Genomic DNA, 219302 nt, shown 5'->3' on the forward strand with positions numbered 1-219302 from the left:
CTAAAGATCCATATTGCATGTCTGAGTTTAGGAAAATTTAGCTAAAAAGTGGCATTAAAGATTTTCATAACAATGAATGAACGGCAAGACAATGAGACAATGTAAAAATGGTTCAGCTGAATCTGCAGCTTGGTTTCTTGGAGCTTTTCTTGTGAGCTTTAGCTCATTGTTCAGCTGCATGGCCTGACACTTCACTGTCCACTCTCCCTACATCACCAAGCTGCTGTTACAGAGCAAAGCATAAAAGGATGTACAAAACTACTGGCTCAGCAGTAAAGAAATCACATCTCACAGACCCAGTTAAGAAGTTTGTCGAGACCAAAAGCATGGCTACACAAGAGTAAATACTGAGCTTATATTTCTGAGAGGACCAAAAGGTCAGACTGCACAGCAAATGATAAATTATAGCCCTGCCTGAAAGATATGGGACGTTCACAGAAAGTGTATTAGTTACAACTGATCATGTCTTCAGAAATATTTGCTTCTTTATACATTTGAATTCTTTGGTGATGTGTAAAACATGATACAGAGTAAAGAGGAAAACCTGTCACTTAAAGTAAGATAAAGTACGTTGACTTTCTACTATGGTGCAAAGTTTCAGATGAGAACCTTCCTGAACTGTTTATGTGACACTGTTATGTTCAGGTTGTAGCTGTTGACAAGTGCGATGTCAATAAAGTGGGGAAAATAAGTCTTCTACCATCACATTGACTTACCCTCTGCGGAACAGTATGGAATCTTCTTCAGTCATGTTACAGTTTTGTTAAATCTGTAGTCAGACTGTCAAGTGCCGATATGGCAGTCGCTGTGAAATAGTAGTCTGGAACTTCTAACAGGAATATAATTTTCTAAAGAATCTTCTGTGTTAAAGTGGAGAAGAATTACATTTTCTGCCCAGTCAAAAGACGAATTTAAGGTTTTTCTTTGCGTACATAATTGGTTTCTGACATCACTTTCTAAGTCAGTTTGAGGCAATAGAGACCAACATGGTGGCGTTACAGGAGATTATCACCAGAATGAGATGTATTTCTTTCACCTTTTCTCCCTAAAGGGGTCGTCACAATGAATTATCGACTTCCAGCTACCCAGCTGGTGCAGAAGCTCTATTCACATGGTTGTACTTTGGCACGTTTTATGTGGGAGGGCATTCCTGACAAAACCTTTGGGATAGATCCGGGCTTGGGACCAGCTTTTAGAGAACACTTCTGTCCCCCTTGGGGCTGCAACATAGGGGAGAAGGATTCAAACCCATGACTTTCAGGCCCCAGGACAACCAGCTCTACCACTGCAGTCACTGCCACGACTTCAGAATGAGACATTCAAAAGAGAAATTACAATGGTTCATGAAATGCAAGACTGTTTGTTCTTTGTTTCGCATGTAGGCCACTGCACAACACTGCCCCTCTGGTTTCCAGAGATACTGCTCCATTTGGTACTGCTCAGGTATGTGTCCACAAGCTCTGAAAATGGATCAAAATATGAAAAAATAAACTAACAGGATGAAATAGAAATCTTATTCTGTATACATATTTCACATAGAGCAATAAGTACTGATATACCGTTAAACTACCAGATTATGTTTCTATGATTCCACTAATGCATACTTTTTTTAAAAATAAGGTTTTAAGTTGAGGAAACACTTTTTAAAATCCGCCAGTAACAGATGACATAAATTTCCATTATGTCTTTCTGAATCTCTTGACTCAAAGCAGTTGTGCGTTATGAAGAGCACCGCGGCACACGCTACATCTGAATAACAATACAAAGGCCATGTGTCCGTCCATCTGGTGAGGGTCCTCAGCCACACGCTTTGACTTCTTGAAATAAAATCATAGGCCTCATCTGACAAGGCAAACAGGGGACAGCCTCCAGCACCCCTCTTCTTTCTGAAATACTCTCTTTGTCAGACATCTCTTTAATTCATTCCTGTCTGGGTCTCAGTTATGGCTGGGCAGAGGTCACTGCACTTTCATTTCCATTCATGTCAGGAAATGAATTGTAATTCCATCAGGCCACACTGCAACACAAATCCATCTTAACAAGTCAATTCATGTCCAACCAAGTCTGTGTTTTTCACAAATCAGGTGAAAAATTGACCAGAGGGATAAAATCCTGTCAGTTGTGCATGAAACAAAACAACTTGTTTAGTTGAATGTATTTTGCATAGAAGTTAAATCTTGTCACTAGATCCTGACTTAATCACTCTTTTTCAGTAGTGAGCACACCAAGGATGAAAAATTCTGAAATACATTAAAATGGGTCCAGTCTGAAGTTATCTGAAATGCAGAATAATCACTGCATAAAAATACTGTTCTGTATGAGTTGGTTTACTCTTAATATTCACATATTATGTTAATCTAACAGAAAGCTGGTCAGTTATATTTAAGTAAGTATAAGTATATTAAAGTTATAACTTTCATTGATCATGCAATGTACTGTATAAAGTCTGCTGTTGAAAGATTTGCATTTCATGTTTCTTTTCTTTAAATGCATAAAATTCAGTCAAGATTTGTAAGTCTGTTACCTCAGACATTGTCCTGCATGTCAAATCCCCAAGTTGCACATAAAACGTTAAAGACGTGCATTTAAAAGTTAACAACAGCTAACCCTGTTAGCTTTGGCTTTTTTGTAACCAAAGAAGTCAAGCATATAGTTGTTGATTTTTAGCTTTTAATACAAATTCTCTGCCTTCCGCATCTATAGTAAATGTCTACTCAAGGTGCCATCTAGTCCAGCGTGTCACATGCATAAAAATGATAGAAGTTAGCCTCTTCAGTGCTAACATCTTCATGTCCTTGCTACTGGACAACAGAGGAAATATAGATTTCAGCAAGTACCCAGCATGTAGATGCTAGTTGTTAGGTTATTCAGTGCTAGCACCAGTATGTCCTTGATATTAAACATCAGTGAGATTATGAGCTAGGTGTTAGCCCCTATAATGCTAATATTACAATGTGGTTAAATAAAGTGGTGGCTCCAGTTCATGAAAGGGTTTATTTGATTAAATTCACTGTAATGACAAGAATTATTAGAATTATTCAGTTTACGTAATCCAAACTGTTTTGCCTGACCAGCATACTTCCTCAAATGAATTACAGCGCAGATTACTATGACAACAGTGTTGAACCAAATGACTATCAGCTGTAAAAAAAAAAACAAAACATAGCTAGATGCTAACAGCAAATACAACTTAAACACAAGCCATTAAACATGAGTAATTCTAACATAGATAAACATAGAAACTATACTTGCAAAGTCATGTTAAACATTTGAAAACTATGCTAAAGTGCTGATATGCTAATGTTAGCATGAGACGTTAACTTTAATTTACCTCCATTTACATCCATAAACACATACACTGAGAGAAAGGTAGACAAAAACAAACAAAAAAAAAACTACAGGTTAAATGTAACATAATCGAATATTATAATCCAAGTAAGGATCTCCCCTGTATTGACAAAAGCCATGAACCTATGTGTAAATGATCCATATTGTGTACTGTTCTTTCTGACCAGTGTAATTCCTCTAAGGAATTACAACACTGGTCACTTAGTTTACCAGAATACTACCGCTATCTACGGGCAGAAAGCAACACAACTAACTAAGATCAGGTTAGTTTACTTGGCAAAATTCAAAATAAAACTAACAATCTGCACCACCAAAAGTATCTCTTTTTTTAATTTTTTATTTTATTTTACTAGATATCAGAGCGAGTAGCCAATCCAGTGAGTTACCAATAGATGCTAGTTGACAGTCTGTCCAGTATCTGTGTCAGCATCTCATTCTTAAGTATAAGTTGTCTTGTAATTCTAAATGCCCTTGTGATGCTGTGACTTGTTGGGAACTCGGGTTTGGTGTTCTAGCTGCATTGGCTCAGTAAAATGGATGCCTCTAAGATATCCAGTTTGTGAGTATCTACCATTATGCTGCACAAAAGAAGAAAATCCCAAACCATTTGTAAAAAATGTCCACCAGAAGGGCACCAGTCGGACAATTGATAAACCACATATTTAGGCAACATTTTAGGAACAACCCCACCATGACAACAGTATTAACGTGCTTGAGGACTTTCCATTCAATTCACTTTAGTTAATTTAATACATTCTTAAGGCTACAAATGATCATTAATCCTGTGTGGGGTTTGACCTCAGGGCTTTCTTCCTGAAATACAATACTGAGTTAAGAAAAGTACAACAAAGAACAAAGTCTGTGCTGGCAGGTCATGATGGATGAATGGCTACAACACACGACTCACTGAAAGGACTGATGTTTTAATTTTGTTTGAAGCTAAGTGTTTTGATGAAAGTTTAAAATGCTGTGACTTAATACAGAAACAGTTCACTGCTCATGCATGTATAAAAAAAAAGTAGCCTTTCATTTTTCCCTCATTATTCAATATTTGTCACCAAGCAAGGACTTCTATTGAAATGCCCTTGTAACACAAAGTAACCTCTGTACCCAGTTTTACTCAAACTCTGTTGGTGTATATATGTGGTATTTGTATCAAGGATTCCCATTTGTTGCTGCCAAGGCCACAGTCAGTCATTTCCTTAACCGCTTAGTCCAATTAAGTGTCGCAATGTGCTGCCAAGGCGATACAAGAAATTACTTTCAAACAGATCAGTAAGGATTCAGTTTAACACTCACCAGTCAAAAACACCCAGCCCACCCCATGCTCCCCATCACCCCACACCTAAGATATACTGTATACAATTAAAAAAAAAAAAAACAGTACAAAATAAAAAGGCTGACACAGAAAAACAAGCTGAAGCACAGACAAGACAGAAGAATAAATCCAAATAAATGTATTCAAACAAGAAATCGCAAAAAAAAAAAAAAAAAATGGTATTTTGCAAAATCAGCTAATTTCATCTCCCCCACTTTCACTAGATGCATGAGCTCTGCAATCTGGTTTCACCAAAGTTTCATTCTGACCTCTGCAGCACGCTAATTCACACCAGAAGAATGTCAGAAGCGGTCTGCATAACTGCACCCAGGAGATCACAAAATCACACGTTCTTTTAACAAGTATATCGCTTTATGGCTTTTTTCAGACATCTTATCCAACTGAATGGGTAGTAAGCATAAAAAGATCATATTTATATGTTAATAAGTATGTTAAACTCACCATCTGCTCCCAAATCTGCTGCAATCCTTTCCATTTTTTGTTTTCCTCCCTGTACACAAATCTGTGAATCTCCTTGAATTAAATCTTGTGATTCTCTGCTCTCAGGATAAACGTCTTGTTTTCCATGATGGAAATAAAAACATTTCCCTGGCCAGCTGGTTTCTAACCAGTGTCACCAATAATGGCATCACTTTTACCTTGTTCATTGATTGTAAACCTGCCCGGGGGACTTTATTTTGAAATTTACAATGTTTTACACTGATGCTGTCTGATTTCCTTTCTGGCTCCATCTGAACTGCTGAAGCTGATGTGTTCAGGAAGCGCGGTCCTTTTAAACTAGACCTGCCGCATACACAGTATTTAGCGGAGAGGTGCGACGAGGTGCTTCACCTAACACGCACCGCAACACACTTGGTGTAAATCACAACCCTGCCTAAAACGGATGCACTTAAGCCTGGAAACCACAGTGCAGATGGGACACGTTACACATGCACTTTGTGGAAATTGGGTTTTAAAATCTGATTTATCGTAAGAGTAATAAAAATACCTCAAATTAAAAACGAGTTAACATTGTCTATGTACTTTTTAAAGTACATCGAGTGAACAAATCTCTGACCATGTTAAAGACAAAGTTGCACCTTTTGAACTCTGAAACTTGGATTTCATCCCACATCTGACCTAATCTGGTTACTGCATCATCAAATCAGATGAGAATTGTTTTGCTGGGAGAAAAAGGAAAAAGCTTGCATTACCTGCAACACACTTTTCTCTTTTTACCTGCACTCACTCACAGAGGTTGACTCCACTTTAAGGCAATCAATCAAAGTCACTTTTATTCTCGTATTTCTTCCCCCATCCTGTCACCCTTTCATTGCCTTCTTCTTCGGTAAGCAGGTGTCACTATGGAGGTTGAATAAATGAATGCCGGATGGTGCAAAGTAAAGTCAGAAGCATCTGGGAAAATGAGCAGTCGCAATTTATGAATTTAGAAGAGAGGAAGAGCAGATAGATTAAGTCAATGCAGCACAGTGACATATTTGATCCTTTCTGGGGTTTTATGTTCCATCTTACATGCAATGATCCAGATTTTCATGACTGACGTGGAGAATCCGTCATAATGCAACTGTGGATCAAACCATCTGAATCCGATTTTTGGTCACTTGTCACTTCTGTTTGTTTGAAAAAGAAAGCTGGAGGCTCTGCTCAGGGGACAGAGAGCATTGTGGATGTTAGAGGCTTCAGAAACTAGAACACATTACGGTTAATAGAAGAAATAACCTGCAAAATGTATGACAGAAGTCAAAATGAGAGTCAATACATCAATGAATCCGACAGAGATGGATAGGAGCTCCAGAGGAGCAGAGGATTTCCAATTTGCCAACAAAATGTCTGAGAAAATAATCGAAATGTTATTTTATAAAAATGTTCATGGAAGAAAGATTAGATGGGTTTTGCATATCATTCAGCCATGTGAGGACTCTGGAGGAATTTCATTGCGTAATGGGCGAGCGCACAAGCTGAAGCACTCCAATAAGCGCTGTCATTTATCAACAGCTGATTTAACCATATGGATTACTTTAGGAAATATTAATCCAACACAAAAATGCAGGGTTATGCACACATATGCAAGGCTTCTTTTTTTTCTTCTTCTTTTTTTTTCAAACTAAAGTTTTATTTAAATGTTTTCCCAAAATGAGTGATCTGTGATCAAGAGCATCTAAAATAGACAAACACACTGGAAATGTGTGTTGTGGTCAGACAAATGAGAAATTAATGATCTTTTTGTGGTTTTTTTTTTAATTGATGAGACATCACCATTCTCTGATGGTTGCATTGTTTCCACTTAGGTTTTGACACCATTGATTTAAAAGCAAGGTATACTGTTCAACAAAACCATGTAAATCCACAACATGAGAAAGAACAGGCAGGTACTGTACTGACCCGCCTGCAGTCCTAATCTGTACAAATGAGCCCATACAGTTGGACAAGTTAGATGGTTTAACATTAAAATTCAGACAAAACACCTGAAATGCTTAATCACTTGCTATCCTCCATGCAAATGCCGGAGCAACATCACGACATATAAAAAAGTTTTACTTTCCCAATTTAGTATTGCAGACCTGAAGTATAAAATGTCTGTATCTGAACGAATGAAATGAAGCTGATGCCAGAAAAGATGAAGTACCTTTTGGATTTGTGCTGGATGCAAAAGCATGGAAGTAAAAGTAATAACCTGGAAGAGCAAAACTGAGCCAGTATCAGGAATTATAGCAATTAGAAAATAAAAAGCAAATTATTCAACGTGATGGCATGGTCCAAGACCTCAAAAAAAACAAACAAAAAAAAAACAGGCTGAAGTGATGATTGGGAGGAGAATGGGAGTCCCTGCAATCATTTTTTTTTAAAGGTTATGGACTGACTAGCTTTAGTAACACAGACAGAAAAACAATTGGATTAATTAATTTTCTATTCAGTTCAAAAAGAACAAACTCACAAGTCATCTCAGATTACTTTACACCACCAGCTTGAATAAAAACCTTTCAGTGAGACAAACCCAACAATCCTCATTTAAGCACCTCTTTGAGGAAGAGGAAACCTGATTCAAGTTACTGGAGTGGGACTTGGATTAAATGATTTAGACTCGGTGGGCAATGGGACTTCTCACAGAAATGAAGCAGCACATATCAGTCATTAAAGGCAGGGTGATGTTTTCCAGGAGTATTTTTTTACTATAATGCTAAAAATCCCCATCACACCCCAACTGCAGCCAATAGATTAAGTGCACCAACAAAAATAACAAGGATGTAATCACCTGTTGAACGGACGAGACGGAAGAAACATCATCCAATCATTTTAACCAATTTCAAAGATTGGATGGTTACATGTCTTATCAAACCCAACTGGCATTTGTCCCTCCCCCCTCAACACCCCTCTTCGTGCCCAAATCGCATGCTCCAACTGGCTTACAGACCAGTATGGAATAGGAGAAGAAAAAAAGCTGGAGAAGGCTACTTCCAAATGCTGAAGGATGTGGGTCAGGAGCAAAATGTGCATCTGTGCTTTGGGGGTGTTGCTTGTTAGTGTGAATTGTGCCTTGCTTGAATCTTTTTCCTCAGGATTTCTTGCCCTACCTTTAATGGCATGAAGGAATAAAGACAGAACATGGAGGATTGAATCTTGATCCTGACTGAACCAAAGCTTCTTAAAGAACAGGTTGAATATAAATTTCTTGCTTCCAGCAATGCTAATTGGCTGTTTGCATGTGGATGCATAAGCAATGGCATAACATTTCTTTTTCATTATACCAATTGAACAGATTTCATCTTACGAGTGACCTTTACAACCTGCAAGTGAAATAAGAAATAGTTTTTTTATTAAACATGTGTCAGGCAGTTGTAGAACATTAGTCAGAATACTCTTGCCTATCTGTGGTCATTTGCTTGGAGAAACACCCTCAATTACCCATGTAGAATAACAACAAGCCCCTCTAGAATCACATGGAAATGATTTACAGGAAGGGGGGGGGGGTGTTGCTGTTGAGACTAAGTCAACTAAACATTGCTTTTGATTTCACCTCCTCTATTCATGTTCACATTTATTTATAAGGACATCATGCATTAGTAACACAGTGTGCTTTACACAAATGAAATGAAAATATATTTGAACCAAAAGCAGAAGATGAGGATTAATTGGCAGTCAAGTCATACAACATGCTGCATTTAAAATAAGGAATAAAAATAGGTTACCTTAGTAAAGAAAGATGCTCCTGAATGAGAAGTGCAGTCAATCAGTTTGGATTAAAGGAAAAGTCTATCAGAAACAAAGAAAGAACGTAGTTAGATGTCAGATAACAGACCCGAAACACTTGTCATGGCATGACACATATCTCCACACAATCACACATAATTAAACTTTGGACACGTTAGTTGCGTCATTGCATATCAAGCTGTTTCCTGTTTGATTTCAGCTTGATTTTGATTGGTCCAAGGTTATTTGAATAAACTGACATATGCTGCATGGTGGCATTGTGGTTAGCACTGTGATTTCACAGCAATAAGGTCGCTGGTTCGATTCTCAGCTTGAGGGGAGGCTTGAACAGTGGCTTTTCTGAGTGGAGTTAGCATATGTTCTCTCTGGGTACCCCAGCTTCCTCCCACCATTCAAAGACTTGCATGTTAGGTTAATTAGTTACTCGAAATTGCCCTGTGTTGGCCCTGCGATGGACTGGCGATATGTTCAGGGTGTACCCCACCTTTCGCCCAAAGACTGCTGGGATAGGCTCCAGCTTCCCTGTCACCCTTAATCGGACTAAGCGGTTCGATGAATGAATAAATGAATGAATGAATGACATATATTAACCTTCATTCTCTCCAAGCCAAGATGTGCGTAAGGCTTCACCTCCTCATTCCACCATTGTCTGTCCTTTGCTGTCTGACTTGATCTCATGAGGTCCAACCAAGCTGGTGTTCTTCTTTCTCCACAGTTCTTCATCAAAATTTTTTTGGGTGATCACTTCTTCTTCTCAGCATCCATCTGAGGGTGACAGCACAGTCACTGTTTTGATCCTTCCTCAGTACGTGACTTGTCCATGTCCATTTTTATCTGCTCACTTCCTTACTGATCTTCCTTGTTTGAGCTTTTTTCCCCTTCTTTCTTTGTTGGCCTCCAAGTTTTAGAGGTTGACTTACCTTGAGGAGTATTACCTTAGTTTTTCTTCAGATGTCTTTGGCACATCACATTTTGGATTATTTCAGGTAGTTTTTTTGTAAAAATGTGTGTGAGATTGGTTTTTCACACTTTTAAGTAAGTAAGTAAATGTTTATTTATATATCTTTTCAAGATGACAAATCACAAAGTGCTTCACAACAAAACACAAAAAAATTTAAAATATTAAGAAAACATAAAAAAAATAGAACTAAGGAAAAACAAGATTAAATAGATGTGTCTTAAGCTGCTTTTTAAAAGAGATCACTGACTCAGATGATGTCAGGCTGAGAGGAAGGGAGTTCCACAGAGAGGAGGCCACTGAAGGCTCTGTCACCTTTTGTTTAAAGCTGCGTATGTAAAACAGCCAGCAGACCCTGGTCTGCAGATCTCCGGGATCTGCTGGGAATGTAAGGCTTTAAAAGATCCCTAGTAGAGCCTGGAGCTTGTTTGGTTGTTTTAGCATGCCACTCCTTTGGCTGTTATTTATTATATAACTGCAAATGTAATATAAATACTAAAATGCAAACTAGATTTTATTTTGCTTTCGGAAATGCCAAAAAAAAACAAAAAAAAAACCTTCTGTTTGACCAGTCTTCTTCCTTTTGAAAAAAGAATACAATGAGAAAAAGAAAACAAGTTACAAGAAACTAACCCCTTAATTCATACAACCCAGTTGTCAAATTATCTTTGATAATTCTGTTTTCGCAATCTAGCTTTATAATTAGCAACGGACATCCTATCAGATCCCATAAAAACCCCCAGAATTGTGCAAAACATAAATATTGCAATAATAACCTGTTAATGGAAACACCTACATTTCCACAAACCTGTTGAATATCACTAAAAAGTTTTTACGCTCTCATGAGGTGGATTTTAGGACATTTCTATATAGAAGTATATTGCAAAAATGTAATGGAAACACTTTTTCTGCATTTATGCACCCCCAGACGTGATGTAGGTGGTCACATGATCAATTCATTTCAAGGAAATATGACATCAAGCAGTGAGGAAATGCAGTTTTCCACTGAATTAGAAAGGGACGCAAAGGAAAAAGGCTTTGAAAAGCAGTGACAAATCCTGTGCAGCAAGTGGAAAAGCTCCAAAATAACACTGTGTCTCACTGCAAGATTGTAAGATTTTCAGAGAAATGTGGCTTTTGAACTAAACGGCGTTTAATAGAAACACATATAAATCACAATTGTAGTTAATAACACTGTTATTTAGTGAAAAACTGTAATGGGAATGCAGCCATAATCTCTGCTTGCATATCCTTTTTAATACATAGGTTATATGTTTTGAATTTCTCTTTGGGAATTAATAAAGTATTTTTCATTCATTCATTCATTCATTCATTCATTCATAAATTTGTTTTACTCCTATTTATTAAATTAGTTGCATCTTATCGCCCACTTGTAAGTTGAGAGAATCGTAGTGTTTGTCTTACCGGTATCCTCCAGGTGCTTTGGTGCCATTAATTGATTCTAATCAAAGACCAATTTGGGCTCTATTGAGGTCTCAATAAAAAAAAAACAAAAAAAAAACTGCTCTATCCTTTATCATAAAACCGATGTGCATTTTACGATGCAGAGATATGTTTTCATCTCTCATAAGATTGCACTGCATGATATAAACACATGCTATTTCACACTTTGCTGCTGACACACACACACACACACACACACACATTAATAATATACAATGTATATAATGTATAATGTCTTTCTTTATACGAGGTTCTTGCTAAAATTGTTTTATTCAACCGAAAGTTTCCATGACTAAACACTACTTCCACCATATATATATTTTTTTTGACTGTTCAGAACATTTTCACTGGAATAAACAAAAAAAAAAAAAAGTAAACAGACCTAAAAGGGAAGACCAGCTTAATTTATTTAAAAAATTATAAAAGCAAACTATGACTGAAAAAAATTTAAGGTCGATTGAGTTTTCAACCCATCCTGCAAATGAATAGCTCAGGGCTTCATTTTTTAGATTAGTCATTTATGGAAATTTTATCTATTCATTCGTTATTTGTTTTTAATTATTTTTAGTGAATCAATGCAGTTGGAAGCTTTTCTGCTTATCTGCCTACCTGATAGTCTGCTTAGAGAAAAATGGCAGGGAATAGCTGTTGCCTGGCTATCACAAATGACTTATCAGAGCAACATGGAATTAAAACAACCCACAGCACCACAGTCATACTGTAAACACACACACACACACACACACACACACACACACACACACACACACACAACTGCATTCTTGCTTTGAATGTGGCTTGTTTGAAAGGACCTGAGGGCTTAATGCCATTCGCATGTGTGGACCAAAGAAAAATGGGTAAAGGTCAGTCTGTTTTGATGGCAGCTCATCACTTGGCCTCTGTAGTAATACACCCACGGGTGTCACAGACACACACACACACACACAAACATATAAAACACTGAAGGAACGAACAGGAGGAGAATAAAATGTGTTTGAACACTGTCACCTTTCAATTATTAAGTGTTAAGATGTGCTAGAACCAGCACTGTTTATTGGAAATAAGTGAACTTTGCCTTTTTTTTCCACCATTATTTAATCCTTTCAACATGTTTCATGAAAATCGATTTTAAAGATGAACTGGTGTTTGTTAACACAGGTAATCAGCTAATCACTTGGCAGCAGATCAGATTTATTTTGACATGTAGACATGGTCATGATGATTTACTGGAGCTCAAACTAAACATCAGAATGCAGAAGAAACAGGACTTGGTTTGGTAAATCCTCATCTCTGTTGCATTTCCTCAACCAGCTGCACCCTCAGCTGGTAGGTGGATGAAAAGCCGAGTAGCTTTACATTGCTACAGTTATGTAATAGTGACTTCATAGTGATGCAACACTTTCCTTTAATTGAAATGATGAACACAAAACAGAAACAAAGGACATGCACAGGGGACATCCTACAGTTATTGTTCTTTCTTCCCAACATTTGGCTTCCGGCACTTACAAAATTTACAGGATAATTAGGCATGTTGCTGTTTCTGCTTTTATTTTGTTTCTAAGTGCAACAGGAGTTGACAATTCTTATAACCAGTTAGCGCATTGAAATATGTCAAACTCCACCATTTAGGGTTGGATTAGTAAGACTGGAACACCAGCAAATGGCTCAGATTGAATATTCTGACATACTTTCTCAGTTTTTATCTGTGTGAAATAAATGCATACCAACCAGATGTGATGTAGAAAGTCATGTGACCAGTTCATTTCAAGTAAAGATGCGTCTGGACGACCTCCTTTGTTGTCTGGTTGAGACAACAACAGCACCAGTAGAAGCTAAATGTTTTGGATCTTGAAGTCAAGTCTCACAGAACAGATTTTAAGACAATTGCAGCTCACGCACTAAACGGTGCTAGTGGTTCAGGTTGTCCTGTGACCTCAAGGGCAGCTGTTTGATTCCTGCTCCTCTACAACGCAGTCAAGAGAGGGACACAACTCTTCTCTGCGGGCTGGTCCTCAGCCCAGATCAATACAGAGGGTTGTGGATCTGGCGTAAAACATGTGTCAGAGCATAACAGTGCAAATAGGGCTTACATACCAGCTTGGTCGTCGGAGTCCGATGATTTGCTGTGGCGACCCCTTCAGGGGGAAAACCCAAAAGGAAAACAACAACATTGAATGCACTAAACACTATTCAATGGAAACACCAGCAATTCCCAATTGTTCTTTGTAGATATTTACGAAATATTGCTTTAATTTAGCAACAAACTGTAATGAATCCACCATGGTATGCAGCTGACAGATCTGCTGCAACTGTGTGGTGCTATCATGTCAATATGGAGCAAAATCTATTTGGTGAATTCATATCATAAAGAATTGAGGCAGTTTTAAAGACAAAGAGGTCCAGCGTGATATTGGCAAGGTGACTAAAGTCACCAGTGTTTGGCAGTCATGTAATCAAAATTCACCTAATCAAAGGTATATTGAGTTTACATGTAAAATCTGTTTTGCTTTAAGTTCAATCTCTAGCAAACTCAAAGTACATTTCAAAGCAGAAAAATCCACTAGAGCAAGAAGATAATTTCCTTAAGAGCGATATGGATTTGTGCCATTTCATAAGGAAAGCAAATGTAATTTAAAAGCCGAACAACTCTTCTGTCGTGTTTACATATTCCAAACGTTAAACAGCAAATTTCTATTCAAATGAAAATTGTTGAGTGCTGTTGTTTTCCACAATAGATGGACCCACTTGTTGGATCTGCAGTCACCAGGTAATGGCTAATTTGTTATTCATGAAAAACACTTGTATAAAGCCGCCCTCAGCTACTGCAGCAGCAGCTAAATTGCCCATTTCCACTAATGGAATACCATCTCTTTGTTCACAGCGGCCATTTTGGCTGGCGGACGTGATGGTGGTGGGTATCTGAGGGGTAAAAACGTAAAGAAAACAAATGCACGTCTACACACTGAAACACACACATAATTTCAGTGATGTGTGTGTTGGAGGGAGACCTCCATTACGGCTTCAGAAGGGGCTAAGATTGGACTAAATTACTGTTCGCGTGTTTGAAGTGTTCTGGCAGTGACTGCAGTTCGGAGAGACGCTGGAGGTTTGGCTGAAGTGCAAAATGTCACCAAAGCAGCTGGAGAGGGCTAATGAGACTAGCAGGGGTTGCTATCTCTTTCATTGCTTGTCTGGTTGGGCTCGAGCAAAACTTGAAGGTAATCATCTGGAATTAAAAACAGCAGCGCTACCCAATCTTTCCTTTCTATGTCCTGCCATCTGTTGCCCCCTTGTTGCAGCTGCAAAAGTGTATTTTGCTGTTATTAACATGGTAATGATTGGAGGAGGACTCTGCAGGAAGATGACCACTGGTCTTTAGTCACGGTCAAGCGGAAACAAATGGAAAGTTGCCTGCTGGGCTTCAATGTGTTGAGCATGTTTGGACACCACGGTGAGATCATTAGCTGATGCTCATACAACCCAAAGTCACATCAATATTTTGGTCCACAGTGCAGAGTTGTAGGCTTTTGTTTGTACAATAATGGCTGTAAAATGGACAAATGCTTTTGTTTTGTCTTTCTGTCTTTGCAGAGAAAATTAGCCAAGAAATTAATATTTAACAGGTTTGAGGATGTGATTTCAGCAGGTCTCTTACGAAAAATGTTGGGGCTCAAATTTGACATTTATTTTGTTGTTGTTTTTTGTGACAATTTGGTTTACGATTTAGATCTACAGCTGCAGTTTGTTTCTGTTTTAGCACCATAGCTATTTGGTGCACTTTCACATTAATCAATGTTATAAAGCACCATTTTCCAATTTTCTAGCTTGCAAGCGTGACGGAGAATGGGCTCAAGTAGTTCTGTCACAGATTTACAGCCTTTAACAAGCTGTTGAACATTTAATGGGAGACTGGGATGAGCGATAGAAGGGAAAAAAAAAATATCTTTGAATACCAAAATATACTTTTGTCTCGTCACAGTTTAAAGAGGTTGGCTTGTGTTTTTTAATATGCAACAAAAAGGTCTTATAAAATTAGATTTTTTTTTCAATCTTTGTTGAGACGTGGAAGTTTTAACTCCACTTTCTGAGTGAAAATCCATCCAAAAGCTCAGTTGAAGTAAATATAGATTTAACTGTATACAAATTTCCCACTTGCTTATTTTATTTTAGTCCACCATGGAAGTTAGCCAATTTGTAGTGGTGTTTAAAAATCAAAAGGCAACTTAGAATTTTCATTTATTATGTTTTTGAAATACAAACTTGTCACTTGGCGTGGGAACACAAAGGTGGGGAACTTGGAGCAACATGAATTTCAGCTTGGAGCCACAAGTTTTGGTGCTAACAAATATGCTAATGCTAGCTACTGTTAGCTAATAGCCACTGCTCTTCATGTCAGCAGTACATTGTTATAATTTCGCTACCTGATAAGACTGATGAACAAATGGTATTCCTCATATGCTTCAGCCCTGAATTAGAGCCAATGTTTGTGTCAAAGAATACAGTAAAGACTATTTTAATTACAATAGAGTGAAGTGTAGTCAATGTTGTGAAAATTGATGTCCATTATAACATGTTACAAAACTAATGTGTACCATGTACTTTACAGAATTGGGTTGTCCTGCATTTGATTAACAATGTTTGTTGTACATGACTAATAATAAAGCATCACTAGATACAAAAAGTGTTCAAAATCTATCATAATAAATGCATACTAAACATCTATTATTTGCTTATCTTAAAACAATCTCAAATAATTACATACCACAGATCCTGGGATTTAATGGAATCTAATTTACCAAGACTTGCTTCATGTGCACTTGCTCAAAGGAAATAATGTGCAGTTTGACAAATCAATTAAGACCAAAATAAATCAATTTTATTGACTTTTAAAATTGTTATACTTTACTGAAGCTCCAAATCTTATTGAAGGCAAACCGTACAAGCCATTTTCCTTCAAAATTATCTCATAATTTGCATTTGATTATCTTTCTGAGCCATACAATATACAACAGACCGTTTGTTACTTGCAGCCTTCGCAGTTATATGATAAATATGAGCCATAAATAAATTCTGTCATTATGCTACAGCCTTTAACAGCCTGTAATACAAAGATATCTGTCTGTGCAAGTGTGAAAAATTACAGGAAGACTGAACAGAAATATAAGAACCACTACTGCAAGTCAAAAAGCAATCCAACACCAGTTCTTCTGTGTCTAAATAAAGAAATTACCATTCTGTTCTGATGTTATGTCACCATACTTGTCATGAAGCTTTATAATTGGCAAGCACACAGATGGGCCTTGTGTAACACTGTTCTCTTCATTAACATTCCCAACTCGTATTGGTTTGATATTGTCCCAGAGCTGTGATGGTGATCCATGTGCAGTCTTCTGTGAAGTCCAGGCCTCTAGTTTTATGGCAATTGCTGCACAGCCGATGAAATCCAATTAAGGCAATGCAATCAAATTAGGCTGGCTACATCTGGATATGCTAATTTCTAACTGGTTTGCTGCTAAATCTAATTCCTTCCCATGGGTAATTTTTTTTGACATGCCTGTAGCATGTGACCACACACTTCAGCGGTGGCCCCTCGAGGACATCTTTGTGGGAAGTAATTTGGCAGAGCTATGGGTTGTTATTGGCTAAATTTCAATTAAATACAATTACAACCTGTTTTTGGTAATTGAATGACATAAATGGCAGCCCTGTGTATATGAGTGTGGTCTCACATATGGCAGCTTTGCATGTATAATGCATTTGTTGCATCTGCTGACACGCAGGAAAAGACATTTTCATGTGATAATTGGCTTTTATTAACAAACAATTTCACAGTAACTGCACAGGGATGTGTGATTTTAAGTGCCCACATGCTCGCTTTGGCCAAATATTTCCAATGAAAACTAGATATTTTGTGCACATACAGGCACACAGAACATGCAACCTTTTATTTTATCCAAGCAGACAAAAGTGTAAAAAGAGATGTATGTTGGTGGGTTGGGCTCAGCAGTCTGAGCGTTGGTCACAATCCATCCTGATTCAGAGGAGACAGATAGAGACAAGACGAAGAACTGACCCTGGAAATGTGAAATATTAATGCATTTTCTCTTGGTCACTGGCCTCACAAGGTCATCTGTTCGCATTTCATTGTTGGAAAACAGGCTGATGGCAGAGGCAATTGAAACTGAAGAGATTTCCACCTTGTCCTCGCACAAATTAAACCAAGACAGCCATGACTCTTTGTTGCATGACCTCGGTGCACATTGTTACCTGCGGGGATGGGAAGGAGGGGAAGGAATGGACACATGGAAAGGGAGGGGGACATTTGTTGCCGAGACAGAGGAGAGCCTTACCTTCATTTTTCTGGTGCTGAATGTTTGTGATGTCGCTGTCAAATGGGGTTGTAGTGGCAAGGGTTGGAAGTCTTTGTGTGCATTTGTGACAGAGCGACACTCAGAGTGTTTTGGTGTTTTATGGGAGTTGCCTCCCTCATGTTGAAGGACAGACACAATCAATAGAAGCAATCAATGTTGCATGAAGGCTGGAGGGAAGGCGATGCTTGAGGTCCCCCTATTTTTGTCTTCTGTCGTAAACAGAACAGACACAGATATGTACAGTGCAGGTACAAATCCTGAGGTTCAAAGTGGCATGTTTGTGTCTGTTCACAGGTTCCATTTTTTATTTACATCTACAGCAAAAACATAATTTTTGTGAGGATGCCTGAATTTGCATTCACATGTAACTACAACCATTTCCTTTCATTTCCCTTCCTCAAGGCCTTTCATCTTCCCTACCTGTGTGCAGCCAGAGAGATAACCCAAAGGCAATCACTGATTGCCGCAACAGGAGCATGGTCTACCTTTCTCCTGGTTAATGTTCCCCCTTATTCAAACTGCCAGCAGTCATGTACACCATGTGTTGCACAGCATGTGCAAACAGGACACAGTTGTAATGTGACAAAGAACTAGTGTAAATAATTTAAAAATATCAATACATTTTGTTTTAATATTAGAAATAAATGCAATATTTTATCAATAAAATAAAAGTTTGAATATTTTCTATAATAACTGCATTCCTGAATTTTTTTTAAATTTAATTTATTGAACTAAAGCCACCACCTTTTTCTGACTTTAGCAAAACCCCTTTAATTTCTAAATATGAAACACATCTAGCTCTCTTACTGATCTTTCTCTGAAAATTTTGGACACAGGTGTTTTGTCAGGTTTAATTGCTTCAGCAAATTGCTGCAGATTTAACAATAAATAAATGGCTTCATTCATTTCATTCATGGTTTATTTCAACAAGTAAATGTATTAAAACAACATATTCAGTGATGAAGGACCTCTCAGAAATAGATCAGGGTTGACCAAGATTTTCTCATGATGAAGGCTAAGGGGGGTATGGGATACTGGACACCCTTGTACGAGCTGTCTGATCCCTGTACGACAGGTGTCAGAGCTTGGTCCACATTGCTGACAGTAAGTTTGAATCGTTTCCAGTGAGGGTTGGACTCCGCCAAGGCTGCCCTTTATCACTGATTCTGTTCATAACTTTAATAGACCAAATTTCTAGGCACAGCCGAGGTGTAGATGGAATCGGTTTGGTGGCCTCAGGATTGGGTCTCTGCTTTTTGCGGATGACGTGGTCCTGTTGGCTTCATCTGGCCAGGATCTCCAGTTCTTGCTTGAGCGACTTGCAGCCAAGTGTGAAGTGGCTGAGATGAGAATCAGCACCTCCAAATCTGAGACCATGGTCCTCAGCCGGGATAGAGTGGATTGCCCTCTCCGGGTTGGGAGTGAGTTCCTGCCTCAAGTGGAGGAGTTTAAATATCTCGGGGTCTTGTTCACGAGTGAGGGAAGGATGGATCTCTCACCTAGAGATAGGGTGAGGAGCTCGATCATCCGGGAGGGGCTCAGAGTAGAGCCACTGCTCCTCCGCATCGAGAGGAGTCAGTTGAGGTGGCTCGGGCATCTGGTCAGGATGCCTCCCTGGTGTTCCAGGCACGTCCCTCTGGGAGGAGACCCCGGGGAAGACCCAGGACATACTTGGGGGATTGGCTAATGTGGCTGGGGAAAGGGAAGTCTGGGCTTCCCTGCTTAGGCTGCTGCCCCGCGACCCGACCTCGGATAAAGCGGCAGAAGATGAATGGATGGATGGAAAGCTAAGGAGGGATTTAACTGGCAAGTTCAGACAACAGCCAGGTGAGTCAGCTAAGTTGGCTGAAAACATATTTTATATTAAAAGTGTTAATTGCATCATTAGACATGTACAGTTGTAACGTCTTTAATTAATAAAATGTATGTTTATTCCCACTAACTGGTTCAAATATGCCAATGTTCTCATTGATAGAGATCCAGCATCTATTTCTATCGCCGCCACTGCAACATGGCACCAACAGCAAACTTAGACTTGGTGCAAATCCAAAAGCTTTGAGAAAACAGACACAGTGAAAATGAGCACAGAGTGGTTTGTTGTTGGTGTCATCCATCAGTCTGAGTCACTGCGTCTGTAGGTGAGCTATTATGAACAGTACACCACTTGTGTGTCACATTTTCCCCTTTCGACTAACTTTTAGATTATTAAATGCTCTTATTTGAGTCGTAAATATGAACTGGCTGTCTCATGTAAACAGCAGCCATCAATGCCAGACTATGAGGAAAGTAGTGTAGACATGAGTTTTAGTGTCTATCCACAAAGGGTTTGGATAAAAGGAGGCTAGTTGGGCCTCTATCTGTTTGATAAATTTAGAATCTAAAATGTTAGGGGGGTACCTTTCGGCTCATAAGCATTAATTATTCACAAGTTGAGAGTTTGAGCTCTCTTATTGACTGCAATATTAATTTGGATCAACAGATGAAAGAGAAGTCTCTCTTCAAAAAGGATTGCATTGTTTGAGCACATGAGGAAACAATGTTTTGATGTGATAGAAAATGATCAGTGTTTCTTTGAGTGTTGCCGTTGTTGTCACACTGGCCTGCCTTTCAGCACAGCCACGGCGTGTGCGTGCATGAATGAAAAGAGCAGATTGAGTTTATTTTGGCAGAATGAGTCATTTGAAGAAACACACTAGAGAAAATAAAGCTTCCAACATCAGATGAGATGACAACTCTGAGGCCTTTGTCACATCTACCGCCACATGAATGGCCTCTTCTGCCACCGTGCGCTTAACTTTCCCACGTTTCCTGACAAATGATACTCCGAGCTCGCTTTGACTCCCACATAATTAGCAGATTTTCACTGCATCAGCCTTCGACATGCCAAACCATTTCAGGCAGTGCGCCCGTGCAATTTTAGGCTGACGCGAGTGGAGGCGTCGAGGGGAAGAGCTTTTTCAGACAGCTCTGTGATGTCGGGGAAAAGTGTTTTACAAAGCTTTATTAGATTTAGCCAGAGTGTACAGACTGTGTGAAAATAGGCCATTTGATGAGCTCAGTGTCAGCTCCGCCTCCCTGAATAAGCATGACATCCGTCTTGCCCCGGAACAACTGAAACATGTCCCAAAAATCTGCCCCCTCACTGCCTCTGACATCTTTCTGTTTGTTTTTTGCTGTTAATTTTATACAGTGAATTCTCAATAATTTCATGAGCATGAACCATGGAGAGAAGGCCACTGTTAACGACTGCTCACATGGACTGAGACCTTACCTGGTTTCAGGTTTGAGCTTTAGTTTGCAAGCGCTTACACAAACAACGGTTAGACGGCCACAACTGTTTAGCCAGAAATTCGATTTTACGGCTCCTAGAACGAGTTAAAGTGAAAACAATTGCAGCAACTATCTTGTTAAACTTTAACCGAATCTTGATCTAACTACATTAAAGCCTTATACAACTCCAAACTGTTCAAATTTAACCAAGCTGTCTGTCTAGTCGTCTCAGAACACTATTTTTCTTTCAAATGTCCTCAAAACACCCAGGACAGAGGGACAGAACTCGGAGCAGAGTCGCCTCTTAGGCAGGTGCTGTTTAGGATTCAGTAACTCGCTCAGGGTCACTTGAGGGGGGCAGATATGTGCTGACACAAAGGTTGAACCCAGGTTATGAGATAACTGTGTAACCACCGGGACATCCAGTTTTCCTTTAATAACATGTTCTTGGTCTGATTTATTGTCACTGCAGCACCTCCAAGCTTCGTATCAGCATCTCTGATAAGCAGGGAGGGTTTGGTATTGTGGCTTTAGTTACGTTTTGTGCTGAAAATGCGATATATCTAGTATGGGAGTCCTATTTTGTGACCATATTGAGCCAGACTGATATTTGGCAAAGTTTCATTGGCCTTTAATGATAGATTTGTTGAATTTCATCTCATGTGTTGAGGCCTTGTCTACACATACATGGGCAGTTAGACGTTTTGTTTACATGTAAGTAGTTTTTGGAGTTTGCTTCAATACTCTATGGAAAATGACTTCCAGGATGAAGATTCTTGGATAACTCTGCTGTATCATTTACATGTAGACAGAATGAACAGCATTTTTGTTTTAAATGGCAATAGGAGCCTTTTGATTGGCCAACATATTTTCTGCAGAAGGTACAAGATCCCCACCTTTAATGTCCTCATGTTTGTGTGGACATAACCTGAGAATATCAAACATTATTATTTGTTTATCAAGAGCTAATAAAGACTAAAGATTTGCCTCAAAGTAAACGATGACTTTTAACATATTTTGTGGTTTTGCAGCATTTTATAAGACGTAAATGTTTCTTGTTCGGATATTAGGTGGGGATGTTAAGTTGATAGATGCCATCCATCTGATCAACGTCGATGACTGCTATAAGCTGCTAGTGAACACCTGCTGGGGCAATATATTGACTCATGTAACACCACTGTTACTTTTTCAAACCATGTATTTGTACCTTTTTTCTGGCCAAGAAAAGTATTTTTAAAACTTTATATAAACTCCAAAGCCATGTCATTAGGTCTGCTTTGCCTGACATCTCTTTTTCTTCAGAACTGCATCATTTCTTGTGATTTTCGCCATGTTGTAGTCCTACGGTCGTTTTACATGACCACACTGTTTGATTCCTAGATACATTGATAACAAACCCACAGTGTTTTGGCTATATTGTGATGTTTGTTGTCTGTTTATGTCTTAATATGTTCTCTTGGAGTGATTACATTTCCAAAGGGCCCCTGTTTTTCTCTGATCTGGAAGTTAATATCTAGATTTTTTTTTTATCTTTGACATCTTGTAAAATCTGCCGAGAACTTTTCTTGTATTTTTCGACCAAGCATCATGACCTTTTACTGTGGAGGTGTTTGTTATATACTGAAAATAGTCTTATCTTGCAATGATAAAGAATCCTTCAAAACATTCCTGCATCCAGATAGTGATCCAAGTCACTCATAAAATTTTATGGAATTTAAATGAAACTAAGATCCATTCTCCTAATAAATTTATACATCTAGTAGTTTTTCATAAAACTGCTAAGAAAAACAGACAGACAGATCAACGTCAGCAAAAATCCCCTTCTTGGTGAAGGTAAGGAGATTTCGCTCCATGCTAACATGAAAGCACGTCACCCTTGCTGAAGATTTGTCGACTGGACATCTCCACCACATTCTGATCTGGTGACTGTGGAGGCTGTTTGAGGGACATGGTGCATTATCATGCTGGAAGCATCCACTGAAGATGCTACGATGTGGTCAAGGGATGGAAATGTTGAGCAGCAATACGCTGGTGGGCTGTGGTGTTTAAATAATGTTCCATTTATCCAAACAATTACCCACCACCACAAGCCTGAAGTTTGTAAAACACTCAGACCAACCTGTTTGGCACATAAAATCATGGTTTCAAGTCACTTAAATCCTCTTTTTGCATCAGTGTAATGCTCAGGTAGAACTTCAGAAAGTCATCTTGACCATGTCTACATCACTAAATGCATGGAGTTGCTGCCATGTGACTGCAGATTAGCTCTTTGTGCAAACAAGCAACAGAGCAGGTGTAACGAAGACCATGTCCACATGTAGCCGGGTTTTTGTCAAACCATGAGTCCACACGACCTTGTTTTTCCAAAAACAAATCTATCCACAGCCATCCGCATAACCACGTCGTTAAGCGCAATCATAAACGTTTAAACCTTTAGGCAGCAGTAACGCCCCTAATCCTATCCAATCAGAATAACCCTCTGACAACGTCACTTTCACTAAACACGAAAAATGCCTCGGATGTGATATGGTTAGGTGGTGGAATAACTGTCCTTAATCTCGTCCTTTGCCTTTGGTCGTCTACATGGAGCGGTACTGACAGCAGTGTAAAAACACACACAAAGCGCCTGGACAATAGATAACACCATTTTGAGGACATCCATGCAGTTTTAAACATGTGACGTCATGGTACGTTTCATCGCAGACAGTAATGTTTCAAAACCTACAACTCCGGTTACATATGTCCACATGCTGATGTGCAAATGAAGTATTCACAAATCTCCACTTTAGTTGGAGGTTTTTAAAAGACTTGTTTTTGAGTTTAAAAATCTGTGTTTTTGTGTGGATGACAGGTCAGACAGGAGAAAAACATCTTCGCTTTGTGAGATATCTGCTACGTGTGGACGAGCTGCTCCTGATAGAGCAGCTTGTTAGTGTATCTACTCATTTACCAGAGTTAAATTAGTGGAAAATCTCACACACATCTCCAGTCAGGCTCTGCTAGAATAATAATTCTTGCTACATTAGAAGAATCTCAGCACTGAAAGGCAGTCTTGACCAAACATCATACGGATTATTTGCTGCAACATGGAGGTTATGAAGCCTCGTTGATCCATATTTACGTCTTTTCTGTCTTTGTAAAGACGTTAATCATGCAGGTTGCTCAGCATGTGCTCATAGCGCTCCATGATAATATCACATTAATCTGCTGGTATATTTATTATTCATGTCCGGCTGCGTTGGCTTGTCTGTCCGTCCATCTGTCAGCAACATAACTCAAAAAGTTACGGGTGGGTTTTGTTGAAAATGTCAGGAAATCTGAGGAATAAGAAAGAAGTGATTCGGTTTTCTGGTGGTCCGGATCACCTCATGGATCCAGGAACTCTTTACAGGATTCTTTACTATGTGGAGATAGGGATCATTTTGCCATTAGAGTTTGTAACTTATAAATAATGCCCACAAATATTGCAGTGGTTTGGTCGAGGTTTTCCACTTGCATTGATGGTCTTTCATGAATGGTGTTTACTTTATGTAAACAACATTCACCAGACTACTTTCCATTTAAATTCCCATTTTGACTAAAAAGGTTTTCCCATCTTTTCTCTTATTATTCTTTGCTGTATGGCTGTTATGATATATTGTATTTATTCAGTCCTATGTCTCCACTAGCTGCTACTTTTGCAGTGTTTTTGATAGAAGCTTAGCAGGCTAATTTCTTTGACAGTTTCCTGAATCCAATGTTCCCACAGCATGAACCTTATAGACTCACTGGTATTGATTATGTTAATGTTCAGATTGAAGCAAACAGTGTTGGATATGTTTGTGCGTTAAGATTCTTAGGAATCTTACTTTGAACTTACAAAAAACGGCAACAAGAAGAAGGTGACTAAAATCTTCACTCTCTGCAGGAATGAATCAGTTGCTGTTCACAGATTAAGTGATTTTGCTTTATAAATGTTTTAACCAAACATCAAATCCGCTGCGAAAGTGATTTTGTCAAGAAAACCAGTGGATGTGATTTTTTAAAGGAGAAAACAAAGGGGAAGTGGTGATGTTGAGAAAAATGTAATAGCTTATTTTAATTAAATCCCCAGAGTGCTGAAAGGCTCAGGGGGTGATTGGAGTCAAATCACTCGCAGCCTTTGTTGCCTCCCACTTCATGCAACTCCAATGAGCTTCTCATTTTTTGTTCTTCCCCCAGTTGATCGCATGTCTTTTCTCTCATGTTTTTCCTCCCTCCTCCAATGCGAATCCCTTTGTTGTTGACTCGTCTGCTCCGTCACGTTCCGCGATCCATCGCGGAGCAACAAGTCAAACTGCCTCTTCACATTCCCTTCGTCTCTTCCGAGTGTTTCCTACCTCCTTGCTCCACTCCTCTTCCTCACTTCAGGTCCAATTAGCGAGATTCCTCTCTGATCAATGGAGCATCGTCTGGGGATCTCGAGAGGAAGCAGCCGAGAATGATGACATGTGCGTCTGTATGCAACACATGCGTGTAGAGTCGTGTGTCAGGGGTTAAATATCTGCTTCCCAAACAGACGCTTTATGCATGAGCACACACATCTTTGTTTTTCTCTAAACACAATTTCATTTTCGCATATTTAACATCCACTTGTGCCGTAGCGGAAATATGGACATGATTGCAGATTGGTTAGATATTCAGACTAAAACTGGTAATTCTGCTTATTGGACTTAAGAAGACTGAACTCACACCTGCTTGAATCCAATGAACTCTACAGATGCTGGTTATTTATCATTTTTCTGATGATTATTATTCAGGAGCCTTCAGTATAAACCCTTGTATTCCCAACCAAAGCCAGACTCTCTGTATATCCATAATTAACCACACAGTTTTGCTAATTTCCCTTTTTTAAAGCTGACGAGGGACAGATTCTGCCCTCAGGTCACAGCAGAGGCAGCGTGTATTAAAATTTAATCGCAGTCATACACAGATTTAAAGTGAGCAGCGTGGGGAATTAAGCAGACAAGGAAACGAGTAAAAAGGGGAGGCTGCATCTAATGAGTAAGGAGTGAATGATGTGAATGTGTTTATGTGCCACTGATGTGAAAGCAGAGGGGGCCCAGGGCCATGGAGGGCCATCTGGGATTCTGAATTTGACAATTACACTCAGCACTCTGGCAACAATCCCATCCCCTTTTTCTGTTTTTGGGGTTTTTTTGTGTGTGAGTTTTTGCATGTGTGTGTGTGGGTTTTGTCTATTTTCATACAGTAGAAATCCTTCATAATCTTGCTGGAAAACAACAGCTAATTAAAATAGCTGCTAACTGTGTGCATAAGCCTCAGCCAATTTATCCTGGGAGACTTCTGAAAGTACAAGCATTCAATATGTGATGTGTTTTGGGGGGGATTGTGAGTAAGCAATCGGCCTTGCACAATGTCAGAGAGACAGTCAAACAAAGATGCAAACAACAACAAAAAAAAAACAAAAAACTAGCCACTGTACACAGATTATGGAGATCTGCAGTCCCAGATGGCTCATTAGCTACTCCAGGGTAGAATAAATTTAGCCTTCCCTCATTTAGTTACGAGGGTGGGGTGCACATCTCCTTATTTAAAACAAAAAGTCTTACAAGTTGACTATTTCAGGCTGTCATTTTTACAGTTTTTCAATAACTTATTTGTGGATTTGTCACCTTGGTCAACAAATCTCTTCACATAAACCGATCAGACATAAACAAGCATCGGCTTATCGTGTAATCCAGTGATTATCATCGCATGTGAACATGCATGCTAGCTAAGATAATTGCAAATACTTTCTGTGTTTATCAACCATCTACCTGTTTGTGTGCGTGTGAGCTGTTACCTCTGTGCCCTGGCGTCTTTAGGCTGATTACCACAATGCCTAAAGGGAGTACACCATTGTTAATGTTATTTATGAGCCTCATTTAATTGGGCTGAGAGCAGCCAGGCTCAGTCAGCAGCTCGCTCCTGTTGGTTCGAGCTCAGTACTGCAGACATGGAGGGGGTAGTTGTATTTAACAGAATATATTTCACTGTGTTGAAGGTGGATTAGATGCATTATGTGACAGGTCATGAGGACCAGCTCAGTGCCACACATCAGCCCTGCCTCTTGGCTTTGCATCTCCTTTTTTATTTGGATGCCATGAAGTAAATCATTTGCTCATTTCATTGGCTTGAAGATTGCATGTGTGGATGTGTCTGTTGAGTAAAGGGTCAGGAACAAGGCTTTACCTTGGCAACGTGCCCTGAATCAAAACCAATGAATGAACAAATACAGTATCTCATTTAATTTAGACATTATATTAGAGCCCTGGCTTCTTTCTACATTCCAGCCCTGACTGGAAACACAAGGGAAATAAGCCTCATGAAGTCTCAGACTCATAAAACTAAGTTAGTTGTGTAAAAATATCCTAGTAAGTGTAATTACTTCATATTTTAAAACAATGGATATTAGATTATTATTGTTTTTCACTTGTAATGGTATTTTCTAGATTTCTTTCACCAAAAAGTTCTTGAGAGGCTCTCAGGATCATTAGGTAAAGGCTTCCTCACCAAACAGCCACAAAAAGCAGAACAAATCAGATTAAAACAAATGTCCTCCTCAGTGTTTGCTTAAAAGGTAAAATTTCAGTGTTGCTTTTCAGTAGATTTGACATTTTTTATTAAATTAAATATATTTTTATTTAATCTTTTAGGAACTCATTGCTGTTCTTTTGTTTTCAAGCACACTGAATATGTGCCTGACGTGTGAAATATGCAATACAAATCACCAAAATTTGATTGGACTTATAATCACGATGTATCAGATGACGTTGTTGTGGTAAAGCATCGGCCCAGTAACCATTATAACCAGTTCTTAGTGAGTTTAAGCTCTTTGTAACGCTTTTACTTTGCTTCAATCTGCTTTCATGGAGTTTCCTGACATACATCTGTAAAAATTTGGCTCTGCAGGAGACGGGTAATAATAATAATGGTTTATTGGACCTCTGTAGTGCTTTTCAATGCACTCAAAGTGCTTTACATTGTATCCAATATTCATCCACTCCACATTCATACTTGGTGATGGTAAGCTGCATGGTCTTTCCGCAACGGTCTTTTGGCAGTCTGACTGAAATATTTAGGCAGTCATCTTTGTGGTCATCCGATGCCCTGCTCGGCTACCCAAGCCACCTAATGGTTTTTAACACAGACATGAACTGCACCAGGTCATTTGGGAATATTGGTTTTCAAGCAGACCAAAGTTCACCTCTTCTGTCAACACCAGGGTGCAAATGAGCACTTATACTACTCCAAACCAACTACTGTCTGATGACTTTCCCTGGAACTGAAGCAGGGTTTGTTTGGAGAGGACCAAATGGCACCAGTGGGAATGCACCCTCAGAAAATGGTGCCTAGTTGTACCTTTTGGGGTATTTAAATACCCACTGTTTACCCAGGTTGAGCAATACTTTTGAGGGTACCGCCCGAGTGACAATTCTTTGAACCCTTAAATGTGTAACTAGACACTTTATTTTCTGAGCATGGAGACTCAGGTAAGGCAGCCATCTAAAAGCATCGTAACTCTGTAACACCAGTTAATGACAAGGACATATTTATACGTGTCCATGATGACACTGCAATGGAGAAACAATAACTGTGTCCCAATTCATGGTCTGCATATTTCAAAGTGCAGATTCATCAGCAACATATGTCCTAATAACACGCCAAGTGCTGTCCCGGTTAAAAAGGCTCCTTCGAATCTTACCTTCAAATCCGCACTTTGTTTGGCTCCAGATTAGCTTAAAATGAAGGCTACAAGCGATGCGTCCTCCGTGTTCGCTTTTTTCCCAGAATTCATTGTGCACCTGATTGAAAAGAATGAATAGCCCGCGAGGGCGTGTTTTTTATGTAAATATACATACATATTTGTCCCAGCAGACAAGCTAAGACAACGGCAGCATTGCGTCCAATGACCACAAATTAATTTAATGACATAGGTTTGACCAGTAATATTTTTCACTGAAGTCAACGTCAGCTTGACAGGATGATCTGTCGGCCAGAAGAGAGCTCGTCTGGGCGGCTTCCTCCACATGTTTTGTAATTTAGACACAGGTAAATGGAAATAAATAAAATTCAAATTAATGGCACCATTTTTTGTCATTTTAAAACATATTTTCGTGTTTTTGTGGGACAGCTGATTTGATAAACTTGGCATATGTAGTTGCTAGGCAATGGAGGACTGGAGCACTATAGGTAATCCTCGTACACTAGGTTTGCTGTCTCATTTCACCAACAGTAAGCGCACTTCGAAGTGTGCAGACTACGGAGGCCACAAAGTCTTCTTTGTAGCCTGCACACTTTGAAGTGTACAGACCCTGAATTGGGACAAAGCTGCTACTGTCCTTGACGTTGCTTTCTGGAAACCTCTTTTCACCTTACTGGGTGTTTGTGGCTTAATCATAAATAAACACTTGACAATGATATTAGCTCCATTTGCTGTTAGCATGCAACTTGATGCACTGAAAACCCTCACATAGGTCATGTTTATTGGTAACAGCCTATATGTCTGTTGAGATTGGAGGATTTGTCATGCACACCGTGACCTTCTGAGCTTTTCCTTCAGCACAAGCCAACGTGCCCACGTCTTGCTGTCAATCCTTGATTCCCAGTGAAATCTGATTAGTGTGGTAGAACAGCTTCTATTTATAATTCATCAGCACCACTACACTCAATAATCATATTTACAGCCCCAGTGGTGTAAAGCAGTTCTTCACTTCCCCACACTATTAGCATTTTTCTCTCTCTTTAATTTTAATGCATAATTGGCTCCGATCATTGCATCAGATTCCAGACGATGCCTGAAGTGGACTTTTCCAAGCATTTATAAATGTGAGGTATCATTGCAGGGGCAAGCAAACAGCTGAACTTGAGCACAGATTGAAGCTAATATTAGCATAAAACGTAATGGAGGTCTAGGAAAGCAAATGTATGTTTATATGTCTGGTTTTTTTTAGACACATTGTAGTAATACAGCTGTCAGCCATCAATGAAAGGCTGAATACAAACTAAAGCTCAGTTTTTTCAGCTTTTCAAGTTTGTTTGGCCAAATTTAAAAGAAAAATCTTCTAGTCTTTAGCTGGATTCTTTAGTGGCTTTATCATCTGTTTAACTGTAAAGTGAAATGTCTGGTTGGTTGTGAGTTTGGGTCACCCCTGCCTTGTTTTGGATATCAAAATGGAGGACAGCTCAGGAGACAAGGCCAGTCATTCCCTAATGAGCTGCTGGCTTGGCAGTGCTGCTATGTCTGTCCAGAAAGAAAACACTAGCAGATAATTGGCTGATTTCATAGCTGGGATGTTTTTTCTGGCTCCAGATTCCTTGTGTTAACGAGCAGACTATCACAATATCATAAGTCAGTTCAAATGAAAACATGAAGGACAGAAAGTGATGACGCTCTACAAAGCTAATGATGCCAGCCATTAGCTCGCTTTGTCACCGCCAGACAAGAGCGGCAATGGCCGATGTCAGTCAAGTGAAAGGGGAAAGCCAGCCAGTTTCTTCATTTTCCAGCTTTTTTTTTTTTTTTTTAATCAAATAATCTTTGTTTTAACCTGAAAAAGAAAAGATGTAAGATACTGTAAACACCTAGTGGTGTGCTTAAAGCCTCTGATGATGATTTTACGGTTCTTTTTACAGCCTAGTTTGAGTGATGAGCTGCTGAGTGACAGCGAGGGCTTCGGCTGAGCGGCGGCTCGGGCTTAATGAGAAGCTGCGGAGAGAGATACGGTTTTATCTTTAGACATGAAACAAGGTTTCATGCTCGCACTGCTGTGTGATATCTCAGTCTGCTCCATTTGTGCTGTTCATGTATTCTTGCTGTAAGCGGGTAAAAATCTGCATCAGCTTTTAGAGTTCTTCCAGATCAGGTGTTAACACATCTTGTCTTTGCCATGCAAGGCTACCCCTGCAAGACAGTTGGATTTTTCTCTTTTTTATGCAGAGTTATTTGTTGCTACCAGTGTGAAAAGACAGCCTTGGTGGGAGTGTGTGGAATGTGATGGGCAACACCACCTGGTGCTCAGCGATGACTGAATGAATCTTAGTATTCGGTGGGGTGATGGGAGGTCAAAGTGATTCTTCAGTCAACAAATCCAGAGAAAATCCTTTACACTCCATGCAAACTCAGTCTCAGTCCAGACTGTTATATCAGATTTGTATCCCCTTCTGTAGAAAGAAAGACTGAACAATAATAACTGTGTAACATAATAACTAGTTAGTGGTACCATAATGAACTACTGGATGTATGCAGGTAATTTAAGCATTTTTTGTCCATACAGTGCTAGCCTTCAGGACAAGTGTGATATCAATTTCTTAGTAATATTGTGTTTAGAGTGAACTGGGGAGGATTTATTTTGCTGAACCTTGGCAGTTATTCATACTTTGGCCCCCTCTGATGACTAATTCAGCATCCATCTTCCTGTCTCTTTTTCACGTTCTCTTCAGCGAGTAAAAGCCATTCCAATGTTCACTCTTTTCTCATCTCTTTCTCTTCTTTGCTTTCCCTGATAATGTCCCTTTGGATTTATTTGCTTAATTTGCCATGATGCCATGATGTGCATCTCACATGGTCACTGTGTTGAAATCCAGTTTGCTGTGCAATATGGGGTTGTAACACAAGCTACAACTGTCACATGATGCCTTGCGGTTTCTCAGCTTTGGGATGCTGCAGGGTCAGGATGGCTTCAAGACTTTGCATAAAAATGTCTGTGTGGCATCAAAAAGAGTCAGAAACCAAGTTTTAGGCTCAGGAATGTTTCTGATGTTGCTATAAAATAGAATGCAGCCTCATGGTGTCTGTAAACTGTCATTTTAACATTGACTTTTTGGGAATTGGGAATTTTTGGCAAATATTGTTTGAGGATTTGAACTGAGAGCAACAGTTCGGCAGCAGCCGAAACAGGGAAGCCGAGACTTCCCTCTCCCCGGCCACATTTGCCAACTCTGCGGGGGGGATCCTAAGGCGTTCCCAGGCCAGCCGAGAGATATAATCCCTCCAGCGTGTCCTGGGTCTTCCCCGGGTCTCCTCCCAGAGGGACGTGCCTGGAACACCTCAACAGGGAGGCGTCCAGGAGGCATCCTGACCAGATGACCAAGCCACCTCAACTGATTTCTCTCGATGCGGAGGAGCAGTGGCTCTACTCTGAGCCCCTCCCGGATGACTGAGCTCCTCACCCTATCTCTAAGGGTGAGCCCGGCCACTCTACGGAGGAAACTCATTTCAGCCGCCTGTATACGAGATGTCGTTCTTTCGGTCGCGACCCACAGCTCATGACCATAGGTGAGGGTAGGAACGTAGATCGACTGGTAAATCGAGAGCCTCGCCTTCTGGCTCCTTCTTCACCACGACAGACCAGCGCAGAGTCCGCATTACTGCAGATGCCGCACCGATCCGTCCGTCGATCTCACGCTCCATGTCTGTGTCCTCACTCGTGAACAAGACCCCGAGATATTTAAACTCCTCCACTTGAGGCAGGACCTCACTCCCGACCCGGAGCGGACAATCCACCCTATTCCAGCTGAGGACCATGGTCTCAGATTTGGAGGTGCTGAATTTCTTCAAGCTTTTATTTTGTACAGTTTAGATGTTTTAAAATTGCCTTAAAGCAGAGCAAACACTAAAAAATGACATTTGAGAAACGGTTTGCTGCTGTGGCCGACACGTGTCTCCTGCTGCTTAGAATCATTCAGTCCAGTCATCTTGGTTTGCAGAAAAAGTTTATTTTTTTCTAGTACTAAAATGTCATCTCCAAGATATGTCCTGGCTGGATATGAAGTCAAACATAAACATGGTAATTGCGGCTCCACCAAAAACTAAAAACCAAACACAAACGTCCGTCTTCATAGTTCCTATGTGACTGCTCTGAAAGCCGCAGCATGTAATAACCAAACCAAAGAAATGGGTCTTCCTTTTACTTAAATATCCACCAAATTAAACCTAAACATCTAATGGAAATATATTTTAATTGTTAAATAAATGGATAAAACTAAACTCAACATTTGTAAAAATAGTAGATAAATTTGAACATATATGAAATGAGTTTGCCTCATGCATTGTTTGCTGGCATGATTATGTTTTTTTAAGTAATTTTTTTTTTTTTTTTTTTACTTAACCAGACTGGAACTCTGCATGTCTAACCCCAGCATTAATATCAATTCAGAGCTTAATCAAAACCTCCCCAAAAACCCCAGAAATGAGTTTCTGCCTCATTACACCTAACCCTGCTTTTCATAATGACTACTGCTCCCGAAGAAGTCGGTGATTATGGCAGAAAAGGTCTGAATGCCTCAAAATAAACATTAGCACACATACAGAATAAAATCAGAACAATACCAGCTGGTTTGCCACTATGGCTGGTAAAAATAGCCATCTTCATTTAATAGTGTACCATCAGTCCATGTTTAATACGCAGCAGGTCAGCTTTGTACTGCAAACTCCCACTGCTGCCATCATCTTCAATGTTACGCTTTAAAACGACTCTCAAGATGCATCTCATCTCAGCTGAGATCATCCGACGAAGCTCGCTTCCCAGCGCCCACACAGCTTGGCCTCCGCGCAACAAACGCTTGCATGACTCGCTCACTGTGGGCTTAGCGTTTTTATTCCGCGCTGCTACAGCGTGAAGTGGAAATGTTAAGAATGGCGGCTGGAGTCGACACATGCTGGCATTCAAAAGCTCTTCTAATTTATCCACACTTCTCTCTGTTTATCATCCATCTGCCTGCAGATGTACATCCTGCTCTTGACTCCGACCTCACCTCGTGGTGATGCATGCAGAGTGCCTCTTTTCCTTCCATTAGAGTCTAACAAAGAGCACATATAAGTCCTGTTTACATTCCAGCTTTATGCTCTTTCAGGTTACTTCTGGACTTTTGCTTGTTAAACACACAGCGGCAGAAGCCCCTCCTCACAGTTTAGTCCGTTTTCGTTTTAAGCTGGTGTGATGTTTTAAAGTTGCAGAAATCTTGAGCTCATCTTGTAATCATTCCCAAGGAAAGCTTGCATATCATGAAACTGTTTGAGGGTCTGCATCCGAATGAGGAAAGATTTAATTGGAGGGTCCTCATCAGAATTCTCAGCTTGCTGCACATCTATCTTTCATTGCATAAATGGTCATCGTGTTATTTCCTCAGAAGCCAATCTTCTAGGAGAATTGCAAATTCTAGCTCTTGCAATCTTTATATTAAGGGAAAGGTATCTCTGCCTTAATCCTTTCTTTAAATTAATAATAAAAGATAGTTTGAAAACATTAATCTGAGCTTGAAATGTTCACTGTAGTGGAAACCTGTGAAATACCTGTCGGCTGCCTGAAACCCTGACTGGATGTGCAAACACTGTCATGCCGTATCCTCAAGACTGGGGTAATGGAGTGTAAATAATGTGTGGCAACAGATGCACGAGCAGCTGTAAGCTTGATTCATATCAGTTGTTGCATTTATGGAGGACCCACTTCCGCAGTCTGCACAACAGCCTCTCCAAGTGCTTCCTGCAGACTTCAGTCAGACCTTTGCTCTTTGGCCTGTCCACCTGCTCTAAAGCTCAGCCAAACAGGTGTGCACGCCGCTTACTGCCCAGACGACTCATTACGCACAGTCCATTAAACAACTGCGGATAGGTCATTACCTGCATTAGCACTTTGTTAGCTCATGTCTTGACACGAGCCGCTGACTCAGTGCTGATGTTCACGGGAGGGTTTTTATATCAAACATTAGCTCAGAAAAACATCTGAAAGCGGCTTAAACATGAATTCTAATCCTTTTTAGGGCAGTGTTGTATCTGTAAAGTATTTGTGACACAGAAAGATTATGTCAGAAGATGGTTAATCGGTCGCGCTTGGATACTGAAATACTAATGAAGTGAGGGCTAAATGGGAATTCTGTCTAATTATCCTGTGGCTGAAAATCTTCTTGCATAAACAAACATTAGGTGGGAAAACATGTTTTACCGTCTATTTTCTTTATATTTTGCTGCTAGACTTTGTTTGAAATTTTTAAAGAGGTCTTGAGCAATAATAGTCCAAGGTTAAAAGGGTTTATTTTTAGTTCTACCTTAAAAATTAGCTGGTTTTACGCCCGTTTTCAGTCCAGGCGACTTAACTCTAACCTATGAACCAGTGAAGCACAACAAGGCTCCTTCAAGGGATGAACCAGTGTGACAACTTATTAATGATCCCATTTGAATGTAATCTTTAGGTTCTTTGGTACAAGCAGCCTGTCACACATGCACATCTTTTGTTCCAGTTGGTCTAATTACAATCTCAGATAAATGCCAAAGATAACATTTTGTTAGACATGAAATAGTATTTTTGCATCAACAGGTGATTTCCAAAACTTGGCTTTTCTCAGCATGGTGTGCAGTATGTCCTCAAAACATCTGAGAAAACTAGAAAAGTGAAAGACAAAAGAAGACATGTCAGGCCCAAGAACAACCAGATCCTTGGGATTTGAAAGAAAATCACACACAAGACCAGAAAGATGCGTCTTAGATCACCAGTAGCTCCGTCTGTTGGTTGAAGCCTCATCGGAAATGGTTTCCATTACACGCTGTCGTTAAAACATTCTTCAGGAAGGGAAAACAGGGAAGAAAATGCTTGGGTATGACCATAGAGTGTATATAGAGATGGACGGAGCCTCCGTAACGTCACCCATAAGTTTCTGAAGAGCTGAATTGAAGCTCGATGGGCGGTTCTTACTATCGCCATCTTGGCAGCGTCATGCGCGTTGTCTCACCCGGAAAATACAAATATGGGCAAAGAGGTGGAGCTGAGAGGGGGGCTGTGAGCGTCATGGTGGATGATTGAGATCGAGCGGACTCCGAGCTGCCTGTAGCTAAGAGCTAACCGAGCTAACCCGGAGATAACAGGAGCTAACCAGCTAACGGAGATAAGCGGGCTAAAGCTAAGTTACGCTGTTAACTGGCTAAAAGCCGCGGTTGTTCTACGTTCTTCTACTTGAAGCAGGATATTGGTACCTGTCAATCAAAAGGACACGCACCTAAATATGCCGAACTTCGAGATTAAATTACTTTTTACTCATCTTTTTTTTTTATCTGCTTTTATAATCTTTATTGTATTGTTTTTAATTGAAATATTTCTTGTTTTTATTATTACTACTATTTTATTTTATTTTATTATTCTTTTAATGTATTTTATCAATTTTAGGATATTTTCCGGTGTTTCCTCAGAGGGAGCCCTCTGCACTGGGTGTCATAATGGCCGTGGCTGCAGGGGCACCTTTCATGCTTTGGTCTGTAACGGTGCCCCTGATACTGTTGTCTGATCGACTCCTGGTGCAGATGGCTCCTGCGATGGTGTTCCTTACCAGGCTCATCTGTGCTCAGCAATAAATAACTAAGTAGGTGCATGCATCATGTTTAAGAGTACTGTTGAAATTGATGTTGTGTGGGTGTGTGTATGAGTGTGTATGTGTCTGAATGTGAGAAGGGAGGGGCTGATGGATTTTCTTTGTTGTGTTTACTTTTTTTTTTTTTTATCATGTAAAGCAGTTTGTGTTGCATTTTATTGTAGGAAAAGTGCTTTATAAATAAAGTTTGATTTGATTTGATTTGATTTTAAACGGGCGAGTTAGAAAAAAATTCACTCCCCCCACAGTTGTCATGAAGGTAAACCTGTCCTATGAACCGAAAATGGATTTTTGAATCAGGCTGTAAACATGTTTATTTCTGTTGTGAAGTTGGTCTTTTTAACATGGGAGTCAATGGGGATTTGCTCTGTTTTGGAGCCCCTAGTGGATGAAGGGGGAACTGCAGTTTTGTGCACTTCCGCATAGGCTTCACTTTTAACTGCTGGAGGTTTCTGCTTGGGTATGACACAAAACACAAGAACCAAACTGAAAATCACCAGCACCACATCTAATCGTAAAACAAATTATCCCCCGAGTCTAGATCTCAACATTTTTGAAGCAGTGTGGGGTCATCTGGACAAAGAAACACCTGAGGAAGAGTTTTGGAAAGTCCTTAAAGAAACCTGGAGAAGTATTCCTGAAAGCTGTTCATAGGAACTGCCAGAAATCCAATTTTCTTTATAAATATGAATTCATGAAGGGTAACGGAGCATTTTTGCAGAAAGTCTTAATTTGACATTGATTTCTAGCAGAATAAATACATCAAGAACTTTGGCACCTGCGTGTTTTTTGTGTAATCGTTATTCTTCTTTACCTGTAAGAGCAAGACACGTATAGATTTATTGGAAGATGCAGAAGATGTCCTCCTTCACAGTCAGCTTGTGGAGAAATCAAATTCTGTTTCTTATTGCAAACTTTTCTTTACTTTTCATGAGGGCAGTTTTCTGCACTTGTGTGTTGACACAAGCCTGTGTTTCCATGGCGATATTTTCTCATACATGACATTAGGGGCCAACTGGCAGTGATTACCAACTCAACATAATGACTATTTCTAAAATAAGATGTCATTTATGCTGCTTTCCAGATGGAACAGCTAGTTTCTCATGAAAATATTGAATGTGAGATTTTTTTCAGCAGATATGTAAAGTTTTATCAAAAGCGTTTCCATCAACACACAAAGACTTCAGAGTCTCATCTAATTAAACTGTTTAGATATACTCACACCGAAATCCCAAACAATGAACACTCAACCCTTCCAAATCAAAGGAAGGCATTGAATGTTCAAACTCAACTCAACTTTATTCATAAAGCACTTTGACACTACACTAGTTGGAGCAATGTGCTGAACATGAAGTGAAACATTTAAAGGTGCAGAGTGAAAAAGGTTAATAGTAGTAAAAACAGTAAAAGGAAAAACAATAAAAAGTAAAAAGAAAAACATTAAAACCTATAAGGACAATAAAAAAGACAAAAAACCAGAGTCTCTTGCTGGATCGGCCATAAAAATGGGTCTTCAGGCGAGTTTTAAAAAAAAAAAGAACATCGATGTGTTTTCTCCAACCTGTCGTGGAAAAGAATCCCATCTTTTATAAACAGCGACTGCGACGGCTCTGAGTTTCCACCTGGACCTCCGTACCTCTAGAAGGACCTGATCAGCTTATAAGAGGCATCCGTCTGGTGAATATGAGGAAAGCAGCTCAGAGAGGTACAGAGTGGACTTAAAAACAAATAAAAAAAAACTTAATATGACTGGAACATGAGCTGGCAGCCAGCTGAACATCAAGCTGCATGTACAGCCTCAGTGGACACTTTGGTTCTTGCTTCATGTCGAATCCCACCTTTCCTGTTTGATTTGCTTCATGTCTTCATAATTCATTACTTTTGTTGTTCAAATAGTCAAAGCCTTGTTTGGTTTTGGAAGAAAACGTCATGTTTGGATTAAAATAAAAACCATTTTACAAACTGGACCTCATTTTAAAAGACTAACATCTTCCGTCTCCCCCATTTTCACGGTTACCAAGGAGACGACTAATATCCTTGAACCTGTAGGATTGTTTAATGGCACTACAGCAAGAGGACAGCAATGCTAAGCTAATTCATTTTTCTTTTAGTGGCCATGACAGCTGGAAAGACTGGAAATGTTATAATAAATTATCCTTGCCTGCACGCCACAAATGCATGCCCAAATGACCCAGTCAAGGTTGGACCTGATCAATCGATCTCTACAGAAGATGATTGACAGCTTTCATTCAAGTCCAAGTAAGCCAGAGGGAATAGGAAAACACACCACATTAAGTGTGTTTTTATTGAACCCACCAAATTCATTAAAATGCTTTCAGATTTTAATATATGAAGCTATAATGGAGGTGAAATCAGCTGCCAGAAAACAAGCTTGTGGGTGTGTAGAAGGTTTGATGAACAAAAACAATCCAACTCGAAGAGTTATTATGTTTTTATTAGCTTCAGGCTTAAAAATCTGAACAAATCAGTTTATTTTCTGTCGGACGTCACATAGCTGAGCCTTACTGAATGGTTCAGACCAAGCAGAGAGGTCTTTTCTCTGTGTCCTAAACCGTCCAGGTTGCCGCTGCCATCAACAACACAGGACAACAAAACAAAACATGAGACGCGCTGCCCCCAAGGGACGATGTCAGATGATGCCTGCAACTCTCATTGTTGCGCTTAATGCGTTAAACCTCCTACTTTCCCCTTCACTCTCAAACGCAACAATTATTCACCCCTCATGCGCCAACCTTGCATGTGATGCCGAGATGGCTTTCATTCACCCAAACTTCAACCCAGCTGACTCCCCAAGAATGATGGGCAGAGGGTGTTGCTGGGGGGGGGGGGGGGTTATTGTCTTTTGATCAGCCTGAAAGCCACAACGCTGTGTTGGATGTGGCTTTGGATACATGGTCACCAGGGTATTGTGGGCCTAACGTCCCTGGGGTCACTGTGTGTTCCCGGTCATGCTGGAGGTGTCATAAATAAAGAGAGACAGTGAGAGAGAAAGAGAACAATCAATGCCTTCCCCCTCCACTGCTTCCAACTCCTCCCTGCTCCACATCAGCCAAGGGGGACGTTGTAAATCAGAGAGCAGGGCTGGGAGAGAAACCTGAGCCATGAGCAAGGCAGTAAGGCAAGCAGACATTAAAGTGGGAACCTGGCTGTCCGGGAGCCTCGGTCATTCCTGTCATCATTAGAGAGCGTGGGAGACAAAGGCAGGAAGAGATGATGATGAGACACAGGGTGGAAATGGGGGGGTTGGCTTTAACCCACTCAGTCAGACAAACAGAAAAACAGCAAACATGAATACACATGTGGTTCATCATGCTTTCTGAACCACTCACGCAAGTCATAAATCCAAGTTTGGCAGATTTAGTTCTGACAGCGCTGTTGTGCAGGGACAAAGGTAATCCAGCAATAATTTTCAGCGAACAAGGGATTTTGATTTCTATGCCGCCGGGGAGGAAGAAAGCCAAAATCATCTGCAGCAGGGCTTTCTTGCGTTGCCTAGCCTACAGCCAAGCAGTGTCCTTGCATTGATGGGGGATAAAGCCATCTCTGACAATGATGGAGAAAAAGGAACTGCTGATGGAGAAGGTGGAGGCCGAAGTGAGGCAGTGATGAAAAGGATAAGACTGTGAATTTGAGTGTGTTTGTGAGTGTGTGTGCTTATATGTGTATAAGAGAGATGGATGAATAGTCGCACCTTTGTGTCTGTTTCGCTGTGCTCTATTGCTGTACAGGCTGCAACCTCCATTAAAATGTGTGCAAATATTTGAATCATTTTGATGATCCTGACCTTGTTATTTCAGATTGATTGAACTTTTAACTCTTGAATGAATCATTTTAAGGTGTCTAATTAATCTTGATATGATTTTTTTTATTATTATTATTAATGACAGTACACTGAAATGTTTTAAGACAAAATAATTTATTTACACTTTGTCAGGTAAATGGGATTTACATGCAGCCATTTATTGATATTGAATATAAAAAGCATGACAGTCAGTATTTGGTCTGAGCAGCTTTAAGACCAGACAAGATACCTTTGTCACTAGTAAACATTGAAATTGCATTTACTTCTCAGTGCTGGAAAGTGTATAAAAAGAGAAAAAAACACAAGACACATAAACAGAAATTAAGTCGTAAAATAAGAACTTTTATATATTAAAAAAAGTGCAGTTACTCCCAGATCCAAGATGCAACCTCCGACAATAAAAAGTTTAGTCGATGCGAAAGCACCAAAAATTCTAAACAAGCAAATTCCCATAGACTCCCATGTTAAAAAGACCAACTACACAGCAGAAATAAACATGTTTACAGCCTGGTACAAAGAAAAAAACATTTTAAGTTTAATAAGTAAGGTTTACCTTCATGACAACTGTGTTGGAAGTGAATTTTTCATCTCATAGTAATTTTATCTCGAAATATAACGTGAAGAGGGGGTGTGTCCTTTTGACTGACAGGTACCCGATATCACATTTCAAGGAATGTAGAACAATTGTGGTGTTTAGTCCGTTTACAGCTTGACTTAACTTTAGCCTGCCTACCTTCATCAGCTGGTTAGCTTCCGTTAGCTCTTAGCTACAGGCAGCTTGGCGTTTAATAGATGTCAATCATTCTCCCCCTTACCCTATTTTTTTTTTTTTTCTGGGAGCGACGGCATGCATGAAGGTGGAAACTTTCCAATGAGCTTCACTTAAGCTTTACAGAAACCTCCAAGTGACGTCACAGAGGCTCCATCCATCTTTTATACAGTTTGTTAGCCAGATCACAGTCAGTATGACCTTCAAAAATCATTATTTATTAATAAGAATAAACATTGTGAGTTGGTATTGAGAGATTTAATGGATTCTTCAACAGTCTGAACCCTCTTAGGGTGGTCTCACCTGAGGATGAAACCTGGGAACTTTGGTTCTATGGGGTGGGCAATGCTGAGAAGTGTTGCAGTTTTCTTTAGTTTGGTTTACTTTCATGTGGGTAGAACTGCTTGTTTTACTGCAATATTGCAAATAAGAAACAAGCTAGGACGAAGAAAGAAATCCAGCTGGATTTCAACTGAAATCCTTCATCTTAAGCTATTAATGGAGCACATATCAATAAGAACCTGCATCTTTTGTTTACTTGTCTGTCGATAAGCTTAGAGAAACTTTCTTGCCAAGTAGTCTTCAAGAATAGTTTTCCAGGAAGAGACTTCTAAAACTCTTTTGGGTGTTTTGTCTTTTGTTCTGTTCTCTATCCAGATGATCCCACTTCCCTCCACACCTGATCCCACTAATTTATAATATAGAAGTCAGCCTTTTCTCTCTGTTCGTCTTCCTTATGAACGTCTCCCTTCCATGTGGACCATTTCTGATGAAGTACATTGTGATGGGCCGAGCAGTGAAGCAGTCAGGCACAGGTTTAAAGTTCAAAAATAAGGTTTTTATTTTGACCCAAAAAAAAGAAAAAGTTGTTCAACACAAATGAATAAACCAGGCCTATAAAAGAAGTCAACTTAACAAAACTATCATCAAAGAATTTATAACAGCAATAACTCAAGCAAAATGAAACAAACTGACCTTACAAATGACACACATGGGTAAACTTAAATAGTGGCTGATCAGCCCAAACAAAACAGACAAAAGGGATGACACACAAAAACCTAACTACATGAACAGAAGAAAACCCTAAATTCCCCCTCCCATTTCTGCCACTGGTTCGGTCCAATTAGCTGGCCACCTGCTAGTTCACAGCCACGCGACTGGAGCCACTGAAACTCAAGGAAAAAACAAATAAAAACCATCACAACAAACTAAAATGCGCGCTCTTTCAGAATATTTGTGATGCTATATGAAATGGATGTCTGATAAAAATATTGGTCTGCAAATTAAATCCTGGTTAAACAAAAATAAATCTAAGTGTATGTGTAATGAATTTGATCACCCATGTGTGGCTGTAGACACAGCCATCACATACATCAGTACATGAAGTACTGTCAGGTCCGGGTTGAATGTGTTATTTTTTTCTTGAGGACATCTCTTTTGGATACTGAGACTTCTTTTATCATCTACTTGTCCAGTTTCCACCTACCACATTTTTGAGGGACACACTGCACACTATGCAGAAGCTTACAGCTAATATGTCTTTGTGAATCTGCAAAAATACCATTTCCTTTCTGTCAAACTATGTTGGCTTTGGCCTGATGCTGAGTATGAGTGGAAAAACCAGCTACAAAATAACCTTTAAAGACCTTCAGAAAGTCTGGAGAACTGTTGCTCAAACCCCTTTAAAAGACTGGAGGAAAACGTAGCTGCTTGGAAGCAAAACATAAAGGAATGATGGGTGGCTTCAGACTTTTACACAGTGCCATAAATGCAGTCCATTTACTAAATAGGACTCCCTCATCAGTTCTCATCTAACCACCACTTGCAGCATTCAGTTTATGCTGCCTGAGTAGCCTTTTCATTCTGATGATGCAGTTCTGCTTTTAAGCTGTCACATTCACAAGATGGTCTCAGCTGCCTGTCTTTCCCGCCAGCTCTCACATTAAAACTTAAAATAGTCACAAAAACTCCAGTAATTTGTCTCCACAGGTAAAGTATTTGAGGTTTTCTTGTACTGCTGGACAAAAAAAAAAAAAAAAAACCAATAAAAAAAAAAAAAAAAACTCCATAGAAAAGCAAAGAAGAAATGCATTTTAAAAGACGGATGTGTCACAGTTACAGCGCATTTGAGAGTTGCAGTGGTTGGTGTCAAACCAAACAACTCCCATCCGATAACATGTCAAGAGTTTTACTTTAAAGTGTTATTTCACATGTCCATCACTATTTTAATCACTCCTCTACACTTTACTGCTTGCCTCAAGTTGTTAAAAAGCCATGTTTACTATAAGGAAAGCATCACAGTTTAAGCTAAAACAGATGCTATATTAGCATACAAAGCTGCAACTTCAATTATACACATGACATATGTTGGACATAAAATTATGTTATTCCTCTAAAGATGTGGGTACAAGGACATCGTCTCTTAGAGGTGGTACATAAATGCTGGCTGTTATAAGACTTTGCCAGTTAATGACAGGCATCTGTGAGGTCGTTAGCTTAATGCAGCGCTTTGTACAGTGTTGCATGGTCATTTGCATGTATAGCTGCACTATGAACAGAAGAGCTTTGGAATTTCTGAAACTGTTAGTAGGCTTAATGAGTGTGTTAGCTGTGTTTAATAAGCGTAAAATGCACTGGCTACCATAGCAAGCTAACCTCCATGCTAAAGGAACTTCTTGTTCCCTTTGTGAGCCAACGATGTCTACAACTAGTTTAGACTATATTCACATTTAGACCATAAATGAATCATTTTCCACACATTGGAGAAATAAGGGTTTAAAGCAACGCCACAGGAGTTTCCAATCTTAAAACTCTGTGCTTTTAACTCTTTTTAAAGGCACATTGACATCCCATTGTCTTCGTAACTTCTAGCTGTAGCCTAGAGCATCACATGAATGCTGCATTTTTCTGGGATATTAACACACTGGCTGTTTTAAACACACATTATGGCTGATTCAGCAAAGAAACCCAAGTGGAAACAGTTAAAGGCAGAGAAGGGAATAGAGAGAGAAAGGGAAAAAGTGAGAGAAAAGACAAATGTTAGCATTGGACTGACTCAGAAAAGTCAGTTCTGCTCCAGAGGCTGCTTGAGTCAACCATCCCTTTGGTGACTGAGGTCTGTTGAATCTGTTTTCTTAAAGTGTAACTATTATGTGCATTTCAGGCTAATTTATTTTTGTTTCTGAGACCAGAAGGGCTGGGATTGATCGAGTTATTGTCCCAAATCGCTTTATTTACTTCAGACCGACCCTCTCCGTAGGCTGTCAGATCAGCCTGTGGGCAAAACGAGTGGATTGAGACTCTTCCGCATTAAGCCCCGCCTCCCGCCACTGCACTACATCGGGAGCGCGCACCGCAACTGCTTTGGTCGTCATTGTAACATCTCATAAACAGAGGGATTAGGCTAATATGAACTCAATATAAAAACAAAATACAATGTCAACACATAGCATACAGCCCTACATGTTGGAACCTGAATCAGAGCCTGAAAACGAAGTGGAAAACAGCAACCCACAGCAACGAATGCAGCAGGATGTCTCTCTTTGGTAAACTCACCAGCCATCGTTGGAAATAACTTTATCCGACGTTTTCCACCCGCCTGATGTATTTGTACATGCCTTTGTTAACCAGTAGAAGGTAACCAATCACCGAACCTTATCCGCCGGGACGTTACAAGGATTTCGAAGTAGAAAAAACCCTCTAAAACGATGCGTTTTTTGTCGTCATGGAAACCGAACAGAGAGCGTGCTGGAACTCAAACTCAAACTCAAACATGTGTTTAGGTGATAAAAAAAACAGTGCCATTCACATGTCTGATGAGGATTCAACACTGTAACACTGTAGAAAGCTCAGAAAACTCCAAATACCATAATAGGACTCCTTTTAAAAAATAGAAAACCGTTGCCATTTCAATAAAAGCAGAGGTGGCAATTCCTGGTCCAGAAACTAAAAGTCCAGCCATGTTTTCGGATCTACCTACACATTTAGAACAGGTGTTTTCACTAACAGGCTCGTTTACCTGGCAAATAAACTCTGCTCATTAAATTCAGCTCGTTTGGTGACTGGTTGGAACAGCTGCCGGCGGACAGGACTTTTACTTTCTGGACCAGGAATTGCCACCTCTGAATAAAAGACATTGCCAACTGAACTTTTGCCATTTTCCCCATCACACGCCCCCAATCGAGGGCTAATTGGGCATCCATCTTGCATCCTACCTGACCAATTATCTCTCTCCAGTCAATCAAAGATGATTTTGCGATGACTGTTGTTTTGTCTCTTTCCCTTTTTAATTTTCTTGTGTTTCCTTGTTGATACAGCGATGGTTCGTGTTCAAACAGCCATTGTGTTTTAGCGTATAGCGAAACTCTGCTGCAACGTCACGTAGTTGTATTGTGAAGTTTATCAGTGCTGGGCAGCAGCGGCTCCAAAAGTGCACATGATAGATGTCACTGAAGTCTGGAACGCAGAGTTTTATGGTCAGAGAGTCATGTAATGTGTCTTTAAGTTCAGAAAATGAACTCAATAACTGTATTTTAATTTCTTCTTTGATGAACATTCCACATGATGAAGGATTTAATGTCTTATTTGTGACAAACGTCGAGATTTTATTGTTTGTGTCCTTGAAGGTGAAGCCTGAACTGTGAATCCATTGAAGATGTATCTTTTAAGCTCAACCTATATCATTTTTCATTTTTCAACATTGACATTTCATTTAAGCTGTAGTCATAGTTAGTTTTTCTATATGTATCCGTCTTTTCCCTTCCATGCACATGCAGAAACATTGACCAAGCCATGTGTTCATAAACCAGTTTGTATCAGTAAACTGGTGCAAAGGGAAAACGTGCACATAAAGGATGATCGATAACCCGATCTTACTGACTGCTCTGTCATTTTTCCATTTTGCTTTGCTTTTATCTGTTGGTACTGGTCACTTCCTGTTAAAATGAAAAATCGCTTGCAGGGTATTGAACTGTAACATCCTCAAAAAGCCTCAGTGACCCATTTAAGGTCAGGTCCTTGACAAAAGCCAGCTCTATCTGGCACCAACCCCACTGAGGTGTGAAAGTGTGTGTTATAGGAGGGATATTCTGCATCCATTCCTGCCATTTAAATGACAGTATTTTAGCATTATCTGTACTGTTGCTTCCTGTTTAGATGCAATGCTGACTAAATCACCCCTCTGGTATCATTAAGATCACTTGAGCTTGAACCTTGAGCCTGTATTGAAGCTTATAAGCAAAGTGGTGTCATGTTATCGTCACAATGAGATGATTTAGTGGAAAACTGCTTTGTTATTTTGATTGTATTTATTTAAGTCTTGTTTACATGAGAAAATTCAGCCATCAGCACAAGATTAAAGACAAACCAGTGTGTGCGTGAAACACTGATTGGTTGAAGAGCAATATGACTACACTTTTCTAATGACGAGGTAAGAGATTATATCATGTAAAGGATCAATAAGAACAAACTTCCCAGGTAATTATTCCAGCACAACATGTTCTCTGCTGTTTATGCAAAAGGTTTATTCAGCACTGCCGCTCTCTTTCTGACATTGATCGCTGTCCCTCTGGGCGCAGGTATATATCGCTCGCTCTCAAAGGTAACTAAGCCTTTTGGAATGCTTCATGCCCCTCTTCCTGACCCCCTTCAAATGTTTGGACTTGGCTTTCACCCATCAGCTCACTTTTTCCCCTTGAGGTATAGTGAGGCTTAACCCTGACAGTCTGACAAGGACAGCCACTGCCACTTTTCACGCCGGTCTTTACATTTGCTCGCCAGACGGGGTTGGGGCGTTTTGAAGGAAGGCGCCGAGAGGCTTGGAATTTAGCGCTGTGTAAAAAGAGAAAGCTCCTGGAGGGGCCTTTAGGGCTTATTCATACCGGGGCTGAAAGGAGCTACTGATGAGGACTCGCTGCGTAGGTAGATTTTTGCCGCCGGTGTTTTTATTTTAATTTCATGGATTTGTTTTGTTAAAATACGCAACAATCAAGATTTCATGTGTTCAATTCCAGCTAATTATGCAGATGATTGTCTCTCTTTATCATTTGGGGTGTAGCTTCTCAGTGGAAGCTTCTTGTGTTTAGAGGGAAACATAAAAACAAATGAAAGCAGATAAAAACTGTCCATTGTTCCTGTAATTGATTGTTTGCTATCATGGTTGATTACATTTTTTTCCCTGCATATTTTTGTTGAAAGTTTATACACTCAGCAGTCACTTTAATAGATCCACCTGTTTAATTACTTTTAACATAATGATTTAATCGGTATGTTCAAGCTTGTAGAAATGGGCAATATGACTTCCTGAAGTTCAAACTGAGCATCGGCATGAAGAAGAAACGGGATTTAAGCGACTTTGAACATGGATTATCTGAAGAGAGTGGGGAGACTGATTGGAGATGACAGAGAGACAACGGGAACTCAAACAACTACTTATTACACTGAGATGTGCATAAAAGCATCTCTGAACACACAACACGTCCGCCCTTGAAGCAGATGGTCTCCAGCAGCAGAAGACCACAGTGGGTGCCACTCCTGTCAGTAAGAACAGGAAACTGAGGCTGCAATTCACACAGACTCACCAGAACTGGACAATAGAAGATGGAGAAACGTTGCTGGTCTGATGAGTCTCCATTCAGCTCCACATTGGCTACGTTTACATGGGAATTTTAATTCCTCTTTAATTCCAAATAAAAGTTAATCCACTGTAAACCGATGATAAATGACCATGTAAACACCTGATTCCTTATGCAAAAAGTCAATTTGGAAACTTAATTCCGAAGTAAGTTGCAGGTTTCTTTGTATTGTAAATCTGAACTCTGTCATGTAAACCTTAGTTCCATTTGAAGTTAATTCTGATCCTTCTGCACATGCTCACTACCTCGTCTTGTCCCGATGACACACATATTCGTTCTTTTGCCTCCCATCTTTGGTCTCCATCTCAGCTGCTGAAAAGAAGTGAAATTCAGGTGGTCCTCGAGTTACGCGGTTCTTTTGTTGTTTCGACTTGTTTCCAACGTTCATTAAATAAACGTAAGTAAAAAAAAAAGAGCAAGTTTCAAAGTTATGAAGGTCCATGTAAGCTCTTACGATGCGTGACATGGAGGCTAAGACGACGCCTCAGTGCGTTTTCTATGTTACGACCAAAAAGACAAGAAGCAGGAGGATAACTTTATTTCCGGTAAACGTGAGTATGTCACATCCGCCTCCTGTCCAGTCAGAGCCCTTCCCAACTCCCCGATCTAAAGCAGAATTAATGTCGGACGTGTTTTAATGTAAACCTCCATTCAGAATTATTATTTCCATGTAAACCTAAAGGAGGATACTGTTTTTGGGGGGGGGGATTTCTTGGCCTGCTTTTAAGTCCATCAGTACCAATGTAACCTGGTTTAATCGCCACAGCTGACCTGAGTATTGCCGCTGACCATGTCCATCAATCTCTGAGCACAGTGTAGCATCTTCCAGCAGGATAATTCAACCATGTCGCAAAGTTTGAATCATCTCCATCTGCTTTTTCCAACATGACAAGGAGTTCACTGTCCTCCAACGGCCTCCACAGCCTCCAGATCTTAACCCAACAAGGCTGCTTTGGGATGTGATGGAACGAGAGAATCTCATCATGGATGTGCAACAGCTGTGTGATGCTTCGTGTCTCTATAGAGCAAATTCTCAGGAATGTTTCCAACACCTTGTTGAATCACTGGCATGAGGAATGCAGGCATGAAAGCAAAATGAGGTCCAAGGTGGATGTCATAAAGCTGATTAGTGTAAATCAAGTGATGCTAATGGTTAAGTGTCTCACACTGCTGCTCTAATTCCATCTCTTTCACTGATTAAAAAGTAAAATGAAATAAAAATGAATGAAGAATTCTACAATTACCTAAAATTTGGAGCACTGATCCTGTAACTGACAGCTTTCTGAGGCATTTTGCAGACTGGAACTCAGGCTGTGATCACAACTGAGCTTGTTGCGTGATTGCTCTGATCAAACATTGTTAGTCCGCTTAAGTTGTGTCATTGTTCTATTTGTGTGCATTTTTTTACATTTTGTGTGTCGTTTCTTGCTTTGTCCTGTCAGGATGACAAAACCTTGCTTTGTACCAAATCCCGATAACTTAGTGCTTCATTTTTACACCATAAAAATCATTCAAAAACTGCCAGGACATGGAGTGATAGCTGTACAGACTACATGAGAACATATTGCCTGCTGTTATCCAGCAACACTGCTCGCAGTGACTGTGAAACTTCATACCTCCACCTTATTTGAGACAAAGCCATTATTTCCAGTGACTTTGACTCTACTGCTTGTTAAAGTTTTTTTCTTCACAAATATTCTGCTCACAGATGCATAGATACATTCTGCATCCACGCCTCCAGGCGTTTGTGTTCCTGTATGACACAGCGATCATAAAAGTCATGTAACTACAGTTTTCTGCTGATTGTCTGCCTGTATTCCTTTTCCCCTCCAATGCCTGAGCTGGATGGAGCAGGAGCAGGATAATCAGCTTGAGGCTGCTATTCCTCTGTATGTTGCTGCTGATTGGTATTTTCAGGTGTCCACCTGCAGGTCCTGACAAACTTAGGATATTTCAATTACTGCAGGGTTGAAAAGAACAAAGAAATCCTTCTCTGTGATACTTTAACAGTTTTATTCTGAACACGTCTGCGCTGCAGGTGCAGTATATTTCAAGGTGACATCCCACTCTGGAGTCTGACGAGACCAAAGCTGCCACCTTCTTGTTTGGCTTTTATACTGAATTATCCGCCTGCCGTATAAACTGGAATGGTGTTGCAGACTTATGCCAGCAGATTGTGATGCAATAAAACTCAACCTGATCTTATGGATACAGGTAGAAGGCCCTGTTTAAATGACACCACTGAGACGATGCAAACAGGAAGGCATTTATTAGCTTGGTCATGGATTTACTGACACACAGCTATGCTATAAGTCGAAGAGACTGCAATTTGATGCCTGAGTTGAATCATTTTGTTGGCTATCATTCAGTTGTTTTGTTTAATGTCATTTTTACTGTCTGGGGCAGGGTTAGGAAAAGAGAGAAATGGCTTGGATCAACCTTGTCTCTCTGTTGTAGATATCATCGTTAAATCACACTTATTTTTAATGTGTTGAAAGATTATTATGATTTAATAAATAAATTAGTAGAACTTTGGAATGTAAGGATTTATTTATGCTCCCTCTACGTACGAAAGTGTGTCTGTTCCATGCGTGTTTCACTTAGGACGGTTGTTATGCGATACATCCATTAGAGGGCAGTGTGGAGCTCAGAGTTCACCTTTGAGATGACAGCAAACATGGCGACAGTGGTATGAAAGCATGATAATGTGCATTCTCAGAAGTCATCAGCAAACAGCGAACAGCAATGTGGCCATCTCTTTTTGCTGTTTGGATGTGAGCTACACATCTCAACACTGCCCCATGGGGAGTTTGCTGGTGCTGCTCAGCCTGATCTGTTGGGCTCCTATCTGCAAGCTCTCAGAAACGTAACACCCACATCCTGTCTAGTCCTCTAGATCTACCATCCTGCACCTTTTAGATGCATCCCTCCTCCAAAACACTTGAATGGCTGAATTCCTTCATGTGCATGTTTTCATTTGTCAAGATGCATTGTGGATCATTTTGAGTGCTCTACCTTTTTCTCTCTGGACATTCGGACACTCCTAGAAAATGCTGTGACCACTACAGAGGACACTATGTAGGGGATAGTGTGCTTTAAAATGTACACTGTAGTGTGTGAAGGCTTTATTTTAATAAGCAGAAATAGGTTTTATTAAGTACATTGTGCTGCTGGTAACCGGAAGTATGAAGGTTGAAGTTGACGTTCGGACACAGATAAGGTTATTACACATGGATTCCAGAGAGAGAAAAAGTAGCTGCTGCTAAATTGCTAAGCAATTTTGATGCTAACCTACCTTAGGCTAAAGCCAGATTTTCATCTACACACCGTAACGTATCTACTTCTGGTTGCAGATTCAGATGAGCGTGTTAAAATGCAAAACAGAACTGGGGAGGAGTCGGTTACAGTTAATGGTTTGTGATGCCCATTGATGGTTCGAGGAGGAGGAAAAACCCTCACATTCCAGCTGTGACATTAATCTTCCAGACACTGTGCAAAACTTTCTTATGCAAATATTACAGTAGTTTTAGACCAGAACACCATAGTGAGGTTTTTAAAAATCTAAATAAAATACACTATATTTTATCCATTGCAGAACGATTCTCCAACCTTTGTTGCCATGGTAACTCATCCTAAAACAGTCAAGGTACCAGTTCAGAAAAACCCTGCTGAGTATAAAACGTCTTGTCTGAGCAATACAGACAAAAGGTCTATAGTATGACATAAATTAAGAATAAGACTGAGTTGATGCAACAGATATACATTGTGAGGGCAATTGTGGTGTTCTCCGACTCATGGGGGGCTTAAGCTGTCAACTGCCCCTCAAGCTCATTTGTAGGGTTGCAGGCTTTAAGATTATACTTGATAAGTAGCAAATTTTCTCATAAATAATAAAAAGAGAAGAAGAATTAAAGAGGAAGAGGGCTGATGAAAGTAAACTTAAGCAGCTGGAGTTAAAGAGCTTGAAAAAAGTGGTTAAAATGCATCAATGTCTCATTGTTAGAGGAGCAAAGGCATGTTGGAAATCTGTCGGAGCATTGGTAAGCACGGCAATCAGAAATCTAAGTGGCCTGAATAACAGCGACCTTTCCTTCCTGATTACAGATGTGCTTTCATTCCCTTCCCTCCTCTTCAACCCACAATGTCGCGTTAAAGCTGCACCCTAAAAGCTCCATTCAATATACCAGCGAAACCTGTTTTGCTTTCGGCGAGCGGCTGCTTCGTCGTACGCAATCACTGTCCCACTATGTTCTACCGTCTCCCACAAAAATGAGAACGTCTCTGCTCTGAGTGTTACTTTGCATTATTAGATCAATCTTCAATACATACAAATGAGTTTGCCGTGAACGTTCATGGAGTAATTACTTTCCCTTTTCCAACTGCCCGACCCCACAGCTCCAGCCTTGAAATATATAATGGCTCGTTTTGCATCAAACACAACTAAAGTAATAACAGAATATTAGCTCACCTCTCTGCTGGAGTCCGATGGGATGGAGGTCAAGCTCCATGCAGGAGACAAAGCTTCTGGCATTTTCTGTTCGCAGTCAAAGACGCCATTGTCTGATCTGGGAATGTGTGGCGTAATCACTTCCATATGCGACGTTGGATTACATCAGGACCACGTCTTTCTTTCAAAAGTCAAAGTTAAGTCTCAAAGATGCTCCTTTTTTTATTCAAATCCAATCCACTTTATTTCTACAGCACATTTATAAACATAAACAGATCCAAAGTGCTGCACATAAAAAAACCAATGTTGTTATTGTTGCTTTCTCCCCACATCAGAAGAATGTCAGCAGTCTGTCTTAAATGAACTTAAATATATGGAGGCTTCACCATGCATGGTGGTAGATTTATACATTTAATTCCTTCTTTGGAAGCATTTTATGTCCCTCCAGTAAAAATAATGCCTCTCAGCTAACGGCTGGGCCTGAATGGCTCCTGTCACACGCCGTAATGGCGCGTATGAAAGGCCAGAGCTGCCTGTTAACACCAGGTGAGGTGGGAGCAGGGACGGAGCTGGAGGAGCTTGTCTGAGGAGCAGACAGTTTTGTTCAAGCTCTCCTGCAGCTTTGTGAAAGTCTGTGTGTAGGTGTGTGTGTGTGTTAGAGGGAGTGCCATAATTGCTGCCGCTACTTCATCTCCTCGACTCCCCCCTCTCCCGCCTCCTCTCCCCGTCTCCCCAGAGTTCTGCAGCAGACTGGGAGAATTGGAAGAGTCATTTCATCTCAGAGGAAAGGAACGGATGGGATCTCTGTGGGGAGGGGAAGCAGAGGAGGCTAAATTACGGAGCAGCACGGTGCGGCAGCCGGCTGTGTGCTCTGACCCTCTGTCCTGACACCACTTGGAGCCTGAGAGGAAGACTATTTTGAGAAAGGTGGACATCTTCTGCCAAAAAACTACAGGGAGTGGGAACAATTACATTACATCCTGCACAAGATAATGCAATCTAATACTGAGAGCATGTGATGAATGCTGCTCTGGGATTAAATTGTCCTGTAAACAAAGACATATATTTTAATTTTCCGTTCAAAACATGTAATCAAGGGAACAATGACTGCAATGAGGCAATGAAACTAAATTACCCTTCACCTCGGGGGGGTACGAAAACTGTAATCAAATCTGTTTTAATTTGTTCTTTTATTCAAATTTTAGTCTGTATCAATATTACTCAAGTCACCGTTGTTCTAAATACAAGTTTATGGACATGATATGCTATTTAGACAGTCACTAAAATAAGTTTTATTATTGTTGTTCCTTATGGGAAAACATTATAAACAGTAAAATCTCAATTACAAACATGACGTTGCCAATAAAAAAAACCCAAAAGACAGAAAAGAAACATTAGAACAAATAAAACCAGTAAAATCAAATAGACATTGACTCTAGCATTAAAAAAAGATATATTTTAATTGTTTTTGCTTATATAATATTAATCCGATTATGATTATTATTATGGTTGTTGTTATTATTATAATTGTTAATAATGAATTGCAATAATTAATCATTAATTATTATTGATAATGATAATAATAATAGTGATGATAATAATAATAATAATAATAATAATAATAATAAAGTTATTATTGCTATTATAATTTTTTATAATTTTATAATTTCATCTGAATTTTTAATAGTTGTACCTGCTTACAACACTTACATGCCACTATTTTGTGTTATTTCTGTAATTATGGCCTTGTTTGTCACATCTTATGTCCCACTTTGTGTCTTTTTTGCAGCAAAATAAGCATAAAAACAAAATTACTGCTTCATAATAAACCATACTCCACCATCTGTAGTTTGTTTAGGTCATTTTATGACGTTGAACAGATATTTTAAACTTCTTTATCTGCTTTATTAGAAGAAACTGCAGCTGATTTGCTTCGATCCTTTTCGTAAAAATTGATTTTTCTTTTGTTATTGTCCTGCTGGATGGCACCCAGAAACCTTTTCTGCTGCATTTGTCAGTATCAGTAAAATAATACAGCAGCAGAAATAAATCATGACAACACGGTTTATGCTCAAAGAAAAAGGGTTTCATTTGGGGAAAAAGCATCGGGACAATCAAGAAGAGCATCAGAGAAAAAGAAATGCATCAAGTCAATATTTGATAAGAAAAAGTATCTGATCCTGCTCCTGATGCAATTACACTCAAAAAGATGGAGAAATTGAGAGCTTTGAATGGAAGGAAATGGTACCCGGCTTTGAAGTAGCTTCTAGTTAGACTCAAATAGCACCTGAGTTTGTGTCTGACGTCTACTTTCAGGCTCTGAAAGCACATCAGCCTGTCCACACAGACCTTATTTTATGTTATCAAGTTTCTGACAAACTCCACATTTCCATGTTAAGGACTTTTGAGAGATTCAGTCAAAATGCAGAAGTTTTTGGCTTTGGTATATTTTAAAAAGTTGAAGTGAAAATGTTGGCCGGAGCTCATTTGAACGGAGTGGTTGTCATCTTTTAATTGGTCTTTTAATGGTCTTGGTTCCATCTCCAGCTTTCCCTTACTGGAATGTTTTTACCGCCTCTCCCTTCGAAGCTGAAAAATCTCAGAGTTTGTGCTGAAATTTATGCTTCAGCCTTCTTATAGATTGCCTCAGATTATCTCGAAGCACGATGCGATGTGATGTGATGCGAATTATTCATGTGAATCGAAGTTCGAACATTTCTGTGTGCATCAGAGTCGGTTTGAGCTTCTTTTTCTGGAACGTTTTCGTAAACATGTCTTCTGTGGCCAGAAATCTCCTGACGAATCATCTGTGGATGTGGGGACTTCTTTCATGGGTTGCTGTAGGCCAGGGATCCTCAGTCCTGGTCCTTTGGGTGGGCCGGTGTCCTGCAGGTTTTCCAAGTGTCCCTGCTGCAACACACCTGACTCAGACAAGCTCTGCACATGTCCTCTTCCTGATGCTTTATTGCAGTTGGCTGACTCTCCTTTAGGTGGCTGGATAGTCCATTTGCAAGCGAACCGAGACCCCCGGCTTTTAAGCGAACCAGAGTTTGCTTGTTTGGTCCACACCAGTGCAGCTGGTGTTCATCCTGCGCCAAACGAATCACACTATCCTGGTTGCGGACAGCGGTCGTACTAAAGCAGACCAAACAGCAGAAGTGTGAATGTGCTCATGTGAAAATGATCACTAAAGTCAGACTGTTGTAGAGCAGACCGCCCCCCCCTCATTGCTGCCAAGATGCAATGCAGCTTCAGTTACTCATCAATATAATAGGATTCATCATCATCTCACAAATATCAGAGACAACCAAGTCATAAACAATTACATTCTATAAACATTCAAAAGAAACCTTTTATCACTCACTTTAATCCTACGTTCTATCTGTTTTCATTCATTGACAACCCGCAGGCACCTTCTCCAACACGCACTCACACTCACACACACACACACACACACACAAACACACACACACACACACACACACACACACACACACACACACAGCTCGATCCCAATCCATAATCGTATCAAAATACAGTCATTACATGAAACTAGTTGAATCCCAGCAGATGAACAGGAGCTTAATGTCTCCTTTGACACTCCAGTCTGCCCTTCTCATTACGATGCGAGGTGGCAAACAGACGGGGACACTCCTGCCCACTCTGTCTTCATCCACCCATTTCCCCTTCGCAGACCTGCCGGTCTGACTGGGGGGAGTCAGAGAGGGAGGTGGTTGACAAAGGGCACGTCTCGCTTCACAGCCCCAAAATTAATAGGGGTCCTCTCACTATGGAGAAACGGGAAAGAAAGAAACGGGGGTCTTGAAGAGGACATGGGGGAGCTGGACAGGTGGATTCTTATATAATGAGACAAGAATGGAGAGTGTGAGGAAAAGAGAGAAGAAAATGAGATAATAAATGTGAAGGAAAACTCTGGCTGGAATGGCAATCCTCCGGATCTCCCGCTCATATTTCAGCTCATATTGTAGGGATGAATCCAAGCTGAGAGACGCCGACAAGAGAAACAGGAAATTAGTTGCCCCTTTAATAGCAGCACTGCTCTTCTGTCTCCCCCCCTTCTTATTTTCTTCCTTTTTTCTCCCTCCATCCCTTGGGGAGGTTGGGTAACAGCCAATCTCATTGAAAGGCAGATCAATAAAGAGATATATTGTCATCTCAGAGCACCACCCTCTTAATCAATTAATCTATAATAGAATCCATTCACCAGAGTGTCTTAAAGAGCCCGTCTTCCCATTACCAGCTACGAGTCAAAGTGGGCTGCAGACATATGGGGTTCTCATTACTGGTAATGGAGCTGGAAACCGGGAATAGGTTATAGTTGCAGGTTATGTGCATTTAATCGCATTTAAAAAAAAACATTGTTTACGTATTTCCCTTAAAAAGCAGATAAGCACGACCTCAATAATAAACATCGTTCTTAATTATCCGCACTCTGCTGTGTCATCAGATATATGGACTTATGCATTAGGCTACATGTGCCTCTGAAACTGGTGCTGAGTGCTAACGACATAGTCTGCAGCTGATTCTATCTTCATACACGGTTATTTTCTGCTTCAAGCTCTGTCGGCGGCGTAGCAGTGGCTACAACCACATAATAAACATTCCATCACGGTCAGCCATGCAGGGATTGTAAAGACGAACAAACATTTCTGAAAAAGGTCATATTTGAGGTCTAAATCAGAGATCAAGATCATTTTTCCCTTCCCTTCTCTGTTTTATCAGCTGTAATTGTAAGCATGTGAAATTACGTCTTGAATACTCCCAACAATATCAGAGCTGCCATCGCTGTTGTTCATACATGTTAATGGTGATTTATACCCAGGAAGGAAGTATTTCTGCTGAAGGATGTTGGCCATTTCTTGGTGAGGAGAACAGTACATCATTTCATTTCGTGTTTAAAGGACAAAAGAATCTTGTCTGCCTCTCCCCAGTGAACAAGATGACCATTGTTTATTAAGATTTGAGGCTTTTTTTTTTTTATTTACCATATGCATATTCTATTTATATTCCCTCTTTGGACAGAAAAAAGTCCACTTCTAAGCATTTTTATGCAACAAAGTGCTGATTTACGTTAAAAGTTTTTTTGTATTGTAGCTAAATTTAGCACACATAACACTGTTGAACTCTTTGGAAAAAAAAAACAATCCTACTTTTCTTTTCAGGACATGCTGGATGGTCATTATTTGATGTTCTGGCTGAGTGTTGCAGCAGGTTGGCGTGCTGTTTTAAAGCCCTACAGAGCTCTAAGCAGAGCCCTTCTGTGGTTGTTCTGTATGGGCAGCGCTCACTCTTTTCATAGAGGACACATCCACTATCTGTCATCTGCACACCACTGTGCTGACTGCTTTTAAACCCACAAAGAGAGAACAAATGAGTCCTATCCTTTTTTTTTTATTCTATGAATAACTCCTGGATCATCTATTATTCCAACCTCAGAGGTGAGTCACATCTATAGGTAACCCTGGTCAGGAACTATTATTTTTTGACAGTTTATGAATCATGGAGCTGCAGGTATGACCTGCTCTTGCTGCTGAAGCGGGAGGACACAGTTAGAAAAGAGTCTCCTTTCCTAATACCGGCTGTACCTGTGTGTCCCACCTCCATGATTGCAGACCATATGTTGAACAGAGTGCAGTCTGGTGTAGTGGATGGTGACACAATGGCTCCACAGAGGACTGTCTTCCCTCCGTTCCTGCTCAGTCTGTACGTGTTATGAAAACCTCTGAATGAGACCACCTGCAGAAGATGACTGTGATGGTGGGGTTCGTGGTGAAAAGACATTTGCAGAACTTTGTGGAACGGTGCAACAGAATCACCTGCCCTTATATGTCAACAACACAAAGGATTTGGTGGTTCAGTAGAACCGCAAAGCCCATAAACATTATGAGTGAGGACGTAGAAGAACTTTGTGGAAAGTTACAAGTGGTTAAGTATCAGCTTACACCAGGGGTCCCCAACCCTGGTCCTCAAGGACCGGTGTCCTGCAGGTATTCCAAGTGTTCCTGCTGGAACATACCTGACTCAGACTCAGACAAGCTCTGCCCATGTCTGCTAAACACACATTGATTTGAATCAGGTGTGTTGCAGCGGGACACTTAGAAAACCTGCAGGACACCGGTCCTTGAGGACCAGGATTGGGGTACCCTGGCTTACACAACGTAGTGTGCTGGACGGCAGACCGAGGACACGAGGTAACTCTATTTCCTGAAGAGGACTATATGATTTTGATTTGTATCGTATGTTGCAGATTATATTTGTCTTAGGCGATGGTGCAAGGTACCATCCATACTCTGTTCTTCTGAAAGAGTACAAACAGATAAAATAAATCCATTCACAAAGCCAGAACCTTAGGACACTTTTAAATCAGAGTTTTTGATTGGATTCCTAGTCAATTTGCTCCAAAAGTCTGTTACATTTGGGGAAATGTGAATGCGACAAACAAATTCTGATTCGGGCCAAAGATGCGGACTCTGTCTGCCTACAAACGCAGGTCTCGGCGCGTTTCAAGCGGACCAAATACAGGAAGCGAACTACAAAAAAATTCACTTCCTGCATTTTGGCGAAGTGTTGCATTGTGGGTGATTACATAGCAATGATGTTAAGGGTCCTCTGCCTCGTCTGTTGTTCATACTGCGTCCATTGTTGCAGTGTATCTCTGCAGTATACCTACATAAGACGAAATAGGGTGGCAGTGTCTCAGGTGGTGAGTCCTGCTCCCCTACGCTGCTGCAGCCCAAAGGACGATTTTTCGCTGAGGCCTAGTCTCATTCCCGGATAAATGCACAGTGTTGTGTCAGGAAAGGCATCCGGTGTAAAACATGTGCCAATTCACCCTAGCAATGATTTGCTGTGAACACAACAACTTGCATAAGACAAAATAAAAACCCAAAACAGTGATAGTTTTGTCTCCACGTTTAACTCCAAGTTTTCTTCTTCACTTATCTGCTCTTTTGCTAAATACTAGTGCAGCGCCACCTTTGGTCGGAATGGGGATATATTATTCTAATGATTTGACTCGTCTGACCAAAATGCAGCATGAATGCAATCTCAGTCTTCATGGATACACCTCCCTACAACTGAGCCAAGTTCCCAATCGGACTGAGTCTAGCAGACTATCCTGATGTGAATGCACCCACAGTTAGCCATAATGTACGGATCTTTACCCACTGACTTCATGGCCCTTTATAAAGACAGCATTGCTTATCTTCCAACATAAAGTTCTAAAGAATATTTTAAGACGTCACCATTTCACTGTGAAATTTCTTGCTGTCACTCCCAAAAATGAGGAGGCAATAATGACCTTAATGACGTAAATTCACATGACATCTAAAGAGTACATCACCTCCATAGTTGAATGAGCACTTATACATCAAACCAGCTTCTGCAATGACAGAATGGTCTAAAAGCATGGGTTTAAGTCCCAACTGTGATGGTGTTAAACTCTCACCAACAAATGAGACTAAGAAACAAAGGAGGATCGTGGCGACCATCCACCAGTCCATGAAATGGTGCTTCATGATGCCATTTTATACAGATATTTAAAAAGAACTGTGGCTCTAAACAAAGAGCCATTCCTGCTTTGTTTTTTCAACATATCAAAGGATTGCAGTGGGTTTAACTCCACCTTTTCAGGTCCGATCAGTTGGATCAGTACCCCAATGGAAGAATCCCTAAAATGTAGGTTGGGTTGAATATTAGAGTAGCCTCCCCAGTTTTCTCATGTAGACGCACCAAAAAACCCGAATCAACAACACCCATTGGTGAAAACAATGTCATTGTTGTGATGAGCAAGTTTTCAGAACCCTGGGCTGACACCATCTCCTGCAGCCTGGTTCTGGTTCTGGTTCTCCCATGTCAACACCTCAGGTTCCAGCCAAAGGCTAATTCCCATCCACTGGCCAGAAGGATGGTGAGAGCAAGAATAAAAATTCAGTTTCACTGAAATAAACCATATTTTAGGAGAGTAAAAGAAAAAGTATCTGATCCATGTTTGTCAGTTACACACCACTTACACACCAGATGTTGGTTCACACACACACACACACACACACCACTTTATATACCAATGCCTAATGACACAATACTGCACTTTTAACTGAATGTTCAGCGCAATCACGGTGTGATTTCTGCATTTGGGGTGTGAGACAAGTGGGAAGAAGTGGCGCTGTAAAGACTCTTACTTGCTGATCTTTGATTAGTTTGAAGTGAGTAAAATTTCCGTGATAAATACAAACAGCATTTTGATTTCCTCATTACCTGCCTTTCACATGAAAGTGGCATTTCTGCGGAAAAGGCAAGCATTAAATAATTCTCTATTTTAATAATGACATTTAATCAACTCTGCAGTCTTAAAGAAAAAACCTCATTGCACGGCTGCAACGGCAGCAGAGAGAGAAACAATCAGGCTTATGTCATCGTCTCGGTTCACTTAGAGACATTAGTTTGTAAGCTCCGGCTCAGTTGCACAGTCTCCCTCTGAGTTTATATCTCTGGTTTGTTAGGTTTCAGCTCTCTCTGTGGATCTGTGGTAACTCAGCAGAAATGTTTGGTGGTTTCTTCAGCTGTTGAAGCTCTAAGGCACAAACAGTTCTGCTGTGGTTTCAGCAAAAGAACTGATACTGAGAACTGATTCCTCTGATTTAGAGTAGCCAAGCTTGGTTTATTTATGTAGCGCTGTGAGGGAAGGTGCACTCACCTCTCACCCAGTGACAGCTGGGATGGGCTCCAGCCTCCTGCAACCCTGAAAAGGATGAAGCAGGTTTGAAAGATGGGTGGATTGATTTATATTTTTCATGAATTCCAGTGACTTTGTTCATACATAGATGTGTGAGAAATGAGTCCATAGCTGCAGGGATGAAAACTCTCCCAGCACTCAATACTTTCCCAGTTCCAGATGTAAATGCCTTCATTTGTTATCCTCCTGGGAAAGGTTTCTGTGCTTTCTGACAAGGCTTTGACACATTGGAATGAACAGCAAAAATTGTAAAATCAAGCCTTTGTGTGTGGAGAGGGCATAATTCCATGATCTATGGCTCAGCTGCTAGCGCGCTGCATCGCGGCAATCCGCCCTGATGGGCTGTCATTGTAATTCAGCACCTAATGTGGATAATTAGTCTAAATTCATGGAGTACTTGATTCCTCTGACAGCTACACCAAATGTTTGACGAAGCCGGCAAAGTAGCTGCATCAGTCACAGCCGAACGGAAATGCATTTAGTGGAGGGCCTCATCATGTTTTATTCAATCACAGAGCGATGCTCAATTAATCAGTTTCTGCAATTAAATTAAACATGTACATGCATAAAACATGAAAGAAATATCAGGGGCGTTTAAATGCTGCTCGGTTTTTCGGTATACTCACAGCAACTCATAAAAAGAGAATTTATTCCCAGCTTTCTGCCATGGCCTGTGTGACCTTAGTGAGGTGGAATTATTTCTGTCTCCCACAATGCCGACAACAGAGTGAGACAGCTCATCTCGGTATGCACTGCTTGATGCAAAACCACCATCCAAAGCATTTCTGTAAATGTCAAGAGATGTGTGTTTACTAGGTCTGCCTGACCTCTAATATTTATTCGGCTCAACAGCACTCTACCCAATCATTCCTCATTGCTCCGTTGCAGAACTTTGGCTGTTGCAATGTCAAGTCTCATTGGCTGCAGTTTGTTGTATCTCCTGGCACATATAATATTACTTTTCGCTCTCCATCAAGTCTTGGCGAAAAGCCTGCGAACAGATAAATAGTGACATTTTGCAGTTGTGTGCGGGGTTTGTTTGCACGTCCCTGCTCTCGAGTCCTTGGATGATTTGTATATGTGGCAATGCAGTCGGAAGGATTAAACGTCTTTCATATGTAAGGGAAAATTTGCATTTGGATTCACACAACTGCCAACATAGTTTATGCCCTGCTGGTAATATACGAGCTTTGAGATAAATGTTGACATTTGCACCACATTTGATTTTGCGACTTCAAAAAAAAGGTTGTTTCTCGACGGATTTCGCTCCAGTCTTTGTAGCAGTATATTAATATTTACACAGAATAGATAGATACTGAATGTTGAAACAGCGTTTGATGAGGGAGTAGTTTGGTCCTTGTTGTTCTCCCCCCTTTTTCTCCCGCCATGTAAACTGTGATGATACCTGGCACCGCTGGAAAAGTTCTGCAACAAGGAAAAGAAGGGAACAAAACCCTGATTGATGGGCTGGAGTTTGACATCAGGCAAAAAGGAAAAGCAACAAATAAACTAATTATTGTTACAGCATCTACTTATTGAAGCTGCTGAGGTTGTGCGCGGATTCCTGCTGTGCCGCTGGGCTCCAATATCAGCATCACCAGTTCAAAGAATTGAGAAAAAGCAATAGCATTTGATTCTTCCAGTTTGAAGAAAGAGTCTCACATTTTGAGTGGACTGGCCCTTTAACAAAACTACCCGAAGAAGAATAAATTAGAAAAAATCAGGCACAAACAAACCGGATGTGTGGTACATGTCCCTTCAGAATTAAATAGACTAAAAGAAGGCACGAAATAAAGAAACTAAAGAACCTGAAATGAAATTTCATTCATTTCAGGTTGTATTTTAATTAATAGCAATAATAATAATGATAATAATCATTTTATGAAATTAAATTGTATACATCCATCCATTTTCCTAATTGCTTTTTCCAATAATATAGTTTATCAAATCATTATTAACTATTAAAAGAATAAATTGATGTCAGCTTCTACCTTCCATTAAACAAAAACAATAAATAAATGAGTACATACATACATATATACATACATAAATGCCTATAAAACAGATTAACAGAAAATGAACGCGTCACATTGGCCTACAGGAGTCTAAAACAGGTAAAACACAATACTATTGTGTTTTTTTTTCTTTAAACCCAAAGACATTTTTATTGATATCTTTTGTATACATACTTTTAACTTGATTTTAACTTTGTTCAGCACTTTGGTCAACAGGGGGTTGTGTTAAATGTGCTATATAAATAAAATTTAAATTGAATTAAATACATCGTTTAAATAAAGGATTTCACTTGAAATGTAGTTCACTAGTTTTGCCGGAACTTCTGAAAAATCCTATTCCTACCAAATAAACTGAAATATGAGTCGTTGTGCCTTCTGACCGTATATAAAAGAAATCTCTATATATACAAAAATATATTTATATACAAAAAAACTCTTTATATACAAAAAATATCTTTATATAGTGTCTATGCTTCAGACACGTGCGTGTTGCTTGTCCTCAGCACGCGCCGTAGCGTTTGTTGTACCTTTACTCTGAAAGTCAACCGGAAGTATACCGCCGCGCTGCGGCGCTTTCTTCTCAGCTGTTTGGGCTCCGGGACCGCGTACTCCTGCGATGAGAGGCAGGCTGTAGTAACTCATTCCCCGTAGCGGAGCAGAGAGGAGGCGCAGACTGCAGGAAGGAGAAGAAATGCAGCTGCGTCTCTAACAAAGTGGACTTTTCCCCTCCTTTCCTCCTCAGCGACATGACTTCACGCGCGGTGGGACTATTTGTCTCTGCAAATCAAAGCGGAGGAAGTGTTTTTACCCTGTGGTACTGATGCGCAAGGACTCGGAGACCGGACGCTTCCTGCCACTCAAAGCCGCCTCTCCTCCCATCACCTGCGGCTTGCTTCCCACGGCTCGCCACGGACACGCAGACTTCTGGTGGTGGGAAGAAAAGTTTCCTCCTGGGATGTTTGAACTTCTGGTTTCATTCTGAGATGCTGCCTGAGGAGTTTTTTACTGGTTGCGCAGATTTCATCCCATAGTCAGACTGGAGATAACTTGCACGTCGTTTGGATACCCCACTGGTGCTACTGGTGCTGCTGGTGGACAGCCCGTCTCTCACACTGGTGCATGTCCGGAAGACTGTGATCAGCCTTTTCTACCTATGAAAAATCCCAGCACATGATGGAGAACCGACTGACTCTGGTTCCTATACTGGTTTTATTCGCGCTGGGAACTTTGGCACAGGGTAAGGTTTAGCTGCTTGTTCTTCATGAAGCCTACATGTTTCATATCAGTGGCTCTTAAAGTCTCAAGTAACTTGTTTTAGAACTACTTTTTATACTTTTTTAAAACAAATTATTCCTTGTCATACTTTACAGTCATCAGCCAGTCTGTTAGGAGCCCATTTATGGCATGGATGCCAGTATAATCCCATGGATGATGTCATTTAAAAGGCCACTTAAACCAGCAGAAACCAGAGTGGCCCAAATGCAGCTTTACCATGTGTCCTGCCCATGGGACGCTGGGTTCACACCAACATCTGCTCCCCACAGAAATCACGGCGTTGTGACTCAAGCCAGCACATTTATCACCATTATCAGGCCCATTAGGTGGAGATGAAGGCCCATCATGAGTACAATGCAACAGCCAGACAAAAGCATTTCAACGGCAGGGTTAGGAGGAGGATTTACCTTGTTGGCAGCATTAAAAAGTATTGAAATAACTCTTATTTCATTTAGATATGAAACCAGGAAAATGTCTTTACAGGAGTAATTCTCCAGGCTTCTTCTTCAGATGGTGGCTGCCTTTTATTCCGTTCTCTGTCCAGATGCTCCCATGCTGCTGGAATAGTTTTCAAGCCTGAGATCTGGGAAAGGCTTCGTCACTCCATCTGACCTGTTGCCTCTGATTTTTTTTTGTGTCATTTGTCAGCTTTTTCTCCTTGTTTCTCCTTAGAACGGCTTCAGCCAACTAGATGGATAGATTCAGATCCTGTTATCTACTGTAGATGGTTGTTTTTACACTTAATACGCCTTCTTATGTCCTCCATTTGTCCAGTTACCTCAGTGAGTCAAGGACTCGCTGCACACCTGAGATGTGCCACATTTTTTCGTAGATACAGTGAAAGAAATGGGAACACATTACGCGTCTGCTGATAACAAAGGGCCTGAAGAAAGTCTTTGATACGTTTTCTGTTTCATGGAGACACACTGGCTCATTCTTCAGACAAGGTCTTTTTAAATATCTGTCAGTGATTCAGAGGTCGGTGTTAAGTGGCTCCACAAACATAAAAATGATCAGGTAGAAGGACTACACTGAAAGTAAGAGATAAAGCAGCTAATATCTTTGAAAGACCTTCGGGAAACCTTGCTTGAGACAATTTTAAAGATAACAAAGTAATTCTGACTGCTGAGGAGCAAAACAATGAAAAAAATCGGCTTGGCTGCAACTTTTGCTCCTTATTTTTAATGTTTCTACTGTAACAAGGTTTTTTTTTTTTTAGGGGGTAAAAGCCTTCCCCACATGCTTCATGTTAAATTTTGAGCTGTGTTGTCACATCCGTCTTGTGTTGCAAAGTGTAGATTTGTATCACTGAGCAGAGGCAGAACACAGGAAAGGATGGCTGATGATGATGTATTCCGTGCCACAGAGTTTGGTGTCCTTGGCTTTAGCCTTCACTGAGTCCCTTGGTGCACAGCTCTGATGCAGAACGTTGGCTTTTTCTTGTTTAATTGCCTGTTTTTTAATGACTCTGTATTCTTATAAGTAGAGAAACCTTCCATTCAGGCTGCTTGTCAGCTTGGTTAACGCAGCCCAGCTGACAGTTTCTAGTGGGATGGTATAGTTGGTGACAGCGTGGAGTCTTTGGGCCATGCCTCGCTGCAGAGGCTCCTCTTTACAAGGCTGTAAACATTGGCTATGAAGTCGGAGCATATGAACTCGGCATCTGTGAAAATGCTCCTTCAGTGACTCCAGATGCTCCTGTGGGACGACAAAGTCTGGATTAAAGCTACTTATTTTCACTGTAGCAAAAGCACACAGTGACTTAGGAAGAAAAAGATAGAGACTGTGCTGTTTTTAGTCATAAGTTTGTTTCTTTTAGATGTAATAAAATATGCATTTAAACCACGTATGTGTGTCACATTCGGTTATCCAAACTCTGGTGGATTAAAGAAGAAAGAGGAAAATAAATATGGTGCGATGAACTTTGCGGTGTGGGAAAATGTTAATAATCATCTTCTGCTCGTGTTTCACTGCTCACATCTGATGGGGCCATTCATGTTGAGAGTCGCGTTTCAGCATTCAGGTCTCCGGACTGTTCGGCCAGTAAGGTGACACTAGAGTCTGCCAGTCATCTCTGTCACCATCAGTCAACACTGCTCTCCCTCTCTCTCTCTCTCTCTCTCTCTAATGGCCGTCAAGCATGCCATGTGTTTGCCAGGCACTTTGCTGAAGTGACTTCAAGGCAGGGGGGGGTTGAAACAGCTGCCTTGTTGTTTCATGGACGGCCCCAAATGGAGCAGGAACCAGATCAAATAGCCCGCACCGAACCCCAATACCCATGCTGTAATTACAGTTTTAAGCTAATTTCCTTTGGGGGGGGGGGGGCGCTGTGGGGCATAATGGGGCTGAAATTGCCACAATTACCAGAATGTCTTATTGTTTCAAGCCTTTTCTTCTGTTAATGGTGGTCGTGGCTTTGTATATGAGGCTGTTCAGGCTGTCGTCCACAGCAGCTTACAGTGGAAGAGGTCTGTACAGATTTTGATGGACTTGTCAGGGCCAGTTTGGCTGGGGTCGCATTGAGTCATACAGGATTAGGGCTGCACCGATCTACTCTTTGGGAGTTACGATTCAATACCTGAAATATGAATATCTGCAGATACCGATATTTGCCGATACCAAATCTGTTTATGTGAACATCATTGTGACGATGGTTATTACTGCTGTTATAACTGTGTAAGATTTCATTAGGTTGTAATAAATGACCTATCCTTAAGTTACCTCAATAGTACAAATATAATAACATTACAGATCTAACAATTTCAACAAGTTTTATTTTGATTTGGCACATTTTACCCAAATACAACTATAAATGTGTGATTTTAAAACTAAGATCTTGCTTTCAGTGTAACAAAAAATGTCACATTTTAATATTCAAGGCATTAATTTCTTTTAAAACATGTCTGAAGCATGTCATCAAACACATCTGCGCTGGCTTGACTGGTGTGGTATCTGGTATCGGTTGTGGTATCGGTACACTTTTATTAATACCAATTACAAGTACACACACATGGTATTGAGCCAATACTGATATCGGTATCAGTGCAGCCCTATACAGGATCAAAAATTGCTTTCATCAGATGGTTAAAGGGTCATTTTACTCTACCGTGTCTGTAGCTATGTAAATATTAAAGATGAGGATTTGAGGAAAACCACAGAATTATCTGACTTTTCTACTTCCTGCAGGTGTTAATCCTGCTTTCAGTCATCATGGGAAACACATTGGTGAAGTTTTCAGCTGTATTCTGCTGTGTCACAGCTTTGGTTTGTAAAACAGTGCTGATCATTTTAACTCACCTACAGTATGATCAGGCAGTTTCTACCATGCTGTGCTGATGGTTTGTTTGGATTTAGAATCTACAAATTTCATCTAACATGGAAAATTTTCATCCAAATTGAGAATAACATCTTTAGTCATCTTTGAGATGCGCTTTGTGGCTATTTTTAAACTGCCTGCCAGATGCTGGACTGGATCTTGGGTTTTTCTATTTTATTAAAGGGGTTCCATGCATAACTTTTTGATGGAGGTGGTCTTTGGTCATGTTCATACTGCAGACAAGTCAAAATTTCCATCCATTCTTTTTCAGAATCTGTTTTTTGTTATGACAGACTGATCAGCACAAAGTCAGACCCAGACAACTTGCATATCGCTAACCTCATAGCATAATAGTTGTAATTTGGGTAAATTGTGATAAGTTTCCTACTGTACTCTATTATTTCTGATTGAGTGTACATCATTGCCTATAAAACCTTAAATTATAAATTAGGCAGTTATGCTATGAAGCTAGCAATATGCAATACTAAACCGGAGGTCATGTGATCTTTTTCCAAGCGAATACAATCATGCTGCATTTCATCTGACTTCCCTAAAGTGAGACAAAGGAAACCCAGTTCTGCACTAGCAGAGGCTCAATGCAGTAATGGAGAAAAGGGATGCAAAATATTGGATATTTACACGATATCCGATATGCTGATATTTTGCAACTAATTTAGTTGATACAAATATTTATCGATTAATGAGATTGGTTGCATGACTGATATCTGATATTTGTTTTTGAAGCCAATATTGTGCCCATAATATAGAGGCGCTCTAACATAGAATGTAAACGATAAATGAAACAAAATTATTTCATAGTTTTTTCCAAATCCAAATGCTCAGAAACTTCAAAGCTGATGCACATATGCTAACGTTTATAGCTACCGTTTATAGCATCCATATCTAGCCACATGAACATACTGTGCTGAAAATGGCGTCAAGTCTTCTTTTGTATCATTTTCAACTTCTGTTTTACTTTCTACGAGTACCAAGTGATGGTCAAAGCATTCTTCTGTTGCTTTATTTTCTGGCAAACAGTTTAGAGAACTGGTGCCACCTGCTGGCCAAAACAAGACAATCATATATAAAGATTTCTTGCAATTACATGACCAAGCAAATATTGAAAATCATTACCCTACCCAAGCAAATTGTTTTGCCTGATTTATTAACTGTCTAGCCAAAGAAAAATATACCTAATTCAACAGGACCTCATACAACTAGAGTTTACCATACATGGTTCATGTTAAGGTAAATCCAGAGTGGTTTGCACATGTGTCCAAACAGCGATGCCTCTGTTTAGTTCAGATGGTGGCAGTTAATGTCTCAATTGATGTCCAAATCAATTAACAGCAGCACAAAGGGTTAACTCGCATCTAGTTTGTTATTCATCCCTGTCAATATAGAAGACTCATGGCAGCACAACAACATACAGTAACTTGGGTTTTGCTAATGGCATATTGACAACATGTCGGCTTTTTTCCTGCCGAGAGAAGATAAAGACACGCTAAAACCTTTGTAGTCATTTTGAAGAAGCAATGAGCTCCCACAATCTGAAAGATGCTACCTCCTCCCACCCTCCTGCCTGCCTACTTGCCCATCTGTTCTTCACAGATCAATTAGTCTGTCAATAGCTGTGGTATGATAGGTTGAAACAAGCTTGGGTATACAAAAACCTCCTGAAAAGCGCTCAAGATACAAGAGGTTCCTAATTTACTCTGCAGACTAAATAACACCCAGAAGACTCAACACTTCCTGACGTCCCTGGATCAGCAGACTGAAATTGCTGTTTGAAGCTTAGTTGTATATTTCCCCTTTTTCCTTTTTTCAAACAAAGCTGGCCTGCTAAATTTAGAAATATGAAATAAGACAAAAACCATGAGGGGCTGAGATATGCTGAGACAGGCTGCTGATATATTTGTCACTGAACAGCCACTCATTATGTATACCTATGGGAATAGCATTTCTCAGTCCCAGATATCTGTGACTTAAGAGTCTGACAATGCCTCGCGATGTATTAATAACAATTTTATCTTGGTTTTGATTAAAGAGAAACTCTTTTGCTCTTTCTAAATGTAGCTGCATGGTGGGTTTGCAGCTCCCTCTGTGAATAAAGGTTTGCCTTTCTAACTCTATATCCACCCCAATGCCGATATGAACACGCAGTGGGGGTGTTGGAGACTTCACCATTGGGCAATTGGAAAAAAAAGTGGCTAACTGAGCAGGAAGTCTATTTAGCTGTGGGTGCTGACAGCACAAGTCAGCTCTCCCCTCTCCTCAAAGGCTTCAAGTACAACTGCCTGAGGGGGTCTTGCCTGAGCCTTTGACCCCAGGCTGCAGACAGATGGATGACTCCCTAACATTAGTTCCAGTGGTTTTGGGAGCACTGACCTCTCCAGCGTGGGGTGAGGTGAGCTACCAGCCACAGCCATCTCACTGTTGCTTCAGTCCCATGGCTCAAGGCAGCATTGGCTGCTCTCTGGGCTTCATCTTGTGGGATATTTCAGCTGGTAATTGGACTGTACAGGTGGTACTGGAGAAAAGAATCAATAACGTAATCGTTTTGGGGTCCCGATGAGGATATTCTCTTCTCTCATGGATGAATGATTAAATGGATTTTAAAAAAGATGACAGTTTCACACGCTGCAACAAACCGCTCCTGTCAAACGCTGACAGCAACGATCTAAAAACGTCACCTTCAGACAAATGCCTCTCTTCCCTGCATCCTCTTTCCCTACAAAAATGGGACATATTCTTCACTCTGCAGCTCCTTTAAAACGTCTCGGCATGTGTGTACACTAGAGGTATAAATGTGAGTCATGGCACTGATGATATTGCACAAGGCAGCTGAGCTACGAACCTGTACAGCAGATATGTACAAAATGTTGTGTTATGAAGCACGATGGGAGAGCAGTTCACATCAGCAGAGAAATACGTTTGCAATTCTATAATTCATCACAAGATATAAATAATGAAACATCAGGCAGTTAGTCCCAGATGTTTAACCAGATGGTTTTCCACTCAGGTGTTGTTGTACAGTATAAACAGAATCTATGAGCCTTCACAGTCTTACAAATCATTATAAATGGATTAAACAGCTTCTGAAGGTGCAGTAAGGCGAAGGTAGCGTTAAGCGCTGTCACTTGTATAGATTTTAACAGAAAAAGTAGCCTGTACTGACATTATAACAGGGTATTATCCTAATTTCATAAAGAGACAGTGTATGGCTGAACAAACAGTATTTTTTGTATGTTTCTCTCAAAACCACAATGTTTTGTCTTCCAACAGGCCTTATAAGCACTTGTATAGAAAAAGTGTTTTTAAATACAAGTACTTTTCCAGTTAAAACTACTAGTAAGACTGAGTTTAAAGAAGCCGAATGATTGCTCCACTGGCTGAAATATCAAAGGAAAAAGCCAAAGTCTAACCTATCTTTTGCTCTCAGTTCTTCACTACCACTATAGTTATTCCCATCGCCAAGGCAGAGGCCATGCATTCAGCAGAATTGTCTCTTCTGTCTCTTAGCAACATAAATCGAATGTTATGGATGGTTTTTCATTAAAGTTTCTGGAAATCTCACAAATGCAATCAGGAACAAGTTATTGGGGGTTACCTGGATCATCACCTGGATCCAGTAATCATTTAAAGGATTCTTTCTATGGGGAAGATGGGGATAATAAAAATAATGCCCAAAATCATTGTAAAAAAATTGCAACGGTCCGGCAGAGTGGTTGCGCACTCTGAGTGCTTCTAGTTATTTTTGAGGCAAGAAAGAAGAAGACAGGTGATGGAATAAGGTCTGGAAAACATTAATAAACTGCTTAATCTAAGGAAACACAACATTAATCCACCTGGAATTTATTAATAATGCTGCCAACAACAAGCTTGCTTGCTCATCAGGCTTGCCCACTTAATTAAATCCTAAACTATAATATAACATTCCCACAGACCTTAATAATTCTGGTCCTAGTTTGCTTGGTAAGAAAATCTGGTTCATTTGTTGAGATGTGAATATGCCAACAACCTGATGCTGATCAAAGAAGCAAACTCTGGTTTGCCTAAAAACATGGATCTCGGTCTAGTGAACCAGGTGCAGAGAACACACTACTATGCATCCAGCCCTTTTTTTAAAAATTTTTTTTATTTCAGAGTTCATTTCATTGACTTTGTTCAGTTTTCCTCATTGTTATTGTTCTGCTGAAAACAAGGTGGCAGTGAAATAAAAACTAATACACACATACAAAAACCTAGATGATTTAGCTGAAGGATAAACTTTTACATTTAATGGACAAAAAGGAAAACAAGACAATTACTGTTGAAAGTGACAAATTTAAAGCAATATTTGCACGCAAACCATCCTGAAATTAAAGATAAGCATGCTAAAGTTAGCAAGACAGGAAATGCTTAAAAAAAAAAAAAAAAGTGTTTTAGCTAAGGCGTTAAAAACAAACTATGTATGTTATCTGCAAATGTTCAACGGAGAAAAGGCTCATTGTCTGACAGAAATATAGTAAATCAAAACCGCTAGGATCTGATGCAGCTCCATGTCCGGCATTAACCAACAGATGAGCAAGTTTTCATGTCCATTGTTTGTCTTGTCTTATCCTGCAGTAGTTTTTGTTGCATCTGGCGAGGATGGAAATATATAAAAAATAGCAAACTTGAAACACAAGAATGTTGCAATCCTCACCTGAACCATGTACCCAATCACATCAAATGTAGTGAAAAGTTTAGTGCTGTTTTTTTCCAACCTTTTTTAAAACCAAGACACACTTTTTTCCACTAAAAAGAAATCACAAGGCGCATCAAAATAAAGTCCAAAAGACAAAGTCCATTTTGTCAAAATGTCTTGAATACAAATCCAATAAAAGGATTTTTATGATCTTTCACTCTTCTCAGTGGGAAACCTGGGCCTGTTTGTATGAACACAGAGCTGGTTTTTAGACCAGTTAGGTGAAACCGGATCATTTCTTGCTCACCTGATGAGGTCTCACAGCACGCTAATGTGCCACGGCATAGTGGTTGAAAAACACTGGTTTAGTGTGAACTTCCTTTAGTTATTTTCAGGTGGCCTTGATTGAAGCTAAAATACATTCTTTTTACAATGCAACTGTCATCATTATGAATACCAGTTTAACCCTTTACATGCAGTTGCTCTCACAACCACTAGTGACATGTTGTTGGAATGCAATTTTAGTCTGTGCCTCCCTGCATGAACCACGTGTTCAGTGTCTGTATGTTAAATCTTGGACGAGTTGTTCTTGAGCCTTGAATATCCCCCTTGGTATGAATAAAGTTTTCTTGTACCTTGTTGTATGGGCACGTTCACAGAAGGAGGATGGTCTAAATCTACTTAAAATCTTCATAAATTGTCATAAATAAGTTGATCTGTTGGGCAAAACATTGCAGTTTCTTGTTAAATGATAAATCATATGACTACAAAGTTAACAACCTACAACATTATCAAGCTGATGTTTGATTTTTTGCTTCATTTGTCCGACTACTTGATAATGCACACACAACCAGAGGAATGAGTTTCTCTCTCACAATTCCTGGATCATGAATGTGCACATATAGGTAAACATTACATATGATCTGTTGTTGACCATGCTGGACAGCTAGAATCCTTTCAGCCCCATTTGTTCCGACTTTTTCAGAGTGTTGCATGAAGTTGTGGGAAAACTGCGGCACAAGAAAAAGCCTTGTGAGCATAGATACAGCTGTCACCACTGTAACTGCGTCAGCAGCTTAGAAATATTTGTGAGTCTGACTCTTAGAAAACTCAGCATAAGAACAAGCCATCTGATAATGGATCATTTTCAGCGCAGGTGATGCTGTAGTGGCGAGATCTTGACAGCTACTGTATATGACTGACTCCAGGACTGATACGCTATGGAGTCGCACAGAAAGTGACATCAGTTTAGGAGGTGCTCAGAGCGTCTGCTTTGTGGCGTCTCCACCTGCCGGTTGATGTATGATCACTTACAGCAACGTGACTTCTGGTTATCTTGTTGAGAGCAACTTGCCTCAAAAGTCAGAAGCATTTGCAGCATTGAAAGAAATGTCAGCACACACACACACACACACACACACACACACACACACACACTGTAAGCACATTATACTGGATCATTTCCTGTTTCTCTGAACTAATTTGCTGGGACTATCACAGTCTCTTCATGTAGGTTATTTCCAGTTTAACTCCTGCTAGGAAAATGAGCATATATATCAGTCTTGTCTGTTTTAATAACATGTCAGTCCATAGATGAAGTAAAAACAACCCCCCTAGCTTATTTTTTCACGCTATCTAGTTTGTTTTTCTTCAGATTTATGGACTCCGAGCAGGAAGTCTCTGTCCCGACCCTTTCCTCCTTCACAGTGCCATGTGTGATCTATGTGGTCAGACAGATAGGAGTAGATAGCAGCCATCCTGTGTGTACACATATGTTAGACACGGCTATGGTCGGAGCTTATCTTGAAGTGTTCTGTTGTGTGACAGGAAGCCAGTGGCATTTCCCCACAGTGATGTTCGGTCACCCGCAACCGGCGTTGAACCGTCCTGAAGTCCCTGGAGTGTTTCCTCTCTGACTTGATTGAGAGGGAAAACACACACTAATGGGCTCGCAGTAATTTCAACCATCAATTTCAGAAAAGTTGGGAATTTTTTGAGAGGATATGTTCATCAGCGTCCATCGAAAGTGACTTTCATTATGGTCAGTTTCATGAAATGTAAAAGATTGAAACAGCTCTTTAATTCTAAGCAAGAACATACAAAAAAGGGGGGTTTCTTGGGCTATAGGCATTTTTACTGCTGTTTTATATCAATTTTCCTTTTAAGGAGATTTTTAAATGGTTTGGGAACTGATGACACCAATTTCAGAGCAATCTTTGTTGCTTCTCACTGCATCCAACATTTCAGCAGTTTAACAGTCTGTGGTTGTCGGATTCTTCTCTTCATGATGCTCCATTCATTTTCAGTAGAAGACGAATTAGTGCTTTGGGCAGATCAGTCTTAACGCTGTGTGTATAAAGCCCCGCCAGTGGAAGTTAGAAAGAAAGAAGTCTGATATCGTCCTGCTGACGGAAAATATGTCACCTAGATGCTAAGATACCGTACATCTCTGTAAACTTCCAACACCCATCTATGTGTTGATAGCTTCACACATATAAGGTCCTCTATACCATGTACACCAACTATGCTGAGTAGAAACAGTTTTCCCAACTATCCCCGAGCCTGTGTGATCATATAAATCATAGTGACATGATGACTTCTTATGCAGTGCAGCCTGAATTCTAGTGTTTTCGTAGATTTCCTGAATCTAATTACAATAATATTCACAGTAGATGTGAAAGGCTGAAGCTCTTTGGAAAGTTGCATATTAAATATGTCTTTTTTTTTTAACTTATTGGTGATTGTGTGAGTTTGGGACAAAGTGGTGAGCGACAATCCATCTTTTCTTGGAAGATGGAGGTTTGCGTGTATGTTCCTTTTATACCCAATCATGACACCCTCATCTGTCAATAATAGTCAATCTGACTGTCGAATCCTTTCTGAACTGTTTTACTTCTACTTTTATTCTTCCAGGCATTTTTCACATTTCAAACTTGTCCATTGAAAACTGAATCGCTTTTGCTGACTTGCTGTTCAACAAAGGCTCAGATTTAGTTATTACAGTAAATTTAAAACTTTTTGGGAATAAGCAGCCTAACATCTGTGCCTCTTCCTTCTGTGTTTCCCCTCTTAAACATCTGATCTCCTTTTGGTCTCGTCTTATCAACAGTAAAATCATATGAAGAATGGCTTCGGCTGCTGCTCGCTGGTCCTTTTAAACGGACTTCCTCTGGTGAACTCAGTTTAGGAAATAAATGTTTGTTCCTGAGCCTCAAACAAACCATCCTCAGCAGGATGGTTGGCAGGATTTTGGACCATATTTTTAAAACAATAATGTCTTTTTAATAGTTTTCTGACCTCTCGGAAATGAGTCGAATTTAGCTTAACCATCCTCCACATTATTGATTTAGGTGTTCAGCGTCGTACGAGCGATTCACACCAGAGAAAAGGGGAGGAATATACAGGAAAATACATCTCCAAGTCCAACATTTGAAACAGACATTTTGTAGCAGCCCTCAGACTTGTTTAGTTGGAAGTAAATCAAAGCTTAATCAGCTCCCAAGCCTCTCAGCCTTGTTTCACCAGAAGGAACTTTTTAGGCATAAAAATAGTCCGTTAGGCTCAACTGCTTGTTCCCGTTGGAGCAAAAAAAAAAAAAAAAAAGACACCAGTGTTTGCTCTTTATCGACAGCAAGCTGTCCCAGCCTTGTCAGCTTGCCCAAACATCTCGCCAAACCTCATTTCAGCTGCTCTGCCAGAGGAAGAGGCCATATTCAGAGGAGCATGAAACGGAGCTGTTGGAGGAAAGGGCTTTTTCTTTTTATTTGGAAATGCTGTGGGAGTTCAGATCTTTTTGGTCCCAATTTCCACCATCCCCGCTTCCCAAAGCAAAGAAGCAGCTTTATCCCCCTACCCACAAGGCTGCTCATGGCCCCAAGAGAGACACGATGAAAACACCCAATTTCCCTTTTTTTTTTTTTTTCCCCAAAGCTGACCCTTCCCATTTAGATGCTTAGCATCAACTCAGGCTCAATTAAGGAAGTTGTCCGTTTACGGTGCATGTATTCTTATGCAAGTGCCTCACGTCGTGTTCAGAGGGTCGAAGAGTGGGAGGCTGCAGAGAAAGCTCTCCAGCACTGCTGCTAATTTAACTTTGAATGCACATTTCCAAATCAATTCCTGCAGCTTTGGTGAAAAATAAGGGAGGGGACGACATGAAGCTGTAAAACAACAAAATCTATGAGAGGGAAGACACTTGGCTAAAAGGAGTCGCAGATGAGCAAGAAAAGGGAACGGCAAAGTTGCTGCAAGTTCTTTGATCATAATCAAACCGCCGTCCTCCTCTCTTTCCTTTCACTTCTTTAAAGATTACGCTCTTTTCACCATTTGGCAAGTTTTATTGGTGCCAGACTGGAATTTAAACTTAAAAGGACTCAAGTCATTAATAGCTATGTCTTAAAAGTGAGAGACTGTGGAGGGAGAGGCTGGATATCTTGAATGCAGAGTGAGAAGCTTAGCTTAGCCTTACTTTTTGTTGCTAAGCCAGAGCTTGGCTTAATCTTTCTTTCTTACCACAACTCACCACCGAGCGATAAGAAGCGCAGCGTTTTGATGTGCACACAGTATTCTGATTTATTTCCAAGTCCTTCACATCGAAATGAAACACATTTCTCACCGTTTCTGGCTTGGAAGATGTCGATGAGGCTGAACTGTCGCCGTGTTTTATATCCTTTTCTGTGCAGAGTGAACAGAATATTCTGACATTGTTTCTGATGAGACATAGACACAGATGGGAGGCGGAGAAGGTGACTTTGACAGCTTCTTTTCTTAACCGAAACTCCTGCAGTTGTAGTGGGTAAAGACATTGGAAAGCAGGAAGGAAAAGCAGTCTGCTGAATTGTACTTCCCCGCTACGGCGGTTCGTGCTGGCCTCTCAGCAGTGACAGTTGGTGATGAGGTTCAGAGAGATTTGTGTTGACCTCAAGACTGAGCCTTGTGCAAATATCAGGCAAAATGAGCACCCTTCCTGATTTATTGCATGAGTCAGAGCATCATCTGGTCATTATACCATCTGTGTTTGGAAAATACTGTCTGAGACTGTGAAATGCAGCCCGGGGAGGATGCGGCGGTAAGGGCATGTTTACATCCAGCGTGTTGAGGTGCAGAAAAAGGCATTTAACAGCCTGTCACCCAAAGCAAATAGCTTGTCAGGTAAAATTATGTCGAAATGAACTTTTCTCAGCTCTGTTATTTACCAGAGATAAAATCCCTCAGCTCTCTAATAACTTTTATTTAACCCTTTGAGCCGTGCAGATTGGTTTTAGGCCTCTGTCCGAAAATTGTGTGTCCATATTGAAATGAGTATTTCTCTGCCACCACAAGGTCTATTTGACGACTGTTGGAGTCATTAAAGGGAAGGCTGGTGAGGGTTGAGATGTGGAAGGAGAATGAAGACGGTATATAGCTCAAATGTAAAACGTTTCAGGCCTAAAAACACAAATAGTCCAGAATATTCCTCTGGAATGATGCTGATGTAGCTCGAAACCTCCATCTGATCTGATGTGAACATTATTTCTGCATCCAACTCTGATAGCAGAAATGTTTTAATACAGACAGTTCAGGTAAAGAAATATCAAGCAAACAATATCTGTCTGTCTGTCTCTATATATATCTATATCTATATCTATCTGTCTGTCTGTCTCTATGTATATCTATATCTATATCTATATGTCCATCCATCTGTCTGTCTGTATATATATCTACATCTATATCTATATCTATATCTATATCTATATCTGTTTGTCTGTCTGTCTTTATATATATCCATATATATCTGTCTATCCGTCCGAACAATAAATTATAATTTTGTTTTTACCTTATCCTTTATTTGGTCTTTTATGTATTTGTAATAACCATAAAAATTGTTACAAAATAAATAAATGATCACAGGATTTTTTATGACTATGAATGAATTATTTATTATTTTTAATTTGACAATAAAACATCATAAAATCGTCTTTTACCGAGATTTCAGGGCACATTAAATGTAATGAAGGAATAACAGTTGAAATATTTTTGATGATTTTTGTTTTTTAGACTTCAAAAAAACAATTTTTAAGACATTGTTCAGAATAAAATGGATCTTTTGTGTCTTGAGCTTCAACAGTCGCCGACCCGTCTCAATTCACGTCAGGACTGGCGGACGGCTTCATGTGAGTTACTTGGTGTTGCTCTGATGTTTCACAGGGAGTAAATCTGCTTTAGGATGAAAGCCCACTTGTGTTGCTGGTGAAATAAGGCTGGGGGAGTTGGCAGGATGGGGGCTGGGAATCAACTGTAGATATCTGGCAGTGGCTCCTCTGTACTTGCTTTATACGAGGCGCACACCGAGTCATTTGTTCTTGCACTAGATGAGGAAAAACTTGTTCCTCAGCACTTTCCCATCCCCCATTATTGAAAAGACATTGCAGCAGGCATCGGTCCTCCCTGTGGCTGTTTTGTTCCCATTTTTCTGCTTTTTTTTTTCAGGATTTGGACTATTTCTCTGTCTCCTCTTCAGATTTCATTCTCTCCTCCCTCCCATTTATTCCATTAACTTTGAAGTTGTTTGACAGTAATTCATTCTGTGTATGCGTTCATCCTGATGGTTAAATCTAATATAAATACAGAGCGCCCTGCACAAGTCTTTTTGATGTTCAGCCTGTCAGTTCGGACTCATCAGGTAGGAGGAGAAAGTTCGCGATGGTAAATTACTGGAATGAAATTAACTGAAATAAACTTTGTTCTGCTTTTCTTTCCTGGAAAAAAAACCCCCTGATTTTTCTTTCCTTTAAGGTAAAAATAGAGTGTATTTTACTTTGTGTGATGAAATTTACTACGAATCTTTTTAAATCCGCTGCAGCATTGAAGAGTGAGTCAGCTTGAATGAATCTGATGCAATGCTGCTGTTATCTGAGAGGCGGCTTCTATACAATATACATGTAGCTTATCGAGGTGAAACATGGAGATCCATGTCATGATCAGAAATACAATGGCATCATTGTAAAATAAAGATGCTAATACATGAATCGTTTGTAAATTAATTATTGTGCCAAGTCAAATATGATGAATCATAATCACATTGTGATTTTGAAAATGTGATTTTGAAATTCAAGATAGTGAATTTCCCTTTATTGAAATTCCCTTTGGGGGATTAATAAAGTATTTTTCATTTCATTCATTTAATTTCATTTACACATTTAGGTCAGTTTTAACAGTAAGTAAATGTTTAATTACCATAAACCTTATTATTTGCATCATCTTCAAGGTTTGCAACTTTTTCCTAGAAGTAATTGAAGTATTTTTCATGTTTTCAGTGCAAATTCTGTTCTGATTTTAGGCGACAGTGAGATATAAAAAAGAAGTATACTCCAAATAATTTTCTCCTTTAAACACGTACCTGCTCCAGAGTGGAAATGCAGCTATTTGTTAGCTTCACCATAAATGTTCTTAAACCCACACAGATCTTCCATACCGGCTGATTTCTGCCTGAAAGACTAATATGTTTTACTTGACTATGAACCAAACTTGTTTGTCTACATTAGGAAACAGACAATAATTCACAAGATAAAATCAGCAGACATTTGTTATTTTTGTAATTTATTCATGTGGAGAACATTTAGTTAAGGCAAGGATTTGCTCAAGTGTGAATTAATGTAATCACATCAACATTAAAGTGTTTATAAAACCGTCTGTAGTTCCTGAATTACGTCAAATTAAAAATAACAGTTTCTGAACTGCACATAACTATCTTCTTTATTGTCATTTGGATCACATGAAGCAGCTTCTTGCCCTCGCTGAGCCGGGTTCTGCTGGAGGTTTTGCCTTCCTGATAAAAGGAACTTTTCCTTTGCACTGTTGCCTCATGCAGCTCAGGATGGGGGATTGGATTGAAGTCAAGATTTGATGCAATCAGTTGGTTTTCCATATCTAGGCTGTTTATTGTGAATTGGCTTGAATTAATGCGTCTTCAAGTGTCCTGAGATGACGCGTGATGTGGTACAATGCAAATAAAGCTGAATTTAACTGAATTGATTGTAAAAGAAATAGGATTTTTTGTCATATTAGTGTATTTTTCAGAAATATTACTTGGAAAATGGTAATTTGGTCGTATTTATAGATCAGCATTTGTACAGGGAGCATATTTCTTGTTACTTCAACCCTTTATGTACAGGCCTGTTATCAGTACCTGCCTTCCCATCATCCGCAGAACTGTGGAGAACCTAAATATTAAAATATATAAAAGAAAACCACTTAGATATTGCTAAACAGTTTTTAGGATCTCATGTGGTGCGTTTTCCAGATGCAACTGTATAGAAGAGTCTCAAAAAGTGTGATGGAAACACTTTCTTTACATTTAAACATTACAGGATGTGACGTAAGGGGTCACGTGACCAGTTCGTTCCTGGATGACTTCCTTCCTCCTCTGATGAGGACAGCAGCAAAGCAACCAGAACAGCTGCTTTAAAACACAAAATGATCGCATCTCTCATCCAGGGAAAGATTTGATGAAAATGACGGCTTATGCGCTAAACATGCTAAACGGTGTTAGTTGGAATACTGACAAATTGTAATTTTACTTTGTCACGATTTTAGAAATATCCCTTATATGTTAAAGAAAAACTATAATGCAGACACAGGTATTGATAAAAAGTGACATGCACAACCCATCTGGAATTCCTCCGTTATTCATACGGATGTACCTCTAATGGATCCTGAAGTTGAAGTGGAGCTTTCCATTGATATGTGGAATATTACGGGACTGTCTGTGTGGGCGAGGGCTCCATTTGCAGCGCAGATAAGCTGCACTTTCCATCAGTGGCGGCATGGTGAGATTTAAAGGACTTTGATGAAAAGTCCATTAGTTATTGTTTTTTGGTGGAAAGCAAGTTTTTAGTCTTGAATTTTATAAACTCCAATAAAACTTGTGATTGAGCTCTTTAAAATATTTGAAATAACCTAATGCCAATGTTTTCAGGCTGCTAACCAGCCGTTAGCTAACTCATCTCCTTGTTTTATTTTCTCCTTGTATTATAATCAGGGAGATTTACAGGAAAACAACATATGAAAGACGGGCTAAAAAGCAGGATGCTTTTTAACAGCTAGGTAGATTTTATGTGGTCGCAGAAGCGTTCTGCACCCAAAAAAGCCAGTTTCTCATCATTGTGCAATTTGTTTTCCAAGTATAGAAAGAACAGGCTCTGATTGGTCCACACCGACTCAGAGCGACACAATGCCAACTACAACGCATTTATGAATAAGAAATGACACATGAAAGTTTCAGAGCTGCTTCTGCTTGGTATTTGGGACATCTGTAAGGTCTGTGTGCTAATAAGTGCAGTGAAACATGGGGTCTTAAACTTTTTGAGCCACAGCCCCCAAGATAGCATATGAGACCTTCAGGCGACTACTAGGTGATGAGTTGTGTAATATATCATATGGGTCATCTTGCAGCTATCCTCTAAATGAATGTCTGGAAAACAGCTTCTCTTATGCCGGGTGGACACTGTGTGATTTTGAGGGGATTTCACCACGATTTTGCTGTCGCAGACCACGCTGCACCATCGTGGAAACATGGTAGCGTCGGGATGTCCGGTCGGGAGGTCGTGAGCCGTACAGTGTGAGAACACTCACGAGGAAGGATTAATAGCTGCTACGTTCTAACGATGATGCTGCGACCTCCTGATCAAACTTCTGGCATGTCAGAAGTTTTCGCCGTCGCTCGTACAGTGCGAGTGGTGTTACGTCACGATTCTACGTTCGCACCTGCGCAGAAGACGCCGGTGGAGCTTTAAACAATGGCGGGCAACCCCAACTTCAGACGTGTGCGGTGGACACAGCTGCTAGAAGAGAGATTAGTAGAGCTATGGAGAGAACACAAGGTTTTTTTTATTTATTTATTTTTTCTTCGTTTTCAGCGCACATGCCTGCTCGCCATCTTGTTGTCAGGCACGCTGTGGTTGTCATAGAAACTAGGAACCTTTGTTTTTCGTTGTTCACACTCGAGCATGTCGTGCCGTCACACGCCGACTGACGCCGACAACTAGTCGACAAACCCGGTCGTGCAGTGGGAGCATTTCCCCGACAGTCAGATTTCTAAAATCGCACAGTGTCCGCCCAGCATTACTGAGATAATGCCAGACTCTGATGATTAATATGGCGAGAAGTAACAACCTTGTTGTTTAATTTGCCTCCTGGTAAAAATCCCAAATTAATTTATGAATTGAAAGCCATTTATTTATTTATTTATTTTTTTACAATTGCATAGTGGCCTGTTAAATTATCCCGCGACCCCAATGGGGGTCCCAACCCCCAGTTTGAGAACCAGTGCAGTAAAAAAAAAGATCTGCAGCTGTAATCAGGTTGTTTTTTTCTTTCTGGTTGACATCGGGATAAAACAGGGCAGATGAGGTATCTGAGGTATCATTTCACATCATTGTTAGCTAAATTTCTCATGTGATATGATGTCGTTGCTAAAAAGGAAAATCTCATGTTTCATGTCTCTGACAGGGCTTCTTATTGAAACTGGAACAAGTTTCTGTGCTTTTGCTTCTTGGTTCAAACTATTTATGTTTATTCTTATATAAATCAGCATCATGTCTGATGCTAAATAAAATGAAAGAAAATACATCCAGTGAAAAGAAATGCAAAACAGCAGCTTTCACTGTCAGTTAGTAAGGATGTCAGGTTGTCTCACACACGACTTGGTAGAGTTTAGGCATTATCTTCTGCATGCTCTCGCACAGTGATGCATTTATCAGGGGTAGCTGTGGGGTCTAGCATGTTGCCCATGGATAACCTCAACATTTAAGACTGGATGAACCAGGGATTAAACCACCAATATCCTGGTTAGTATAGACTCCAGAGCATCAACCGCATCCCACACAAATCCTTCTCCTCTCTGCTTTGGCATGGCTATTTCTGCAAATGTTCATCTTTTCTGCGCACACCATCCTTGTCAGACTGCTGCTCTCAACCGACTGGGTCCTTACAGCATCCCTGCGGCTTCATTAGCGCACATGTTTCTTTGAAAGTTGCTGCCATCCTGCCGGATTACACTATGGACAGAAGCTAATAGGTCCTCAGAGGGTCCAGATATTGCTATTAGAAACCCTTCCTGAGACAAGCAGTCAGACTTCAGCTGTCTGTTTAACCTGATTTGAGTTCATCTTTTCCAGCCTTGTCCTTATCTGTTACATACTTCTACCCTCACTTTGAGCTGAGGAACTGGGGAATACTGCTCCTCTCAGAAATTCAAATATCCTTGAGATGTGTACCCGCGCAGTCAGCCTCTATCATGCAGATCTGTAACAACGTACTGTCATATTAATGTACGGCCTGCAGCCACACACACGGGGGAACAAAAACCTTATGCAAAAGGTCACTGTCATTGTATTATACATTACCTGGCGAAGGAAAGAAGTCGCAAACAAAAAAAGGATGTCAGACCGATCAGATGTTACTGCTTAGTGGTTACTTGTGGTGATGTTTAGCTCAGTCCTGCACGGTGGTCTCAACCCATTTAAAAGCCTTTGCTTTACATTTCCACATGACTTGCTCCCACCAGCTTGTACTGTAAAATTTATGAGTCGACTCCTGAAGGATCTGTCCTGCTGAGCTGTAACCACAGGCTCATTTCGGCCCTGATGCATATGCTACCTTTAGACTAGCAGCATATCTACAGCCCCGGGATCTTTGGTGAAATGAAGCAATTAAGAAACTGACACTTGCTTTGAGCTGCACTGGTAAAAAAAAAAAAAGACAACAAACTCTAAAGGTATCGCATCAAATGTTCGTATGTTTTGTAATGTTCAACAGAAAATCCCAACAGACTAAAGATGGCGTTTAATTCTGTAAAAATACAGCTATCATAGAGTACTTTGTGAACGTTTTAGTTCATGATCCATCATGAGTTAACAACAGGGAATCCTGAACCCCGCAGAGTCCTGATCTCAGTATCTTAGAGCTAGTCTGGGATAACACGGCGAGACAGCTTTAATCCACAGAGGCGATCTAAGTTCTCTGAGATGCTTGGAACAGCTGGCCTGACAAACATTTTATGTAATACAGCAGAGTGCAAATGCACCTTTAAAATGCACGACATCTATTCACTATTTTCTAATATAAATCAGTGGTAAATGATAAGCAGCAACTAAGAGCGTCAGCGGTAGACATGATTAATTATAGGAGGCATTGACTGTAGTACATAATTAATGAGCGTTTTCCTTTTTATGTGAATTGGATTCTGTTAAAACATCAAACATCAAAAATATCCTCATTTCCATTTTGTCAGATGCTGATGTGTAGTTTCACATCAGTTTTCCATGCATCTCGCTCTGACTTGAGCTGCGTGGAAGTCGGCTAGTTGGCCTCATTTTTACAATAAGTCATGCATCAATTGTCCCAGCAGTGAACACAGACTTGGAAGCATTGATCTATAACAGGGATCCTCAGTCCTGGTCCTCAGGGGCTGGTGCCCTGCAGGTTTTAGAAGTGTCCCTGCTGTAACACACCTGTCTCAAATCAATGGGCAATTAGCAGACATGGTCAGAGCTTGGCGTCGACCTTTATACAAGTCTGAGTCTTAATCAGGTGTGTTTCAGCTGTAAAACCTGCAGAAAACAAGCCCTCAAGGTCCAGGACTGAGGATTCCTGATATATCATGTTCTGTATAGGTCAGGATATTGAAAGTGACTGATGGAAATAACTACCCAGTTCCAAAATATGACACCTTTTTTTAAGGCTTACCACAAAACAGTTGTTTTTTTTTGTTTTTTCTTTTACCCCTATTTGTAATTTTGAATTTCTTTCAAAGCTCTTCTGCTTTGGAAATATAGAAATTTAGCATAGTTTGGGTTGGAAAAAACATTGTAGTGACAAATCAAACTACTTTACATTGCAGAAAGCTACACATTTTCCATCAGGTTATGGTGTGGTGACAGATTCCACACATGGATCTTACAATAGGATTCCTTAAACATCCAGAAATAACACTTCTGGGGTAACCTGTTTAAAACCAGCGTTTCTGACAAAACACAGAGTCAGGAGAAGTTGTGTGTTTCCATTCATCCACAACGCAGATCTAACACAATTCTCAAAAAATTGTACACATTAAAAACTTGCAAGAGTAGCTGTGTTTACTGGAAACAAACCTCAAGGAGAGTAAAAACAAGTGCAGTGGACATCCACAAGAAGAAATGTTTTAAATAAATATTTTAATATCGTGAAAGTCATGAGAGTTCATTAACTGGCGAAAAACATCTGATGATATTAATCTTCGCCAGGCCAGTTTCTGTTCTCGGTGATGCACATTCTATTCTATTCTATTCTATTCTATTCTTTTCAAGTCATTTAGCAGACGCTTTTATCCAAAGCGACTTACATTTCTGCTTGTCTTTGAAGCTAAAGAAATCAAACTAAAGCAAGTTCTTTTTTCTATTTTTACAGTTTAATCTCTTCCTATTCACAATCTTCAAACACAAGTTAATAGCAGAAAACCAGGAAACCTGGAAGGAAATTTCCCCTCAAACAGAAGCTCAGCTGTTGACTTCAAAGTAGAAACAACTTTAACTCCTCTCGACTATTTCCTCTTATTCCATCTCCCTGTTTCTCCATCTTTGCGAGTGTAATTGCATTGAGAGGAGAGCCATCACACAGTACTCTATATCCCCGTCACTGACTTCTTAATCCACCCCAAAACCTAAAGAAGGATTTGTTGCTTTGAGGGCAGGAGTTTCGACTGCTTCACTTATCAGCTGTCATCAGGAAAGTCTTTGAACTCCCGTCTTCTTCGTGCACTTGTAGGATGAACCAATAAGACAAAATCAGGCTTGTTTGTAACATACCTGCGGGGCAGGCGCCTCACCAGTTAAGTTCCCATTAAAATAAACAAGCTGATTAAACTAAAACGAAACCGCCGCGTCTTCCATCTGTTCGCTTGTAGCTTCTTTCTCATCAGTTCTTTGCTCACAAACTCAAACCAAAACTTTTTAATTAAGCAATATTCAAAGGACGATCTCTGTGTGGTGCAGGAGCAACAATATTCCTTCACATCAAACAGGAGTTCATTCAATTATTCATGTTTTCTGTCTTTGTGTTATGTGCACAAGCACTTACGCCAGCCTCCTGCTGCGAATGTTCTGAAAGCACAAAGATATGTTTAATATGGCGCTGCTTAGCAGTGCAGGCCTGCAACAATGAAAATGGTTTTAGTTTAAAGAAACATAATGGCTTCGTAGTTGAGTGGGAAGGTAAGACCAATCAGAAATACACTCATGCATGAAGCAACAGTTATCCCCGGAACAAAGCTGAAAATGCGTGGCAAGACATGCCTCCTGTTGGTTTTGTATTTACTTTCTCACCGAGGTGAGGTTCAGCTGCCGATGCTTCTTATTGTTTTGCGTTTGCAGTGTTTTCACATTTAGATTAGATCCCAGAAAGCTTTAGGAGAAATCTTTCTCCATCTTGCGCCAAAACTTTGCAACTAGATTTGTGCCGTGCACGACTTGCAGAAATCTCTTTAACTGTATTTACAGTGATCGGAACTTTTCCCTTGAAAATGAAGTCTGGAATTGGGCTATGTGTGTTTGATATCCAAATCTTTCTGTAGCTCGCTCGACCTACTTTCCCATGAGCTTCTGATCAGCGAGGTCCCACTCCCCCCCCCCACTGCTGGGGAATTTGGTTCTAGTTTTATAGATGCAGAATTTAGAGCATGTAATTCCACACGTCCTCTTGATTTATACTTAAATTTAACTGCTGTGCAATTAAATTTTGTGCCTGTTTCACACAGCAGTGTTGTCAGCTATAAAAATGATGTGTTTTTTTTTCCTGAAGCCATTCACATGTCCAACTCGAGATGTTTGGGAATGGAGCTTCTGAAAGTGTGTTTTGTACAAACAACATTGCTCTCTTGGTTTTTGTGAGCAGGAACCAGAATGTAGAGCAGCTCAGAGCTCATTTCTGTCTGATTATGAAGGTTCTGAATGGTATTTTCCATCATTTATCCATTTAGATTCGTTTCTAAACCATTTTCCTACATGTTTTCTTTCCCTCTAGGATCTCGACCCCGGTTAGAGGACGCTGCACCTCGGATCATAGAGCATCCATCTGATTTGATCGTGTCCAAGGGAGAGCCGGCCACTCTCAACTGCAAAGCCGAGGGAAGGCCCACTCCAATGGTGGAATGGTACAAAGACGGTGAGCGGGTGGAGACGGATCGAGAGGATCCTCGGTCCCACCGGATGCTGCTGCCCAGCGGTTCCCTCTTCTTTCTGCGAATAGTGCACGGAAGGCGGAGCAAGCCGGATGAAGGTGTATACATATGTGTGGCACGCAACTACCTGGGCGAGGCAGTCAGCCGCAATGCATCGCTGGAAGTGGCAAGTAAGTGGTGTTCATTTCATCTGGCGTTGGGGCTCATTTGCTTTAGCGTGTGTGATGGGATAGATGTAAGGAAAGTGAGTATTGTGAGATTCCCAAGTATTGCAGTGCTGCATGGAATACCAAAAACAATGTAATCAACTAACGTTTGATTCACATTTGCACATAGTAAACATCAAATGTTGAAAAGGGGAACATTTTCTTTTGACTGCAAATCAAACTGATCGGTTTGAAAGCAACAACACAACAAGCAGAAACACATGAAAATAAAAGTCAAACTGGTGGCAATAAAAGTTTGGAAAAGTGATAGCTTGGTCCTCCGCAGGGGAAATATGAATCTAAAGTTGGCCTGTTCATGTATATGTGTGTGTGTGTATGTGTATGTACATGCGTTTATAGGCAAATGCGTATGTATCTGTAAATGTCTATTTTTTCTATGTTTGTCTCCCTCTTTTCCTCTTTCTCATTTTCTTTCTCTTTTCCTTTGTCCTTCTGTCTCTCTTCTGTCCTCTCCGGTCTGGTCCACCTGTAGAAACTCTGTATTACAATTATACTAAATAAATAGAGAAATAAAATAAGAATCCAGAAAGTCAAGGGACTCATCATACCAGTAATGCTCCCTTTGGTAAAGTAAATTTGCTCAAAAAACAGCATCCAGACCATCTTTCTGCTTGCTTAAATACTGGACAAGACACACACACACACACACACACACAAAGAATAGTGAGTGACAGGCGGTGAAACATGTTAAAATGAGTCAAACAGACTTACTACAGGTCAGTAACATGAGTCGGTGTTACAAGAGCACCTCAGACAGGCAGAGTCTCTCAGGAGTAAAGATGAGCAGAGCTTTATTTGTTTGTGAAAAACCAGTTCTGTAATTTCTGGAATGAATCTTAGTGAAGGACAGACTCTGTAATCCCACCGGCTCATCATGTTTTAGTCCGTGCAGCTCCGCATTACCTGCACTGCCATGGGAGTCTTTCCACGGTTTCAGGAAGACTTCCAGACTTATTTATTCTTTAGATGGAATTAGTTTTTATATTAAATGCTGAAAAGGAACATTTTTGTGATATATTTTGGGAAATGATCTTCAACTTAATGGCAGCATCACATCTAACAAACAAGGACATCTCATTCAAAGGAAACTGAGACAAAGTGAAAGTTTCAACCCTGATCAGACTAATCAAACATAAAATACTTAATAGAAACTATAGATGCTGCTTCTTCCAGACTCTAGTTTTTAGAACAATGCATGCTGCCACCCAGATTGCATCGTTTTCAGGAAGGATTTGCATATTTCAGCAATACGATGCGGCTCCTACAGCAGCATGAAATAGCTTAACGTCTCACTTTCAGCATTTGATGTGTTTTTTATTTATGTCCTGTTGTGTATAAAATAATGATTGATGTGATGTGCAAACCACACATTTCACTTTTTATCTCCCTTTTACACATTTCACCAACTTTTTTTTTTTTTTTAAACTGAGGCTGTAGAATGATAGACATTGCAGGAGACCTCAGATGACTGAGATATTGTGCATGAAGCTGTTTCACAGTTTGGAGGCAAAGCTGTTTAACAAAAATCCCCCACAAAGAAGCAACAAGGTGTGCATTAACAGAAGTATGTGTAAAAGTGAGATAAGGGGAAGGTGATAGTCCACTTGTTTACATGACAGATGTCGCTTCAGTTATAAGAAAGGAAATAAATCACAAATAATAACATTAGGCACAGTGTGAAGTGCAGCGGCAGCTTCAAAGCACATCCTGACTTCTAATCATCAGTTTCACTCGTCTGATTTAACTTAAGACGCAAACCCCGACCTCTGTGTCAGATCCCTTGGCAGCTTTCACCCCGAGGCCCACTGCCACCCACCCCTTCAGGCTTGGACACCACGTCCTATCTCCAGCCGCTCCGTAGAATCCGGCCCGCTGTCGTGCTGCGAGCAGGCTTCTGCAGCCAGGCCTGTTAATCTAGATGGATGACAGCTAGTTCAAGCGATAAAGATAACAGTTGTCGCCACTGGAGAGGAAAAGCTGAAAAACAGTCCTGCAGGGAGGGGATGAGAGGCTACTGTTAGTTGGCAGCTTCTCACCAGCAGATGTTAGTTCCTTAAAATACAACACACTCCTGTCACATTGGCTTCCGAGTGACACCTCTTATTTATTTATTTATTCGTCTTCTCCGTAGCAGGACTGCTGGTGATTAGTGACGCTTCCAATTAAAGCTTGGCTGCTAAATTCGAGCCTCACCCTCGGTTTCAGATGGTCGCCGTTGAGTTTAATGTCGTATTGATGGCAGAAGTGGTGATTTAGTGTAATTTATGCAGTTTGTGTGAGTACATGTGGAGCTAGGAGGGGGATTTGAGAGGTATTCGAAGGAAATTGTACAACTTTTTTAAAAAGTTGAGTCACTTATCCTTATAGGAAGTGTATGAACTGGCACGCACCAACTGGCTACTTTAAGAGGAACACCTTGTTATTCCTGAGATTTTGCTCCATATTGACATGACAGCATCACACAGTTGCTGCAGATTTGTCGGCTGCACATCCATGATGAGAATTTCCCGTTCCACCGCATCCCAAAGCTGCTCTGATTGGACAGATCTGGTGACTGTGGAGGAACTCATTAGCCGTTGAAGATGATGTGAGCTTTGTGACATGGTGCATCATCCTGCTGGAAGTTTCCATCAGAAGAAGCTACACTGTGCTCATAAAGGAACATGGTCAGCAGCAACACTCAGATAGGCTGTAGTGGTTAAACCATTTCATGTTGGCACGTAAGCCCTCATTTATGCTCCCTTTTATGTCCATAAATAGATACGTCAGTTTCGAATGTTTTCGCTGCTCACATAGTCCCATCCCTCTTTCATGTTAGCATGGTAATAATTTCCTTAGAGGGTGGTGGAGAGTTTAGAGTTCATTTCCAAGATCTGACATCAGTTTCAGAGCATCGTAAATATGATAACGGTGGATGAGAATATGACAGTATACATCAGGGGTGCCCAGGTCCGGTCCTGGAGATCGACCATCCTGCTGTTTTTAGGTGCAACCCTTCTCCAACACACCTGAATCAAATAAGTGTCTCGTTAGCAGGCCTCTGCAGAGCTGAATGATATGCAGAAGAGGAATTCAGCTATTTGACTCAGCTGTGCTGGACAAGGGTTGCATCTAAAGGTTGCAGGATGGTCGATCTCCAGGACTGGACTTGGGCACCCCTGGTATACATTGTCAGAAAGAGACATAAAAATATGCGGCGCAGTAGAAGAGTGCTCCATAAAATACACGGCGTTCTTCGTCTTTACTGGTCGCATGTCAGCTCAACACTACCAGTGTTACTGCTACGTTTACTGAGTGGAGGAAACATCTGCAGAAGCCTTGGGATCAAAGTGGCACATGGAGGAGGGAGACTGAAATGGGCGTTAAATATTATTCATTCATTCATCCATTTTCCTAACTGCTAGGTCCGATGAAGGGTCGCTGGGAAGCTGGAGCCTATCCCAGCAGTCTTTGGGCAAAAGGCAAGGTAGACCCTGGACAGCTTGCCAGTCCATCGCAGGATGTTAAATATGCCTTACAAAATTACACACCATCCTGAACTGTTATCACAAGGCAGGATGGATCCATGTTTTCATGATGTTTCCAGTAGATTCTGATCCTACCTTCTGAAAGTGGAACTGAAATGGAGACCAGCAATGTTTCTCCATCTTCCATTGTCCAGTTCTGGTGAGTCTGTGTGAATTGTAGCCTCAGTTTCCTGTTCTTACTGACAGGAGGGAACCAGCTGTGGTCTTCTGCTGCTGGAGACCATCTGCTTCCAGGCTGGACGTGTTGCGTGTTCAGAGGTGGTACTGGTTGTTCATCTCCAACCAGTCTGTCCATTCTCCCCTGACCTCTGACATCAGCAAGGCACTTAGGTCCAGACAACTGCTGCTCGCTGGATATTTTCCACTTTTTAGAGCCGTTCTCTGTAAACCTGAGATGGTTGACCATGAAGCAGTTGAACAGGTTTACCTCATAAAACTGCCGTCGAGTCCAGGCTGACCTGCCGTCACATTTCTGTTCCTGATAGCTTTGTTTTTAACTCTTCCACTGTTGTCCCACCTGCTGAAACTGAGACCGAGTCAGGAATCTCTTATTGCTTTAACTCATATCATCTGGAAACCATAAAAACAAACTTTGATCCCATAAAAATCTGTAAAAACGTCAGACTCTAGTTGAACACCTTGCAGTCTACCATCATATTTACCAGCAAAGCTGCAGGCACACAGTTATGATCAGACCACACACACACACACACACACACCTGGGTTTGCTCTAAAAAGCAGTCCATGAATCATTCTCTATCCTCTGTAAACAGCTGGGATGTGCGCTGCATGTCCGTCACCTTCCTCCAGCAGCGTGAAGAATTACTTCTCACCTCGGTTCTGCGCTGTTTCAGCATCAACATCAGCCGCAGGGAATTTAAAATGTAAAGCCGCATGTGGGAACCAGGCTGGGAAAAACAAGTCTCAACTGGGTTTTATGGAGCTTTGCATGAAAAAGACAAATTTGCTTTTCTTAATTCAGGACATTAAGACAGTTTACCTGCTTCATTGAGTAATGTCCAGCAGCTGAGGGCCTCCCAGGGCCGCCGTCTACAGAATCTCTACCAAGCTTGTGCGGGGTCATGTTGACAGTCAGAAGGTCAGGTTGATTTCAATCTGCTAGCCTGCAAGCTGATCTGTTCATGCACGTTTCTGTAAGCCTGGCTTTCTGGCTGAATGCTGGGCTCTGTCGGGAGGTGACATTCTCTGCAGCTGTCTGCCCACATGCACAGAGACATAGCAGTTGCTTTCACAGATAAGAGTCCCTAATCCTGGTTTTTTCTTGGGTCTTCTCCCATGTGCATCTGCCAGCACACAACACACTTTTGGAGCATTGCCTCCAGTGAAAGTCAGAGAAAGAGTTTATGTAGAATAGACAGTGGAAAGCACCCAAGTCTGACCACAACGGCCCCTTCTGCCCGGCTCCGTAGGGGCCGGACAGAAGGCCAGGAGCACGGCTCCAGTAATGGTGCAAGATGGCACCATGTGGCATGGGGTCACTTTCCTTCCCTGTGACTTGGAAGCATCTGAGGAACACTGAGGGAGGGAGCTGCATTGTGGAGTCGAGTGTATATTTGGTATCAGGGTAGCAGCCAACGCAGTGGGAACGACGGATGGTTTGGGAGGGTTAACCCCTCACCGTCCTTCTGCTGTAGCCTGACAAGCACCAGGGGGATGTTGGACACAGCTTGGACAAACCGTCTTAATTTTCCATCGCTGATGAGCCTCCAAACCTCCAAAGCTTGTTTCCATTTCCCTCATTCCGTCATGTTTTATGTCATATAATCGATATCTGGTAATAAGGTCGCCTGGAAAGGAACAATGAGACAGATCTTGTAATGTGTGATTTTACTGTACGTGCTTTTACGATGAAACAAAACGGAGAAAGGTTTGGTTACACTCCCTGTAGCAGAACCCAGTCAGAACCTTCAGTCAAGGCTGATTTTATTCTATTTAACATAATTTTCAGTTGTTTAAAGTGGATTATGTGCATTTCAGGCTAATTTATTTTTATTTCTGAGGCCAGAAGGGCTGGGATTGAACGAGTTATTGTCACAAACTGCTTTATTTACTTCAGACCGACCCTCTCCGTAGGCTGTCAGATCAGCCTGCGGACAAAACGAGTGGATTGAGACTCTTCCGCATTAAGCCCCGCCTCCCGCCACTGCACTACATCGGGAGCGCGCACCTCACCTGCTTTGGTCGTCATTGTAACATCTCATAAACAGAAGGATTAGGCTCATATAAACTCAATAAAAAAACCAAATACAATGTCAACACATAGCATACAGCCCTACATGTTGGAACCTGAATCAGACCCTGAAAACGAAGTGGAAAACAGCAACCCACAGCAACGAATGCAGCAGGATGTCTCTCTTTGGTAAACTCACCAGCCATCGTTGGAAATAACTTTATCCCACGTTTTCCACCCGCCTGATGTATTTGTACATGCCCTTGTTAACCAGGAGAAGGTAACCAATCACCGAACCTTATCCCCCGGGACGTCACAAGGATTTCCAAGTAGAAAAAACTCTCTAAAACCATGCGTTTTTTGTCGCCATGGAAACCGAACAGAGAGAGTGCTGGAACTCAAACTCAAACATGCGTTTAGGTGATAAAAAAAACAGTGTCGTTCACATGTCTGATGAGGATTCAACACTGTAACACTGTAGAAAGCTCAGAAAACTTCAAATACCAGAATAGCATCCCTTTAAACCATTAAAGCTTCCAACACAAGCTCAACAGAAATTTTACCACAGTTTAATAGTCTAGACATGAATTGAACAGTCTGGTGTCATTGCGGTAACCAAAGTAAAACTGTTCGACGTTGCGTAGCTTGCAGGAACTTCTTTACCTTTAACCTCTGATGTCAGGTGGTGGAGCTGCACCGTCAGCTGTCACACATAAAATGAAGGTCTTCCTGCCTCTGATTGTCTCTGTCTTGGTATGTTTAATTCATTTGTTATGTCTTCAGGTTTGTTTTCAATGTTTTTGCTGCATTCAGGTTCAAACAGAAGTCAGACTTTTCCCTCTGTGGCTTCCACAAACCAGCGCTGTCTTGGTTTTACATCATTTATAACATCAGGCACTTTAGGCTACCGACAATGATGGACTGCAAGTTTACTTTTACTAAAATGACAAAACTGACATCTATGTCTCCAGTTAATAATAATAATAATAATAATGATAGTAATAATAAAAATAACAATAATTACGATTTTTATATTTCTTACAGAACATTAATAAATCATTGTTGTTTGTTACATTGCAGCAAAAAATAAAATAAAAATCTAATAATAAAAACTAGAAATGAAAACTACTTCGAATGAAATTATAATTTCAGTAAATAAATAAATGAAAAAAAAAAGGTGAAAAGCTGATCAAAGTTGGAGGAATCGTATCTGAAGGATGAGGAGGAAGAAGAAGAAAAACAGGACAAAAAGGGAGGAGGAGGAGGAGGAGAAATAAGGGGTGGAAAAGAGGAGAATTCCTGTAATTCCTGCATCAGTCAGACACATTAGTCATGTTTAAAGTTTCATTTCAGCTGATATTTTCCGTCTCTTTCTACTAAACCAAACTTTTATTCAGAGAACACACACCTTGGTTGCAGTATTGATTGTTTTTGTTTCTTGTAAAAGAAGAGTTTCTTGTCCTTTTTGCCAGTTTCTCTACACTGACAGACACTAAAAGCTCATTAGGAGCCGCTCTGTTTTCTGACTGGAAGAATCATTTCTGCTTATTATTAATGACATGTTTGATGAATGGACGTTTGACTCGGGAAACGTGTCGTTTTAACCTCGGATCTGAATCCGCCTGCAGATTTATGCGGCTAAACACACTAAATTATATTTAAAATCCCTTTCGAAGTTGTTCGGTTCATGGTGGATCACAAGGAAACAATCATTTCACAATGTTTAGCTTTAAGTCTTTGATATTTGTGTAGATATTCTTCAGGATCCCACATGCCCCATGCGTCTCCACACACATGATGTGTCCATGTCCTGTCAGGACTTCATGTATCAGATGATGATCTTTGATCCCTGAAAACACGGCCGACAGAGTTGTGTGCCGGGAGCAGAGGCCAACTCATGTCAGATGGATAAAAGTCGGTGATGCAGAAGAGACCCAACGAGCTGTGCTGCCATGGATGAGGATGTGACATTCAGACCGACACGCCCCGGCTCCTGCCAGCTTCTTCTTTGTGTTTTACACCTGCGATGGTTTTATTATGCCGACTACTCTACTGCTTTATGGCTTAATGGCTTTATGGCTCATGAATATTCACTCCGACAGGGGGAGGGAATAGGTGCTTTCTCTTAAGTGGCGGGGGTTGAGTTAAAAGCAATTCAGATGTAACTGACTGGGGGTGACCTTAAAGGACTTCTATGCCCTCCAACCCACTCCCACCCTGGTTTTGACAAACAACAACATGCAAACTTGTTTTAAAACTGTAGCAAGTACAAATCAAATCTGTAAATTTGGATTAATTCTGCACGTCTGAAATAGAAATAAATCTTACAAGTTAGGAAAACAAGTCAAGTCAGAAAATTCATTTCACAGATTAAAATATACAAGTAAGTATTTGTGTTTGGCAGAAAAGTTTGGAATCGACCCGATACCAAGTAAATCCTAAAATTATACCTATATACCTTTGACTTTAAATTTAACAGTCATTTAATTAGTTTTTCTTTAAATCTTGATTAAAATGATGTTCATAATAAAACAATCACAATGATTTGTCAAATTAATTTTTCAGAGAACTGATAAATTTCAATTGAAGGTTCTTTGTACATTTTCCTAAAATAGTTTTTCTCTTTTATTGCACACAGTTGTTTTGGAAAAATTAACTTAAAAAATGCAAATTAGCTTAACAAAAGCAGAAAGAAAAATTTAATCCATTTTAGTAGAATAACGCAGAATTAAAGTTAATGTTTGAAGTTAAAAAGTATCGATAAATTGAACAAATCAGGAAGTATAAATTAAGAAAAAAGTTAAAATGTTATATTTTTATATTTTACAACTCAAAGTACAAGTATGAAAATATTTGTAAAGTAAAATTTAACTAATATTTTCATACTTTTATTTTCTGTCTTGTGTCCAAAGATTTTAAGTATTTTTTTTTAATTTCGGGGTGGGGGGTTGAAACCTCCAGGATTGGGATCACAGCTGCTTTGGGAATTTGAGGAATGAACAGGTGAAGTAGTGGTGAAACTCCCGTCTTTGTCATGTCTTTGTCTGAGAGAAACTTTGTGATGAGTTTGAAGCAACTTTCTCACTGGAATTAATCCCGGACAGCAGAGTGGGAGAAACAGCTGAACGGTGCTGTCACCAGCTGGAATCTCCTTTCTCTTTCTGTCACTCACACACACACACACACACACACACACACACACACACACACACCTGTCGTCCTTGTTGTGATCGCCACAAAACCTTTTGCAGAAAAACTGATTTCAAGGTTTGTGGATTTGAATTTGAGGAAAGGATTTGAAGGGTTAGAAAGGAGTTATGGTGGGAGGAGTGCAGCTTGGGTGCCTTCTGATAAAAAAGGATAAAGTGCCCCCCTCTTCCACACCCTTTCACCTCCCCCCCTTCCAGCACACACTGCTTTCTATGCTGTCCTTGTTATTAACCGCAGTGGTCTGGTGACATATGGGTTGTGATGGGAACTCTGCGGGACACGCCGTCATTCGCAGGAAAGTGCTTCCACGCAGTCCGTGCACGTACAGCTAAGTGTTTACACTTAAATGGCTCGATGCATTTCAAGCATCCAGAAAGAAAATGACTTTTAGAATAAAGTCAAACTGAGTGGGATGTTAATGTCCTGCTACAGGACAAAACTTCACCGTGGGAGGAGGAGAATCTGCATGTGATAACGGAGGCATTAAAAGTCTCTCATTAGCATGAACTGAATAACGGTTAAGCTGCTGCCTTAAGCTGTTTTAACTGTTAATAAACATTAACATAAAATGAATGAGCCTTTTTCTTTTCTTTAGCTGGTAGCCTTCTTTCAGTGAGCTGCTCTTATCTGTTAGACTATTTAAAGACATCACGTTATGTCCCCCTTTGTCTTCTGACCCACTGAGGATGGGATGAGTCTCTCTGAGACAAAGAGAAGCCATCGACCTTTGATGAGGTGCATAACCTGAAATGTTCCCGGTAATTCTTATCAGCCCCAGAAGTCTCTTCTCTTCTCCTATTTTTAGCCGATTCCTTCGAGCCACTGATGAATTCTCATTGTCATTTATATTTAATTGTGTTTTTAATATTAGCAAATGAGGGAATGAATGGATGTGAAGGCATCGGATGTGAAGAAGTCTTCTCTTTGAATTTATTTGGTGCCAGGTGAGTTCATTGGTGACAATCCACTTCAGTCAATTAATTACATAAATAATACTCATCCAGATTGTAATACTGATTTATTAAAAAAAAAACAAAAAAACATCAGATTGCATCAGATCTTCCTTTGTATTAAATCCCAAGGGAAAGCAAATATAATTCACATTAAAGAATATCTAATACTCAAATAATTCTTTGAAACCTTTAGTTAAATAAGAAAACAAAGGTAGATATCAGCTGCAAAACAATCTCTATGAAATGTTTTTCACCAGTCAAGGCATTAGATCAGTATCAGGGTGAACAGTGGATCATCAAACCAACAATTCCTCCTATTAACACGATCAAAAAGGTTTTTTTTACCTTGACTATGAACCGTAGGGGCGTACCTATGATGACAGATACGCAGACAGACAGACAGACAGACAGACAGACAGACAGACAGACAGATACGCAGACAGAACAGACAGACAGACAGACAGACAGACAGACAGACAGACAGATACGCAGACAGAACAGACAGACAGACAGACAGACAGACAGACAGACAGACAGATACGCAGACAGAACAGACAGAACAGACAGACAGACAGATACGCAGACAGAACAGACAGACAGACAGACAGACAGACAGACAGACAGATACGCAGACAGAACAGACAGACAGACAGACAGATACGCAGACAGAACAGACAGACAGACAGACAGACAGACAGATACGCAGACAGAACAGACAGACAGACAGACAGACAGATACGCAGACAGACAGACAGATACGCAGACAGAACAGACAGACAGACAGACAGATACGCAGACAGACAGACAGATACGCAGACAGAACAGACAGACAGATACGCAGACAGACAGACAGATACGCAGACAGAACAGACAGACAGACAGACAGATACGCAGACAGAACAGACAGACAGACAGACAGACAGACAGATACGCAGACAGAACAGACAGACAGACAGACAGACAGATACGCAGACAGACAGACAGATACGCAGACAGAACAGACAGACAGACAGACAGATACGCAGACAGACAGACAGATACGCAGACAGAACAGACAGACAGACAGACAGACAGATACGCAGACAGAACAGACAGACAGACAGACAGACAGACAGACAGATACGCAGACAGAACAGACAGACAGAACAGACAGACAGACAGACTGACAGATACGCAGACAGACAGACAGATACGCAGACAGACAGACAGACAGACAGAACAGACAGACAGACAGACAGACAGACAGACAGACAGATACGCAGACAGACAGACAGACAGACAGACAGACAGATACGCAGACAGACAGACAGACAGACAGACAGATACGCAGACAGACAGACAGACAGACAGACAGATACGCAGACAGAACAGACAGACAGACAGACAGACAGACAGACAGATACGCAGACAGAACAGACAGACAGAACAGACAGACAGACAGACTGACAGATACACAGACAGACAGACAGATACGCAGACAGACAGACAGACAGACAGAACAGACAGACAGACAGACAGACAGACAGACAGACAGATACGCAGACAGACAGACAGACAGATACGCAGACAGACAGACAGACAGACAAGTTGGTTCGTGTTCCACATCGGTTTATTTGGTCCTTTTTTCAAGGGGCTTAACTATCAGTCACTTGACGTAGAAAAAGGGGCAATACCACCAGACGTTGCAGGGGCAATGTTGAGTTGTATACCTGACATGCAACCGGCAACAGGAAGACACCTGCTCCCCCCTCAACACACACACACACACACACACACACACACACACACACACACAAAGAAAAACACCTGAAAAAAGCACATAAGAAGTTGACAGCAGAACAACACTTTGAGGTTTTATTCTTCTACTTCTACTGGTATTTTTAGATGGTTATAAATGACTTTATGGTGGTGCATCCCTTGTCAACTTCCTAAACTGGTTTGGTTTAGGCAACAACAGCAGGTTAGGGTTTAAAAACAGAAAGATTTGGGACAAAAATGTATGTTTCTTTTACGCCATCATGCATGAAGATAGAGTGGTGTCTACAGAATCCATTCATTCATTCATTCATTCATTTTCCGAACCGCTTATTCCAATTCAGGGTCGCGGGGAAGCTGGAGCCTATCCCAGCTGGCTTTGGGCGATGGACAGCTCGCCAGTCCATCGCAGGGCCACACACAGAGAGACGAACAACCACACTCACGCTCACACTCACTCCTAGGGGCAATTTAGAGTGACCAATTAACCTATCATGCATGTCTTTGGATGGTGGGAGGAAGCCGGAGTACCCGGAGAGAACCCACGCATACACGGGGAGAACATGCAAACTCCACACAGAAAGGCCACTGACCAAACCAGCCAAGGATCGAACCAGTGACCTTCTTGCTGTGAGGCCACAGTGCTAGCATGTTTGTATATTCTCTGCATGGATAGACTGTATCTAGCCCTGGACTGTGTAAGAGTGACTTCTCCAGTTATTAGATAATGTGTTTATGCATATCTATCGCTGTTTTCACACATAAACTCCTGAGATTTACTGTTTTTTCTGCAGTTATTGTTTGTATTTGCTCTAATCTATTACAGATGCAGCCTAAATACTCCAAACTGGTGGTGTTCTCATGCAAAAAAGGCCCCACCTACGGGACTTTCTCCCTCCTTTTTCCTGTCCAATCCCTTTTTCGAAGAGAACTCGTCCCTGTTAGCTATCACAGGATGCAGATCATGAACTGCAGTGTTTCACTTTCAGCATGCTGAGATGTGTTTATGTTAGTAGCTGTAACACCTGCACTGATATAAACTGAATGCCCAGAATGTCTCTGCACGGTAGACATGCGGTCAGCGAAGAGGAGGATGCAGCAGCTGCTGTTAGTGCTCATAAAGGCTTCCAGGAATCTACCACTGCTTTCATACATGCTTTCACTGGGAGGGTTTCTGTAGTTTCTATCAGGTCTGGGTAATCTCTGCGAGAAGCCCACTGTGAATCTTCCTGCCGGTGTGTATCGCACACGGCTCCTCCGGCACGTGTCTAAGGCTGCTGCATGTGTGAAAACTGCTTGAGTAAAGTCTGATGTGTGTTCATGCTTCACTGAGATGGCAGGTCCTGGCCTTGTCCAGGACTAAACTGGTGGTCATTTTTTGGGGGGGATCAGATGGCTGGAATGAGGCCGTGGGCCTTTGGCTTGGCCCCCTCTGCATGATCCAGCCGTCTGCTGGTCATTGAGCCCGAGCGCGCCAGGACAACCCTCCTCTAGAGGATATCCATGAATTAATTTAGATGGTACTGAAGGCGAGTGTGACCGGTGACCAGCATGTGTGTGTATTTATATGTATATATGTGTGTGTGTGTGTGTGTGTGTGTGCATCATAGAGGTCTCTGGAACAAAAGCAGAAGGACGAGGGGGGTTTGGGTGGGGGTTGATCAGGGGCGTTACAACAGGTGGTGGGAGGAAGAGCATTAACCTCCTCCCCCTTTTTAACGACAGTGCAACACAGGGGCCACAGGGGCTGCACAGAACAATAAAGGCCCCTCGCTCCAACTGTTGTGTCCAATCTCCCATCATTATCTCTCCGTGCTGCTGATCACAACGCTGCCACACACACACATACAAACACACCCACACCATCCTCTGCTAATTGGCTGTGCTAGCTGCTGGTTTGTCTCTGGGTAAATCCTTCCTCTGATGCATATTTCTCCATTTCATATATTGAAGGTAAATGTTGAAATCAAAAACCAGTTCTTATCCTTTTCATTCCTGCAGAAGGTATAAATGTGAACATGTGAATTATGAATATGTGTCTTTTAATGCTGATTAAGAAGAGAATTAATGGAGAGTCATTAGTTATGGTCTTCCAAGATGCAAATGACATCCTGTTTGAGTTCAGTGAAGCAACAATAACCCTCTGGGAGAAATGCATATAGCTGTGTGTGGTGGGGGTGTGTCCCTTTTATTTGAAGATTAATGTTGTTTTTAAAGTGGCCAAAAAACACCAACCAGTTTTTATGCAGGGTGCGGTATGTGCTCCGATTGCAAGGGACAATGGGAAACAAATCTAGTTATTTATATAGTTATTTATTTATATATTTATTTATATTTATACTTCCTAGTTTTATGCCAAAAGCTACAAAACCAAAGAGACATCCAGGAAGTCGTGAGTAATTTTAGGTGTAGCGCATGAGGAGTATGTCCCAAGCTGTTAGTTACTGAAGATGATGATGATGAGCAGGAAATGACAGCAACCAACTTTACAGTATCATCAGAGAGTGTTTAATCCAGGTATCTCCAGTCCTGATCCTTGAGGGCCTTCGGCCAGCATGTTTTACGTGTTCCACTGCTCAAAGTAATGGGTGGATCCATTTGATTTGAGCCAGATGTTGGAGCAGGGAGACATCTAAAATCTGCCATACAGTGGTCCTGGTGGACCGGAGCTTCAGATCGCAAGTTTAATCAGAAATGAGCGCAGTAGTAGCAGTTATTTCTGATTAAACCTGTCATTTGCATTCACACTCGCAGTCGCATTTGAATTCACATTCACAGTAGCATTCGCAGTTACTCGTAGTTGCAATCGGATTCACACCCTTAGTTGTACTCGTACCCACAGTAGCATTCACAGTCGCACTCGCAGTCACATTTGCACTCGCAATTGGATTCGCACCCTCAGTCGTACTCACACCTGCAGTAGCATTTGCATTTGCAGTCGCACTTGTAGTCGCAGTCGCAGTCATTACCTCTGACCCTTACCTAACCCTGTCCTACAGGATGCTCAATCTGGTCTCCTTGTCTGCGGCCTAATGCGGTTTGTTTTAAAACTAGTGAGATGTTAAATTCTCGCTGAAGAACTGTGTCAGATATTCTCAGTGGCATGACCACGATCAGTGGCTAATTCGGAATCCATCTTTAATCCCACCTGTGCCGTGAGCGTTGTCCAGCCAGTAAGTCTTTTCTTAGCTCTTGTTTTTTCTCTTGCTTTGTCTCTTTTTCTCTTCTTCTTCCTTTAATAATATCCTGCCACATTTCTTTGCCAAATCAGCCATGGCGGGTGTTTACAACAGCAGTGTGTTTATCCCCAGTTTACTGGTGTGTGATACAGTGTGATCTGAGACATCATGTGGAAGCACAGAAGCAAAAGTTGCAAAGTGCAGCTTCTCAGACTGAGAGCGCTGCGAGACAAACCAAGCTTCCAGAGATTCACATAATTAATGTCAATCATGAAATGAGTCAGGCAGCACAGTTTTAAGGTTGGAAAGTTAAATAGTTTTTTTTCTCTGCTTTGTACAGATGTTCTAAAGATGGCAAGAACAAGAAAATGTTAGTTTGTGGTCTGGTTACTTCATACCTACCAAGAAACTCCAGCCCACGACAGGACAGGGTTTGGCAAGCGCCAGTGGGTTCTGTAGAGTCTTGTACTTCCTCAATACCTCAACCAGCTGTTCTTTAAAACTATCCCTTCAGTGGAAAGATGGAAATGAGAGCATTTTGTGTGTTGGTGAGAGTGGTGAACTTTGATTAGTTTCCAAATGATCAAAGTTGTACGACTTCCCACAGTCAAAAAAAGGTCTGCTTGGCTTTTGTGTCAAGAACAAAACACATCCCAAAGCAGGACCATCAGAATGAAGTGACTTAATTTTCTTCTGGCTCCCTCAAGAACCTGTACTGTACTGGCTGAGGATGTAACACCGTTTAAAGTTGGTAAATGTGCGTTTCTAACTGTGAAGACAAATCTAGCTGTGCCCACTCTTCATCAGTGCAGCACCCTGCACCCAGGTGTTATGTTTCCATTGATTTCCAGCCACTGCCCATGTAAAAACACTTGTGTTATTTATCCTGGAACTCCATGATGTTAAACACACAGCTGTTAACTGATGGTATTGTTTGTTTGTTTGTTTGTTTCTATCCTAAATTGTGCTGCTAATATTCACCTGACTATATGGGCGAATCATTGCAGATCAATATCAACAATAGAATCAAAAGAAGACATGAAACCACAATGAAATACAGCATCAGGAGACCTTAAACGCAGCATGAAACAGCTTCAAACAGATCCATCAATTCATCACATATAACATGAGCTGGGATGCATCAGGGGAGTTTTAGGCAGCATTGGTGACAGACAGCAGGCAGGAAAGGCCAACACAATCAATAAATGGTTCTTAGAAATCAATCGAATGCAATCAGAGCGTTATTATAGGACAGTAAAGTAACGCATGAAGCAGTTTGCGGTTGCTATCAGTGGGAAAGTAAGTGTGCAAATGAACATTAAATCACCAAATGGAGCATCTTGTGACTGAGAATCATCAAGCAGTTGTTGGCTTTTGGCAGCACAATGCGGTTCTGAAGTAGGGAGCGCTGTTATTGGGGAAACCATTGTATTCATTGAGCAGCAGATTGAGATTATTTATGAGCTCCCTCTGTTTAAATGGCAGCTATGTGTGTCGAGGCCGCGGGCCATTTGTATACAGAAGCTTGACATTTTATCGCTGATCTGCGTCCTTTAGATGTAGGACAGCGTTGTGGCATTGTGGCGTTCGAGGGCTTCAGCCTAGTCATCAGACAACAAATTCCAAGTCCAGGTTTAACACAGTTCAATTGTTTTATAACCCACAGGAGAGTTTGTTGGCTTATTTTTTTTATTAATGAACATTTTATAATTACTACTGAATGAGTCATCCTGTTTGTCTGGCTTTGCTTTACATGCAGCATCCCAGAATATCTCAGTCCAGTTATTTAACATCCTCCTAATGGCCCCTTAGTTAAATTGTTGTAAAATTTGATGACAGACTCTTTATATTAAGAAAGCTTTGTAATTATATTTCTAACACAGATGCATTGGAAATCTTGCAAAGACTTGATTGAAAATAACTGTTTGAATGTCAGAAAATGTCTTCTGGTTTAAAATGTTAAATTAGCATTGTGCTAATAGACACAGCTCCCTCTCTGCGTCTGATTTTGGGGCTTATGCTGCTTCCTTGTATGCTGAGAGCTGTTTGCTTCTCTTATCAGGAGCATCATCTCAGACACACAGGCAGGTTTCACATTATAGATTTCTTGAGCTTAATGTCAACCTTGTTTAATGTTTTAAGAACAGATGAGCGACAATACAATACCTACAATACCTATTTGTTCCCTTTAGCTTCATGGTTTGACCTTCCAAGCTTGGCAGGATCACCTCCCCCACGATGGGGGAAAATATAATGTTGTAAGAGCATCTTTTATTATTATTTTGTTTTAAAAAAACAGTTAAATGTCAGTCTGTTGTTCCTTAGGATGGTGCCTCTTTGTAGCTTTCCATCTTGAAGAAATCTCCGACTCTGTTGTTTCCTCATTGTTTCATGTGGAGGCTGTGGAAAGTGTTCCATTATGTTCTGCGGCTTTTGCAGCATTCATCTCAGGACAATCAGCTCCAGGAGCAACAGGTCAGTTTAGAACCGGCATCACCACCTCAGGCTCCTCAAGTATGTCCTGCAGGTATATGTTTCCCTGATCCAACGCACTTGATTTACATAAAATGGATCTACAACAGCTTGTTTTCAAAGTTCAACACAATGCATCTCAGCTCATGTTACTCGTGTTCATTCATTTGAATGAGATGTGTTGCATCAGAGAAACATCCAAAACCTGCAGGACACTGGCCCTCAAGGACCAGAGCTGGGGGTCCCTGGTCTAGGGTCTTGAAAGATAGCATAGATGAAAACGCACTGTTAGAGATCTTTTCCTTACCGTTATAAGTCCAAGTTGAAAGCACGGCAGGACCTTCTCCAATTAGCTTCCAGCTTGCTTTTTATTTCCGTATAAATCTGCATGTTTAGTCTTAAAGCAGCATGTAGACACATTCGGGTCTGTTGCCATGTTTAGTCTAAATCTGGTGTGCTGGAGTTGGAAACCTTTCAATCAAGTATATTATATACTAGTATAATCATGTAAACAAACACCACTGCATGATGGTATTTTTACTGTCTTGCTGAGTTCAGTTTCCCCCCCTTAATGGTTTTAAGTTCTTTTAAGCAATATGTTTGTATGACATAATGATCAGTTTTGCTCCCGTCGTGTTCCAGGATCCATTTGTTTGTATTTTCAATGAGTTTATGGTAAACTACAATATTTAACCTAAAGTGTGGGATTATGTTACATTAATGTATTGCTGACATTAAATGACATGAGTAAGGACAATTTCTATCCAAATGTCTGAATATGTGATTTTAAGCACGTTGATCTGAGCAAATGTCTGCATAACCCATCTGTCTCAGTCGGAGTTAAACTTTGATTCAATTAATCGTGATGGGATCAAAATCTTCCAAAGAATAACAGTATTTTCATTGCAGTCAGGTTATTAGTCAGAATACTTGTATCCATGTAAACATGGCTTGGGATGTTTTCTTTCTAATGTTAAACCTGTAATACTGCATTCTCTGCATTCTATTTGTGTCCTTGTTAGCGCTTTCAGCTCATCAGTTTTGTTAGATAAAGTAAAATTTCCAGTCATAACAGTTGGAAAAAACTCTTTAAATTTCCTCCTCAGTTTGTCCCGCTGCTTATCAGCTTTCTGTTGCCATGGATACTCTTCATAACAGATCATGAAATAGTCTGTAGAAACCCCGAGGAGCAAAGTCTTAGAATCAGCATGAAAAAAACTTTTTTTTTTCCTGAAAGAATAGCATGATCGTAGACTTTTATGAAAAAAAAAAAAAAAGTCAACTGTATTCAAAGAATTGGTACGTCATGATCAGATTGCTGTCGGCAGATTTGTGAAAATCTACTTTTTTGAAGGTTTTCGACTCAGAAATTCCTCCCCGGTTTGTCAGGTTTCTGCTTTCTGAACTACTGACAGACTTTTCCAACAGGAGCGTCTGACTTAAAGTTAACCTTTGTAACTTTTAATCAACATAAGTGTCCACCTTTCAGCATTTTATGTGGTTGAAGTTGTACCCGTGTTCAGCTCTTTGTGGTAAAAGAGGGATTTCAGGGGTTGGATTTAGGCATATTTAACCTGTCTGTAAATGGTAAGTCCCAGGGCGAACAGCTGTGGAAAATGCTTATTGATTTCTACTCGTGTCTATTTGCACATGATTCATTTCTCCTTAAGACGTGCTCCCACCTTTGAGTTAGAAAAGGTCAGCGAACGGGGACTTAAGTCATTGAAGTGGAGCTAAATGGATTTCTGCTCCAAGATCCATCTGTTTTTTTGGACTTTGTTGACGGGGTGGAAAATTGGAAATGTTGCTTTTCTCTCTCTCAAGTCTCCTCACCGCCTCCTGCCTGTTCAGTGCAGAGGTATGATCAGACGTGGCACGCTAACAAGGCAGAAAGGGTGTGCAGGATGCATGGCCGGACCATCTGCCCCGTCTCTGATGGCACCTTCAGGTATTACACACAACTGCTGCATCAGCCGAGCTCGAGCCAAAAGCGGTCGTATGGCAGACGGAGACAGCTGATGGGATGGAAGCCGACTCAGACGGGACGGCTGGTCTCTGAGCGAAACATGCTGATGTGATAATGACAGTTTGCGGTTTTCACTTCCCAAACCCCCACAGCAAGGCAGGAAATGCAGCCAGGAAGAGCCAACAATAAAAACTTCTATTCATCCCCCGAAAGAAAAGACAAAACTGGAGTTACCTGGAAGCCACCATGATGAGAGTTTCTCAAAAAATATCAGTCAGGGAACGGACAGGAAAGGATCAAAACATAATAAATAATGGAGCATTTTAATGCTTTACCCTGATTCCTGGCTGCAAGTCTGATGTGAAAAACAATACAACTGACTAAATATTCTTTAAAAATTTGTTTATATTTTAAGATTTATTCGTGTTCACATTTTTGATATCTAAACGCAATAATGATTTAGTTTAGGAAGATTTTTTTTTTTTATTTTAGAATAGAAACCATGTAAAAATGAAAAGTTAAATCCCTCAAGCGGAAACTGTAATCAAGGAAATTCAGTTCTGCACACAATCTTAAGTCACCCCTCGTGTTTTATGTTCTTCTTCAAAGCAGTCAGACTTTCTTGTCACCGTCTGAAGATCTTTTAAGCAACACTTTTCCAGCTTTTTCTAAAGGTCTTCAAAAGTTTTTTTCTGGATATTGGCTGCTTTTTTACTCACTCAGTCCAATCCTTCTAGTCAACCATTTACAGAGGAATGAGTTTTGTTTGGTTAGCCACTTGTCACTGACTTATAAATCATTTTAGAACAAAAAGACACCAAACTCAATAAATAAAGCAGTGTTGTGTTGACACATAACAAACAACTTTGCAAATTTGAATTTGTATTTGTTTTGGCCTTTTGGTATTAGCAAAGAAAAAAGGAACAATTTCTATTTTTCCTGAGTTGAATCTGTGAAAATGTCAGAACTAACACAATTTGACAGAAAACAACAAAGTGATTGCCAAAGAGCTGTTTGCTGAAAACTTGGGCTTTCTCTGCTTTTAACATTTGAGGAAATTGAACAAAATAAGTTAAAATCTAAAAACAAAAACTATCTGTGGCAACTTTCAGACGATGAACATTAGCGATGTCCGTTCACCTTTCTGTTGTAGAGCAGGGATCCTCAATCATCGTCCTCGTGGCCGGTGTTCTGCAAGCTTTCCAAGTGTCCCTGCTGTAACACATCTAATTCAAACCAATGTGTATTTAGCAGACATATGCAGAGAGTCTGAGTCAGGTGTGTTCCAGCAGAGACATTTGGAAAACCTGCAGAACACTGGCCCTTGAGGACCAGGATTGAGGATCCCTGTTGTAGGGCCTCCGCTTGACCTTTACTTCTCCGAGCTTTTGTTAAAGGAGATTGGTTTCGATGTGCAAATATTGCGATATGTGTTTTACTGGTGAAGAACTAATGCAAATGGCACATGATACATGCAGCAGTAGCTCTAAACCTCGGTCCAGTCCTCATACAATATCCCCACATAATCTCTGCGAAGACCAACTCTGATAAAGTGAAAGACACAATTCAGAAGAGGTCTCCAAAATGGTCATTTTGGCACATTTTGGCTATTTTTTTCTTCACACATACCAAATAGGAAACCTCAGTGTTCACAATGTTATGAGAACAAAGTAAGCCCCAGGAAAGACCTGACACAGAACCTGAAAGATGGACTCCCAGTTGATCTGCTGTTGGCTGAAGCCTCATCAGAAATGGTTTCCATAGAAGGGTGGCTCTCGAGAATATATTCAGGAAAGAAACAGAAAAGGCTGAGTTATGCCACATAAAAACTCAAACTGGTCTGAAAATCAGTGGCAACAGGTCTGATGGAGGGAAGAACCGTCCCCAGAGCCAGGACTTCAGCATTACTGATGCAGTGTGGGATCATCTGGACAGGGAAGAGAACAAAAGGCAGAAAACATCCAAAGAAAAACTTTGGAAAGTCCTTCAAGAAGTCTGGAGAACAATTTCTAAAGAATAGTTAAAAAAAAAAGAGAAGAAATCCTATCTGGGAGGGTTCAAAGTGCGCTGAAGAATAAATCCGATTTTCCTCAAGATTGACTCAAGGATGACTGAAGGTTTTTGTACAGTCCTGTAATTTGACTGATTTCCAGCAGAATAAACACATTAGATTACTTTCACACATCTGTGTGTTTTTGTTTGCCAGTAAGAGTGGGACACATTGATTTATTGGATGATTTCCATGATAGCTTTCATGCGTTATCAATTTACTTACAGCAAACTTTTTAAGGCTGTTTACTGCACAATCCTGCATTACCATGGCAACATTCCTCATGCATCAGTGTCACAAGAGGCCAATGCCATTTACAATACCAATATCCTGTTTTTCTGAAAGCACGTGAAGAAATGAGGGGCGGCTCAAGACTTTTGCACAGAACCCAAAGGATTTTTGATGTCGTTTCGCTGAAGTGAAAGATGAGGCCGAGTTTCTCCTTTCAGAGATGCTGCAGCCCAGCATAAATCTCCCTGCTAAAATTTCCCTTCAATTGCCTTATTGTTGTAGTGAAATGCTAAAAGGTGCTTCATTGCCACCGTCCCAGTGCAGCGGTCAATAATTAATGGGTATTGGGTGTGAGTGCCCATTGTTTACTGGCAGCTCTGGCCGTCCTCTTCCCCTCGAGGTTGAGTTAAAGAGTGGTTCTGCTTTTCCAGATGGGTGAACTACAGTAGCCCCGATGTGGCTGGAGGGTCAGCTGAGGGCAGTGCTGGGCAGGCGAGTCAGTGGAGCGCGGGGGGGGAGGGGGGTTAGGCCTTAGTTGCCTTACAATGGGCTTCTCAGCATTTCTGTGACCCTCTTATCCTGCTGCTATGGGCTGCACGACATCAGCCATTACTAGATTAAAGTAATCCTCTTTTCAGGGCCAGACAATTGCTTTATTAGCTGACCACACACAGGAGCTTCAGCCACCTCTGTAATAGTATTGTTGTGGGGGGACCTCAGGGTCCCATGGTGGGTGTTATTGACGGGGGTCCTGGCAGACGGAGGGGAGGAGGGTGGTTGTTGTTTAGCGCTTCCTCGCAATGCCATGCATATATTGCCTTTGCTTTACTTATTGTTATAACACGTCAGCCACGTTCCCAATAAAAAATCTCCCAAACTATTCCAACATTAACTTATCAAATCTCCACCAGCACGCTTTTGCCAAATGAGATCTGTTAAAATGCTGTTTCACCTACCTTTTTTTCCCTCAGTTTCTAAGCCATGAATTATTCTTAAGAGGTCTTTTATGTACTTTTTTTTTTTTTTTTTTTCCCTGAATAGACTTTTCTTTGTCACAAGAACATTTTTATTTTCACAAGCTTGTCAATCACGCACAAACGCTGAGCAGCTTCGGTTGATATTTTATTCAGCTTTATGAGGAGAGGAGAGCCACTCAGGCTGAATAAAATATTGTGAGATATTTTAAATATTTCATGAATACCTCGGAGTAACAGGAGCAAATGGTTCATTACATCGCAGTGGTCATATTTTTGCGATCGTTACACAGAGTTGATTGGGATGCACCCCTGTGCACTCCCCAATGGGATGCACGCCACTTTCAATTTCAGAGAAGACTCAGGCAGGGCGAATTCATTGCATCTTCATCATAGAAGTTACGACAATCAATTCAAAAGTAATTTGTGTCCCTTATAGTTCATCATCAAAGAAACATTTTTTGGATTGAATCCATAAAGCAGTAAACAGGCTGCAGCATTTAGCTGATAGATTTGACATCCATTCACCTTGACTGCATTCCTTCTAACATCACTTTTTCCCTTCGGAGGTCACCAGCCTGGACTGGATGTCATCAATTCACATTAAGAGACTAAGAAGGGGAAATAAATCTTAACTACAGCTTTTTGATAATGTGGCATCATCGATCCATGCTGGGAAAATGTTTTTCTTGCTCCTCGCTGCAGGTAAGAGGTTAGAAGTCAGGGTCAGGCTCGCAACAGCTGCGTTACACGGAAAACAAATCACCGCGTTGCACAAAGGGCAAGCGTGGATCCGGGCGGTGGCCACATGGGTTTGAAAGATGTCTCTCTTCTAACCGGTCTGTTCTATGAGCCACAGAGATGCAGAAAAGCTCTGTTCCCTGTTAGAGCTGGGGTTGAGTCTGTACCCTGAGTTTTGTCTGCAAGTTTTCAGAGGTTATGGGATTTGTGTACTTCCATAGGAGTTAAATATTTAGATGTGAAAAAAAATAGAAAGAAAAACTCACAGACACACACATACGGACAATATGGCATGCCAGGGGAGGTTTGCAGTGGATTAACCTCAAGCTTGCCGGGTGGGTGAGCACAGTCAGAGAATCGGCACAAACTCGGAGCTGGGATGAGAACCTGCTGCTGAAGCACACGTAGGTGAACACCCCCATGCCCTATGATTGAAAGGATTACCCTCAAACCAGTGTTTGTGTTTACTGCAAACTGGCTCTGTTCATGCCTGTGCACAAATTTAAGGCATTTCTTAGAGTTGGAGTTGAGGTTGGATTAAGTAAGGTGGTGGCTGGAAGGGGGTTAATACAGCCCCCCTCGTGACTCGGAATATGGCTGTTTCAATCAAACAGGCCTCAGGCTTGTTCTGCATGAATGTGTACGAACATGTCACGGTGTGATGTGGGGGGGGGGTTCCAAGATCCAGCAGGAGAGATGGAAGGCTAGCCAGGGCATTTAATAGCTCTTTAGACATATAAATATGAACCTTTTGACTGGTCTTTTGTGTTTATACCCAAGAATGTGGCATGTTGCATAAAATTAATCTGCGCTCTGATCAGAAGTATTTTTTTTTTCATCGTTTGATGAAACTAAACAGGTGATAAAAATCACTGAAGAAAGTTTCTCATACTGATTTTCCATGAAGTTATGCCTTATTATAACAGGAGGTGTTGAAATTATTACCATCTAGTCCAATTCAGGGTTACGGTGAAGCTGGACTCTACCCCAGCAATAAGCAGAGGATTCCATTGGACTCATCGTCATGGTGGAGATGATGTGAGCTTTGGGACATGGTGCATCATCCTGCTGGGAGTTTCCATCAGAAGATGCTACACTGTACTCATAAAGGGATGGACATGGTCAGCAGCAATACTCAGATAGGCTGTGCTGGTTAAACCATGCCATGCTGGAACTGATGGGCGTGGTACACTCACCAGTAGTTCTGGTGAGTGTACCACGCCAGGATCAGGATCATAGTGTGATTGACTGCTGCTGGCTATAAACAGATTGAATATTGACAAACAGGACACAACCAGCCAATGACATTGATCAGTTGTGTTCGTTATATTTACACTGGAATTTGTTGAGAAAAAAATCATTCATTTGGTCCAAAAAAGCATTAAGTCTTTAAAACTGCTATTTTTCACGGAAAATTTACAATATAGTTATTTTTTTCTACATATAAAACTTAGAAAGTATAAAAACAAATTAAGAATGAAAATAGATAATGAAAGAATTTTCATGTGAAAAAATTACGTAATTAAATTGTACTATATGATACTTCTATAATATTTATGCAATGATAGTACATCATATAAACATACATTTAACTATTTATTTTCCATTAAAGGGGAAATGAACAACAAAACAGGCCAATAATTGCAATCAAACAAATTATTTTTGATATCAGTATTGCTTTCCTTCCTTCTACCATCTATAACCAGTTTAACTACCAACATCCCTGATTCATACATGAGTTTCATCAGCAATATACCCTCAAACATAAATCCGTCTTCATAGTGTGGAGGTCAGGCTGTTGGATGGACACATAAAGCTTTATTTATGCTGCATTCAAGCTGTGTGTGATAGCACCAGAAGACCCTTCCTCCATACCGTTCTGATGCTGGATAGATGGATTCCTACATGAACCGTTATCTGGCACTTTCAGAAACAAAGAATCCAAGATCCATCAAACACTGATATGATATTTATGTGTTTATTTTTTTCAAATTTTTAATTGATATTGAGTGTTTGGAGAAATGTAAATTGATTGTATATAAGTGTGGCTGTTGTAGATTGTTGAATACCTTTTAATTTGTATGACCTCGCCTGCCCAGGGACTGCAGATGGAAACTAGCTAAGACTAAATCTGGTGTAAAGCATCTTTTGATAATGGTTTTACTCATGGTTCTTGATTAATAAACTTATCAGCTACACTAAACATGCAGGTTTAGTTCATGCAAGTTCACAGAAGGGCCTTAAAACTGAATTCTGTCAAATGAGGGTCTGACTCGTGTAGCTGCCATCAGAAGTTTGATAAAACAGAACTCTGTGCGCTTCAGCAAACAAACTTCCTTTTTAGTATCAACATGTAAGGATGGAGTACTTTTCAGTAAAGGATGATATTCTGAAAATGCAAAATCCTTTTTGGGTAAACTAAGAGCATCATGCTTTAGGGGAGAGCAAACTTTATCGACAAGCTGCTGCAAAAACGACTGCAGGAGATAAATTCTAAAAACCCTCTCTGTCCCTGTTTTATGTACAGTTTATGATTTCAACAATAGCTTAAATACTGTAGTGATGCTAAATGACCAAAAGTATTTTTAATCCCCTATTTGGCCGAACATCTTGCATGCACTGAGACGAGGCTTGCTTGCAGGCTGCAGCAGCAGTTTTCTGTTTCAGCCTTTATCCAAAGCTCCACATTAGAATCCTGCAGGTCTTCCAATTTAAGATGTAGCTTCTAGATATGCACTGTTAGATTTAGGTGTGGGTGGGTCCTTGAGTTAAGTGTGCAGGAAGTGGTAACTTATACAATAAAAAAGTCTTAAGGCTTTTACAGCCTGGGCAAATAATTTGGACGTGAACTATCAAAATTTCTGTCTATTTCTATGTCTATGTGATGCAAAATTTACAAGGTGGATTCCATATAAAGCCATGACAACAGTGTGCTGATGCTAAAAGAAAAGGCATAAAGAGGCACCAGGTAGCCGACAGCCGATGCTAGAAAAGAGAAGAGTTTGGGGAGTTTCATTGTTTCATACAGGAGCTGAAGCTGGACCACAGCGGCTTCAGGATGGACATGAGGACATCCATGGGACAGTTGGAGGACCTGCTTTAGCAGCTAGCTGTTTGCTTTAAGAAGCAGAGAAGAAGTAATCGCTCGGCCGTGATGACACAAAGTTTAAAGGAAGTAGCATGGACAACGTGAAACCTGCATAGCTGCAACCAGTGGTCTATCGGTCCACAGGCCTTCTCTGATTGGTCGATTATATATTGATGGGATGCAAATGTTAAAAAGTCAACCTTTTGAAAAAATAGTTTGAAAAAATAAAACTCACAAAATCACAGGACAGATTTTTGTTACTGCTGTGATTGTTTTCATTGAAGCTTCACTGATCCGATAAATGTGCGAATTATTTGGGCGAAATGTTCGGAGCAGGCGTGGAAGGACCTTTAAGGAGAAGACCCTAACCAACAAAAGCTCTCAAATCTTGTTTGTCCTTTTCCACCAGATGATTGTATCCTTCTGGTTTTGAACTATGTGCATCAGGAGTGTCCACCTCCGCTGTAATCCTGCAGGATTTAGATGTTTCCCTGCTCCAACAGACCTGACTGAAATGACTCCTGCCTCAGCATGTTGAACCACTTATCTGATTCAGGTGTGCTGCAGCAGGAAACATGCAAAACCTGCAGGACAGCAGCCTTCCAGAACAGACTGGACAACTCTGAGCTCCGTGATGGAAAGGTTATCGGGTCTCGTTTTACTTCCGTGACTCGATCAGACATCAGAGACTTTCTGCGAGGTTACTGGCTAAGTGAACAGATTATTCACCCGGAGTGATTTACACATTTCCATGTTCACACAAACTCGTCCAAGTAAAATAAAAAAACCTCAGTGTTTGGTTCCAATGTGTGAAAATGGCTTTAAACGGCTGCAACGTGGCGCACAGTCTTCTCCGGAGGACTCGCGAACATAAGCTTGTTTTCACCACTCTGCGCTTGGAGTTTACCTCCAAGCTGGCTTGATCATCCTCATTGTCTTTGCTTCTTCGTGCTCGTGGGCCATGTGCTTCGTTATAACTCTCACAGATGCACACAAAACCCCCAGCTTTTTTTATCCAGCAGCCGCCTCCTGTGCTGTCCCACTGATGCATGTGGAGCCCACCGTCATGTCGACTCCAGACGCCACTACTGCAAAGCGTTACCCTCCTCCCCTCACCCATCCTCACCCCTCCTCTTCCTGCTCTCTGTATATGACAAGCCAATGTGGAGGGGCACGGCCCTGGCATTTATGAGTGTTTAAAAAGCCGTGAAACATTGCACCTTGACAAATGGATTCATTTGATTTTTTTTCCTCTGCAGCGCCGAGAGCTCGCTGTCTGACACATGGTTTCTCCAAATTTATGACTTAATTCAATTTGGGGCGGTATTTTACATGTAGCAGCAAAGATAAAGATTTTATGGCATCATAAACAGAATCAGAGCATGACAGGAATATTGAACGGAATATTATTTTTTTTTAACTTGGTCTGATGATCATGTTGTAATAAAAGGTTTGTAATCTGCTTGTAACGCATCATCGGGACCTGCAGATTTATTTTCAGTGTTATCTGAACCCAGCAGCCAATAAAACAAAACAAACCTTTGCAAAGGTTTGTTGCGAGGAATGCCAGGACTTTCACATAATATTGATTTGCACCAGGGATATATAAGCTCTCCCACTTTCCAGTTCATGTATTTCATTTTTTCAGTTGCTTCTATCAAAAAAAGGGTTTTTCCCAAGGTTATGAAGGAAATGAGTTGAAAAGCTTGAAGTGAAAAATTAAAAAATTTGAATGAATTTAGATAAGCAGAAATGTCCAAAATCTTATAAAAATGTTAATTTGACAGCTGTGAGTGATCAGCACAAGGTTCTTCCATTTTGGGGTTATATCTGCAAGGGATATTATCATTTTCAGCGCTTAGGTTCCATTTTTATTTACCTGAAATGCTAATTAGGCAGTCACTCCGCAGCATCTCAATGCATTTAGTCATGGAAAGATGCTGAGGACAACTTGTTGAAGTTCAAACTGAGCATCAGAAGAAGGAAGAAAGGGGATGGAAGTGACTTTGAACATGGTTTGGTTGTTGGTCTGAGTGATTCAGAAACATCTGCTTTACTGGGATTTTCAGCGATAGACTGGTGACCTGTGCAGGATGTACCCCGCATCTCGCCTGCTAATTATACGCTCCAGCTTCCCCACAACCCTGATTATAAATAAGTACTGTAGAAAATGAAGGAATTAATCATCTGGAGGGTTTGCAGTTTCTCCAAAACTGGAAAAGAGAAGATGGGAAAATGCTACCTGGTTTGATGAGTCTCCAGTTCAGCTGCAACACTCAGATGGCGGGATTAGAATTAGTTGAAAATAACATAAAACCATGAATTCATTCTGTTTGCTTCAACAGTTTTAAGATGGTGGTGATGATTCAATCTGTGGAAGATGTTCTCTTTGCCCACTTTTGGCTTCTTGGTACCATTGCGACACGGTTTAACCATCACTGCCTACCTGACTGTTGTTGCTGATCATATTCATCCCTGTAAGACCAGAGGAGATATCCAGCAGAATAATGAACCATGTCACAAAGCTCACATCATCTCCAGCTGTTTTCTGTAACAGGACAGTGACCTCACTGCACTACAATAACCTCCACAGTCACCAGGTCTTAATCCAATCGAGCAGCTTTACTAAAAAAAAAAAAAAAAAGAAAAAAAAAACCAGAAAATAAAAAAAACAGCATCAGATCTTTTGTTCAGGGAGAAAATGGATGGTTTTATTTATCTGATTTATAGAAAACAATCAGCAACAAGTACACTGTTGAACATTTTTCAGTCTCTTTTGGATGTTTTGTAAAATGTAAAACTTACTCCAGTAAAACTGATGATTAGAGACTCAGTTCAGCAACAGCTTCCCTTTAAATAACGCCACTAATTGCAGACAGAGGAGAAGCAAATGGACCATTCACCGCAGTGGTTTAGGTCTAATTCTTGGCAGCTTTGCATTGTAAACATTTTTCACGCTCTTGTCAGCATCGTTTGTGGGACCAGCTGCTTTTCAATTGTCAGTCCCGGTTCGGTGGCGGCGTGGAGGAAGGGCTGTGCTGGGGATTGGGGGATTGGGGGATTGGGGGATTGGGCGGGAACGGAACAGTTTTGGCTGCTAAATGGACTCGGCTGACAAGACGAAGCAGCAGCAGCAGCAGCAACGGCGGCCTAAATGGCTCTGCCAGGGGACATGCTAAGGGGACAAAAGAAGACAGAGGGAATAAATTTAAGGGGGGAGGGAAAAAAAATGCAGCGGACATTGATGAACAGGTTATGTGTGTGTCTTTGAGTGTGTGCTTGTAAGGGCAGGCAGCAGCTGAGAAGGTGACCCTTCTGGGCTTTGAGGAAGGAGTAATTGAAATGCCCTCTCGCTGTGATTCCCATTCGTTTAACTTTAGTAGCGGCCCAATTTTGCGGTTGGCCGTACGAGCGTTTCCTGAAAGCCAAACCATGTTATCTCATTTAGTCAAGGCCATAAAATACTCTCAGGGCAAGGAATAAAAAAAGTTAAAAAGAAAAAATGTTGTGATAAAGAAATGTTAAGAACTCCTCCAGCCTGTGTGTGTGTGTGTTGATGCACTGCGGGGGGATTACACTCTCGTCTGCCTGCATATTGCACCGAGCCGGTCATATTGAATGCAGACAGTGTTGTGCTGTATTTGCTGCTACAGCTGCCGTGCAGCGTATCTGTGAGAGTGTCTGTGTTTGTATTGGATTGGATTGGAGGGTGTGTGTGTGTGGGGGGGGGGGGGGGGGGGGGGGGGGGGCTTAGCAGGAGCACGGACATCTGTCTCCAACTGTGAGACCTCCGCCTCCCCTAAAGGCTCCACACACTTCACAGATCCTCCCAATCATCCCAGAAAACACACACACACACAATATCCTGTGTGGGTCGTTTCATCTGGGTGTAATGGTTGATAGGGATCAGAGGGGGTCCACTCTGGATAATGAGAGTGGCTTCTGATGGGGGGGGTCCCTGTTGGGCCCAAGGGCCTGGACAGATATTGCCACTGGGAACAGGTTTCACCTGTAAAGACGACACAGGAGATGTCCAAGCAGGTGTGATAAGGCAGCGAGGAAGATGCTTGTAGTCGAGCAAAAGAGCTAAAAGGATGAGTGTGTTCTTGTGTGTGTGTGTGTGTTTTCCACACTAAAGCAGATTGCTTTGTGTTAGGACAAGATGTCAGATGACGGACTGACAGATGCCCAGCTCAACCCCCCCCCCAAGCAGAGCGTGGACCTGAGGAGGCTTTACTTGATTCCCTCGTCCCTCCACCCGCCTCTTTGCTCAGCTAGCCAAGGGACCATCCATCATTCTCTGTCTGCCATCTGAATATTTATTCTTGGGGGGATTTTTTTGCTGTATCACACACACACACACACACACACACACACACACACACACACACACACACACACACACACACACACACACACACACACACATGCTGCCCTTGGTAAATTAACCAGCAATAAAGTCTTATAATTAAATTGTGCTGGAGCTCAACCCAAAGGTGTTTTTTTATGTCCAATTAAATGTTCACATACTAGACAACACAGTTCTGATAGTTTGCAGTAAATCACACAACGCCCTGGTTTTTTATGCAGTTACACACCTTTTGGAAAATGACAAATTAGCTTGAAGATCATGAGTTGATGCCATTTATCTTCTTATTTTCTATTTTCTGTTTTACCACAAGGTCATTATTCCATTTAGCTCTACTTTATCGCTGGCGTCCCCGAGCGTTATCGCTTTGTCAACGCTTTCTGAGGAACGGTAGTGTGTAACTCTGTGGGATGAACTGTGATGGATATCTTGGCCATTAGGTGATCTAAAGAAGTTTTACAGACATTTCTATCCCGTCCAGGAGGTCTACAATCCATTTGCAAAATGCAGTGTTTATTCTGAGGCTCTTCATCATGAATCGACAATGGGTCTCCATGACAACACCATCATTTGTCACATTTTTGCAAGATAAAAAAAGATCATTATAACTACTAGGTTGCCTATATTTTGACCCAGAAATTATAAAGAAGCCACTTTTGTCAACATTTCCATCAGATTGCGAAAATTGATGGTAATGTCCAATCAGGAGCAGCCAAAGATCAACAAGTGACAAGAAAGTTCTGCCTCTCTGACAAGGATAAGGACAACAATCTGCCATGGCTGGAATAAAGCACAGTGGTGCCAAAAGGGAGCTGAGTTGGAGGGGGGTTTGTGGAGATAGTAGATAAATAGCAGCATTAAAAACTGGAAATATAAACAAAAAATGCTCAAAGTAAAAAGTCTAAATACATGTAGTTTTTGTTGTGTTTGTTTCAATGATATTTCTTTCTCTTGAAAGCAAAGACTTGAGAATTTATTGAGAAACTTGAGAAACTTTTTTTTTTTTGCGAAGTACCATTTTATATATATATATATATATATATATATATATATATATATATATATATATGATGTGCACCTTTGCTGAGTTTTTTATCTACATTTCAGATCTCTACGCTAGGGCTCCTTGTGTTTTACCTTGTGGGTGTCTGTGCTTTGATTAAAGAATACTATCCAGGCCCAGTGGTGGGGATTACTCTGGCTTTGTTGAAGGGGTTTAAAGAAAGGGTCAAAGTGCACCCACTTAATATGGGCCCCCAAGGGCCTCATGGGTAATTGCCAGTGCCTAATAAACTTCTTGAGACCCTCTTTTTGCTCGGATTTGGCAAGCGCTGAGGGGCAGAATGGGAACGATCAGGCTCCCCTGGAGCCATGATTTCAGAACAGTGTGTGACGGGTCATGACAGCAGTCCTTTAACCCCACACATGCTAATTCAAACCTGGGGTGCTGTCAGCTGTCTTATTTCCTTCCCCACGTTGCGTGACGGGACAGGTTCCTGAACAATTTAGTCATTTTTTTCTTCTAATCTGCCGCGGACAGTGATTGAGAGAACTGACGGCACCAGCCGCTGATAAGGTCAGGGGTGTGGCCTAGCATATGATTGCAGGATTTGAGGGGCCGGTGGGATTCGGAGTGCCCCAAATGCTTTTTGGAGGCGTAATTGGACATCACTGTATGGGTCTGACTCGAGCCATAAGCGGCACTTTCATCTCTCTGACAGACATGCGATAAAGAAGACGATAACAAAGTAGAGGCAACAATAAATTGTGAGGACCACTAGCCTGGCAAGCGCAGCCTCTGTCTGCTAATGAGGAAAAGAAATACTGATGTGCCCTTCTCATGTGACCTTGATTAAAAACACAGCAATCCTCTCTCTCTCTCTCTCTCACACACACACACACACACACACACACACACACACACATGAAGGGACAACCCCCAGGCTATCTTGGCCTGAAGAGAAATGAACCTTCCCACTGTGTGGACAGATAGCACGACCCAGGTGCTTCTGATAAAGAGAAAGCAAATGTACAGAGGAGTGTGAGGGGAAAAGTTTCATATGGCTGGCTGGATGGGCAGACAGATATATGTATGGTGATGATAATGTTAATATCCTGGGGCTCTCTTGTCCGGTTGGTGCTGTCAGGAGCGAAGCGTTGTCATTAATCAGAAGAGGCAGCAAACCTCCCCTGCAGGCATGTGATATTACAGCAACATTACCGCGGTAACGCACCAACTGGGGCAACACATATTTATACACATTTTCTCTTGTGCATATGAACTTATATCTGCAAAGGTTTACTTTTCATAATCTGTGAGTTTTGATCAGTATTTATCCTGAAGTAATGACACTTTTTTTGGGCTTATGTGTTGATCCTGTTCACACCTGAAATACTGTTTTTACTAAAAGTAAAAAGAGCTTGCTGATTGTTACTTTTAATAAGTACTCTGTCATGTAAACATTCATTCTGCTCTAAATTAAATCCAGTTTCACATGCATGTTAAATATGTGGTGTTATGAAAACAGCCATGATTTAATCATGTAATATCTGCATGCAATTAAATGTCCATTTTTATTTGATGAAATAAATTTTTATTTTAAGAAAGATGTTGACTAAAAAAATAACTACAATCATTATTAGATAGTTTGTTTTTAAACATGTAGGTTCCAGTCTGTCCATATTTGATGTTATTAAATTACAAGTTTAATTAATGACAAAGACCCTTCTTAAATGTTTGTGTACCAGTAAAAAAAAAAAAAAGTGCCTTTTGTCATTTGTCATTAATTAAACTTGTAATTTAATAACGCATCAAATATGGACAGACTGGAATCTACAGGTTCAAAAAACTTTCTAATTATGGTTCTAGTTAATTTATTAGTCAATTTATTTAGAAAATATTGAAAATCTTACATACTCTACATTTAAATACCTGTTTAAAAAGAAGAAGCAGAAAATCCTTAAATATAATTGTAATATTATATTGTAAAACTTGATACTATCAGGATTACAATGTTTTATAATTAAATAATTAAATGGATTGAATTGGACTGTATCTTTAAAAGTACTTTCAAAATAATTGTTGTGAATTGGGACTGTAATTAGGGAGTTGATTTGAATTGGAATTGAATTGATTTGCATTGAATTGAACCGACTATTCTTTATGTCATAAATTTAAGTTTGAATCCTTTATAAAAACATAAGTGGGAACGGAGGATCCAGGAGTTTTAGGTTTGTAAAAACCTACATAGTAGACATGTTTACATGAGAATTTTAATTCCTCTTTAATTCAGAATAAAAGTTAAACCTGCTTTAAACAAATCCATATGACCATGTAAACACCCAATTCCGAATCGAAATGTCAATTCGGAATTAAACTTAATTTCAAAGTAAGGGGCTGTTTTATTCCTATTTTAAATCGGAACTGATTTATTCCTCTGTCATGTAAACATTTATTCTGCTTGAAATTAATTCCAGTCGTTCTGCACATGCTTGTTAGCTTTTCCCGTCCAGATGACGTGGTCTTCTGCCTGCAGTCTCTGGTTCTTCATCTCCCTTTACCTCCTAAGCTGCTGAAAAAAGTGAAGTAGTATGCTTGTGTCTAGCTGGTACTTTAAATTTATTATCAAAATCAAAACAAAAATTGTGGTTTTCCTTGTTATATCTGATGAGACAAGAAGCAGGAAGCAGAGTCAGGAATCAGAACCCTTCCCAACCCACCAAACTAAAGCAGAATTTAGTTCAGGCAAACGTGTTTAAATGTAAACCTCAATTCAGAATTACTATTACCATGTACACCTGAAGGTAATACTGTGATGTGGAAATATTTAATTCAGAATTAAAACATGTCATGTGACCGTAGCCATTGGCAACGCTGTGGTTCTGTCTGTTGTCACTGCAGGCAAGCAGTGTGAAAAGGTCACTTTTGGGGGTGGCTGTTTATTTTTAATGTGCAAGTTAAGCTGTTGTGAGCACGCAGCAGTGATGTTGTAGCTTTGTTGCTGTAAAACAGTAGCTTATTCCAGATTTAAATCAGGAAAATTGCTTGACATGTGTCCACAGACTTGTTCTCCTTCCATCCGTCACAGCACTCTTCTCGTAGCAGCATTGATTCTTTAAAACGTCGTTATAGATCTGAGGTCGTCTTTGTGTTGCTTTGTGTGTGATCCTAAATGCACTTAAAGATCCCATTTGAGCGACGCTGTAAATCTGCTCAGAAAATAATTTAACCCGCCACCAAATTTGCAGCTTGGATCCCAGTTTCCCAAAAAAATGGACTGTTGTCTGTGATAAATACATAACTACGAATCACATACATGAGAAATAATAATTTCTATCAAGTGATCTTGGTGTAGATTGGAGTTTCAGAACAAAGTGCTTTCTCTAACACCACATTTTACACTTTGAAATGAACTTTCTTGTCTCATAGCTTACATAAGTGCAGACTAGAGACACTTACATAACATCAAATTATCTGCCATATCTTTCATTCTCAATGTGAAACGACCTCATCCATCAATCCCACCCTCACTTCAGAAATATTCTTCCTTGTTATGATTAAAAAGCTTTCTCAAAGATAACCCAGTGGGAACGAGTTTCAAATGAAGTATTAATGGACAAGCCTTATATCTGGCCCAAGCTCATTAATAGTCTACCTGGCAGTTGATGCCCATTGAGCTTATGTCTAAGTCATTTTACTGCACAACAAAAGGCCATGATGTGCTCAGTCATACTTACATAACAAGGAGGCCTTGCTCAAGATAATACAATTCATTTTAGTGTAAAAGATGAGATAAAACTTAAAGTGCAGGATAAAATCACAAAACAAGCAGTTCTGGAAGGATTTTATGATAAAAAAAAATCTGTTGATTTGTATTTTTTCTTATTTCAAACTCTGCAAATGTGTGTTATGTAAATAAAAGACACTTTTGTATCTAATTTTCCTTCAAGACGTGATGCATGTTAAAATGTTTAAACCACTTTAAGGAGATGTCAGTGGATACTAGAATGTGACCAGTTTCTTTTGAGACCAGGTTTCTTCCTCTTTTTATTTATGGCTGTTTTTAGATCCATGCAAGGCTTTGTACACTCAGAGACTTGAGTGTCACTTTACTGACTTATTGATATCTTCAGCAAGATCTTCATAATGCATAAAAATCTGACAACCCATCGTCTCCCATCAGTTAATCTTTTAGAAGCAGATGTTCGATTCTTCCGTCTGCTGACACGGTTGCTTCGAAGGATGCTTTAGGACGTATTTGTGCAAAGAAAACGATATGAAGAGATTTAGATGTTGCATTGCTTTATGGGTTTCATGATGTAGAAAAGATTCTTTTAGAGTAGCATGAGTATTCGCATTATTTAAGAAGGCTTTTAAGTGAATGTCCAGGCGAGAAAAAAGATTTTTTTTTAAAGAAATCATTTAATATTTTATCTTATTTGGAAATTGGTGAGTGATTTGGGCCGTCTTCTGTATTTGTAATCAGAAGAGGCACAGAGGTTCAAAAAGTGTTATGTTATACATATAAAAATAAAGCCAGACGCCTTCAAGATGTCGGCTACAGAGGGATGAATTTGAAAACAGACGTGACCTAAAGAAAAACCTTGTTTCATGAATAAACTCCAGAAAGCAGGAGAGATGCAGATTTAAATCCAAAATTACTCCTTTTTTAAAACAATAAAGCTGATTATCTGAATTACTTTACAAATGGCATTTCTTTTGTCTTTGTGTGTTTGTGTGTGTGTTTGCCATGTTGGTGTGTGTTTTTATGTGTGTTTGGGTCAGGCTGAATAATTCATCTACTATGTGCGTGTGTCAGCGACTGGAGCCTTCATTATTGATGTGCTGTGATGCCACACACACATGATATTAAGTCAATGAAGACCTCAGGGATGCAGGCACATCATGTTAAATTCACTCATGTCAAATACAGTACCAGCAGCAATGTCCCATCATGCTTTGGGTTATTCTGCCCCACCAGATAGTGAGACATGATCTTTTTCTTTTATTTATACCTTTTAAATGACTTTTATACATTTAATTTGACTTCTAATGTAATGTAGACATTTTACGCTTTGTTTGTCTCAATCACCTCATCAACCGAAAAGCTAATCGACCAATCACATGGAAGCAACTTCACATGTTTAGAGATGCAGAGGTGGTGATGACATCTTGCTGATGTTAAAACCGAACAAAGAATGGAAAATGAAGGGATGTGAGGAAAGTTTACATGCAGCTATCACTGGGAACACTGCAAAGCCCAGAGAAGTCAGCACAGCTCCTGGATAGGGCCAGCTAACGCTTATCGTTTCGCACAATAAAATTAAAGTGTCATATGTGAATGACATGCTGCTTGTAGAGCTTGACAAACAGGCTAATGTGATCAAATGTATGATAACTTCTTGTCTATCTGTATTAGGAATGACGGATCCTAAAGCACTTTTGTTTTAGAGATCAGATGTCCAAACTTTATTTTTAAGTACTAAAATTGTTCAGATTGCTTAAATTGATTGATGATTTAAACTCTGTGTCGGAGAAATGTGCTCATCATTGTCAGTCTTTGAGAAGTATTGTTTTTAAACATGTAATTTATCTATTTTATTTTATTTTTGCAATAATTTGTTTTAAAAAAAAGTCTTCTGCCCATCTTTGCCTTTAAAAGACTGTTTTAGATACTAACCGGTACCAGATTATGATTAAAACCACTGCTTAAAACTTACATAATCTTTTTCTGCATCATTATTAGCCATGAAGTCCAAACTTTTTCTGCAGGTTTGGGGTTCTAATAGAGTCTGTGAATGCAGTTTTAGTTAAAGTGAAATGTGATTGTTTGACTAAATGTTTTTTTTTTTTTTTTTAACAAAGCTGGATTAGATTAAAGGTGGTGTCATCTGCATAGAGGTTTATACACATTCTGATTGTGTTTCTGCTCCATGTGTTTTTCTGTAGTTCTGAGAGACGACTTCCGTCAGACTCCCAGTGATGTGGTGGTGGCAGCAGGCGAGCCCGCTGTCATGGAGTGTATCCCTCCCAGAGGCCATCCCGAGCCCACGATCTCCTGGAAAAGAAACAACGTTCGGGTCAATGATCGAGATGAACGCATCACTGTGAGTAAATTCTGGAAACAGAAGAGAACAAATCCACTGTGTTATCTTCTGACATAGAAAGTTTTCCAGGTTTTGGCATAAATTCCCAAATAATTCATTGTGTAAACAATGATTTTTCAGTCACCTTCAGTCTTAAATAAACTTAAACCGCTCTGTGTTCTAGAAAGTACAGAGCTCCCATCATTGGTGAGAAGCACCTGCTGATGAATCTGAGCTATGCTCACTTTGACAGTGAAGTGCAAATGTAGATAAACAAGCATTGATTGTTTTGTGGAATCCTTCAAGCTGCTTGCAAAAATAACTGGAATGCAAACTTCAGACTATTAAAACAAATCAGCACACTCACTGTTGGCATGTAAAGGAGGGAGGGAAGGGAGGGGGGGGGTGACTGATGATCATGCAAAGACAAAAGGAGACAATCCTGTCTCATTGGTGGAGTTGAGGGGGAAAAGGAGAGTTTTGGTTTAATCAATAATAATAATAATAATAATAATAATAATAATAATAATAATAATAATAATGATCATAAGGCTATTGTGCATCTCCAATCTTGTTCTTTTAAGCTACAGAGGGGGATTTTTTCATGTTTATGACAGGGAATGTTATAAATTATCGAGGTGTATGCTTTACTGAAGAGGCTCAAAAACATGAACTGTTCACCCTGCTGCCAACTGGAAAACAATCCAGTCATACCACCACACTAAGAAGGATTATCTTCCTTCAGGTAATTAGATAACTTAATTAATCCTCTAAGCTCCACCATGAAAATGAGGTTTTCACATATCCCATCCATAGGTTTGTTGTAAAATCTCTGGTGTTAAAATGATCCTGAGTGTTGGAAGTTTAGAGTCCACACACTGCACTCAATCATCAGCTGATGAATCAATAAAACCACTTTTTACAAACTGGGCAGTTGAAAGCGTTTCTATAGTGATTGGTCCAAAGTTAGAGCTATTGTCAAATAATGTCCTGGCTAGGAGGGGAGCCATCTGTCATAGAGCACAGAACAAAACTGTCTTCTGTCTTAACTAACATGTTTCCATTTCCTGTTTCCAGTCTGTCTATGTTGGTCTCTTTCTTTTTCTACCTCCCTCTTTTCCCCTTTCCCACTCACCATTTCCCTCTTTTTCAGATCCGTGGAGGCAAGCTGATGATTTCCAACACCAGAAAAAGTGATGCTGGCATGTATGTTTGTGTTGGAACCAACATGGTTGGCGAGAAAGACAGCGATCCTGCTGAGCTTGTGGTGTTTGGTGAGTCATTTCAATGTCAAATATAGTCAAATAAAAAACAAATGACAAAGTGATCTGAACAGTTATAGCTCTGTAAAACTATAGAAAACCATCAATTATATTCAGATATGACTAGAAATAATGATTTTTGGAACAAATTGATCATTATCTGCCAAGTTTGATCATTTAAACCGGGGTTTTCCAGCTCCGGTCCTCAGATTCAGATTAGCTTTATTGTCATTGCTACAAGTGCACCAAAGAGTAAGGTGCAAGTCCTTCAGCTGCACTTTTTTACACTATAAATATTATAAAACAATGAAACACATAAATGAAAACTGAACATATATATATATATATACACACATACATACATGCACTAATGTGCAGACACACGTAAATATACATACACATATTAAAACCAACAATGTTCAAACCAAACCTAAAGCCACTGATATGATGTGTCTGTTGCACAGATCGAGTCTTATTGCAATAAAGATTTGTTTAATGACTGACAGTTGTTGGGAAGAAGCTGTTTTTTTATATATTTGTCCTGGTTGTAATGGTGCCGGTACCATCTGCCCAATGGCAGAAGCTCCAACAGGAAGTGACCCACGTGGGTAGAGTCTATCAGGATGGTGTTGGCTCTACTGAGACAGTAAGAGCTGTGAAGGTCCTCAGTGTGGGTAGAGGGCACCCAACAATCTTCTCTGTCTCTGAAGATCTTTTCTGTTCGCCACTGTCCAGCTGGCAAACCACGCGGAGAGGCAAATGTGAGAATAGTCTCCGTGGTGGAGCAGGAAAACGGCAAGCAGACTCGAGTTGATGTTGTTGATGTTGTTCTTCCTTAATAACATTCACAGAAAGTGGAGTCTCGAGGGACACAATTATGCATCTTTTCCATGTATCCCTGCTCCAACACACCTGGCTCTAATTAATAAGCCACTGAGAAGAACATTGGCTGTTGGATCCATTTAACGGAAGCCATGTGTGTTGGAGCAGGGACACAGTGAAAGCCTGCAGGACAGCGGCCCTCAAGGACAGACTTTGGACACCTCTGATTTAGACTTTGCAGACTTTCGGAAACACATTTAAGCTTCAAAGAAAGCCTGCTTTTTCTTTTCAGCACAACATCGCTGCCTCTGTCTCTCTGGATTTATCCTCCACTGAGTTGCACTTTCATTTCCTCGCCTGCTGACGGAGGAGTAGATGAATATCTTCCCTCCCAGCTGCCGCTTTGCTTCACTCCTTTGACCTCCCTTTTTTTTCTCCCATCCAACTCTGCTCTTTTCTCCGTGACACGACAGCGTTTGCCTTTTTTTTATTAAATAAATGTGTAAACACACTGCAGTGCAACAGTACGACATCTTGTCTTCATTTTTTCTTCTTAATATTTGTTTACTTATATTTATGAGACGAACACTTCTGTGCTAATTTATGCATCCATCCATTTTTCTCACCTTATCATGAGCTGCACACTGAACTCCACATACAGTAGAGGCATTACTCCAGCCTGTAATGATTTTTAAAATCCATCGTGATCATGATAAGAGCTTACAAGGCATGTTTGTCTCACTGGGTATACAATATGATTGTGTTGCATTGATTCTTACCTGAGTAACACCGTTGGGGATGAGTATGGTCATTGCTGCAGGCAACCCAAGTATTTCTGATAAAATACAGCTAATAAGCAGGAGTTTGCAGAAGTGATTCATTCCAAGATGCCATTAAGGGTGTCTTGACCTGAGTTTACACAAGTTGGGGTTTGATAAGAAACTTTCCAGGGCGGACTTGGGCCTAGATAAAATATGAAGAATCACTTTTTAGCTGTGGTGCAATGCAGTCGACGTCCATGGTGTTTAACTTCTTACCTCCAGCTCCTTTTTCTGCCTCATTTCTCTTTGACTTCATGCTTTCTTTCTTTATGACCATCTGCTGAGAGACTCTGATTAAACTTCAGCAGCAGCAGTTTTCAATCAAAATAAAACAAAAGAGCACAAGTTGTCTTCTATCCCACTCGTATCCTTTATTTTACATCATGAAAGACGGACTGATGTGATACAGAAGGGTAAAAACTATCTTAAATGGTGTGTTTCAGAGAGGCCCGTCTTCACCAAACAGCCGGTAAACCAGGTGGTGTTGGCAGACGATACGGTGGACTTCTACTGCGAGGTGCGCGGAGACCCAACTCCGACTGTCCGCTGGCGGAGAGAGGAAGGAGAGTTGCCTCGCGGAAGGTAAAACAGAAAAACATCCATTTAGTGTCTTGGAGTAATGCAAAAATGATCCTCATGATCAGAGGTCAGTGGAACAGATATGAATGTTTGCTTTGACTTTGACTAAGAGCTCGTCTGATGTACTGATTTAAAGCAAAAATGAGGTTTGTTTTCCCAAATAGCTTTTCTGGACGAGAAAAAATCAATAAAAAACTGAAGGTTAATCCTCTGAGCATGCCAGGTGTTCTGATTATCTGGTGGCCACTTCAGACAGCAAAAGTCAAGCTAGCTTTCTGTTTAGACGTCATTTAATGCTCTGCCTCCATAACTGATCCAACGAATTTAGACCAGTGACAATCTGAAAGACAAATGTCATTCTAAGGTTAGACGATTACTGACCGCGGATATTTGACATAAAAACTGCGTCCAGTTCAACATGAAATTCTTCGTATAATTGAGTAAATTTAGCAAATGTTGTCAAAAATTAAAATCAAATTTGTCATAGAGTGTTTCCTGTGTGGGACCATGGTATAAGCAGATTAAAGAACTTGAAAACATGCATTAGACATCCTCGACGCGGAGTCGATAACACCAGCGTTGTTTAATCCTTACTTATATTTATCGATTCAGTTTTTACTCTTTGTCAAGACAAAGCTTCATGTTATCTGTTTGTTTTCTAAAATCTGTGGAATCCTAAAGAAATTGTTTGTTTAATGTGAACTATATTCATGTTGTTAAAGATAATGGATAATTGTGTTAAATAATCGAGATCTCAATTTCATGCAAAATAATCGTGATTATAATTTTTGTCATAATGGAGCAGCCCTATGTCATTCAGCGCAAAGTTGGCCAGACGTAAAGAAACCAGTTTACTGATGCTATTTATAGGCACACCTGAAATCTGATTGGAGTTCTCAGATTATTCATGTGACATGAAAACGGAATAATCCGACATGCTGAATTTACTGACAGCAGTTAGATGATTATGAACGATCAGATTAAAAGTTCGTGATTTGGTTGGGTTTCAAGCTGCTTAGCTAGCCGTCTCTTATGGAGTAAACAGAGCAACAACACAGCCGGCGAACAGAAAGAAACCAGAGAAAAAGAAGATTAAAAAAAAATAAAAAGACGCAGAAAAAGCTCAGAAAAGCAAAAAACTTTTTGGTTTTATTATTCTTATTCTACTTCTACTGGTGTTTACGGACAGCTGTAAACAACTTTAGAGCGGTACATTACCACAACCGACCAGTATCAAGACAGAGAAGTGAATTTTTTGGTCAAGACACATGGAAATTTGAAGGCGTGTGAAACAGACGTATGTAAGAGACAGTAAATGGGCCGTAACACGCCTCTGTTTCTCACCACTACTCTGATGTCTTCTTTCAGCCCGTCTAAATCTTATTTATTCCGTTCTTTTAGATATGCATATAAAAATGAAGTAGAAAATAAAAAAGTAAATCAGAAAAGTCGAGGAAATAAAACAAGAATAGAAGCCGTGTTGTACAAAGATGGAGGACAGATGTTTACTGGATGAAAGCCAGCCGTTATTTTCTCCTAATGGACTGTAACCTAAGGACAAAAGTGTTGTCATGTTATACAAAACTCTTTGTACGTTCTACGACGGAGATCCAATAACAGGCTGAAAAATGGATGCTATAGTTATTTATTGTTGCATTTCAGGAGTTTGTGTAAACGTTTCAGATTTGATTATCAAAATGATCAGATAGCTCTCTGATTTTTCATGGCCACCTAAACAGTTTTATTTGCAGTGAAAGAGCATTACATAAAGTAGAAGTGGGCATGCATATAGACTGGAACATCTGTTTGCTCCGTGCAAACATAAACACTGAAATGCAAGTGGAAATGAAATGAAATGATCTGTTTGTGTAAAAACTCTCTTTCCCTGGAATGAAAGATGCAGATGCAGAATTAAAAAGTTTAGTTGCGTCTCCATGAAGTGTGGACAGGGCCTTAGAGTGAATAACTCATCAGCTTCAAGCTCGAGAGCAAATTTTCTGCATGAGAGTATGTTATTACTTTTGTAAGCATAGCTGAAAGAAAAGTAACAAAATCAATGCTCATATAGAAAAGATGATTCTAGTCGTCCACGTGACGAACAGCTTATTGGTTTAGCAACTATCTTCTGTGCTAAAAGATTGCTTCCATACATCGTGTGCAGAGTTTAAATTGTGCTGAGACTCCAGAGATTAGCTCCAGCATATATGCTTTGTCATCATGACATATACTGCATTACTTTGCATATCTATATTTGAAGCCTTTATCAGGCTTCATCAACACTGCACATTACAGAGATCATCAGCTTTACACGCCTCCAACTGGATAAAGTCTCCGATATGTGTGTAGAGCAAGAGCAGGAGGATGTGTGGCCTGTTTTAGTTCCACTTTGTCAAGCAGATTTTATTGTCTTTGCACACACACACGCTGCACTCCCAATGCAATCCCAAAAGTGGAGAGCAGACACCAGTTTAACCCCGGCCTGTGCCTTCGTCATCGTGGAGTTTGCATCATGACACTGTGTGACTGTGTTCCTGCTCTCGCACACTTGTTCTGATGATGTGATTGGATGCAACTTTAATGATCTCTCTGGGGAAATAAGGCAAAATGTTCTGTTGTCAGCAGACTTTCTACTGTTTTTTATTTCTGGTCTATATTTCTCTCCTTTTTGCTTCTATATGGGTTTTTGCAATAAAATCTGAGTTTTGTGTTCCATACTGCTTTTGTTCAGCTTTGACCAGGTAATAAAAAAAACCTTCATGTTGGTTGAAAAGCTGTCTTTAAGCTCCTTTCTGCAGAGAATAAAGATTCTTTTCACGTCCATATTAGGCTTTATGTGTTACATGTAGAGATGTCCAATATTATCGACCTACTGATAAATTGTAAATTATCGGTATCGGTTGATGGTTTGAAAATCTAATTGAAAAATTGAAAATTAGGATTTTTGCTTTTTCCTTTTTTGTAAAAAAAAAATCAATATTTTTTTTCAAATAAAGAAAAATTCTATTATGAAATATTTGTCATTTTTATTGTTCTTATTGATCTTTTTTCTTGTCTTCTTGGTCATTATAGCAGCAAAACGATGGTCGGGCTACTGTGTTGTTTTTTCCTATTTGAAATTTTTTAAAAATGACGAGGAAAAAAAAGTTTTATACATTTTATTTGTTTTTAATCTACAAAAATCAGCAATATCAAAGAATTGTGAGAATCGCAATTTAAATCGTGATGGCACCTAAAAAAAATCGGAATTGAATTGAATCGGGCCAAAAAAAAATATCGTCACAGCCCTAGTATCGGTTTTTACTTTTATAATGACAAAACTTTTTCACAACATCGTGAAAAAATCTTATTCTTATATGAACTCTTCAGGTGAGTCTCCTCTAACTCAAAATGACAAAATATAAGAGATAGCATGTATACTTTTTAAGATCAATTTATCCGTTTGACACAACTTTTCCAAAAATATTGGCATCGGTCGAAATTGCTCTCAGAAATCAGCAGTTGATCAAAACTGACTCATTCATTCATTTTTGAAGCGCTTAATCTGATGAAAGGTCACAAGGAAACTGGAGTCTATCCCATCAATCATTAGGCGAGAGGCAGGTACGCCCTGAACAGGTTCCAGTCCATCACAGAGTATATTGGACATTGGTTAAAAAATAACAACAATATTGAACATCCATAGTTAGAAGACCTACCATTACTCCTGTATTATCAGAACACCACTCACTTAGTCTGTAAGACTCATTTTGAGTTTTATGTTGATTGAGGAAACCAGTCGTTTCTCTGGTGGAAACGTTTTAACTACTATCCTGTATTTTGCTACAAGATGTAAGCTGGGGGTAATGAGGTTACTGCTGGGGGTTGTAATCATTATCAGATGCTAGCTGCTGTCACACTTGTTACGCTAAAATGTGCAAAGTTAACAAGTTTGTCCCTCTTCAGCTACCTATTTAAAGATGGCGGTGCAACATGGCAGACTTCTGTTTGGTGCACCGCCACCTATGTATTTATAAACAAGTCACTCTGAGCTACCAGAACGCTTCAAGTTTAATGCGATTGTGATTAAACTTCAGTAAAATACATATTTATGAATGGTGTGTGTGTGTGTGGCTGCACATACACACCACACGGTAGCATGTTGGTTAGCACTGTGGCCTCATAGCAAGAAGGTCGCTGGTTCGATCTTTGGCTGGGTTCGCTCCGGGTACTCCGGCTTCCTCCCACCGTCCAAAGACATGCATGTTAGATTATTTGGGTACTCTAAATTCCCCCTAGGAGTGAGCGTGAGCAATTTATTTGTCTCTGTGTGGCCCTGCGATGGACTGGCGAGCTGTCCAGGGTGTACCCTGCCTTTCGACCAAAGACTGCTGGGATAGGCTCCAGCTTCCCCACGACCCTGATTTGGATTAAGCAGTTAGGAAAATGAATGAATGAATGCATATTTATGAAAGCAATTAGTTACACATGTGCACTTTTAAGTTTTCAGAACACAGATTTGACACGTTGTGCTTCCCGTGTCCTTGACTTTCCAGATTTGAGATCCGCAGCGACAATAGTCTGCGCCTGAGCCAGGTGCGAGCAGAAGACGAGGGCACCTATACCTGCGTGTCAGAAAACAGCGTGGGTAAAGCAGAGGCATCGGGTACCCTCCAAGTCCATGGTAAGACACAGCTTACACTACTTCAGCTTACACACACACACACACACACACACACACACAGACAAACCAATGTGAGTATCAGAAAGGGTTCAGTGGAGTCCTGTGAGTTTTGCTGCAGGAGACGTGACTAACTGTCCCAGCTGGCTGCAGAGTCACCGTGTTGGTGTTAAAATTTGAATATAACTTGCAAAACATACAAAACATGAAAAACTCATCTTCCAAACCGTATGAATGATGTCACAAGCGGGATAAAGTACCAGAGGGATGCAATTTTATTCATTCATTTCTCTTTTTTTTTAACAAAATGCTTTGAAACTTGAGTGGAGGCAACCCTACACTGGCAAGTCTTTCACTTCTTCTACAAATGTGTTTTAACACTGATTACATGACTAAACAATTTGCCCAGATGGATGTTTTTTTTTTTGTTTTTTGTTTTTATTTTTGCTGTGATGCATCACAGAAAGCCCACATTTCACCCACCAGCAGCTGTCTCATTTAACTGTCTGCGCTTGGATTATTTTATTTTGGGTAATTTTGTAGGCAGACAAGTGCTGGAGCAAAAATCTTTCCACTAGAGGCTGTTTTTCACAAAGGGAGCGCGATAGAGACGCTGTGGCCACCGAAAACTTCCCATATTATTCCACTGCTAACGTGATGTCAAGTGAAGCTAAAAGCGTGATAAAGTGAAAAATGGATTTTAGGATCCTTTCAAGTGTGGACTTGACATCCCCCTGGAAAGAGAATCGAGATCAAAAAGCATTGAAATTGCATGAGAATAAAGCCGATGCCGAGAAGAGAGGAGCTCGGATGAGAAATGTGTCATTCCTGATGATAAAAGGGAATATTTAGTGCTTTCTTCGGTACAGACAGGAGGCCCGACTCGCACACTCTCTGCTACAGACGCTTCTGACATGTGTCAATACGCTCACATTTAAACAAATGCTCCGACAAACACACAGTTTGGATTTGTTGTTGCAAGGGACAACACACACTCTTGACATACACATTGTGCATTTAACTAATAGAATTTTGCCACAGAATGAAGAAGTCATTCCCAGCAGCAGCTTTTAGGCAAATGGAAATTGATTGGGGGTTGGTTTATGTGGCTATAGTATAAGGGATAATAGGAATGCTATACGCACACACACACACACACACACCAACACTACGTAAATGCACTCACATTTTCTTCTACAAAACTACAAATCAATCAGAATCAGAACTGATATCTTTGCCTGTGTGCCCACATTGAGTTTATAACGGCAACTACTTCGTTCCTTCAGGACAGGCGTGTCAAACTCGGTTCAGTTATGTGGCCAAATACGGCACGACTTGAACGTAACTGGGACAAACCAGTAAAATGCTGGTACAATAACCTATAAATAGCTCCAAACGTCGTCTTCACTTAAGCCTAAAGAAACAAATTATCTTGATGTTTACGTTTAACCAACAATTCTTTTAAAAAACATTGTGAAAAAATTTAAATCTAGCTAGAAAAAGAAATAAGATTTCAACATTTTGCCTCATTAAATCATTCACATGCAAATTATTGAATTACTTTATCATATTTTATAACTTTTCAATGGCTTCAGGGTTGTATTTTAAATGTATATACCTGCACATTTCCACATCTGTGTGGTAATTTACATCTTTTCAGCATTGTAACTCCTGTACTTTTGAGATTCACATTTACTGTAGTTTTATCCCACCGGCCAAAGTTATACCCCCTGGTGGTCCAGGTTTGGCCCCCGGCCCACATGTTTCACCCCCTTTAACTTCCATCCATTCGTTGTTCACTAACTCCTGTCTTTACTCATACTGAGTTGAGCAGCTTTAGAAGTTGTTAAAAGTCATTCACCGGTCATTCATTCCTGCTCATCGTCTCACTCATTTCACTTCTCTTCTTTTCTTTCCCCTCTTTTCACGTCCCTCCATCGCAGTTGGCCCATCCCGTAAGTACTCCATTTCATCCCATCTTTGTATGCATGAGTGTGTTAGTGTGTGCAAGAGGTGAGCTCTTCACTGGTCAATTACAGACATCGAGATCTGAGACCCAACCTCCTCTAACACTGATGGCAGTGGAGGGTAATCAGTTAGTATTTACCTTTACATATATATATACTAGTATGTACATATAGAAATATCAAAGAAAGACTCTGGTGTTGTAGCATCTAACAATGGAACCTCATCTAATTAACAAAAGAAATAAATAAACAAAAAGTTTCCGATTTATACAAGGGATCTTTAATTTAGCAGCCGAATCCTCAGCCTTGGTCAAATAAATGGAAAGAAGACGAGAGCTGCAGTTAAGTGCTGATTAATTCCACATGCTCTGACTTTCAATTTGCTCTCTGCTGTGGTGACGCTGCATCTCTGCTAATGGCAATTCAATCTGTGAATGAAACCATTATCAGAGCTGCAGAAGAAAAAACAAAAAACCCATAAAAGTGGAAATATAGTTTCAGCACTCCTGGAGGACAAGCGTGTAATTTAGGAGGGAAAATGAAGATGAGGAGGCTGAGGAGGAAGCTGTCGGTCTGCTGCTGTTCCGACAGTAACCATGATGTTTAGTTGGCACAACAAAGACGAAGATGCTTTAACTTTTTATCTGAGTCGTTGTTGAACATGTTTGTTCCGATGCCAATGAGCGAAATAAGCCTTTAAAGCTACACTACAAAAAGAACCAGCCTGACTACAGTTCATAAGCAAATTAATTAAGCTTATGTAAAAGGTCAAAGTGTAACTTTTAGGTTGATTATCTTCGTAGAGGTACACATCTCTCACCAGAAATCTAAATGAGATGCATGTTAAACTGTTATCGACCAGCTCAGAAGTCGCTGCAGGGTGTGATATTTTGGCTAAATAAATCAATCTACTCGATCTGTGATCTACAGAAGCATCTTATTTTCTTTATTCCAAAAGTCTGAACCCCTTTAAACTCAATCAACACTTAAAAGCTTGTAAAACATTTACAGACCTCATCATTACTAAAATATATAGATCACAATCTGTTTTATTTATTGTTGCTCTTTGTTTCGTTGTTAATATTTACAAAACATGACAGAAAATGTGTTTTAATGCAAAATGAATGATTTTGTTGCCGTAGGTGATCAGGTGACATCTGTGTACCATTACAATCTGACAACTGGTTATCAGATCCATGTAGTAACTTGATTTTACACAACTGCACGTACTTCACCGGTGGATTATTTGGATCATGGACTTCATGTTTGGTCCAGTATGAGGGAGGTTGTAGCTCAGGAGGACGAGAAGACATCGGTGGTTTGAATCCAGACCTGCCTTGACAACATGCCAAAGTGCCTTTGGGCGTGATGCTGAACCCCAATGTGCCTCTCAGGGTATGAATGTATGTGTGGTATAAGGCACTTAGCATCCGAAAGTGTGTGTGTGTGATTGTGTGAACGTGGCATGTCGCGTTACGATACTTTCGGTGGTCAAGATGTCTAGAAAAGCGCTGCGTAAGTATTCAGTTTACCATTCCTTTCAGAATATTTACACATAATGTAAAGCTCATACTTCCTGTTATTTTCAGTAAAATGTTAGCGTTAGCCATGCTAATGTGGAAGCTAATAAGCTTTTACTTTGAAAGCTTTCCATTGTTTACACTCCGCCTTCTCGCTTCTGCGTGCCTCTTTATCTTTATTCCGAGTTTTGCTCGTGTTGTGACTGCATCAGCTCCATGTTTCCCCTATAAAGATGTAGAAGAAGAATAATCAGATATGCAGGTAGCATGTAGACATCAGGGGGGAAATCCAGGTGCGTTCATCCGATTTATCATATTAAAGCAGATCAGATGATGCTGTCTACATGATAACTCAAATAGTCTGATAATGTCATAAATCAAATGATGACCAGGTTTTTGGATGTAAACAGGTTAACTTGTTCGCTTTGTAACATACGGAGAAAACAGGAAGGGATGGAAACCTCATATTTCTCCTGTTTTATTGCACATACCCAGACAGCGTAACAGACGACATTTCTGACATGCAAGATGTCCACAAACATGCATATGAACATTAATATTATGGAGTCATTTTAAACATATATTTATTTAAATATGGGCCATAATGCACATTAAAGAACATAGGTTATAAAACTAAAATATAAAACAATACAACAGTTGTTCTGTCTTTTTTAGGTGTTTTTCTTCTGTAAATACGGTCAGGACTTTTGCAGGCTGAATGAACCAATTTTTCTTGGAAAATGCAATGACTGTACAGAAAATATTAATCCATTTGCCTGTATTTTGATTGGTGTGTTTTATTTTCAGTGCAACAAGTGAACAAACATCAGTATGTCTGCAGAAATAAATGGATAGTTTCTTGATGGTTTAAGTCTAACTAAATGGAGGAAATGAATGGCCAACAGGCGGTAGAAGGGGCAGCAGTAAATCTGGGACATGGGGGTCCTCTAGCAGCAGTGGGGGGGGGGGGCTGTATGTGAGCCCACTGATGTGATGTTAAACGAAATCTGTGGTGGAGCTTCTACTCACTGGAATCCATCATTGTGGTGGGTTTGACTTTTAAACGCTACTTCTCATTTCCAGCAGACACACTGAAACCATGAGCGACATTATAAGAAAGCAGAGTTAGGGAACACACACACACACACACACACACACACACGTTCAGAGAAGAATTAGTTTAGCCTTGATCTCTATCAATCCTCTAATCCTGCACTTGATTGAAGCCGTTTGCTTCCAAGTTGACCATATGTTCAACGAGCGAGAAAACAAAACGTTCCTTTTCATGATTTTATTTATTTATCTTCTCAGTCTTTTGGCTCGTTTTTTTTTTTTTTTTTTTTTTTTTTTTTTTAAATGAAATGCGGAAGATCTTGAGTTTTTCCTGTGGGTGGAGTTTACACATCCCCATTTGTATGCACAGCAGGCCTGAGGGGAACTTTTACCCCAAATTCTGAAACCTAAAGAGATGCTTTCAAGACGCCATACGCCGAGGCAAGAAAACTGACATTTCAAATCTCCCGCAGTTAAATTTAATGGATTCATTTACCATGTAGGACTGACCTGAGGATGCTTTGACATTAAAAAAAAAAATCAGTCTGTAACTTCTTCTGGAGCTATTCCAAGTTTCTCATCCTCAGAAGTTGATGCTGGATGAATGGGTGGGAGTTCAGAGCGTAAAAGGCTACTCCTAATTAGATTGAAGCACAGATGAATTATGGTCCCAGGAAATAACCACCTCCTCAATCATCATTTGGGAATGCAAACGATCTTAGGGAAAAAAAAAAGTGTGTGTATGTAAGAGGAGGGAGCGTCAAATGGGAGGAGGAAGCAGCAGCAACGTGAGGAGTGTGTTTATTCCTGTGTGTGAAACAGCGTCTGCATCAGTGTGGGACTGTGACAGCTGCCTGTCACATCTAAACCCCCCCGAGGAGCTCCCGCTGCGATGGTGTTTGTGTGTGTTTATGTTCGCCCATGTGCGATAGCTTGAGCGTGTTGGTGCACGTTGGGGGAGCAGGGGAGGTAAGATGCTTTGGTTGTAAGCACTTTGTCTGCCTCTGCGATGTGATTGAGCAACACGCCGAGTTGATTCAACAGCAGTGGAACAAATGGCACGCTCTGATCTCTCTGAGTGGAGGCGCAGTATGTGGTGAGCAGCTGAGCCGTTCCGTCTTCAGTCTGTTTACGACCAATCGGCTGTCGGTGATGTTCGCAGCCTCAGCCGAACCGAAGCTCGGATCAGCAGCGTTACAGTTCACAGATCGCAGAGTCTGAAGGCTTCATCCTTGCAAAACTTACCATTAAATTCAGTCGTAAAATGTTGAAAATGGTTGTAAACGTTGGTTTTATTGAGCGAAACAAAAATCCCAAACTTGTAAACAACATACAGGGATGACAGTGTGGTGCCGTCTCTCCAGCTTTGATACTAACTTTGCTGCAAGAAGTCTGCAGGCATCGATAAAACACATCAAGCGTCTTTGTCTGCATTATCTCCTGCGAATCATGCTCATATTTGTACATGTTAAACACAAATAAACTGTTATGATATCTACTGACATCAGAAATCAGCCACATCAGTGAGACTTAGATCCAAAGTATGATGGGATTTGCTTAACCTTAAATGAACTAAATACTTTAAATACTTTATTAATCGCCAAAGGGAAATTCAATTAAAGTAAAAAAAAGAAGAAGAAAAGTACAATTAAAAATATTAAATATTAATACACAATTAAAGATGCTTTATGTAACTGTCTGGCCTTAAAGATATGTTTCTGACTCGTTTGATGGCAGAGTGACATTTAATATGGATATATCAGGAGACGACGTTGTCCAGGCGCTTCCTCTGAGGCTGAGAAACTGCAGTTTGCAACCTTGGAATCACATGTTGCATCTAAACCGGTCACGCCACCAATGTTAAACATATTTCATTGCTGATTCAGCAAAGAAATGCTGGTCAGGTATCCATATCATAGATAAAAACTAAACTATATTAAAGTCGTATTGATATAAGAAATCCAAGCCCACCACACCTTTCAGGAAAACACAGTGTACTACTCTCCCTTTGTGTTGTTGTAGCCTTTTCTCTTATTTATCCTGGCCGTGACTTTCAGCTCAGACACTTCAAAGCAGCTCAGATACGTGCAAAACTGTGCGTGCTCATTTTCCAGGAAACTGGACTTGAATCGAAATGACAGGATAGTTTTATGGTCAGTTTGGAAATATGAGATGTTTTCTTACATTTTCACTTATAAGCATCTGATTTTTAGAAGATTTGTTCGGGATGTTTATTCTTGGATACAAAACTTTATTAAAAAATTAGCGAAAATGCCTGAGAACTGGTCTGTTGTCAACGTGAGGAAATATAATTTGTCTTAAATAGATTCACTGTCTGTTTCAGTTTATAAAATGTCTGTTATATTAAATCTAATAGCAGCCCAGATCAAGTTTTCATCCTCAGGGGCCAAAGTCCTGCATGTTTTAGATGTTACCCTGCTCCAACACAGGGCTGGATTATCCTCCTGACTAGCAGGGAAAAAAAATGTGTAACTACAAAGGTCCACTACGGAGGACATTGCTTAAACTTTAAATATTGTGGTAAAATATAGTTATATTTGTGTAAGAAATGATTTAATGTGTTTATAAGATATTCAATGAAAATATAACAATAAAATTTCAAGTAAAAATCAGCACAAAGAAAAGTATTATGCACTTTTGCGCTTCCCATAAAACGTGCTTGTTGCAATGGAGTCCATTTTTCTTAAAGAGAGAAAGAAAGTTCACAAAGCCCCCCCCCCCACAAACGAGGTACCATTTAAAAGCACTAAATGTCCTCTTTAAAGAGCAAAAGGTGTTAGTTCAGTAGCATTCAGGGAGATGAAAATATCGAGGTTTACAAAGGTCCTCCACAGAGGACAAATTGAACTACTGGTAGTCAGGAGGTTAAAAGTGCTCAGGCCCCAGGGTCCAGAGTGTTCCAGGGGCCCCCTTCCCCACCGCAACATTGTGAAATTGTGAATGATACACTGTGAAACAACATTTCTAACATCTCTCAGCCAATGGTACCAAAAGCAATCTACTAGACACTGTTGTGTAACTATTTGGCTTTTATCTACATTTTGTTTCATGCCCAAACTGCTGGTGTTGGTCCTATATGGCCCCAAGTGGGCGTTGGCCCCTGGGCTTGTGCCCATAATGCCCATCGGATAATTCAGCCTTTCCAACACACCTCATTTAAATCCTGTTGCTTTCTTTAACAGCTTGTTGTCAAGTTCTGCCCAATAACGTTGAAATGATAGCAGCCTCTTCATCATCCGCCTCTTTTCCCCGACTTTTTCTTTTTTCTTTTCAGCGAACATTTGGTTCCCATCGCAGAAATACAAACATTGAGACGAAGAACTTCACACTCAGACCAGATTTCCCTCCTTGCATCTGACAGTTCTTATCACAAATGCTGTGGAAATCTGACTTGCAGCCATATTCTATTTTTACCTCCCTCTTAGCATATAAGCTGTGCATGCGTTCTCCAGCTCCTGCAATACACAGCGTCTGAAGCAGATCTCCAGACGCCGTTGAGTTCCCGTCTAATGTGTTTTGTTCTTTATTTAGGCCATATGCAATTGATTCTCTTGACTTTTTTTTCTTTCTTTTTTTTGTTTTTGACAGAAACCATTCCTTTGTCCAGAAAACTGGAGAAACTGTACAAATATTACACTTTAAATAGTAGCTGCCAAAGAAATAAATAAAAATAAATAAGCAGCACTACAAGTAACATGTAGGCATTGTTTGCTGAGTCGTGTCATGTATATTTCAGCTGCTGTGCTACAATCCATATTCCCATTTCCATCCCATGTGAGGATGCTAATGTTTCTCCCTGCCCTAAATCTAAGGCTTGGTGTCGCACCGAGCACAGCCATTATTGCTAATTATGTATTACAGCCTCTGGCAACGTGCCAGCTTGCCTGCTCAAATCAAACACTGCTATTCTCCAGACAGGGCTGTGTGGTGCACCCCCCCCCCCAAAAAAGGCCTATTCATTTCTAGCTGTCACTGTATTTTTGGTGAAGTTTTGTCGAGCTCAAGGGGAAACTCTTAGGTGTTGCCAAGTCTATATATTTCTAAATAACAACCTCATACTACATATTTTCCTCGATTTATTAATCATATATGTGTGTGCACAGGATTGACGATGCATTACATAAGGAAGTGAGTATTACACTGCATTTCTTTCATGTTTCAGGCCTCGCATCAGCCTGAACGGGAAAAGTTTCCTTGTATTAGATGGGGAGTGAAAGGGGGCAGGGCATTCTGTTCCACTGGCTCGTGTTCACATACTAAACACAAGTGTTGGAGGATTGACCTTTAGGGTTAGCAGGGGAGCTGCATGTTTGACCTCAGGACATGACCCTGACCAGCTCAGCCCAGACCCCCCTGAGCTGTGATTTATCCGGCTGTTGACACGTGGATGTGCCTCCTGCTGTGCAGAGGGGCCCTGTGGTGGAAGTAGACTCCAGGACTTGAAAGGGTGGGGTTTAAATTTGTATCCAGGGCATGAAATTAAGCTCACACACTCAGTCGAAGTGTGAGTAATTGTTGGGGAAAGGTAATTCGGTGGTAGAGATTGAGAATATTTCAGTAATTGGAATGAAAACTCTTTTAGCCGCTGTGTGTTTTATTCCTTAATCAATCAGCACCTGATCCACAAACAGGTCTCATTGGACGTGCATTGTGTCGGAAAGCATTTCCCAGAGTGTAATTGCTTTTGGGTGAAGTTGGGTTGTGTTTGAGCACAGCTGCAGAGAAATCCCAGACTTAAAAAGGCTGCGTTTGGGAGTCGGAAATGTAGTCGCTCCATCCTGGTTGAATTTTTGTTGTTTTGTTGTTTTTTTCTCTCTTTCTTGCTTCTCTAAACATCAATCATTGGATTTGAACATTTGAAGTCAGAAAAGAGCATTTCATGTTTACTTCAGTGAAAACATGCTGCGAGGAGGGTATGATTATAAGATGTTGGTCTCTTCTTTTAGCTTCTTATTCTTGCAAATTGAACTTTTTGCACAGGAAACAGGGGAGGGAAGGTATTCATTCTCCCTCTGCTTGTGTTGTTTCTGTTGTTTTCCTCTCTGTTGGAAAGCTGCTCCCCTTCTTTTTTGTCTCTGTGTTTCTATGCTAATGGAGAGTGAGACTGAAAGAGAAGAAGATCAGGTGGGGAGATGAGAAATCAATTAGGACTGTTGGAGGGCATCATTATGCATTCACACCCCCTCAGCGGAGGAAGGTCTGTCACTTTGCTACAGAATCAATACAAATCAAAGAGGTATGCATGTGTGTGTGTGTGTTTGAACACGCACACACTGTGATAAGGAGTGACGTGTAGCAATAGAAACAGCTTACCATGTAGCTGTTGCCTGTCCTTCATCTGTTCAAAGACATCTGATTAGCCTGATCAGAAAGGTGACCCACAAACCTGAATTTAGGTCTCTGCTGATCCTTTTCGCTGCATCACAAAATATCATGCTCTGTGGTTCCACCAGTGATCATTTATTTACTTTTAGAAATTAAGGCCAAACAGACAAAGGCTGTATGAGACCCTATTTTGTAGCTCACGCTTGGTAGAGGCCATTTTGATCAAATAGTTACAAGGACTGTAGTTGTTGGTGCTGCAATATGATATAAGCCTTCCTGTCATTGTCTAAGGTTGCATTCACATCAGGATAGTCTGCTAGAGTTAGTCCTATTGGACAGAGAGATCGCGTTCACGCTGCACTTTGGTCAAATGAGCCAAAACATTAGAATTATATATCTGTTCTCACCAAAGGTGGTGCTGCACTAGTATATAGCAAAATAGAAGACAAGCAAGCTAAACACGGAGACTAAACTATCTGTTTTGGGTTTTTTATTTTGTCTGATGCAAGTATACTGCAGAAATACACTGCAACAATGGGACAATGGACCCTTAGCGCCATCGCTATGTATTTACCCAAAATTGCAATACTACGCCAAATACAGGAAGTGGCTTTTATTTTTTAGTCCACTTCCTGTATTTGGTCTGATTGAAACAGACCGAGACCTGCATTTGTAGGCAAACCAAGTCTGCTTCTTTGACCAGAATCAGAAATTGTTTGGGGTGTTCAGATTTCCCCAAACAAAGCGGACTTTCCAAGCAAACGAACTTGGGTTCGAATTGAAAAGGCTGGTGTGAATGCATCCTAAAATAACGGTAAAAACATGACTAAAAACACTGATGACTGCAGAAGAAAGCTTTGTATCAGTGAACCAATCTAAGCTATTTTTACTCTCTATTTGTAGAAAAATATTGTAGGAACCAATGTTGAGTAAAACACACTGATAAATAGACTATTTTGGGGTTTTGGAGTAGCTTCTGTGAGAATTTTACGACTGAATCTAAAACTGCAAGACGGGAAATAACAGGAAAAGGGAGACGGTGTTTTGCTGAAAAAAAGCACTGTTGACATGAAAAGCACCAAATTGCAAGAAGCGCAGTTACAGCGTGTCACCTGTAGATGGCGTGTATTTATTATTAGCCTTAAAAAGAATCAATACACGCCATCTACAGGTGAGGTGTTGTTACTCACTTCCTGTAATTTTGTGCTTTTTATTCAACAGCAGTTCCAAATATATTTTTCGATATACTGATTTGAGGGGGGGTTCTAGCCTGCAACATGGTCTTTAACATTTTACATTCCACAGCGGTTTGCTATTATACAGTTCTTTATTTTTGGGATTGAGCCTCTTCTATTGAGACCATTTTCAGAAAGAAACACAGTCAATTTTTCACTTGATCTCCATTCTTTCAGTTCATTGCTATCAGCCTTTTAGCAATCATAAATCCACTTGTTAAAATTGGTTGGTGAACTTTGGACAAAGCTCCTGTGGACGTGATTGCCCCCCCCCCTCCAATATCTTGTGATGTGCCAAGTTTTCAGCTAATAGCTCTGAGAGAATCACTGTGTTTGGGCTGAAACACTGTTTTGAGCCCGTCAAACTGTTGTATTTGGAATTTTTCATAGATGTGGCAAAAGAAATAGGAGCAAATGACGTGTCTCTGTGGCTGGCTGCTGATAACAAAATCCCTGAAGATACTATTCAAAATGAGTTCTTTGCTCAGTGGAGAAACAACACTGGCTCATCCACTGAGTTAGGTCCCTTTTTTGTGCTTTAATAATTCATAGATCAATGTGCAGTGATTTCATGAAAAAATTGTAAAGTACAAAGACTGAAATGAAAATTAATAATAAAATCAATCCTCATAAAAAAAAACCTATATGAACAGTAGCAGAACATCCTTTATGATGGCGTAATCCCTCGTTTCTGGAGGAAAAATGAGATAAACATCCTCCATAGAGGTGGTGACGTATCATTATATGTTGTCTCATTGTGTTGTTTTAATGTTAGTGATTGTAAACATTTTGGAAAATCTACAAATCTGTAGAGAATCCCATCTCTGACTGTCTGAATGCACCACAGAAGCTGAAAACCTCTTTATTTGCAGTGAATCTTCCCCTGTAAAATTGTTGTGGCAGACCTGACAGCAGAGGTAATGGTTGACTCTCCTGCCAGACTGCAAGAAATATATAATCGAGGTGAGATGAGGGTTCACACAGCACAGTACACAGATAGACTGTAATCACACTTTAACAAGACTCCATGGAATAAAACAGATGAATGTCTCCTGACTGCGCTGTCCTCTCTACTCTGCCTTCCCATTTTCTGCAGAACTCATATTAAAATGTTTTTCTGGTTTTTAAAGAAAAATATCGTGGAAAAAAGATCTTTTTCCTCTGACCTTGAGAGTGTGTATTTAGGTGTCACGGGCAGCTGAAAAGTCAGAAAAACACAAGCCTGGCATTTGTGTTTGGGTCTGAAAAAGTGACATTCAGTTAGCTGTGGGGTTTACAGGTTAAAGATGCATCATGCTGTGAGAGTTTTCCGCCATCTACACCCAACCTGTAACTTACTGCTGCACTTTTCCTCGGAGGAGCGAGGTTTGACTCTTGTTCTTGTTTTGCTGTTTACATCTGTAGGAACTTAACTTTAGAAATAGAGAAACAAATAAAGGTCTCAAGCAGGGCTCTCCAACTCCAGTCCTTGTTAGCTTACCATCTTGCAGGTTGTAGTGTGTTCCCTGCTGTGACACACCCAACCCAAATCAATGGCTCATTAACAGGCAGAAGATGACAACAAGCTGCTGGAGAACTTTTTCGTTTGAATCAAGTGTGTTGTAGCAGGAAACACTAAAACATGTTGGATGGTAGCTCATAAGAACGGGAGTTGGAGACCCCTGGTCTAAACATACTACAGTATGATTATGCCTTAGCAAGGTAATCTGACATCAGCTTCATTGTACTTGTACACACTAGCTGGACGTTATGAATTCCCATTTTTAATTTGATCATCAAACGGATCGGCAGGACAGAGAAAATAGCTGGATAACTGTTTACATGGATGATGAAAACCAGTCTGATGTTTTACAAGGACATTTTCATGGAAGGTAAAATGATCTGATCAGTTGTATTTATATGATGGACATCTTTGATGAAACCATAATTTTTTTTTTTTTTTAAGCTTTTGACCATCAAAATAGTAAATAATCCTTAACTCTTTCAGTTTCCAACAAAACTTTGTATCTGCCACATCCCCCTCTGTTTTGCTGCCACTGTTTTTGCATCAGGTAACCCTCACATGGTTCAAGAGACGCAGAAATAAAAATTATCACAGCACAGATGCGAATGAGTGGAAACATGGTTATGTTTGCACGCTGAACCTCCCCTCTTTATCCGATTGAAAATTCTTTTCGACCAAGACCAATCAAGCCGCTGTGGCGTTTATGAGGCGCATATTTATTCTGACTGGACGTTAGAACACATTGAAAGTGATCCGTATAAACATAGATACTGACAGCCGTCATCAGTAAAGAGTTTTGGGGCAAAAAGTGTAATAACAAACACTTAAACTAAAAAAGAAAAAAAAAGGATTATTTGTGTTATATTTGGTTTGATTTATTCATCACAATGTGGAATTTTGTTCCCTATATTTGCAGAACCGGTTGAAATACACTGAAAAACTAAAAGTGGATCTTTCTCTAGTGGTTGAAATTGAATATCTGAGTTATGTAGAGTTAAGTAGAAAAAAATCACTACTCAGACTTTGAAAAGGCAATTTTTCCCCATGTCTCCTGACATCGTCAGATAAGCACCGATACCTGGTTTTCTGCAACAGGGAATGAGTGACAGAGCTTTTCATTGTTTTCTATTATATTTACTGACAGTCAATATACTGAATGTGTGCCTAAATGTGTGTGTGTGTGTGTGTCTGGAAGATAAAGAGACGAGCAAAGCTTGAGTTGTCAGTTATGGGTTGTTGTCACCCTGTTAGCCTGTCACAGCTTAGCGACTCAACGCCACTGCTGGATTCTCCATGTCACAGAACGCAACACGAAGCCTTCATTTCAAGTTTGCCCTCAATCCCGTTCCGCTGTCTTCTCTGTGTTGCAGTGCCTCCCCAGATCATCATCAGACCACGAGACCAGATCACAGCTCCGGGCCGTACCGTAACCTTCCTCTGCGGCACCAAGGGAAACCCACCGCCAGCCGTCTTCTGGCAGAAGGAAGGCAGCCAGGTGAGAAGCTGCCTGTCAGGTGTATTGAGGGGAACTCTGAAACAAGTTCTGTTTAAAACGAGTTTGTCCTTTAGAGACCCCTGGCAGGATTTCATGCTCAATTTTCATCTGACAGTGGGAGCACTGGAGAATGAGGTTTGGGTGACAATGTTGGTTTTTTGTGAACGAACTGGTCGTACAAATAGGTTGCATCAAAAAAACATAATAACTATATCACATGTACTTCTTAATGCATTTTATTGTAGATTTTATGCATACACAGCATCACTTGCACAAAAGTCATCTTAAAGTCATTAATGAGCAATATTTAGCAAGATTTGTAATAAAATGCATCTTCCTTTTGAACGTCTCATCCGCTGGACTTGATTGATATATTAACCAAGTAGGGTCATGTTGTGTTCAGCTTGGTAAATGAATCGACCCCTAACCATGCAACATACACATGCTCTCTTATGTACGCCAAAGGTTTGTCGATTCCAAGCATTGTCACATCTTGCTGTCAAATATAGACAGAGCCTCCATGACGCTATAGATTCCTGAGGAGCTGTATTGAAGCTCATTTGCCAGTTCCCACCGTCACCATCTTGGCAGCGTCATGTGTGTATTCTCTCTTGGAAAACACAAAAGGGGCAAAGAGGTGGAGCTGAGAGGGAGTGTGGAGCGGATGATTGACACCTATCAAACTCTAAGCTGCCAGTAGTCAAGAGCTAACTGAACTAACATTGAGCTAGCGGGAGCTAAAAAGGTAACGAAGGTAGGCGGGCTAAAGCTAAGTCACGCTGTTTACTGGCTAAAATCCACAGTTGTGCAACACTCTACCTTCTTTTTGTGGGATATCAGGTACAATGACAGTGCTGCAGCATGCACACTCCTGTACAGTGACAATCAAAAGGACACCCCCCCCTAATTATACCAAATTTCTAGATGAAATTGGTTTTAAACAGATGAGTTTAAAAAAAATCTCTACCCCCATAGTTGTCATGAAGGTAAACCTGACCTATTAAACCTAAAATCTTTTTTGGTACCAGGCTGTAATCATGTTTGTTTCTGCTGTGAAGTTGGTCTTTTTAACACGGGAGTGGGTGTTTGCTCTGTTTTGGAGTCGCTAGTGGATGAGGAGTGAACTTTTGGCACTTCTGCATCGGCTTCACTTTTAACCACCGGAAGTTGCTGCTTGGTCGCCACCCTTCACACTCCATCCATCTTTTACAAAGTCAATTCATCCACTAGTGGGCAGTGTCGCGTTCAGCGTTATAATGTCAGTTTCAGACATCAGTTGTTGGCAGTTATTTACCGCTACGAAATTGTTTGCCTGCAATGTACTGGTGAGCTGTCAAGGGTGTACCCTGCTATTCGCCCAAAAGGGTGCTGGGATAGGCTCCAGCTTCCCCATGACCCTGAATTGGATTAAGCAGTTTGGAAAATGAATGAATGAAGTTGTTTGCAACACACCCAAAACACTCCCGTAGCCTTTCTTCAACAACTTGCTCATTCTCTCTGGTTTTGTCCTCATCTTCTTCGTCTCTGGTTTGTTGCTTTCGCTGGTCAGCTCAACTGTTCAACGCTGACCCCACTGTTTCCAAAGGTATTGCTCCATTTGCTGCAACGGATCTGCAAGGCCTCTGAAAACACACCAATTATGTGTGAAAATGACACAGGAAATGGACCAAAGTGTCATCTGCATCGAGCATAAAATGTGCCTCAGCTGGATGATGCAGATCATTTAATGTTCTCTAAGTCCTGCAAGAAACATTTCCTTCATAATGCCGTCAACAAATGCCTGTTATGCTAATTAAGCCCATCATTATCATCAAATACAAATGGAGTTGTTCAACATCAGTTAGCATTATGTAGTGTGGTTCAATACACAACAATCTGTCAGGCAGCTACACATTAAATTTTTGCAACCTTTATGAGGGAATTCACATTTATACAGAAATCATCTTTTGTAAAAGAGGTGTTAAGCACATGAATTTATCAGGAAGCTATTTGTTTCTATTATATTTCAGAGTCAGGAGAATGGAGTAATGACCATTAAATATCCCTTAGAAACACCATGACGATCCAGAAAGCAGTGAACTAAAAGACTTGATAAGAAGAGCGACTACATCGCTGTTAAACCCTCTTCATCTCATGGAAACCAGCAGGACCTTTATGATTTTTTTCAAACAAAGATCAGTATTGAGTCCAACAACCAGGCTCTGGAATGGGATTGAAATGAATCGGGGCTCTTAGCAAAGCTTGTGTGACTGCAGCAATTCAATTAAATTCAATTCAACTTTATTTATATAGCGTCAAATCACGGTAATGCCATCTCAAGACGCTTTACAGACAGAGAAGAAAATATAATGAAAGCCAATTCATAATAGCCTATATAAGGAAACCAACAGATTGAGTTGGGTCCAAACTTTACTGCATTAATGCATTTTTCAACAAGACAATGCAAAACTATACGATGCTCACAGTGGTTGGTATCCTTATTGCCAGAATCAACCAAGAGGGAAAGATACATTACAAATATAACAAAAATTGGCATGATAAAATATGGCAATATTAAGGTTGCACTAAATAAATGCCAATAACATCACATTTTTATTTTCTTTTACTGATATCAGCGATGATTAAACTTCGAAAGAAACATATGGAATGTGCGACTCTTACGGGACCATTCTGCAACGTTGGCCATCCAGTATAACCTGGTTTGCTCTCCATGCCGCTCTGATACATCTGGTTCACGATGAGCCCACGTCTCTTCTCACGGTCATCTTTTGCTTTCATCATCCAAAGCCGTGGCTCAGTGTAGAGGCAATGTGACTCACGCTCATACACACCTCACTTTCCCATCATCCACCGAGCGTATTATTCACCAAAGCATGAGTCTGCACAGGCCTGCATGTCTTCAGAGGTGACTGTGTGTGTGTGTGTGTGTGTGTGTGTGTGTGTGTGTGTGTGTGTGTGTGTGTTAGAAAGGCGAGCGTTTGATAAGCATTGCAGCCTGTTGGAATGCTCTGAAAAGCCTGATGAGAGTGCGTGGGTGCCTGTAGCATGGCTCCCAGGTATAGATTAGAGGGGAGAAAGTGAGATTGAAGGAGGCCTGGAGAATGTGTGTGGGAGAGGGACAGCAAGTGTGGAGGAGAGAGATAAAGAGGAGAAAGCATAAGAGGAGGAAGATGAGGAGGAGAGGAAGTATGTGGGAAGTATGTTGGGAATGACTTGACAATGGTTGAGAGGGTTTGGAGTTTGCTTCCCTGTTTGAGTGGCTGTATTCATTTGGTGTAGCTGAGTATGGATGCAGGAGATGTGGTGACAGATGGTGAAAGGATAATTCATCATTCCTGATTTATTTTATTCCATTGTTGGTTTGGATGTTGTGGACCTATGTCCAAAATAAAGTTTACATTGAGCTATCATTCCGCTTTTTAATTCTTTTTTCTTTTTTTCTTTTTCTTTTTTTTTTTGTAATCCGTTTCCGATGTCCGAGTCTCTTGGTTGAAAGGTGAACATAACCATGAGTTTTATTGCTGTGTTTTGATTTGCATCTTCATCCATTCATCCATTCACTGCTGCTTTTCTGGGTTCTGGTTGTGGGGGAGCAGCCTGAGCAGAGAGACCCAGACTTCTTTTCCCTGGTTTTTTCTTCAAGCTCCCCCATGGGAATCCAAAGGCGTTCCCAGACCAGCCGAGAGACATAGTCCCTCCTGCATGTTCTGGGTCCTCCCTGGGGCCTCTTCCCACTGGGAAGTGCCAGGAAAACCTCCCTAGGGAGGCGTCTATGAAGGCAAACTAGCCAGATTCCTGAACCCCTCTTGGATGACCAAGCTTCTCAGCCTATCTGTGAAGACCCCAGACAGCCAAAACTAATTTTAACCTCTTGTATTTGCTTTTACTTTCCTTTCAGTCACTACCCACAGCTCGCTACCACAGGTGAGAGGAGCTGCATAGATCAGCTGGTTAATTGAGAGGTTCACCTGCCAGCTCCTTTTTCGTAACAGCTGACATTTGCAGTTTGTTCTGCCTATCTTGAGAGCGTTAATAAGAAAATTTTACCTGAAATAATGTGATAAAAATTATGAAAGCAAATACATGAAAAAAAAAAAAAAAAAAAATTAAAATGTAGTAAAGGAACTTTTTTATGTTTCAAAAGAAGACTTGACATTCGTTAATGGTGATATGAGGACTTATATGAACAGCATCTTACCCAGCAAACACCAACATAATGTTAGTTCTGTGGTCTTAACCGTATTCCACATATTCCCAGAAATGAAAATTAATTCCTGAAGAAGAGCTTTTCTTATTTTCCTCTAATGGAGTTCCAACACTTCGATTTTATTCCCCTGATAGAACTACAGTTGTGCTCATATTCATTCATACCCTTTCATTAAAGAAGGGAAAAAACAGCTGCTTGTAAAATAAGCTGAAATTGACTAAAGTAATAATGAATAAAAAAATTGTGAAAATCCTTACATTATTTTGTAATTCTGGTTCAATTATTTTTTTTATTTTTTTTTTAAAGCAAACAAATAAGATAATTTATTACATATTACATCACTCATAAAGTAATATTTAGTTGAACAATCCTTTAATGTTTCCACTCCAGTCAGGTGTTTTCTGTTCATCTCAGTCAGACTTCTGCACCTGTTGACAGGTATTTTGTCCCACTGTTCAACAGAAAAGTGCTCTAATTTGTCCAGGACCAATTTGTTTGTTTGTTTTTTCTTTTACAACTCAATTAAATGAAAAAACAGTGTCTTATATTGCTAAATTTTATTTTTGCAAATTTTTAGTTATTGTTCCTTTTTTAAGTCTCCAGTTATTTGAGTGACTGTTGTAAATTCAGCCTTTTCTTTAATGAAAGGGGATGAATACATATGAGCACAACTTTACTTCTTATACTTAATTCCAACCACTAGCTTTGTGTTTGCTTCCAACGAGTCAAGGAAACATTTTGGATTCACATTTGGTTTCCACACCTTTTTAACGGATTGTTTTAAATTTGCTTTACTTATTTCTCTTGAATAAATACTGTATTCAGACTCTTTATGTTGCCATCTTTCATGTCCACTGCATATTTAATGTGACACGGGATGTAAATGTTCTAAACGTTTTCTTATAAACCTTTACATAAACTTGGTTGAATGATTTACATATTTCTTTACTTTTTCTTCCTTTCAGCATAAAGAAATAGCAAGTAGCTGCTTATGGTTATAAAATGAATGACTGAATATATAGGTAAACAAAAGACTAATCTGTTTTGATTGTCGTTTTTCTCTAGATCTTGCTGTTCCCCATCCAGGAGCCATCGCAGGCGGGTCGTTTCTCTGTGTCGCTGAGCGGTGAGCTGACCATCGCCGATGTGCAGGTGGAAGACTCCGGCTATTACATCTGTCAGGCCATCAGCGTGGCCGGCAGCATCCTGACGAAAGCCCTGCTGGAGGTGGAAAGTGGTGAGTAGAAAGGAAACCTGATAATGCAAAATAAAGAGATTGAAAGGGTGGTAATTAGAGATGACACTGAAAATGCAGTAATACAGTTAGCTGCAATATATATGAGGAGAGAAATCTGTCGGAAAGGTTTCATATTTTATGACTCGGCTCTCTGCTTTCGGTTCACATACATGTCGGTTCCCATGCACAGCTGTTTCATTTGCTCTCAAAGCCTACACTCAGTTTAAATAATGATATGAAATGTGGATCCACACAGGAGATTTGGTGCGGAAGAAGTCAAAAATGTTAATGTTGCATCACATGATGGACCTCAGGCTTGTAATTATAAGCCCAATGAAAAGAAATAGCATCTTTCATTTTAATTGCTCTGGTGATTTAACGATGTTAGCTAGCATTAGCTAACGATTGCTAATGTTGAAATATAAAGTTTACAATGAAAAAACAAGATGGATCATTTCAATATTTGAGTATTATACAGTTTACATAGCAGAAGCGTCAGGCTAATGTCTTTCTAAAGCAAAGCAACTCTGCATTAACTCTGATGCTGCACAAGTTAAAGCTTTAAAAAAGGTCAAATCAAGAAATTTGAAGACACTTGAATTTAAAAAAGAAAAAAGAACAGCAGCACTGAGTTTTCGTCCTTTTTGATTCATATTTCTTTCTACTTTATTACTACAGATTGATTTTCTGTTGCGCTGCTGACAATTATCAAGTAAAAACAGTTACACAAAAGAAACCGCAGATGGCTATCAGTTTAGCACACTTCTGGTGGCATCCCTTGTCAAAACCTTGTATTTGCTCCCACAGAGTATTCATGAAGTAAAAATCTTTATCTGCACAACATTCACCCAGGTAGGGAAACTGATTCTGCAAAACCACAGGCTCTGTGTGCTAAAGCTGCAGTTTGTAGCACAAAAAATTCAGCCGTTTTCACACATTCTGTCATCTTGTAATGCTGGAATCACCATCCATCCGTCTGTCCGTCCTTGTGTCTGTCTGTCCATCTGTTTGTCCATCCATCCATCCATCCATCCATCCATCCATCCTCTGCCCGTCAACCATTATCGCGTTTGTGGGGCAGTTGCCTAAGGAGGGAAGTGCCATCTTCACCAGCTTCTCTCAGTGGAAGGTTCCTGGAACACTTCACAGGGCAGATGTCCAGGAGGCATCCTAACCAGATGCCCTGGACACCTCACCTGGTTCCTCTTGATGCGAAGCAGCAGCAGCTCTACTCTGATCCCTACCTGGATTACCAAGTTTCTCGCCTGGATGCCCCGCTGAGGAAACTTATTTCAGCCGCTTGCATTTTGGATTTTGCTAGCCACAGCTTGTGACAGACCCGTATTCAAGAGCTTTGCCTTTTGGCTCTTTCTTCACCATGACAGGCCAGTACAACATCCACATTACTATAGTAACACCAATCCACCTGTAATCCCCAGAAAAATATAGCAGGTAAAACATTGTGTGAATGCAGCAGCAAATACTATTTTCAAGGAGCCACAGTGATTCCCACATTGTGCTGTTTTGCATCGTGTTGTACCGTCTCTTTGCTCTTAAAAAAACGCTTGCAAACTCTCCCCTCACATGTACAGCTGTGGAAGCACTTCTGCATCATTAAATCCTCTGCTGGGAAGTTCATGCTTGAAACTAGAAGATTTTGACTTATTATCCAGACGCTCTGCTAAACATCTCACATTATGACATTATAATACAGTTTGGATCCAACTCAGTCCAGTTTGATTGAGTATATTTTTAAATGCTAATTCAAAAAGCTATTGAAGCTGGCTCTTTAAAACTTCACATTGGTTTTATTCTTCAGCCTGTTCAGGTAGAACACAGGTGTCAAACTCCTGTCCTCGAGGGTCGGTACCCAGCAAGTTTTTGTTGTCTCCATGCTCCATCACACATGACTGAAGTAGATGATTATAGTAACAGGAAGGTGTTGGATTTATTTGATTTAAATCAGGTGTGATGGTGCAGGGAAACAACAAAAACCTGCTGGATACCGACCCTCGAGGACTGGAGTTTGACATCTCCGGCCATAGAAGGTGTTGGGTTTTCAATGAAGACAAGAAATCTCTATCAACAGGACCGAGCCATCTGAAAAACCTGACTCAATTTGGGTGTTTTTTTGTCTTGTGAAAAGCAATTAATTGAGATTTAACGCATATTTGTGCAGTATTATTTATGAATAACTCAGCCATCAAGTTGCAGCAAAACATGTCATGGAAGAAAAAGGGAAAAAAAAGCTCATGAAAACTGTCACTGCACGCATATAAAGACAGACTAATTTTCACAATCAGCCCCGCATGTGCGCATTGCCAAACCGCCTCAAAATCCACCTCAAATTAAAATATTCCTCTTCCCAAATGCGCAAACAGCAGGAGGCCTAATCTGATGTAATCAAAGAGGACAACTGCTGATTGTTTTATGCAAATATCCCAGCTACAACATATGTTTCCCTCCCCACATCCCTCAATAAACAGGGATTTTGTTCTGCTCCTTCTACACTAACCTCTATTGTGACTTTTCACTTTTCACAAAAGCTTTAGTTAACTGCTGACTCTCAACAACACAATGTTGGCATCTTCATGTGTATGGGCAAATGTTAAATACACTGTGTCAGAGGAGAGAGAGGGGAAAAAACGACGAGCAATCTTCAGCTCTGTCTGTAGCATGCATGATTGTGGAGAAATTCTTTCAACTCTCCTGGTTGGCACTGTTTACATCCAAGCATGAACTTACAGGCATGCACATGTGCAGCACAGCCGTATAAGTCCATGAGGCTGCAGCAAACTGTCAGGATGGATGTGAGCTCATGAGGTTAAGTGAAGACATGAAGGCATCTACTGTATTTAGTAATAATACAATGTACTGACTGCAGCCGGAGCTGTGCATTAAATAAGCATGCACACGCTGTGAAAAGTGTTAAGGTTACTTCTTGCTCTTGCAAACGTGACAATTTCTCAGCATCATTGTGTGTTGTTGTACCCTGGTTTACACACTTGCTACTGGTTTGTTAATGTATACTATATAATACACAGAAGTAATTGGTAGCAGTTAAGGCAGTTGTATGATATTAAATACGATATTGCTTATTTGAAAGGGAGAGTGAATGTTAATGAGCATAAAAATGTCCCATGATTTTATGTAAAGCTAGTTTCCATGCAAACCAGCTTCTCTCAAACACAAAACCAGTTGGCTTCACCCTGGGATGGCACACCTGGTGTCACAATCAAACAGCCTTACCGCCACCCTGGAGAATAAGTGAGCCATCAGCAACTCTTTGCCACCAGCAGCAGTTAAGCCTGTGTCCACCAGGAGATGGCCAGCAGCTCTGGAGCATGATCAGCTTTGAATAAACGGAGACTAGAAAATGCTTCTGGACACAAACCAGCAAATTGTCCCCCACCCCCTGAGATTTCAATCCCTACCCTCAGACTTGGCATTGTGCTCTGGTCCCCTTCTCTGAAGAGGGGGTTCATAATCGAGCTCACTGTACTCTGGGGCGAAGCTTCGGAGGGTTAGGAGCAGAAGCAGCTATGATCCACCAGACTAGTCACTGATGCACAACAGCCTTCCCGCCACCCTGGAGAATAAGCGAGGCATGTGTCCACCAGGAGATGGTCTGCAGCTCTGGAGCATGATCAACAACAAGCTGCTGATGCACAACAGCATAACTGGTACACTACAGTTTCCCCAGTTGATGTAGGGTGCAGAAGGTTCATAGCAGCTTCCTCCATCAAGAGTGGCGGGAAATACAGGCCAGAGTCTGCGTTTAACCATCAAAGCAATGTCAGAGACAGCTAAAAGAGGTAGCCAAGGACTCTGGATTTGGAGGCAAGACTTGGAGGATGATCTGGTGGACACAATGCCAGGGCTTGATCACCCCCATAGGGCCTTCCTCAGCTGAGGGTGTGTAGTTAAAATAGCTGAAACACCCAATGAGAACTAAGGTCTAGTTCTGAAGATGTGCACCCTAGATCAGTGTTTCTTAATTCTGGTCCTTGGGGCCCACTGCCCATGTTTTAGTTCCTACCAACGCCAGAACACCTGATGGAGATTAACTTAAATGCTTGCCAAGTTTGATGGAAACCTGATAATGAGCCATTGGTTTGAGTCAGGTGTGTCAGGGTTACCTATAACAGGTGCAGGGCAGTGGGCCCCGAGGACCAGGATTAAGAAACACTGCCCTAGATCGTCCTCCACATGAGGCTGCCCATAAACACCCACCATTGAGTCGAGTACATTGTCCACTACACTCTCACACTTAAATAGATTTCATCTGGTCCTGTGCTTCGCAAGCTCAAATAAAATCCATCAAAGCAAGATTGAAATTACAAAAGTTTGAATGACATTAAATAGAATCATCATAAAGTAATAAAATAAAAAGTATTAAAGCCTGTGTGAATCCGTCACACAAGCAGCCAGGCTCATGATAGACGTTAACCAACACAGGCGAATCTGCTGTAGACCGAGGATCACCAACTCCAGTCCCAGAAGCCCAGTGGCCTGCAGGCATCGAATGTTTCCCCACTGAAACACCTGATTCAAATAAAATGGAGCTTGTTGTCAAGTTCTACATAATTCTGTTTATGAGCCATTAGTTTGACTTTGGTTTTTTGTTGCAGGGAAACATCCAGTCCCTGCAGATCCTGGCCCTCGAGGACCAGAGTTTGTGGTCCCTGTTATAGACCATTCTCAGCTTTCGTCACTGGTCATGTGCCTTGCATCTCCGTGACCTTTGTGGGTGACAAAAAGAAAGACAAAGCAGGCGTACCACTACTGTTTTGGCTGCTACAGCTAGCTTTTCATGTTGAATAAATAATGGTATGTTGGTGCTGTGCCTTTGGATGCTCCAGTCGACTTCCCAATGATGGGATTTCATTTTCCTGACTGAACGCTGAACATGAACGACATGCTAAATGGGTTGCTGCCTTCAAACAACTGGAATCTGTCGGAGAGCTCAAGGCCGTTGGTGTTAAGCAGCAAATGAAGAAATAAATCAGATTTTTCTCACAGTGTAAATGTGAATTGGCGAAGCAGATATTCGACTAGTTCCACCTTCCCTGCCGTGTAAATGCGACATGACAACATTTTCGGCTTTTATTTTCCTTTGTAGTCAATAAACACCAATGTTTTCTTACAGTAATTGTTATGTTGACTCTAGAATATAAGACGAGCGTCGTCCCTAAGTTTTTACATCAACATCATCAGCATTATGTGCCTCTGTGAGGTGGGACTATTGCTTAATGTGACGTCACTGGGAATGGACTACTGGCCAAAAAAAACCCCTCATAATTCTGTCTTTGACATCCATGTTTACATGGTTACTTTTATAATAATACTAATATGTAGATATCACAACATAGATCACTTGTTTCAAAGCTCCACTGGTGCTCGAAGGTGCCTTGAAATGTAATATTTATTGAGCTGCTACTCAGCACCAGGCAGTGATCTGTTGCTCTGATGGGAGGTAACTGTATCAACATGTTCTAGTCAAAGAAAAAAGTAAATCTATGTCATTGATTTGCATGTTGAAATGGGGCAGGGCCACAGAGAGGTGGACCTGAGGGGCCTCTGAGAGAGCGTGTCCTCCAGTTGTGGTATTTTGCATGTCGCTTGGCAGGACACGGATCAAAAACCTGACTTCAGTGTGTTCTCCTTGTTTCTGTAATCCAGGAGTGTAAGAGTTGTGTTCAGTTGTGCAATAATTCAACATGCTTACAAGCCAAAAACAAAAGAATAATTCTAAAGAGGGAAAAGACGCTTTGCCTCCGCATGTGGATGACACTGCTCTGCAGCATGAACAAAGATGGACTCTGAATCCATTCTCATTGAAAAATAATTGTTGCTTTTGTCTCATGATGAACAAGGTTTCAGCAGATTATTTTTCATCTCGTTCTGTTAATAATTCTTTTCATCCTTTTATAAGTTCCTAATTTTCTCCCATTTAATGTGCTTCATCCACCTTCACATTTTTCTTTGCAGCAGCAAATATAGAAGTTGATGAGAGACAAATGTGATTTTCCCAGTTTGGAAACCTGTCGAAGGAAATCAAGGTCTTCCCAAGGCTCCTGTCATCGTAACCGTGCCAATGTGTTAGCGCTTTAAGTATTCATTTTGATTCAAAACACTATAAAACCAAGAAGAATGTTTTTTTTATTTTTTTTTAAAGAAACCTTCTCATGCAACTATTTAGCTCTGAAAGAACTGACCTTTTTTTTTTACTTTTTAAAAAAAAAAATTTATTACTGACCTTTTAGACTGACGGTTTGCAGCTACAAAATTGCTCCAAAACTGCCACCTGAAACACAGCATGAATGTGTTGTATCTTTCAGAAATCATTTAGTTATTTAATTTGGTTTAGGTATCGAAATGGGGTACGAGTAAACATGGTATTAAATTATATGATAAAACACTAAGACTTACCCTCCTCCGTAAAACCGCAGGGCTTCTAAAACTCTCCTGTGCTTCACCAAGGTATTTTGTCTTGCCACTCGCTCTCTTTTTTTTCTTTTGTTGCTGAAAACTAGCCACAGACCAAGTAGCAGATATAGGTCCTCCATCTTGTGTTTGTGGTGTGTGTTGTTGGTCATACACAAACATGTCGTCATAGCCATTTCACACAAACCCCGCCCATTTCAGACCTGGTGCTAAATTGCAATGGAAACAAGACCAAGCCAGGAGAAGTTGAGGCAAGTTAAGTTCGGACATGCTGATACTAATGGAGAAGGGTCATTTGATACATTTCATTGTGTCATCAAATGGTAAAAATGTTGCTTAAAAAAAAAAAAAAAAAAAAAGCAAAAACAAGCAAAAAAGAAAACGGAAGTATAACATACCATACAGGTGTCGGGTAAGGTGTAAAAGTGGAGCTATTCACTCCTGTCCTGCAAACTTTAGATGTTTACCTGCTTCAACTCAACTGTATTAAATTAATGGGTCATTCTGCAGAACTTATAAACAAGCTGTTGAATTTATTTAATTAAAATCATGTGCGTGGAAGCAGGTAAATACCTAAAACCTGCAGGAAAGTCCTTTAGGACTGGGGTTAAATAGCTCTGTGTTCACAAAAAAAGTTTATTTTTTATGTGCGCTCAAAAACATAATGAAAGCAGCTCCATTGTAGCCATATACACACACACACAAGCCCAGGCTGAAAAATCTTTTTGCACAGTGGCAGCATGTTGAGTCATCATCCTTCCAGGAATTTTCTCTGAACTAAATTTTTTATTTTATACAACTTCAAAACTAAACTAACTGCTTTGTTACAGATAAACTGTTAAATGTGTCATTCGTCAAACCGCTTGTGGGCAGAAACTTAAACCGTCAGTCACAATGCTAGTACTTTGTAGAGCTGAACACAGGCTGAACTGCCTCAAAATCATACAAAGAACTTGTTGATTCTTTTTTAATCTGCAGGTATGTTGTGATCCATTCCCATTAGGAAGACTAGAAAGATGTAATTCCATCTTGATTTCTCAACAAGCTACATACTAGTAGCTAATGTACGGCTACACAACCTTACCTTCTTTCTTGTTTGACATTTTTGTTTGTTTGTTTGTTTTACACTTTGAGCTGCTAACTTTCTGTATGAAATGTGCTTTACTTAATTTATTTGAATTCAACAGTGCATAATAATGAAAAGGCAACAGTTGCTGTAAATATTCTGGATTTAGCAAAATGCTAATTTCCATTTATCGGCTCATGACAGAAAATACATAACTGCCAATAATACAAAAATATAAAAAAAATATGACAGAAATAAAACTTGAATATAGTCAACATGAGTTTTAATATTAATATTTTATGTAAAGTCGAGTTTTAATATGGGTCAATGTGTGTACATATGCTGTCTTCATTGGAAAGTTGGAGAACTTAGCCCAGTTCTTTGCAGCAAACTTTATGGTATTAATTCTTTGTATCATAACATAGGTGATATTATGGAGTGTAGACCTCTTCAAATTTGACCTTTTTCACCAAACATATACAAACTGATATTATTCCCATTCTCCAAGGTCTAAGTAAACTAAATATATCATTTACTTTGATCTTGGACCTTGGCTATACCTGCCTCATGAGCCATGTAGTTTTGTTGTAGACGTTTTTCAAAAACAATGCAAAATTCAGGACATTATGTCCTTGTTTTCATTGTAGCTTCCCAGAGGTTGATGCTGTAGCACTGAAAGTTGTACCAAATGAAAGCTAATAAAATGTTCTTGCATATGGTTGTAAACACATTAACAACAGTGTAAATTTGAACTAATTTTATTTAGGTGTCAGCAAGAGTAGAGAGCCAGTCACATTTCACTCCAAGAGCATCAAACAGAAAGTGAGACTCTGGGCCTACCAGGTCTGTAGCTGTGTGTTGAGGACAGGAGGCCCTCAACAGAAGGTTCATAAGCTGGAGGTCATGGATAGCTGTGACAGCAGATAGCTGCGTCAGATGTGATGGTAACACAGTGGCTAGTCTAGAATAGCTTTCATTTGGTACAACTTTCAGCACTACAGCATCAGCCTCTGGGAAGCTACAATGAAAACAAGGACATAATGTCCTGAATTTTGCATTGTTTTTGAAAAACGTCAACAATAAAACTACATGGCTCATGAGGCAGGCATAGCCAAGGTCCAAGATCAAAGTAAATGATATATTTAGTTTATTTAGACCTTGGAGAATGGGAATAATATCAGTTTGCATATGTTTGATGAAAAAGGTCAAATTTGAAGAGGTCTAATGGAGTGGGAAGGGAGTAAACAAAAAAAACAAAAAAAAAAAACCCAACCTGTAGCACTTCATGGAAGGATTTGTGTCCAACTGGACAGTCCAACAGCACCTTCCTACGATGTCCTCTACTGTTTGATTTCATGCTTGTGTTGTTCTCACTCGCTTTGGATAAAAGCGTCTGCTAAATGACTGTAGAATAGAATAGAATAGAATAGAATAGAATAGAATAGAACACATTTGGAATTGCATACACACACAAACACATAAAAAACAGTTATAAATAGTCTGATTTGATTAAACCATCATAGTAATGTAAAGTCAATGTCTTTTAGCTAAAATGCGATTTTAGCTAAAATGGACTTGTGTTATAGACTTGTGGTCCTTGGCAGAAACTGTAGAGGGGTCTGAGGGAGGGGATGACATGCAAAAACGAGCCCCCGGCTTGGATTCAGACATGGGCTGGAGCTTCTGCATATGAACCAGCCGCCCTGTCTTTTATCATGGTTACTCTTGACCACATTAAACTAGCAAATCTCCACGTCATACATGCTATAACTTCAGGTTTTGTCACCTCTCTGTTCCATCCATACAGCTCCATCAGACCGTGTCCCGCCCATCATCCGGCAGGGACCAGCCAATCACACACTGGTTCCTGGCTCCACCGCTCAGTTCCACTGCCACATCATGGGCAACCCCATCCCCAGCATCCAATGGGAGAAGGACGGCCAGAGGATCCTGGAAAACGATGGTCGAATCAGCTTGATGGAAAACGGCACCTTTCAAATCACCAACATCCAGGTGAGAACCAACTTTTCCTGCGGTGACCTTCGTTACGAACGCGACACCAAAGTTTCCAAAACGCTGCATGTTTGCACAACGAACTGGATCCAGTTTACACAAGACAAACGTGTTCCACATGAAAAAACAACAGCTTTAATTACCAGGAAAGTATGGTGCACTTAAACAGAGGGCAATTTTACGGTTGATTCAAATGATGAGTTTTTACGAGATGAGGATAGGTGGGGAAGGGCGAGGTGTGATCGCCATGATAATGAGCGCGCAAGGCCATTAGTGGTCGTTAGCGCCATCTGACTCTGTGCTAATGAAATCCATTCTGCCAGAATTGCCTCCTGGGTACGAAGCAGCACCTGAGGTCACCGCAGCCTCCGCGAGACCCGAAGAGGCTCGCGCATTAATTGATTGTGGGCTCTCAATGATTAACGATCTCTGAGACGTGTAATTAAATCCTCAATACATCAGCACAAATGAGGACTGAGTGAGTGAGCTGGAAAGAGACGAAGAGACGTGGGAGGCTGAGTGAGAGGGGAGGACTGGAGCCGCAATAGCTGGGAGTCAGAAAGCCATATTACATTTAATGCTGCATTCATGTCATGTGGGAATGAAAAGACGGCGACTTGACAGCTGAGCGCACGGCGCTGGAAGTGCTCAGGCTTCGAAAGGCATCTGAAGCTGTCGTGTACCTTCTCTGTGGACTTGAGCTCGGTTTGATCTGGAGCAGAAAAACAGATGATGTTTCAGGGTATTCATCGCATTCGACTTCAGCAGAAGTTACTTGTTTATTTTTAATGAAGCTTCATGTGAACATCTAGATACAGATGCAGCAGCCACAGTGAGCTGGACCTCTCATTAAGCACATGGTGGCAACATGATGTGAGCGTGGATTTACTTAGTCAAGTGTCCAAAGAAGGCGGGACATCGCTTGTTTATGACGGTGCAGATGACCGTGGAAGTAGTTTACGTAAACTGAGCTCAGTCATGACTTTTATGTGACCAGTTGCATGTTGTTTTTGTGGTTTTACCCAGCGTCAATCACAAGGTCAGAAAGGCTGCTAACAAGTCACCAGGTTAGTGAAACTTGTTTGGCAGTGAAAGCCTCATCCCTGCAGCTCTGCTTGCTGGATTCCTTATTTCCTGGGTGTTTTGGAAATGCCTGACACACTCCTCCTTGTCTAAAACACCTCTGCTGGTAGCAGTTGGTGTTTTGATCTGATGCCCAAGCCATCCTCTTTAAACACAAAGAAGCAGCAGTCCTACGCTGAGCTCCTCTTCTGGGTTTAGTTCATCCTGTCGAGGGAAACCTGCAAAAACTCACCGACTATTTTAACAGGTCCTCTTTGCTAGTGTTGGGTTAGACCCCCATTTTTCTTTAGAACTGTGATTACTGTTTCCATAGATTCAACAAGCTGTTGGAAACATTCCTTTAGAGGTTTTCCTCCACATTGACATGAAGCATCACACAGTTGCTGGACATCATGATGAGAATCTCCCGTTCCACCACATCCCAAAGCTGCTCTGTTGGTCTGAGATCTGGTGACTGTGGAGGTTGTTGGAGGACAGTGAACTCATCATCATGTTTAATATTGGAGACATGGTGACATGGTGCATCATCCTGCTGGAAGTTTCCATCAGAAGATGCTACACTGTGCTCAGAAAGAGATGGACATGGTCAGCAGCAACACTCAACAAACTGTTCCATTTAAAGCATGCTGTATTTTTTTAAAGGGGCCCAAAGAGTGCCTCGAAATATCCCCACTCCGCTTTACTTTCACCAGCAGCCTGAATCATTAACACAAGGCAGGATGGATCCATGTTTTCATGATAATTCCACTAAATCCTGATCCTACCATGTGAATGTGGAGCTGAACTGGAGACTCAACATTTCCCCATCTTCTATTGTCCAGTTCTGGTGAGTCTGTGTGAATTGTAGCCTCAGTTTCCTGTTTTTAGCTGACAGGAGGGGCACCAGGAGTGGTGTTCTGCTGCTGGAGACCATCTGCTTCACGGTTGGATGTGCTAAGCGTTTAGAGATGCTAATCTGCATACCTCGGTTGAAACCAGTGGTTATCATGGTTCCTGTTGCCTTTCTATTATCTCCAACCAGTCTGCCCATTCTTCTCTGACCTCTGACATCAACGACTGGACATTTTCTCTTTTTCAGACCTTGTCTGGAAATCCTGCAGATGGTTGTGAGTTTGAATCCCAGTAGATCAGCAGTTTCTGTAGCACTCAGATTAGCAACCATGCCATGTTCAGAGTGACATAAATCCCATTTCTTCCTTATTCTGATGCTCAGTTTGAGCTTCAAGTCTCTGCACGCCTGAATTCACCGACTTGTTGCCATATGATTGGCTGATTAGAAATACATGTACCTAACCAAGTGGTCAGGGAGTGCAGATTAAATGTTCAAACAAAAGCTTTTGCATTACAGCTCAGATGCTTCATTATGTCATGCCGATATAGCACCCCCATCAGTCTGCCTATCGATCCCCCGTTGATGTCTGCTCTCACTGAAACCCGACCTCAAGATACCTGAACTCCTTCAGTCAGAGTAGAAATATGATCCTCATTCCTGCTGCCTCAAACCGGACACCGCTGAAGGACTCAGCGCAATGAGGCCAGTGGGATCACGCCGTCTGGAAGAAGCAGTTTCACAGGACTGGACCTGATCCAGCTCATTTTTCACAACTCAAAACATATGTGCACGGCATAGATGTACAAAATCCGTTGCCAAAAAGCTTTTGTGGTTTGTCTCAAGGCACCTCTGTAAAAGAGATTATTACAGATGGTTCAGCTGCCAAATATATCCAAATAAACTTCAAGTGTAAGCTCGCTCAGTATGCATTTATTATGAGCAAAAATCTCTCAAACTTTTTACATTTTTCATCCGATTAGCAAGTTTTTCTCTCCGACAAACCGTATGAGTCTTAAATGTCATGTAATCAAAAGATAGCATCAAAAAGACAATGAAATCAACCATGACAAAACATTTAAACCTGAAGTAACCTATAGATGTAAGTGGATTTCATCTGGGGCCAGAAGTTGGACAGATGGTCCATTTGTTCCTCCCGTCCTGGCAGAGAGGAGATGCCATTACCCTGGGATCTCAGCCAGACTCTCCCCTCTCCACTGCCAAGACGTCCTGGACAGACGGGAAGTGTGTATGTGTGTGTGTTTCTGTTAAACGGCTGATTTGGGCATGGGGTACAAGACTGATGCAAGGTTAAAACCGAAACCGAAGAAGCCAAACAAAGCCCGAGGAGGGTGAGAAGGAGAACATGGACGCAACTAAACAGATTAGGAGGGGTGGTGATCAGGTTAAAGCAGGAAATCGAGTTCACATGTTGACTTTAAATCCCCCGTATACATGTGTTACTGCTGGTAATCAGATTACCTTTCTGCACCTGACCAAAAGATGATCAGACGTCATTATCATTTTGGAAGAAAAAGAAGGAAAAAAAGTGAAAGGAAAATGCTTAAAACTGCCTGATTACAGAGCAGAAATATCCCAAATGCAAATAATGTCAGCAACACATAAAAGCATGGAATTTGGAGCATCTCTCCTCCTTCCTGTTGCAGCTACCGGTTTCCAAGCAGTCGTTTCGTGTGGTGCCCAGAGCTGCTGGCCTTGATTAATAGTCAGGTGTCCCGGCTGTTTATCTCCCTGCCCTCCACGCAGAGTCCCCATCCACCAATCAAACGCTGCCATCTGGGGACCTGCTGCTTCTTTTTTTGTTTTTGCCTCTCAGACAGACGCACCGTCATGCGGCTCACAGGTCAACTGAAGATCAGGGCCTGCAGAGGAGGAGGAGGAGCGGCGGGGGATGTCGTACGGGAAGGAGGCTCACCTGCTCCTCGTCCTGCAGGACGCTCTGACAAGCCACTTTGGCCTGAGTAATTCCTCTGTCAACGTTACTGATGAACCGTCGCGCGGATCCAGGAGTGGAGAATCAGAGAGTCATTAGTCATGATATGTTCTGCATAATGCATCAGCTTTTCACTGGGAGGAAAACAGGCTGGATTCAGAGAATGTATGAATGACTCTGCTTGTAAACTAAACTACAGAGGACGGAGTCTAATTAAAATCGCCCACAACACACAGGACTCAGTAAAAGTCCAGTATTTCCACAGTTCAGTGGTCCTCAACCTGTGATGTAGACAGGATTTTACACCAAAACGTTATTTGTAGAATAAATTTCATCCCTTTTGCCATCTTTTCTCTCGATTCTTGTTTTTAGTGTGCATTTTTTTGTTTCCTGAGGCACCATCGTTATATTTATGTAAGCCTTTAAAGCCCAACTTTAGAATAAATGGGCAGCAAATCCCTTTTTTTTTTTTTTTTTTTTTTAAATCTGAGGACTTTATTTGGCCCTTTTAACAAAATCCCCCCAAAAATATTAACACTGAAGCCTATGCGGAAGTGCATGAAACTGCAGTTCCCCCTTCATCCACTAGGGGCTGCAAAACAGAGTGAATCTCCATAGATTCCCATGTTAAAAAGACCAACTTCACAGCAGAAATAAACATGTTTACAGCCTGGTTCAAAAATCCATTTTAGGTTTAATAGGTCAGATTTACCTTCATGACAACTGTGGGGGGAGTGAATTTTTTCGTGTCCTTTTGATTGACAGGTACCCGATCTCCCACTTACAGTGAGAAGAACGTAGAACAACCGTGTTTTTTAGCCGGTTAACAACGTGACTTTGCTTTAGCCCGCTTAGCATTAGCTGGTTAGCTCCTGTTAACTCCAGGCCTGCTCCGTTAGCTCTTAGCTACAGGCAGCTCGGATTTCGCTAGATGAAAATCATCCACCATGACGCTCACAGCCCCCCTCTCAGCTCCACCTCTTTTCCCTTATGTAGTTGCTCTTAAGTATTTTCCGGGCAAGATGACACACGTGTCTCTGCCAAGATGGCGACGGTAGGAACTGCCCACCGAGCTTCAACTCAGCTCTTCAGAAACCAATGGGTGACGTCACGGAGGCTCCGTCCATCTATTTATAAACAGTATGTGTTATATCAGGGTTAGGAGTAAAGTTTCCACCATAAAGTGATGCAAAATGCCTCAAATATGATACATTTGGCTTAACCACAACTTTTCCAACATTTTGGTAGTAAAACTCTAAGCAGTTGAACTGCCACATGTATGGAAGCTACAACTCCTCAGTGCAGCCAGGCAAGGTTCAAATCTCCGTCTGCTGACAACTTAGCATCCCCATCGGTGCGTGGTTAACGCTCACACTCTGAGCCTAACGCTCACATTCAGCATACCACCAACTAATGCATAACGTCATCATTTTATGCCTGTTAACTGTTAATATCCACTTCTTGTGATCAAAGTTGTTGCTGTCTGATGAAGATCTTTTAGGGAGATATTTTCTCAGGATCAAACTGCTGTATAAACAGAATAACACACAAAGGTATGTTATTTTTGCTAAAGTGGCCTAACTCAGCAGATATGGGCTTAAATTTGCACTTCTGGCTCGTTATTCTGACTGGATGTGCCAAATCATCAGAACACCAGCCTGCAGCCCTTTGCTACATGTCAGACCCCCTCTTTGTCTCTGATAAAGGCTAGTAAAGCCCAAAACATCTCTAAAGATGCTTTAAAATGTTCTGCAGATTTTTAAAGAATAACGAAGGAGACCCAGGTTGATGAGGTGGGACTGGTGTATGTGGTGTGCTCCACTTGATTCTGCATATGAAACATTTGGGTTTTAGTTTCTCTGCTTGTGTTGTTTCTCCTGTCTGTTGACATCACTGGTAATCTCAGACAGGATTTATCACCATTTCCCAGGTGAGTTAAATTTAAGAAAAACTGCTGAGGGAGGATGTTCCACATTATTAAGCAAGGTATTTTCAGAATCAGCTTTATTTGTCATTGAGCCAGCGTCCCAACACAACAAAATTATTCCAGCACAACCCGTCCAAGAATTAGACAAAACAACATACATGAGACAGAAACAGGACCCGGCAGACTGAGGCAGCAGCCATGAAAGCAGCGCATCTTCTTATGCAGAATGAGAAAAGATTACATGAGGGAGGATGGGTGGGTGGTAAAAAAAAAAAAGAAAGAAGTATATCTACTCTAAAAGGGGGAAGGATGAAGACGCAACAAAAAAAAAACAAAAAAACACACCTCTAAACAAAAATGCACATATTCAGACAGTTACAACATAAGGGAACAAATGGGAGGGATGGTGTGGTGGGATCTCTCAGTAGCCAAGTGAGGTCGCAGCCAACCAGCGCGTCCATCCAACTCGCCGTCCGTGAGTTGAGGGAGGGGCAAGGTCCAGAGGTAATGAAAGATAGGAGAGTGTATCTGTAGCAGTCAGTGTGAGTTTCCCAGTCAGTCTGGGGAAACGGACGGATCTTTTTTCAGATATAAAGCATGAAATAGCTCAATGACCTGAGAGAAGAATGAATACATTGAACAGTGAGATCACCACACTGTTAATGACTTAGTGTGGGATCGTTGGAGCAAACGGTTGGTCTAGATGAAAGCAGATTGAGGAAAGTGTCAGAAATGCATCATATTTAGAGTTTATCTGTAAGTGGTTGGAGGTGCTGGTTAACCTCTCCATGCAGGAAACTCCACAAGCTGCATCTTTGCATTGTAAAGCTGCATTTGGAGCATTTTTAACTAACACTCACAAGAGGAATGTTTGCATTGGGCTCAGAAAATACACAAAGACTCATTTTCAGACTGTTTTATCCACTGATGAATGTCTTGCTGCAATGGATGGTTGGTGGTTGGTCGATTGTCACATATGTCCCAACAAGTGTCAGCAAGGTGGGGTTGGAGTGATGTGTTGGGCTGGAATCATGGGGAGTGTCCACCAATGGGTGAAAGTCAGGGCCAGATGGAGCAGTTAACTGTCTTTGCGCTCCTACATCCAACCATATCCTTACCTGGGAGATGGAGGATGAGGTGGATTGCGATAGATGCCTCAGCTACATAATGACATGACGTCACTGCATCGCAACGCCTTCCTTAAATTAGAACCAAAACAAGGGAAGAGATTGGCGGTCCTCCAACAGTTTGTGGTCTTTCTACTTGGCATGTAGCTGTTCAAAATAGGTCTTGTTCAAGAGGTGGCTTCAGGCTGCAAAGAAAATCCCAGTAAAAATCCATCCCTGCTTTGGTTTTCTGACAGGTCTGATGCGAAGTGAGTTTTTTTTTCTTTCTAACCAATCAAAGGATTGCAGTGTGTCAAGATCCACTGTTTCGAGTCGGATAAGTGAGATCAACACCCCAGTTGAAGGATCCTGAAAAGTGGCACAGGTCACGTTGTGTATTGGAGTACCTTCCAGTGGGTGCGTCCTGGCCAACACCCTGTGGTGGAAATGAGGCTTCAGGGTGCCTGAAGAATCAGTTTCTACCAGACCAAGTCTGCCATGATATGAAAGGAAGAAGCATTTGTTCCCCAGTAGAAACCACGCTGTGTCCCACAATGTAGGAAGAACACTGAGTCTTTGGCTGCTGTGGGTGTAAACGGATAATAACTCACAATGGCCACCATCTTCCTCTTACCTCAACCCTAATGAGAACATGTGTGTGGGTGGGGGACTGGAAAAGGACCTGTTAAAAAGTCATGCTGTAAAAAGTGGAACAAAAACCAACTTAACTTTGCTGAATTCGTCCACTTTTGGATTTTTCAGTCCAGTTTCCAGTTGCGTTCATGTCTTCAGTCTTTCAGGCTTCTCCACGCAAAAATAAACGTTTATGGAAACATTTCTTCATGGCGCCGCTATGTTTGAACGTCTGCATGCGGCGCAACAGCAGGTTTCCTTCTGCTCTTTGATACCTGCCGAACATCCCTCCTGTTTTGTTTTCAGGAAGGATTTTCCATTTTAAACCCCAGATAAATATTTAGCAGAAAGACGTGAGGATGAAGGAATAACCTGGAAGCACACAGCCATGCTCTGAAGCGCCGCTCCCATGAGTTGCAACCGCCTCGGCGTCATGCTGAGAGATATCACCAGCGTAGAGACCCCCAACATCTCCCTCTGTTGTAAGCAATTTCACAGCCCGTCTAGCTTTTGGCTCGCCTCCCCCAAAAATTTAATAGCCGGTCTTCACATGCAGACACACACATGAGCGTGTACGCCCAGGCAGATTTTTCACACACCTCTTAATTACATCTCCTCGTGGCCTGTCCAGAATGCTAAGCAGTCGTTGAGCAGAAAGGACCGGAGCCTTAAAAAATTCTCGACCTCTTGCTGGTCATTAAAATTCAGGCCTTTGATCCGTCTTGCAGCTCTCCTCCTCTGCTGTGTAGGAATCAGACCAGGAACATAAAATCCACCAGCTTGACTTTAGTTTTTCTCTTCAAAAAGGACTGAGAAAATGTCATTTATGGGAAAATTGAAATGACGGCGATTGATAAAATACGGAGAGAAGAAGCGGCTTATTACAGCAGCTGGCATGATGTGGTTTTTACAGTGGAACTAAAAGAAAGAAATATAAATTAGATGAATATTCTCATTGAATCCGCTGGATGCAGGTACTTGAAATGCATGATGATGCTGTGCTTTTACAGTTCACCCATCCTGGAAGCAACACGTTCCTCTCTGTGTTGCATCTCCACGCACCACTGATGCTGCTTCGCCTGTCAGCTGGACGTGCTTCGTTTCCGTTTTAGATACTTACTCGATTTGATCTGTTGGTTTCGCACCTGCAGAACTGACAGATTTCTGCCACAAAACACGATTCTATAATCAGACAACAAGAGACCAAAGACAATGACTCGCATAGAAACATGTTGGCACTAATGGGAGCCAAAAACTGATGGAAAATAAAAACCAACAACAAAAACAAGGCAATTCTGCTTTGATGTGAAAGGGATGCAGAGGTGAAGTCACCTGTCTGGCTTCGCTCTGTGTTCTGCCAGCTCTTCATCATCCCTGTTCAGTATTCAGAGCTCAGACACTCTGCTTCAAGAGATATGACATTTAGTCTCAATAACTTGTAATGGATGCATTAACACAGTATTGCAGCTCTCGCGCGCATCCGCACTGAACTAATGATACACATTTTACCGTTGCCAGGAAACGGACTCTGGAGTTTACACCTGCCTGGCTTCCAGCTCCAGCGGGGAGACGAGTTGGAGTGGAGTGCTCACAGTCAAAGGTAAATTGTCTCTGCGTGATGGAAATCCATGCAAATCACAGCTGTGTGAAGAGCCGGCAGACGGCAACGCAGGAGCGGTGGGTGTCATTAAAAAGCAAAACAGGAAAAAAAAAATTATAATTTCATTTAAAATATCAAAAAGTAAAGGAAAATTGAATAAAGAAGCAGAATATAAGAAAAAAATATGAAAGATATAAAAGGTATAAGAAATTCTTAAAATAAAAAATTGAATAAAATCAATTAAAAAGTGAAGACAGGATTAATTTATTTAACAATAAAAAGATGTAAACTAAAACTAAAAGAAAACAAAAAAAATTATACAAATGAAGAAAAAATATCCAAAGATTTATAAATTAAAATTCATTTTAAAAAAAAAGCAAAAATTCCAAATTAAATAGATAAATCTATAGACAGATAAAAAGCTAAATAAAAAAATAAATTCACAGGTTAATAAATAAATACACAGATTAATAAATAAATACTTTCTTTATTTATTAATCTATATAAGAAAGAATATTTAGTTTAATAGAATAATGCATACAGAATTAGGTAAAAAAATAAAATTTACTTTTCATTCAAAGCAAAATGTTTATAAAAGCAGTAATCCTGATTTTACGTCCCAAAAATATCATTTTTATTTAACATCACTTAACTAACAGTTATGTCTCTCCGCAGTTCATTTTCTGTTTATTTAACAGTATAAATAAAAACAAAAACAGCTACAAACATAATTAAATCACTGAACCTCTGCTGGTCTCTAAGCCGTTACCATGCCAACTGCTCATATAAATCTCTGTTACTGGATCAGAGTGAAGCATGGAGGCATTAAGGGTCTGCAAAAGGGTGAAAACACGCCAATGACCACATTAGAGATGCAACTGTGTGAATCTGTCAGCTGTCTGCAGCTCACAGCAACAACTGAAGACTTTTTACTTTCGGTGCAACTCATCAGGAGTTACAACGTAAAACTTTTCAGGTTGTTGAGACTTCATTGGTGTCAGAAAATGAGGGAATAAGAAGTTAACAAGCTGCCCTGATGAAGCCTACGTTGCTGTGATGGACTTTTACTGATAGTAGAATTTGGACGTCTGTTTGGAGGGAAGGGCGTTGCTCACAGCAGCATCTAAACCACGTTTATTTTCTCATCTCCTGCTCGTCTCCCCCCTCGCCTTCCAGAAAGTGCCGGCTCATCTGTAGCTCAAGCTGCAGAGCCTTTCCAGCTTCCAGGTCCGCCCCACAAACCCATCGTCACAGATGTGTCGAAGAACAGCGTCTCTCTGACCTGGCAACCCAACGCCCACGAAGGCGGAGCCGCCGTCACGTCATACATCATCGAGGCGTTCAGGTAAGCAGAGGAAGATGATTTTAGATGCTTTCAGTCTTAATATTTCACCTCTCTGACTTTTAAAGCTCCTTTACTCGTTAATTCAGCAAAAAAAAAAAAAAGAGAAACAGCAAAATAAAGAGCAGTTTGTCCAGCTCATATACGGACGACCTTAAACTACTTTGTCACAATGAAACACTCCATCGCTGTCACTCGCTGTCAGCCATGGAGATTTCAGAGATAAAATGTCTTCACTCGCCCTCAGTGGCTCGTCTGAACCTGAATGAACCCCAGAAAAAAGAAAAGCTCGGGTACTGTCACCTGGGAGGAAGTCCACCTTGGATTAATTAGAGCTGTAGCAGATTTATCTGAGCGGGAATGGAGGGAAGCCTCCAGACGAAGACAGGCAGAGAAAATATGTCTTTCCAAGCGGATGGAGAGGAGAACACTGGCAGAGTTTAATCAGATCCAGATGTCCACTGTGGCCCGTGGCAGCGGAGTAATGCAAACGGATTCTTTATAAAGCTGATGGAGGAGACCACCAGGATGACTCCAATAAAACTTCCTTCCCCGAGGTGCAAAGGTTTGTTTGCACGAGGTTTTGTGTTTGTGAGCATGTTTGGTTTAATGGGTTTTTTATGTGTAAAATCGTGTTTATTTTTTTATTAATTCTCCATGTGAGTCTGATACCTGAGTATCTGTTGTTCACAGGGCAGCCTGCTCCGACACACACATCCAAAGCACGTGTTCATCTGTTATTTTGTGCTGGAAAAATTACATAAAGAAACGTAACATATACGTCACATAAACGGACGTAATGCTGAAAAATCTGCACGACACACCTGATGGACGGACAGTAATGGATCCAGGAGAATCCCAAACCCACAAATTTTTCAGAGAAGTCTGCATATTTATGCAGGTGGACGTATAAAGGGTTTAATAAAGATCCCCAAAGTGCACAGTGTGTAGAGAGGGGGTCCGCTCCTTTCCGATCAGCTGGTGGATGACCTGAGGAGACGTGATGACGAGCAGCGGAGGAGTTTGAACCCTAAATGGAGAGAGAGCTTTAATACGACTCCTAAAACATCTGCCGCAGTTTTTTTTTTTTTTTAAATTCTTTTCAGCAGCAAAGCGATGATCCAACCCAGCTAATTGTCCTCATTTGTCAAGAGACGTCCAGTGGACATCGTTGCACTATGCCGACTCCAATCTGACTGAAATGTGTCCAAAATCGTGGATTTATTATTAACTTTTTATTATTTTAATGAACAATTTCCCCCTAAAAGATAAATTTCTCTTGTTTTGGCAAAGCCTCATTCCTCTTGAAAACTCAAAACGATCTCTTTAACTTAGATAAAAAGCCACACATCAGCATTACTGAGCTGAGTCTGACTATTTTCTCTGTTTATCTCTAAAATGAGTGATTTGTTTATCCCACCCGTGTGGTGAAAAGCGCCGTTCTCGCCAAACAAGCCGTCAAATCTGAGCTGGTCATCAGGCTGATCGCCTGTTTTTAATGGAGTGAAACTCCTCCCACCCGGCTCTCCGATGGGTCAACCGGGCGGTAAATGATGTGGACACACACACACACTCATCATTACAAGACTACACACAGAAGCCTTACTAACACAAGGTATACATAGATACACATGTGGAGGTAATGACAGGAACGCAGGTGCAGTCCATGATGCTCCAACGCAGGAATCCTGGAGGGTGTACTGCAGGGATCAGGTTTGGGGCTTTTCAGCTTGGTCCCACGAGTTTCCGCAGCCCTGCAGGTTTTTAATGTATCCCTGCACGAACACACCTGACTCAAAGTCATCGTGCGTGACTTCATAGACTTATTAATTTGGGTCAGGTGTGTTGAAGCAGGGATACATGAAGACGCTGCAACCCATGTGGGACTGCGTTAACTAGACCTGCTTTAGATGCTGGTTGCCATGTTTACAGATCACAGTGAAAAAACTCTGACCTGACGGACACTGCTGTGGGAACCTGATGGCTGATTTCTCTTCATTCATTCTTTCATTTAACACAAATTAAACTGCAGCAATCTTACAATTTGGTTTCTGTACCGCCGTTATTTCCTGTAAATCACCAGTTGGAGCAAATCACACTGATCAAAACTCACCGTTGACCATTTTAATAATAAATACAGTGCATAATTTTCCTGTAGCATTCAGGAAATGACAGGTTGGATTGGAGGCTTGTTCACCACAAACCTCCTCTGGACCCGGATAGGAAATCTAAAACTATCCAGTAGAACGGTGACGGCTCTTTTAACAAAGTGACAATGAATTCAGTAAAGTAAAGGGGGGGGGGGGGGGACGTGGTTGAGAGCCGATGGGATGATACATCTGCTGCTAAGGCCGAAACGTACCCTCATTTCCTCTTCTCCCTTTTCATTATCTACCACCACAGGAAATGCTTTCATTTGGAGGAGGAAATGCTCACTCGTCTGCAGCCAGATAAACTTTGTCACGGAGCAAAATCCTAGAAAGCTGAAAACAGTGAAATGCAGAAAAATCTGGGGGTGGGGAGGGAGCTGAAGACCCCCAGCCAGTTGTTTGTGCATTCCCTGATTGTTTATTTAATTTATTATTATTATTATTGTTAATTTTTTACTCTTCTTTTATGTATTTTATGTGCATGCTACTTTTCCTTTTTTGCTGCTGTAAATTTAAATTTAAATTTTTAATTTGGCTGAGGGAGTCATCCCAAAAGGATCAATAAAGTCTAAGTCTAAGTCCGAACAGATCCAGAATTCTCAGAGATCTTCACGCGTTGATTAACTGTGAAGCTGCAGAAGCAAAACACTCCTGAAGACGACATACAGGAAAACACAGTTTTAACTGTTGTCACTGATATGAAATACTGACGCTCTTTCTTTATTATAGAAACACACATTTCATGTTCTCGTGCTGAGATATTTTTTATCACATCCTGAAATGCATCTAACAGTTAATTCCTGCAAGAAAGCTTAACGTATGTGATGTTACAGACTGAAATAGCCAACACCATACATGTTTACAGATCAAAAGATTTATTTTTCATGCAAAAATTATAGACAATTCATGGCTTTGGCTTCTCAGATGTGTTGGATGTGAGGGTTTTTTTTGCACAATATCAAAGGAATTTGAGTCAGTACAGCAGATGATTTTCACACAGCAACAAGAGACATGCAGTCAGAGCCAAAAAGCCCAGAGGCTTTTTATGTGAGGCTCTGCTTGAACAAAATCTGATTCCATCATCACAACATCAGTTTTCAGGAGTGAATAATTTGCATTGGAAAATTAGAAAAAGAAATATGTTGAGAATAAACTGCTAAATATCTGAGGGCATTTTAAAAACATGTGAAGTTAAAGAGACTGGAAATGATCTGAACCCTTCAACTGCCAACTCTGCTGTGTGATTCTGTTCAGTTCTACAGTGATTTGGCAGAAGCTTTTATCCAAAGCGACTTACATATGAGAAGTGATCGATTTAGCATCTAACCGAGTTCCTAACAGGGATTCAGGCCGGAGGAAGCTGGAGTATCTGGAAAAAATCCACGTATACACGAGGAGAACATCCAAACTCCACACAGAAAGGCCTCCCCTTAAAGAGGTCCTATTATGGTATTTGGAGTTTTCTGAGCTTTCTACAGTGTTATAGTGTTGAATCCTCATCAGACATGGGAACGACACTGTTTTTTATCACCTAAATGCATGTTTGAGTTTGAGTTTGAGTTCCAGCATGCGCTCCATTCGGTTTCCATGGCGACGAAAAACGTGTAATTTTAGAGAGTTGGTTACCTTCTACTGGTTAACAAGGGCATGTACAAATACATCAGGCGGGTGGAAAACGTGGGATAAAGTTATTTCCAACGATGGCTGGTGAGTTTACCAAAGAGAGACATCCTGCTGCATTCGTTGCTGTGGGTTGCTGTTTTCCACTTCGTTTTCAGGGTCTGATTCAGGTTCCAACATGTAGGGCTGTATGCTATGTGTTGACATTGTATTTTGTGTTTTTTATTGAGTTCATATTAGCCTAATCCTTCTGTTTATGAGATGGTGAAAGCAGGTGCGGTGCGCGCTCCCAATGTAGTGCAGTGGCGGGAGGCGGGGCTTAATGCGGAAGAGTCTCAATCCACTCGTTTTGTCCGCAGGCTGATCTGACAGCCTACGGAGAGGGTCGGTCTGAAGTAAATAAAGCCATTTGTGACAATAACTCAATCAATCCCATCCCTTCTGGTCTCAGTGATAAAAATAAATTAGCCTGAAATGCACATAATAGTTCCACTATAAGATATTGTTTATTTTGGGAAACTGTAGATTAAGATGGACTCTTGTGACAAACCATCAACTTTCAGTCCTAAATTCTCCAAACTGTTTCTGTTCACATCCGCATAGTAAAGCCCATGAAGTCTTTTCACTTTGAATCTGGTTAAACTGGTATGAACACAGTCCAGTTTGCAAGAAAGCAGATTCATACTGGAGCCAGAACCAGAATGGAGTCTGTCTAAAAGCACCATTATTCCCAGTACTCTTCTCTGTAGATGTTGTAAAATTATTCTTCCATGGTTTCTAAACCAAACCGATGATTTTCTGGTGAAGTTTGACAAATATTGTTGAGCCATCTTCATTTGGAAACACAGAAGAGAGAGATGTTTCTTTTTATACCTAACCATGACACCCTTAGCTGACCAGATTTTTCTCTCATGCCGTTGATTTTTTTCACTTCTTCTCCAGCCAATCAGCAGGCAGCACGTGGCAGACTGTAGCTGACATGGTGAAGATCGAGACCCACACCATCATGGGTCTTCTTCCCAACACCGTCTACCTGTTCATTGTCCGAGCCGTCAACGCCTACGGCTTGAGTGACCCGAGCCCCATCTCGGAGCCCGTCAGGACACAAGGTCGGTACAACCTTCACCGACTCGGATCACCGGTGTAGTCTCTGTTCGGACACCGTAGCAGCCCTGCAGATAAGTGCTCGTGTGTTTTTACTCAGATGTGAGCCCTACAGGTCAGGGAGTGGACCACAGGCAGCTGCAGAGGGAGCTGGGAGAGGTGGCGGTCCAGCTTCAGGACCCCGTAATGCTAACAACATCTTCCATCAGGGTGTCCTGGATGGTAACGGGATAAAATCCATGTTTTTTAATTAAGAAAGAAGATTTTTAAGCATGTTATTGTCATTTCACCCTTCTGCCTCGCTTAAATATTTTTAGGTGGACCGGCAGTCTCAGTACATCCAGGGCTACCGCCTCTTCTACCGGCCCAGTGGGGGCAACTGGCTCCTCCAGGACATCAACTCCCCCTCGGAGCGCAGCACCGTCCTCACCACCCTGTTCAAAGGAACAGAGTACGAGATAAAGATCCGTCCTTATTTCGATGAATTCCAGGGCAAAGACAGCCGGACGCTCCTGGTTCGAACCCCAGAAGAAGGTAGAGAGAAAATCCCTGTAATAAACTCTGCTGAGTCCTGTTTGGCGTGAAAGTTGCTCTTCATTCACCTGCATTTCACCCATAGACCGTATAAGAAAGATGGACGGAGCCTTGGAAGGTTAAAAGTGAAGCCTATGCGGAAGTGCATAAAACTGCAGTTCCCCCTTCATCCACTAGGGGCTCCAAGACAGAGCAAATCCCCATAGACTCCCATGTTAAAACTTCACAGCAGAAATAAACATTTTTACAGCCTGGTTGAAAAATCCATTTTAGGTTTAATAGGTCAGGTTTACCTTCATGACAACTGTGGTGGAGAGTGAATTTTTTTTTCTAACTCGCCCGTTTAAAAGTATTTTAATCTCAAAAATTGGCATATTTAGGGGCGTGTCCTTTTGATTGACAGGTACCCGATCTCCCACTTCAAGTCAGAAGAACATAGAACAACCGCAGTTTTTAGCCGGTTAACAACGTGACTTAGCTTTAGCCTGCTTACCTCCGTTAGCTGGTTAGCTCCTGTTATCTCCAGGTTAGCTTGGTTAGCTCTTAGCTACAGAAAGCTCAGAGTTCACTCGAAGTCAATCATCCACCATGACGCTCACAGCTCCCCTCTCAGCTCCACCTCTTTGCCCATATTTGTATTTTCTGGGTGAGACGACACGCATGCCCCTGCCAAGATGGTGACGGTAGGAACCGCCCACAGAGCTTCAATTCAGCTCTTCAGAAACCTACGGGTGACGTCACGGAGGCTCCGCCCATCTCTTTATACAGTCTATGATTTCAACATCTAAATCTGTCATGTTCTCTTACTTTAGGCTTCTTTTTTTCTACAATTTCAGTTTATTTATATTGATCAGTTATTTCATTTACTGTGGTCCCTGCAGGCGGGGGTTCAGACTGCTTGATTTAAGCACTTGATATAAAAAATAAAAGCAAGGGAGCAGACGTTTCTCGCCATCAGCATGGACTGAACTGTCCTGCCTGAGTGGCTTAGTCTGGCAACAAAACATGAATAACTCATCCAGCCCTTATAAACCTTCATTTCCCTCCTGCTACGGCTCACTTTCATGTTTCTCCACTCAACTGTCCCGTTTAATATCCTACAGCTGTTTATTATTTATTCATGTAATAGAGCATGTTGATAAATAGCCAGTGTGCTGCACACAGGAGGGTTCAGGCATGTCGATGAGAAGGTATTTATGCTTTCCTCCACCTCTCTCAGTCCCCAGTGCGCCGCCCAGAGCTGTTACAGTGGCAACCGTGAAGCTAAGCAACACCTCCAGCGTCAGCGTCTCCTGGGAGCCGCCGCCCAGCGAGATGCAGAACGGCATCATCCAGGAATACCGGGTAAGCATCGCTCACCTGAGTGCAGGTGGCGACAGCAACACTTGACTAACTCTGCTGATTCTGTGCATCCAAACAGGTTTGGTGTGTCGGCAGTGGCACCGACAACCAGACGCGCTACTACATCAACAAAACCCTGGACGGCGACACGCTGTCCACGGTGCTGAAAGGCCTGATGCCCGGCGTGCTCTACCAGGTGGAGGTGGCGGCGGTGACCAGCGCAGGCGTTGGCACTCGTAGCCAGCCGGTGTCCGTTCTCATCAGTGAGTGGCTTGTAGCTGGAGGAAGCGTGCAGATGTTGAAACAAGCGGCTGTCTGAGCTGCAGCGCTCTGCAGACGCCTCCTAAAACGCTCCTAAGCAACCGTTTTCCAGCTTTCTGAAGCTCTTTGCTCATTGGCTGCTTTTTCATTCAGTTTTTCCAGTCAGTCAACCTGATCTTTTACAGAGAAATACGTCTTTTTTCAGTCACTCGACACTGACATAGGAGTTATTCAGCTATAAGAAAAAGCACTTGAACCCAAGGACGGGTCTGTTTGACAGGTTCTTTACTCGCTGCTGTCACAAAGACACAAAACTTCCTCTCAGTTTTTTAGCTGCTTCTACAAAATATGTAAAAGAAAAGACAGTTTTCCGGATGAAAAACAATAATTTTGGTTAATCTCAAAGAGCATTTAGCTGAAAAGCTGGTAGATCAGAGTGTGTGTGTGCAGTGTGGAGGACAAAATGGCTGGAAATGGTCTTGTGTTTGTGGAAGGAAAACAGCCACATGACCAAGAACTGGATAGAAAATCAGTAACAGGTCTGACAGATGCATGAATCCTCTCCAGAGCCGAGACTGAGGCATTATGGGATCATCTGAGGTCCCTGGTGACCACGAGTTGGACTGTCTGGACCCTGAATGTGGGATCTTCTGGACAGAGATGGAACAAAAGGCTGGAAAAATGAAAAGAAGATCTTTAGAAAACCCTTAAAGAAACCCAGAGAACTGTTCCTGAAGAGGACTATACTAAAAATATGACTTTCAAGTATCAGACAAACTGTTTTCTGCTTTTCTCATATTATATAGAGCAGGTTGAGGTGTCTGAAGACTTTACAGCAGTAGTGTTCTCGCTGACTATCAGCAAGTTATTCGATTGTTCACATATTCAATTCAACTTTATTATTCATATATACATATATATATATATATATATATATATATATATATATATATATATATATATATATATATATATATATATATATATATATATATTGTCTCCACAGATTTACTCCCATTTATTCTCTTTCTTTCTTGACTTTGGCCGTTTGCAGAACGTTCAGACGACTGCTGAACTGTTTGGTAACATATTGTGGAGACATTTGTGCTTCCCAGCTAATAAATCATCTGTTCATCTGAACGAAGAGGAAGACTACGTTGAAGACTTATTTTTGCCTCTCTGTTTGGTTTTCTTCCCTCAGAGCTGCCAGCTGAACAGCCCTCCATGCCAGGCGGAGGAGGCGCCGGCGACAGCGGCGAGGAGAGCAGCGTGAGTCTGGCCGAGCAGATCACCGACGTGGTCAAGCAGCCGGCGTTCATCGCGGGCATCGGCGGAGCCTGCTGGGTCATCCTCATGGGGTTCAGTGTCTGGATCTACTGTCGCCGTAAGAAGAGGAAGGAGCTGAGCCACTACACCGCCTCCTTCGCCTACACGCCAGCAGGTCAGGAAGAACCATCAGCATCTGGGAATTTAGCAGTACTGCAGCCAAACAGAGCCGGTCTGTGTCAGCTGACGGGGATCCCTTCCTGTGGAGCTGGATCAGAGTTGATGCTTTGGTTTAAATAGTTAAACTGTGTTTTTTTCCCTAAAGTTAAATAAGAACATGTTGCAGGAGAAGCTGCACATGGACCAGAGTTGGGCTTGTGCATGCATGCATGTTGCACATGAAGTAACGGTTTTGTCCTTTAAAACATCTTTTACACAAAGTTCCACCCAAACAGAAGTCTTTTCTCTCCTGAAACATTCGCACCATTTCAGGACCAGGAAAAGACAATCTGCTCTTTAGATTTTGCATGACTTCAGAGTAAAACTCCCACTTCTGCAGCTCTCCCAGCTGCCTGACAAAGCTGATTGTTTAATTTATTCTGAGCCTGTCTGAAGATAGAGACTCTCTGGGAAGTCATTTACAAACAACCACCCAACATATTCACCATAAAAACTCTGTTTTGCTCTGAGAAGCTGCGTTTTCAACACATTATACATCTGCAAAGTAAAGTATTTGCTTCGGATATCGAGGATTGCAGGCAGGAAAGTATTTTCAAAGACATGACTTGGAAGCAAAGTTAGAACAACTCTGGGAGCATGGGGGGGGTTGTGTAGTTGATGTTTAGCATACATAAAGCTCTGCTATTTTACATTGACTTTTCCTTAATTGTGCCAGTCTGCACATCTTTTCTCTTTTCCTTTCTTTGCCTCTAATAGCTTCAGATTTATTCTCCAATCTGTTCGCTGGCAGCAAAAATTGGACTTTATCCTCCTTTAACTTTTTTTTTTTTATCTTCTTGCAGTGGGTTTCCCTCATGGGGAAGGATCAGGACTCAATGGAAGGTAGGATTTCTATGTTAGAGCTGGACTCTGTGATGTTCTCCCCGCGTCCTCGACATGTTTAAAATATGTCTTTCTGAGCACGTACCGCTTTCTCTCTGCTTGTTTCTGTTTCCATCTGGATGGTCGTTTGCTTTTGCACCCTGCTTTCAATTAATGCCAGAATGTCTCTGCAGGCCTGGGGTCCTGGGAGGCAGCATGGGCAACTACCCGTGGCTGGCAGACTCTTGGCCCACCACCAACCTGGTCCACAGCGGTAAAGAGGCTGTAAACTGCTGTAACACCAATCACGACACAGCCGAGCGATATTACAACGGTAGGAACGTCTCTTCTGTGTTTTGTGTGTGAATAAGTGATAAAACAGTGTTGAATCCAACGTCCATCCTCCGTGCAGAAGCCGGCATCTCAAACTACCTGAGTCAGACGGAGAAGTACAGCCTGGGGGGCTCCACAGAGGGTCCCATCTACAGCACCATCGATGCAACCAGTGAAGACCTGCACAGCTTCACCTACACCCAAAACTCCTCCACCACTCCTTACGCTACTGCCTCCATCATGCCATTTACCAATCAGGCGCAGGCGCCGGCTCACAGCGGCGAGCAGCAGGATGACGGACACTGGATCATCCAGCCGGGACCCTCTGGAGCTCAGTATGCACAGCCGGACCGCTGCAGTGGTGAGACCAGAAGGCTTCTTTTATTTCTGTCCTCTGAGTTCGCCCAACCTCTACCTTGAAGGAAAGATAGCATCTCTCTCTCTCTCTCTCTCTCTCTCTCTCTCTCTCTGTCCTGGTTTTGTTTTCAAGGTAAGCCCAAGCAGAAGGCGATGGGTAAAGCCGTCAAGACTCCGTCTCTGACCTGGATGGAGGCTTTGCCCCCACCTCCTCCCATTGGAGAGCTGGAACAGTGCGAGCTGGACGAGCAGCTCCCGGAGAGTGATGACATGGACATCGGGTGAGGAAAACTCTGCAGGGTTCACGTCTTGGTGCTCTGAGCAAATCAGATATGAGCATTAGTAGATTTATTAGTAGTAGATTAGTAGATGTTCTCTAGATACAGTTTCTAAAAGGATTTAAGGTGAGAAGTACGTTTGTCCAACTTTTGTGGCTATTTTAGTATCACCGTATACATAGAACAAGTATCCATATGAGTGATATGTGTTGCAAATATTGGTATAAAATACCATTACAAACAGTGTTTCCAGGTCAGGAAGGGGACATAATCCCACCGAGTCGATGCCTGGTGCCAGAACCACTTCAGCTGACTCCTTTCAGTGCAGACTTTACTGTTTCATTTCCAATACTTATCTCTAAAGTTCTGAAAGAGGTGGATGTCAAGCCTCCACGGACAGACGTGCAACATACAGCAGAACTTACACAGATGCTGCACCAGTATAAAACCAGCATATGACCCATCATCACTTGTTAGCAACACTCCAAGATACTTAATCTGTTCTTCTGGAGGCAGAGTTGACCATGAAGCCCACCTGGAGGTGGTGGCCTGTGGCTTTTTTTGGTCTGGGCCAGACCAAGCTGGATGTGACAAGGCTAGACCACCAGACTCACACCAGCAAGCTCTCCTCAAAGGTCAGGCTCCAAGAAGATGTCCCGAGTTAGCTTTTCAGGGTGAGACTTGGATCCATAAAGATCTATGAGCTGCTGCCAGTCTGACCCCTCCCCTGAGACCACTTTGCCTTGGAGCTGAAATCCCAGCAACATGAAAGTCCTCCCTTCATGCTGATGCAAACCCTTCCATGAGCACCAGTGGTTGGAGGGATACCTGCAGCTTTCCTGCCATTCCTTTTTTCATCTTTAGCCTACAATATAAACTTAAATAAGTTGGTTAAAAACCTTTAAAGTTTTGTACAGCAGTTTTTTAATGTTGTTTTCCTTTTGGCTTTGCCCCCTGAAGGGGTCGCCATCGCGACCACTCGGCTTCCAACTACCGAGCCAGTATGGAAGCTCTTTACCGTACCGGCCCCACTCGGCCTGGAGCGCACAACACTTGTTCTATAAAGGATCAAAATAAAGAAAAAGAGAATTATTAGATTAAAATTAAAATTAAGCTTCTAAAAGTCAGAATAACATTTCAAACTGGGCTTTTTTTAAGTCCTCTCTTGGAACGGAAAAACACAAAGCTGCCCTTCTTTGTCACCTCAGATCCTAGAAAACAACTGTTGAGGACAGAAAGAGTAAAAGTCATCCGATCGGCTCACATTTCTCAGCCACACATCTATAAACACATAGAACATTGCTTCGGCATGTCTTTATCCCTAACAGACACATGAAGCATCAAAGCCAACACGCGCCTCGTGCCTCCGGCCCTAACAACTCGATTATCTCAGTCTTGGTCAATTGCTTTAGTCATTTAGCTGTTTTTCTTCCTGCCGCTCACTGTCTGCGACTTTAGAACAGCGAGACCACCCGGGAGGAAGCTTAACCTCCCGCCGTTTTGCTTATGGAGAAAAACCAGAGTGTCGTCTGAAAGAACATCATTAATCTTTAGGTAGCTGTGTTGTTGGGCTGAATTTAAAGAAAAAGCACCAAACCAGCAGCTTATCACCATCGATCTGTTAAACCCCCCCTCTGTTCGTGTAGCTCGGATGAGGAGTGGTGTCCACCCCTCCCTGAGAGGACATACCTGATGGAAGGATGTGAGGACGGGCCTTCTCCCCCTCAGAGGAACAACGCCTCCTCCCCGGCCACCTCCTACAGCCACCAGTCGACCGCGACGCTCACCCCGTCACCACACGAGGATCCCAGAGCCCCCCAAGACCTGCCCCGCCCCAACCAGCAGGATGGCCAGCAGCAGCCACGGTATGTGACGACCTCGTGTTAAAGCAAAGACTTACAGCTCCCATCATGCTTTGTGTCAGCAGTTCATGTAAGGACACGCTCAGCTCAGCACTGTTGTCTCACTCAGCTGGTAAAACGTAGTCCAGTTCCCCCAGTTAGGCCTCTTCTCAAACTCCCATAATAAACCCAAGGATCTCTGCAAGCACAAGGTCGACTTTAATACCTTTGGACTCAACCAAGAGGGAGACGTAAGATGTGTAAATGTCCGTTTCTGTGTCTCTGGTGAGGAATTAGCTCATCTGTGGCTTTCTGGGAGGTTCTTCTGGACATGTGGAGCGTAGAAGCTGAACGCAGCTCCTCCATGTCTGCTTGTGACTCTGGGAACTGATAACACAACAGTTCTGGATTACCTGAAGGGTCTGATAGGCTATACTGCCGGGGTGGACAACTCATGTCCTTTAGTGTTCAGAGTTTTGTCCCTGCAACACACCTGTCACACATCAGATCTAATTAGCAGACTAGCGTAGACGTTAGCATCAAGCTCTGCTGTAGTCTGCTAATTACACGTTGATTTGAGTCAGGTGTGTTGCAACAGTTCCTGCGATGGACTGGTGAGCTGTCCAGGGTGTACCCTGCCTTTCGCCCAAAGACTGCTGGGATAGGCTCCAGCTTCCCCGAAACCCTGAATTGGATTGACCAGTTAGGAAAAGGAATGAATGAATGAATGAATATTCTGCAAAAGGGAAACCCCAAACACTTCCAGGACTGCGGCCCTTAAGGACTGGAGTTGCCCACCCCTGCTATACTGGGTCAAGATGTCACTGGTTTTCACTGAACTATGGTCCAAAACCATTCAGAGCTTTACAGACCAGCAATATAACTGGTCAGAAGTCTGACTTCTGTTGGACTGGCAGCCGCTGTCCACTCTCTAGGTCAGGGGTGTCAAACTCCAGTCCTCGAGGGCCAGTATCCAACAGATAGTTGTTGTTTCCTTCTACCAACACAGAGGATTCAAATCAAATGGATCCAGCAGCTTCTTGTCAACCTGTTTATGAATTTTGATCAGGTGTGTTGAAGCATGGAGACAACAAAAACCTGCAGGATATTGGCCCTCGAGGACTGGAGTTTGACACCTGTGCTATGGGTCTTGGTGAGGAGAAGTCGGTGATTTTTACATGTTTAGGTTGGGAAAAAAGTATAAGGTTCAACAATAAAATCTCCAAAACTTTCAAGATGAATTATGAATCATTTCTCTCAGATGGTGCAGATGTAGCTACAGACCTTCCTCTGACAGATCATTGTACACATACTACTTTTTACTTAGACGTAGAGTTCTAAGTATCGTTACAAAAAGACCCAATGAGCAGTCATCAGTTCTGACAACCCGAAGGTGTTGGTTCATGTTGGTGTTGTGTTGGGTGGAATCGTTGGCCGAGCGGAGCAGTAAATCTGATGCTTCTCCTGACTGGATAAAAAACTGGCCTTCATTTACACTGATCCACCCAAACCCACTTTTATCTGCCTTTTTAATAAAACATGCTCCGATTGGCAACAAAACTGAAGTAAAACCTGATTTTATTCAGATTAATCTGAATAATGAAAGTCATGGCAAAGCTAATGTGTGGCTGTATTTACAGCAGTGTAATGGTCTGACTACTGGGTATCGAACAGCTAAACAGGAACAGAGTAAATCATCCAGATGAATAACAAGCAGGCAGTGTTTACATGGAAGCCAGATATGAATTATTCTGCCAGTAAGAGAAAGAAACTTTCTCCTGTAACACGAACGTCACTCCCAGCAAACTGTAGCCAGTAACACGTTGCCCTCGCTTCCCTCAGCAGAAGGTTACCCTGCGGTCCAGTGCCAGTTCCCCAGGCGCCGAGCTCGCCACTCACCCAGTCCAACCCCAACCTCTCCGGCCAACAGCATCACGGCTCATCAGAGGTTGGCACGCTGCAGTGCCAAAGTCCTGCCCATCGCTGCCTGCACAGCCAGGGGCCGGCTCTGAGTGAAGACGGAGTCGTCGCCACCACACCCGGTAAAGTGACTGGTGTGCTCATGCGTACCAGTCCAACACAACCATGAAGGCGCAGAGATTCAAACGACGTGATGACATGCAACAACCTCGTCTGACTGTTCTTCCTTCTGCTCGCACAGTGCACAGCCGCTCCTCCCCAGCAGACGCATGCACCCCTCCCAACCAAAAGTCAAGAATGAAGAAGAAGGCGTCCAAGACTTCGGCGTACAGACGAGACATCCAAGGAGGTGAACACATTTCCATTCCTGCTTTTCTCAAATGCAGATAGAGGAAGCAGACGCTGTAGGACGGCGGATGTTTTCCATCTGAAATCTGAGCCACAAAGCTGCTATTTGCATATTTGCTGGAGGAAACCAGGCTGGATGTGGTCCTTCGTGTTTATGGCCAAAAAAAATACAAAATTATTCAGGAGACATTTGTTGATTTTTAGGAAAAATTGTCTTTATTACGTTTCAAACCATTTCTCATTTATGATTTTCTCCTCACATCCTGTTGTCAGACCTGCCCCCGCCTCCGGAACCCCCTCCAGAGGAGAACAGGCTTCAGGGCCCCCAGGAGTGCATGGGGGTCGGCGGCGTGGCGAATGGCACGATGTCGTCCCTGGAAAGGAGCAAGTTCAGCAGTAACAACCACCAACGGAAAGGCTCGGGACAGAGACATGGCGATAGTAAGACGCAGCTTCTGTCAGTTTCAGTCGTTGTTTATGGATGGACGGATAGACAGACAGACAGATAGATAGATGAACGGATAGACGGATAGATGGATCGATAGATGGATGGATGGATGGACGGATAGATGGATAGATAGATGGACGGATAGATGGACAGATAGATGGACGGATGGACAGATAGATGGATAGATAGATGGATGGATAGATGGACGGATAGACGGATAGATGGATCGATAGATGGATGGATGGATGGACGGATAGATGGATAGATAGATGGACGGATAGATGGATAGATAGATGGACGGATGGATAGATAGATGGACGGATAGATGGATAGATAGATGGATGGATGGATGGATGGACGGATAGATGGATCGATAGATGGATGGATGGATGGACGGATAGATGGATAGATAGATGGACGGATAGATGGATAGATAGATGGACGGATGGACAGATAGATGGACGGATAGATGGATAGATAGATGGATAGAAAGATGGATGGATGGATGGACGGATAGATGGATAGATAGATGGACGGATAGATGGATCGATAGATGGATGGATGGATGGACGGATAGATGGATAGATAGATGGACGGATAGATGGATAGATAGATGGACGGATGGACAGATAGATGGATAGATAGATGGACGGATAGATGGATAGATAGATGGACGGATGGACGGATAGATGGATGGATAGACAGATAGATAGATAGATGGACGGATGGATAGATAGACAGACAGATAGATGGATAGATAGATGGACGGATGGATAGATAGATAGATGGATGGATAGATGGATAGATGGATAGATAGATGGATGGATGGATAGATAGATGGATAGATGGATAGAGAGATGGATGGATAGATAGACGGTCAGATGGATGGATAGATAGATGGATAGATGGATGGATAGATGGATGGATGGATAGATAGACGGTCGGATGGATGGATAGATAGACGGTCAGATGGATGGATGGATAGATAGATGGATAGATAGATGGATGGATAGATAGACGGTCAGATGGATGGATAGATAGATGGATAGATGGATGGATGGATAGATAGACGGTCAGATGGGTGGATAGATAGATGGATGGATAGATAGATGATGGATAGACAAATAGATGGATAGATAGATGGATGGATAGATGGAGTCATTTCCTAACAGATGGATGAAATGAGATTTTAAAAAGTAAACGCTTCATTTCATTTAGCTAAGAGTGTGAAAGAAATGACAACGTTTTATGTTCTGCTCTGCAGAGTTTTATTCCTTTGTTCACAAGCAGAGGAACAAACTGGGACACGTTCTTCCTCCTGATTAACATTTACGTCATCAAGCCGCTGCATCACAACTTAGTAGCCATGAATAAAAACACAGCAAGGTTCTGAAAGTGCAGAAGTCCTGCAGCTGTTTGTCTTTTCGCTTTTTTTCTTTTTTTTATTATTCTTATTATTTGCTCTTTTTAAGCTTATAGTTGAGTATTTCCTGGCAGCGCTGCTGGCTCCTAACCGCAGAGCTGTTAGAAGGCAGAAAATGGAAAAAGATGCGACTGCATGAAATAAGTAGTTAAATTGAGTTAAAGAGTGAAAATGTTTGCTGGAACTGGACCACGACAACCTCAGTGAACATTCAGACTTTTTTAATAGCCGTTTTAATGGTCTCCTCTCCCTCGTCCTTGCCTCAGCAGATGAAGAAGTGATGGCGTACGGCAGTAAGAGCGGCTTCCTTTCCAGAGGTCAGATGTCCAGTAACTGCTCCACCACAGGGAGCTCTTCATCCAGAGGCTCCACCGGCTCGCGGGGGCTCACCTCCTCCAGGAAACACAATGAGGTATAGATCCAGACCACACTTCCACACGCCGACTGCAGCTTTGTGCAAGAAAACCATCTGAATTCTTCCTTCATTTAATAATTGATGCTTCAGACACACATCTCCATGTCATGACTCTGCTCATGCACACATCTCCCGTCCCCATCTGCTCTGTGAGCTTTACAGTACCAAAAGATGACACATACACGCCCGCCGCTCTCTGCAGTGCATTTCTGGGGGCACACTTCACTGTGGGAGCGCTCCTTTAAATGCACCCCCTGCAGGGTCCCTGGTGACAAGCCGGGGAGCAAGCTGTGCCGGTGGAATGGGAAGCTCTGCAGGGAGTGTGTGTTACAGAGACAACACTGACAGTGTTTGACATCACAGCAGAGTCGCTGACATGAAGTTTAAATCCAAACCCTGCAGTAAAAAGCTTTTTTGTCTATAATTTGTTGAAGCAAAGAGTCAATCAAACTAAGATTTTTACTTTGTGCACTTGTTGCCACATTTAAAAAAAAGTAAAACTTAAGTTTACTATTTTTTAGGGTCGATTTTTGCCTTTTTAGCTGCATAACTATGTGTTTGTGTAGCTGCTTCCATGCTTTCTTTTAGTGGCGTACTTGTTAAGCTTACCGCGGCGTCACCGTAAAGCCTCTGTGTGTGGAGACAGAAGAGCCCCCCCCCCCGTCAGGGGTCGCTTCTTAACACACATCTGACATGGGAATGTAGCAAAGCCACTTGTAAAACTGACAGTCTCAGACACAACTGCACCTTTCTCTGGCTGTGCTCGTTCACACAGACAGGACTTCCTTGTATCTCATGGTACTGCTGGTCACCCCCTGCAGAGTCAGAAGGAACACCCCCATCCTTCGCTCCAATTGCCCCCAGCTGACCCTCGCTGGCCTTTTCAGGCCTTCCCAGGGACATGAAAGCGTGATCCTTCATGGCAATAAAGTTTGAGGTGTTTGGACAGGAAGCCTGGATTAGGTTTCTCCTTCCTCATGTGGCGTTCCTGGCTGCTATCTTCTGACCTTTGACCCAGGAGACGTGAGTTGGAGGCTCCAACTCAATCTCCCATTCTGAGCAAGCACACTGGCGACAGTGGGAAGGAAAAAACTCCCTTTGAACAGGAAGTGAACCTCTGGCAGAACCTGGCTCAAGGACAGGCAACGTCCAACATACATTTATGTCTGCTGTTGTGAATTGAACAGACGTGCATCACGTTCAGTTTGCACCACGACTTCCAGAGATAATCACAGTCATTTTAGTCATTTTCTTTTTTAACCCTGTGCTGTCCAACGCTGTGGCATGCAGAGCAGTGGTCTGTGTGTCAAATTGTGCCGGACAGCTATACTTTACCAAGGAAGGAATGTTGTATATGCTGCTACCTTTAAATCCTTGTAATTTTATTTGTATTCTTATTTATCAACTCTGATATATTAACTGATATATTAATGCCGAATCTGACCAATAACCCTCGACTGCGGCCTGGAGAATGGGGCGGGGCTGGATATTGGGTGGAGTTGGATGTTAAACGGGCGTGCTTAGACGGGTAATGGGTGTTAGGGGTTAGGGTTAGGGTTAGCAATGGCCATTTAGAGGGAAGGAGAAACGTGATCCAATCAAAATGTTGAGGGGGTGGGGTTGGACAAAATCACAATGGTATTAACAAAAGCAAAGAAAACTATTTCACTGCTGCAAAAGGAAAAAGAGATAAAACTGGGACAATTTGACCTCCAGCTGCTCCCTCCAGGCATTAAGGTCACCAAAAGTACAGACACACACACAGCTACAGTGTGAATGTGGAAGTGTGACCATATGACAAGGATGACCCGTATCCTAGCAACAGACCATGATCACGCCCAACCACAAAAGATAGCAAAGAAAATCCAAGAGTCCAGCAGGCCCATAGTACCCAGAACAGCAGAAGCCCCCTGGTGCCATGACTCAGGGGGACTGAACAACACAGGATGATGAAGACCCGGCCTGGCGGGCACCATGGCACAGGCATCATGGAGACCCAGTGCCACACTGGTCCAAGAAGCACCTGAATCACCCGGCAGAGCCCTGACCAGCAACCTGACAAGACCAGACCACCCCAGACAAAATCACAGCTGGCCAGTGCGCCCCCCCCCCCAAGACAAGGAGATGTCTGCAGGTCCCCCATCCCTACCGAACCCCCCCTCATCCACCAGACCCACATCCACCACCCCAAAACCCCTCCTTACCACCAGTCCCTCCGACAACACCCCCCCCCCCCCCCCTCCCCCCTTGGTCAGGTTGTATTTTTAGACCAACTTCTGGGTCAGATGGTGCATTCAAATCCCGTCTCCGCGGCGTTTGGAATACTCTGATCCATCTGCTAACATGAAAACATTTTCTCTTTCTTCAGGCAATGAGATAAGGACTCTGGTGGTTCTGTCCGTGCACTGCACCTGGGATGCCTCCGTTACTACCCCACCCCCCCACCATCCCCTCCCCTTCTCATCTTCCCACCGTGAACACAAGCTAAGCAAGAGAAGGCAACAGTTTTCCAGAAGCTCGACGCACTGCAGTGTCCTTGCTGTGAAAGAACGAATAACGAACTCCTTCATCCTGATTTTTCATAGAATTATTTATGAGTTTAATTCAACCGCCTTCCTCAGTTTGTAAATACCTCTGTCTGTACGGTTTATTTGTGGACTCTGGATACAGGGAAAGAGACATATATTGTATTTATGAGGATTAAAAAGAAGAAAAAAACACAAATGTAAAAAAAAAAAAAAAAAAAAAATGTCTGTTATTATTCTGAAAAAACAAACGTCTTCTTGAATGTGCCAACTTTTCTGTCTGTGTATCCTTTTGGAGAAAAACGCGTTAACTACTGTTGCACTCTTGTTGTGATGGCAAAACAACATAAATCTGAAGCACAAAAAGTGTTTGCTGGTTGATTGAATAGGGGGGGGGGGTGGTTGGAAAAGCCAAAGGAGCTGGAAGGACACCTGTACCCCCCCCTTCCCCCTCCCCTTCCCGAGAGCTTCCCTGCTGGGACCCCTGCACCTATGTAGTCCGCTACGAATGTCAAACTTTTCTATGTTTCCTCTGGATTCTCTGCAGCAGTGTGCCAGCTGACAGACAGGCTTTATGAAAGTTTGATTGTAACCCCCACCCCCCTCCCGACCCCCCCTCGTCCATCTGAGAGACTGTTTGCTGCAGTTATGAGATAAACATTTTCATATACTCCCTAAAAACCAACATAAAAATTGTCTGTGGACTGACTTTTTGTACTCTTGTTGTTTTGTAAATGTACAAATAAATACATTTGCTGATCAGAGCCTGTAGCTGTATTTATTGGAGCTGCATGTTACACACTGACGTGCATGTATGTGTTCTATCTACATACTGTTTTAAACCCATTGTGTCTTCTATTCTATTCTATTCTATTCTACTGCCATTTAGCCGATGCTTTTGTCCAAAGCGACTTACATATAAGTAAGAACAACACAAGAACGAATCAAACAGTAGAGGACGTCATAGGAAGGTGTGAGTTGCCAAGTCTATAATAAAACAACAGACTTTCTGTAGCAGGTTGGAGTCTGCTCAGTCTAACTTCTATAACCAGATTCTGACGCCAAACCAACAGAGTTTTTGCATTGTCCTTTTAGTTTAATACTAATCTCTTAAAATCCTGTGAGTAATATTGTAAGTTCTTCTTGTTGTATATATTCTCTCTTGCAGGAGTCATGTCTCACTGGAACTCCTACGTTCATAGTGATAACAGAACAATTATTGTGTTTAATTCCTCAGTTTAACCAAAGATAGTATTAAGCTAAAATAAACAAAGCATTGTCCTGGAAATAATAATAATAATAATAAGAAGAAGAATATTCATCCCTTTTTTCCCCTTTTTTATGATTATTATTATCACAACTCGCTGTTTGTGTAATGAACCAGAACAAGATAATCAAACTGATTAATTAATTGTTGTTAGAAAATTAGTTCATGCATATGTTTTCATATCTTTTGCTCTGAAGTCCTAAATCAGAGCATAATGTCTTTTTGCTCCAACACACCTGATTCAAATAAAAACTGGTTGTCATGTTCTGGACAAGTCTGTTAGTGACCCATTCCTTTAAATCAGGTGTGTTAAACAAGAAGACATCAAATACCTGCAGGATACCGGCCCATAAGGACCAGAACGAGGGATCCCTGGCATATGAAGTTCTGCGCATAACTTGGTAAATTAAGTAGGTGTGCTGGAGCATGGGTGCATAGAAAATCTGCAGGGCTGTAGCCCTCATAGGACCAAATTAAGAAGCCCTGTCTAAGTCATGAGCTGAAGCTGTAGGATACCTTCTGAAGTGACATAATTGGTCATAATCAGTGATCTCATACAGCTGTATCACAGACCTGAGAGTCAGCAGCTCAACAGAAGAACACGAGGACTACAGATCCCTCTGAACAGGAAGGAACACAGTCCTGAGCAATGATTATCGTTTCTAAATAGTTTTAACACCAAACACTTCAAATCTGTCTTTTTGTAATTTTAATTTTGTAACAAAAATAAAAAAAAGAAGCTAAAGTTCAATAACTGGACCCGTCAGGAACGACTGAATGCACATGTTCTGCAGGTAAGACCAATTTACTTCTTACTGTGTTCATAAACCAAGATGTGGAAATGCAACATGCTGAGTTGCAGATGGTGAGATGACATGAGGGTTAAATGTCTGTTTGGTATATGAGGCATCTTACTTTCACTTTTCCAGTCAGTTCATGAAACAATTTCAAGTTTAAAAAAAAAAAAAAAAAAAACTTTTCTGGTGTGTCTGACCTCAGAAAAACTGAAGAGAAAATCTCTTCTTTCTTTTTTTCTAATTCATTTTGTATTTATTTTTAAATATGTGAAATGATCGAGGGCTGCACAGTGGTTAGCACTGTGGCCTCACAGCAAGAAGGTCACTGGTTCGATCCTTGGCTGGGGAGGGGTTTGGTCAGTGGCCTTTCTGTGGGGAGTTTGCATGTTCTCCCTGTGTATGCGTGGGTTCTCTTCGGGTACTCCGGCTTCCTCCCACCATCCAAAGACATGCATGTTAGGTTAATTTGTTACTCTAAATTGCCTATAGGTGTGAGTGGTTGTTCGTCTCTGTGTGGCCCTGCGATGGACTGGCGAGCTGTCCAGGGTGTACCCTGCCTGTCACCCAAAGCCAGCTGGGATAGGCTCCAGCTTCCCCGCGACCCTGAATTGGAATAAGCGGTTCGGAAAATGAATGAATGAATGAATGAATGAATGAATATGTGAAATGATCTAGTCCCTCACAAAAAACTATCATTTAACATGATCACAGATTTTTACACACATGGGAATGACCTGAAACATGTGGAACATGTGAAGCTCATCTCTTGCACATAAGAAATGTTTAGGAACATTAGCATGGTAAGAGCATGTGAAAGCCATGGCTTCATCATCATGCTCCTCATCAGGGGTGTCCAGGTCCGGTCCTCGATCGACTGTCCTGCAACTTTTAGATGCATCTGTTTTCCGACGCGTGCAAATCAAATGAATGTGTCGTCTTCAGGCTTCTGCAGAGCTGAATGACACGCGGATGGTTCAGCTTGAGGGATTTTATATGCGATGAACATTTTCTAAAATCATCTTTGTGTTCAAAAAGTTGTTTGTCAGAGCACTTCCTGGATTTCTTCTCCTCTTGTTCGAGGTTTTCTGTGGATGGTGTAGATTAGATTAAATAGAGGAAAAACTCATAATCACCTTTCAAAAATAAAAAAAGCCTTTAAGTCTACATTGGCTTATTTGACTCTTTTTGAGTTTCACAAGACTAATAACACATGGAGTCCCATGTGAAACAATATTTAAGGATTTAATCAAGACGAAAGAAGGAAAAATGTTTTTTGAGGAAATTCTTCAGAAGTGAGAAAAACCAACCAATTTTTCTTCACATCACGCTATGACTTGATTAAATCATAATGATCTTGCAGCAGAAAACTTCCAGCTGTATCAGCATCAGCTTTATGTTCGCTGATTCTGGTGATAAAATGAAGGGAAGATCATGTTTGAGCAGGTCAGACGATGCAATAGTTCATGCAGGTGGATTACAGTGTTAAACTGAGCTTGTTGGGAAATAATTTGATACTCACAGCTGGATGGCGTTAGGATAAGTGATACTTGTACACAACCTGGTTTTCTGCTTTTTGTTTGTCTTGCGATTTAAAAATAATTCCCACTTTGAATGTGGTGCGCATGTTGCGTTGATCAAATTATACAAACCCTGGAAATAGGTTTGATTTTCAGCCTGCATGGCACCAAGATGGGTGGGGGAATGAAACAAATGCTTCCTGCAGGCGGCATAATTCACAGCTTGGAAAGATTCATTCATTTGTTGAATATTTATATTTTAATCTGGCTCTAGAGGATGCACAAATGAACCTTTTCATCCTGTTTGCATGTTCTGAAAAACCGAAGTTTGAAACTTTATCGTCCATACCACAGGTGTCAAACTCCCGTCCTTGAGGGCCGGTATTCTGCAGGTTTATGTTGTCTCCATGCTCCAACACACCTGACCAGAATTCATAAAAGTGCTTTTGATTTGAATCATCTGTGTTGGCAGAGGGAAGCAACAAAAACCTGCCGGATACCGGCCCTTGAGGACTGGAGTTGGACACCCCTGGTCCCCATACTAACATACTAACAGAGTGCACCCTCATCAAGGGTCAAGGAAAGACTTCTTTATAAATTACTCATGAAGATTCAGCACCAGAGAAACCAGAGAAAGAAGTGAGAGTATAAAATAGGGGAGTATTTTGAACAAGATTCTGTAGAATGATGAAACAAATATCAACATAAGAGGAAAGTTTGTATTTAGAGAGAAAAAGCGGCTCATAACCAGAACCATCGCAGCTCATCTGTCAAACAAGGCGTTGCTTGTGGTGTTTGGCTCTCGGTGGAACCGACACACTGACGTTTACTGATGATTTCACAGCAGACAGAAGCTGCAGGATGGATGCAGACCTGCACAGGGGTCTCTGTTCATCAAAACACTAAGAGCCACACGGAGGCATTTCATCATTCTGGAGGACAACGGTCCGAAACATGAACAAAGATTTCTTCTCTCAATCAGACTGCGCTGCAGTTGACCTGATTAGGACCAGACTGATGGAAGGGAATGAAGTGATGATGCCCACGATGAAGGTGAAGTTCCTCAGAGAGCAGCAGCAGCAGAGGAAGATCCAACATGCTGTTCACTCTAAACAATCCATTGTGTTGCCGAAAACGAGCTGCAGCCACCAGGCTGAGATCGGTGGGTCTTTAGGGAAGCTGAAAATGGTCAACTTGTCCTCACAACCACTAACATGTCCCCTAACAAAGTGCCATGCTCTCAGAAGTAATGGTGGATGTCTGATTCCTTCCACAATGAGAAGGGAATTCTGGTACATATGGAGCAGCAGCACTAAAGTTTTGACTTGAAGCATCAAGAAGTTCCACGACCCACATCCTGGTACGACTGCAGTGAGATCTGGTGACTGTGGAGGCCGCTGGAGAACCGAGAACTCACTGTCATGTTGAAGAAAGCAGCTGGAGATGTGAGCTTATGACATGGTGCGTTCACTGCTGGAAGAGATGGACATGGTTAGCAACAAAACTCAGGAACTCATTTACTCATTGTAAATGACAAAAAGTGTGTCAAGACAACGCCTGCCTTGTATCACCACCATTCTGAATTGTTGACCCAAGGCAGGATGGGTCTACGTTTATATCATGCTTATGTGTTTCCACCAAATTTTAGCCCTGCCATCTGAATGTTGCAGCTGACATGGAGGTCTTCTGCTTCAAGGTTGTGTGTTCAGTCGGGATGCTGCATACCTTGGATCTAATCAGTGGGTATTTGATCTCATGTTGCCTTTCTACATACCTGTCAACTTCTGGATTTTAAAATGAGAGAAATTTTCTGGCAACCGCTAAGACCGTTGCGGTGGTAGATAGTCCCCGGCGCCTATCCTCTGCTTGATCATCTGGGTGACGGAAGATATATGGTTCCCACATGTTTATTCTTCTCAGAGGAGAGAAAATCAGGGAGATTTCTGGGAAAATAATGCAGGAAAGACTGGTTAAAGAAACAACAAAAAAAACTGGAATTTCCACCTCCAGCCAGTCTGACCTCAGAGCATGCAGGTGTGTGTGACCAGGTGCAGCAAATGGAGCACTGTAAACCTTGGAGGCCGTGATGGCAGCTTGCTCGCGACCAGCGAAAGGAACAAAGAAAAAAGATGTGATGTATTTAATGGCCATAAAGACCACCACCATCTAACATGAAGCATCTTTGGGTCTCTTTTTAAGAATGTTTTCTACTATCTAAAACTGGCAGCAGAACTCGGACGTATTCCCTGAACTCCACGCTGCCCTCTAGTGGATTTACACCGTAACGCCAACATAAAAGAAGCTTGGGAGTCATCAGGTTTGATATGGATGTTGCTATTTACATAATGGCTGTAATTGTGTCTTTTATAAATGATTAGTATATCACTGTTTAATATCTTTAATTTGAATAAAGGAAATTGGCTCGTTTATCACTGAACAGATGTATCAGTGTGTTACTCCTCCAGTAATTACAAAGAAATTATGTAAGGATGTGGTGAAGGAAACCGTTAAATTACCAGTTATCATCAAATATGATCTTTGAAATTTTAGCATGACCTTCATGTGCTGAAAACATCTCTTCAAACACTTCTGTAGCTTTAGAGGAAAAAAATGACCCAACCCCTGAGAACGATGACCCAGAAAACACCATGATGAATCTGACTGCAGAAAGGACGACAAGGGTGATAAACTCTGATAAGTTTGATCGTTTATCAGAAAAACAGAAACACAAGGCGCACTGTTGGGTTCTACTTTACATTTACATTGGAGAGATAATAATTTGCATTAATATGATGTGCAAACGATCCATAAATGACAAACCAGGGTGTTTATTCATTTATAGCTTTAGTGGAAATCAGATGTTTAGTTCACAATATTAAGATTGAAAAGAGAACGGTGTGGTGAAAATTTCTGCTTTTTGTCTTTTTTACATCCAGTTTAATGCTTCTGGCTCTTGTAGCAGACCCCCCCATGAAACTATGCTTTATTGATGAAGTTTTCCTCCTCATTCTTCCTGCAGCCTCACGTTGCATCGCGCCAGTGTGGGTGCTGTATGCACTGGGGAGCATGAAATTGGCAGAGCTCTCTTTCTGAGAGGGCACCACACACACATTCTCATGCTGTCCACCTGAGACGAGGCATGGATTACCCTCCAGTGCTCTACACGACTGTCTGGGCATGCACAAACTCTAACTCGCAGATTACGCAGCCAGCTACGCACGAACAACCCGGAGTTGTTCTGCTGGAGCTCTGTGATTAGCTGAGAGGAGAGTGATGATATGCGACACACTGCAGACAGAAATGGAGTGAAAATATTTAAGAATCTATTAATTGTTAGAAAACCCCACATCACTTCTAAGGAAATGGCCCACCGCTCTCTGTAACACATATAGTTGTATTTTTATCCTTGAATATGTGCTAACTGCCTTCATTTTTCTTTTAGATTTGATAAAAACTTCTTTAAATGGGTTTCTGGGAGTGCTGCTTTCATGTTGCTTTACATTACACTTCAAATAAATTAGATTCAGTACAACAAGGTTTAGAGGGTGCTCCAGCTTTGGATGAATGCTATTGTTTGTGCGGACTTGAATAATTCAGCTCAGACCTGATTTCAACATTACACCAGCGCAGCAGATGGAGTGGATCACATACAGTGAGATGGCTCCTAAACCGATAATGCTGCATGTGCTCCTACGTTTTCTGGCCGGGCCTGATGAATAATGTAACTTCAAAAAGAAAAGAGGGGAAGGAAAACTGTCACTGCCAATTCCCTTTGTTTAAAATCCCTTTGCTTCGTGCACAGTGGATGCTGTGACGGAACCACCGATCACCTTTCAGAGGAGGCTCATTCCTGCTCCTCATACAAACATGTCCAGGACTGCACAGCCTCTACACAGCAATGATGTTTTTAAAATGAGTTATTTATTTGTTCAGTCTATAAACAAACTTTTCTTGTTACAGTTACAACCATGAAAATTGCTAATGTAACAAAGTACCACGTTAAAAACAAGATTTTTTTTTTTTTTTTAGCTTTGTAAGGGGTAAGCAGCCGAAGCATAGTAACCCAGTTCATAGCTACGGTTACATTGTTTTTTTTTTTAGTTCAGAATTAATCATTACAAGAACCACATGGAAATAATTCCAAATGGAGATTCACATGAAACATGTCCTTCCGTAATTCCTCTTTAGAGCGGTGGGTTGGGAAAGGGTTCTGATTGGACAGAGACGTGACGTATACCGGAAATAAACAGTCGGCTCGCTGCTTCTAGTCTTTTCAGTCGTAACTTGTAAAAGCTAAGTACCAGCTTTGCCACTATTTGTATTATAATTTTGAAGTAGCAGCTCAACACGGGCATACTACTTCACTTTTTGCAGCAAATGAGAAGAAAGATAGACCACCGAACACGGGAGGCAAAACAACGCACAGAATATGAGCGTCATCAGGACAGGACAGCCACTTATTTTGGAATTAAATTTCATTCCAAAAAGACTTTGGTGTTAGTAATTGGGTGTTTTTAAGATCATTTTTCATCAGTTTAAAGGAATTAACTTTTATTCAGAATTAAAACTCATGTAAACGTAGCCAAGTAGATTAAATATTTTTTCCCCAGCATTTGTGTTTGTTAGCAACTTTACTCAAAAACTACAGGACGGATTTCTTTATTTTCCCTGAGAATGGGTCCATTTTTTAATTTTTTTTTTTTTTTTTTTTGTTTACTGGAACTGAAGTTTATGCACTAAACGCTGTTCAATGGAAACACCAGCAAATTGTTTGTCAAAACTTCCAAATATCACTTTTATTTAGAAAAAATTTCTAATGGAATAAAAAAAATTTTTTCTAAAGTATAAAAAAGTAAATTATTTTTTGGGGGGTTTATTGCTGTTTTAGGTCAATCATAAAGCTCTTGATGTGTTTTTGTAGTTTTACATGATACTGAAGAATAATCAACTGTTTTCTAACTCGCAAGTCAGTAGAAGGTGTTTTCAGTGTTTTCAGTAACCAGTTTCATTGTCTTTATAAAATATAAACAAAGTTGATGCAGCAACATAGAAATAGAGGGATTGTCATGTTTCTCCGTGTGTTTCATCACCTCAGCCTGGAGGAGACTCTTTAATGGTTTATGAACCGAGGATACATTTGCAGTTTTTCAGAGGAATTTGTCAATTTACAGCGAATCCAAGATTTCAGTTGCTTCAGTCCAGAGTTGTTTTTGTCTGATTCTCCTCTTCATGATGCTCCATACATGGGATATCACAGAGCTATGCACTGCAGACTGGCCAGTCAAACATATCCAGCGCGTCTGAAGCCTGAAATAATCACAAACCTCGCAGGAAAATGAGTCTCCCTAAATAGCAGCGCATGTCTCTCCATGATTACAACATCCATGTGCATTAATGCTCCCTTCACACATATGAAATCAGCCAAGCAATGGATGCTGATACACCTCTGTACCATCACACATAATGGTTTTTTTTTTTTTTTTGTTTTGTTTTTTGCTCATTTAAATGATTTGTAGAAGAATCATCAGTTTAGTTTCATCTTTGATTTTCCACAAGTTATTCCTGAGTTCATTTTATTATATTTGTAGTATTGATGGTTTTTTCATGGTGTTCTGAGGACTCAGCAGTTATCCAGTTTCTGTCCTTGGCCTTGAAAAACTACATTTTCCTCCAACTTGATGAACCTTTTAAAAATATTCTTCAATCTAGATGCAATAAAACCAATATATTCATGTAGTTTTTAAACTGGGAAATGAAGCTCTAGTGTTTGGCGAGCCATGACCTATACTTGATTTAGACTCCACCTTTTGGTGGATATGCCCGCTTTTTTTTTTTATACCCAATCCTGGCACCCTCACCTGCCAGCAGTTCATCCAATGGTAGAATCCTCCAGAGCATGCTTACTGGTTTCTGTGTAGCCTCTATGTGCCTCTTTTTTTTTTTTTTTTTCCAGTCTCTTTTAAAAAGTTATTCCCTGAAAGGATTAAAAGTGGTTTGCATGATGCGGAAGTGCCGCTTGGGAGCCATGCAGAAGGCATCTCATGAGGTCGAAATGAACATTTGCTTTGGACTGTCGTTGGGATGTGGAGTGAAAGAAACAAAACAAGCAAAGCACAGAAAGTAAAACAATAGGAAGATTTACGTGATTGACCTTCTGCAGCGTGACCCAGCACCCCCTTACCCTTTGCCTGTTCCCAATCCCTCCCTGCTTTTCTCTCCCTGAGCTATAAATCACCTCCCTCATTCATCCGGCGGGTGTCACGGCTGAAACGCCCACTGAGCCTGGAGGAAGAGAGGGGGCCCCCACAGCCTGAAAGGAGTGAAGAGACACATGGAGAAAAGAGGGATGTAAAGAACGAGGATGGCCCGCTTTAAAGCCCTGCTCCCTCATTCCGCAATGCAACACACCAATTTCCATGTTAATTTGTGTTGTGACAGGAGGAGATGGATGTTTGTGACTTTTTGGCTGATGATGTGCATGCATAAGAGAGCTCAAATGAAGCCATTATGTTGACAGTGAGGTCGCTGAAGGTAGGAGTAGATTACTGTGTGGGCTCTGACAAAACATTTAACATTTAGGAAACGCTTGTGAACGAGTATCGGCTAAAACGGAGAGCAGGGACGTGTTTGGAAAATCTGCTCCCAACTCAGAGGGTTGCTTTGTGTCAGGCTGATGGAAAGACGGAGTGATGTGTGTGGGTGTGTGTATTAGCGGGTCTGGCTGTGTGAGCATCAGAGCAGTACTGAAGCACGTCACCCATATGGCTTATTGATTTCCAGTTAATTGAATGATTACCACTTTAGTATGCAGCACCACAGCTAACCGCTGCTGTCAATCACTGGAGATGTTGCAGCCACCTGAGCTGCTGCAGCCAGATTGGGTGGGTGTGTGTGTGTGTGTGTGTGTGTGTGTGTGTGTGTGTGTGTGTGTGTGTGTGTGTGTGTGTGTGTGTGTGTGTCCACAGCACACAAGCTGAGCGCAGCTTTAACTTAAGATAAGCTCTTACTAAAAAGTGAAATTATATTATCCTACAAATACTTTAAGCCTCTACCTGCCATCTTTACATGTTGTAAATCTTGCAATGATAATTTTTTTTAAAAATTTGGGTGTTAAATGGCAGAAATGTTTAATATTTTTAAATGAGTTATTGTAAACTTTGTTTAAAATGCATGAACTCTTCATATTACAAAAGAATAAAAAACTTTTTTCCCAGTTTTTCTGTTGAATTGAACATGAAGAGGTTAAATTTCTCATTGGTGTGCATTAATGTGTCCAACCTTTTATGAAGTTATTTGTATTTTATTCAAAGGCAGATTAGGAAATCCTGGGAAAACATTGTTGAGCAAGCTACAGTCTGAAAACACACAACTGAAAAGTCCAATCCTTTGTTTAGACCCCCGCGAAGCCGCTCGTCCAAAGCACAGAAATGTGTGATGCTTGTTGCCGAGGGGCTCACCAGCATGAGCACCGTTTCATGTGATGCCATACGTTCCTACAGACAGAGTCCTGACCTGTGAGTAGGTTGTGGGAGAATAAAGTATTTTTCCTTCAGTCCGCTGTATTGAAGATTTGAATATGCAGCTGACCAGCTGCACGAGGAAGCTTCTTCATTTTCTGCCACATTCATGGTTGGAGCTTCCGGGTGTCGAGCCTCAGGCAGCCAAAATGTAATTATTGCATTTTTTTTTTTTTTTTTTTTTTTTTTTTTTATGCATTAGCAACAACGTTGCTACGTGAGCCACATTAAAATCCATATTTGGTAATATCTCTGCCTAACAAGCTTTTGGTCAATGGGTGGTTTGGTACAAGTGTGATGAGAATACACTGAAAATTACTTTATTTGCCTTATTTATGACGATACTGACAAATTTACAGCCTTACATTTTAAGAAGGATGAACCAAGCTCTGGCTAGCTCTTTGTTGTGAGAGCGTGCGGTTCGTGCATGAGGTGAACAAATGGCAGCTGGGTTTGTTAGACATGACACCATCCAGCTGTTGGAACAGGTCGGCTAAAATGATGTGGATGATGTTTAGTCCTTAGTTCCACACGTTAGTTTTTTTTTTTTGTTTTGTTTTTCTTTTTTTGTGGACACATCTAATTGATGATCTGGGTGTGAAGAGGATTTTACTCTGCCTTTTTAAAAAAAAAAAAAAAAAAAAAAAATCTAATAAAAAAAATGTGAACATTTAACAAGCAAAATTTAAACTTTACAGAGTTAATAAACCGTATTGTCTCAGCTAATTTGAATATTAAAACTTTCACAGCATTTCATCAGGATATTCAGTATTTCATAAACCACAATACACAAAAATAATTTCCAAACATTAAATTATAGTGGACAATATAGATAGTTTAAATAAGCCTTGAGTCATATATTTCAAATATAACATTTATTTGTTTAAATCTACCTGTTTTCAGCTTGACATCAAGCTCTGCATAAGTCGGGTGTGTCTCATCAGAAACTTCTAAAACCAGCAGACACTGGCCCTTGTGGACCAGGATTGAGGGTCCCTGCTGGTTTCAGTTCCAGCTACCTGGTCATGGTGCTCCATGGACACCATACTTTCCTGGATCTGACACCCAACTGCAGTCCTCTCAGGTCCTGGTCTGGTAAATCCCAGCCTCGTGTTCAGATCAGAGCCTCTGTGCTGCCATCCAGACCATCCTTTACTTGGCTCCTAAGCTGTTCTTCAGATTTTATAGATATACAACAGTAATGTAATAGAATAACTGCGTTTGCTTGCTCCATTTCAGGCAAGTTAAATCATGAATGTGCTGTAAAAAAACTTCTCTGCTCTAGTTTGCAACATGAATATTAAACAGACTGATTTTCCAGCACCATCGTTGTAATTACTTTTTCCTCATGGTTGACTTTATTTGTGTGGTTTGTAATCTGTTTGGCTCGATACCCGGTGGTTTCCTATTACTTTCATGGCTGCAAACAAACTTTATTTCCTCCCAGATCTCTATTGTATTTTCTAAATTCAGGCGCCAATACAATAAATGAATCAAACTGAATCCTTGGAGGTGGAAGTATAAAAAGTGGGGGATTCAAACACCCGTCTTTTTTTTTTTTTTTTTTTTTTTTTTTTTTTTTTTTTTTTTTTTCTGTCTTGTCCAGCATTTAGGCAAGCAGAATGATGGTCTGGATGCTGCGTTCTGCTGAGCAATTTTGTACTGTTTGAATTGTAGAGTTTGTACTGCTGGACCGGAGAGGACAGACGAAAGACAGAAAGAGAGGAGAAAAAACACCTCATAAGAAAAGTGAAAGAGATAAAGGGAAAGAAAAGGGAGAGAAAGAAAAACAAACTAAAAAAATAACCCAAAAAGAGAGAAAACAACCTACAGATGTATACATATACACACATACATATACACACATACATATACACACATACAGGCACACACATACATATACACACGCATACATACACATACATATACACACGTGTGTGTGTGTGTGTGTGTGTGTGTGTGTATACACACACATACGCACTCGCCAGTATTAACACATATACATACACATACAAGCCAACTTTAGATCATAGTAACTAAACTATGAATGTAAAAAGTTAAATATAAATGAGAAACAAACAGAAATGAGAAAACTAGCTGCTGTTAGTGAATAAACCTGCAGACAACTCGGTGACTGTGTCACATGCAGAACATGCAGAGTGGAACGTGTTCCGGAAAAGTTGATCATGTCAGTGTGACCCCTCCCACACAAAGGCAAGAGGCACGCCAGGAGGACCCCCGAGACCAGGGCCATCGGCAGCCATCCCCAGGCGCAGACCCCAACCGCCCCACCCCGGAGCCAGCCATGCACCGACCCAGGAGGCGGCAGAGGGGGGTCCCAGCCAGAGTCCCCCGCAGGCCTGGACCAGCGAGGACCGGCCCCGCCGGGCACCGGCCACCCAGGGCAGACAGAGCGCGGGCCCCACGGCCCCAAGAGCCCAGAAGCAACCCCCCACCCCCGCAGGCAGAGGGCCCAGCCCACACCGACGGAGGGCCGGGATCCCCAGACCGCCACCGAGCGGCAGCCAGTACCCCAGCGCACCAGCAGCGCTCCCCGAACACCAAGACCCTCCACGCACCCACGCACACAAACACACGCACCCACCCACACGCATCCACACTTCCTCCTTAAACACACCCTATCCACCCATTCTCTTACACACGCTCAAACTCACCCTCTCCTACCCCCGTTCTTTATACTCACACACCCCCTCACACACACATCCCTGCTCCCTCTATAATCACCCATTCTTCCATACACGCATACCCCACTCTACACACACACACACACACCTCCCTACACCCCTCTATCCACATTCCCACTCCTCATTGTACACCCACCCCATCACTCCCCCGTACCACCAACATAACCCCACATACACACCCCCACCCATCTGCATAGACCCCCCCTTCCTCCTATCCCAGCGGCCACCCACTTTCCTAAATTCTTTCACCCTGATCCCCCCACCCCCCCTCTACATTCATTCACCACTTCATCCATTGGCTCATGCACGCCCTCATCTTTCTTTCCCAACGTGTCCCCTGTGAGATACCCCCACCCCTGTCAATGCCCCCCCACCACTCCACACATGCAGCCGATCCAGCACCACCCAGGGCCAGCAGCAGTCCCACCCCTGCCAGGCCAGCCCAGACCCAGGCCCCCTGAACAGCACCACTCCCCCGCCCAAACTCCTCCGGCACAGCCCCGGAAATAGGAGTGTGGCAGGACCCCATTGTCACCCCCTCCCTCCCAGCTTATGAATGATTGTGAAGTGTGTGTTGTTTGCAATTAAAATTGGGAAGAAGTAACCACATCATGTTGGGAGCGGGACCACCAAAGCAGCCCCGCCCACCGCACACTGCATGGCCCGCCCCCCAAAATATGTCCATGTGTTGTCAGTGTGTGTTTTTTGTGTTATGTTGACTAAGTGTAATTAAAACTGGGAGGTGAACCGATGCTGGGTGCAGCGATCGAAACCACCTTGATGGCCTCTCTCACCATCCAGATCAACGTGTCCACCTCCCAACGCCCTGCCTGTATGTGGTGGAAGAAGGGAAGGAGGGGGGTCCGGGGATTTAGGTCCCGAGGGAAGCGCGCCTCCCTCAAGAAGATGAGCCACCTGCGGCACGAGGCACGTCCCCCATTCCCGCGGCCCCCGAAGGCCAGGGAAGGCCAAGAGTAGCTGCCCCAACAACCAGGGCCCTCAGCAACACCAACAAAGGAGCCGCCACCGGCCGCAGAAGGCACCAACGAACCACATGCAAAAGTGGGGGGGGGCAAGGAAGAGGAGGGGCCGGAGAAGGAGAGACAGACCCGTCTTCTTTTAACTGACTCAACATGTTCAGAGCAGCAGGGGACCGGAGCCTGACATTGGGCAAGAGTCCGAACACATGTAATTCAGAATAACCAATTAACTTAACAAGCATGTCTTTGCACCGTGGGAGGAATGCCACACAGGAAGGCATGCGGATCCCACAGAAAGGCCCCAGCAGAGGTTTAAACCAGCAGATTTCTCACTGAAAGGCTCCAACCACCGTGTCTCACTGGGATTAGGAAATCCTTCCATAGCTGCAAACACAAACATGTTGCAAGGAAATGTCACAAAGTCCAGGTTGATGAGTATCTGGCAAAAAGAAAAAAAAAAAAGAAAAAACTGCAGCCAGTCGAACTTTACCTGTGATTTAGTCCATGAGGTTAACTTTACAGTAAGTGATGGAGTTGTTTAGATTCAGTAAATGCTGAGAAATAACATGCAGTAAGACCTTATTTGTCCCACAGTTGGGACATTTAAATGTCTTAACAGCTCCATGCTGCATAATAAGATGGAACGTTATAAAGAAAACAATAACTTGGTAAAAAAGGAAAATGTCTAAAAGAAAAATGCTGCCTTTCCAAAAGTTCATTTCTACTTTTAGCTTGGATTATATTCACTCTGGCATCATCATTATAAGTTTCTTCAGTGTCATAACATTTTCATCCACAGTTTCTTTAATTCAGATCTTGTATTGATGAAGAGTTTGACCACTGTGCAAAGTCTTAGTCATCCCAAAGGTCCATCCTAAAGAAGCACAATGGGGTTCAGGTTTGGGGTCTGTTGTGGCCAATCCATGTGTGAAAATGTTTCCTGTTCCCGGAACCACACACTCACCATCCTAGCCTGATGAATTCTGCCACTTCCATCTTGCAATATGGCCGCGTTTTCAGGGAAGATGGAATAACCTACTCGTTCAGTATATTCACACATAACGTTGCTGAACTTAGACCTGACCAACTGCATCAACCCCAGGTCATAATACTACCCCTACAGGCACGATACATGATGGCTGCATCACTTCATCGGCCTCTTTTCTCACCCTGAACGGGATAAATCCAGACTCATCAGACCAAATGACCTTCTTCCATTGCTCCCAAATCTTTTTTTTTTTTTTTCTCCCAATCAGCTTCATTGATAAGGTAATTTTTTTTCTTAAGGCTACGCCACAGTTTAGATACAATCCCTCTGAATTTCCCCCCGGGGATGAATAAAGTATCTTTGATTTGATTTGAGATCCCTTCATATTGTGCATAGAAATGCTCTTAGACTATGAAACATTGCTGTGGGTCCTGCTACTGAAGTGATGGTGAATCATGACTGTTTCTTCCTAAACTACGATGGTTTTCCACTATCCTTCCAGTTTTTACTGATGCATTGAGCAGTTAAATTCCAGATTATTTTTGCAGAGTTTCAGCATCTCCTTAGTGTGTCTCAGAGGGTGAAATTATTGGCATCAAGCAAAGAAAACCGTTCCCACAACCGCAGGATGTGTCTTCAGACATGGTTGTTTCAGAAATGAGAAACGGCTCGCTGCATCCGTTGGGGTTTAATAACTAATTGCCATCGGAAACATCACCCTGCATGCAGAATGTATCCAGTGGGAAGCTTTTAGGTGGTATATTATAAACTACAAACAGGTCTGTAATCCAGTAATTGTTCAGATGAATAATTTAGTGGTTGGTTGTGCTCATTTAGGACTCTGATGTGGGGATGAAGGAGTGGAGGAACTCCTCCTTTCTGCATTGTGCCTCATACAGTCTCATATAGAGGGGTAGGAGGTGCAACGTGTTTGTCATGATGGATGTCCGCTTAGCCAACGTCCTCTTCTCACTCATCACCTCCACAAAGTCCAAAGAACGTGACAGAGATGGTCCTCCTCACCAACACATCCATCCTCCTCTTGTCCTTCAGTGGACCCGGCCCCTCATCAGCTCACCGGAAGACAGTCGAATCACCATTCCTTTTGTCTTGCTGGTATTGACGTGGAGTTTTAGTTCCAACCAGTCACCAAAGTCCTTGAAGACCTCTCTGATCTCCAGCTGGTTTTCCTCCAGTCTGTGAGCACAGGAATCATTGGGCCAACCTTTATGAAACGAGAGATGATTCTGTTCCACAGTTCTTTGTTCCTGAAGCTGTCAAAGCTTGATTAGCTTCTTCTGCTTACTGGGACCAGTCCATTATTAGTGGCAGTTTCTTTACTTTCTAACTTAGAATATTTTTGTCTAATAAAAGAACATAAAATAAAGCCACTGTGAAACATAAAGATAAGAACACAGCAGTCAAAACACTGCTTCTCCTCTTTGTGGAATAATGTCGTCAGACTCCCACTGAGTTCAGCCGACGTTATTAATTCCTCCTGCTGTCTTTCTTTAACCTCCCGTTTTATTTTTCCTACAAAGCCGTAGAACAGTTCTCAAGAAAACTGGAGGTGATTTTTGTCAAATTGTTTGATGATACTTTGAATATGGCAAAGTTTACATCGATTTTCAGGGGGAACAAACTGATCATGGCTCCCGATGAGTGTCTTTGTCCATGTGGAGAAAATTCTCTTTAAATTTGAAGTTTTATATATCTGCAAACTTGAAAGACACAAAGAAGTTGAAATGATATAAATGCATAATTTAATTACTAACAACCATAATCACCTTTCAGTTCAATTTTCTGGATTACTTATTTTCCCACATTGATGTTGACTTTTTTTTTTTAACAAAATCTCTTCAGCTCATTGATGATTGCAGCATTTGTTTCTGCCCACAAGTGCTTTTCGGTCAGGTTGAAGTCTGAACGTTCAACGCCATTCTGTTGTAGATCTGCTGCTCTGTTTGTTGTATGATCCAGTTTCAGCCAAACTTTGTCAGATACTCTCACATCTGACTCTAAAATCATTTGATCTACAGAGTCCACTTAGTGACTGCAAGGTGTCCAGATCCTGTGACACTGTAAAATGAGCCCAAATCATGAGCCCTCCACCACCGTGCTTCACAAATGGTAGAGCGAAAATGACTGATGTTAAGTTTACTCTAAATATGCTGCTGTGTATTTAGACCAAACAACCAGGTGTGCAGGTTATCTGGTGCATGTAACAAAGTTTCTACCAGGTTTTGCTTCACCAGACTAAATGAATTAAAACTATTCAGCTGCACAAACATGACAAGTAGGTCTATTATTGTTGTTGTGTTTTTCACAGGTTCAGCAGGGTCTGAGTGCACAAGTGCAAAACAAATGCCAACAATGCTTTTTTGTTTTCCTGTCTTAGCGTTGCAGTGTTGCTACAACCCAAACTCTGCAAGGGCATCTGAGCCGAACAAGAGAAAGATCTGTGGCAAGGGGTTCACACATGGACCAATATAGATTTATTGTTTGAAAAAGGGGGGTGAGGTAAGAACAGAGTAGAAATGGCAACATGGTAATTAATGAGTTGGGGTTAAAGATGCAGCATAAAACCAAAAAAGGTCTTAAAAAAGCCAAACCAAAAGGAAAACAGCTGTTTTTTTCACAAACACAAGCAGCACCGGTTTAACCTTAACTGTTTAACAAAAAGCCTGATGGTGGTGACACTACTGGTATCACACCTACAAACGACAAATTTTATAATGACAAATAAAGAAGCTAAACCAGGGAAAACAATGCTGCTCTGTTAATGTCCACTGGAAATAACAAAGTTCAAAGTCCAAACACCACCGCAAGCTTAGGGCAGACCACGACTGAGCCAGTGGTTGGCGTTGAGTAAAGCACTCCATGTGTCTTATGTCCCGGCCGTCAGTGGAAATAGCAAAGACTGGAGCTCCAATTATCCAATGAGAAGAGAGGAGATGAGGGCTTGACCGGTAGGACCAATCCCAGTCAGGAGGCAGCAAACAGAGTTATGAAGGAGCAATTGATCACAGGTGAAGGCTATCAGAGAATTAGCAGGCAGTTGAAGATCAGCAAACCAGCAGGCAGCTGTAACAAGTGGAAACCAGGCGTAAAGGACAATGTCCTAAATGTTCCCTGGTTTGTTCGGATGCAGCTTTGCAGACCGAGTCTGTGGTTCTGTGTTCTCTAGAGAGAAGATGCTTCCTGCTGAAACTTTTACAAACAAGCCATACTTTTTAACCTGCCTGAACAGGTCAGAAAAGTCTGAAATCTCTTCTTCTTTTTTTTTTTTTTTTTTTTTTTTTTTTTTTTTTTTTTAGGCTTCTATGATTTTGGGGGACCATGTTGGGACATCTGCAAACATTTATAATCTCAGATGTGAATAGTTTGGAAGTGACATGATCCTTCCTAGCAGTAATGATGTCTGCTGTCTTTCTTCCTTGGCATTGTGTTGACACACACCTGAATCAAACAGTCAAAGCACCTGCTTCTATAGATGAACTCACACTGCTGAAGTCTGATTAGCAGCACCTGCTTGCAGAAGACTTCTGTACAAAACAAGTTTCTCACGTCACATGCTGATGTTCCTGATGTTGGACTCACCAAATTCAGACCTGGAAAGTACCGGATGATCTTTATTCCATCTACGTCTGAAAGACTGGCATGATGTAAATCTGGTTCTGTGTGTGTGTGTGTGTGTGTGTGTGTGTGTGTGTGTGTGTGTGTGTGTGTGTGTGTGGTTTCAGGCCATGTCTAATGTGGGTCACTGGCTTGTGGACATGCTAATATAAAGCTAGTATTTTGGTGAAGAACAAAATCTGCAATGCACAAATCCCAGGGGAATGTGTGTGCGTGAGATAATTAGACAAGCAGACATACAGCAGGACTTGCTTTATTTCTACCGTGTGTGTGTGTGTGTGAGCTTCTGTAGCGTGTGTGGTCTGTACTGTCAGTGAGTGTGTAGAAAGCATATGGGCTTCAGTTAAGGAGGCACATGAAGGATAATCCCTTCAGCAGTCCAGAACACACACAAATAATCTATTACTTTCAGAGTACAGGCAAACTGTGAGTTAAGCACAGATTAAAGCTTGATTCTGTTGCTCGAAGGCCATTTGTGTTGTACTTACTGATGTTTTTTAGCCTTCTCTGACCACACCGTCTGCTCCACTTTAACTCAAAATGATAGTTGATGTTGAGAAATCAAACTTTCTTGTACGATTTTGTGCAAAAACACCAATCAGGCGTCATTGTCTTCATTCTTTTCAGCTTCAGTTAATCTACAGTGGTTTTGGTTTTTCAACGTTTCCCACATGAATTCAGATCTTCCCAATGCAGGTTCTTGATGAAACTTGTAGAAAAAACACTTTAAATTCACTGTTTCATTTGACAAATGCAGCCCAAACACAAGACTAAGATAAATTTCAGGGGAAATGCTGGTTTGCTGATGAGGAGCTATTAATCAGATTTGAGCCTGACCCCATGGCTTTTCTTCTGTAATATGCATCTAAGCCCAGCTTTGACCCAGACATCAGGAAAACATCAGGCGAGAGTGCAAAGAGGTTAGAAAATACACTTCGTCAGGGTTAGTTTGGACACAATGTTTAAAGTAAAGACAGTTTTGTTCCCTCTGGTTATTGAAGCCAAAGAGAAGATCCTGGTCTGGACATTTCTGCAGGGACAGATTCATCTCAGGCCACAGCGAGACGCTGAACCCAGACAGATTTTAGCACATATCTGCCTCACGACGATGAATGAAACGGAACCAGTTTTACTTTTGGAGCAGGGCCAGGACTTTGAGGGCAACATGGAATGGTTTAGAGCACAACATGTGATCAGGAGCATGTGACCCTACTGCCAAGTTCAAGACAATCCAGAAAATTCAGGAATGAAAATGGACTCAGAACCTCACATGCCAAGTAGCAGAAGCAGAACCTGGACTTTGAGCAGGCTGCAGGAACGGAGCATGCCTTTTAGATGTTTTCCTGATCTTGTTGGAATGTGAGATGACGATAAGCCATAAACCATAAACGCCTGTAGAACCGGTTCTGTCTGCTTCATCGTTCTGGTGCAGCCTGAGCTTTTCAGGCTCTGATTGGTTGCCAGCAGATGTTTTTACAAGCAGAAGAGAAGGTTGGAACACCAGAGGCCATCAGGATGCCGAAGCAGAGGCTGCAGAGGAAGTCTTTTTCTCTTCTGTGATGTTCGTGATCTTTCATATTTTCATCACTCAACAAACATGTCATGTGTTACGGTAGTGTGCAAACAGTCATATTAATCATCTGGTAACCTCTGAAGTTTCTGTTAAATATAGACATCAACCTTTTAAATTTCCCTCTCAGAAAAAGGCCAGAGAACAATGTTTCCCTTTATTTTTCTGTTTGTTTTGGATAAGAATGATCAGAATAAATGTTCCTTAGCAACTGTTTGACATACATTAATTATATAACAACAATAAAATGATCAAGTTTGAAACGGTAAGGATAGAACAAACCCTTTATTTGGGTTTTACATTCCCAAACTAACAGGTAGAGATGGCTCAGTTGGCTTTATTTCCATAATTATATTTTTTTAAAAAAAAAGGCACGGCAGTCTATGCAAATTTACCTCAAACAAATGGTAAACAGGACCTTAAAGGGTTAAATACATGTGTCATCCTTTTTCATATTTCACATTTTTATGAGCGAGTTTTGACAAGGTGTTGACTGAACACACTTAATTGGACTATTCCATATGTTATCAGGAAATAAGAGGAAGGGTTTAGGTTTATTCATTTATTGATATGTATATATGTATATAGTTAATTTCCAGTAAAGATGGCACGGTGCACGGAACAAACACCGTGTTTAATTTTAGAAAAGTAAATGAGGGAGAAAGACTTCAAAAAGCTGTGGCAAATTCTTCGCAGCAGGTAGAAAATCCCAAAATAATGCTCATAAAATCTCGTCTGGCTGATATATTAGGGCACCGCGTCCATTGAGCGGTGTTATGCGGTTGCAAATCACAATTGTCTTTTGTTGAAGTTTAGAAATATCACTTTTTTTTGGAAATAACTGCAATGGAAAGCAGTCTTTTTTTTTTCCTTTTCCTCCTCAGATAAGCTTTGACTGACGTATGTTTTTAAGCCCCTGATGGGTTTTAATTTATTCTTCCAGAGCCTAAATCATGGGGAATAAAGGTTCAGTATCCAACAGCACTCCATATAACTGGAAATTTCATGCAGGAGAAGGGGTAAGTTTTACACTTTTATCAAGAAAATGTTCACATTGTTTATTTAATTTTCTATTTTTCTAATTTCAGAGAGTTGGTAGGCTATACCGAAACGGCACATGGTCCTCCATGAGCTGGGCCTCAGCATCGTGTTTGAGGTGAAAAAGAAGCCAGAGTTTTGTGTTGATGCTCTTCTTTGCTTTTGTCTTGGTATTCTTCAGGTAGCAGCAGGTGCTCTTGTTTGTGCTCTGTCATCATGCTGCATCGGTCAGCTTGGATTTGGACTGATAAGTGAGGGGGTATCAGACATGATTAATGGGGTAAAAGGCATGATACAAGGAAGCTTTGACTGGGTTGAGTAGGAAATCTACAAAGCCATCCGCATTGGGGTGCCTCTGGTCTTTGGTGGACTGGGCATACTGCAGGATGTATTCAGTGCTGTAGGTAGTGGGACAACATGCCTGAGCTCCAGAGCTGGGAGCTGCTCCGCCATCACAATAAAACAGTGTTTTAAACATGCAATGCAGCATGCAGTTCAGGAGCTCGGGAGGCAAGGAGTTGTCGCTGCTCTGAACCACACTGCTGACAAAGGACTTGCAGCTTTATTCCAAAAGGTTCTGAAGACGGCCTTTAGGGACAAGGTGTTCTCATTAATAAGAGTAAATAACAGCCTGGATAAGGTTCTGACCAACTTCATTTGTTTAGGAATACCAAAAGCTGCCATTGAACAGAGGCATGATGACTTCAAAATTGACAAATGGTGTGAAAAATAAATGCATCAATCAGTTGATGTGTTGACGAGACGGATTATTCCGGACCTCATGATGGACTATACCATGGTTGATAAAGTTCTTGATAGACTTCTACAGGTTTGCAGTGCTGTAACACAACACATAGGGGAACAGAACGAGCTGCAGTTGGCAATGCAGTGTTTGGAATCAGCTCGATGTCACAGTTTTTGTACAAATGGTCGATTCCATTCCCACTGAAGATGTCATCAACAAAACCTTCATACCTCAGCTGTTGCAGATCATGAATAAAAATATACCCCAAGAAAAGCTCAACCAGGATGGATAGATGCAAATTATCAGATGTGAAACGTCTTAAAGCTGAACTCCTCAACAATATAGCAAAAAGTGTTTCAGACTCATTTGTTGAGGCTTGTTCCAGACACATGACTTCCATTCTAAACAGAACATGCATAAGCAATGTCAGCAGTGCTGCTGGTTGTGCCGTTACCAACATACTTGGCAGCAGTGACACCCAAAGCTTCTTTGACACACCTCTACATATGAATCACATGAACCAGGCCATCCAAGGTCCACAAAAGTCTCTCTCAGAGGCTGACAAGAAGGACTTGGACTGTTACACTGAGGAAATCTGCGATGTCAACCGCTCTCCTACAGCTTTGGACATCCATGTCCTGACAGAGAGTGATGCTCTTGAAGGCAATGGCATCAGAGTGTTTACGGTGGACAATCAGGGGAAGACGCTTTCTGAAGAACATTATCCAGGGAAGGACAACTCTGCAGACAACATTGTGCTTGAACTGAGGAAAATTCCAGTATCTCCAAAACAGTAAGTTGATATGAATAGCAATACAAGTTGTCCCCTTAAAAATCACAAATTACAAAAAATATCTTAGTTGAAAAACAACCAGAAAAGTCAGTGTGATGAAAGTGCAATGAAAGTATTTGACTTTGAGGGAGTGCTTGGGATCTCTTAGGTGAATACTTCCTTTTTTCCATAACTTTATTATTCACAAGTTCTTTTTTTTTTTCCCTTTATTCCTTTCAAATCTCAGTAAACAGATCAGTGATGAACTGACTCCTTCCAGAGGATATTTTGATCTTCTGAAACCAAACAGATCTGAAGCCCCATTATATTCAGAGGGTAAGAACCTGTACTACACTGTTGCCCAGGCAACCAGCAGAAACACAGCTGATCTGAAACAGGAAGAAGATATCCTTCAAAATCAAGTCGAAGTCTCAGTGAGTTCTATTCACAGACACAAATAATTCTGGATTACTAATTCAGTGTTTTAGAGATAACATGACTGGAACTGTTGAATCTGCATTTCGTTAAATAAGAACACGTTAAAGAAAAACAGATTTGCACACACACCAATACAGGCTGCATACAGTGGTCTGCATATTATACAAGGTCCGGTCATGCTGCGTTTGTAGAACTAAGGAAGAATCTTCTTCATAACCACTCAGATCCAACAAAACCAGCTCAGGTATGCAGCAGCTGTGAAGCTACCGAGTGGATATGAAGAAACATCCAAATCTCCCCATAAATACACCATCACTAGAGGAGGAAGGAAAACACAAGATGAGATCAGAGAACAATATCAGCAGATGCTGAACATTATTATGATGGATGATCCAAAGCTTTACTCCCTCATCCAAACCTACGACCTCGGACTGGTTGGAAAGCGCAGACAGTGAGTTGTTTGTACATAGAACTCATTTTAAGAGTTAACAGTGAAACTATGAACATTTTACAAATGACTATATCAGAATAAATAACAGAGCAATATTTCCAATCCAGGCCATTCGGGCTGTGTGTTAAAGTTTCTTTTGGTACTGTCACCCTTCAGTTTCTCCGTTTACAGGATGAATAAAGTTTTATTTTCATCACAGATCTGTTAAAGTGAACCTGATGAATATTTAATGGCATCGCAAGTAATAATGAACTTTTATTAGATTTTTTTTTCTTTCATCTCATTTTTTTGGTTTTCTTTCTCAAAAGTGGAACAGATGTTCAGAGGGAATATAGATCGACTTACAACATCAATGCATCCCCTGTGAGTGCAGTCTACATCCCCCCTTGAGACGTTTTTAAGAAGGCACGTGACATACTGGAGGACCCCTCAGAACAAAGACCAAAAGGAGAAGCTTAGAAACGAGAATTCAGGACCGTTTTCTCTGATCGATGAAACTGGGCATCGTGGACTGTGCAGAGAAGTTCTCGCAGAGCATCACCAGCATGCCCTGACCACCGGATACAGATCAGAGTCTTGCAAAGTCAGGTGAGCGATCCTGATCATGATGAATGAACTGAAATGTTTTCTCTGTGGCTCATTCAGTTTCTTCTCTTGTTGTTTGCAGGGAAAAACTCACTGAAGTTCTTCTGAGTGGAGACGTAGTTAAACTGCTGAAAATGTCAATGATTGAGGCCAATCCAGAGATGTCGGAGTGTCTCAGAAGAGATGCAGGTACGCCGCAAACTCAGTTCAACTGCTTCAGAACTGAGTTCATCCTATTTCTTTGGATTTTAACATATTCCTTAAGCAACGTGAGTGTAATTATTGTAAAAATAGTGTTAAAAACAGAATTTGTTCATGTTAAAAGCAAACGTCATACCTTTAAAGCCCAGCCCAAAAAAGGGGTAGAAAAGACTATTTATTTAGTCTGAAGTATTTGTTTGAAAATGAAGGGAAAAATTAATCACAAGAAAACTTTTTGTATGTTAACAAATTAATTCAATTTAAACTTTATTTATGAAATTCTTTACAACATAAAAAATGTGAGTCAAAGTGCTTTACAGTTTTAAATCATTCCTACCCGACCAACCCTCCAATCCCAACTATTAGAGAGTAGAAACACACAGAAGTATTGCTGTGAGATGTGTTAAAATTACAGTAGTGCATTGTTGGATATTATATCATAGTAAATGACAATTCTAATGCCAGCCGGTTTCGTTATGGGTGTCACTATAACGATGCATCAATGTACTGTTTCAGATTAGCTTGTTTTTGACGGCTGAATGAAAGAAACACGCTGTAGCTTGAAGACAGTTATTGAGTATTAAAAGTACATCAAGGCCAAAAAAAGAAATAGTTTGTATATTTTAGGATATTTAGCAAGTTTTGTAAATACAGGCAGTCCTCGGGTTACTTCGTTTCAACTTTACAACACTCATTAAATAAATGTAAATAAAAGGAAAAATAGGGCAAGTTTTGAAGTTACGAGGGTCCATATAAGATCTTATGATGTGTGACGCATAGACTGAGATGACGCCTCAGTGCGTGTATATTTATTCAAATTTAATTTAAATGTATATTTTAATTGCCTGTACTGTTTTTCTATTAATATGATATAGCAAAGGAACTCATTTGTAACCCAATCACCACCCGTATAAAAAAAATAAAAATTAAAAAAGAAGGATAAACATTTGCAATCAAATGTTTACTGTATGGGACCATGGTACAAGCGGATTAAATAACTTGGATGCGTGCATTACACGGTTATAATGCACTGCATTGTCGCGTTTTTGACTCCGCATCGTGCTATATAACCGTGTAACGCATGGCTTCTCCTTGTTACAGCCTTACTTATTGTAACCAATTATTGTTTTGTGTAAAACATGGTTTTGATCAAAGTTTTTACCATAAAATGGTGCAAAAAGTGTGAAAAACTTGATGCATCAAGTATGATACTTACTGCATCTAAGAGTTAGAAGGATCATTATTTGACTTTCTGAACTTAAGATTTCTGGTTCATTCTGAACCCGTGACATTTATTGTTTACATTCCTGGAAACATCGTTGCTCTGCAGCATTTCCATGCTGAGAAATTATACTTCACAACTTTTTGTTGCAGCATTGAACTTGAACCGAGTTTTGCTTTATGGCAGCGCATCACACACCAGCAACTGGATATCAACACACAGTTTGTTTGTTTGTTTTTTTAAGTGCACCATAAAAAATTCATTGATTGCATTTCTGTGAAGCAGAAAAGTACATAAAAAAATGTTACTGTGCCATCAAAATAGCCAGAAACATTTTTAAAGTCAGAAAGTTACGCAGTGCTACTTTATTAAATATGTATGTGGCAGGAACATATTAGTATTGTTAGCAAAAATGATCTGCTTTGTGAACATCCAGTTTTTCAGATATCTCACGCTGCTACCAAAGACCTGATAACATGTCCCAACAGCAGACAAGGAGGTACCTCAACATTGGGGCAAATCTGTTGGTGAAGGGATACTCCGGAGTCTTAAACAGCAGTCACAAAGAACAGCTTTTGGACTGGCTGAAGGAAAACAAACTGTACTTAACAAATATTCCAGAGTATGTTGAACTGCTCGGAGCGATCAGATGCAACTAACAGAAACAGACCAGGATTTAAGATGGAGCTGCTGCAGCTGTGTGCCGGCTT

General features: G+C 41.1%; 1 protein-coding gene across 3 annotated transcripts; it reads left to right on the top strand.

Moving 5' to 3' along the window:
* The first annotated feature begins 63905 nt into the window (after positions 1-63905).
* Positions 63906-192559, top strand: robo3 (roundabout, axon guidance receptor, homolog 3). Of its 3 annotated transcripts, none has more exons than XM_079247747.1 (27): positions 63906-64018; positions 87078-87404; positions 125117-125274; positions 126407-126527; positions 128602-128740; positions 133270-133397; positions 147390-147514; positions 152787-152958; positions 162279-162484; positions 171535-171616; positions 172793-172961; positions 177671-177837; positions 177933-178054; positions 178150-178366; positions 179586-179710; positions 179787-179970; positions 181170-181409; positions 182257-182296; positions 182470-182609; positions 182688-182969; positions 183099-183246; positions 184890-185108; positions 186930-187126; positions 187246-187353; positions 187626-187793; positions 189490-189635; positions 192007-192559. In XM_079247747.1, the coding sequence occupies exons 1-27, from the start codon at positions 63952-63954 to the stop codon at positions 192016-192018; spliced, it is 4209 nt and encodes a 1402-aa protein (XP_079103873.1). In that variant the 5' UTR covers positions 63906-63951; the 3' UTR covers positions 192019-192559. The 3 variants fall into 3 exon arrangements, with proteins under 3 accessions (XP_079103873.1, XP_079103874.1, XP_079103875.1); XM_079247748.1 differs by having other exon boundaries at positions 189493-189635; XM_079247749.1 differs by having other exon boundaries at positions 177948-178054.
* The last annotated feature ends 26743 nt before the right edge of the window (positions 192560-219302 follow it).

Source organism: Telmatherina bonti (genome assembly GCF_933228915.1).
Source record: "Telmatherina bonti genome assembly, chromosome: 10".
Taxonomy (NCBI): Eukaryota; Metazoa; Chordata; class Actinopteri; order Atheriniformes; family Telmatherinidae; genus Telmatherina; species Telmatherina bonti.

Coding starts and splice junctions, on each gene's coding strand:
- robo3 (XM_079247747.1), top strand. CDS start 63,952: ATGATGGAGAACCGACTGACTCTGGTTCCTATACTGGTTTTATTCGCG. Junction 126,528..128,601: donor TGCTGAGCTTGTGGTGTTTG/GTGAGTCATTTC, acceptor GGTGTGTTTCAG/AGAGGCCCGTCTTCACCAAA. Junction 182,970..183,098: donor ACAGCCGGACCGCTGCAGTG/GTGAGACCAGAA, acceptor TTTGTTTTCAAG/GTAAGCCCAAGCAGAAGGCG.